Consider the following 286,552-nt stretch of genomic DNA (forward strand, 5'->3'; position numbering starts at 1 on the left):
ATGAATTCAATATTCAAATAAAAATGACAAACTCCTGACAGTCAGTGACAGGAATAGTACCCCGATTATTGACTTCAGGAGGAGGAAACCAGAGGCCCATGAGCCAGTCCACTCTGGTGGATCAGAGGTGAAGAGGGTTAACAACTTTAAATTCTTTCATGTTATCATTTCAGAGGACCTCTCCTGGGCCCAGCAAGTGCAATTCTGATGAAAGCATGATAGTGCATCTACTTCCTTAGACATTTAAAACTTTGACAAAGTTCTATAGATGTGTGCTGGAGAGTATATTGACTTGTTGCATCACAGCCTGGAATGGAAACACCAGTGCCCTTAAATGGAAAATCCGACAAAAAGCAGTGGATACAGCCCAGTCCATTACAGGTAGAGCCCTCTCTACCATTGAGCACATCTGCACAGAGCATTGTTGAAGGATCCATCATCAGGGACCCTCACCATTCAGGTTGCGCTCCCTTCTCGCAGCTGCCATCAGAAAGAAGTTACAAGAGCCTCAGGATTCTCACCACCAGGTTCAGGAAGAATTGTTACTCCTAAACTAACAGGCTCTTAAACCAGAGGGGATAATTTCTCTTAACTTCACTTGTCCCATCACTGAACTGTTCCCACAACCTATGGACTCACTTTCAAGAACTCTTCATCTCATGTTATTGATATTTATTGCTTTCTTTTTTTTAAATTATTTTTCATTTTTCATTTGTATTTGCACAGTTTCTTGTCTTTTGCACATTGACTGTTTGTCCACCCTATTGGGTGCAGTCATTCTATCATGGTTCTTGGATTCACTGAATAAGGCGGCAAGAAAATGAATCTCTGGGTTGTATATGGTGACATATATATACTTCGATAACAAATTTACTTTGAACTTTGATTATGATCACTAACAGTGTAAAGCATTACATCAACCCCCTACACACTCTGCCACCCCAAACATATAAGCAAGCATAAAGAAAGTTAAAATATAAGAAAAGTAACAACTTAGGGCTTCATCCAACATTACTTTGCTGACCTCTCCTAACATGTATCAGATTTTGCTAATAACCATTAGCAAAGGTTTGCAACAATAACTGTGCAAAGGTTTGGAACAATTTTTAGGTTACCGGTTCTGAATAAATAGAGATGTACACCCTGTGGCTACTTTATTATGCTCGTTAATGCAAATATCTAATCAGCCAATCATGTGGCAGAAACTCTATGCATAAAAGTATGCAGACAAGGTTCAGTTGTTGATCAGCTCAAACATCAAAATGGGGAAGAAAGGTGTTCTAAGTGACTTTGACAGTGGAATGATCATTGTTGGCTGATAAGGCAGTTTGAGTATCTCAGAATCTGCTGATCTCCTAGGATTTTCATGCATAGCAGTCACTAGAGCTTACAGGGAATGGTGCGAAAAAACAAAAAAAAACAACCAGTGAGTGCTGTGAGAACTGAAATAAACTCATCCAGTGAGCGGCAGTTGTGTGGGCTAAAATGCCTTGTTCAGGTCTGGCAGACACCATGGAAAAACAAAACGAGATAACATTTCAGCTTGAGGACCTCTCATCAGATTTGGGATATAATACTCAAAAGAATTTCCTTTCCAAGTTCTAACACGGGGGTGGGGGGGGGGTGGTTGTTATACCCCATCCACAACTTTCTATTAGGCAATCAAGGTGCTGTTGTCATGCAGCTCCAGATCTCAGTGGGCCAATGAGATCAGCCTTAGTATTTGTTTATTCATTCATGGGACAGGACAACAATGAAAATATCAGGGTTTATCACCTTTCTGACTTGACCCCAATCTAATAGGTCATTTCGGAGGGCTGTTAAGGGCCAATGACATTGTTTGGGTCTGGAGTCACTAGTAAACCAGGCCACATAATGCAGATGACTTTTCCTGAAGGACTTGAGTGAAATAACAGCCTATAGTTTCAGTTTTGGGTGGCAGGGTGGAGATAGGTCTCTGCCAAAGGAGATGCAAGGTGATCCTTCGCTCTGCTAGCCTGCAGGTCACTCTCGAGCAAGATGCAGCATCTGCTTAGATCCCCCCACCCCCCAAAGGCTGATCAGGGTCACATGAAGCCATGGGATCAGGTGGTAGATAGTCGTATGAGCAGCCAGAGCATATCACAACTCTTGGTTATGCAACCACTGACGCCAGGCAATCTCTGAACAGTACTGATAATGATTGGAGTCACCCATCTTGTAAAGGCACTGATTGAAAAGTGGCAAACCACTTCTGTAGAAAAATTTGCCAAGAATAATCATGGTCATGGAAAGACCATGATCACCCCTGTCATACAACATGGCACATAACAAATGAATGATAATTTTACATACAAAATGCTAAAGGAACTTAGAAGGTCCTGATGAAGTGTCTCAGCCCGAAACACCAACTGTTTATTCCCATCCATAGCTGCTGCCTGAGCTGCTGAGTTCCTCCAGCCTTTTGTGTGTGTGCTCAATATTTCCAGCATCAGTGTTACCAATACTAAGATGTTTTTTATTACTTGGGTTTTTAGATTTGTATTGTTTTCATAAAAAAACACTAAGACATTATGTATGGTGAAGATCACACATTCTCCCTTTGACCATGTTGGGTTCCTTCCACACTGCAATAACATGCAAGCTGGTAGGTTAATTGGCCACAGTAACTTGCCCCACATCCGTAGTTGAGTCACGTTATTGTCATTTGCATAATTATGGTGAGGTACAGGTATAATGAAAAACTTGTTTGTAGCAGCATCACTGGTACAAGTAGTACAGTAACTGTAAGGAGCAGCTAGCAAAGCTAGGAAAGTAAACAGGGACCAGTGTAGGGCCATTGTAAATGGGAACTTGATGGCAAATGAGCCAAAGAGCAAACATCTGTACTGAATTATTCTGTGACTCTGTATGAATCGTAAAGGGGTGTGGCTTATTTGTAAGAGAGCACTTAATTGAGTCATGACATCATACAGCACAGAAAGAGGTTCTCTGGCCCTTCATGTCCATACCTTGTGGCTGTTCTCCAGATGCTCCAGTTTCCTCCCACTTCTGGGAAGATGTACAGGTTCTGTTGGAATGAACGAGGTGAACCCAGGTGCAGGACACAGGCACGGAGGTTGCATTAGGATGTAGACGCGAGCATGAGCGTTGAATCAGCAAACAGGAGAGAGTGCAGCAAGGCAGCAGACAGACAGAACTGATCTTGACACGGAGCATAGAAAAGGATGCGGCAGACAAAACTTTCCTTAGCACGGAGAGACGGAGTTACACAGGTAAACCTCAGTGCTGACGTAAAACTAAAAAGACTTTTCTTGACACAGAGAGACTGAGTTTCACAGGTAAGCCTCGAAACTGGAGTAGAGCTTAGAAAACTTACCTTGACACGGAGAGACTGAGTTTCACAGGTAAGCCTCGAAACTGGAGTAGAGCTTAGAAAACTTACCTTGACACGGAGAGACTGAGTTGTACAGGTAATTCTCGGTACAGAAGCAAAACTTAAAATACACAGTCCTAAGCGGCTAGGAAACGTTAATTACCACACAGGCAAAACCAGCAATCTGGCAACTAGTGGTTGAAAAGTCAGGGTTCTTATGCTGCAGGTCTTGATGAAAACCAGGTGTGCTGCCATCAAAAGGAATTAGGAGAAAATGGGGAATTAACATTAAATGACAGGTTCGTGCTAATAAATTGTGAACATGCTATGTTGGCGCTGGACGCGTAGCAAGTCTTGTGGGCTGTCCCTAGCATATCCTCGAGCTATGCAGGTCACTGACGCAAATGACACATCCCTAAGTATGTTTCAATGTTTTGATGTACATAAGACAATTAAATAAAGCCTACCAATTAACTGTCTATGCTAACACACACAAAATGCTGGAGGGACCCAGAAGGCCAGGACAGGATCCTGATGAAGGGTCTTGGCCTGAAATATCAACTGTGCTCTTTTCCATAGATGCTGCCTGGCCTGCTGAGCTCCTCCAGCAGTTTGTGTGTGTTACTTTGGACTTCCAACATCTGCAGATGTCCCTGTGTTTGTGGAACTGTCTATACTAATTGAATTTACTAGTATTTGTTGCATCTTCAAGCTCCTACTACAGATTGTATGTTTTTGTCATTGTCACTGTTACAAAGTGGGCACAGGTCAACAGGATTACGAGACATTCATCTCTTTGGGTGCGCTAAAAGATTGCACAGTTGCCACAGTGAGATACAGACTCTGCTCTCCAGGGTCTTACTGAACTAGTATGTTCCAGAGTTGTTATTGCCTAAAATGTGCATTTGGATATTCTAACAACATTAAAGGCATGATATTGAAAGAAATTCATGACACCTACAAGGACAGTATTTAGAATCTCCTTGCGTTTGCAAATCTCAGAAAGTACAATGTGAAAATGGTGCGACACTTAGGTTAAAAGCCACTAAGGTAGTTTATCTCAGCGCATGATACATTGCAAATCCATGCATTTGTGTTAGTAACTTTTATTTTTTTTTCAATTTATTGGTATATTGAAACTACTTGCTCAAGTGCAAGGACACATACAGAGCCCTAAAAATTAGATCAAAAACCAAACAGCGTGAACAAGGGGCCAACACCAAACACAATGAGGAAGATGTGACCAGCTCAGGAAGGCACCTTATTGACTTTTTGGTCAAGGTGCCTGTTCTGTGCTGTATAACTCTCACTCTACAATATCTGCAGAAAGTACACAGACGTGCCCAGGTTAAAATTACAGGCAACAGTCAATGGGTATTTTCCATACATTTCAGCCACTGAAACTAACTTGCACAACAGTTGACAGAGTAGGGCACCAAATGTTATTAAACAATCTCTCAGCTAAGCCAGTGACAATGCCCCGTCTGTTGTGATACCCTCTGCTTCAGCAACCGCATTTGAGTTCATTTCGAAACTCTCTGCAGGTGGTTCAGTAGAGTTTCCATTCACTGCTCTTGAATTTTGTTGAAAAGAATAGCCCAAACAGAGACCTGAATAATCAGTCATCTGCAGCGTGCCGGGCAGAGACTCAATCAGTCTTTACAAATCACCTCAAGCCACGTAATTTTTAGAACATTTTAAAAACCTCGAAATAGAAATAATCATTCTGTGGGAAAGGAAATAAATTTACGCAAGAGTAGGTGGAGGTCACCAAACCAACCAGGCCTGTCCCGCCAATCAATATGTACTCAACTCCTCATCTCCACATATTCCTCATAGCCCTCACTTTATCACTGGCGTATGTCATGAAATTCGCTGCCTTTCAATGATCTTGTCTCCTCTGCCCTCCTGGGCAGAGAGTTCCAGAGATTCACTGCCCTTTGGAGTGAAGACATTTCTCCTCATCTTCATTTTGTTATTGCCATGGAACAAAAAACTTGCTTTCAACAGCATCACAGGCACATTGGGTATAAATAACACACAGAGCAGTAATTATACAACAGTGGCAATCTTTGAATAATAAAACAGTGAAGAGAGAGGGAGGATAAAGACTGCTTAAACAAAACACAGTAGTGTCAGTGAACAGTGGAGTGCCTCAGGGAACTGTTCCGGGACCCCTACTCTTCGTGATTTTTATAAATGACCTGGATGAGGAAGTGGAGGGATGGGTTAGTAGATTTGCTGATGACACAAAGGTTGGAGGTGTATTGGATAGTGTGGAGGGCTGTCAGAAGTTACAGCGGGACATTGATAGCATGCAAAACTGGGCTGAGAAGTGGCAGATGGAGTTCAACCCAGATAAGTGTGAGGTTGTTCATTTTGACAGGTCAAATATGATGGCAGAATATAGTATTAATGGTAAAACTCTTGGCAGTGTGGAGGATCAGAGGGATGTTGGGGTCCGAGTCCATAGGACACTCAAAGCTGCTGCGCAGGTTGACTCTGTGGTTAAGAAAACATAGGGTGCATTGGCCTACATCAATCGTGCGAATGCGTTTAGGAGCCGAGAGATAATGTTACAGCTATATAGGACCCTGGTCAGACCCCATGTGGGAGTACTGTGCTCAGTTCTGATCACCTCACTACAGGAAAGATGTGGAAACCATAGAAAGGGTGCAGAGGAGATTTACAAGGATGTTGCCTGGATTGGGAGCATGCCTCATGAGAGTAGGTTGAGTGAACTCTGCCTTTTCTCCTTTGAGCGATGGAGGATGAGAGGTAACCTGATAGAGGTGTATAAGATGATGAGAGGCACTGATCATGTGGATAGTTAGAGGCTTTTTCCCAGGGTTGAAATGGCTAGCACAAAAGGGCACAGTTTTAAGCTGCTTAGAAGCAGGTACAGAGGAGATGTCAGGGGTAACTTTTTTTTTAACGCAGAGAGTGGTGAGTGCGTGGAATGGGCTGCCAGCATCAGTGGTGGAGGCAGATACGATAGGCTCTTTTAAGAGACACCTGGACAGGTACATGGAGCTCAGAAAAATAGAGGGCTAAGGGTAACCCTAGGTAATTTCTAAGGTAAGGACACGTTTGGCACAGCTTTGTGGGCCTAAGGGCCTGTATTGCATTGTAGGTTTTCTATGCTTCTATATAAAACAGAGCAATATAAAGAAAAAATAAGCTCTCCAAGCTTACAGACATTTGCTAAAATGTGTTATACTTTCTCTTTGCATTTCACTGATCTTTCAAGAGCATCCTCTGATCTTCTCTCAGTTTTAAACTATCTCCTGGCTAGCATATACAATGTGGAAGGACGTGCACTGGCTTGTAATAAAGCTGAGGGGTCAATCTACCTGTATCCTTGGTTACTCACGAAGAGCCTTGTCCCAGGCTGTAAAACACACAAAATGCTAAAGGAACTCAACAATTCAGGCAGCATCTATGAAGGGAAATAAAAAGTCAATTTTTATTTTTAAGCAGTCCTGATGTAAGGTCTTGGCCGGAAACGTCAACTGCTTTATTTCCCTCCATAGCTGCTGCCTGATACTCTGAGTTTCTCCATCAGGTTGAGTGTGTGAGACAAGATTTTCAACATCTGCTGAGTCTCTTGTGACCCCGGCCAAAGCAGCACGAGCACCTTTCGGCTGTGTTGGTTGTTGCCTTGTAGCCTATACGGCCACAGATATCACGTCATCTCATTCTCCCCTGTGCCTTCTCAGCTAAGCCTTCAGCACAGGAAAACACCACAGGCATCCACAAAACAGAGAAAGCTATGGAACCCACTCAAAGAAAAACATCAAACTCCTGCCCCCCCACACAAAAAAAACAAATCACACAAATGGCAACAAAACAAACAAGCAGAAGACACAGAATCGAAGGAGTCCAGGCATATCGAGTTCAGCTCAGTGTTCATTATCTACAGGCCACCCTGATTCAAATTCGCCCAGAATAGCAACAAAAAAAAATGGAGTGACCAGAAAACAGAAACACATAACGTGAACTGCACAATCCAATCCACAAACCACATCGATTAAACATTGCCCAAGACCCAGAACTCCAGTACAATCCTCCAAAAGCATCGAGGGAGAGAGAGAGAGAGAGAGAGAGAGAGAGACCATTTGAACGCAGACACCTTCCTTCAGAAGCAGAAGGCAAGAAGGAGAGAGAGACTATCACACTCAGACACCTCCATCTGGCAGCAGCGAGCAAGTGGCTGGTAAATGGTGCTGAACAGCTGTGAGCCTTCCACTTTCACCTCGATGATTTCAATCTTGATGCTTTAATCAGCAAGAAATCGAGTCGAGCATGAGCCTCCAGGCCGCACACTTCGCTCGAAGCCTAAGGAGCTCTCTTGGAGACGGCAAAGTATACAGATGACTCAATCGGCCAAACACACCACTGAAAGGTAAATCACAGACTTCAACAATAGCAGAGCCACATTTGAAAGAAGAAGAAGATGTAAAAAAGTAGCTTCTTGAACCATCCGGAGGATGTTCCCCTTGGTTGTGTTGTTCACTGGCGCCATCTTCTTCTGGGTGAAAAAAATAACCCTTGGACTGTTAACACTTGGAAAATGTGGGCCAGAAATATATGAGAAGCCCTCTACATCCATTATAGATATGAGGCAATCACCAATAATACTCATTTATTTTCTGTCATAGAAGAGAAAAGCAAAAGTTAAAACAATCTAAGGATTCTCAAACCAGAGAGAAACAAGAATGAATTCAAAACTTTCTGGACAGGTATTATTTCCTGATAGAGTGAAGCTTCAGATTTATCAGAATCTGCTACGGTGTGAAACTTGTTGTTTTGCAGTAGCATTACAGGGTAAAGACAGAAAGTTACCATAAATAATTTTTTAAAAATGCAAAAAAAGGAACAATCTGGCAGTGTTCATGGACTGTTCAGAAATCTGATGGAGAGAGGAAATTGTTCCTGAATGACTGAGTGTGGGCCTTCAGGCTCCTGTACTTCCTCTCCAGGGGTTATAACGTGAAGAGAGCTTGTCCTGGATGGTGAGGGTTCCTAATGATGGAAATTGCCTTCTTGAAGATGTTCTCAATGGTAGGTATCTGTTATAGGCCTACGCAATATCATCTGAGCTTCTTCACTCACAAGCAAATGGACCCAAGTCATCACTACTGGGAGGAAAAGATAGTCAATATCAAGGATGAGGCTTATTACATCTACCATTTTCACAGGCCAGAAGTACAACTAGGGTGGGGGGGTGGGGGGAAGTTGAGGAGATATGTCACAAAGACTGGGTGCTCATCACTTTTTACCCCATCATTGGTAAAGACAAGAAAATCATTTAGCCAACAGTCACTTGTCACCAATCAATCTCACCACCCTTCAACTCTTTTGCTTTCTCACTGCTCTGAATCATTAACAGCTTGAGGAAGTAATTAACTCAAAATGTGCTCATTCCCAGAATTACCTGCTGAATTATCCTTTCAGAAGTTTTAAGAGGTTGTGACCACTTCTTCAGGCCTGCCCATATCCAGCAATTGTCATTCTGATTGTTCAAGCAAAGTCAACTTTATTGGCATGTGTGCGAGTCTGGTGAGGTGCAGGTGCAGTGAAAAGCTTCCTTGCAACCGCATCACTGGCGCATGGGTCTTCACACAGAACTTCAACATTTCCATTCCATCTCAAGACTTGTGATCGTGTGAGTTTTGCAGTTTTGTGTTTGCAATTACGTTCCTTCAGCTCTATTATGCTATTTTTAATTTATGAATGTGAATCATAGTGGGTGGACACGTCAGATGCTGAGGTTACTAACACCCACTTATCTTTCAACATCATCCTTAGCTAGTTTGACACTGTCTCTCCAACCACGACCTCACTGATAAACTGATAACACTCTGTATCTGCTGACAGTACTGCAAGCAGCAGAAAGCACTCTGCCTTTGTTGGGTACTGGTCTCAAACCCAGGCACTCTTAGGTCCCTAGGAGGACCGTCGAGCTTCCCGTTAATCCACCACTTTAACTTTCCACCACACTCCCACTCAACTCAACTCGGAACTGATTCTACAAGCTACAAACTCACTTTCAAGGACTCTGCAATTCACATTCTCAGTACTATTTATGTATGTATGTAAGTATCTGTCTATTTTTGCTCAATCGTTTGCACATTTGTTACTTCACAGTCTTTGTTCATAGATTCTAATGCACATGTTATTTTCCTGTAAACGTCTGCAAGAAAATAAATCTCAAGCTGGTACATATATGCACTTTGATAGTAAATTTAACTCTGACCTACTTGCAACATTACAGTGTGGACCAATGTAGTCTTAACACCTTATCTTCCTTCAGGGCATGTTACAGCCTCTTGTACTCAAGATCGAAAAACACGTTTTCACTGTTTACATCAGAATTCATCAAAGATCCTCACCGCCCAGGCCATGCTCTTTTCTCACTGCTGCTGCCACAGGACTTGCATCACTAGTTTCAAGAGTAGGTACTACCCATCAACCATCAGGCTCTTGAACAACTGAGAATAACGAGACTCATCTGGTGTGATGTTCCCACAACCAAAGATCATACTTTGGTTATCTTGTTATTTCATGCTCGTTATTTATTGCCACTTATTTATATTTGCATTTTCACAGTTTTCTGTCCTCTATACTCTTTCATTGATCCTGTTTACAGTTACTATTCTATAGATTTACCGATTATGCCTGAATGATAAAATACCTGAAGGTTGTATGTGGTGACATGTATGTATTCTGATAATAAATTTTTACTTTAAACTTTGAATTTTGAAAATTGACTTCCTCTCCATTAGTACACCCTGACCCAGTTATTTAAAACACATCACACTTCTTTGTCACCTATTAGCTACTTCATTTTACAACCCATTACCATAGCCACCCTGGCTCTAACCTACCACAGAGGTTTTCTTTGTTCTTATCCATCCCTACAGCTCCTGCTTCATCTTTCTGCAACATTAAACAAATGTATAAACATGTACACTATCGGGATCTCCTTAGGGGTCCGGGACAGGGGCTCTCACGCATTCACAGTTATTCACACTTTGGAATTCCTTTTCCCTAATCACACTCACATACAAAAAGATGACAAGTTAGTCTTACCCACAATGATCTTTCTCTTTTATCCCTGTCTTTTTTTGTCTTTTCTTTACCCTACCTTTACCTTCATTATTCTGTATACCTCTATTAAATCTCCTCTCAATCTCTTATGTTCTAAAGAATACAGTCCTAACCTATTCCATCTTTCCTGATAACTCAAGTCCTCCAGCCCCAACAACATCCTTGTAAATTTTCTCTGCACTCTTTCAACCTTGTTTACATGTTTTCTGTAGGTGGGTGACCAAAACTGCACAAAATGCTCCAGATTAGGCCTCCCCAACATCATATACAACTTCAATATAACATCCCATCTCCTGTACTCAATACGTTGATTTATGGCCAATGTGCCAAAAGCTTTCTTTACAACCCTATCTACCTGTGACGCCATATTCAACAAATTGACACAACCGATCAACAGATGACGCAATAGCCACAGCTCTACTCATAATCCTTACACATCTGGAGAAGGATGCTTATGTGAGAATGCTGTTCTTGGTCTACAGTTCAGCATTCAACATCATAATTCCCTCTAGGCTCGACAAGAAGCTCAGAGACGTCGACCTTCACCCTGCCTTTTGCAGCTGGATCCTGAACTTCCTGTCAGATCAGCAGCAGGAGGTAAGAGTGGGCTCCCTCACCTCTGCCCCTCTGACCCTCAACACAAGTGCCCCTTGGCTTTGTCCTAAGCCCCCTCCTTTTTTCTCTATATACCATAGGAGTTCCCAACTGGGGTGCGAGATGGAATTTCAGGGGGTGCGACAAAGAGTGGCTTGTGTCCTTGAGTGACGAGTCACGAGTCATCACTCAGCCAGCTGCCAGTGTGCCTTGAGTAGTGGTAGTAACGTTTGTCCCAAGCACACTCCAACTCATCACATTAGTGAGGTATGTCAATGATGGTACTGTGAAGGAAGATTTCTTGTTTTGTAAAGATCTGAAAACAAACACAACTGCAAAGAATGTGATGCAGCTGGTGAAAGACTTCTTTGCCAAACATGATTTAGATATCAAAGTCATTGGTTCTTTGTGCACTGACGGGGCACCTGCAATGTTAGGAAATAAATCTGGCTTTTCTGCATTGATGAGAAAGGAGATTCCAGACTTGCAAGTTACCCATTATTTTCTTTCTTCGGCATTAAAAACATTGCCTCTAAATTTGAAGGAAGTCCTTGATACTTGTGTGAAGATCATCAACTGGATCAGGGGGCATGCTTTGAAACATCGCAACTTCAAATAATTTTGTGAGGATCTGGGAAGTGAGCATTCAGTTTTGCTTTTCCACACAGAAGTCTGTTGGTTGTCACGAGGACAAGCTTTAACCCGTTTCTTTGAGCTGCGGGAAGAAATCTAAGTTTTTCTGGAGGAGCGTGAACGTGATCTGGTTGGGGCAATGGAATCACAGGAATTGGCCCAAATGCTGGCTTACATAGCTGATATTTTCACTCGTATGAATGACCTGAGTGTTTCTCTTCAAGGAAAAGGGATAAACATATGAAAAGTTGAATGCCTTTGAAGAAAAGTTATGTCTTTGGCGTCGAAGGCTGGAAAGAGGCAGTCTCTCAAATTTTCCTTCACTAGAAGAGATGGTTAATGATGCTGGATCCATAACTCCTACTGTGTGTGAAGAAATTGTGGCTCATTTGGAAATGCTGTCAGAATCGTTTGATGGATATTTTGCTGCTGGAGACCTGAAGATTTCAGAAGAATGGATCATGAATCCATATTCCTACAATTTGGAGAAAATGTCAGATGATGAAGAGCTGAAGGAAGATCTCATTGATTTGCGGACAAATCGAGCTCTTGAAATGCAATTTGAAAGCAAGACTTTGGAGGAGTTTTGGTGTGCAGCACTGGATATGTTCCCAAGGCTTAATGGAAAAGCATTCTGTATCCTCATTCCATTTGCAACAACATACTTGTGTGAATCTGGATTCAGTTCTCTTTTGTCAATCAAGACAAAAACTAGGAATCGCCTGAATCCACAGGCAGACCTGCGGATCGGAGTCAGCAAGAAAGTTCCACATTTTGACAAAATCATGAATGGGAAGCAGGAGCAAAGAAGTCATTGAGTTTTATGTTCACAATTGGGATTGATTTTACTGTTTACAAATTTTTCTGAATAAATTAGAATCTAATTGCTCGATTTATATTTGCATTTTATGCACTGAGTTAAAAGCTTATTTTTTTAAGTTCAACTTGTTCACCCGTAGTATTGTATGTGGTTCAATTTGTGTTCAAAAATTAGAAATTAGACTTCTTCATCTTCAAATGTGATACTACTTTTGTAGGGGGTGCGAACATTAATCAAACATTTCCTAAGGGTGTGGGGCATAGAAAAGGTTGGGAACCACTGATATACCACGACTATGTTGCCACCACCCACAGTTCCAATCTGCTATTTAAATTCACTGACAATACTACATTGATTGGCCTAGTCTCAAATAATAATGAGGCAGCCTACAGAGAAGAAGTCATCACCCTGACACAGTGGTATAAAGAAAACAACCGCCCCCTCAATGTCGCAAAAACAAAGGAGCTGTCTGTAGACTACAGGAGGAATGGAGACAGGCTAACCCCTGTTGACATCAATGGATCTGGGGTTGAGAGGGTGAGCAGCTTTAAGTTCCTTAGAATACACATCACCAAGGATTTCACGGGGTCTGTACAAACAGGCTGTGTGCTGAAAAAAGTGCCTCTTTCACCTCAAGAAGTTTGGTATGGATCCCCAAATCCTAAGGATTTCCTGCAGGTGCACAATTGAGAGCACCCTGACTGGCTACATCACTGCCTGGTATGGGAACTGTACTTCGCTCAGTCACAGGACTCTACTGAGAATGGTGTGGACAGCCCAGCGCACCTGTAGATGTGAACTTCCCACTATCCAGGACATTTACAAAGATAGGTGTGTAAAAAGGGCCCGAAGGATCATTGGGGACCCAAGTCACCCCAACCACAAACTGTTCCAGCTGTTACCATCCAGGAAACAGTACCACAGCATAAAAGCCAGGACCAACAGACTCCAGGACAGCTTCTTCCACCAGGCCATCAGATTGATTAATTCACGCTGATACAATTGCCTTTCAATGCTATATTGACTGTTCTGTTGTACATACTATTTATTACAAATGACTATAAATTGCACATTGTACATTTAGACGGAGAAGTGACGTAAAGATTTATACTCCTCGTGTATGTGGAAATGTAAGTAATAAAATCAATTCAATTCAGTAGTCCCAGATGCCTTGGTTCTACCACTCTCCTAAGTGCTCTACCCTTCACTGTGTAAGACCTATATGGTGGTCCTACTGAAGTGCAAAAACCTCACACTTGTCCGCATTCAATTCCATCTACCAGTTTCAGCCCATTTTTCCAGCTGATGCAGATCCCTCTGCAAACCATGATAGCTTTCCTCACTGTCCACTACACCCCCAATCTTGATGTCATCCACACATCTGCTGATCCAGTTAACCACATTATCATCCAGATCATTGATATAGGTAACAAACAACAAAGGACCCAGCACTGATCCCAGCAGCACTCCACTAGTCACCTGCCTCCAGTCAGAGAGGTAACCCTCTACTACCACTCCACTAGTCACCTGCCTCCAGTCAGAGAGGCAACCATCTACTACCACTCCACTAGTCACCTGCCTCCAGTCAGAGAGGTAACTATCTATTACCACACTCTGACTTCTCCGACAAAGTCAGTTTCTAGTTCAATTTACCTCATCCTGGTTGCAGAGCCATTGAAACTTCTTGACCAACCTCCCATGCAGGACTTTATCAAATATCTTGCTGAAGACCAAGTAGACAGTATACACTGTCTTGCCTTCATCCACTTTCCTGGTAACTTCCTCAAAAAACTCTGTAAGATTGGTTAGACATGATCAACCATACACAAAGTATGCTGACCATTCTTAATTAGCCCATGTCTATCCGAATACTTGGTATACCTTCCAATAACTTTACCACAACAGATAATAGACAATAGACAACAGGTGCAGAAGTAGACCATTCGGCCCTTTGAGCCTGCATCGCCATTTTGAGATCATGGCTGATCAACTACTATCAATACCCGGTTCCTGCCTTGTCCCCATATCCCTTGATTCCCCTATCCATAAGATATCTATCTAGTTCCTTCTTGAAAGCATCCAGAGAATTGGCCTCCACTACCTTCTGAGGCCGTGCATTCCAGACCCCCACAACTCTCTGGGAGAAGAAGTTTTTCCTTAACTCTGTCCTAAATGACCTACCCCTTATTCTCAAACCATGCCCTCTGGTACTGGACTCTCCCAGCATCTGGAACATATTTCCTGCCTCTATCTTGTCCAATCCCTTAATAATCTTATATGTTTCAATCAGATCCCCTCTCAATCTCCTTAATTCCAGCGTGTACAAGCCCAGTCTCTCTAACCTCTCTGCGTAAGACAGTCCAGACATCCCAGGAATTAACCTCGTGAATCTACGCTGCACTTCCTCTACAGCCAGGATATCCTTCCTTAACCCTGGAGACCAAAACTGTACACAATACTCCAGGTGTGGTCTCACCAGGGCTCTGTACAAATGCAAGAGGATTTCCTTGCTCTTGTACTCAATTCCCTTTGTAATAAACGCCAACATTCCATTAGCCTTCTTCACTGCCTGCTGCACTTGCTCATTCACCTTCAGTGACTGATGAACAAGGACTCCTAGATCTCTTTGTATTTCTCCCTTACCTAACTCTACACCGTTCAGATAATAATCTGCCTTCCTGTTCTTACTCCCAAAGTGGATAACCTCACATTTATTCACATTAAACGTCGTCTGCCAAGTATCTGCCCACTCACCCAGCCTATCCAAGTCACCCTGAATTCTCCTAACATCCTCATCACATGTCACACTGCCACCCAGTTTAGTATCATCAGCAAATTTGCTGATGTTATTTTCAATGCGTTCATCCAAATCATTGACGTAAATTGTAAATAGCTGTGGTCCCAATACCGAGTCCTGTGGCACCCCACTAGTCACCACCTGCCATTCCGAGAAACACCCATTCACCGCTACCCTTTGCTTTCTATCTGCCAACCAGTTTTCTATCCATGTCAATGTCTTCCCCCCGATGCCCTGAGCTTTGATTTTACCCACCAATCTCCTATGTGGGACCTTATCAAATGCCTTCTGAAAATCGAGGTACACTACATCCACTGGATCTCCCCCATCTAACTTCCTGGTTACATCCTTGAAAAACTCCAACAGATTAGTCAAGCATGATTTACCCTTGGTAAATCCATGCTGGCTCGACCCGATCCTATCACTGCTATCTAGATATGCCACTATTTAATCCTTAATAATGGACTCTAGCATCTTCCCCACCACCGATGTCAGGCTGACAGATCAATAGTTCTCAGTTTTCTCCCTCCCTCCTTTCTTAAAAAGTGGGATGACATTAGCCATTCTCCAATCCTCAGGAACTGTTCCTGAATCTAAGGAACATTGGAAAATGATTACCAATGCATCCGCAATTTCCAGGGCCACCTCCTTTAGAACCCTAGGATGCAGACCATCTGGACCTGGGGATTTGTCAGCCTTCAGTCCCATCAGTCTTCTCATCACCATTTCCTTCCTAATGTCAATCTGTTTCATTTCCTCTGTTACCTTATGTCCTTGGCCCATCCATACATCTGGGAGATTGCTTGTGTCTTCCTTAGTGAAATCAGATCTAAAGTACTCATTAAATTCTTCTGCCATTTCTCTGTTTCCCATAACAATTTCACCCAATTCATTCTTCAAGGGCCCAACGTTGTTCTTAACTATCTTCTTTCTCTTCACATACCTAAAAAAGCTTTTGCTATCTTCCTTTATATTCCTGGCTAGCTTGCATTTCGTACCTCATTTTTTCTCCCCGTATTGTCTTTTTAGTTAAGTTCTGTTGTTCCTTAAAAACTTCCCAATCATCTGTCCTCCCACTCACCTTAGCTCTGTCATACTTCCTTTTTTTTAATACTATGCAATCTCTGACTTCCTTTGTCAACCACTGTGGCCCCTTTCCCCCCTTTGAATCCTTCCTTCTCTGGGGGATGAACTGATTTTGCACCTTGTGCATTATTCCCAAGAATACCTGCCATTGCTGTTCCACTGTCTTTTCTGCTAGGCTATCCGTCCAGTCAACTTTGGCCAGCTCCTCCCTCATGGCTCCATAGTTTCCCCTGTTCAACTGCAACACTGACACCTCCGAGCTGCCCTTATCCTTCTCAAATTGCAGATAAAAACTTATCATATTATGATCACTACCTCCTAATGGCTCCTTTACTGCAAGATCGCTTATCAAATCCTGTTCATTACATAACACTAAATCCAGAATAGTCTTGTCCCTGGTCAGCTCTCGTACAAGCTGCTCCAAGAATGCATCCCGTAGGCACTCTACAAACTCCCTATCCTGTGGTCCAGCACCAACCTGATTCTCCCAGTTCACCTGCATGTTGAAATCCCCCATAACTACTGCGACATTACCTTTGCCACATGCCAATGTTAACTCCCAATTCAACTTGCACCCAATATCCATGCTACTGTTTAGTGGCCTGTAGACAACAACCATTTGGGTCCTTTTGCCCTTACTGTTCCTCAGTTCTATCCACACAGACTCTACTTCTCCTGACCCTATGTCCCCCCTTGCAAAGGACTGAATCTCATTCCTCACCAACAGGGCCACCCCACCCCCTCTGCCCACATTTCTGTCCCTACGATAGCACGTATACCCTTGTACATTCATTTCCCAGGTCTGATCTCCCTGCAGCCATGTCTCAGTTATCCCAACAACATCATAGTTACCCATTCGCACCTGAGCTTCAAGCTCATCCGCCTTATATCTGACACTTCGTGCATTCAGATATAGAATCTTTAGCCCATTTCTCCTCTCTCTGTTTGAATCGCTGCCTATTGTGCTTAACCCAGCTCCCCGAACTCCCATCGGGCTATACGCCCCTAGAATTTTGTTGTCCTTCCTAAATTTACTTATTCTTACAACACATTTAACTCCATGTTCCGTCAGACCATCCCTCTGTACATGTGTCCTCCTTATCACTTGTTCCGCCTCACCTTTCTCTGCTATACACTTAATATTCCGGAACTGTGTAGTCCCCACCCGTCCTTTATTCTTCCTCTCGCTATCCTCTCTCACATTCTGGATCCCCGCCCCCTGCAAATTTAGATTAAACCCCCCCCCAAGAAGCACTAGCAAACTCCCTTGCGAAAATGTTAGTACCGCTCCAATTCAGGTGTAAACCGTCCCTTCGGAACAGATCCCACCTTCCCTGGAACAAAGCCCAATTATCTACAAACCTGAACCCCTCCCTCCTGCACCATCCTCTCAGCCACGTATTAATCTTTATAATCTTTCTGTTCCTTGCCTCACTCGCCAGGTAGCAATCCTGAGATTGTTACCCTGGAGGTCCTGCTCTTCAGCTTCGCACCTAACTCCCTGAACTCCCTATGCAGGACCCCCTCACTCATCCTACCCATGTCATTGGTCCCTACATGGACCACAACATCTGGATTCTTGCCCTCCCTCTCGAGAATAACCTGCACCCGATCTGAGATGTCTTGGACCCTGGCACCAGGGAAGCAACATACCATCCGAGACTCCCAATCTTCCCCACAAAATCTCCTATCCGCCCCCCTGACTATAGAATCCCCTATCAATACCGCTCTCTTCTCTTCCCTCCTCCCCTTCCTAGTCGAGAGTCCAACCTCAGTGTCAGAGACAGGACCACTGCAGCTTGTTCCTGGTAGGTCATCCCCACCAACAGTATCCAAAACGGTATGCTTATTTTTGATGGGAACAGCCACAGGGGTGCTATTCTCTCTCTGTCTGCTCCCCCTGCCTCTCTTGATTGTCACCCATTTGCCTACCTCCTGTCTTTTCGGTGTGACTACCTCCCGATAACTCTTATCTATCTCTGTCTCTGCCTCCCGAATGATCCGTAGTTCATCCAGCTCCTGCACCAATTCCCTAACTCGGTCTGATAGGAGCTGCAGCTGGATGCACCTATTGCAGGTGTGGTCATCAGGGACAACTGTGTTGACCCTGACCTCCCACATACTGCATCGGAGCACACCACTGCTCTAACCGTCTCCCCCATTACCTGATCCTAGATTAGTCAGAATAAATGAAAAGCAGATGTTAGACTTGCCTGCCTAAAATTTCCTGGTTTCTGTGTAAGGGCTTCTCTGTAATGTTAACTGCTGAGGTAATGGTTTCTCTGTAGCAGCAATGTTTGGATTATAACTAGAGATAATGGGTGACTATCCAATGGGAGGAATGTTATTCTTTCTTGTGTGTCTGGAAGCTGTTGGTTTCACGGGCTTTTGCCAGAAGGCACGAGGGGAATGAAGAGAGGCGCCACGACTTGAAAGAGTGGACTTCTGGCGGGAGTCTGGGGGTCTGCGATGCTCAGAGGAGATCGAATGGTGGGTAGCAGATCTGTCTGAGTGAGCTCCAACGATTTGTGTATGGACTGTTTAATAAGATTGGTACCTTTTCCTTTTTTATTTTGTTCTCTGCTAACCACTCTTATAATAAGAGTTATAAATCTTAATCGTGTAACCACTGATGTGAAACAGAGGACACATCACACAACATCCACCCAAATGAGATTTATTAAGTTTGGCCAGGCGGGGGTGGGGGGGGGTGGTGGTTATCACCCCCAAGATTAAGCCGCTAGGCAAAGTGAGTGTTACATCTGTTTAGAGTCTTTTTTGAACAGTGGAACAACATTGGTTATCCTCCAGTCCTCTGGTACCTTTCCAGTCGCTAAGGATGATTTAAGTATCTCTGCTAGGACCCCGGCAATTTCTGTACTTGCCACTCATAGGCTTGAAGGGAGCAGCTTCTCAGGCCCTGGGGATTTATCCACCCTGATTTGTCTCAGGATAGCAAACACCTTCTCCTCTATAACCTGTACAGGGTCCATGAAGTTGATGCCACTTTGCCTCACTTCTATAGACTCTGCAACTGTCTCCCATGTAAATAGAGATGCAAAGAATGCTTCTAAGATCTCCTCCATCTGTTTTTGACGGCACACATGGATTAACTCTGGTCTTCAAGAGGACTAATTTTGTCCCTTGCAATCCTTTTGCTCTTAACGTATCTGTAGAATCCCTTAAGATTCTCCTCCACCTTGTCTACTATAACAACTTCCTGCCCTCTTTTAGCCTTCCTGATTTCTTTCCTGTGTTTTCTTGCATTTCTTGTACTCCATAAGCACCTCATTTGTTCCTACCTGCCCATACCTGCTACGCACCTCCTTTTCTGTTAAAGCCTCCAATATCTCTTGAAAACCAAGACTGTCTACAGTTGTTATCCTTACTTTTTATTCTGACAGGCACATCCAAGCTTTGTCATCTCAAAATTTCATTTTTGAAGGCCACCCTCTTTCCAAGTACACCTTTGCCAGAAACAGCCTGGTACAGGTTAGGGTTAGCAAATTGTGGGCATGCCAAGTTGGTACTAGAAGCATGATGACTGTTGCAAGCTGCCCCAAGCAGTTTCTTTGACTGTGTTGTCTACTGACGCAAATGACACTTCTCACTGCACGTTTCAATGGACATGTGACAAAGACAGACAAGAGATCTGCAGGTGTTGGAAATCCAGAGCAACATATACAAAGTGCTGGAGGACTCAGGGGTCAGGCAGCACCTATGGAGAGAATAAACAGTTGATGTCTCAGGCTAAGACTCAACTGAAAAGGAAGGGGGCAGAAGCCAGAATGAGAAGGTGGGGGAAGGGGAAACTGCACAAGCTAGAAGGTGATAGATGGAAAAGGTAAAGGGTTGGAGAAGGAGGAATCTGATTGGAGAGGAGAGTGGACCATGGGAGGAAGAGAAGGAGGAAGGGCACCAGGGGAAGAAATAGGATAAAACTAACCTTTATTAAAAAATATTTAATTTAAGAATGGGGTGAAGTCACGTTCTGACTTGAAAGGATGTTATGTTATATGCTCAAGACTGTGGAGATGACAGTGGATTTCAGGAGGAGCCCCCACTCACTATACTCAACAGTATTGTGTCTGCTGTGGAGACCTTCAGATTTCTGGGTGTCACAATCTCCCAGGACCTGAAGTGGACACCCAACGCGGACACTCTTATCAAAAAGGCTCAGCAGAGGTTCTATTTCCTATGTCAACTCAGGAAGTACAACCTGCCTCAGGAGCTGCTGATTCAATTCTATTCAGGAATAATCCAGTCTGTTCTCTGTTCGTCCATCACTGTCTGGTTTGGATCAGCTACCAAACAAGACAAGAATAGACTCCAAAGAACCGTCAGGGCTGCGGAAAGGATTATTGGTGTGAAGCTGCCCTCGATCCAGGACTTATATGCATCTAGAGTCAGGAAGCGAGCAAGCAGCATTATTGTAGACCCATCACACCCTGGACATCACCTGTTCCAACTTCTTACTTCTGGTAGGCGTTTTAGATCACTGTATGCTTGGACAAATAGGTACAAGAACAGTTTCTTTCCATATGCTGTCAGTCTTATGAACACTTGAATTTTAGTCTGTTATAAATCAAGTCCACCTGTACATTCAATGAGGTGGACCTCATTGTATATAGTTTATGATTATTTGCACTATTGTTTTTGTTTGCTTTTAATTCTGTACAGAGAGAGCTCAGGGAAACCGGCATCAAATTCCCTGTATGTGTCCTCATACTCGGCGATAATAAAGGATTCTAATTCTGATTCTGATTCAGAGGGGAAGAAGCTGATCCTAAAATGTTGAATGTGTGCTGTAAATCCTCATTGATGGCAGTAAGGAGAACCGGACATGTCGTGGATGGTGATCAGAGTGAGTGAGAGAGCCTGCTCAGTGTTTGTGGCTCTGCTGGGCTCTATCTAGCCCCTGACTGTGGCTCAGTGGTATGGGAAGAGAAGACACATGGATGTACTCCGTTCCCACCTGGCAGAATGTATCTGATGCACCATCAATAACTCACTCTGAGACGTAAGAAGTGAGATATCGGCTTTTATTGACTGGAAGAATGAACAACACAACATCCTGGAGAATGAGGGCCGGCCTCAGGCCTCATTCGCCTTTATACAGGGGTTTGTGGGAGGAGCCACAGGAGCAGTTAGCAGGGGTCTGTTGGGAGCAAACCACTCTGGTATATGTAGTTCACCACAGTATCTGAGGCCCTACAGCAGTCGGCAAATCCATCCCCATCCATCCCACCATGTACTGATTGCCAATAAGTGGGGCATCTGTAAACCAGGGAGTTAGCCTACCAAAGCAACAAGTCTACAGCAGATGCTATCTTGTTTTCTCTTCACACAACCCTGGGACATCTGGATAGCAAAGATGCATACATCAGGATGTTCTTTATCGATTACAGCTCAGCATTTAACACCATCATCCCCTGAAAATTATTCAGTAAACTCCAAGACATTGGTCTCAATACCCCCTTGTTCAATTAGGTTCTGAATTTCCTCACTTGTCAGCTCAGATTGGCAAAAGCATCTCCTCCACGATCTCCGTCAGCATAGGAGCATCGTAGGGATGTGTACTAGCCCCCTGCTCTACTCGCTTTACACCTATGACTGTGCGGCTAAGTACAGCTCCAACGCCATACACAAGTTTGCTGATGACAGCACTGTTGTGGGCTGTATCAAAGGTGGTGGTGAATCAGCATGCAGGCAGAGATAGAAAACTTGGCTGAGTGGTGTAATAACAACAACCTCAGACTCAACGTTAATAAGAACAAAGAACTGATTGTAGACTTCAGGAGAGGGAAACCAGAGGTCCATGAGCCAGTAATCATCAGAGGATCAGAGGTGGAGAGGGTCAGGAAATTTAAATTCCTGTGTGTCACTATCTCAGAAGATCTGTCCTGGATCCATCATATAAACAGAATTGCAAAGAAAGCACGACAGCACCTCTACCTCCTCAGAAGTCTGTGAAGATTCGGTATGTCATTGAAAACCTTGGCAAACTTCTATAGATGTGTGGTGGAAAGTGTGCTGACTGGCTGCATTACAGGCTGGTATGGAAACACCAATGCCTTTGAGCAGAAAATCCTAGAAAAGGTAGTGGATTTGGCCCAGTACATCACTGGTAAAACTCTTCCAACTTTTGAGCACATCTACATGAAACGTTGCTGTAGAAAAGCAGCATCCATCATCAAAGATCCTCACCACCCAGGCCCTGCTCTTTCCTCACTGCTGCCATCAAGTAGAAGGTACAGATGTCTCAGGACTCGGATCACCATGTTCAGGTACAGTTACCACCCCTCAACCATCATGCTCTTGAACAAAAGGGGATACTGACACTCATTTAAGGACTCTGTTATATTGTTATTTTATGCTTGTTATTTATTGGTATTTATTTATATCTGCATTTGCACAGTTTGTTTACAGTTAACAGACACTGTCCTATAGATTTGGTAAGTATGTTTGCAGAAAAAGAACCTTATGGCTGTATGTGGTGACACGTAGGTACTCTGATAATAAATTTTACTTTGAACTTTGAACCTTGAACCTGTACATGAGCCACTGACACCATTTTGAAGCTTTACTGGAACACAGAGCTCCAAGTTATCACCGATGTTGGCAATTTCTCACTTCACTCGTATTTGCATCCCCGTTTCTATAATGCACAACTAAGTCACATGGCTAGATAGCAATACATCAAGACATCCTCAATATCTTGCTCCTTGACCTCATTTATAAAATACAACTGATCAGTTTATAGACCCAAAGGAATGACAAATTGAACCCCTCATTATCTGATGGACCAACAGACTCCATTCAACATAGAGTGGGCATAGAGAAGATATCCCCTGTATTAGGAGAGTCTAGGACCAGAGGGCACAGACTCAGATTAGAAGGATGATCCTTTAAGTTCAAAGTTCAATGTAAATTTATTATCAAAGTGCATATATGTCACCATATACGGCCCAGAGGGCATACACAGTAACTGCAAGAAACAATAGAATCACTGAAAGACCACACTCAACAGGATGGACGAATGACCAATATGCAAAAGACAATACACTCTTTCAAATACAAAAGAAATACATTGATAAATAAATAGGCAATTAATATCAAGAACACGAGACAAAGAGTCCTTGAAAACAAGTCCATAGGTTTTGGTAGTTGAGTGATGATATCCCCTCTGGTTCAAGAACCTGACGGCTGAGGGGTAACAACTGTTCCTGAAACTGGTGGTGTGAGTCCTGAGGCTCCTGCACCTTCTTCCTGATGGCAGCAGCAAGAACAGTACATGGTTGGTGGGGGTCACTGATGATGGATGCTGCTTTCCTGTAACGGCACTCCATATACATGTGCTCAATAGTGGGGAGGGCTTTACCCGTGATGGACTGGGCTGTATCCAGTACTTTTTATGGGATTTTCCATTCAAGGGCATTGGTGTTTCCATATCAGATCATGATGCAACCAGTTAATATACTCTCCACCACACATCTATAGAAGTTTGTCAAAGTTTTAGATGCCATGCCTAATCGTCTCAGACTTCTAAGGAAGTAGAGGTGCTGCGAAGCTTTCTGCACAATGGACCCAGGACAGATCCTCTAAAAAGGTAACACTGAGGAATTTAAAGTTGCTGGTCCTCTCCACCTCTGAGCCCCTGAAGAGTTCTGGCTCATGGACCTTGATTTTCTCCTCCTGAAGTCAATAATCAGCTCCCTGGTCTTGCTAACAATGTATAAGCGGTTGTTGTTGTGGCACCACTCAGCCAGACTTTCACTCTCTCTCCTAAGTGCTGATTCCTCACTACTTTTGATTCAGCCAATATCAGTAGTGTCATCAGCAAACTTAAATATGGTACTGGAGCTGTGCTTAACCTCCCAGTATATAGTGAGTAGAGCAGGGTGCTAATTACAGAGCCTTGTGGTGCGCCTGTGCTGATGGTGATTGTGGAGGAGATGTCATTGCTAATATGAACTGATTGGAGTCTGCAAGTGAGGAAATCAAGGATCCAGTTGCACAAGGTGGTATTGAGGAGGTATTGTTTAGTTTTGAGGGGATGAGACTGTTGAATGCCAAGTTGTAGTCAACAAAGGGCATCCTGATGTATGTATCTTCACCATCCAGATGTTCTAGGGTTGGGTGCAGAGCCAATGAAATGGAACCTGCTGTGGACCTGTTGATCCCGTAGGCAAACCTGAGCAGATCCAAGTTGCTTCTCAGGCAGGGATTGATATATTTCATCACCAATCTCTCAAAACACTTCATGACTGCAAATGTAAGTGCTACTGGATGATAGTGACGCAGGTTACCATGTTCTTCTCAGGCACCGGTATAATTGAAGCTTAGTTGAAGCTTGTGGGTCCCTCAGACTGCAGAAACAAAAGGTTACAGATATTGATGACCACTCCAGTCAGTTGATCAGCACAGGTCTTTAGTACTTGGCCGGGTACCACGTCTAGGCTGGATGCCTTGCGTGGGTTCCCCTCCCATCACGTTGGCCCCAGAGACTCGAATCACAGGGTCATTGGATATTTGTGAAGGTTCCTCTATTTTTGAGGGTCAAAGTGAACGTAGAAGGCATTGAGCTCATCTGGGTGCGAAGCCTTGTTATCCCCTATGTCGCTTGGTTTCAGATTGTAAGAGGTAATAGTATTCAAGCCCTGCCGCAGCTGTCGAGCAGTGATTGAAGTTTGGTTGGGAATTGCTACTTCGTGCATGAGCTAGCTTTCCAGAGATTGTACTGGACTTCTTGTATCTTACTTGGCTGCCTTCAGCAGAATGCAAACCTTATGGTTCATCAGAGCTTCTGGTTGGCAAAGACTGCATGATTTTCTGAGGACACACTCATCTGCAACTGTTTTTATAAAGTCACGTGAAAACTGTGGCGTATTCTTTCAGACCTTCTGATGAGTCCTTGAACATGGCCCAGTCTAATGACTCAGAGTAATCCCATATCCACTCCTCAGCCTTCTATGATCACCTCTTTGTTGTCCTTATATCTGCAGCTTTGCTCTTTAGCCTCTGTCTTTATCCAGGTAGAAGGACACCTAAGTGATCAGATTTCCTGAAATGCAGTCTAGGTATGGGACTGTAGGCATTCCAAATCATAGCATAGCAGTGGTCTAGTGTGTTGGGACTCCTGGTGCAGCACGTTATATGCTGATGATAATTGGGCAGATATTTCTTCAAATGAGCTTGATTGACATCCCCAACAAAAATTTCAAAGGTATTGGAGTAGAAGGTCTATATCCTTCTGTACCTTGCCTTGTTTGCTGATGGCAGCATTCAATACTTCAACATCTGCCTAGCTAACATGTGCCTTTTGCTGCATGTAAATTGCAGTCAGAGTCATGAGGGAGAACTCTCTTGGTCTTTAGAAAAGAAATGAGGAGGAATTTCTTTAGCCAGAGGATGGTGAATCTGTGGAATTCATTGCCATGGATGGCTATACAAGCCTAGACCTTGGGTATATTTAAAGCAGAGGTTGATACTTTATGTTCTTGATTAGTAAGGGTGCCAAAGGTTATGGGGAGACAGCCTGAGAATTGGGTTGAGAGGAATAATAAATCAGCCATGATTTTAATGGCGGACCAGGCTCTGCTCCTATGTTTTATGGTCTTAGTAAAGGTGGTTTAGGTGGCAGGCCAGATTGAAAAGGTCAGTGTTTCCGTGCCCGAGGCAACGATGGGCTGGTTCAGCTCGCTGTCCTGCAGCGTTTACTCGGCTCTGCGCTGAGCTATGGGACTCTCTTTGGGACCAGTTCAGAACGCTATGAGTTATTATCACCAGCCTATGTCGTCAAATTTGTTAACCTAGCAGCAGCAGTTCAATGCAATACGTAATATAGAAGAAGAAAAAAATTAAAATAATAAGATTAATACACAAATAAGTAAATCAATTTACAGTATACATGTATTGAATAGATTAAAATCGTGCAAAAAACAGAAATAATTGTATATTTTAAAAGTGGGGTAGTGTTCAAGGGTTCAATGTCCATTTAGGAATTGGATGGCAAAGGGGAACAAGCTGTTCCTGAATCACTGAGTGTGTGCCTTCAGGCTTCTGTACCTCCTACTTGATAGTAACAGTGAGAAGAGGGCATGCCCTGGGTGCTGGAGGTCCTTAATAATAGCCGCTGCATTTCTATTGTTTTCATGATTTGTTGTTTCTTCTCTGCTGTCCGCGGGTCTTCTTTTTGGGTTTCTTTGTTTCATGGCTGCCAGTAAGGAGATGAATCTCAAGGCTGTATAATGTGTACATACTTTGATAATAAATGTACTTTGAACTTTTGTAAATCTTACCGCATAAGCAGAAGGGAATGCTAGAAGATAAACTGAAATTATTCTTTAATTCACGCGATAACAGTGACAGATTGCTGTTCTTCTGTTCCTCAGCTGAATCAAACATGAAACAGCTTTTCATGAATCTGGTGTCCTTTATAAGCATGCTCGACTTTCAGGAAGGGTGGAGGAACGAACCCTACTGCCATGGCTTATATTCAGCTCACTCCTGACATTTCAAAGCACAGTCATGCTGGTCATTATCACCCTGCTGTTGGCAGAACTTGTTCTGCACAAATTGGCTGTGCTGCCAGAGATATAGAGTCATAGAACTATACAGCACAGAAAAAAGCCCTCCAGCCCAATGCATCCATTCCAATTCGTCCTCCTATGTACGTTATTCCCAGTTCCCAACACCAGGTCTGTATCCTTTTGTACCTTGCCCTTCAACTACTTATCTGAATGGGTCATAACTGCAGCGATATCTTCTGATTCCACCTGGCTGGGTACTGAAAATGTGTGCCCACCAACTGGCTGGAGTGTTCAAGGAGATCTTCAACCTCTCACTACTGTTCTTGTATGTTCCCACTTGCTTGAAAAGGGCATCCAAGAGGAGCAGGGTGAGCTGCCTCAATGACTATTGCACAGTAGCACTAACAGCTACTGTGATTAAATGCTTTAAGAGGTTGGTCATGGCCAACCATAGCATGAGCAAGGGTTGGATGCACTGCAGTTTTCCTACTACCTCAATAGGTCTACAGTGGATGTTATCTCACTGGCTTGCCACAAGAAAAATGTAAATCATATATCAGGCTGCTGGTTATCGATTACAGCTCAGCGTTAAACACCATCATCCTTTCAATACTAATCAACAAGGTCTAAAATCTGGGCCTTTGTTACTCCTTCTGCAACTGAATTCTTGACTCATTATCCAGAGACCACAGTCAGTACGGAGTGGTAATAACATCTCCACCAACTAGTGGAGTGGTGTCGCAGCAACAACCTTGCACTCAACATCAGTTAGATGTAAGAGTTGATTGTGGACTTCAGGAAAGTTAAGACGAAGGAACACATACCAATCCTCATAGAGGGATCAGAAGTGGAGAGAATGAGCAGTTTCAAGTTCATGGGTGTCAAGATCTCTGAGGGCCTAACCTGGTCCCAACGTATCGAGGCAGTTATAAAGAAGCCAAGACAACAACTATACTTCATTAGGAGTTTGAAGAGATTTGATATGTCAACAAATACATTCAAAAGCTTCTATAGATGTAGAATGGAGAGCATTCTGACAGGCTGCATCACTGTCTGGTCTGGGACAGCTAGTGCACAGGACTGAAAGAAGCTGCAGAGGGTCGTAAATGTAGCCAGCTCCATCTTGGGTAATAGCCTACAAAGTACCCAGGATATCTTCAAAGAGTGGTGTCTCAGAAAGGCAGTGTCCATTAATAAGGAACCTCAGCACCCAGGGCATACACTTTTCTCACTGTTACCATCAGGCAGAAGGTACAGAAACCTGAAGGCACACACTCAGCAATTCAGGAACAGCTTCTTCCCCTCTGCCATCCGATTCCTAAATGGTCATTGAACCTTTGAACACTACCTCACCTTTTTAATATATATTAATTATGCTTTTCAATGATTTTTAATCTATTCAATATACATATACTGTAATTGATTTACCTATTTATTTATTAGTTTTTCTCTTCCATATTGTGTATTGCATTGAACTGCAGCTGCTAAGTTAATGAATTTCATGGTATATGCCAGTGATAATAAACCTGATTCCGGTTCTGAACCTGCTGACAATAAACACAGGCACACCTCAAGGACGTGTGCTTAGCCCACTGCTCTACTCTCTTTACACTCGTGACTGTGTGACCAGACACAGCTATCTAGAAACTGACCACTGACACTACCGTTGTTGGTAGAATTTCAGATGACAACAAGGAGGTGTATAGGAGTAAGATAGATTGGCTGGTTGAGTGGTGTTACAACAGCAACAACCTCATATTCAACATCTGCAAGACCAAGGGGTTGATTGCGGTCCTCAGGAAGGGGAAGTCAGGAGAACACGCAACAGGCCTCATTGAGGGGTCGGTAGTGAAAAGGGTGAGCAGCTTCAAGTACCTGCATTTCAACAAGTAGGAAGATCGATCCTGGGCCCAACACCTTGATGCAATCATGAAGAAGACATGCCAACAACTATACTTTATTAGGAGTTTAGAAGATTTGGTATGTCACCAAAGACTAATGCAAGTTTCTACAGATGCACAGTGGAGAGCATTCTGACTGGTTGCATCTCTTCCTGGTATGGAAGCTCCAATGCACAGGGTCAAAAAAGGCTATAAAAGGTTGTAAACTCAAACAGATATCTTCAAGAGGCAGTGTTCAGTACGAGTGCATCCTTCAGTAAGAACCCACTCTATCTGGGGCATGCCCTCTTCTCCCTTCAGGGAAAGCAAGTAATTGGTTGGCATGGAGTAGTTGGCCTGTTACTGTGCAGTATCTCAAAATAAAGAAATAAAATGAAATTTTCTCCCAGGATAGCACAGAGACAAAAGCAGCTCACTGTAGCTCAGTACATGTATCAACAGAATCAATAACCAGGAAGGCAAACTTACCCAGGACATTCCCAAAATGCAAACAAATGCAGAGTGATTCACTAAAGATAAACAGATTATTCACTGTTGCGTCTGTTCAGAGGAATATTATATTAATGGTGTCAACAGCAACTTCAGAACTATATATATATTTAATTCAGTGTTGTAGAAGTGAAGCTTGGTGAACAACATTGGCAGTCATTCTCTGAATAGGGTGTTTAACTGTCATGGGTAAATCTGTAATAACAGAATCAGAATCGGGTTTGTTATCACCGACACAGGCTATGAACTTTGTTGTTTTGTGGCAGCAGTTCAGCCAAATATAATAATTACAAGAGAAATAGATATATAAAATTAAATAAGCAATGCAGAAGTAAGCAAAATGATATCCCAACTGTAACCAATGATCACCTTTTTCAGTGTTACACTATTTAAAGACAAGGTCAAGTTTATTGTCATATGCACAAGTACTTGTATGCACAAGACCATAAGACATAGTAACAGAACTAGGCCATTCATCCCATCAAGTCTGTTCCACCATCCCATCATGGCTGATTCATTATCCATCTATCAACCTCCACTTTAAATATACTCAATATTTGGTCTCCACAGCTGTCTGTGGCAAAGAATTTCACAGATTCACCACACTCTGTCTAAAAAGATTCCCCCTAACCTCTGTTCAAAAAGACATACCTCTATTTTGAGGCTATGCACTCTGGTCCTAGACTCACCCATTATAGGAAACATCCTCTCCACATCCACTCTATCTAACTGAAAAGCCCTTTCACTTTTCAATAGATTTCATTGATATCAATCTTCACACTTCTAAATTACAGCGAGTATCGGCCCAAAGGCATCAAACACACCCCAGAGTGGAAGAAGTATTTTAAAGGAAAGAAAATAAAAGCCAAAGAGAGGGCATGTAATAAAGCAAAGATTAGTGGAAAGTTGGAGGATTGGGAAGCTTTTGAAAACCAACACAAGGCAACTAAATAGTCATTAAGGATGTAAAGATGGAATACGAAGAGAATAATATTAACAAGGATACCAGAAGTTTCTTCAGATAATAAAGTGTAAAAGAAAGATGAGAGCAGATATCAGATCACTGGAAAATGATGCTGGAGAGGTAGTAATAGGGGACAACAGAATAGCAGATAAATCTGATAAGTATTTTGCATCATTCTTCACTGTGGAAGACACTAGCGGGGTGGAAGTTCCAGGTTTCAGGAGGCATGAAGTGTGTGAAGTTACCAAACTGAGAGAGAAAGTTCTTGGGAAATTGAAGGGTCTGGAGGTGGATAAGACACTTGGACCAGATGGTGTGCACCAAAGAGTTCTGAAAGAGGTGGCTGAAGAGATTGTGGAGGCATTAGTAATGATCTTTCAAAAATGACTAGATTATGGAATCATTCTAGAAGACTGGAAAATTGCAAATGTCACTGAAATGAGGTGGGATTTCTTTAGCCAGAGAATAGTGATTCTGTGGAATTCTGTGCCACCGGCAGCTGTGGAGGCCAAGTCTTTATGAATACTTAAGGGAAAGGTTGATAGATTCTTGATTGGTCAGGTCGTGAAGATATATGGGGAGAAGTCAGGAGATTGGTGCCGGGAGGAAAATTTGATCAGCCATGATGAAATGGCAGAGCAGACTTGATGGACCAAATGGTGTACTTCTGCTCCTGAGTCTTGTGGTCTTATTAACCCTTTCCTTCCCTGAATAATTCTCATGAATCTCCTTTGAACCCTCTCCGTTGCCAGCAGATCTTTTATTAGATAAGAGGCACAAAACTACTCACAATACTCCAAATGTGGTCTGACCAATTCTCCAAGTTAAGCCTCACCAGTGCTTTATAAACATTACATCCATTACATCCTTACTTTTCTAATCTGGTCCTCTTGAAATAAATGCTAACATTGCATTTGTCTTTGTCTATCCTGCCTACTATTTCCTCAAGGAATTCCTACAGATTTTTCAGGCAAGATTTTCCATTAAGGAAGCCGTGCTGACTTTGGCCTACTTTATCATGTTCCTTCAAGTGCCATGAAGCAACATCCTTAATAATGGACATGAATATCTTCCAGATCGCTGAGATCAGGTTAACTGGCTTATAATTTCCTTACTTCTGCCTCCGTCTCTTCTTCTTAAAGTGACATTTGCAATTTTGTGGTCCTCCAGAACCATTCCAGAATCTAGTGATTCTTGAAAGATCATTACTAATACCTCCACAATCTCTTCAGACTCCTCTTTCAGAACCCAGGGCTATACACCATCTGGTCCAGGTGACTTATCTACCTTCAGACTTTTCAGCTTCCCAGTCACCTTCTCCTTAGTAATAGCAGCTACATGCATTTCTACCCCCGGCACTCTTGAACTTCTGGCATAATGTAGTATCTTTGTTTGTCTGCTATTTTTTTGTTCCCCTTACTACCTCTCCAGTATCATTTTCCAATGGTTCCAAATCCACGCTCACATCTCTTTTTCTCTTTATACATATAGTAGTATATCTGGAAAAAAAAAACCTTTGGTAACCTCTTATATATTATTGACTACCTTACTTTCATATTTCATCTTTTCACTTGGTTTTTAAAATCCTCTTACTTTACACTAATATTTGTTATATTAGATGCCTTCTCGTTTGCTTTTATGCTCTCTTTGACTTCCCTTGTCAGGCAAGGTTGCCTATTCTTCCTTTAGAATACGTCTTCATCTTTGAAATGTATCTATCCTGCAATTTCCAAATTCCCCTCAGGAATTCCAGCCATTGCTGTCCAGCTGTCATCCCTGATAGTGTCCCCTTCCAATCAGCTTTGGTCAGCTCCTCTCCCGTATCTCTGTAATTCGATTTATTCCACTGTAATACTGATACATCTGAGTTTACCTTCTCTTTCTCAAACTGTAGGGCAAATATTAGCATATTATGATCACTGGCTCCTAAGAGTTCCTTTACCTTAAGCTCCTTAATCAATTCCATTTCAGAATTGCTTTTCTCCTGGTGTGCTCAACCGCAAGCTGCTCGAAAAAGGCATATCATAGGCATCCTACAAGTTCTTTCTCTTGGGATCCAGCATCAGCCTAATTTTGGCAATCTACCTGCACATTGAAATCCTCCATGACCATTGCATGCCTTTTCTATCTCCTGTTGCAAATTGTATTCCACATCTTGACTACTATTCAGAGGCCTCTATATAAGATAATTGGGGATTTTTTTTACCCATGCGGTTTAACTTTACCCACAATGATTCTACATCTTCAGATCCCATGTCACCTCTTCCTAAGGATTTAATTTCATTTTTTCCAACAGAGCCGTCCCTCCTCCCACCATCCCCTCCGCTTATCTGCTTGGCCTTTTGTTACCATGTGTATCCTTGGATGTTAAGCACCCAGCTATGATCTTCTTTCAGCCATGACTCAGTGATGCCTACACTGTCATACCTGCCAATCTCTAACTGCAGTACAAGACCATCTGCCTCATTCCATATACTGCGTGTATTCAAATATAACACATTCAGTCCTGTATTTATCATCCTTTTTGATTTTGCACCCTTGTTACACATCAACTCATCCACTGACTGCAATTATGCCCTATCATCTGCTTGTCCTTCCTCACTGTCTCACTACGCAATGCATCAGCTTGAATACCAACTGCCCCATCCTCAGCCCCCTATCATTCCATTTCTCACCCCCCCCCCCGCCAAATTAGCTTAATCCCTCCCCAACAGCTCTAACAAACCTGCTCACAAGGATATCAGTCCCTCTCGAGTTCTGTCCTTATGTACTGGTCATACCTTCCCCTGAAGCCATCCCAGTGATCTACATAAGAAAAAGCATACATAAAAAAATTATACATAATTTTTGCAAGAAAGAACTAGAACAAAAATAAACTCCATTGTAGTGCAAAGTGGCTCCAAAAGGACTACAGCCTTGCTGCAGTTTGCTTGCTGGGTGCCCTCAGTGACCCAGAGAGCTATGCTGGCTGGAGACAGGCCTCTGTGATTTGGCTCTTGTTAGGGTCACCCATGCAAACAGGTCAAAGGTAGAGGACGGGCCAAGAATGGTCCACTGGTCCTCCAGGCTCAAGTATAGCAACCCTGACTGGTCCAAACAAAATTGTTACAGAAACAGCAATGAAAAATCCTACATATGAACGTGATGTTAGTCCTGTGTCTCCGCACGTGACTTGCATGAATGACTGTAGTGAAAACCGAGAGGAAGTGGTGAACACTGCCAGAGATGGAGGCCCTTCATTGCTGCCCTAAACTCTGGCAGCATAAAAATGCAAAATGGTCATAGTGTTGCAACAGTGCTGTTGAATTCCACAGTACCAAAATGATAGGCTGGAAATCTTGTTTAGTAATTACAGTCGTATTGTGATGAAGCACAGAAGATGCCTGCATTGCTGTTAAAGGTGAACAAGTGGGATTTGTTGCCTCCAGTCCTGAGAAAGGAGTATATGGAGTGTGAAAGCTCCTCTTCCTGTGGGAGAATTGTGGAACCTTCACACAACTGAGCAACTGGAGCAGACAGACTGTCTCTGTTCAAATGAGCGGTTAAGAATGGTAGCCTGTGTGCTTTCTCTCTGCATGTCCCAGAAGTTACTCCTTGTGTTGATAAGCTTGCGGCAGTGAAAAAGAAACCCTTTCAACACATAGGCTCCAGCAATAGTTCAAAGTAGCCTTATCAAAACCGTTCTGTTGATGAATTGTTAAACAGTGCAGAGGTCACCAGAAAACAGAGCTATCAGCACAACGCTCATTGGTTGAGATACGCCCTCATATTGGTGCCAAAAGTGAACTATTTTCATCAGCGGCACTCATATAGTGTATAGAACTGTACATGGATAGTCCAGTTGTGAAAGCATTCTCTTTAAAGCACTTGCTTCAAGGAGGCAAATTAAGAAAATTATAAATATTGTAAATTAATTAAAGAATCTGCTGGTGACACTAACAGGTCAAGCAGGCTCTGTGGGCAAAAGGAATTGCTGATGTTTTGGGTCTAAGACCTTGTATGTGTTTTCTGAATACTGGACATGTTGGGAAAAATGAGCTTAATGAGCCATAAAAGGAGAACTAATAAAAGGCCAAAAAAAGAATCACTAGAGATACTGAAACAGAATTTTGTTGTAAGTAAAATATTGAGAGGAAAAGACTAGTATTTATATAGCACAAATTAGGACTTCCAGTGAACAGTCAGTGTTGTAATCACAGAACACTGCAGCCAATTTATGCACATCAAGGTCCTAAAAACTTTGAGAGCAAAAACAATCTGCTGGAGGAACTCAACTAGTCGAGCAGCATCTGTGGGAAGAAAAGAGCTGCTGATGTTTCAAGTCAAAACCTTGTAATAGGAATAGTGTTAATAAAGTCATCAAAGAAAATTGGTATAATTCAGTCAATGGAAAACCTCAATAACAGGAAATAGTTAGTACTTTGCTCATGAAGTTGGGATGAGATGCAAAATTTTCCACATTCTCAACCATGACACCCTTAGTGTTCAGAGAGTTGTGGCTTACATTTTGTCCAAGTAACAACCCAGTGAGTATGGAGGTTTTGTGATTCAGTTATGGATACCAGGAAACATTTACCTCAGCCATCTTTTGGTAATGTGCAAATGCATATCTCAGCTGGGATAGCGCATGGAAAATGATATTAGTCAGAGTTTACAAGCCTGGTCACCAGGCAATTCCCAATAACATTAGGCATGGGAGAATCAAACTCAAGTACCTCTTCGTCAAATGGCCAGCCAAGACTCAGAGCACATACACGATCAGATAGTTTAACAATTAGTTCCCGCACTTCAGATTAGGGAAAGGGAGAAACATAAAGGAAAATGAACAATATTCACATTTGAGATTAGCTGTTAGCTCTCATTGTAAAATCCATTGCTCTTTCTGAATTTTATCTATTTCTGGGCTCTCGGATATCGACTACCATTTACTACTTCTAATTGCTTTACCAAGTAACTGATCATGGCCAATATTTTTGTTTTGCAAGTACATGTTAACATTCCTTTGTATATTACTCAGTGTGCTGATTATTTTAAGTGATTGAACTAGGAAATGTCAAAGAAATGTCGCATGTTTATCTACTAATATTGAATGTATTAAAATAGTACGTTATAGTTAAAAAAAATTCTAGTGGCAGATCCTTAAGCAGTAAGTTCTGGGAAATGATTCTGCGACTTGATCAGAATCAGCTTTATTTATCACATGAACATTGAAACAGTGAAATGTGTCATTCGTGCTAACAACCAACACAACCTCAAAATGCATTGCGGAAAGCCTGCAAGTGTCACCACTCATCCCGACGCCAACATAGCAAGCCCACAATGTTTATCAGAACAACACAGAGCACGACCAAGTGCAACAAACAAGCCCTTTTCCTCTCTCCCACCCACACACAGACAGTCCTCCAATTCCAGGACAGGCCTTAGAGCCTCCCATCCACAGTCTTCGGCCCTTGGGCCACAACCTCCAGAATTCCATTCGGCCGATCCCGCACCTGCCCCACACCCCCCAGTCCCCAGGCCTTGATCCTGGGCACTGATCCCTGGACTAGCTGATGGTGACATTCCAAATTCCAGGATCAAACTCCAACCATGTCAACCGACTAACCACCAACCTTGGACAACCCAACACAGTTGTATCATCCACATACATCTCATCAAAACAACATTGGGATATGCTATTTCAGGGAAGTATGTTGATGGATCCCTGGATTGCAAGTTGTGTTGGACAGTGTGAATGTACATGAGCATATAAAAGGTTTATGACTGGAAGAACAACTGCAGCAATAAACTAAGGCAGCGTCTCTGCCAAACTACAAATTTGAAACATAACAAACGTTTCCTTTTTTTCCTAATCTATTTAACGTGACATTAGCTGTCCTGAACTTGGCTTCACAAAATTTCCTTGAGAGAACTGACATACTTCTTATTCTTTGCATTTGCATATATTATATTTCACGTCTATTGCTACTGGCTGTGTACAGAATTGTATATTACAGTGTGGAAATAAACCGGTGACAACGCATACTCTGCTCATGTTTAAGACTGCAGCCCCTCCTAATGGCCCAGTATGTGAATTCACTGATAGCCAATACCAGTCAATAGAGACCTGAAAGGTTCAAATGTTGAATCCTATTCAACTCTAATATCTGATTGCATAGGTAACTTAGGGGTGCTCTGCATTTTAATTCCTGTTATCTTTCATAAGCTTTTTCAAGTCCAGATAAGAGATCCAGTTCTAGTTCATAGAAACAGTACAGCACGTTACAGGTCCTTTGATCCACAAAGCTGTGCCAACGTTGAATCTTTTGGCTGTGGCTGAGGAGGAAGAACAGAAATTGAGGGACTGACTAATCCCATTGAAAGCTGCAGGGGTAGTAGGGAGATGTTCCTGCCACTGCTCCACCACCAGGAGATGCACCAGCTCTAAGGGGGCGAAACATCAATGAATGGTGGTCCCTGGCTGATGCTCCTGTGGCTGACTTAAGGACACTGTTGGAGATGCAGCAGGCAGAAATGCCAAGCAAGAAAACATCTTCCTGTAAATCTCATTGCCACCAAGCAAGTGACCACATCCCCTACCCTGGCTGTGTCCGAGGCTCAGCAGAACTGACCATAAGGTTGATATTCCTGAGCTAAGCTTCCAAGCCCAATAGACACAATCACCCATAAGATGTAAGAGCAGAATTAGGTCACCTGGCACATTGAGTCTGCTCTGCCATTCAATGATGGTTGATTAGAGCTTGAAAACTGACCAATCGGAGTTCAGAGGGGAAAAGTAATGGTGCCTTCACCCAAGTCAAGGAAAGAGCTTTAAAGATCAGTGCTTTTAAGCCATTTTAGGAGCTTAAACAGCAGGCAATCATAGTTTGGGATTCTTTAGCAAGGTCAAATAAAAAATAAGGTAGGTGCAAGTGGAGCAGCCATTGTTGGAGCGGGGCAGTGTTAAAGTGGGGAGACTTTTGGCTTTGGCTCAACAGGCTTGGGTGCTAACAGGGGTGGAGACGCAATTATCTGGTAGGCTTTTTCTTGTTCACTCTTCTTCTGCAAGTGTATAGTTAGGGGCGTAAGAATGGCTCCAGGGATTGTGTTTTGTTCTATGTGCAGGATATGGGAATTCTCAGAGACCTCCAGCCTCCTGGACAGCCACATCTGCACCAGTCACACTGAGCTGCAGCTCCTCAGAGAATGTGCTACAGAACTGGAGTTGCAACTCAACTCATATAAGGAAACTGAGGAAATGGTAGATAGGAGCTACAGGGCGGTAGTCTCCCCTAGGTTGCAGGAAGCTGGTAAACGGGTGACTATTAGGAGAAGGAAGGAAAATAGGCAGTCAGTACAGAGTGGCCATTTCCCTCAATAATAACTATATTGGTTTGGATACAGTTGATGTGGTCAACCTATCGGGGAGAGATGTAGTGAGTCTGGTGCTATAGCTCTGAAGGGAAAGGGACCAGGGAAGGAATGCAGTGCTGATAGGAAATTCCATAGTTAGAGGAGTGAATAGAAGAGTCTGTGGATGCGATACAGAGACCCAGATGGTTATGTTGCCTCCCAGGTGTCAGGGTCAGGGACATCTTGTATTGTGTTTACAACATTCTAAAGGGGGGGGGGGGAGAGTGAGAAGACAGTTGTCTTAGTATCCTGTATATTAGTACTAATGACAGGGGAAGAAAATTAGAGCAGGTCCGAAAGAGAGGATTTAGAGAGCTAGGTAGAATGCTGAGAAACAGGACCGTCAGGTAAGGAATCTCTGATTGCTGCCTGTGCCTCGCCCTAGTGAGGGAAAGAATAGGATGATTTGGCAAATGAATGCTTGGCTGAGGAACTGGTGCAGGGGGCGGGGGTTCAGATTTATCGATCATTGGGATGCTTACTGGGGAAGTTATGACCTCTACACCTAAACCTGAAGGGGACCAATACTTATGTGGGCAGGGTTGCTAGAGCTTTTGGAGAGGGTTTAAACTGGAGTGATAGAGCTGAGGATAGGGATGTTGGTTTACAAGCAGAGGTAGTGTATAGTGAGACTGTTAGGAAGGACGGGCAAAATTGCAGTCAGTGGGATGGATTGTAGTGTAAAAGGGGGACAAAATTGAAAAGAGTGACAAATACAGGACTGTAGTTGTTATATTTGAATACATGCAATTTATGAAATCAGGTAGATGATCTGGTAACACGCACAAAATGCTGGTGGAACACAACAGGCCAGGCAGCATCTTGTAGCGCTGTTAGAGATCGGCAGGTATGACATTGTGGATATCATGGAGTCATGGCTGATGTACAATTGTAGTTGGGAGCTTAATATCCAAGGATACACAATCTATCGAAAAGACAGTCAGGTAGACAGAGGAGGAAGAGTGGCTCTGCTTGTAAAAGATTAAATCAAATCTTTGGTAAGAAGTGACATAGGATTGGAAGATGTAGAATCCATGTGGGTAGAGTTGGGAAACTGTAAGGAGATGAGTTATTAACTTCAAACTTTCTACATAATCACTCAAAGAGTTGACCTGCATGTGCATGTAACTAGAGCTGTATACGTAATTCATCTCCTTCTGCCTTAGGCCACAAACTTATCAATCACCCATCTGTGGACACTTTCTGGAGGTCCAAGATCCATATGCTCCACGACCGCTGGACTAAGTGTGTGAATGTAGGAGGGGACTATGTTGAAAAATAAATGTGTTAGGTTTTCTAAAATTGACTCCTTCTACCACAGGCCATGAACTTATCAATCACCCCTCATAACTTTACTCAGCACATAGCCACTCCTATGCACTGTGTCATGGAGCAAGAGACTTGTACCAGTGGGTGAAATGGGTCAGACCTTTCGATAAACATTCACTCAGTTCCCTAGGGTTACTCACCCTTAATTGAATGTCATTAATCTATTTGACTGTCATTAATCTTGCTCCTCTGCATTTCTTCAAGACTATGACTCAGTCATACACACAAAATGCAGGCCTGGCAGCATCTACGGAAAAGAGTAAACAGTTGATGCTTCCGGTCAAGACCCTTCATCAGGACTGGAAAAAGAGATTAGAAGTCATGTCTATTTCTCTGACTTGCTGAGTTCGTCCAGCATTTGGTGTGCATTACTTTGATTTCCAGCATCTGCAGATTTTCTCTTGTTTGTGAAGACTATGACTCACTTGGCCACCCTCATCCAGCTCCCTTGTGCATGATGTTTGCTGGCTGAGGTTATTAGGCCCACATGCTTGCATTCCATGTCATCTTCCCTGGAGTTTCACCATACTGTCTAAATATATTCTCAGTACTTATGCCTGCTGCACTGTTAACTGGCTACACAAAGCCACAACGTCATACAGCACAGAAATAGGTCCAATCAAGTCCAAATATCTAATTACATCAGTTGTACACTAACCTCATATCATTCTCCCCACATTCACATCCGCGCTCCCTAGGTTCTCACGTTTAGGGCTATTTATACAGGCCAATTAAACATAGAACATAGAAATCTACAGCACATTACAGGCCCTTCAGCCCACAACGTTGTGCCGACCATGTAACCTATTCTAGAAACTGCCTAGAATTACCCTACCACGTAGCTCTCTATTTTTCTAAATTCCATGTACCTATCTAAGAGTCTCTTAAAAGACTCTATTGTATCTGCCTCCACCATCATTGCCAGCAGCGCATTCCATGCACCCACTACTCTGTGTGAAAAACTTACCCCTGACATGCCCTCTGTACCTGCTTCCAAGCACCTTAAAACTATGCCCCCTCATGTTAGCCATTTCAGCCTTGGGAAAAATCCTCTGGCTATTCATATGATCAATGCTTCTCATCATCTTATACACTTCTGTCAGGTCATCCTCTATCACTCCAAGGAGAAGAGGCCAAATTCACTCAATCTATTCTCATAGGCACACTCTCCAATCCAGGTAACCTCTTTGTAAATCTCCTCTGCACTCTTTCTATAGTACCCACATTCTTCCTGTAGTGAGGTGACTAGAACTGTGCACAATACTCCAATTGGTGTCTGACCAAGGTCTATCTGTAACATTACCTCATGGCTCTTGAACTCAACCCCATGGTTGCTGAATGCCAACACACCACACACCTTCTTAACAACAGTGTCAAGCTGCACAGCAGCTTTGAGTGTTCTATGGACACAGACCCCAAGATCTCTCTGATCCTCCACACTGCCAAGAGTCTTACCATTAATACTATATTCTGTCTTCAAATTTGACCTACCAAAATGAACAACTTCACACTTATCTGGCTTGAACTCCATCTGCCACTTCTCAGCCCAGTTCTGCATCCTAACGATATCCTGCTGTAACCTCTGACAACCCTTCAGACTATCCACAACACCCCCAACCTTTGTGTCATCAGCAAACTTACTAACCCACCCTTCTACTTCTTCATCCAGGTCATTTATAAAAATCACAAAGATGAGGGGTCCCAGAACAGATCCCTGTGGAACATAACTGGTCATCAACCTCCATGCAGAATATGAACCATCTACAACCACCCTTTGCCTTCTGTGGGTAAGCCAGTTCTGGATCCACAAAGCAATGTCCCCTTGGATCCCATGCCTCTTACTTTCTGAATGACCTTCGCATGAGGAACCATATCAAATGTCTTACTGAAATCCATATACACTACACCACAGCTCTACCTTCATCTATGTGTCTTGTTATATCCTCGAATAATTCAATCAGGCTCGTAAGGCATGACCTGCCCTTGGCAAAGCCAGGCTGACTATCCCAAATCAGATTATGTCTCTCCAAATACTCATAAATCCTGTCTCTCAGGATCTTCTCCAACTTGCCCACTACTGAAGTTAGACTCACTGGTCTTTAATTTCCTGGGTTAGCTCTACTCCCTTTCTTGAACAAGGGAACAACACCTGCAACTCTCCAATCCTCTGGTACTTCCCCCATCCCTACTGATGATGTAAAGATCATTGCCAGAGGCTCAGCAATCTCTTCCCTTGCTTCCCACAGTAGCCTGGGGTATATCTTGTCTGGTTCCAGTGACTTACTAACTTAATAACTTTCAGCAGCTCTAGCACATCCTCTTTCTTAATATCTATACGCTCAAGTGTTTCAGTCCACTGTAAGTCATCCCCACAATTGCCAAGGTCCTTTTCCCTGGTGAATACTGAAGCAAAGTATTTATTAAATACCTCCGCTTCCTCCTCTGACTCTATGCGCATGTTTCCATTATCACACCAGATTGGTCCTATTCTCACATAGCTCATCCTCTTGTTCTTCACATACTTGTAGTCTGCCTTGGGGTTTTCCTTAATCCTGCTCACCAAGACTTTCTCATGACCCCTTCCAGCTCTCATAATTTCATTCTTAAACTCCTTGCTGGCAACCTTGCAATTTTCTAGAACTCTATCAGGTCCAAGTTTCTTGAACCTTTTGTAAGCTTTTCTTTTCTTCTTAACTAGATTTTCTACATCCTCTGTACAGAATGGTTCTTTTACCCTCCCATCCTTTCCCTGCCTCAATGGAGCACACCTATGCTAAACACCATGTAAATGTTCCTTGAACATTTGCTGCATTTCTGCCATGTATTTCCCTGAGAGCTTCTGCTCCCAATTTATGCTCCCAAGTTCCTGCCTAATAACAGGAATGACTGTGTAAGCACGTGGACATCAGCAAGTTAGACTGGTGGGAAGGATTTTTTTAAAAAAGACATCTTTATAGAGTGGGAGAATAAGTAGACAGTCAGAATAGGAGGGCTTTGGCACAATGGGGCTTTGGCGATAACAGGTTGAGGTGAGGTAAGTTACTTCTGAAGAATAGAAACAGGAGGTATGTCTGTGAGGCTGGTGTTCTGTACTGGGTGTCAGATGTGGGATGTCCAGGCCACTCCCAGCCTCCAGGGCGGCCATATCTGCTCCAGGTACGTCGAGCTGCAGCTTCTTAAGGACAGGGTTAGGGAACTGGAGATGCAGCTTCATGACCTTTGTCTGGTCAGGGAAAGTGAGGAGGTGATAAAGAGGAGCTATAGGCAGATAGTCACACCTGGGCCTCGGGAGACAGATGAGTGGGTAACAGTCAGGAGAGGGAAGGACAAGAGTCAGATACCAGAGAGTACCCCTGTGGCCATCCCCCTTAACAATAAGTACTCCTGCTTGAGTACTGTTGGGGTGGACGACCTACTTGGGGGAAGCACAGTGGCCGCACCTCGGGCACAGAGACTGGCCCTGTGGCTCAGAAGAGAAAGGAAGATGGTGGCAGCAGTGATAGGGGATTCTATAGTTTGGGGGGGGGGGGGGGTCAGACAGGCGATTCTGTAGACACAGGAAAGAAACACGGATGGTAGTTTGCCTCCCAGGTGCCAGGGTCCAGGATGTTTCTGATTGCTTCCACAATATCCTAAACAGCCAGAGGTCGCGGAACATATTGGTACCAACAACAAAGGTAGGAAAAGGGAGGAGGTCCTGAAAACAGACTACACGGAGTTAGGAAAGAAGCTGAGAAGCAGGACCTCAAAGATAGTAACCTTGGGATTACTGCCTGTGCCACGTGACGGTAAGAGTAGAAATGGAGTGAGCTGGAGGATAAATGCATGGCTGAGTAGAGCGTGGATCAGTACTTGGAGCAATGATGTTGTGGCCATTACAGAGACTTGGATGGCTCAGGTGCAGGAATGGCTACTTAGAGAACCAGGCTTTAAATGTTTTGGAAAGGACAGGGAGGGAGGCAAAAGAGGTGGGGGAGTGGCACTGTGGATCAGAGATAGTGACACGGCTGCAGAAAAGGAGCAAGTCATGGAGGTGCTGTCTACTGAGGCTTTGTGGGTGGAAGTTAGAAACAGGAAGGGGTCAATAACTCTATATAGACCATCCAGTAGTAACAGGGACATCGAAGAGCAGGAAAGGAGACAGATTCTGGAATGGTGCAGTAATAACAGGGTTGTCATTTTAATTTACCCATTATTGATTGGCATCTCTCTAGAGTGAGGGGTTTAGATGGGGTGGAGTTTGTTAGATGTGTTCAAGAAGGTTTCCTGACACAATATGTAGATAAGCTTTCAAGAGGAAAGGCTGTACTTGATCTCATATTGGGAAATGAACCTGGTGAGGTGTCAGGTCTCTCAGTAGGAGAGCATTTTGAAGATAGTGATCATAATTCTATCTCCTTTACCATAGCATTGGAGAATGATAGCAACAGACAAGTTAGGAAAGCGTTTAATTGGAGTAAGGGGAAATGTGAAGCTATTAGACAGTAACTTGGAAGCATAAATTGGGAACAGATGTTCTTAGGTAAATGTATGACAGAAATATGGCAAACGTTCAGGGGATATTTGTGTGGCGGTCTGCATAGGTACGTTCCAATGAGACAGAGAAAGGATGGTAGGGTACAGGAACCGTGGTGTACAAAGGCAGTTGAAAATCTAGTCAAGAAGAAACGAAACGCTTACAAATTGTTCAAAAAAGCTAGGTAATAATAGAGATCTAGAAAATTATAAGTCTAGGAGGAAGGAGCTTAGGAGAGCCAGAAGGGGCCATGAGAAGGCCTTGGCAAACAGGATTAAGTAAAACTCCAAGGCATTCTACAAGTATGTGAAGAGCAAGAGGATAAGATGTGAGAGAATAGGACCAGTCAAGTGTGACAGTGGAAAAGAGTATATGGAACCGGAGGAGGTAGCGGGGGTTCTTGTTGAATACTTACCGGTATCCTATGACCCTGGCGTGACTACCTTCCTTTAGCTCCTATTGATCACGTCCTCACTTTCCCTAACAAGCAGAAGGTCATCGAGCTGCAGATCCAGTTGCCCACCACGGTCTCTAAGGAGCTGCAGCTCGATGCACCTGGTGCAGATGTGGCCATCAGGAAGGCTGGAAGTCTCCTGGATTTCCCACATCTGACACCCAGAGCAGAAAACTGGCCCTGCAGTCATACCCACTGTTCTTAAATTAGAGGAAAAAAAGATATATGAAAGTAACTTACCTCACCTAGGCCCATCCCTCGCCGAAGCCCCGAATAACCAAAGCCCTACCACTCTGCCTCACACTACTCTGATGACCGCTCTGGTAGGCAGTGCCTCCTTTTTATCCCGGAACCTTCTCGGCAGCTTTGCACTGTGACGAGCTGCTGTGTCTGTGCACTTCTCCCAATCGAATCCCCTGCTGAAAGTAACATACTTTTGAAATCTTCTCAGCAGCCTTGTGTAACGAAGATCTACTGAGTCTGTGCACCTCTCCCAACCAACCATAAGATAGAGGAGCAGAATTAGCGATCCAGCCCATTGAGCCTTTGCTCTGCCATTCAACCATGGCTGATTTTATTTTCTTAACCCCATTCCCTGTAACCCTTAACCCTCTGAACAATCAAAGCCCTGTCAATCTCCACCTTACATACAGCTAATGACTTGGCCTCTACAGTCTTTTATGGCAACATATTCACCCCACTCTGGCTGACGAAATGCCTCCTCATCTCATTTCTAACTCATCTATCACGCAATGGTGATTCTGACCGTTCACCGAGATGGAATCTGCTGCCCCCTGAAGGCTTCTGTTATAATGCTGGTTATATCCTGCATGTGGGTAATCCCAAACGTGTTGGGTGAAAAATAATAAGTGGGGTCTCCTGCCTTATATAACTGCACCTTTTCATCTTGTAATACCAATCCAGACTCTGGACCAACAAAATAATAACAAAACAAGTCCACAATGACAATATGTCAACGTACACAAAGTACTGAAGTAATTCAGCAAGCCAGGCAGCATCTACAGAGCAGAATAAACAATCAATATTCTGGGCTTGGTTCCTTCATCGGGACTGAAAAGGAAGGGGGCAGAAGCTAAAATTTGTCTTTCCCCATATTGGCTACCCACTCCCCCTAGTTCTTCTCCTCACCTGCCCATCACCTCCCTCTGTTTCCCCTCTTCTTTCTCTTTCTCCATTGATCCACAGTCCTCTTCAATGAGATTCCTTCTTCTTCAGCCCTTTACAGTTCCCACCTAGCTTCTCCCAGCTTCTTACTCCATCAGCTTTCAGCTTTCCAGCCCACTAACCTTCCTCCTCACTTGGTCTCACCTATCGCCCGCCATCTATTTCTCCTTTGCCTCCCCTGCACTGCCACATCATTCTGGCTTCTGTTCCTTTCCTCTTCTATTCTGATGGAGAGTCTTGGCCTGAAACAACAACTGCATATCCCCCTCTATAGACACTGCCTAACTTGCTGCATTTTGTGTGTGTTGCTTAATATTTCCATCAATCATAAAAGGGTGAGGCTGTTTATGACAATATGTCACCCATTAACACTAATCCTATGTTAATTTCATTTTATTCTTCCCATGTTCCCATTAACTTCACGATTCTACCACTCATCTACATTCTGGAGCAATTTACATTGGTCAGTCAATGGAATGTGGGAGGAAACTCACCCAACACAGAATTAATGTGCAGCTCCACACAGGCAGCAACAGATATAAGGATTGTGGTGCTGAGCAGCTGTGTCTCTAGCACTGGGCCACCTAGTACTCAGTAGAGAATGATGTTCTCGAGTTTACTTGAATTGTAATTTGAAAGCAATGCCTCGTTTCAACACGTTGACACGTTCAATGTATCACATTTGTGTTACTACCAGTAAGAGCTGTACCAGAAACACTCAGCAGATCAGGCAGTATCTGTGGAGAGAGAAGGAGAGTTAATGTTTACACCTTAAAGTCTGGATCTCTGAACCAGGGAGGAAAGGAAATGTTACCTTTATGTTGCAGAGATGGTTGGTGGGGGGGAAGGAATGGATAAGTTAAAGGGAATATTTCTCAGTGGTGAGGTTGGGGTTGCCACAGAGATAAATAGCAGATGATGTCTTCATAGAGTCATAGAAAACTACCAAGCAGAAACAGACTCTTTGGCCCAACTAGTCCATGCTGAAACCACCTCCTTACCCCTACCATTCATGTACCTTTCACACTTCACTTAAACATTGAATTTGAGCTTGCATGCACCACTTATGCTGGTAGCCCATTCCACATACTCACAACGCTCTGACTGAAGAAGTTTCCCTTCATGTTCCCCTTAAACTTCTCACCTTTCGCTCTTAACCCATGACTTCTGGTTGAAGTCCCACCCAATTTCAGTGGAAAAAGCTTACTTGCATTAACCCCATCTATACCCCTCATAATTTTGTATACCTCTATCAAATATCCCCACAATGAGAATGAAGTCCTAAGCTATTCAGCCTTTTCCTATAACTCTGGTCCTCAAGACCCAGCAACATCCATGTAATTTTTGTTTTGCACTCTTTAAACCGTATGTACATTTTTCCAGACCAAACCTGCACACAATACTCCATATTAGGCCTTACCAATGTTCTAACAACTTCAACATAATATCCCATTTCCTGTACTCAATACTTCAATTTATAAAGGCCAATGTGACAAAAGCTTTCTTTATGACCCTATCTACCTGTGATGCCACTTTCAATGAATTATGGACCTGTATTCCTAGATCCCTTTCTCAGTCTATGTCTGAGGTCTCACCAACATCTGTCTCCACTACCTCTCCACTAACTTCTGGCATTCTGATTCCCATCCTCCCTCCAACTCGAGTTTAATGAGGATGGTTAATGAGAGAGAATATGAGCAAAGGAATCATTCAAGGATTCTACAAGTCACTTTCTCAATATTATTTAGTTCTTTTGTACTATATGCTTTCTTTTGCAGATTGGTTGTTTTATAGTCATAGTTTATGAATATTTTTTCATAAATTCTATCATATTTCTTTATTTTTCCTGTAAATGCCTACAGGAAAATGCCTCTCAAGATAGTATATCATAACATATACACTCTTTGATAATAAATTTATTTTGAATGGCAGAGGGGAAGGGTAGACACAGAGTGACATGAACACTCTGTGTATCTGCGGCAAGTTGTTGAGTGTTAGGCTTCCAGGTTTCTCAAGATCTGCATTTACTAATTGTTGCCTTAGCTACAGTTGTTAAGCCCTCGTGTTTTCTGTTTAATCATGTCAAATTGATTGCGACTAGCATGGGTTTTCCACATTCTAAGATTCGATGGTTATTTAATGTTCATTGTGGGGAGCTTATGTTGAGAGTGATGTGTCTCGCAGAGTCACTTAGTGGTGCCACTGATGTTCTGTTGGAAATCTAATGTATAGCCTCTTGCTCCCATCTCTACATGGAGTCAACCATTCCTCCACACCTGGCTTCAGTTGTTGCTACATGTGTGATAGATGATAGGAGGAACCAGATAAGAGAGGGTTGATGGATAAATGGAATAAACAGAACCAATGTAATGTATTGAGTGATGAGGACCAGCCAAATGAGATGCACCCATTCCCACTGGATGATTCCAACCACAGTGTCTGGGAAGTCATGTATTGAGACCCACTAACAGAGCACTGGGAAACTGAGATCTGTTGACATCCTTGGAGAAGATTTAAGGGAGTGGAATAGGTCACAGATTTTGGGCAGTGCTGGAATAGTTGGGTCGTGGTGGAATTAGAAAGCTAATCAGAAATTAGTCTCGTGGCTCTGAAGATGGTGATGGGCATTTGCCTACCAAGCCCTTTATGCAATGATGCATCTTCATTAATCCTACATTAATCACATTTTATTATCCTCATCAAGTGCCTACTGATCCAGAACACCCACCTATACTCTGGAGACATACTAAGTTAGTTCTAAATGGTCTCCAAAGGGTACTGTGTCCAAATAACCTAGTAACCTGCACATTTTTGTGGTGTAGGAAGAAGCGTACATGGCCACAGAGATAATGTACAAACCCCACACAGACAGAAGAGAAGTCAGGATTGAACCCAGTCTCTGGTGCTGAGGGGTTGTGACTCTGTACCCTGTGCCAAGGGAACAACCAGTAGTAAAAGATGGTCTAACACACACTTGCAGGTATTTATCTATGCTGCAAGATAGCAATGCCTCGTCTCCACACGTTGGCATCCCCAAAATATTACTGTCATTATCAGAATCAGCATCTCCTCTACATCGGCGAGACCCGACGCAGATTGGGGGACCGCTTTGTCGAGCACCTCCGCTCCGTCCACCACAACAGACAATATCTCCCGGTTGCCACTCACTTCAACTCTGCCTCACATTCCCATTTGGATATGTCCATACATGGCCTCCTCTACTGCCATGATGAGGCCAAATTCAGGTTGGAGGAGCAAAACCTCATATACCATCTGGGTAGTCTTCTGGTAATTCCCTCCCTCTCCCTTCCACCATCCCACTTTCACTCTGCCTCCTCTTCTAGCTGCCTATCACCTCTCTCACGATTCTGCCTTCTTCTACTACCCATAGTGCTTTCCCCTTACATTCTTCCTTCACCTCTCCGGCCTATCCCCTCCCTGTTTCCCCTCCCCCACCCCTTAAACTTTCCTCTGATTGATTTTTCACCTGGCACCTTCCACCCTCCCTCCACCTTCTTTATAGGGCCCCTGGCCCCTCCTTCTTCAGTCCTGATGAAGGGTATCAGCCCGAAACGTTGACTGCTCCTTTCAACGGATGCTGCCCAACCTGCTGAGTTCATCCAGCTTTTGTACGTCTTGATCAGAATCAGGGCTATTGTCACTGGCAATAATTTATTGCTTTGTGGTGGCAGGAGAGTGCAGACATAACAAGTTACAATATAAATGAATAAATAAGTAAATTTTATATACAAATAGTGCAAAATAAGAATAGTGAGGTAATGGGTTCATGGACTATTTGGAAATCTGATTTTGGAGGGAAAGAAGCTGTTCTTAGAACTTTGAGTGTATTTCTTCAGGCTCCTACCTCATTCCTGATGGCACTAATGGAAAGGGGTATGTCCCAAATGGTAAGGGTCTTTAATGATAGACACAGCCTTATTGAGGCACCGCCTTTTGAAGACATCCATCATGGAGGAGAATCTTGTGCCCTAATGGAGCTGGCTGAGTCTACAACCACCTGAAGCCTCTTACAACCCCGTGCAATGGCACCTCTATACCAGATGATGATGCAACTAGTCAGCATGTTCTCCATGGTACATCTGCAGAAGGGTCAACTTTATTCGCTATATCAGAAAGGCTTATTGCCATTAGAGAAATCTCAGCAAGATACAATTGTAATGATTCAGCATGACTACTCTACCCAGTTCTCTTCAGACTGCATCTCTTTAAAGAGTGGAGTGGTAGCATTGCAGTTAATTACACTTTGCAGCACCAGCTGTAAGATCAGGGTTTAATTCCCTCCACCATTGATGCTGCCCTCACCCATTCCCTCTCCTCCATTCCCTGTACATTTGCACTCACCCCATCTTTGTGCCACCTTAACAGTGATAGAATTCCTCTACCGCTCCATCCGCCTCCACATCCAACACATTAACTTCCACAACTTCTGCAATCTCCAAAGGGATCCTACTACTAACCATATCTTTACCTCCACCCCTCTCCACTTTCCATGATCGCATCCTCCATGATTCCTTTGTCTTATTCATCCCACCCAACACTTATCCGTGCAAGTGGCCAAAGTGCTACACCTCCTCATTCACCTCCTCCGTTACCTCCATTCAGGGCCCCAGGAAGTCCTTCTGGGTGAGGCAACTCTTCAGCTGTGAATCTGCTGGGGTCATCTATTCTGTCCAGTGCTCCCGATGTGGCCACCTCTGGGTCAGTGAGACCCATTGTAAATTGAAGGGGGGGAAAAAATTATTTCTCCCCCACTTCCTCTATTCCCCACTCTGACCTTTTATCTCTTCTCACCTGCCTATTACTTTCCCCTGGGCCCCCTCCTCCTTCTCTTTCTCCTATGGTCCACTCTCTTCTCCTGTCAGATTCCTTCTTCTCCAGCCCTTAACCTTTCCCACCTACCTGGCTTCATCTATCACCTTCCAGCTAGCATCCCTCCCTTCATCCCACCTTTTTATTTTGGCATTTTCCCCCTTCCTTCTCAACCCTGAAGAGTCTTGGCCTGAAACATTGACTATCTATTCATTTCCATAGATGCTGCCTGCTCTGATGAGTTCCTCCAGCATTTTGTGTGTGTTGCTTTGAATTCACGCTACTGTCTGGAGTTTGTACATTCACCCCATGACCATGTGGGTTTCCTCTGGGTGCTGTGGTTTCCTCCAACATCCCAAACACGTACAATTAAGGTTAGTAAGTTGTGTGCATGTTATGTTGCTGTTGGAAGATTGGCAACTCTTGTGGGCTGCCCCCAGCACATTTGCATTGAGAGTGACACATTTCACTCTATGCATGTGAAAAATAAAGGTAATCTTTAACCGTTAATCTTTAATCTAGATTTCCTTTAATCAGACTTCACTGATAGGGATATAGATCGATGAGCTAGATTCTCCAACTGGCCAGCCAACAATTTGACAGCTAAAGCTTTTGTCACCAGTACAGATCATATATCTGAAACATGTAGGCACCACGTTTCCCCGAAAGTCAACAAGAAACAGAAAGTCAGGGAGACTGGAAAAGCAAAAGGCAGCCAATACGGAAAATCTGAAATTAAACCATGTGAGATAGAAATTGATGGAGAAATAGTGAACACTTTAAACTGATGACCTGACCCATTAATTGCTACTCTCTCCACAGAAGGTTCTATGTCTGAAGACACAAGGAAATGCAGACGCTGGAATCTGGAGTAACGATCTGTTGGAAGAATTCAATGGGTTGAGCACCAACTGCAGAACATAAGTAATTGCTAATGTTTCAATGCTAGGGTGCAGACCAAAGTTGTTGCTTTTGTCCCGGTGATTAAAGAGAGAAAAAAAAACAAATGAAAATCACACTCAATGTTTCAGGAACAGATTTTTTTAAAATTACTTATTGAGATATGGCACAGAATAGCCCTTCTGGACCTTCAAGCCACGCAGCCCAGAAACCCCTGATTTAACCCTAGCCTAATCACGGGACAATTTACAATGACCTATTAACCTACCAACCAACATGTCTTTGGACCGTGGGAGGAAACCGGGATACCTGGAGGAAACCCATATGGTCACGGAAGAATGCAGAAACTCCTTACAGACAGAGGCAGGAATTAAACCCAGGCCGCTGGCGGTATACAGCATCGAGCTAACCATTATGCTACTGCACTGCCCCACATTGTAATCTACATGTCAGGGAATTGAACCCCAGTCTCCTGCATGACAGGTGGAAGTCTCCTCTGTCCTTAGATTTCATGAACCCATGTACACTGCTTAATTATTCTGTTTCTCACACTATATCTATTTTGTCATTGTACTGCTGCTGCAAAACAGTAAGTTTCATGTCATATAATACACTTGAATCTGACTCTGATTCTGACAAAGGATCCTCCCCCCACCCCTGAGTCATGTCCTCATTCCTGTCCAGAAGCCTGAATTCCCTCACCACCAGATTCAGGAACGTCTACTTTCCGATAACAATCAAACATCATGTACTTGAACCAACCTGCACAATCGTAATACTACCTCAGCAACAGAACTCAACAAACCAACTCTTGCACAACCATGGACTTGTCTCTGATTATGTCTTTAATTGCACTAAGGTCTTGAATTTGCAAAGTTTTTTTTCACTAGTTGCTATACTTTTATGTATAATTTTTGTATAATCTATATTGTGTGTTGTCTGAACATACGAGGGGTGATTGATCAGTTTGTGGCCTAAGGTAGAAGGAGTCAATTTTAGAAAACCTAGCACATTTATTTTTCAACATAGTCCCCTCCTACATTTACACACTTAGTCCAGCGGTTGTGGAGCATACGGATCCTGGACCTCCAGAAAGTGTCCACAGATGGGTGATTGATAAGTTTCTGTCCTAAGGTAGAAGATGAATTATACAGCTCTCATTACATGCACATGCAGTTCAACTGAAGTGATTATGCAGCAAGTTTGAAATTAATAACTCATCTTCTTCTACCTTAGGCCATGAGCTTATCAATCATCCCTGCTGTGGACACTTTCTGGAGGTCCAAGATCCGTATGCTCCACGACTGCTGGACTAAGTGTGTAAACGTAAGAGGGGACTATGTTGAAAAATAAATTACCTTAGGCCACAAACTTATCAATCACTCCTCATACTTAACAGTGAATATTACATACCTGTGTATTATCTATATTGTGTATTGTCTGGAACTGTGATACTCTGCAGGCAAGTTCTTCATTTTACCTATATCTCACTGTACTCGTGCACATGACAATAATTACCTCCACTTGCCTTGACATTTCACTTTAATTCTCCATCCCACTCCTACTACAAACTCTTTGCCTTTGATCTCCTCTATTGTTCCAACAGTATAAACTAACTCATCAATCACCTTGACACAACACAGCCCTTGGGGCATGAATTCACTATCTTCAGATTGATGTTTCTGTCAGATCTGAGTAGTTTCAACATGTTCTTTGTCTTTACCTGCAGGCGCTGAAAGGAATTGTTAGCTGGTCAACCTTGATGTCAGGGGTAAGTTTTTTTACGCAGACAGTGGTGAGTGCGTGGAATGGGCGGCGGTGGAGTTGGAAACGATAGCGTCTTTTAAGAGACTCCTGGATAGGTAGATGGAGATTAGAAAAATAGAGGGCTGTGGGTAAGCCTAGGTACAGTAGTTCTAAGGTAAGGACATGTTCGGCTGTGCTGTAGGTTTTCTATGTTTCACCACGTCACAGACATTCTTTCTGCTCTCTTTGCTCTCTCTCCAACCTTTCTTCTCACTTTTCACAATGCTCTCCACAGTACAAGTGTAGAAATTTGCAAGAGCCTTTGCTGACAAATTTCTACAGATGTACCATGGAGAGCATTCTGACTGGTCGCATCACAGCCTATGCATAGGATCGGAAAAGGCTGCAGAGGGTTGTAAACTCTGCCACTCCATCAGAGGCAGTAGGCTCCTCACCACTGGGAACATCTTCAATGGGCAATTTTATGTTTTATAACTTTAAAACATTAAACTAATTCAAAGGAAAGCAATGGGAGTCCAATGTGAGTCTAACTTCATGTTTACTTTAAGTGAGGCGCTGATGTGTCATGTGATAGTGTGATGACATATACAATTCACGAGGAAATCTGCAGATGCTGGAAATTCAAGCAACACACACAAAATGCTGGTGGAACGCAACAGGCCAGGCAGCATCTATAGGGAGAAGCGCTGTCGACGTTTCGGGCCGAGACTCTTCATCAGGACTAACTGAAAGAAAAGAGGTAAGATACTAAGAGAGTAAGATATTAAGATAGTAAGAGATCTCTTACCTGCTGCATTCCACCAGCATTTTATGTCTGTTACATATACAATTCACTTGTTTATACATATAACCCATAATGAATTATTTAAATGGACAAAAATACTTAATCAACCAATATGTGTACATTATTACTCAAATATTACTGAAATATTCAATACACAACACTCCTCCCTGCTTAGCTATAAACTCCAACTCAGTATAGAATGCATCTAAACTATATACACAATATACTATATACTACAACTACTATATACAGACATCCACAGCATAGCAAATTGTCCTATTCAGGCGAGAAGATTTCATCACTGTGAAAGCTTTCTTTCTTTTGTAGGATAACAGTGAGACTTGTGGCTGTGAAACAATTTCAGATTTTGGTGTCTCCTCTGTGGTGGCTGTAGGAGTTGACTCTGAGACTGCAGGAAGTGGTTTTGACATCTCTGACATCTTCTTCCTTGTTCCTCTTCTAGTTTGTGCATCTTGATCTTGGGAAGGCCCATTTACTTCACTGGAGTATTCTCTTACTAATCCTTCTATTGCTCCCTTTACAATCTTGGTTTCTGCATCCACAGCATCTTCTGATGAATTCTGTTTTCATATTTCCATTGACTCTTCTTTTTGACCTTCCATTCATCCAGCTGGGTTTGGTTTTTGCATCTGCTTTTACAAGCTGTTTTTTGTCTCCCACTTGAGATTCATGCAATAATGTTAATATATGCAGAGTAGATTCTGGTTCTTTACACTCACAAAAGCCAAATGCTTGCAACTTTCCTGAAGCCTCTTGAACTCTTTTACAGCTTAAACCCAATCCACATTTCACAAGTTTAACGTAACAGAATCTTTCTCAGATTTGTTGTCTACAAAAGGAGTTATAGTTGGACCACTGCTTTTGTCACTTCCATGATTCCTCTGAACAGCATGGACCTTCCATAGTCTTTATGCTTTCCAACCAGAAGTACAGAGGTTGACACCAACACCTGTTTGAGCTCTGCTGGGTAACAGTTTGTGGGGTGCAACATGGAGACAGTTGTGCCATCATACAGTATCTTTCATAATCTTCTTTCTGTTGGCTTCATCGCAGGATGTGGCATGCAAATTGTGGACCGATCTCCAATCAGATTGCAGTTGTCTCAGTCAATCAAGCTCCCACTTTGCTGGTCATCCTGGTATTACCACATACAAGCTCAGTATGGTTTGCTGTTTGTTGTATTTTACTGTCACAAGCATTACTCCCACAGGAGTTATCTTTTCTCCAGTGTAAGTTCTTAGTTGGATATCTGCAGGCTTCGGTTTAGTATCTTTGAAATGCTGTTCAAAACTCATTTTGTGGAATGACTGAAACGGCTGAGCCAGAGACCAATTTCATTTTAATTACTTTGCCATTCACTTCTGCTGTAAGCCATATTGCTTATCTATTGTTAGATTTCACATTGTAAACCTTAAGGCTGCACAGTCCTGTGTCACTCTCATCATTATCAGATTTTTCATCAACAGCATGCAGATTAGTGTTCTTTTTGAAACTGCAACTTAACTGCTTAGCTTTTTCTCTTCCCTGTGCAGTCCAATTGTTTTTGTCTGCCAGACATGCTCTTTGTGTATGACCTACTGTGTTGCATTTTCTGCAAGTTTTGCCTTTAAATCTGCATTTGTGTGGTGTATGTGAACCTTTGCCTCAATGGTAACACATTTTGTTTGGCCAGGCTAGTTTCTTGTTAGGATTTGCAATTTTATTCATGCTCACTTTCATTCCTCATTACAACACAATTGTACCTCTGCTTGTTGTTTCCAATGATACTGGTTCTTTTAAAAATGAGCTGTGCTTTAGTTTGGAGCCATTTTTAAATGCATTCTTGTAAAATTCCACAAACTAAATAATCTCTCAGTGCAAAATTAAGCTGATCACCAAATGACCAATACTCAGACAATCTCTTCAATTCAGGCACGTTGAAATAGACTCTACTTTCTTTTGATTCTGGTTATGAAACCTAAAGGATTCTGCAATCAACAGTGGCTTCTGTTCTAAATGCTCCTGCATTATTTTCAGAGTATCGACAAAACTCATTTCTGTTGGTTTAGATGGAGCATTTAGGCTTCAGAGCAAACTAAATACTTTTAAACCCCATGCACTCAGCAAAATTGGTACATGTTTCTCATTGGCTATTTCATTTGCTTCAAAATACTGTTCAATTTGCTCAGTATATAAAATTCAGTTGTCTGTTGTTTAATCAAATGTGTCTATCTTTCTGATATAGCCAGCTATTTCTGTTTCTTTTTGGTGAATATGATCACCTGCTACTCATTCTTTATGAACCCATAACTTCTTCAGTTTTCTACCATTTTTTATTTGACTGCTTTGACATGTGTAACACTGTGCTGCCTTTTTTTTAACTCCCTGTTCCTCAATGCACTTCAACATGTCAGTAGCCATCTCTGGTTCACTTTGGAAATACCTTGACGCCACTCTTATGTTTTGTAACTTCAAACCATTAAACTAATTCAAAGGAAGACACAGGAGTCTGGAATGTGAGCCTAACTTTATGTTTACTTTAAGTGAGGCATGCACATATCACACGGTAGTGTGATGACATATGCAATTCATGTATCTATGCATTTAACCCATAATGAATTATTTAAATGTACAAGAATGCTTAGTCAACCTATATATATCAGATAATCAAGCTTGACTTAAATATTAAATACACAGCAGGTGATGCCTCAGGAAGGGGGCATCAATCATTAATGACCCTCACTATCCAGGACATGACCTCTTCTCACTGCTACCAACAGAGAGGACACGTACAAGTATGCCTGTAGACACACAACTCAATGCTTTGAAACAACTTCCTCCCCTCTGACATCAGATTTCTGAACTAACCATGAACCCATAAAACAACACACACAAATTGCTGGAGGAATACCCCCCCCCCCCCCGCCCCCACCACCTTTCAAATCTATTCCACAGCTTTTTTTCTTCCAGTTCGGCCAAAGGATTTCGGCCTGAAATGTTAACTGTACTTTTTTCCATAGATGCTGCCTGGCCTGCTGAACCCCCCAGCATTTTGTGCGTGCTGTCCGGATTTCCAGCATCCGCAGATTTTCTCGTTTGTGAACCCATGAAGACTTCCTCACTTTTTGTTCTCATTTTGCACTCGAAAATTTTCCAGTTTTCCAAAATTTTGCATTTTACACTGGAATGAGCTTCCTGTAGAAGTAGTAGAGGCCAGTTCAGTTGTGTCATTTAAGGTAAAATTGGATAGGTATATGGACAGGAAAGGAGTGGAGGGATATTGGCTGAGTGCGAGTACTTGGGACTAGGTGAGATTAAGAGTTCGGCACGGACTAGGAGGGCCGGAATGGCCTGTTTCCGTGCTGTGATTGTTATATGGTTATATGGTTACTTACTGATTTTTAATACATATTTCTTATTGTAATTTATAGCACGTTTTATGCATTGCATTGTACTGCCTCTGCAAAACAACAGATTTCATAACATATCTCAGTGATAATAAACCTGATTCTGATTCTGGTTGTATTATGAGTCATTGGTTTGGAATGTTGCCTCTGTTTTTGATGCTCTGAGTGGTTCAAGTATTTTGGTTCCCTCTCAGAATCTTGTACCGTTATCTTTCATTGATCAACCTGATCAAATGTTTCTCACCAGAAGCACCTTTATCCCTGCAATTAAACTCTTTTGAACTCCCTCCAGTCAAATTATTTATCTTTCCTTTAATGGGCAGTCCTCTCACCAAAGCTCTGTACAGGAAGTCCCCTGGGTTTTGTTCCTGAGTAATGTTCATAGCCTAAAGGCTGATTTATACTTGTGCGTACAGGCTACACTGCAGCCTACGCTGTAGTCCTGATTTTCACTTCTGCATCGCTCTACACCGTAGTGAGCATGCGTTGGTGTGTGCCAAAACACTAGTTGGCGGTGGGGTTTCTATGCCACTGTGTTGAGTTTCTTCATGAGAGACATGGACGAGGAAATACATTTCAAACATTTTCGCATGTCGGCAGGTAGATTTGATGATTTGGTTCATCTATTTTGCATCGGTGTACGGACATGGTGGAGAAGAAGCAACCGGAAATGCGATGCTACCAAGCGAACCAATCACAGTTGTTGTGGTCTGCATCGCCGCAACGCATGTGTTACTTTTTTGGGGAGGTGCATGCCATCCTACGGCGTCGATATGGTGTAGGGTACGCGTTACCTACAGCGTAGATGCGACGCACAGGTATAAATCAGACTTAAATTGTTCGTAAGTAAGAAACGGACAACTGCAGTGAGGGTGAGAAGATCACAGAAACAGCGGTGATGGGAGTGTGAGCAGGCACAGGAAGAGCAGTTGCACGCTGGCCTCAGTGACTCAGTGAGTGAATGAGTGAGTCAGCCCAGTGGTGCTGGCTCTGATTGTGGTTCAGTGGGTGGGGAGCGAAAGCGGTGCTTACAGCCTTAGAGCAGCTGGCAAATCCAGCCCCATCCATCCCACCTAGCAATAGGAGGTTTGTCTCTAACCCAGGGAGGAGATGTACTTGAGCCACCATTTTGAACCTCTAGTGAAACACAGAATTCAAAACAATCACTGATGATGGTACTTTCTCAATGATAGTCACTTACTAGTGTTAGCATCCCCACTTCTAGAGTGCACAATTAAATCACATGGCCTAATACCAATGCTCGGATTGCTTACAGACTCATTGTTCTGGAGAGGGACAATGTTACACACGCACAGAGCAAGAACTACTGGGCAGTTTACAGTGAGGAAGTTACAAAATGAGCTCACACTGAGATGAAAACATATTTACACTCGAGAGCCCGTGTCTAAAAGAAAGTTTTCCATGGACAGGGAGCCGGATTGATTCACCACACGATAGATATGCACTTGCTATGTCCTCACAACTGATCTGATACTGCCCCGTTCCCACCTGGCAGAAGGTGCCCGCAGCCCCACAACAGTGGGCAAATCCATCCCCATCTATCCTACCAGTCCTCTAAACACTCATTCGTACATAAGTTACACGTTCAAAACCTGGGGATGATCTGTACTGTTCAAACTGAAATGTATTTACCGAGTAATATTGACTCTAACTTCTGAGTTTGCATGATTTATATGTATGTTTTACATGAATAAGGAACTTTATTATGTTTTTAAAATGCAAGCCCTTCTTCATATCTTATCAACCTACTAACATTCAGAAAATTCAGACTTGTTACTTAGTAGGTCTGCAGTTCAATTTAAAGTCAAATGACATTAAACAGACTACAGATTATAAAAGCAATTTCGTGACTCGCACACACACAAAAATTGACCAGTCTTTATGTTCTGGCTTACTTCAAGAAACCAACAAGACTTTTAAATGAAGTTTTAAGATAAACTGTAAGATGAAAGAATACTGCGAGGAGTTTATCGATAAGGACGTAGAGACATGATAAGATTATCAATATGCAAAAAAAAGGACTTAGCAGATCAGGTCAAGCACTTGCATAAATATGACTGTCTGGTCATTAAAGTTCTGTGTCGGTCTGTTATAAGATTTGCAAATCAACTAGCAGGTGACAGTGAGTTTGGCACAGTTACACTGCCTCTGAAATTGTTGACTAAATCACTGGATTAAAACTCATCCAGCAATCTTCCAACATAGGTAAATTCAGAATTTTCCCCATCAAAATACCTTTGTGTTATAATGGTCCAACTAATTATCTTCAGTGACTTACTGTAAAACAGATAATTAGGATTAAGGTTGCACATTTGTTATGTGCCATGTCATGATGTGGCTCAGCACTGTCGTTCCATGACCATGACTGATCTTGGCAAACTTCTCTGCAGAAGTGCTTTGCCATTGCCTTCTTCTGAGCAGTAACTTTACAAGACGAGTGACTTCAGAGATTGCCAGCCGGGCATCAGTGGTTCCATAACCAGGACTTGTGATACGCACCAGCTGCTCACATGACCATCCAGCTCCTGCTCACATGACTTCACATCACCCTGATCGGGGAGGAGGGCTAAGCAGGTATACAGCTTGCCCAAGGGTGACCTGCAAGCTGGGAGAGGGAAGGAGCGCCTTACACCTCCTTCGGTAGAGACATACTTCTATCCCGCCACCCAAAGGATTACGAGAGTACAACTAAAAGAAAGTAAAGTCTGATGTAGCAGTAGTTCAGTGGAGTAAGGGAAATTACAGTGGTATGAGAGAGGAGTTGACCAAAGTCAATTGGAAGGAGCTGCTGGCAGGGATGTCTGCAAAGCAGCAATGGTGTGTGTTTCTGGGAAAAATGAGAAAGGTGCAGGAAATGTGCATTCCAAAAATGAAGAAATACTCAAATGGTAAAATAGTACAAACCTGGCTGAAAAGGGAGGTGTTTGCTGTTGTAAAAGCAAAAGAAAGGGCAGACAACAAAGCAAAAATTAGTGAGAAGATAGAGGATTGGGAAGTTTTTAAAAACCTACAGAAAGCAACTGCCTAAAAAATCATTAGAAGGGAAAAGATAAAATATGAAAGCGAGCTGGTAAATAATATCAAAGTGGACAGTAAAAGTTTTTTCAAGTATGTTAAAAATAAAAGAGAGATGAGAGTGGATGTAGGACTGCTAGAAAATGAGGCAGGAGAAATAATAACAGGGGACAAGGAGATGGCTGATGAACTAAATGAGTATTTTGCATCAGTCTTCACTGTGGAAGACACTAACAGTGTGTCAGATGTTGTAGTGTGTGTGAAGGAAGAGAAGTGAGTGCAGTTACTGTTACAAGAGAGAAAGTGCTCAAAAAGCTGGAAGACCTAAAGTTATGCAAGTCACCCAGGCAAGAGGAACTGCACCCTAGGGTTCTGAAACAGGTAGCATCAGAAATTGTGATGGCATTAGAAATGATCTTTTAACAATAATTGGACTCTGGCATGGTGCCAGAGGACTGAAAATTCGCAAATGTTATTCCACTCTGGAAATGTTATTTCCAGAAAGGAGGAAGGCAGCAGAAAAGGAGTTATAGATCAGTTAGCCTGACCTTGTGTATGTGCGAGTCACAAAATTGCTTTTATAGTCTGTAGTCTGTTTAATGTCATTTGACTTTAAATTGAACTGCAGATCTACTAAGTAACAAGTCTGAATTTTCTGAATGTTAGTAGGTTGGGAAGATGTTGGAATCAGTTGCTAAGGATGAGGTGATGGAGTACATGGTGACTCAGGACAAGATAGTACAAAGTCAGCATGGTTTCCTTCAGGGAAATTCCTGATTCTTTGAGGGGATTACAAGTAGGATAGATAAAGGGCATGCAGGGGATGTTGTATATTTGGATTTTTAGAAGACCTTTGACAAGGTGCCACACGTGAGGCTGCTTACCAAGCTATACAGGAAAGTTACTAACATGGTTAGAGCACTTCTGATTGGCTGCCAGTGACTAGTGGTGTTCCGCAGGTGTCAGTGTTGGGACCACTTCTTTTTCCGCTGTATATAAATGATTTAGATGATGGAATAGATGGCTTTGTTGCCAAGTTTTCAGATGATACAAAGATTGGTGGAGGGGCAGGTAGTGTTGAGGAAACAGGTAGGATGCAGAAGGACTTAGACAGATTAGGAGAATGGGCAAGAAAGTGGCAAATGAAATACAATGTTGGAAAATGCATGGTCATGCACTTTGGTAGTAGAAATAAACATGTGGACTATTTTCTAAACAGGGAGTAAATCCAGGAATATGAGATGCAGAGGAACTTGGGAGTCCTTGTGCGGAATACTCTGAAGGTTAACTTGCAGGTTGAGTCGGTGGTGAGGAAGACAAATGCCATGTTAGCATTCATTTCAAGAGGTCTAGAATACAAGAGCAGGGATGTGATGCTGAAGCTTTATAAGGCACTGGTGAAGCCTCACCTTGAGTATTGTGAACAGTTTTGGGCCCCTCATCTTAGAAAAGATGTATGGTATTGGAAAGTGTTCAGAGGGGGTTCACAAGGATGATTCCAGGAATGAAAGGGTTATCATACGAGCAATGTTTGACGGCTTTGCGTCTGTACTTGCTGGAATTCAGAAGGATGAAGGGTAATCTCATTGAAACCTTTCGAATGTTGAAAGGCCTAGACAGAGTAGATGTGGGTGACAGAAGGGTGCTTCTCATGGTGGGACAGTCTAGGACAAGACAGCACAGCCTCAGGATAGAGGGGTGCCCTTTCAAAACAGAGTTGCAGAGAAATTTCTTTAGCTAAAGGGTAGTGAATTTGTCAAATTTGCTGCCACATGCAGCTGTGGTGGCCAGGTTGCTGGGTGTATTTAAGGCAGAGATTGATAGGTTCTTGATTGGACATGGCATCAAAGGTTACGGGGAGAAAGACAGGAACTGGGGTTAAGGAGGAGATTTAAAAAATAGTGTCGGCTGGTGGTGTAGTGGCATCAGCTCTGGACTTCCAGGTGAGAGGTCCTGAGTTCGAATCCAGCTGGCTCCCGTTAAGAGCTGGTGATCTCTTTAAAAAAGCTCACCTGGCAGAAGGCAATGGCAAACCACTGCGATTTCCCAATACGTCAGAGCGGCGTGGTAGGAAATCGTCCGCTACCTGGAAATAATTCTGGATGTGACATGCCTACCTAAAAAAAAGGATCAGCCATGATTGAATGGCGGAGCATATTCGATGGGCCAGATGGCCTAATTCTGCTCCTTTGTCTTATGGTCTAAAAGAAAGAACTGCATCAGTCAACTACCAGGGGACTTTGCATTGAATCACAAAACGTTTTTTTTTAGCAAACTTTGGTAACTAGAAAGGGAACTGTGAGCAGACGTGTCATCCTAGGATAGTTTCCTGAGCAGACTTGTCAAAACCATTTGGCAGGAAGACTTATTTCCAGAACTTGCTCTATGCATCATGATCTCTCTTTGTTTGCAGTGAGGGGGGTTGGCCTTGTCAGATTCTTGCTGTACAGTTAAGGACTTAATCTCAGTGCATACTGCCATCAAGAATCTATGATGTGGATGAATTGATCATTCTCCTCTGCGGATTGTATGCTTGGTTCTATTATGGTTATTATTCTGTTATGGTCATTGAGTATGCCCGCAAGAAAATGAATCTTGGGATTGTCTGTGGTGATATACGAGGGGTGATTGATAAATTTGTGGCCTATGGTAAAAGGAGTCAATTGTAGAAAACCTAGCACATTTATTTTTCAACATAGTCCCCTCCTACAATTACACACTTAGTCCAGTGGTCGTGGAACATACCGATCCCTCCTTTGTAGAAGTCGGCGTCTTGGACCTCCAGAAGTGGTCCACAGCAGGGGTGATTGATAAGTTCGTGGCCTAAGGTAGAAGGAGATGAGTTATTAACTTCAAACTTTCTGCATAATTACTCAAAGAGTTGAACTGCATGTGCATGTAACGAGAGCTGTATAACTTATCTCCTTCTACCTTTGGACAATGTGTGTAAATGTAGGAGGGGACTATGATGAAAAATAAATGTGCTAGTTTTTCTAAAATTGACTCCTTCTGCCTTAGGCCACAAACTTATTAATCACCCCTCATATCTGTACTTCGATAATAAATTTACTTTGAACTTTGCTATATTATGGAAAAAGTATCCAAGGGTCCTTGTTGAGGTTTGTCTCAAGCAGTTGCATAACCAAGGAATCTCCTATCCACTCCAATTTGTCTATTGTCACAGCAGGTTAACAGCAGATTTCATTTCATTGGCTCTTCACTCAACCCTGGAGCATTTGGATAGTGAGGATGCATTCCTTAGGATGTTCTTCACTGACTACAGCCTGGCATTCAAAACTATCATCCCCGCGAAAGTAATCAATAAGCTTCAAGACCTTGACCTCACTACCTCCTTATTCAACTGGATCCTCGATTTCCTCACTTGTAGACCCCACTCAGTTCAGATTGGCAACGCCATGTGCTCCACAATCACCATTAGCACAGGTGACCACAATGCTGTGTACGTAGCCCTGTACTCTACTCACGTTATAATGAAGACTATGAGGCTAAACACAGCTGCAAAGCCATATTTAAGTTTGCTGACGTTACCACTGTAAAAGGTGGTGTTGAATCAGTATATAGGAGGGAGATTGAAAATCTGACTGAGTGGTGCCACAACAACAACCTCTCATTCAATGTCAGCAAGACCAAGGAGCTGATTATTGACTATAGGAGTGGGAAACTAGAGATATATGTGTTAGTTCTCATCAAGGGTCAGAGATGGAAAGGGTCAAAAACTTCAAATTCCTTGTTGTTATTATTTCAGTGGATCCCACCATTACAAAGGAAGCGCGGCAGCATCTCTACTTTGTTAGAAGTTTGGTAAAATTCAGCATGTCATCTAAAACTTTGACAAACTTCTATCAAAGCATGGTGGAGGGTATATTGGCTGGTTGCATCATGGCCTGGTATGGAAACAGCAATGCCCTTGAAAGGAAAAACCTACAAAAGTAGTGGATACAACTGTCTATCACAAGGTATCATCCTCCCCACCAGTGAGCACATCTACATGGAGCACTGTTGTAAGAATGCAGCATCCATCATCAAGGACCCTCATCATCCTGGTCATGCTCTCTTCTCACTGCTGCCATTTAGAAAGGAAGTACAGGAGCCTCAAGGCCTACACCTCCAGGTTCAGGCACAGTTGTTTCACTTCAACCATCAGGCTCTTGAAACAGAGGAGATAACTTCACTCAATTTCACTCACAGCCTATGGACTCACACTCAAGGGCTCTTCATCTAATTTTCTTGATATTTATTGCTATTTAGTTACTATTATTATTTTGTTTGTTTTATTTTCTTTTTGTATTTGCACAGGTTGTTGCTTTTGACACTTTGGCACTTGTCCATCTTGTGTGCAGATACTCATTAATTCTGTTGTTGAGTGGTTCATGGAGTTAGTTTGTTAGCTTGCAGACATTTAGCAATTTAGGCAGCATCATCAGTGCAACTTCGAATGAAACGTTGGTAATTGTTTATCTTTTACATGTCCTGTGATTAGTCCGTTTGTGTGTGTCTGGGTATATGCGCCATTTCTATTGGTTACCGATTATGTAATCCATTATTGGTTCGTTAAAATCTGATGAGGAGATAATTGTTGTCCAGGCTGACCGTTATGTAGGATTAACGCCGTACTCATTGATTGACGTGTGAAATCAAGGGTGAATTGGCTCTTGGCTGTAGACTGACGACTTGACAATGAAGTGGAATGTAAACACCAACTGGCCGTAAACCATCATGATCAACTTTCCCTTATCTTTATAAATTGTGACAGCGAAGCACATTAATTCGACTGGACCAATGTCACTATTCTGGGTCAAGCCCATCAAAGACAAGCCCAAGAATTTTTACGGGCTTTGTTCTCCACACAGAATTCTATCTACATGCACGTAGAAATGAACCCAGTTTACATCTCACTCCAGCGTCAAGTCGTCAGTCCAGAGCCAAGCACCAATTCACACCTGATTACACGCGTCAATCAATGAGGATGATGTTAATGCTATATAACGGTTGACTAACTCAGCCCAGACAACAATTACTACTTTACTGGATTTTAACGAACTAATCATGGATTACAAAATCAGTAACCAATAGAAATGGCACACAGAAACGGACTAATCTCAGGACACATAAAAGACGTGCAATGTAGATCACCAACATTTCATTTGAAGTTGCACTGATGATGTTGCCCAGCTAGATAATGAAATGTCTACAAGCTAACAAGCCACTCAACAACAACATTCTCAACCTGAGCTACAAATCTTTTCCAACATCTTAAATTCATTAATTCTATTCTGCTACCTTGCACTTTGAATGCCTATTTGAAACTGAACCTCGGGGGTCTATATGATGACATATACAGTATGTACTTTGATAATAAATTTACTTCGAACGTTAGAAATTTGAACTTTGACCAGTTGTGGGCCACTTTTTAAAGATAAAGATTAGCTTTATTTGTCACATGTACACTGAAACAAACTGTCTGTTTGTGGTCTTCTGCTGCTGTAGCCCAAGCTTTAAGGTTTAATGTGTTGTGCTCTTCTAAACACTGTAACCTTCCTGTCAGCGTAAACAAGTCTGGCCATTCTCCTCTGACCGCTCTCATTAGCAAGGCCTTTGTGTCCACAGAACAGACCCTCACTGAAAGTTTTCTTTGTTTCTCGCTCCATTCTCTGTAAACTCTAGAGACTGTTCTGTGTGAAAATCCCAGGAGATCAGCGTTATCTGAGATACTTAAACCACCCCATCTGGCACCAACAATCATTCCATGGTCAAAGTCACTTAGATCACATTTCTTCCCCATTCTGATGTTTGGTCTGAACAAGAAATGAACCTTTGAAACATGACTGCTTGTTTAATGCAATGAATTGCTGCCGTATGATTGGCTGATTAGATATTTGCATTAATGAGCAGGTGTATCTAATAGAGTGTCTACTGGGTGTACAATGAAATGCATTGTGTATGTCAATGACCAACACAGTCAGAGGATATGCTGGGGGCATCCTGCAAGTGTCACCAGGCTTCCGGTACTAACATGCTGTAGCATGGCCACACTTATCCATAATCCTTACATCTTAGCAACGTGGGAGGGAACCAGAGCACCTGATGGAAACTCATGCATTCAAGGGGAAGAAAATAACACCTTACAGACAGCAGCAGAACTGAATCTAAGTTGCCAGCGCTGTAAAGTGTTACATAATTGCTATGCTACCATGCCACCCACTTGAATATGCTCAGGTCACGTTCAGGACTTATTACAGAGGGTGTTGATCCATCACTACATGTTCTGTCCAAACCGCTATGGTTCTGCGATTGTGACCCTCATAATTTTTGAAATACATCTGCATTGGATTGAAGACTTTTACTTACGTGGCAAGACCTGTCCTGGGAAGCACAGTCTGTAGCAAACCTGGTTAAATCCTACTTTCTGGTGCAGTCTGTCTGGAGTTTGCAGTTTCTCTGTGTGGCTTTGCCCTGTGTACTCTAGTTTCCTCGCAAATGCCAAAGGCATGCAGGTTAGACATTAATTGTCCACAGCAAGATGTCCCTCATTGATGAGAGGTAGAAGCTGGTAAGAACTGATGCAAGAATTTTCAAAGAAATGGAATTATTGTGAAAATTTAGTGAGATTTTAAAAAAATGGAGTGTGTAAATTGGTGCTTGATGGCTTGTATGGACTCAGTGGGGTGAAGGGTCTGTATACTTCCATGTTATGTGTTGAAGGACAGGCTATGGAAGCATTTTCAGAGTGATGTACCACGTGCATCATTTAGTGCACAAGCAACCACCTTGCTCTTACCCTGGACCTGAATTTGAGTTAGATCTGCCATTAAAGTCTAGCAAATTCTCTTCCTTTAAGCTATAAGGTCTATTAAAGTCACTGTCTTGCTCTCAAGGGAATTTTGGCTCCAGATTAAAGGAAAACAGCATAATATTAACCTTTTTAAAGTCATATTATTGGCTTTGATGTGCACCAGAATTGTAATAAACACAACACTTTCTATACATGCTTTATCTCCCTTTCAGTTGAAAACCATATGTCCTGGAGGTTTCAATGCTTCCTCTTAGTTTTAATTTAAAAAAAGGTCCTGGGTCTGGCAGTCAACTTTTCTGCACCGTGTAGGAGGTAACTGAATAACAAACAAGAAACCGGAGGCAGTTTTGGGGGAGTTTCAACATTTCCTGCTCAGATTATATGACATTGTGGGAGGGCAGTTAAAATTGGCATCTCCGACTTCATGATTGTGGTTTACACAGTTGAAGCAAGAGTGTTTGATGATTTTTAAGCATTTTACTCACTTAAGCAGATGAGGTGCCAATGCAGGATTGGGTTCTGACGACATTGCAAGACATTGCAAGTGGTGCTGATTCCTTGAAAGTTCAAAGCCACAGCCAAGAAAGTTCACCACAGCCTCTATTTCCTCTGGAGGATTAAGAACTTTGGTATGTCCACTTTGACCCTCACCTTACCTTATTGACACACCATGGAAAGCATTCTCTTCCAATGCATCAGGAAACCTCTGGCTTCGTGATTTGGTGAGAGCTGAGTTCAAGGCCTGATCTGTGATTCAGGATTTTGAGGCCTGGCATTCATTGGTTGGTATGCCCTGGGATCAATGCTGAGGATCAAGGCCTGTTGTCTGCAGCCTAGTCTGCAAATCCCTGTGAGTCCACTGGGGAGAGTTCAGCCCAGTGTCTTCAGATCCGAGTCCTTGTCTCCTTATGACACGCACCTGGCCATGCCAGCCTCTGGGGTATAGATGCTCTAACTCTCCGGAATATGGAGAACTGGCTTGACCTCTTTAAAGATTCAGGCCCACCCCGCTAATTAGCAGCCATAATTTACTGCCAGGATTTTAATATTTAAAGATCACCTGAACTGAGGTTCAGGCTCAATCATCAGCTCAGCTTTGGATTCTTACCTAGTGTCTAGTTTAGAACCTTGTCTTTGATTCAGTCTCGTATTGTGTCTCAATTCTAGTCTCAGATACTCCAGCACTTCGGTCCAAACCATCCTCGCCTAAGTCTCTCGTCACATGACAATTGAGCCTAACATGGACCCAGTGGAGTATCAGAGCCTCTCGTCAGCCATGGCCAGTCACAATGAGAAACTTTCCAGATAGAGTCTGGAGATACACAATCTCCAGGTCACTGTGTGCCAACAATTGCAAGGAGGAAGCCAGAGTCGCTCAGGTGAAGCTGTTGATCGTTCTGCGGAGCCAGTCCATCTTCCAACCTTGCAGAGATTTGGAAGTGACCCAGGCTCTTGCCATGGCTTCCTCACTCAATGTGCACTAGTGCTTGAATTCCAGCCATCCTGATTCCCTAGTGAGTGCGGAATGGTGGCCTCCATGATCTCTCTCCTGACCTGGAGAGCCCTGGCCTAGGCCACTGTGCATTGGGAGCAAAGACTGAAGATTTTCTTGGATCTGAAGGAATTCATGGAAGAGGGTGTTCCATCATCCCTCTGGAGTAAACTGAGCCTTGGACTGTCTGATGAAGGTGTGTAAGGATAATCAGCCAGCAGCCAGCTACGCTATTGAGTTTTGAACTTTGGGCTGAAGAGAGTGGCTGCAATGGGAGGGCCTTGGCCACAGACTCCCAGATGCTCTTGCCTTGGGAGAGCCCAGAGAGAACTTGGAGGTTCTGATCGACCAATCCACCTGCCTCAATAATTGCCTGGCGGAGCAAGAGTGGGACTACTACAAGAGGCTGAAGAGTGCTAACCCATGCCAATCCCAACACATCATAGTTCCACTTCCCAACTTCAGACAATGACCAGCCGTCTCCTACTCAGGATACTGTTGAGCCCATGCAAATTGGCTGCACAAGGTTCTCTGCTGATGAGTGGTCCTGGAGTTGGAGTCGAGGTTGCTGCTATTTCTGCAGGAAAGCAGGTCACCTGTGGGCTGAATGTCTGAAGCTGCAGCCATCGGGATAACTACTAAGACTGTCCAGTGTCAGCAGCCACTACTCCCAACCCTACGGATTCTGGTGTTACACTGAAGACAGAGACCTCCTGGATTAATAACCGAAGAGAGGCGAATGCTTTTGTGGATTCTGGGACAGCCAGTAATTCCCTGAATTGGGGACCACCAGGCGACTCAACATTCCTCTGCAGGAGTTGAGCCAGCCCATGCCTACAATAGCTCTGGACGGTCACCCTCTTGGGTCCGGGCAGATCCTGCAACAGTTACTGGTTTTGTGGATGGGGATAGAGGAATGTATGGAGGACATTTGTTTCTATATCGTCGGTTCTTCTCACATACCCCTGATCCTTGAGCACCATTGGCTGTCCCAGCATAGCCCTTCTGTGAACTGGAAGGAACGGAGAAACAATTCAAGCTCAAGTTATTACAAGAGGGAATGTTTTCAGCTTGGTGTTCTGACCCCAGACTCGTCCAAGACCAGCTTTCAATGAGGGGGCAGACTTTGTTGGGGGTAACATGGAGTCTTCAGGGGACCCAGTTTTACCTCCAAGGGTAGACCAGCTGGCTCCAGCCAAGCCTAAGGGATTTAGTTGCCAGGTCCCATCTAAGGGAAAGGCCCCAAAATGTAAACCCTTAAAGCCTAGTCCCTGGAGCACAAGGGCTATTTGTAGGATTTGGACTCTGATTTGGCCTCTGTTTCAACCAAAGACGCTAGTGAACCTATGGAGGAGACTCGGAGATTTGATAAATTCCCCTCACTACCCCAGGAGCCTCAGGAGTCGTCCTTGGAGGAAGGTTCAGGGGTAATTGCAACACCCAAGCTGCACCGTCCCTTCGGAAGAGGTCTTCAGCAAGGGAAAGGCCTCAACTCTTCCACCACACTGATCCTACGACTGTGCTATAGACCTACTGTCTAGTACTTGTTCACCATAGGGTCGATTATACGCTCTCTCAGGCCCAGTGAGAGGCACTATGGAGGAGTATATAAAGGAGGCTCTAGTAATGGGATTCATCTAGCCCACCATTTCACCAGCCAGTTCAGACTTCTTCTTTGTACTGAAAAAGGATGGGAGCCTGTGGCCATGCATTGATGATTGAGGGCTAAATTGCATAACAGCCAAAAGTCATGACTCCCTTCCATTCATGAACATTGCGTTCAAGATTCTCCAAGCGGCAAGAGTATTCCCAAAGTTAGACTTGCAGGATTGCCTACAATCTGGTCCACATAAAGGATGGTGACAAGTGGAATACTGCAGTGAACACACCGACAGGGCGCTCTGAGTACCTGGTCATGCCCTTCAGTCTCACAAACATGCCAGCGGTTTTCCAGGTCTTTATAAACAATGTGCTCTGGGATGCTCTCCATAAGTGCACCTTCTTCTGCTTGGATGACACCTTAATCTTCTTGAAGTCCATGGAGGAGCACATCGCTCATATTATGCATGTCTTAAAGAGGTTCCGAGATCAGGGACTTTATGTTAAGCTAGAAAAGCTTGAATTTCAAGTAACTGTTTAATTTTTGGGTTTTATCATCACTAATGGTAATCCAAAGATGGACCCTACTAAGCAGTCAGATAGATATTGGCCACAAGAATACAATAAGGAAACAAGTCCAACAACTCCTGGGATTTGCCAACTTTTACAGAAAGTTCATCAGGAATTTCAGCTCAATGACGGCTCTGTTGTCAGCACTAAGCAAGAGATCCATGGGCTCTTTTGTTTGGACTACCAAAGCGGAGGCTGCTTTTGCAGACCTCAAACGGTGGTTCATGACAGCTCCCATTTTTGTTTCATCTAACTTGGACCTTCCCTTCATCATGGAGCTGGACGCATTGGATGTCAGAGTGGGTGCATTGTTGTCTCAATGGACACCTTTGGGCAATCACTGGTTTGAGGGGCCCAAGAATTTTTTTATTGTATGGACAGATCACAAGATCCTGGTTTATATTCAGGAGGCTATAAGACTGAATTCCAGGCAGGCCAAGTGGTCTCTTTTCTTTAACTACTTCAATTTCGTCCTGACCTATTGACCAGGTTTAAAGAGTCAGAAACTGGACTCATCATTTCAACGAACCTGACAGAGAGGAGCAGCCTACCACCATTTTTCCCCAAACCAAGGTGACAGCACCAGTTCATTGAGGAATTGACACACTTGTTCACAAGGCCCAGGAGCAAGAGGAGATTCCCAAGAATGGTCCTCTGAGTTGTCTGTTTGACCCAAGTTCCATCAGGTCTCAGGTTCTTCAATGGGGACACACATCAAGAATTGCCAGGGATTGCTAGGACCCTCGAGTTCATTAAGAGAAGATACTTGTGGGCTGGAATGGTGGGAGAGATCCAAAAATACATGCAAGCATGCGAGGTGTGCATCCGGAAAAAGGAGATCCACACCCAACCTCAAGGGCTCCTTCAACCTCTACCTGTTCCAAACAGACCATTGGCGCACAAATCCATGGACTTTGTCATGGGTCTTCCACCTTCCAGGAGGAAGACCATCATCGTGGTAGTTGTAGATCATTCTTTGGCCTGCAAATTCATTGCCTTAGACAACTGAAATTGTCCTGCCACCAGCTCTTCAGGATCCATGGATTTCAGATGGATATTGTGTCAGATTGGGGTCCACAATTTGCATCACATTTTTGGAGGGCATTCAGTATGCTGATTGGGGAAACAGTGAGCCTTTCATCTGTGTTTCACCCACAGTCCAATGGCCAGGAGTGGGAGAACCAGGATATGGAGTGAACTCTAAGATGCCTGGCCTCAGAGAAAACAGACGTGTGGTGCAGCCATTTTATGTGGGCAAAGGTCACCCACATCATTTTACAGCATTCTATGCATGTGATGCCCTGTTCAAGTGCCAACTTGCATATTCTCTGTCACTCTTCTCTGAGCAGGAGGCTGAGGTTGGGGTCCCTGTGGCTGAAGATATCGTCCAATACTGCAAGGAGAAATGGACTAAGACAAGGCAGATTTTCCAGCCCTCTACCGATAAGGCTGAAATAAAGGCTAACTGCAAGAGAAGACAGGGACCAGCTTTGCAGCCCAGTCAACAGATCTGGCTGTCTACTCAGGATTTGCCTCTCCATGTGGAGTCTAGAAAGTTGGCGCCCAAGTTCATTGGACCCTTCAAGGTTCTCAAGAAAGCAAACCTGGAGACTTACACCTTGTAGCTCCCCAAGACCTTCAAGATCAATTCCACTTAACACACTTCCAAATTAAAATCTGTAAGCACCAATCCATTAGCCCCACCACTATCAGGCCCGCTGCCATCCAGATTTGTCAATGGGGAACAGGTCCTCACCATAAAAAGAATTTTGGATTCAGGAACTGTTCAGGGTGGACTGGAAACTGGGACCCTTCATGGGCTGGGGAGGATTTGAACCTGAGGAACGGTGCTGTGTTCTTGAAAGGGGCAGCTTGGATCTGGCACTCATTCATAACTGCTATCATCATCTCTCTGAGCAGCCAGGGCCATCAGGAATTGGCCATAAAGGAGGGTGTCCTGTTACGACATGCACCCAACTGTGCCAGCCTCTGGGGTATAGACACTCTAACTCTCCAGAATATGGAGAGCTGGTGCACCTCATTTAAATTTTCAGGCCCACCTTGCTAATTGGAGACCATGTTTAGGAACCAGGATTTTAATATTTAAAGAGTACCTGAACTGATGTTCTGTGCTCAATCATCAGCTCAACTTTGTATTCTTGTCTAGCGTCTAATTTCAAACCTGTCTTCATTTCAGTTTCCTATTGTGTCTGGATTTTTGTCTCAGATACTTCAGCACTTGGATCCAAACCATCCACACCTGTCTTCCATCACACTCCTGGAGGAAGGAACTAGAGGTCTGTCCTGGAATTAAAAGACTATGTATGTGTGTGGGTGGGAGGGAGGAACAGGGTTTGCTCTTGCTGCTGTTGTTTGTTGCTTGTTGTGTTCTGTATTGCTTTGCTGAGCATCATGGTACATGCTATGTTGGCACTGGAATGTACAACAATACTTGCAGACCATAATTGTGTTGGTTGTCAATGCAAACGGTGCATTTCACTGTATGTTTCAATGTACACATGACAAAAGAATCTTGAATCTTGGTCTGTCAACTGCTCTGCCCATGACCACAAAGGGACGGCATAGAGTTTTAAACACAGTTCAGCACATCATGGAAACCAGTCTTACCTCCATGGACTCTGTCTACTTTTCTTGCTACCTTGATAAAGCATAATCAAAGACTTCATCCATTCTGGACATTCTCTCTTCTCCTGCTTCCCATCATGAAGAAAATATAAAAGCCTGAAAGCACGTATCAGCAGGTTCAAGGACAGCCTCTATCCCACTGGTATAAGATTATTGAACAGTTACTTAGTACAATAGATTTCCATCTATCTCCTTATGACCTTGCACCTCATGGTCAGGTCAGCCTGCACCTTCTCTGTTACTGTAACACTTTATTCAGCACTGTTATTGTTTACCTTGTACTATCTCAATGCCCTGTTGCAATAAATTGATCTATATGACTGGTATGCAAGGCAAGTTTTTCAATGTACCTTGATAAATGAGACAATAAACCAATTTACCAAGTGCATTCAAGACTAAGAAAGGGATACTTTAGTAAGTAATTTGTTTCTTTAGGTCAGGAGCAAAAGCAGCCTATAGAAAACTTTAGGTCTACTAACCCCTGAGACTACTAACTTCTAACAGGCAAGGAATGACTTCCTAACAAGAGAAGCACTGGGAATTAGATATGGACTCATAGCCCAAATAATAGCTGACTCTCTGATGAATCCTAGATCTGCTCAAAGTATTTGCATTTAGATGCTAAAATTCTCAAACAGAAACAGCTACAAAAAGTGGTGGATGCAGCCCAGTCCATCAGATGAAAAAGCCCTCCCCACCACTGAGCACATCTGCAAGAAGCACTGCCACAAGAAAGCAGCATCCATCATCAAGGATCCCCACCAACATGCTCTCTTCTCACATCTGCTATCAGGAAGGACATACGTATAAGAGCCCTAAGTTCCATACCACCAGTTCTAAGAACAATCATTACCCTTTAACCATCAGACTCCCGAACCATCATGCATAACTTCACTCACCACAACACTGAACTGATCACTGAACACACAACCTATGATCTCACTTTCAAGGATTCTACAACTCATGCTTTCAGTATTATTTATTATTAATATCTGATTTTTTTTCCCTGTATTTGCACAGTTTGTCTTCTTTCGCACATTGGTTGTTTGCCAGTCTTTCGTTGTGTGTAGCTTTTAATTTAGTCTATTGTATTTCTTTGTTCTACTGTGAATGCTTGCAAAAAATCTCAGGGTAGTATATGGTGACATACATGTACTTTGATAATAAGTTTACTTTGAAATTTGAAACATCTATGTGCCACTGAGGATACAACCACCTGCTTTTACATGGTGGTCTTCACTGTTGGAAAACACAAGCTGCCTCACAGGGGCAGAATAGGACAATAGTTGAGACTGGGCTATGTTAGATGGTAGCTACAGATATGCATAAACAGAGGAGTCTAGAGGTACTAGTACATAGCTCCTGTAAGAGTGTCAGAGATGCACAAGGTGGTTGGTGCAAAAGGCAGTTAGTCAGGGTATTGAGTTCAGTAGTTGAGATGTTATGTCGAAGTTGTGTATGACATTGGTGAGGCCGCACTTGGAGTATGGCATGCAATTTCAGTTACCCTATTATAGGAAAGACATTGTTAAACTGGAAAGAATCCAAAGCAGATTATTGAGAATTTTGACCTGGATTTGAGATGCTGAATTATAGGGGTTGGGCGGGCTAGAACTTTATTCCTTGGAATGTATGAGATGGTGGGGAGGGGGGACCTTATAAAAGTATATAAAACCATGAGGGACATAGATAAGGTGAACGCACTGCTTTTTTCCTAGGGCTGGGTAATCAAACATTAGAAAGCATAGGTTTAAGATGAGAGGCCAGTTAAAACTGGCCTTAACAGGCCAGTTAGTTTAACATCTGTAGTTGGGAAAATGCTTGAAGCTATCATCAAAGAAGAAATAGCAAGGCATCTGGAAAGGAATGGATCCATCAGGCAGACACAGTATGGATTCAGCAAACTCAGGTCCTATTTGACAAACTTCAGGAGTTCTTTATAACGAATGCAGTGGCCAGAGGGGAACAAATGGACATTATTTGCTTGGATTTCCAGAAGGCATTTGATAAAATGCCACATAAACGACTTATCAATAAGATAAGGATGCATAGAGTTGGGGGTGATGTATTAGCATGGATAGAGGATTGGTTACCATAGAAACATAGAAAACCTACAGCACAATACAGGCCCTTCGGCCCACAATGTTGTGCCGAACATGTCCCTACCCTAGAAATTACTAGGTTTACCTAGAGCCCTCTATTTTTCTAAGCTCCATGTACCTATCCAAAAGTATCTTAAAAGACCCTATCGTATCCGCCTCCAACACCTTTGCAGGTAGCCCATTCCACGCACTCACCACTCTCTAAGTAGAAAAACTTACTCCTGACATTTCCTCTGTACCTAATCCCCAGCACCTTAAACCTTTCAGCCCTGGGAAAAAGCCTCCACACAATCAACACCTTTCAACATCTTATACACCTCTATCACGCCACCTCTCATCCTCCGTCGCTCCAAGGAGAAAAGGCCGAGTTCACTCAACCTATCCTCAAAAGACATGCACCCCAATCCAGGCAACATCCTTGTAAATCTCCTCTGCACCCTTTCTATGGCTTCCACATCCTTCCTGTAGTGAGGTGACCAAAACTGAGCACAGTACTCCAAGTGGGGTCTGACCAGGTCCTATATAGCTGCAACATTACCTCTCACCTCTCTCATTACCTCACAAAGAGTGGTGAATCTGTGGAATTCTCTGCCCAATGAAGCAGTGAAGGTTACCTCAGTAAATATACTTAAGACAAGGTTGGATAGATTTTTGGGAATTAAGGATTATAGGGGAAAGGTAGGTAAGTGGAAGTGAGTCCATGATCATATCAGGCATGATCTTATTTAATAGTGGAGCAGGGTCAATGGGACAGTTGGCCTACTCCTGCTCCCATTTCACATGTCCTTCTGGACCCTGAGGGGTAATGTTATCCCGACAGAGTATGTTGCATGTATGGAATGTGCTGTTGGGGAAGAGGTTGAGTAATAACATCTGAAAGATTATTTTGGACAGATACACCAATAGAAAGGTTTAGAGGGATATAGACCAAATGCAGGCAAATAGGAATACCTTAAATGGCCATCTTGTTTGTTACAGACTAGTTGGCCAAAGGCTTGCATCCATGCTGCATTACTGAATATAGGTAGCACAATCTTTATAGACCATCTTAAAGGAGAGAGTTGGAGGTTGATGATGTACAGGGAGAAAATTCAGGAGACCTGGGAAAGAGGCAGTTTAAGATGTGGCCAGTTCCTGTTGGGGGAGGGAAAAAAGGATGTGCAAGAGGCTACAAGTGGAGAGATGTTGGAGGATATTGCAGAAGATGGGTAATTCTGTACTCAAGTTGTAATCAGTTTCAGCCACATAGCTTAAAACATGGCATCATACCCCTACCCACATCCTGACAGTTCTTATCTCCTAACCAAACACTGGTTTAAGTTATAGAACTTAACCACAGAAAGACTTATCGGCAGTAAACAGCAGTGACCACAAAAATCCCAGTTATTTATGTCCATGTGTCCTACTTAAAAACAGTGGTCTTGCTTTCATTCTATCACATGGCATCTTCCTGCAACAGTAATTTCTACATTAATGCAGTAGGGAGACCAGAAATGTGTTATTAAATATTCTTTTCTGCAAGAAAAATTTATCACTTAATGTCTCTCTATTGTGGTTTCTAAACTCAAATATAGTGTAAAAAATCTTTATTTTATTAATGCAAGGAAAATCTAGATTCACTTTTTTTCAATCCTATCAATTGTTGCAAAGAAGTTGGCACATTTATCAATGAATATAACAGAACAATACAGTACAGGGATAGGCCCTTTGGCCTGCTATGTCAATATCAACCAGGGCACCAAATTAAACTAATTCCTTCTGCCTACACAGAGCTTGTCCATGCCTCCCAATTCCCCCTCTGAATACTCATGTGCCTAACTAAAAGACTGTTAAGCACTAGTATTGCATCTATTTCCAATACCATATCTGGCAGCACGTTCCAGTGTTCCACCATTCTCTGTGTAAAAAATCTTGCCCTTGACATCTTTCTTAAACTTTTCTCCTTTCATATTAGAGCTATGCACTCTAATATTTGACATTTCTACTTGGGCAAAAAGACTGTCTAACCTGTCTATGTCTCACAATTTTATAGAGTAATATCAGATCACCTCAGCTTCTGACCTTCCAGTGGAAAAAAATCAGTTCCATCATATTGTGTACAAAGCAATGTTCTGTGATGCATGTTGTGACTTTGAATGGTCCATGAGTTCAGAGCTGTGGATACAGATCTTTATTCAGCACAAGCAGAAATTCAGGGCAAGTCCCAGTGGAAGACCCTCTCGGCACAATTTCTCAGAATTCACTGTACATTAGGGTTTTATATTCTTTAAGCACAAATTAACTGCAGGTAGTTAAATACAGTTTTGATGGTCATAATTATATAGTTTGCTTCCACATCATTTAAAATAAATCAAGTTCATTAAAAATATATACAAATTAGCACTTTTACCTTTAAGAGTGCCCTTAGATACATCCTTTATATTTTTGCTGATATATTCACACAAGTCAATACAATCTGGGATTAAGGTCAAAGGATAGAGAATAGATTAATTTTATTACTCCAGTGCAGTATTGAATGAGTGCTGTACCATCAGAGGTACAGTCATTCATTGGAAGTACGAGCTACACATTGAACAAAAATTCTTCAGTAAGAGGGTTCAAGGTCACTGTAAAGCAGATTTCTCAGAGCTATATGGCTTTCATTTTACTGTTTCTCTCCAAGGCTGTTGCTGTATAATTGTTCCAGGTACTCTTGCACTTTTTCTACGATTGTTGATATCTCTGCCATTGCCCCGTAACCTATATAAAGAACAGAACATAGCAGTCAGAATCAGACATAGTGAAAATGTAGCTACCTATTGGGATTTTATAATTCACTAATTTGTCATGCTTACCTGACCTAGTCTAAGTGCAACAATAGACAGATTACAAAGTGGCCCAGCACCATACTGCACCAGTACTTAGTTACCCATCTCAGGTTGCCCTTGAGACAGTGGCAGTGAAATGCCCCTTTGAACCACTGCAATCCTTGAGGTATAGCTATATACCAACAATGCTCTTAGGGAAGGAGGTTCTAGGATTCTGACCCAGTGATTGTGAAGGAATGTCAATATAATTCTAAGACAGGATGGTGTGTAACTTGGTGAACAATTTCCAGGAGATGGGGTCCCGTGGTTTGCTGACCTTGTCCTACCAGCTAGTAGAGGTGGTGGGTTTGGAAGGAGCTACCTAAGGAGTCTTGGTGAGCTGCTGTTTTGCATCCTGCAGATGGTACAAATTGCTGCTACTGTGCATCAGTTGTGGAGTGAATGGCTGGGAATAGTGCATCTATCAAGTGGGCTCTACATTGTGCATGGGCTTAGAGGCATAGAGAACTTGCCCTTTGGTCCATCTAGTGCATGCTAATATTCTGCCATTGACCTGCAACCAAACCATAGTCCTCCATGCCCCTCCCATTCAGGTACTTATCCAAATTTCTCTTAAATGCTGAAATCGAACCTACTTTCACCATCTGCTGGCAGTTTGATTCACATTCTCATCACCCTCTGAGTGAAAATGTTCCCCTTATGTTCTCTTTAAATATTTCACCGAACTTCAGTGGAAGAAGTCTGCATGCATTTACCTTATCTATACCCTTCATAATGCTGTACACCTCTATCAAATGTCCCTTCAGTCTCCTATGTTCCAGGGAATAACGGTGTTTGTTGAGTGTTGTTGAATCTGCACTCACCCAGGCAAGCAGGGGGTGTTCCATCATACTCCAGAATAGTGGACACACCTTGGGGAGTTAGGAGATGAGTTTCTCATTGGGGGATTCTGAATCTGTTGTAGTCACATCGTGCAAATGGATACTTGGGTTCCCGGGTAATACTAACCCCCAGGGTTTTGAGAGTGGATTCAGTGGTGGAAATGCCATTTAATGTTAGCAGAAAAGAGAGATCAATTTTCCCTTGTTGGATATCACCATTGTCCGGAGCAAAGATTACTTGCAGTGACAGACTGAAGCACAGAATGTTGCAATTTATGGTGATAATTCTCTACTACCCTTTTTTTCAAATGGACAATTAAAAGTTGGCCCTACCAGTGACACATTCCTGTGTTAAAAATCCTACTATTCTTTACAAAATAATCTTTACATATTTGTAATCCAAATATAACCCTTTCAGACTACCATACCCTTCCACTTCTGTCCCCAAACATTCCCAACCTCCTTGTTCCGCCAATTGCATCCTTATTTATACAGTAGCTCTGTCGTCCTACGTCTCCAGTGAGCACTCTAAGTGCTGTCTGTGCATGGTTTATATTTCTCCCCGTGGTCTTCTCCTATGGTCATATGCTTTCCCAGGAAGCTTTAGTTTACTCTCACAACCCAAACATTTATTGTAGGTTAATCAGCTAACCCCCACACCCCCCAGTATAAGCAGGTGCTTAAGAGGATGGACATGTGCGAGATAACAGTGGTGGGAAATGGGAGGGGGAACGGGATTGATGGAAGTGCTCTGAGAGAAGTATAGAATTGACAATATCAAGGCTAGAGAGAAACTCAACCACCATATCAAAGATATATTGAACTCATTCATATTAATGATTCATATAAAAGATAGTTAACTTTTCTAAGACTCCAGCATACCACCGGAGTTTAATAAATCCACTGGAAATTCCACAGCTGATTGAATGGCTTTCTATGTTATAAGGAAATATCTAGGCAGGTCCCAGCAAAATCACAGATTCAGCAATGAAAGATTTAAATCTAATTAAACAACCAACTAATTCCAATAATAGTGGAGCAATAATAGTGGAGTAACATTGTTAATAAAATGGAAAATTAATATTATGCTAAGAAAGGATATTACTTTAAAGAATTCTGCTGCAGAATCTTTACTAATGGAGCTAGGAGGAAGAAAACATTGGTGGGGGGATATATACAGTGGATTTCAGTTAATTGGGACACATTGGGACCAGTACATTTTGGCCCAATTAAGCAATTACCCCAATTGGCTAAGTTTTATGGAAATAGTTAAAAAGGTACTAAAAAAAAGGCAAACTGCCAGTAAACTGAGTAACAAATTATGTATTTAAATAAAAGGCAGAACAAATTAGAACACAGCTAATACTACTAAACTGTGCAGTTTATGACTGTAAATCAATACCATCAGTACATAAATAGTAGTGGTGATGTACAAGATGCTACTTAATAAGACAGAGATACATAGGATAAGAATACAACTACAATACAACTACAACTACTGAATGTGTGATTTATACCTACATTTACACCCAGTGGTCACTTTATTAGGTACACCTGTACACATGTCCATTAATGCAAACATTTAGTCAGTCAATCATGTGGCTGCAACTCAACTTTATACATGTCTGTATAAAAGCATACAGACATGTTCAAGAGGTTCAGTTGTTACACCAAAGATCAGAAAGTGTAAGATATATGATCTAAGTGACTTTCATTCGTGGAATGATTGTTGGTGCCAGACAGGATGGTTTGAAGATCTCAGAAACTGCTGATCTGGGATTTTCATCTCTATAGTTTACAGAGAATGGTGTGAAAAGCAAAAACAAACATTCTGTGAGTGAAAATGCCTTTTTAATCAGAGAGGTCAGAGGAGACTGCCAGAGTGGTTCAAGCTGTCAGGAAGGTGACAGTAACCCAAATAACCATGCAGTATAACAGTGGTGTGCAGAAGAGCATATCTGAATGCACGACTCATTGAGCCTTGAATTGGATGGACTACAGCAGCAGAAAACCACACGAGATTCCTAGGTGTACCTAATAAAGTGGCATGGAATAACCAGATACAACTACAATACTGTGCAAAAGCCTTAGTCTTTTGGACTGCACTATGTATTTTGTCTTTCCAGTTGTCAAGTAACAATACTACGGAGCTAATACGAAGCTAAGTACTCTTATTCCTGATTCCCAACCACCTTCCTGTTTTAAGCAACATACAGTGGATGTTTCTGTATTTTTCAAACTCTCACACACCGATTAACAAAATACCTTAGCTTTGAAAATGATCTTATCTCAGCTTGGTTTTTTTTACAATGTGCAGATTCTGTCAGGCACAAAAACACATGTTCTTATGTTGAAATCACATGCAATATTAATAATAAACTGGTAAAACAAATTTTAAATTGTGTTTTGTCACTTTTAGATTTACCTTCTGAAACTGGATTAGTATTTGTTTCCATGACAACCAAGTTTTATGCAAAGTAACTCTCTAAAAGAGGAATGTAATGAATCCCACCCAATAAAATGATGTTAAATTCCAAGATTTCACAAATGTAATTTAAACATGTGTATCTCATCTCCTTGTTAGTTTATGTAGTTTGGACTACGCAGTGCTTTAGCAAGAAACAGACTAAAAAACTCAAATGGAATTAATTACCACAAGAGTTTCACATTATACAGTATGTGCTTCTGACAAATTTGGCACTTGTAATAAGAACTTTATTCTACAGTTCATAGGCAAAGAAATTTTGTATGACATTGAATGAGAGTTCAAAAGGTCTATACAATTTACTCATTGACTATGGCACCATAAATTCAAGTCTTCCTCAGGGCACATTATCTTGGTTAATACTGATGCAATGTTTGAATTAGGGGGCAATATTTTTCAGATTACCCAATTTACCACTCACCTCAACTGAGATTAATGGATACCACAGTCCATTCAGAAAACAGTTTTTCCCTGTCTGTGTAGCAAATATCAAGTCAAACTGAGTTTATTGTCAAGTGTACGAGGACTGTCAGGTACAAGTACAATGGAAAACTTGCTTCCAGTAGCATATAGGTACAGAATATAGATTATACAACAGCTGTAAGGTTTGTGGTGGTGTGGATCGTGTAAAAGCTTGTAGTCAGTTAGGATACAACATTGATAGGATGAAGAGATGGGATGAGAATTGGCAGATGGAGTTCAATCCAGTAAAGTGTGAAGTGGTACACTTTGGAAAGCTACACCTGAATGGAACACAAGGTTATTGGCATAATTCTTGGCAGTGTGGAGGAACAGTGGGATCTTTGGGTTCACATCCATAGATCCCTCAAAGTTGCTGCAAAAGTTGGAAGGGTGGTTAAGAAACCACATGTTTAATTGGACTTCATTAGTCAGGAGATTGAGTTCAAGAGCCACAAGGTAATGTTTCATGTAAGAAGAGAAAGGGTTAAGGTTAGACTGTGCTAAGATCTAAGCTTACAAAACATATGCTGACACATTGCTAAATAAGGATATAAGATTCTTGCAAAACTGTATAGGTACAATCTGTACCTTGTGGTAATCATGAAGAACTGAAAAGGAGTCATTAAGCTAGGAGCTGAGAGCGGAGGTGGATGAAACAGATGGAGATAAGCTGTACTCTTGTGGCTAACTCCAAGGCCGATGAGTGTTTGAAAACTTGGCAGACATGGCTCTGCGGATGGCTAACTCCAAGGACAGAGGATATGAGAAAATGTGTATGTGACCCCCGAAATGTACAAGCCTGTGGGGAGGGGGAGAGTGGAGCTGACTATGAATAATTGTAGGAATGATACAGCAACTGAGGGACACGTGATAACCTACTTGAAACTGTATAAAAGGAAATGAAATGTAATGCTCTGGGCTCAATACTGCTGGAGCAGTTTTGGGTCCGACTCTGCAGACTCGTGAAAAATAAAGCTTTGCCGCTTTGCAGTTTGCTGAGACTCAGAGTGTAGGATTATTTCTGACAGCTGGGGGCTCGTCCGGGATCCCCACTCCGGTCGTGGAGGGCGAGAGGAAGGACATCGGAGAAGGTGCACCCTGCCGAGTTCGGCAGTCCCTGATTCCTTGCTCGTCGTCTGAAACGGCTTGAGCGAGTGAGATCCGGACAGCGCAAGGCGGCAAAGCAGGGAGGAAAGGAGACGGTTCTACGGCACACCGGGTAAGTGAGACTAGCTAACTGAGATCTAGGTGGGTGTGACCGGGTAAAGTAGGTGTGACGACACCTAGAGTAAAAAGAACCGGGCCGGGAAGGGAATAATGGGAGGGGGAAGCTCAAAGGAAGAGGAGCCGGAGAGTTCGGGTTTGTTCCCGAAGGTACCTCCTGATAGCCCCCTCGGTAGAATGTTTGCAGGATGGGGATATGGACGAACAAAGGGAAAGCAGAAAAAGAGAATGGTAGAATATTGCAAATTATGGTCCAAACAGCCAATAAAAGGGTCCTCGGTATGGTGGCCACCATTTGGGTCAGATGAGGATTGGGTTAGACAGGCCTTAAACATATATGTAAACTCTAAACCAAATGTGAGAGAGGAAGAAAATGAGTATGCCTCTTGCTGGGTTCCCGGACCAGGAGACTCCGCAAGAAGTTTTAAACTAGAAACTAAAACTAAGGAGGAAGAGCCTCCTTGGGAAGTGTTGAATCATCTACCTCCCCCTTATGTTCACCGGCGCCCGAACAGGAACAAGAGTAATGAAGGTATCCGGTATCGGAGGAAAAACGATACAAGTGCCCATTGTGGACAATGTGGAAGTCGGATATGAAGATAGGGCAACAAGGCAAGACCTTCTCCTGCTGCCCTCGGCAGGATTCAACCTATTAGGAAGGGACCTGCAAGTGCAACTGGGCATTGGAACAGTGCCGAACAATGGAGAAATAATAGTAAAATTATTCGCATTAAAAGAAGAGGACGACCAGAAAATAGAGCCCGAGGTGTGGTATAGAGAGGGAAATAGGGGAGGATTGAACATCAGCCCTCTACAGATCACCTTGCTACCGGACGGTCGCCCAGTAAGGAGGAAGCAGTATCCCATTGCGATGGAAGGAAGAAAAGGGCTGCAGCCGGTAATTGAAGGGCTGATCGCAGATGGACTGCTGGAAGAATGTATGTCGCCATATAATACCCCCATCCTCCCGGTGCGAAAGCCGGACGGGACTTATCGGATGGTACAAGACCTGCGGGGTCTAAATGCAGTAGTCCAGACCCGATACCCGGTAGTACCCAACCCGTACACCCTGATGAGTAAAATCTCCCCTGACCATGAATGGTTCAGTGTAATAGATCTAAAAGATGCTTTCTGGAGTTGCCCGCTAGAAGAAAGCAGTCGGGACATGTTTGCGTTTGAATGGGAAAATCCTACAACAGGGCGGAAAAGACAACTCAGATGGACGGTCCTGCCGCAAGGATTCACTGAGTCACCTAACCTATTCGGGCAGGTCTTGGAGCAAGTACTAGCGGAATTCCAATGTGCTCCAGAGAACCAACTGCTACAGTATGTGGATGATTTATTACTATCCGGGCCAACACAGAAAGGGGTGCAGGAAGATACCATCAGATTACTGAACTTCCTAGGGAAAAAGGGGCTACGGGTCTCCAAGAAAAAGTTACAATTCGTGGAAAAGGAAGTAAGGTATCTGGGACACCGGGTCAGTAAGGGACAGCGAAGCATTACCCCAGAAAGGATAGCTGGAATAACAGGGATGTCGCTACCTCGTACCAAGAAGGAGATACGACAGTTCCTGGGGTTAGTGGGGTATTGTCGAATCTGGATTGAGAATTATACTCCCCTGGTGAAATTTCTGTATGATAAACTCGGGCAAGATGAGCAAACAGTAAAATGGACAAAGGAAGAGGAGCAAAAATTCAACTATATCAAGGGGCAATTGATCCGTGCTCCGGTGTTAGTCTTGCCAGCCCTGGAAAAACCATTCCAGCTGTACGTCAACAATGCCGAAGGAATGGCCCAAGGGGTACTCACCCAACTAAGAGGAGGAAAGCGGCAACCCGTGGCTTTCCTGTCAAAAATGTTAGACCCGGTATCGCGTGGATGGCCCACCTGTATCCAAGCAGTGGCAGCGACAGCGGTATTGGTAGAGGAAGCCCGGAAACTAACCTTTGGAGGGAAGATCACAGTGCATTCTCCCCACTCGGTCAGCACCCTACTAGCCCAGAAGGCACATCGGTGGCTCACTGACTCCCGCATTCTAAAGTACGAAACTATACTGATGACCGGAGAAGACCTAAACTTCACAAAGGATTCCAGTTGCAACCCAGCCCAGTTCCTCTATGGAGGACTAGAAGAAAAGGAGTCAGAACACGACTGTATTGAATTGCTGGACTTGCAAACAAAGAGCCGGGAGGACTTACAGGAAGTTCCCCTGGGAGAAGGACAGGAATTGTATATAGATGGATCCTCACGATGTATTGATGGAGTACGGCACAGCGGATATGCCATCATTGACGGAGAGACTGAAAGAATAGTGGAGTCCGGGAGATTACCGGGAAACTGGTCGGCCCAGTCATGCGAATTATACGCACTCCAGAGGGCTCTGAGGATATTGGAGAAGAGGATCGGAACAATATACACTGACTCTAAGTACGCCTATGGGATAGTACATACCTTTGGGAAGATATGGAAAGAAAGAGGACTGATAACGGCCAGAGGAAAGGGACTGGCACACGAGCAAATGATAAGTATGACATTGGAAGCCCTGGCCCTACCAACTGAGATTGCGGTAGTACATGTACCCGGACACCAAAAAGGATCAACACCTGAAGCAGTAGGGAACCGTCTAGCCGATGGGGAGGCCAAACGAGCAGCCGTTGAAGACCCGATCCAACTCCTGACCTTGATACCAGTGAGGGAAGGACTTACTAAACAACCTATGTTTACCCAAATAGAGATTGATAGCATGAACCAACTAGGAGCCCGAAAAGACACTGATGGTAAATGGACGGTCCCGGATGGGAGACAGGTACTAAATAAGGAAGTAACCCGCAACATCCTCCAACAGTTGCACCATCAAACCCACTGGGGAGTACAGGCCATGTGCGACACAATTCTGAGGGACTATGTATGCAAAGGAATATACACACTGGCCCAGCAAGAGATAACTGGATGTCCGACGTGCCAGCGGATAAACAAGAAAGTGATGCGATCCACTCCAAGAGGTGGCCAGCCACTGGCCATGAGACCGTTCCATAGAGTCCAGATCGACTTTACCGAACTACCCTCAGTGCAGAGATGGAAGTACCTGTTAGTAATAGTGGATCATTTTACCCACTGGGTGGAAGCATACCCGACCACAAAGGCCGATGCGCCTACAGTAGCCCGAATACTACTAGAAAACATAATCCCCAGATATGGGATCATGGGGTCCATAGACTCGGACAGAGGGACACACTTTGCCTCCAAGACGCACCAGTTGATTTGTGATGCATTGAGTATCCAATGGAAATACCATACCCCGTGGCATCCCCAGAGTTCGGGACGGGTGGAAAGGATGAACAGTACCTTAAAGGCGCAATTGACCAAATTAATGCTAGAAACCAAGTTACCCTGGACTAAGTGTCTCCCCATCGCCCTGTTAAGAATCCGAACAGCACCCAGGAAGGATATAGGAATCTCCCCCTATGAAATGCTGTTTGGACTCCCGTATTGGAATAAGGTAGAAGGGTACCCCACGCTACAAGGGGGTGATATTTTTATAAGGAACTATTTACTGGCACTATCTCGTTCCTTTGCAGAACTGCGGAAGAAGGGTCTCTTGGCCCAGACTCCGCCGCTCGACTTTGCTTTACATCAGATCGTGCCTGGAGATTGGGTTCTGGTACGGACCTGGAAGCCGGAGAAGTTACAACCACAGTGGGAAGGCCCTTTCCAGGTCCTGTTAACCACCGAGGCGGCCGTACGAACAAAAGAGAAAGGGTGGACCCACGCATCCAGAATAAAGGGACCAGTTAAGCCTGAGGGACACACGGAGTGGACCTGTGTTCCCAGTGAAGAACCGTTGGTGGTGAAACTGAAAAGGCAACAAAAATGAACTCAATGTGGACTGTTACATTATTGACTGTAATATATTTAATTCTGTATGTGGGAAAAATAGAAGGGAAATGTGACAAGTGTAGGAACCGAGTTTTGGAGAAAGGAAAAGAACGACCCGGGGCCCTTGTGTCACATTCACATGTAAATGACCAATGTTATGGAAAAGAAAAAGAGGAATGTGAAGAGGGAGGAATAAAATATACCCTGAAAAAGAACAGGGGATACCCCGGTGGATCAGTGAGAGAAGAAAAAGGAGAAGGGAGAAGTTGGAGTGTACGAGAAAGTACATGCCCTGAGACAGAATGGATATGTGAAAGGAAAGAAAAAGGAAGGGCAGAGTTTGGTGGAGTCAGAGAAGAATGGGGAACCTATGGAAAAACAAGACCGGAAATGAAGGAAAACCTGTTTATAGACTTAGCAACTCGAATAGCTACAAGTTTAAATGTAAGTGACTGTTGGGTTTGTGGGGGACCCCACATGAGCGAGCAATGGCCATGGATAGGTGAGAGTTTGAGTGTGTGGGAGCTATTGGCTCATGATTGGGATAAGAAAAGGACTGGGAGGACGCAAGAATGGAAGTTAACAAACTATCCGGAAGGACAAGTATGTGTAGAAAGAAAAGGGAAGGTGAAAGTAGGAGAAAGCCCATGTCAGAGTATAAAGTTGGCTAAAACAAAAAATAATGCCACTTGGTGGCCCGAGGAGCCGACTTGGTACATAACTAAAGGGGCAAAGGACAATTGTACGGCTATGGGAAACAATTCGGGAATCTGGAATTGCAGTGGGCATAACCCGTACGAAGGAATTCCCAGTGTTTGGAAAGCCTGGCGGAAAGCAAGGAAAGGAGGATTTGTCCCAGAAGGTCTGTTCTGGATTTGTGGGAATCAGGCATACACCAAATTGCCGAAAGGATGGGGAGGAGTTTGTTTCTTAGGCCTTATAAGGCCAGAGTTCTTCCTCCTACCCCAGGATGAAGATAGGGAATTGGGAATCAAGTTATTTGACTCACTGAGAAGGGAGAAGCGGGAGATAAAGGTGGGAGAATGGGGCGACGAATGGCCTCCAGCACGCATCATTGAATATTACGGACCAGCAACTTGGGCCCAGGATGGGTCATGGGGTTACCGAACCCCGGTATATATGTTAAATCGAATAATACGCCTACAAGCTGTAGTAGAGGTGATCACCAACCAAACCGCATTGGCTCTGGAATTGCTGGCTGAGCAGCAAAGCCAGATGAGAACAGCCATATACCAAAATCGATTAGCATTGGATTACCTATTGGCCTCCGAGGGAGGGGTCTGTGGAAAGTTCAATCTGATAAACTGTTGCCTAAAGATAAATGATAATGGAAAGGCAGTGTTGAAAATATCCGACAAAATTCGGAAGTTGGCCCATGTGCCAGTACAAACTTGGAGATCCTTAGGGAACCTGAGTTGGCTGGATAGTCTGCTGGGAGGAAGCTGGTGGCGAATAGCCCTGTTAATATTTGGCGGAATACTCATAATGATAATCATATTACCATGCTTAATACCCTGCTTGAGAGCATTAATAACGCGAGTAGTAGTACAGGTAATGCAGCCAGGGAACCCAGCTGACCCGGCTAAAATGCTGTTGCAACGAGGCAGGGAACTGGAAGAGTGGAATCCCTGGACAAATCCTTAGCACACTCTAAAAAGAAAAAGGGTGGAATTGTAAGAAGAGAAAGGGTTAAGGTTAGACTGTGCTAAGATCTAAGCTTACAAAACATATGCTGACACATTGCTAAATAAGGATATAAGATTCTTGCAAAACTGTATAGGTACAATCTGTACCTTGTGGTAATCATGAAGAACTAAAAAGGAGTCATTAAGCTAGGAGCTGAGAGCGGAGGTGGATGAAACAGATGGAGATAAGCTGTACTCTTGTGGCTAACTCCAAGGCCGATGAGTGTTTGAAAACTTGGCAGACATGGCTCTGCGGATGGCTAACTCCAAGGACAGAGGATATGAGAAAATGTGTATGTGACCCCCGAAATGTACAAGCCTGTGGGGAGGGGGAGAGTGGAGCTGACTATGAATAATTGTAGGAATGATACAGCAACTGAGGGACACGTGATAACCTACTTGAAACTGTATAAAAGGAAATGAAATGTAATGCTCTGGGCTCAATACTGCTGGAGCAGTTTTGGGTCCGACTCTGCAGACTCGTGAAAAATAAAGCTTTGCCGCTTTGCAGTTTGCTGAGACTCAGAGTGTAGGATTATTTCTGACATTTCAGCTCTATAAAACTCCGGTTAGTCCACACTTGGAGTATTGTTTTAAGTTGCGGTCACCTCATTATAGGAAGTTTGTGAAAACTTTGGAGAGGGTGCAGGGATTTACTAGGATGCTGCATATTAGAGAACATATCTCATGAGGAGAAGTTGACTGAGCTAGGGCTTTACTCTTAGAAATGTAGGAAGATGAGAGGTGACTTGATAGAGGTGTGTAAGATGATAAGGACGAAAGAAAGAATGAACAGCCAGCACCTTTCTCTCAGTGTGGAAATGGGTAAAATGAAGGGGATTAATTTTAAGGTGACTGAAGGAAAGTACACGGGAAATGTCAGAGGCAAGATTTTTTTTAAAACAAAGACAGTGGTAAGTGCATGGAACACACTAACAGGGGTGGTGGTAAAGGCAGATACATCAGGGAGATTTAAGAGACTCTTAGTTAGGCACATGGATGAAAGAGAAATGGAGGACTAAGTGGGAGGGAAGTGCTAAATTGATCTTAGAGTAGGCTGAAAGATTGGCATAACACTGTGTGCCCAAGGGCCTGTACTATGATGTACTCATTTTTTCTACAGAAGACATGAGACAGAGAAAAAGAACTGTGCAAAAACAAGATACTAGTGCAAAAAAAAAGCACGAAACCAGGGACAAGTCCATGATAATGTGAGGTTTACCCTTCAATCAGTACCAATGAACATAATCACATGGCAACTTGAAGGAGCTTGTATTGCACAAGGATCAAAAATGCCTCACCTTGTTTTCCAACAGCTTGTTTTGGTCAATAGCAGGACTGTTACATATAACCAGACTGTGGAATCCGTACATATCAAACTAAACAACAATGCATTGTCTCATACAGGGATCAGAAGTGGAAACAGTGAACAATTTCAAGTTCCTGGGTGTCAACATCTATGAGGATCTATCCTGGGCCCAATATATTGATGCAGTTACAAAGGCAGCATGAGAGTGGCTTTATTTCAATAGGAGTTTGAGGAGATTTGGTATGTCACCAAAGGCTCTCACAAATTTCTACAGATGTACTATGGTGAGCATTCTAACTAGTTGCATCACCGTCTGGTAAAAGTGGGGGGGGGGGTGCTATTGAACAGGATCAGAATAAGCTGTAAACTCAGTAAGCTCCATCATGGACATTTGCCTCACAAATATCCAGGACATCTTTAAGAAGTGATGCCTCAAAAAGGCGACATCCAACATTAAAGATGCCCATCACCCAGAACATGTCATCTTCGTATTGCTACCATCAAGGAGGAGGTACAGATGCCTGAAGGCACTCCCAATGATCCAGGAAGCACTTCTTCCTCTCTGCCATCAGATATCTGAATGGATATTGAATCAATGAACACTACCTCACTATATATATGCACACGCACTTTTTTATTATCATGTGTTGCAATGCATTGTGCCACATAACAATAAGTTTTATGACATATGACAATAGTAAACCTGATTCTGATTCTTCCGCAGACATTTAAATACTCCTGAATAATTCAATTTTAGACTTCCCCGAGACCTTAGTTTTAAATTTCCCTGAGACTTTGGAATTGTTTGGGTTGTCTGGGTGTTGGCTACTTTAACTTATGGAAGTTATGCTGTTATCAATATATAACCAATGATAGAAATAATTGCTGAAGACAGTTTTAGATTATGTCCATGAGACATTGTAAATGTTATCTTCAAATGTGAAATAACCTTTGATTAACTTAGATGGGCTACCAGTTGGGGAAACTCTCATGATAGCAGTCCTGATTAGTAATTTTGAAATGATTATTGGTTATCTCTGTATTGTTGTCTCTGGCCCTAATGGCAGCATGCTTGGATCAGAATGCTGTGGGTTTCAGTGCTGTCCTGGAGACTTCAGCGAAGAAACACACACCACCACTTTGGTTCTAAGCTGAAAGTTCTTTGCCCTTCTGAGTCTCTTATAAATCTTATTCTGAATGGGGGGGCCAGTGGGTGAGAGCGTGTAGAAGGTACTCCTATATTCTGGCCAACTTATACCTAACTTCCAAAAGAGTTTAGAGGGACATTCATTCTCCTGTTGTTTGTGGGATCTTGCCATGCACACATTTACCGACGTGATAGCATAGCGGGTCAACACAGTAGAGTAGAAAACAGCCATGATAATGTAGTGGGGCAGGTGCAGTAGGGTACAACTACCATATTGCTGTACAGTGCCAGTGATCGGCATTCGATTCCCATTGCTGTCTGTAAGGAGTTCTCCCTGGGAAAACCATGTGAGTTTCCTCCGGGTGTTCCAGTTCCCCCCACATTCCAAAGATGTCCGGGCTAGAAAGGGTTAGTAAGTTGTAGGCATATTAAGTGGATGCTGAGAGCATGGCAACACTTGTGGACTGCGCCCAGCACCTCCTTGCACTGTGTTGGCCATTGATGTAAATGACAGATTTCACTGTATGCTTTGGTGTACATGTGACAAATAAAGCTAATCTTCATAACCTTTATCTTTTACATTTCTCAGATTACGAAGTATTTTGGAATGCCTTTAGACTCCAAGAAAAGACAACATAGTTATAACTACAGTCAAGCTTCCTAACAAGATGCATCATGTTTAGCATGGCTACTTATCTGCCCAAGACCGTGAGAAATAACAGTAAATTGGTAACACGATCCAGTTTATCACACAAGTCAGCCTCCACTCCGTCATCTTGGTCTACACTTCCTGCTGCCTCAGGAAAGCAGCCAACACAATCAAGAACTCCTCCCACACCAGTCATTCTCTCGTCTTCCCAAAGCCATTGGACAGAAGATACAAAAGCATATGTACTACCGGATGCAAGGACAGCTTCTGTTGTGCTGTTATCAGACTTCTGAACTGACTTCACACGTACTGAAACAGATTACATAATCTACCAGATCATGCCCGTAGTACTTTATTTACCTACCTGCACTGCACTTTTCTGGTAACAGTAACATTATATTTTGCCTTCTGTTTTATTTTTACTAATTCTGTGTTTGGGATGATCTGCCTGGATGGTATGCAGCCTAAAGTTTTTCACTATACAGTATCACAGTACATTTGACAATAATAAACCAATAACAAGGAGCATAAGTAGTTTGCAAGTCATGTTGACCTGAAGAAATTAAAAATCAGTGGAACATATAGCTGCAACAAGCCAAGGATAGTGGATGATTAGACAAAACAAATGTCTTAGTTCTTGCCAAATAGTGGAAGAAGTTTTCTGAATTAACTCTTTCTGGATTGAAGTACTTCAACATACAATAATCTACTAATATGAGATCATTTCCAAATGAGAAGTAACTTGTGTGATTCTCTTTGCTAAAAGCAGAAGGATCAACATGGGTTGTATTGAGAGCATCCTGAGCAGCTGCATCGCTGCCTGGTTCAGAAATTGCACCATTTCGGATCGCAAGGCCCTGCAGCGGATAGTGAGGTCAGCTGAGAAGATCACCGTGGTCTCTCTTCCTGCCATCACGGACATTTACACTACACGCTGCATCCGCAAAGCAAACAGCATTATGAAGGACCCCATGCACCCCTCATACAAACTCTTCTCCCTCCTGCCGTCTGGGAAAAGGCACCGAAGCATTTGGGCTCTCATGACCAGAATATGTAACAGTTTCTTCCCCCAAGCTATCAGACTCCTCAATACCCAGAGCCTGGACTGACACCTTAGTGCCCTATTGTCCTGTTTATTATTTATTGTAATGCCTGCACTGTTTTGTGCACTTTATGCAGTCCTGGGAAGGTCTGTAGTCTAGTGTAGTTGTTTTTTTTTCTCTCTATGTTGTTTTTTTACGTAGTTCAGTCTAGTTTTCGTACTGTCTCATGTAACACCATGGTCCTGAAAAACGTTGTCTCATTTTTACTATATACTGTACATTGCAGTTGTGGTTGAAATGATAATAAAAGTGACTTGACTTGACTTGAAGAGGAGTGGTCTGTGCTTGAGATCTGGAATGGCCTGAGCCCAATGTCTGACTTGAACTGGGTATAATTAGTGAGAAATGGCCTGATCCAGCAAAAATGTAAAGGTGGTGCTACGTGCAGACCTTGGGTCAGGGCAAATGAGGGGTAGATGCAAGGGGGCCCAATGGATCAGGGCTAACAGAATCCAAGTACAAAGGTGAAGAACTGACAAAGGAAAAAAAAAATAATAAAGGTTTTCAGAGGTAGAGCAGCAAGAACTCAAGAGTCTAATGAGAGGGAACTGTCTAACAACCATCTATTGCAAGGAAGACCCCTGAGCTTGGAGCAGGCAAATGAAGAATCACTCAGGAGATCTCCTAATTTTGAATGCAAGTGTAAAAAGTCATTTGGGTGAGAACTGGTCCAAACAGAACAACAGAATTTAGGAAATACATGGATATTTGAATTTGATGTAATGATGTTATGGAAGGATTTTGAATTAATAAGGATTTGTGTCGACATTCACATAACATAGAACACAGAATAGTACAGCACATTACAGGCCCTTCGGCCCACAATGTTGTGCCGACCCTCAAACCCCATATAACCCCCCCCACCTTAAATTCCTCCATATACCTGTCTAGTAGTCTCTTAAACTTCACTAGTGTATCTGCCTCCACCACTGACTCAGGCAGTGCAGTCCATGCACCAACCACTCTCTGAGTGAAAAACCTTCCTCTAATATCCCCCTTGAACTTCCCTCCCGTTACCTTAAAGCCATGCCCTCTTGTACTGAGCAGTGGTGCCCTAGGGAAGAGGCACTGGTTGTCCATTCTGTCTATTCCACTTAATACTTGTACACCTCTATCATGTCTCCTCTCATCCTCCTTCTCTCCAAAGAGTAAAGCCCTAGCTCCCTTAATCTCTGATCATAATCCATACTCTCTAAACCAGGCAGCATCCTGGTAAATCTCCACTGTACCCTTTCCAATGCTTCCACATCCTTCCTATAGTGAGGCGACCAGAACTGGACACAGTACTCCAAGTGTGGCCTAGCCAGAGTTTTATAGAGCTGCATCATTACATCGCGTCTCTTAAACTCTGTCTCTCGACTTATGAAAGCTAACACCCCATAAGCTTTCTTTAACTACCGTATCTACCTGTGAGGCAACTTTCAGGGATCTGTGGACATGTACCCCCAGATCCCTCTGCTCCTCCACACTACCAAGTATCCTGCCATTTACTTTGTACTCTGCCTTGGAGTTTGTCCTTCCAAAGTGTACCACCTCACACTTCTCCGGGTTGAACTCCATCTGCCACTTCTCAGCCCACTTCTGCATCCTATCAATGTGTCTCTGCAATCTTCAACAATCCTTTACACTATCTACAATACCACTAACCTTTGTGTCGTCTGCAAACTTGCCAACCCACCCTTCTACCCCCACATCCAGGTCATTAATAAAAATCACAAAAAGTAGAGGTCCCAGAACAGACCCTTGTGGGACACCACTAGTCACAACCCTCCAATCTGAATGTACTCCCTCCACCATGACCCTCTGCCTTCTGCAGGCAAGCCAATTCTGAATCCACCTGGCCTAACTTCCCTGGATCCCATGCCTTCTGACTTTCTGAATAAGCCTACCATGTGGAACCTTGTCAAATGCCTTACTAAAATCCATGTAGATCACATCCACTGCACCACCCTCATCTATATGCCTGGTCACCTCCTCAAAGAACTCTATCAGGCTTGTTAGGCACAATCTGCCCTTCACAAAGCCATGCTGACTGTCCCTGATCAGACCATGATTCTCTAAATGCCCATAGATCCTATCTCTAAGAATCTTTTCCAACAGCTTTCCCACCACAGACGTAAGGCTCACCGGTCTATAATTACCTGGACTATCCCTACTACCTTTTTTGAACAAGGGGCCAACATTCGCCTCCCTCCAATCCTCTGGTACCATTCCCGTGGACAACGAGGACATAAAGATCCTAGCCAGAGGTTTAATAATCTCTTCCCTTCCCTCTTGGAGCAGCCTGGGGAATATTCCGTCAGGCCCCGGGGACTTATCTGTCCTAATGTATTTTAACAACTCCAACACCTCCTCTCCCTTAGTATCAACATGCTCCAGAATATCAGCCTCACTCATGTTGAGGATAACCTAAGTTAGCTAACCAAGGTAAGGGTCAACAGTTAGTAAGCAGTCACCTAGCAACATACTTAAATAAAAACATGGCTAACCAAGGCAATGTAAGGTTAAACCAGGGCATTTAGCTCAACCATTCAGATATTATGTGGACTGAGCTCCCACAGAGCAGAAGATGCCTGCAGCCTCTCAGCATATAGCAAATCTATCCCACCGCTTTCCCAATCTTGTACATCAGTAGAGGCTGAACATAATTTGAGCATTTGTAATCCAGGGAGGACCTATCTCATCTTCGATTAACTGGAGCCTGACAACCCACACTCATTCCTCAATCAAATTTTATTTACTTTTTTTAAGATACAGCGCTGAATAGACAATTCCAGACCTTCGAGCAGCACCTCCCAACAAACCCTGATTTAATCCTAGCCTAATCACGGGATAACTTAGAATGACCAATCAACCTACCAACCAGCACATCTTTGGACTATGGGAGGAAACTGGAACACCCGGAGGAAACCCATGCAGTCACGGGGAGAATGTACGAATTCCTTACCAGCAGTGGCCAGAATTGAACCTGCATAGCCTGCACTGTAAAGCACTGTGCTAATCACTACACTACCACACCACCCCCTTGTACTTGTGCACACCTGTAACCAAACTACTCTGAAGTTTGAACAAAGAAATGCCATTTTTGTACAGAAATTGAACAGCTGGATACAGATATCGATCCAATAGAATTTCTGAATCTCATCATTTGCATATTTAAGTGCCAGTCAGGCGTTACCATCCAACTAAATCTACGTGCTAAAGATCAATAATACTTGAGAATTAGTAAAATAACTGTCTAATAGTTAGTGGTGCCCTAGAATCCTTCACTTGCATTTTTATCTTGTCTTGGTGTGTTCAGTGACCTTGGTTCCCAGGTTTAAACTGAAAGGCTGTACAAAGGAGAGTTGGGCTTTCAAGGCTGTGCTCAGTCTGGGTGACTGCACATTGTCTCAGTCAGCTTATCATCTTGACTGCTGCATTACCGAAACTCCAGATATAGAAAAGGCTGTACAAAGTGTTTGCACTCTGTTCTGTTAGCACACCATTTAACCCTTCCCTTGCTGCAACCTCCATACCTGTACAAAGAAAGACAACAATTGGCTTCTGATTTATAGGGTGGAATGGGAAACAAACTGGAGATTTGGATTGCTACCCAGCGATCTGCCACTGGAAGTGCAAGAGCGGATGCTAAATGTAGAGACTTGCTTGGTTCATGTCCACTCCATGGAAGCTATTATCCTGATCCTCCACTACACATTTCCCTCTGACATTAAAGCTTTGCCTTTTAGTATTTGACATTTCTACCCAGGGAAAAAGACTGACTGGCCGCCCTATCTATGCCAATTGAAATTTTATCAACTTCTATCAGGTCTCCCCTCAGCTTCCAACACTCCAGAGGAAACAGACAGACAGACAGACATACTTTATTGATCCCGAGGGAAATTGGGTTTTGTTCCAGCCGCACCAACCAAGAATAGTGACAAAATATAGCAATATAAAACCATAACTAATTAAATAATAATAAGTTAATCATGCCCAGTGGAAATAAGTCCAGGACCAGCCTATTGGCTCAGGGTGTCTGACACTCCTAGGGAGGAGTTGTAAAGTTTGATGGCCACAGGTAGGAATGACTTCCTATGACGCTCAGTGTTACATCTCGGTGGAATGAGTCTCTGGCTGAATGTACTCCTGTGCCTAACCAGTTTGCCTAACACAAGTTTGGAGACTGAGGGAGGTTTACAAAATTATGAGAGGCAGAGATAGGGTAGATTATCAAGTCTTTTTGTTCCTAGGGTTGAAATGTCAACTACAAGAGGACATTGCTTTAAGGTGAGGGGGGAAGTTTAAAAGAGATGTGCATGATAGGTTTCTTTGAACAAAGAGAGTGTTAGGTGTCTGGAACAGGATGCCAGGGATGGTGGTGGAAGCAGATAGCATTTTTAAGGCAATTCAACAGGCACATGAACATTCAGATACAGACCATGTGCAGGCAGATAGGTTTGGTTCAATTTGGCACTAAAATTAATGGTCAGCACAGACAACTTGGGCTGAAGGGTCTGGCCCTGTGCTGTTCAATTTTCTATTGTGAGCTGAAAACCATCTGGGCTATGAATGACAAATCAATGCTTCAGAGCACTTGTCTTCTGATCAAGCAGATGACTTAGTTTTCTCAACAAGTGGCAACAAATTTGTTTTTTACAAGTTCAGCTTTTCTGTTTACTTTGTTCCTTATTTTATGTATGAGAAGCTCACTAGTCATTATGTTTTTCGAGGAATACTACTGCCTTCTGCAGATGACACTTTTGTTTAACCATGGACTTGTGGTACTTTACTTGTATTGGAGCACTTGCTGATAAAAGTTTACACACACTTTCTGTCAGTCTTTACTAGCTTTAAAAGTTCTCATCAAAGGAGCATAAACATCCATTTTCACACCCGTCCAGATGGCAGGTGCTTTCAAGTGATCAACAATCAATTAAACCCTTTAGAAGGGCAAGTTTTATTACAATACTTTTCAAGATTGGGACAGCATGGTAGTATAGTGGTTAGCACAACACTTACAGTACCAGTGACCCAGGTTCAATTTCTAACACTGCCTGAAAGGAGTTTGTACATTCTTCCCCTGACCACGTGGGTTTCCTCGGGTGCTCTGGTTTCCTCCCACAGTTGAAGGATGTACTGGTTAGTAGGCTAATTGGTCATTATCAATTGTCCCAAAGGGGTCCAATATCCTAGCAGGCAGGTTTAATAGAGCTGTTAGGGAGGGTTTAAACTAATCTGGCAGAAGATGGGAACCAGAGTGATAGGACTGAGGAAGGGGGAAACAGAAATAAGTCAAAGATAGCATGCAACAGAGATGATAGAAAGAATAGGCAGGAGATGAGGCATAATCACAGCCAGTGGGCTGATTTACAAGGCAATAGAGGCATGGTGTAGTTGAAAGAGAAAGCAACAAATACTGGACTGAAAGTGTTATATTTGAATGCACCCAAAATATAATGGACAATCTTGAAGTTCAGCTACAGATTGGCAAGTATATTGTGGCCATCTCTGAAACTTGGCTGAAGGATGGCTCCATTGGGAGTTGAATATTCAAGGATATACAGTATATCGGAAAGATAGGTTAGTAGGCAGAGGGGGTGGTGTGGCCCTGTGTATAAGAAATAAAATTAAATCATTAGAAAGGGATATCATAGGATTGGAAGGTGTAGAGTCTCTATGGGTTCAGTTAAGAAATGGCAAGGGTAAAAGGACCCTAATGGCAGTTGTATACAGGCCTCCGAACAACAGCCAGGGTGTGGATTACAAATTACAACAGGAGATAGAAAAGGCATGTCAGAAGGACAATGTCATGATAATTGTTGAGGATTTTAACATGAAAGTGGATTGGGAAAACCAGATCAGTACTGGACCTCAAGACAGAGAATTTGTAGATTGTCTGAGGGATGGTTTTTTTAGAACAGCTTGTTGTTGAGTCCACTAGGGGATTGGATGCTGTGGAATGATCTGGAGGTGATAAGAGAACTTAAGGCTAAGGAACCCTTAGGGAACAGTGATCACAATATAGGCAGTCCCTGGGTTAAGAACGAGTTCCGTTCCTGAGTCTGTCTTTAAGTCGGATTTGTACGTAAGTCGGAACAAGTACATCCGGTATTATTTAGCGTCAGTTAGTCAAACATTTGTCTTAGTATATAGTATTTTACCTTTCTATGCATATAAAACATTTAAGAAATGTATGTATTCCAATAATTAAATCACTGCGTTGCTTAGAAATAATTGTAGCTTTCATTGGGGCAGGGCCTTTCACATGCTCCATTATTCTCACTTTATCCTTTATCCTTTAAAATTGTTCCGATTGTTGACCGACTGTAGCCTAACACTTTTCCAATGACCGATGATGTTTCACCTCTTTCCAAACGCTTTATTATTTCCACTTTATTTTCAATCGTGATTGCTTCCCATCAACGGAACAGAAATACTGCGGGCGGCGGGTCCCGACCTCTGCCGGCTCCTGAGGTCCACTGGGTCCTAAGGACCACCGCACTGAATTCCCCGGGTCCTAAAGTCCACCACAATGAGGCAGGTTAAATGGGACAAGTGGGGGCTGTGCTGGGTTTGGGTATTTGATCCTCCTCAATATTCCACGTGGGAATTTAAACTGGAGGTGGCAGTGTTTTTTTTTAACGAGGTCGAGTTGCGAGCTCGAGAGCAGTCTGTCACTGGATTGAACTCGGGAACCTCCATTCTCAAACCCAGTGCTGATCTCACTGTGCCACCAGCCAACCGGAAAAGGGGGGGGGGGGGAGAGAGAGGTCAGGGTGAATCTTGCGAAGAAAAATTTAAGCCAAATACAAAGTTACAGACTCAACACAGTGTCAACGGCAACAACTTAAAATGGCGGAAGGCGTTGCGATTCAACTTAAAATAGTGGACGGCATTCTCCTTCCTCAGTTCGTAACTAAGAGTTGTTCGTAAGTCGGACGTTCGTAACTCGGGGACTACCTGTATGATCTAGTTCACCTTGAAATTTGAGAAGGAGAAACTAAATTCCTATGTGTCGGTAGTTTAAGTCAAGTCAAGTCAAGTTGCTTTTATTGTCATTTCGACCATAAACTGCTGGTATGGTACACAGTAAAAACGAAACAACATTCCTCCAGGACTCTGGTGCTACATGAAACAACACAAAACTACACTAGACTACAGACCTGAAAAGGACTACATAACGTGCAGGGCAGTACAATAATTAATAAACAAGACAATAGGCACAGTAGAGGACAAATTACAATATCAGTCTAGACTCTGAGTATTGAGGAGTCTGATGGCTTGGGGGAAGAAACTGTTGCACCATCTGGTCATGAGAGCCTGAATGCTTCAGTACCTTTTGCCAGATGGCAGGAGGGAGAAGAGTTTCTGTGAGGGTTGCATGGGATCCTTCACAATGCTATTAGCTTTGCGCGTGCAGCATGTGGTGTAAATGTCTGTAATAGTAGGAACAGAGACCCTGATGATCTTCCCAGCTGACCTCACTATCTGCTGCAGGGTCTTGCGATCCGAGACGGTGCAATTCCCGAATCAGGCAGCTGCTCAGGATGCTCTCGATACATCCTCTGTAGAATGTGGTGAGGATGGGGGATGGGAGGTGTACTTTCCTCAGCCTTCGCAGAAAGTAGAGACGCTGCTGGGCTTTCTTGGCTACGGAGCTGGTGTTACAGGACCAGGTAAGATTCTCCGCCAGGTAAACACCAAGAGATTTGGTGCTCTTAACGATCTCAGCGGAGGAGCTGTCAATGTTTAGTGGAGAGTGGTCGCTCTGTGCTCTCCTTAAGTCAACAACCATCTCTTTTGCTTTGTTCACATTCAGAGACAGGTTGTTGGTTCTGCGCCAATCTGTTAGCCACTGCACCTGCTCTCTGTACGCTGACTCGTCGTTCTTCCTGATCAGACCCACCACGGTTGTATCATCGGAGAACTTGATGATGTGATTCGAACTGTGTATTGCTGCACAGTTGTGGATCAGCAGAGTGTACAGCAGTGGACTGCGCACATAGCCCTGGGGGGGGGGGGGGGGGGGTCCCCTGCTCAGTGTGATGGTGTTGGAGATGCTGCTCCCGATCCGGACTGACTGAGGTCTCCCAGTCAGGAAGTATCGGATCCAGTTGCAGAGAGAGGTGTTCAGGCCCAGCAGTTTCAGCTTTCCAATCAGGTACTGAGAAATGATTGTGTTGAATGCTGAACTGAAGTCTATGAACAGTATTTGAACATATATGTCTTTTTTGTCCAGGTGGAGGGTGGAATAAAGGAAATTACAATGACATGAGAGGGAAACTGGCCAAAGTTAACTGGAAAGGGACACTAGCAGGAAGGACAGCAGAGCAGCAATGGCTGCACTTTCTGTGAAAAATGAGGGAAGTGCTAAAAAGATTCACTGTATTCCAAATAAGAAGAAATTTTCAAATGGAAGTAGGACACTACCATGTCTGACAAGTGAAGTCAGAGACAAAGTAAAAGCAAAAGAGAGGGCATACAAAGAAGCCAAAGCTAGTGGGAAGATAGAGGATTGAGAAGCTTTTACAAACTTACAGAAGGAAACTAAGAAGGTCATTAGGAAGGAAAAGATGAATTATGAAAGGAAGCTGGTGACTAATATTAAAGAAGATAATAAAAGGTTTTTTAAATATATAAAGGGTTGAGTTGAGGGTAGATATAGGACCAATACAAAACGATGCTGGAGATATTGTAATGAGAGATGCAGAGATGGCAGAGGAACTGAATGCGTATTTTGCATCAGTCTTCACAGTGGAAGATGTCTTCAGTACACCAGACATTCAAGAGTGTCAGGGAAGTGAAGTATGTGCAATGAAAATGACAACTGTTTAATTTAGGTGCTTTTTTGTTAAATTCTCTTTGTTTGTAGCATATTGTTATTGTATGCTTAATCTTGCACTGTATTAATGCTCCCCACTGGGATTTGGGGCTTTTAATTTTGTAAAATGTTTTGAAAAACAAAAAAAATTTAAAAAAAAATGACAACTGAGAAGGTGCTCAGGAAGCTTAATGGTCTGAGGGTGGATAAAACTCCTGCGCCTGATGGAATGCACCCTCAGGTTCTGAAGGAAGTAGCTGGAGAGATTGTGGAGGCATTAACAATGATCTTACAAGAATTGATTGATCCTGGCATTGTACTCGATGACCGGAAAATTGCAAATGTTACTCTGCTATTTAAAAAGGGTGGGAGCTAGCAGAAAGTGGACTATGGACCTGTTAGCCTGACATCAGTGGTTGAGAAGTTGTTGGAATTGATTGTTAGGGATGAGATTACGGAGTACTTGGAGGCACATGACAAGATAGGCCAAAGCCAGCATGGTATCCTGAAAGGAAAATTCTGCTTGACTAAACTACTGCAATTTTTTGAGGAAATTACAAGCAGGGTAGACAAAGGAGATGCAGTAGATGTGGTGTACTTGGATTTTCAGAAGGCCTTTGACAAGGTGCCGCACATGAGGCTGCTTTGCAAGATAAGAGCCCATGGAATTACAGAGAAGTTACTAACGTGGGTGGAGCATTGGCTGATCAGCAGAAAACAGACAGTGCGAATAAAGGCATCTTATTCCAGCTGGCTGCCGGTTACCAGTGGAGTTTCACAGGGGTTGGTGTTGGGACCGTTGCTTTTTACAAGGTATCTCAATGATTTGGATGGTGGGAATGATGGATTTGTGGCTCAAATTGCTGATGATATGAAGATAGTGACGGAGAGGGTAGTGATGAGAAAACAGAGAGCCTGCAGAGAAACTTAGATAGTTTAGGGGAATGGGAAATAAGTGGCAAATGAAATACAATGTTGGAAAGTGTATGGTCATGCATTTTGGTGGAAGAAATAAATGAGCAGACTATTATTTAGATGGGGAGAGAACTCAAAATGCAGAGATACAAAGGGACTTGTGAGTCCTTGTGCAGGATACCCTAAAGGTTAACCTCCAGGTTGAATCGGTGGTGCAGAACGTGAATGCAATGTTGGCATTCATTTCTAGAAGTACAGAATATAAGAGGAGGGATATGATGTTGAGGTACTATAAAACACTCATGAGACCACTTGAACTATGGTGTGCAATTTTGGGCTCCTTATTTTAGAAAGGATATACTGACTGCAGAGGGTTCAGAGAAGATTCATCAGAATGATTCCAGAAATGAAAGGGTTACCATATTAGGAATATCTGTCAGCTCTTGAGCTGTATTCCCTAGAGTTCAGGAGAATGAGGGGGGATCTTATAGAAACGTTCCAAATGTTAAAAGGCCTGAACAGATTAGATATGGCAAAGTTATTTCCCATGGTAGAGGATTCTAGGGTAAGGGGGCACAACTTCAGGATTGAAGGATATCCATTTAGAACAGAGATGCAGAGAAATTACTTTAGTCAAAGGGTGGTAAATCTGTGGAATTTGTTGCCACAAGCGACTGTGGAAGCCAAGTCATTGGTGCATTTAAGGCAGAGTTAGATAGGTTCTTGACTAGTCAGGGCATAAAAGGGTATGGGGAGAAGGCAGGGGAGTGGGGATGACTGGAAGATTTGGATCAGCCCATGATTGAATGGGAGAGCAGACTCGATGGGCTGAATGGCCTACTTCTGCTCCTATATCTTATGGTCTTATGATGCTAGGGTTAAATTGGGGGCTGCTGGGCAGTGCGGCTCAAAGGGACAGAAGGGCGGATTTCGCACTGTACCTTGATAAATAAAAAAACCCAAAAAGATTGGTTAGATGAGCTCTATGCAGAATTTTGAGTTGCATTGCTTTAGTTCTATTACAAACTGAAATCTTCTTTGCATTATCACAGATGTCTTCCTATGTTTCAGCTGTAATTTCTACTCCCAGACCCTTCCCAGCTGCTCAGCCTCTCCACAAGAACATTCCCTCAGGATGCTGTAAAAAGTACTAATGGAGACTTCACCCTTAGAACAAAACACCCTCTTTTCCATGTCAGAACTATAGAAATCAGTTAACAATGATGCTCTTCTCTGTATATAATCTCTTATCTGAAAGAAACGAAAAAGATCCAGATCGTCTCTCGAAATATAAGGCGGGGGTTTCTCCAATGCGTTCTAAATGTAAATACTGGAACCTTCACCCACTTATTTTGGACTTGTCCCAAACTTCAGGCATACTGGAGTGATATTTTGGGTGAAATGGAAAGGATTCTGAAGATGGAGCTTGCACTGGACCCAGTGTCTTTTCTCTTAGGCTTACCCAGCAGTCGTATTACTAATGCACATCAGAAAAATCTTTTTAACATCCTGACTATTTGCACGAGGAAGAACATTTTACTTTGTTGGATATCCGATAAGGCCCCTGGACTTTTTGGTTGGCATAAATTAATCATGGAATACTTTCCTTTGGACTTCTGGACATGTATGGTACACTCAAAAACAAATAGTTTTCATAAAACATGACAACCTTTTCTGCAGTATATAGATGTAAACCTGTCTGCTATGCGAATAAGGGCTTTTGTATCGGATGTTGTGGTGATATTTATATTTTGATGGAAGTGTTCTGATATTTGTGAGGGGAAGAAATGTAAATGTAAGTGTGTCTGGAAATTGAAAGTTTTGTTATGCTGAGCAAAAAAAAATTAAAAAAGAAGATTGGTTAATGATTTTCCTGTACACAAGTATAAGGAGAACAAAATAATTGTTACTCCAGATATGATGCAGCACAAAAACCACAAAAGGTACAGAATGCACTAATAATTTTTTTAATCACACAATAAATGTAACTACATAAGATCATTTATATACAGATTAATTGTGCTTCCATAAAGTGACACTAAGCTGTACATAAGGTAACTAATAGGAAATAAGAAAATAGTGGTGGAATTAGTGGGTGGAGGTGTTGATCAGTCTTATTACTTGTCGATGACATGACAGTCAATTAGTGCACAACAAGTCCCACAATCTCAATGGAGCAAACGGCCATCCACTAATTCAAAGATAAATGCTAACTAGGTCACTAGAGAGAGCTCCCATGCTCACTCTTAAAGCAGTGCCGCTGAGAGAGCAACCAATATCTTTAATTAATGTCTCATTATATAGTAATGTTAACAGAATATTTATTTTTAGCAATTCTTATTTGTTTTCTAAAATAAGATCAACAGACAGAGCATGTAGGTAGAGGTAGTTGGTGACTTAAATTCTTGACCCAATACAAATTCCTGCCCAGATTTTTTGCTGATAAAGCATAGCAGCTAGTGGAAAGTGCAGTCAGATTATTTGACACAAATGAATGGATGTTCAGTGAGTGTCTTAAATGTACAATGACTCCAACTTAAACTCAAAAGTATCAGCAGATTTTTAAAAAATAATTTCAGTCCTGTTAACTTCACAATTCAAATTTCAACACGCACCATTCTACGTGGTTGCATCACTGCCTGATTTGAAGGCTCTAATATGCACAGGATCGAGAAAAAAAAATGCAGAGGGTTGCAAACTCAGCAAGCTCCATCATGGCCACTGGCCTCCCCACCAATGAGGACATCTTCAAAACACAATGCCTCAAAAAAGCAGCATCCATCATTAAGGACCCCCACCACCCAGGATGTGCCCTCTTCTCATTACTACCATCAAGGAAGAGGTACAAGAGCCTGAAGATGCACACACAATGATTTAGGAACATTTTCTTGCCCTCTGCCATCAGATTTCTGAGGGTTCATGAACCTATAAACACCATCTCACTACTTTGCCCTTTTTTTGCACTAGTTACTTAATTATTTTTAAATATATATTTCTTACTGTAGCTTATCTTTTTATGTATTGTACTGAAATGCTGCTGCAAAAGAACAAATTTCACAACATACGTCAGTGATAATAAACGTAACTTTGATTCTGAAAACAAAATTCAAAAATCAAATAAATTTGCAGAAAGAATCTATAAAAGAAAAGCAGAACATGTGTGGCTCCATTTTTAACCCATCCTCAGATTAATACATTTGACATAACCTGTTGTATTCCCTTCTAATCTTTGTAAAATTCTCAATAATTTAAAAATATTCAATTAAAACTATTGGCCCTGGCTCCTTTCTTCTCATTTACCTGCCAAATATTTATCCTTAAATCAAAATTAAAAACAGCATTGTAAGCATGGAATGTTTTGTGCTACTGTGTGTGTGTGTGCGTGCGCGCAAGAGTTCAAACTTCTAAGTTTAAAGTAAATCTATTATTAAAGTATATATACATTCAGTGACCACTTTATTAGATACACCTGCTCATTAATGCAAATTTCTAACCAATCAATTAAGTGGCTGCAACTCAATGTATAAATGCATGCAGACATGGTCAAGAAGTTCAGTTGTTCATATAGAATACCAGAACGGGGAAGAAATGTAATCTAAGTGACTGTGACTGTGAGATGATTACTGGTGCCAGACAGGGTGGTTTGAATATCTCAGAAACTATTGATCTTTTGGGATTTTCACACACAGCAGTTTCTAGAGCTTACAGAGAATGGGGTGACAAACAAAAAAAAACATTCAGCGAGTGGCATTTCTGTGGGTGGAAATGCCTTGTTAATGAGAGACATCAGTGGAGAATGGCAAGATTGGTCCAACCTGACAGGAAGGCGACAGTAACTCAAATAACCATTTCCTACAACAGTAAAGTGCAGAAGAGCAGCTCTGAATGCACAACACACCAAATCTTGAAATGGATTGGCTACCGCAGCAGAAGATGTTGTTGAATCTAATAGGTGTGCCTAATAAAGTGGCCATTTAATATCCCCATATACTATCCTGAGATTCAATTTGCTGATTAGCTGTTACAATTCCAACTTCTCTGCTCTTCCGGTTATCAACAATGCCAGATAAATGCCACTACATTGGAAGAAAGAAAGAAGAATTCACACACCTTCATCTCCACAAAGCAGTTTCTTCACAATGCATGGAACTTCAATGTAACCAAAGCCTTTTAATGTTTGGATCTGTGTGGCTGTGATGGGATGCTCCCACATTGCAGTGTTCATGGCTGGGCAGAACAGCAATGGCCTTTTCAGATCCCAGGCTCGAACAACACAGGTCTGAAACAGAACAAATAAATGCACAGAATGATTAATCCTACGGTCAATTATTGTACTTACTAAGATGATAACAAAAGTCCAAAAAAAAGTGCCTTCACCTTCACAGCAAATATTCAATGAAGAGTGTTATATTGTCTGTCCTCAATAAAGTACATAGCTCACGTTATTTATTAATTTTCCAGTGCAGTTTATCATCTTGTATTTTATTCCTGGGGGAGAAAAACTGCTTGGCAAACCTTTCAGTAAGGCTGAAGAGATTCATGCGTTATACATCACATTTTACGGTAAAAAAGCCGGAGTAACTGGACTGGAAGAAAGATGTTCCCATTTCTAGTCTAGTGTTCCCAGACTAGGAACTCAGTTTGATATTTTTGCTGACCAGCCATCTCACGACTTGGAACACTTAACAGGCTATTAAAATTGTATTTCTTAATTCATCAAATATGACAAGTGTTTATTCAAATGGTTTGCCTGCTGATCATTGTACACCTACACAAATTAGTCATTCTTGAAAAGAAACTGAAAAACAGCAGAGTTTTATTAATGCAACCAGTATAGCAGATTATAAAGTTTATGTTTATAATCTACAGTAGCAGCTAATCAGAAACACAAGAGATTCTGCAGATGCTGGAAATCCAAAGTAATACTTAGAAAATGCTGGAGGAACTCAGAAAGTCAAGCTGAATGCATGGAAAGGAATAAACAGATGATGAACAGAAGTCAGAATGGTTTTGGCTTCTTTCCCTTTTCTTTCCAGTCCTGATGAAGTATCTTGGCCCGAAACATCATCTGCCTATTCCTTTCCATAGATATTGCCTGACTTGCTGAATTCCTCCAGTATTTTGTAAGTGTTACTCTGCAGTAGCAACTGTTAATATTTGACTTTCATGGAAACACAGTAAATAAAACCAGCAAAAAATATCAGTTGAAAACTTTGATGGACGAAATGGTAGTGTTAGTACTTCACTTACAAATTGGGGTTCAATTTGTGCCAACGCCTGTAGGAATTTGTCCATTGTTCCCCCTGATCATGTGGATTTCCTCCAAGTGCCCTGGTTTCCACCCAAATTTCAAAGACATACAGGTTAGGGATAGTGATTGTGGGCATGCAATGTATTACATGCAGGTTACTTTCACTAATTAAATTTAACACAAACAACACATTTTACTGTATGCTTCAATGTTTCAATGTACATGTGACAATAAAGCTAAATTTAATCTTTAATCCATCATGAGACAACGAACTATGAAGCTATCTTCAGTACAAAGTGACATCCTCTCTCTTGTGATTATACCTCACCCCCAAAGAGCATGTTACCATGGTGACACACACATAATGCTGTAGGAACTCAGCAGGCCATGCAGCATTGATGGAAAAAAGTACGATCAATGTTTTGGGCCAAAACCCTTCGGCAGGATATCATAGTCTCCTTAAATCTGGGAGTCGAGTTCACAATGGAAGCACCATTTCTATAAGCAAATATGCAGATTCTGAAGCAAAACAAGTTTTGATATCTACTGCATGGAATCATTCAGTTCCCCTTGCTCCCTTAGTATTCAGAAGCTTATGCAAAACAACAGTGCTGCTGCTCTGTTTTCTGATGATGAGACCCTACAGCAGATAGTGCACCTTCATCTCTTACTACACCTATTCTTCTTCATTTCACCTCTGTCACATTTCATTATATCTAGCAGATGGGTCATCCTATTTTATGTGGCCCATCAGATAGTTCAAAGCTCTAACTTGTTACTAAAGTATGTATATCATATACAAATTTGAGATTCATCTTCTTGCAGACACCCACAAAACAAAGAAACATAATAGGAGCCACAAAAAAAAACACACACACACAACAAAGAATGCCACACACGATTTGCATGATTTGTCCTCTTATGCACATTGCATTCAATATACAAAAGTGGACAACTCACGCAAATAGTAAAAAAAACGGTAAAGAAATCATACATAGGACATGAACTGCAGAGCTACCAAAAGTGAGTCCACAGCTGCAGAGTCAGTTCAGCATTGAGGCAAGTGAAGCTGGTCCAGCAGCCCAAATGGCCACAGTGTAACATCTGCTTCTTAACCTGGTAACATGGGACCCAAGACCCCTGCTTCTCCTGCCTGATAGAAGTGACAAGAGAGGGAGACTGGTCAAATATAAACAGACCTACTTGCTTTCCACTCTCAGCCTCAATGATTTTAATCTTGCTCGATGCTTTAATCGGCGGGAAGTAATGGAGCCGGCACAGATTCATCTTCCAATGATAGGCTTCAATACAGAGTTTGCCTCCAGTGATGCCGCCTGTCTGTACCTGCATTCTAATTCACTGAATTCCTGTGGAGATCGTACAATCACCAGTTCATTCAGATGATTCAAAAGTACATCCCTTAAGGAGAAATTACAGGCTGCAGACTGCAGTGAACAGTTTAGACTGTAAGACATAGGAGCAGAATTAGCTATTTGGCCCATCGATTCAGCTCCGCCATTTCATGATGGCTAATCCATTTTTCTTCTCAGGCCTAATCACCTGCCTTCTCCCCATATCCCTTCATACCCTGAATAATCAAGTATCTGTCAACCTCTGCCTCAGATATACATAAAGTCTTGGCCTCCACATTGCATTTGCCTTCCTCACCACAGACTCAACCTGCAAATTAACCTTAAGGGAATCCTGTAAAAGCACTAAGTCCCTTTGTGCCTCAGTTTTTTGTATTCTCTCTGCATTTAGAAAATAGTCAACCCTTTAATTTCTTCTATGGGGTGGAGTTTGTTAAGTGTGTTCAGGAAGGTTTCTTGACACAATATGTGGATAAGCCTACAAGAGGAGAGACTGTACTTGATTTGGTATCGGGAAATGAACCTGGTCAGGTGTCAGATCTCCAGGTGGGAGAGCATTTTGGAGATAGTGATCATAATTCTATCTCTTTTACAATAGCATTGGAGAGAGATAGGAACAGACAAGTTAAATTATGAGGCTATCAGGCAGGAAATTGGAAGCTTAAATTGGAAACAGATGTTCTCAGGGAAAAGTACGGAAGAAATGTGGCAATTGTTCAGGGGATATTTGTGTGGAGTTCTGCATAGGTACGTTCCAATGAGACAAGGATGTTATGGCAGGGTACAGGAACTGTGGTGTACAAAGGCTGTAATAAGTCTAGTCAAGAAGAAAAGAAAAGTTTACTAAAGGTTCAAAGAGCTAGTAATGTTAGAGATCTAGAAGATTATAAGGCTACTAGGAAGGAGCTTAAGAAGAAAATTAGGAGAGCCAGAAGGGGCCATGAGAAGGCAGGATTAAGGAAAACCCCAAGGCATTCTACAAATATGTGAAGAGCAAGAGGATAAGACGTGAAAGAATAGGACCTATCAAGTGTGACAGTGGGAAAGTATGTATGGAACCGGAGGAAATAGCAGAGATACTTAATGAATACTTTACTTCAGTATTCACTATGGAAAAGGATCTTGGTGATTGTAGTGATGATTTGCAGCAGACTGAAAAGCTTGAGCATGTAGATATTAAGAAAGAGGATGGGCTGGAGCTTTTGGAAAGCATCAAGTTGTATAAGTCACCGGGACTGGATGAGATGTACCCCAGGCTACTGTGGGAGATGAGGGAGAAGATTGTTGAGCCTTTGGCAAGGATCTTTGCATCATCAATGGGGACGGAAAAGGTTCTGGAGGATTGGAGGGTTGCAGATGTTGTTCCTTTATTCAAGAAAGGGAGTAGAGATAGCCCAGGAAATAATAGACCAGTGAGTCTCACCTCAGTGGTTGGTAAGTTGATGGAGAAGATCCTGAGAGGCAGGATTTATGAGCATTTGGAGAGGTATAATATGATTAAGAATAGTCAGCATGGCTTTGTCAAGGGCAGGTTGTGCTTTATGAGCCTGATTGAATTTTTTGAGGATGTGATTAAACACAATGACGAAGGAAGAGCAGTGGATGTAGTGTGTATGGATTTCAGCAAGGCATTTGATAATGTACCCCATGCAAGGCTTATTGAGAAAGTAAGGAGGCATGGGATCCAAGGGGACATTGCTTTATGGATCCAGAACTGGCTTGCTCACAGAAGGCAAAGAGTGTTGTAGACGGGTCATATTCTGCATGGAGGTCGGTCACCAGTGGAGTGCCTCAGGGATCTGTTCTGGGACCCTTATTCTTTGTGATTTTTATAAATGACCTGGATGAGGAAGTGGAGGGATGGGTTAGTAAGTTTGCTGATAACACAAAGGTTGCAGGTGTTGTGGATAGTGTGGAGGGCTGTCAGAAGTTACAGCGGGACATTGATAGGATGCAAAACTGGGCTGAGAAGTGGCAGATGGAGTTCAACCCAGATAAGTGTGAAGTGGTTCACTTTGGTAGGTCAAATATGATGGCAGAATATAGTATTAATAGTAAGACTCTAGGCAGTGTGGAGGATCAGAGGGATCTTGGGGTCTGAGTCCATAGGATGCTCAAAGCAGCTGTGCAGGTTGACTCTGTGGTTAAGAAGGCGTACTGTGTATTGGCCTTCATCAATCGTGGAATTGAATTTAGGAGCTGAGAAGTAATGTTGCACCCTGGTCAGACCTCACTTGGTGTACTGTGCTCAGTTCTGGTTGCCTCACTACAGGAAGGATGTCGAAGCCACAGAAAGGGTGCAGAGGAGATTTACAAGGATGTTGCCTGGATTGAGGAGTGTGCCTTATGAGAATAGGTTGACTGAACTCGGCCTTTTCTCCTTGCAGCGACGGAGAATGGGAGGTTACTTGACTGAGGTGTATAAGATGATGAGAGGCATTGATCGTGTGGATAGTCAGAGGCTTTTTCCCCAAGTCTGAAATGGTTGCCCCAAGAGGACACAGTTTTAAGGTGCTGGGGAGTAGGTACAGAGGAGATGTCAAGGGTAAGTTTTTTACTCAGAGAGTGGTGAGTGCATGGAATGGGCTGCCAGAAATGGTGGTGGAGGCAGATATGATAGGGTCTTTTAAGAGACTTTTGGATAGGTACATGGAACTTAGAAAAATAGAGGGCTATGGGTAAGCCTAGTAATTTCTAAGGTAGGGGCATGTTTGGCACAACTTTGTGGGCCAAAGGGCCTGTATTGTGTTGTAGGTTTTCTATGTTCTATGAAAGTGCATGTCCATACACTTCTCGGCACTGTATTCCATCTGCCATTTCTTTGCTCTTGATCCTAATCTGTCTAAGTCTTTTTGTAGACTCTATACTTCCTCAAAACCACCTGCCCCTCCACCTATCTTCGTATCATCTCCAAACTTTGCAACAAAGCCATCAATTCTATCATCAAAATCATCAACATATAACATAAAAAGAATCAATCTCAATACAGATCCCTGTGGAAAACCACTAGTCACCTGCAGCCAACAAGAAAAGGCTCCCTCTATTCCCACTCTTTGCCTCCTGCCAGTCAGCCACTGCTTTAGCGTAATCTTCTGTGTAATACCATGGGCTCATAACTTGTTAGGCAGCCTCATGTGTGTACCTTGTCAAAGGCCTCCTGAAAATTCAAATATACATCAACCAAATCTCCTTTGTTTATACTGCTTGTTATTTCTTCAAAGAATTCCAACAGATTTGTCAGGCAAGATTTTCCCTTGAGGAAACCATGCTGACTACGACCTATTTTATCATGTGCCTCCAAGTACCCTGAAACCACATCCTTAACAATCGACTCCAACATCTTCCCAGCCACAGACTAACTGGCCTATAATTTCCTTTCTTCTGCCTCTATCTCTTTTTGATGAGTGGAGTGACATTTGCAATTTTCCAGTCTTCTAGAACCATTCCATAATCTAGTGATTCTTGAAAGATCATTACAAGTGCCTCCATAATCTCTTTAGCCACCTCTTTCAGAACCCTGGTCCAGGTGATTTATCTACCTTCATATCTTTCCATTTCCCAAGAACCTGCTCCCTCGTAATGGTAACTTCACACACGTCATAACCCGACACCTGGAACTTCCGCCATACTGCTCGTGTCTTCCACAGTGAAAACAGATGGCAAAATACTTACTCAGTTCTTCCACCACTTCCTTGCCCCCCACTACTACTTCTCCAGCGGTCCAATATCCATTCTCGCCTCTCTTTTACACTTTATGTATCTAAAAAATTTTGGTATCCTCTTTAATATCACTGGCTAACTTACTTTCATATTTCATCTTTATCTTTTCAATAACTTTTTAAGTTGCCTCCTGTTGTTATTTTAAAGCTTCCCAATTCTCTAACTTCCCACTATTTTTGCTCTATTATATGCCCTTTTATGTTGGTTTTGACTTCTGTTGTTAGCCACAGTTGTGTCATCTTGCCTTCAGAATACTTCTTCCTCTTTGGAATGTATATAGCCTGTGCCTTCCAAATTGCTTCCAGATCATTGCACAACACCCAACCCTGATCCCTAGTGGGCTCAACCTCAAGCTACTCTAAAAAGCCATCTCATAGGCATTCTAGAAATACTTCCTCCTGGAATCCAGCACCAATCTCATTATCCCAAAATACCTGCATATTGAAATCCCCCAAGACAATTGTAACATTGCCCTTTTGGCATTCATTTTCCACCTCCTATTGTAATTTGTAGATCAGATGCTTACCACTATTTGGGGGTCTGTATACAACTCCCATTAGGGTCCTTTTACCTTTGCAGTTCCTTAGCTTTACCCACAATGATTCAACACCTTCTGACCCAATGTCACCTCTTTCTAATGAAATAATCAGTTTAGAAAAGTAGATCTTATAAAGCATCTGGTAATTTTGCAAGGTGCTGGTAAAATGACGCCACAGGCCAGCAGCACCATTTTGACTTGTGGGGAAATGTGCTGATTGCCTTTCACATACACATATAAGCCAATTCCCATCTGAGCCTTGCCACAACCAAAGGTCTCACTTTACAGCTCATGTTCTCTGTATTTATTTGATTGTTTGTTTATTATTATTTGTATTTGTATAGCTTGTCTTCTTTTGCACATTGGTTGTCAATCGTGCTTTATGTGTAGTGTTTCATTGATTCTATTTTTTTTAGTTCTATTGTGAAAACACATTGGATGTTTGTCAGTCTTTGTTGTGTTTTTTGTGGATTCTATTGTGTTGCTTTGTTTTGTGGGTGTCTGCAAGAAGATGAATCTCAAAGTTGTTTATGGTATACACACTTGATTAATAAATTCGAATTTTGAACTTTGAATTTCCGGGTGGTATATGGTGACATATACGCACTTTGATAACAAATTTACTTTGAACTTTGATATCCAATCCCATCTCTTCTTTTTCATAATTTTTCACCAGTAACACTGCTTGTAGCATCTTCACAGCCAAGAGTCCCATTTAAACTTAATCGTTATAGTCACGAGGCTAGCAGTTAACTCTCCGCAAAGTATGATGGCAAAGAGCAGTAAGTGAGCATTACTTTGTTGTGACAGTTAAGTGCAACCAGATGCCCAGTGTCAAGGGTAGTTGTGTAACCAGACATAGACCACAGTCCCCACACAGAGCGCCTGCAAACTCTGAGAACAATAACTTGGTATGTTGCAGTTTAAAACAAAGGAGAGCAGTCAGGGAGAAATGGTGACTCTAAAAGCTGTGCTGAAATAAGAGATGTTGTGTATTTAACATTTCGGTAGTGTTTGAGAATATTATAAATATATTGCTTGATTGAGCATTTTTTAAGTAGTTAATTACAAAGCATATGTAAAAGTAACTGAACTGCATACATCATGACAATACCACATGATACGTGCATGCCTCACTTAAGGTAAACACGAAGTCAGAATCACATTTCGGACCCCTGCCTTTTCCTTTCAATTACTTTTATGTTTTGGAGTTACAAAATGTAACAGTAGTGACTAAGTATTTTTAAAATGAACTCAAGACGACTATCTACCTGTTGAAGCACAGCAAGATGTCTGAGTTAACAAAAAAAATGCAGCAAAATGGGTTTGAGTTAAAAAAAATCAATGCAGCATGTGTTCTTCAGAAGGAAAGACATCATCAACTTCAAAAAAGGCAGAAGGAATTCACAGGTTCATAATAGTACTGTTTTGATAATTTTTTTTATGAAGCAGAAATAGTTGGCTACATCAGAAAGATAGAAATGTTTCATCACACAACAGATAACTGGATTTTGTATACTGAATGGATTGAGCAGTATTTTAAAGCAAATGGAACAGCCGATAACAAGCAGGTGCCAATTTTGCTGAGTGCACTGGATTTAAAGGCATACAGTTTGGTTTTAAGTTTAACTGCTCCAACCAAACCAGCCAAATTGAGCTTTGCTGATATCTTCAAATTAATGCAGGAACATTTGGAACTGAAACCATTGTTGATTGCAGAATGCTTTAGGTTTCATAAGTGGAATCAAAAGGAAGGGGAGCTCATTTCAGCATGCATGACTGAATTGAAGAAATTGTCTGAGTACTATCATTCAATAATGGGCTTAATGATGCACTGAGGGATTGTTTAGCTTGTGGAATCTTAGTACAACTCACATTTAAAAGAACAGTTGAAATTGCTGTATTAATGGAACCAACAGACAGACACATAATTGAGTTGCAGTCAGGAATGAAAGTGAGCGTGAACATAATTGCAACATCTAACAGAAATTGGCCTGGTCAAACAAATTGCTTTACTGTTGTGCCAGGGGCTCACATATACCAGATCAATTCAGATTTAAAAGCAAACTTACAGAAAATACAACAAAGAAAGATACATACAAAGAATATGTCGGTCAGACAAAAACAAATGGATTGCACAGGGAAAAGAAAAAGTTAAAAGGTTAAGTTGTAGCTTTAAAAGGAGCATTAATCTACATGCTGTTAATGAAAAATCTGATAATGAATCAGAATCAGGTTTATTATCACCGGCATGTGACATGAAATTTTGTTAACTTAGCAGCAGCAGTTCAATGCAATACATAATATAGAAGAAAAAAACAAAATAAAATAATAATAAAGAAGTAAATCAATTACAGTATACATATATTGAACAGATTAAAAATCGTCCAAAAAACAGAAATAATATATATTAAAAAATGTGAGGTAGTGTCTAAGAGTTCAATGTCCATTTTGGAATAGGATGGCAGAGGGGAAGAAGCTGTTCCTGAATCGCTGAGTGTAAGCCTTCAGGCTTCTGTATCTCCTACCTGATGGTAACAGTGAGAAAAGGGTATGCCCTGGGTGCTGGAAGTCCTTAATAATGGACGTTGCCTTTCTGAGACACTGCTCCTTGAAGATGTCCTGGGTACTTTGTAGGCTAGTATCCAAGATGGAGCCAACTAAATTTACAACCCTCTGCAGCTTCTTTCGGTCCTGTGCAGTAGCACATACCAGACAGTAATGCAGCCTGTCAGAATGCTCTCCATGGTACATCTGTAGAAGTTTTTGAGTGTATATGTTAACATATCAAATCTCTCCAAACACCTAATGAAGTATAGCCACTGTCTTGCCTTCTTTATAACTGCATCAATATTTTGGGACCAGGTTAGATCCTCAGAGCTCTTGACACCCAGGAACTTGAAACTGCTCAGTCTCTCCACTTCTGATCCCTCTATGAGGACTGGTATGTGTTCCTTCGTCTTACCCTTCTGGAAGTCCACAGTCAGCTCTTTCATCTTACTGATGTTGAGAGCCAGGTTGTTGCTGTGACACCACTCCAGTAGTTGCCATCTCTCTCTCCTGTACACCCTTTGAGAGTGATATGAGACTGAGTAGCCTTGAGATTTACAATATGAAAACTAACAATAGACATGCAATACGGCTTATACCAGAAGTGAACAGCAAGTTGATTAACATGGAATTGGACACTGGCATTACCGTTTCAGTCATTCCTCAAAATGAGTTTGACTGGCACTGAAGATATTGAACTGAAGGCTGCATATATTTAAGAAATATACTGGAAAAAAAGATAACTCCTACTGGAATCATATTCATCATAGTGAAATACAACAACAAATCACATTGGGCTTGTATATGGTAGAAATAGGAGGGCCATCATTGTGCGGGCAGTATTGGTGGAGACAACTACAACTTGATTGGAGATCCATCCACTATTTGTATGCCACATCCCCTATAATAGCATCAACTGAAAGTGATTTAAGAAAGGTACTGGATGATGCCACAGCAGTGTTGAAAGATGGCACTAGAAAACTTAAACATATCAAGGGTAAAATAATGTTAAATTGAAACGCCACACCTAAGTTTTGCAAAGTTTATACGGTTCCACATACCATCTATGTGGCAGTAGCCAGTGAGTTCAATCACATGGAGGTTGAAGGAATTCTTTCTGTTGTTGAGTGGAGCCCATGGGTACCACCTGTGGTCCCAGTAACCAAGAAGAATGAATCTGTCAGGATCTGTGGTGATTTTAAGGTTACTATCAATCCAGTACTGAAAGTAGGTGCATATCCTCTGCCCAGAATAGAGGATATCTTTGCAAACCTTTCTGGAGGGAAATATTTCAGCTAAGTGGACAAAGCTGAAGCCTCCCTACAGGTAGAGATGGAAGAAGAGTCCAAAGTGTATCTCATCATAAGCACTTCATGCCTGAAGGCTTTATTGTTACAATGGGCTTATTTTTGGAGCAGCATCTGCAACTGCACACTGGCAGAAAGCAATGGACCAGGTGCTGCAAGACTGCCCAGGCAGACAGTGTTAACTGAATTACATCATTGTTACTGGTAAGGATGACAAGGAACATCTCCACATGGTCTACTGCGGTCACATCATCATCACATGAGGATTACACAAAATTCTAGCATTGCTGGATGCCCCAAGACCAAATGACGTGCCACAGTTGCAGTCCTTTTTAGGATTTGTCAATTTTGATTATAGGTTCCTGCCAAAACTGGCTACTGTGCTCCATTCTTTGAATTTATTACTACAGATTGGGAAGAAATGGCAATGGACAAAACAGTGTGAGGTGGTTTTCTAAAAGGTAAAGGAAATGGTGACATCAGACACTATACTCACACATTATGATCCACATTGTCCAGTGAAGCTTGCCTGTAATGCCTCACCTTATGGTATTGGTGCAGTCATGCCACATGTTATGAGCGACAGAAGTTAACGCCCCATAGCCTTTAGATCATGTTCCCTTACCACTCCAGAGAAAAGTTACGTGCAGATTGACAGAGGCCTTGAGTCTGGTTTGGGGTGTAAAATATTTAAACCAGTACCTGTATGGGAGAGTGTTTAATCTTAGTACTGATCATTAACTACCGGTATCCATTTTCAATCCACAGAAGGGTGTTCTGATCCTCTGGCTCTGTTTCACCATTTTCCACTCCCACATCCCCTGCCTGCTGTCTGAGGTATTCTTTTAGCAGGTTGTCCTTAGGGGCCTTCTTCCTGACATACTCATGGATGTTTCGCATTTCTTCTTGGATTGTGGCCTTGACATTTCCAAGTCCCCGTCCTCCTTTATTCTGGCAGGAGTACAATCACTCAACATTGGACTTTTGGTGGAATCCTCTATGTATTGTTAGTAGTTTCCGAGTCTTGATGTCAGCGGCTTCCAATTTGTTCCTTGGCCAGCACACTATTCTGGCTAGGTATCTGATGACTGGTAGCGTGAATCTGTTGATGGCTCTGATCTTGTTCTTCACATGTGGCTGGCTCTTTAGAACCTATCTTGCTCTTTGGAGGTACTTGGATGTTGCAGCCTTCTTTGTGTCCTCATTGTGGCTTCCATGCACCTCCAGGAACCCCAGGTATTTGTAGTTGTTCTGTACATCTGGTATGTGGCCTTCAGGTACGTCAACTCCTTCAGAATTTATGAGTTTGCCTCTTTTCACTATCATCTGGCTGCACCTTCTCAGTCGAAATGGCATCCTGACATCTCTGCTGTACACTCTTGTCAGGTGGATTAGTGAGTCAATGTCTCTTTCATTTCTGGCATACAGATTGATGCCATCCAATTACAGGAGGTGGCTGATGGTCACTCCACTTTTGAACCTATACCCATATCCACTCTTTTGAGGCTGAGGGGATTCAAACCTATGCAGAACAGCAATAGGGTTAGTGTGTCACCCTGATATATTCCACATCTGATATTCACCTGTGTTACTGGTTTTGAGTTAACTTCTACCATTGTCTTCCAAGGGCTGTTGAGTTCTTGGTGAAGATCCTTAGTGTCTTGTTGACCTTGTACAGAGACAGGCATTCCAAGATCCATGTGTGGGGCACTGAGTCATATGCTTTTTGGTCATCGATCCAGGCTGTGCCTGGTCTTGGAGTCTTGTCTGACTGCTTTGTCTACCAGTAGTTAATGCTTAGAGCCTCTGGTACCATTACCAATTCCCCTCTGAGCAAGGCTCAGGAATTTACACACATGTTCCTTCAGCTTGGTGGCTATGATGTCTGATAGGAGCTTCCATGTTGTCGATAGGCAGGTTATAGGCTGGTAGTTTGATGGTGTTGCTCCTTTGTGAGGATCCTTCCTTGTGAGTACTGCCCTTTCTTGAGTTAACCAGTCAGGGTAGAAGAAAGCTTCCAGCAGCTGGTTTATTTCAGCTGTCAGCCTTGTATGTAATGCTGTTTGTTTCTTCAGGCAATAGGTGTGGACCATGTCAGGCCTTGGTGATGTCCAGTTCTTCATACTTGCTAACCCATTGCTGGACATTGATTGTTCTGATAGTGACTAGTTTTTCAGAGGCCTGCTTGTAGGTCTTTCAGGCATTGGGCACTGGTGTGATGTGATGCTTCTTTCTCCCATAAACTCTTCCAGTTCTCCTCAGTTGCTGTTTTGGTTGGTTCCAGTACTAGCATGTTGTTACTCTGGAACTGTGTGAATACTTTTCCTGATACTTTGGCAAAGAGTGTATTTACTTGCATGCCCACTGCTTCCTTAGTGTGCCTCTGTAGGCTGGCAACCAGAGCTGTTAACCATTGCTTGGCAGTTTCCAGTACTCTGAGCAGATGTGCTCAATGGCAGGAAGGACTTCCCCTGTAATGTACTGGCTGTATACACCATTTTTTGCAAGCTTTTCTATTCTTAGGCATTCCATACCAGACTATGATCCAACCAGTCAGAGTACTCTCCACTGAGAATCTATAGAAATTTGTCAAAGTTTTAAATGACATGCCAAATCTGTGCAAACATCTAAGAAAGTAGAAGCACTTATGTGCCTTTGTTGGGAATGGCACTTACAGTGGTGCTAAACCCTGTAGAATTTTCTCTATTTCTGCATAAGTATGGCCTAAAATGTGATCAGATCTTCATGCAGGTCCTAAATCTAGCTAAGGAGAATCCAATTTAAAAAATAACACAAAAAAATATACTTGTTCATTTATTTATTGGAAAAAATTATCCAATACTACATGTACTTGTTGGGAAAAGTATGTGAATCTCTAGGGTAATACATTCTACAAAAGCTATTTGGAGTCGGGTATTCCAATCAATGAGATGAGATTGGACATGTGGGTTGTAGAGGTGCCCTACCCTATAAAAAAGATACACAGTCAGGTTACAGACAAAGCCTGCTCTTCTTAAGAAAGATCTGTTTATGTGCACCATGCCTCAATCAAAACAACTTTCAGAGGACCTTAGAAGAAGAATTATAGAGATGCATGAAGCTGGAAAAGGCTACAAGAGCATTTTTACAAACCTGACTATTCGTCAGTCTGCAATTGTCTACAAATGGAGAAAACTCGGTACTGTTGCCATTCTCCCTAGAAGTGTATATCCTGCAAAGGTCACACCAAGTGCACAACATGCAATGCTGAAGGAAGTGAAAAGTAACCCAAGGGTAACAGCAAAAGACCCGCAGAAATCTTTGCAACTTGCTAAAGTTCATGTGTCAGCTATAAGAAAAACACTGAACAAGAATGGTGTTCATGGAAGCACACCACAGAGGAAACCACAGCTCTCCAATAAAAATACTGCTGCATGTTTCAAGTTTGCAAAAGACAACCTGGATGTTCTACAAAGCTTCTGGGAAAATGTTTTGTGGACAGATGAGATAAAAGTTGAACTTTCTGGCTGAAATGCTCTTTGCTATGTTTGGAGGAAAAAGGGCACTGCACACCAACACCAAAACCTCATCCTAACTATGAAGCATGGTGGAAGGAGCATCATGGTTTGGGGCTGCTTTACTGCTTCAGGGCCTGGACAGCTTATAATCGTTGAGGGTACAATGAATTCAAAATTGTATCAAGACATTTTACAGGAGAATGTCAGGGTAGCAGTCCATCACCTGAAGCTTAATGTAAGTTGGATGATGCAACAAGACAACGATCAGAAAGTAAATCAATAATAGAATGGTTTAAAAAGAAGAAAATCTGTGTTTTGGAATGGCTGAGTCATGACCTGACCTTAATCCTATAGGAGTGTTGTGGAAGGATCTGACACAAGCAGTTCATGCAAGGAAGCCCACCAACATCCCAGAGCTGAAGCAGTTTTGTAAGGAGGAATGGCCAAAAACTCCTCCAAGCTGACCAACAGTCACCCGAAATGTTTGGTTGAAGTTATTGCTGTACGGGGGGGGGGGGGGGGGGGTCACTCCAGTTACTGAAAACAAAGATTAAACATATATAACATACATTTTCCAACAAATTTCTCAATAAATAAGTGAGCAAGTATAATGTTTTTTGTGTTATTTAATTGGTTTCTCTTTAGTGTTAGGACTTACATGAAGATCTGATCACATTTTAGATCATATTTATGCAGAAATAACAGAAAAATTTACAGGCCTCACAAACATTCTAGCACTACTGTACATGCTGGTCCCAGGGCAGATCCTCTGGTAACGCCAAGAAATTTAAAGTTACTGACCTTCTCAATCTCCAATCCCCTAATGCAGACTGGTTCATGGGCCTCTGTTTTCTTCATTAAGCATTTAAATCCGACCATGTATTTTATAACTTTTGGGAAATAAACCAGAACAGTGTAAATTCATTAAGAACTAGAAGTAGTTGAATGCTTGTATACTCTGAGTGTTAATAAAGACTGAGATGTACGAAACTACACTTTATACATATCTTTGACCTGTCATTTTGGGTGCCACGGTACATAGCAGTTATATGATGCTACTACAGTTCAGGACGTTCCGGAGTCTGAAAATCAATTCTGTAAGGAATCTCTGTACATCCTCCCCCGTGGAACGCATGAGTTTTCTGCAGAAACGTACCAGGTAGGTTAACTGGTCATTGTAAATTGTCCTGTGCTTAGGTTACGATTAATCCAGTTTGTCAAGGGTTGCTGGGGTTGTGTGGCTCGAAGGGCCAACTCTGTGCAGTATCGTTAAAATTATGTATCGCTAAAATAGAAGCAAGAGGATCAAAACACTGCTGTTAGTCAGCCCATCTGCTGTATATATTGCCAGCTTTTATCGTTACACTAATCATTAATGAAACATCTAATCAAAATGTGTTCTGTAAATCTAACAGCAGAACATCCACTGGCAATGTTTCATGCACAGAACACATTACTTCTTCCAAGAACTCCAATAGCTGGTGGACTGTAACTTCCCTTTCTCAAAACCACATTGACTTTGTCTGTAGCCTTGAGTTTTTTTTGTGTATTTCCCTGCTATAATTACTGTAGTAAAATATTCTCACATTTTCCCTGTATGTGGCCTGCAGTTCCTCTCCCCCTCTTTTGTTTTGAATAAATAAATTATATTAATTAATTATCAATCTAATGGAAGCTTTTCTGGATCAAATTAATTTTGGAAAATTAAAATGAATGCATTGGATATTTCACTGGATACTTTCTTTAATACCATAGGTTCAAGCTCATCAGGATCTGGCAATCTGACAGTCTGTGGTTCCAAGTTTGTTAACAATTACCCCTTATTTTCCTGAGTTCTTCCATCCTACACAATTCCAATTTACATCAATTTTTGGGGTTTTATTCTATAATGAAGACATGCAAATGATCTGGTTAATTCATTTGTAATCTCACTGTTCTACATTATTAATCAGAAGGAGGCTTCCTTACCCAAATTATACCTGATTATTCCACTATCATAAAACTAGGGTCAAAAATTGCACAAGTTTTAAATTATTTCAGTTTCTAATCAGTTAATGTCAAATAGATAATAAATTTAGTTAGGTTACATAACTCTCAACTCTTATGCTGTTGGTGGCTATCTCAATACCAGATTTTAATCTCATTTTCATATCAGGGAGTGCAACAGCTGTAAGCAACACAAGGGGTTGCAAACATAGGAAGTTATATCTTCAGTTTTTCCATTAAATGTCCCCCAGCTTGGTTGGAAGGTCGGTTGATATATAATACAAACCAAGTTCATTCAAGTATCCATTAGAGGAAAAATACAACACACACCCAATATGTCAACACTTACACCATAAACCTATAAGGAAAATCATCCAGATTTGTGTGTGTTTTCAACTTGTACAGATCTAGTTTGTGTAGGTTGCAATTGAGAATTCTATTTAAACTGCCAACATTACCCTGACAGAAAATGTTCCATTACTTGTTAAAACCTTTGTTGATTTGTCTAAATATTAGACAATATAAGCAGGTGCATTTTTTAAGTGTCATTACTTTCTACAATTCACTGGAAACAAAATTATACAGCACCTAGTTGTATTTGCAGTGCTTCTATAGCCAATGGTTTTCTGAAGTGGCAGACAGAGCAGCCCACTTGTAAAAGCTTTTACATTCAGACCCCGCTTAATGCTAAAGATGCGTTCCTTGGAGGTGGAGTGCTATGTAAATCAGCATTATGTGGGGTCATTATAATGCTATGTAAATAGACATGTAGGCCTGATAAAAAAAATTCAAACCCAAAATATATTATTTTATGTATACATGGTAATTTATGTAGTACCAAACACACAAATAGGCCTAACCTGTACATTAATGGAGCAGCAACACATCGTATCAGCAGTGGAGGGAAGCAGGTGGTATCCCTCTTAGAGGAGGGATCAGGCTGTGAGTACTCCTCTAACTTTGGCTTCTTCAAGTAGGCATCGAGATTTGACTGCTTTTTCTTAAGTTTCCTCTCAAGAAGCTGTTCTCAGTAGCAGAAAATCACATTGAGATCACCTCCCTTTGCCTGCTTCGCTCCCAGTCAGGGTCATTATCAATGATCTGGTCCATGATCTGTATGGATAGTGGTGATGCTACTGCTGAGGAATTTTGTGGTGAGGTTTCTTGCTGGTGTTTCCTCTTCTACATCCAAGTCCTCAGATTCACCCAGGATGCGTTGTCCGGCCAGTTCTCCAAGCTCTTCGTTATAAAGGTTATAAAGGTTACATGCAGTAACTCTTCAACATCGCCATCATTAACATTCCCTAATCCCGCTTCATAGGTCATTTTTTTGATGTTTGGATGACCGGTTCTGCCTGAAATCCTAGGATGTCATTATGTGTTTCTGGCCATAGCTTCTTCCACACTCAATTCATGCAGGTCTGATGTTGTCTACAGCTTTCATGACATTCCAGCTTTTCCAAAATTACCATGGACGGTTTGTCTTGACCTTTTGTTTCCTCTACAAGTTGTTTGAATGTGCAACAAAGGTAGTAGGCTTTAAAATTCGCTATCACTCTTTGATCCATTGGCTGGAGTAATGAAGTGGTGTTGGGTGGAAAGTAAACCATTTCTGCAGCAATGCAGATCCAAAGCATTTCAAGATTCTCAGGGTGGCCTGAGGCAGTATCAAGCACAAACTATGCCTTAGGTACAAGGTTATGCCCCTCACTATACCACTTTACAGCTGGGATTCTTTTCCCATTCTTTTCCAAAATAGGCCCATTTTAACAACACTGAGACAAGCTCAGGAGGATAATCTACTTTTAATTATGGCATTCAGTGTTGCAGGAAAATCCTGGACTGCTTTGCTGTCGGCACTAACTGTTTCACCAGAGACATGTATGCTATGGAGGTTTACTGCACTGTTTAAATATATCAAACCAATATATCAAACTGGCTATTAATATTACTTACATATCTCCTTTTTGAATATGATTGAAGGTGCTTCTTGCTTTTTCCAAAATTATCACTTGGCTTAGGGGCTTGCTTCGTTGTGTTTGGCTATCCACCCATATATTTAGTCTACTTTCCAAACTTTTCAAGCAAATGTCTCCTTGAACAAGTCACCTTCATTGATGATAACTTCTGAGGTCATCATTCCAGAAGCTTTTATTTTGTCTGCATTTTTTATAATTGTTCTGATAGTCAATGTAGCCAGTTTCAAAGAGGTGCTAACTTCAACCTGATGCTCACCAGCTGCCAAATGCCATATCACTTGCAGTTTCACATCCATATCAATGTATTTCCTGGACATTTTAGATGTACAACCCTCACTGGAAGTTGCAGGCCTTTTTCCAGACATTATGGGTGAAAAAATGGAATAAGTTGGCCAGGGAGCAAGAACATTTACAGGGAAGGCAGAGTGTGAACTAATACATAATTGCTTTGAGTGGCTCAGAGCATATGTAAAGCACTCTCATTGGCTGATTGAAGGTTTACTGTAATGGCAGCCGCTCTTGAGAAGTTTTAAGTGTTGTTAGAATGAATTTTGTTATTTTAACTATTTCAATAAAGAACTGAATAACCACGATGTAATGATCAGTGCTATGTGGGGTAGCGTTATGCGGGGTCTGAGTGTATAGTGCAAAAGTCATCATCTTGGTTCCAGGTTTCCGTTGATCTTTTTTCCGTCATTATAAGCAGCAAATATAAACAAATGTTTTTTGCAATGCCACTGGAGATGAAAGACAGAAATACTTCTTGTTTCATTTCCTTCGCAAACTGCCTGTATATATTTATATAAAAACCCACTGAGTCAGAAAATCTAAATCTAGATAAGGAAGCTTGGTTCCTGATTTGAATCCAGTTCATAATTCTTTAAATAATAACTATTGCACATCATTGTGCCCTTAGGATTCATACATTAAGTATAAAAGACCATTATTACAGACCCGCACCACCCAATACATGCCCTCTTTTCATTACCCTGGGGGAAGGAGGTACAGAAGCCTGAAGACACACACTCAATGTTTTAGGAACAGCTTCTTTCTTTTTCTCCACCATCAGATTTCTAAACAGTCCATGAACTCATAAACACCACCTCACTATTTTGCTCTCTTTTTACACTACTTAATTATTTTTTAAATATTTCTTATTGTAACTTAATGTATTGCACTGTATTGCTGCCATAAAACAACAAATTACATGAAACATCAGTGATAAAAAATATGGTTTTGTTTCTGAAAACTAGAAAAAAAATGGAGTTAAGAAAACAGAAGGAAAGTGAATTGGACACATTTAAGTTTATCAAAGGGTATGAACGAGATTCAGTGAGTAAAGCTTCTCCTGAAGGAAGAATTACAGAATTCAGCTGGTTCTCAATGAAGGGGAGGCAATCACTTAGTGAACAATATAACCACCTCGTTTAGTCTCTGTAGACCATAAGGCACAGGAACAGAAATAGGCCATTCATCCCTTCGAGTCTGGTCTGCCATTCCATCATGGCTGATTTATCATCCCTCTCAGACCCACTCTCCTGCCTTCTCCTGGCGCTGTAATTAATCAAGAACCTATTAACTTCCGCTTTAAATATAAATAACTTGGCCTCCACAGCTGTCTTATAGCAATGAATTCTACAGATTCACCCACTCTCTGGCTAAAGACACACCTTCTCATCTCTGTTCTAAAGGAATGCCCTTGTATTCTTGGGCTCTGGCCCTACAGTTCCCTACTGTAGGATATGCTCGGAGATCAAAACTACATAATCATCTACATGCATTATATTAGGAATGGCACTATTCAAGTATGTTGACATATAAACTTTTTGAAAGGAAGTCTATTCCATAAACCCAAATGTGGGCATAGAACTAGCCTGTTATTGAGTTTTATCAATCTGTGTCCAAAATATTTCTGGGCAATTGTCTTAGACTGAAGGAATTGGTCCTAAAGAGTAGCAGAGCAAGACGGAGTCCCTCAAGAACTCTAGTGATCAATACGTTTTTTAGAATTAACCTAACAAGCTAACTTACAAGTAACCAAATTTCAGATCAGAGATTGGAACAATTAAATGAACAAGAAAGAAGAGAAAAGTCTAAACCATCAGCAAGTACTAAATTAACAAGCTCAAAAGGGAAAGGTGCACATAGCTAAGAGTTTTCTCACTTTCCTGGTTCGGATGAAGTTTATTGGTCCTACAGTTAATAGTTATGCAATATGACAACTGGCCCTTTGACCCAGCTAGTCTGTATTAACCAAACTGCCACCTGAATTAGTCCTAGTTTGCTGCATTTTTCTATATATGAATGTATCCAAATGAATTGGAAGTGTTGTAATTGTGCTCATCCATATTGCTTCCACAGTCAGCTCATTCCATTTACTCAGGTCCCCCCCCCCCCCCCACCCCACTTTGAACCTATGCCTACTAGTTTTAGACTCCCTTCAACTGGGAAGAAATGCAAGTGCCACCATGTTATTCTTCAGAAGCATTCTTATAAACCTCCTCTGGGCCTAATAAATAATGCATATGGTTTTCCAGAGTTTCTCCTACTGTCTAGAATAGTCATCTGTGATTAAGTGTTATCCTAAAACTAACTTCAATGACCTAGTGCAAAAGTTCTCCCTATGCCCAAGCACACCAGGTTAAATGCGCTCTTATTTTCTTAGGACACGAGAAAAAAAAGAGTTAAGTGGCCCTTGCCTGCCTCAAGTTCATTACAGGTCAAGTTAGGAGCCCAATCGTGTACTCCCTTTCAATTCTGATGTAGGTTCTAGGAAATGTGAAGGAACTTGCGCTTTGGAATTACAATGAAATTCAGCTGGGTATCAGTCCTTGAGAGGAATATACAATGGGAGAACAGGATACTTCTGGATGATGTCCCCTGGAGAATTCTTAGACTTACCATTACACTTCCTAGAATTCAAGAAAAAAAAAGCCCTGAACAGATAGAAAGTAGATGTGAAATATTGGCCAGGCATTGTTGAGAGTTAAAATACACTTCAGAATGGTGAACTGTTTGCCGGGATTTTAAATCACTTAGCGCTGTTGCAGGTAGAAGCCAGTTTCTTACAATGAATAATCAAGGTTTGGATGTTCAAGCCAAAATTTAGTGAAGAACAACATTACATATTTGTTCCCTTAAGTGCATTCAACTGAGAAAGAACTAGGCCCAAGAGTAGCTTTTGAAAGGTTCTGGTGCTTTGTTGTTCCCCTGAATGGTGAAAATTTATAGTACGATAATATATAACAATAAACTTTTCTGATACCACTAGAAAATGACATTAATCATTATTCAAGACCCATTTTGAAGGTATTAGCAATAAGCTGACTATGATGAAGTGTCAAAAGTAGGACCGTTCAGTGAACATGAGCTAAGGTTGGAGGCTGCCTGAATAGAGAATAGTCAGCACAGTGGAGAAAGAGAATATGATCCTAAATATTCTAAAGCAGGAGCTAGTATGGGGAGGGGGGCAGGGGGAAAGCTGGGAAAGCTTCTAAAAAAAGAGGCAAGCTTTGTGGATCGTGTTGGTGCAATTCATGTATGGACGTGGTGGCCTGAAGGACCTGTTTCTGTGCTGTACAAATCTATGACTTTATGTAAGAGCTTCATTATGAGCCTCTGCTTTGCTATTACCATCAATGGCCATAATGATCAATTAGGATCTTTTCATTATTCAGGTCCAGCCAGCTCATCGCCAGGCAATTTCACAGAGCTCATTCATCTGATGTAGCTACTTGCAGAGTAGGTATATATTAATACAGTTGAATGTTTAATTACCAGATAACAAATATTTTATTGTTTGTAGCAAATTAGATCAGAAAGACTATATTATCTAACCAGTGATTGCATTGCAAGGAAGAAACAAAAATCATAACTTGGTTCAGCAAGACACTAATTTAAAGTTTTTGTAAAGATTGATTATGCTTGGAAAGGGTCAAGTTCATAGGTCTTAGAGAGATACAACACAGAAACAGGTACTTTACCACACTGAGTCCATGCCAACCATCAAATACCTACTAATCCTACAGTAGCTCCATTTAATTCTCCCCAAATTCCCACCAACTCTCTCCAAATTCCACCACTCAGCTACACACTAGGGTAATTTACAGTGGCCATTTTTTCCCTATGTGAATATGTCCATCTGCAATTGGACACTATGGCAGGATGACTCTGATGAATTGTCGCACAAGCAAAGTAGATAAAGAAAGCAAAGTCTGAGTCTCTATATCAGAAGTTAAGGAGTTTAATGAAATGCTTTAAAGAGGGTAAGTCTCTGCTACAGAGTGGGAATCATCCACATAGGAGCATCTAACAATCAACAATGGTGATGAAGACTATCTAACACTTCACGTGTGAATCTGCTGGGGTTTTCTATTGTGTCCAGTGCTCCTGATGCAGTGCCATCAACATTGGTCAGACCCATTATAAATTTGGGGATGGCTTCATCCAGTACCTCCACTCCATCCACCAAAAGCTGAACTTACGGATGGCCAGATATTTTAACTCCAATTCCCATTTCCGTTCCGACATGTCGGTCCATGGCCTCCTCTTGTGCCATTATGAACCCTCAGTGTGGAAGAGCAACACCTGACATTCCGTCTCGGTAGCCTCCAACCTGAATATTGATTTCTTCCAGTTTAAAAATAAAATTTCTTTCCCTTCCCCTCTTCTTCTATTCCCCACTCTTTACTCTGACCTCTTCTCACCTGCATATCACCTCTCCCTGGGTCACCTTCTCTTTCCTTTTCTCCTAAGGTCCACTCTCTAATCCTATTAGATTCCTTCTTCTCCAGCCCTTTACCATTCCTACCCACCTGACTTCACCTATCATCTTCTAGCTATCTTCCTCCCCTCTCCCTACCTTTTTATTCTAGCATCTTCCCTCTTCTTTTCCAGTCCTGAAGGAGGATCTTGGCCTGAAACTTTATTCTGCTTGACCTGCTGAGTTCCTGCATTTTGTGCTGATGTTTTGTGTTTCTAGTGTCTGCAGAATTTCTCGTGTTTATAACCTGTGTACTGTGCCAGCTGAGGGCAAAGAATTGCCCAGGACATTAGAAGGATGGCAGAAGGAATGGGGTGGGTTGAAACAGATTCATTATTCTTCTAGACCAACAGAAACTTCTGGGTAGGTGGACCTCACTGTTAACATGTCATGTCATAGTGATTTGTGAATACAAGAGTTCAAAACTCTTAAAGAAGACAAAGAACTGAAAATGTGTATACCAACTATGTGGTTAATTCTTGAGTGCAAGAAGGAACTAGACCAAGATAAGAAATAACAGACACCAGATGTCAGCGGTCTGGCTCCAAGAATAATAAGCAGGCTGTGGGAACTCGTCACAGCAAGTTACAAGAAGCCAGTGGTAAGGAAAACCACTGCTGTTGGACAAGAGGACTCTGCAGTAATCAAAGCTACAGAACGCCCAGTTAATGTAGGCATCAAATTGAGTGAATACAAGTCAATGCTGTGTGGTGTTAGTGAATGTAGGTTATGTGAATGAACTTCAAAGTTCAAAGTAAATTTATTATCGTATACTTATACTGAATACCACTATATATTAATAAGATTCAATTTCTTGCAGGTATCCACAGTAGAACAAAGAAATACTGTACAATCAATGAAAAACTACACAAAGACTGGCAAACAACTAACGTGTAAAAGAAGAAATTGCAAATAAAAACTAATAAATCTATAAATCTACAACACGAGTTGTAGTTTTTTTAATCTAGGTGAATCCATAGGTTGAGGAATGAGTTCATTATTGAGGTGAGTGAAGTTATCCACACTGGCTCAGGAGCCTGATGGTTGAAGGGTAATAATTGTTCCTGAACCTGGCTGTGTGGAACAGAAGGTTACTGAACCTTCCTTCTGATGGCAGTAGCTAGAAAAGAGCATAAAATTCACTCTTATGAACTTGAATGGAACAGGATAGTGGGTGTGTGTGTTAAGGATTATTGATCAAATATTATTGAATGATTAGTAGTGCATCAGGTGTTAGTGTGCAGTGAGCTCAGATCTTGTCCTGCAAGCAGTATTATTTGATTTAAAACAACGCACAAAAAACCCAGAGGAACTGAGTGGGCCAGGCAGCATCTAGGGAAGAAAATGCACAGTCAACATTTCAGGTTGAGAGCCTTAATCAGTTCAAAGTTCAAAAAACATTTATTATCAAAGTATGTATACATTATACAACCTTAAGATTAGTCTCCTAACAGGCAGCCACGAAACAAAGAAACCCAAAAAACACATATAAAAAAGGACCATACACCCAATGTGCAGAGAGAAAAAGAACACACGTCCATAAGGCCCATAAAAAAAATGGAAGAACTGGTTTAAAAAAGACCATTGAGCACCGAGTGTGCAGAGAGAAAATAAACACATCATGCAAACAATAGCTGCAAGCAAATAGTGAGCTGAAATGAAGTCTGCAAAAAGAGTCCTACAGTTCAGAACTCAGATAGGAGAAAAACTTTGTCTACCTTGAAGAGTTTTTGCCATAAAGCAGCTAAATGGAGACACAAGAGACTGCAGACGCTGGAAATCGGGAGCAAAATACAAAGGAGCTAAAGGAACTCAGTGGATCATTGAAAGGAAATGGACAGTTAACACTCTCAGTCAAGACCCTTCATCGTGACTTATTAAATTTAAAGCACCTGATGTTTAGTTAAGATATAGTTACAGTACTAATAAAGAAATTGTTCATCTTGGTGCAATTTGATTTAGAACAAGTAAAATTTAAAATTCCAGTGATATTTGCAATGCTCTCAGAAAGAGCAAGAGAGACTAAGTAAATGCTTTCAGAATGAGCTGGATGCCATCAAAACTGAACAGCCTCCTTTTGTTGCATCATTCTGCACATTTGAACAGTTAGATCTGGTTGAATGGACAAACAATTAGCTTACAGATTTAAAAGGGTGACCAACCCGGCTGCAAGTGATACGTTTGCTTGGTCAAATAACAGTAAAGCGATGAAAATTCCAGATCTTAAAATGAGTAAGCCAGTTTGCATGGTCAACACCGAGGTCCAGGATAACAGTAGCTGGGTAGACACAGCCCTCTTCTGGCAGAGACCTGTCATTGCAATATTACAAGGAGAAGGGTAAGTAAAAAAATCAGGTAATCAGACACAGGAAATCTGCAGATGCTGGAAATTCAAGTAACACACACAAAATGCTGGTGGAATGCAGCAGGCCAGGCAGCATCTATAGGAAGAAGTACAGTCAACATTTTGGACCGCAACGCTTTGTCAGTCCTGACAAAGGGTCTTGGCCCAAAACATCAACTGTACTTCTTCCTGTAGAGGTTGTAATCAGAATCAGGTTTATTGTTCAAATTCACGTTTATTGTCACTGAACCAAATACATGTACACGGCTAAACAAAACAATGCTCCTCTGGGACCAAGGTGCTAAACACTACATATTTTTATGTATCACATACATAGTAATAATAATAATATTAACAGGTAATAAATTCATATATTTTGTAGATGTACAAACTGACATAAAGTGTATATATGATATATAGCTAAATATACAACAGTATAATGCTACTGGCACTGTCATAAATAATGTGTATTGGGTGGCAGTAGGGTATTCATAAGTCTCACAGTCTTGTTCTTATACTGGGGTATCTCCTGCCTGACGGTAGGAAGTCAAAGAGATTGTGGAAAGGATGGGAAGGGTCTTTGACAATATCGAGGATTCTACGAATGCAGCAGTTTTGGTATATGTCTTGGATGGTGGGGAGGAAGAGAGAGGCCCTGATGATTCTCTCAGCAATCTTCACAATGCAATCCACTGCATGATCTTGCCTTGAAATTCCCATACCAGATGGTGTTACAGCTGGTCAGGACACTTGTGGTAGAATGTGGTTAGAAAGAGAGTTCTAACCACAGCTCCTATACCTCTTCCCTGATGGCAGTACTGAGAAGAAAGCATGTCTGGGATGGTGAGGGTCCTTAATGAGGGATGCTCCCTTCTTGAGGCACTTTCTTTTGAAGATATTCTTGATGGTGGGCAGATGAGTGCCGCAATGGAGCTGGCTGAGTCTACAACCTTCTGAAGCCTCTTACAATCCTGAGCACCGGCACCTTCATACTAGACAATGATGCAGACAGTCAGAATGCTCTTTGGTCATTAGCATAATCATTTTCTGTAGAAGTAGTGTGTTCTGCTGGCAGGGGGTGCTTAGGAATGTGTGTGTCATCCAATCAGGAGGGTGGAACTGGGAGAAGGCTCTAGAGAATGTTGAGTGAACAGCTTTTATGACAGACACTGAGGTGGGTTGAGGTTTTTTTCAGTGGGAGATAGAGAGAGAAATTCAAGAAAATCAGCTGCAGGGTTCGATCTGGCGGGAATGCATGATCCAATGGAGCCCAAGAGGGGAACCTTTACCAGGGACCGGTGAATAGGAGTTAGTGCACCAAGTACATTGAAAGCAATGGCTTTTGGAAGATTTGAGCTCCGCCTATGTACATTTGACTGTTTAATTACAATGGGCCTTTTTTGTTTTTTCCCCTTGCTTTTCTCTTATAACTCTTTGGTTAATTTAACATTCATAAGTATACGTTCTTTATAATTGCATGCAGTGTAAAATTTTTTATCCCTGCCGAAAAGCAGTTGCAGGGGGCAGTAAATCACACAGCCTTCCCACAAACCGGGGTTTGGGTGGGCGAGACATCCCAACCTCACGGGTTTGGCGGGACCAAAGTCATATACACCCTCGACTTTCAGAGCCTGACAAAGGTGGTTTCCTCGCTGTGGAGTGCAGTGGCTGTTAGAGAGGTGCCAGCAAGCCGCACTTCCATAGATCCCCAGTAAAAAGAGGGTTTCATTTACAAGACAGGTGATACCAGCCATTATCAATACTCTTCAGAGATTGTCTGCCAGGTGTCAGTGGTTGCATAATGAGGACTTGTGATATGCACCAACTGTTCATACAACCACCTACAACCAGATCCCATGGCTTCACGTGACCCTGATCAGGTGCTTGAGCTGATGTTATACCTTGCCCAAGGTGAGCTGCAGGCTAGTGGAGAGAAAGAGAGCTTTAAACCTTCTTTGGTTGGATCAGATCTCCAACCCTCTCTCCACAGTACATCTGCCCATTGTGATTCAATGTTGTAAAACAATAAAACATGAAAACTTCCATGGGGGGTGTGTGTGAATTTTTATAGGCACTGAATGAAACCAAATAGTACTAGAAGTTAGCAAATAAAATGAGAAGTGGAATCAGGAAGGAAATTGTAAAAATAATGGTACCGGAACAGAAAGAACATATAGCCGTTTCTAAAGTGGGTGCGCTTTTTTTGTAAAGCCAATAGATTGTCTGCAATAGTCGACATGGTTTTTTAATCAAGGATCTACTTTACTTGCCATATACATTTACATGTATTAGGAATTTTATGTTGTGTTTTAGGAGACATGCAACAAAAAATAACATTCAACAATATTAAGAATAAAGAATTATATAAAAATAAATTTAAATGTTAAAGTAATAATACTTTAACATTTAAATTTAAATACTCCCCACTGAACATCAACGGCTCCTCGGTAGAGATCGTTAAGAGTACCAAATTGCTTGGTGTTCACCTGGCGGAGAATCTCACCTGGTCCCTCAACACCAGGTCCATAGTAGCAAAGAAAGCCCAGCAGCGTCTCTACTTCCTGCGAAGGCTGAGGAAAGTCCATTTCCCACCCCCCATCCTCACCACATTCTACAGGGGTTGTATTGAGAGTATCCTGAGCAGCTGCATCACCGCCTCGTTCGGAAATTGCACCATCTCAGATCGCAAGACCCTGCAGCGGATAGTGAGGTCAGCTGAGATCATCGGGGTCTCTCTTCCCGCCATTACGGACATTTACACTACACGCTGTACTCGCAAAGCAACCAACACTATGAAGGACCCCACGCACCCCTCATACAAACTCTTCTCCCTCCTGCCGTCTGGGAAAAGGCACCAAAGCATTCGGGCTCTCACGACCAGACTATGTAACAGTTTCTTCCCCCAAGCTATCAGACTCCTCAATACCCAGAGCCTGGACTGACACCTTACTACCCTATTGTCTTGTTTATTATTTATTATAATGCCTGCACTGTTCTGTGCACTTTATGCAGTCCTGGGTAGGTCTGTAGTCTAGTGTTTTTTTCTGTGTTGTTTTTTACGTAGTTCATTTTAGATTTTGTACTGTGTCATGTGACACCATGGTCCTGAAAAAACATCTCATTTTTATTATGTACTGTACCAGCAGTTATGTTCGAAATGACAATAAAAAGTGACTTGACTTGACTTGATCAATCAATTATTTTTAGTTACTTTATAATGCAACTTATTGCTATAATTTCAGAAAGGAATGTGAGAGTATTAAAGAATTTTTTTTACTGAATATGCATGAATTTCACATAAACAAGAAGACTAGTATTAGTATTACTGTCACATCTACCAGATACAGTCAAAAACTTTGTTTGCAGGCCATCCAAGCAGATCATGCCATACATACAGTAAATACTGCAAGCAAAAGGGACTGAAGATCTGTTTAAGCTCCCAGTGCCTCTTGGTGATTACTGTTCTGTTTCTCTCGCCTTTGCAGACTCCTTGGAAACTGAGTTTATTTAGACTCCTGTTATAATTGGCTTCAATTTGCTTCACTTTCTAAAACACCACAGAATATTTTCAATACAAGATTACCAAACAGTTCCCACTTGGTGGTCTAGATTAGCCACTAAAGAATGTCAAGTTGAAGATTTCCTTCAATTGGCTACCATTCTATATAATTTGGTATTAAACCAACTCACTTCTAAAACTAAAAAAACTTATAAAACCTTTTTCTGAAAAACCAGAAAAATTCTGCTGGTAATCCAACACAAAAACAGAATAAACTGGAAATACTCAGCAGGTCAAGCTGCATCTGTGAGAAACAGAGTTAATGTTTCAGGTCAAAGACTCTTCAAGGACAGCTTCTATCCCAGTGTAAACCTTTCTGGTTAAGATGGCACTACCAAACATGTGCAACAGCTCTTTGGTAGTTTAAAAGATAAGAAATCCAACAAAAAATTACCAAAAATACTTTTTCTGAGGTAATTTATGTTAAATTATTGCTGCAAACATTGAAGGGAGGAGCTACGGTGAGGCAAGTTTGGGTCATGAGCCAAGATGATTTGGTGCAGAATTGTTGTATATGGAGTTATGTTGCCTGTATGACTGGCCCAGGTGCAAGGTTGGATCACTCTGGGCACCGAGAGGAGAAGCCGGAGCCCAGGCAGAGCAGATATGGTGCCCGTACAACTGGCCCAGGTGTGAGGTTGGATTGCTCTGGGCAATGAGCTGATTTGAAGAACTTAAGAGCAGCTGCAGGCTGGGAGATGAAATCTGGGCCCAGAGTGTGTCACTAGGTGGCATGATCTAGGACTAGAGCCTTTCGCTGCAGCAGTGTCCGATACGGTGTTTAGACAATATAAATGCTAGCCCAGATCGGAGGCAAGAGCCGATTATGTTCACTGTCTGCTATTTGGTCAATTTAAACGCTGTCCCAGGTAGACTGAAAATACAGGGTGTTGGGATCTGGGAGCAGAGTGTTTTTGCTCATTCTCCTTGATGGACACTCCACTCTCCATGCGGGCTGTTCTGGGGTTCAGATCTGAGGACTCAGTTTTGGTTTGGAATGCTGCTGTTCACTTCATTTGTTTGCACAATTTGTATTTTTTCCCTTTCTCTTATGCATTGAGTTGTTCCTTTTTATTTTTATTGTTTTTTTCAAATTGGGTTGTTTTGGGTTTCTTGCTTTGTGGCTAACTGTGAGCAAGCAAATCTCAAGATTGTATAATTTATATATTCTTTGATAACGTTCTTGAATTTGGAATCTTGAATCCTATCAACCTCTTGCATGGACCCCTCACGTGTTTAAGGGAGGATTTCTTAATCTCCCAATCTATCTCGTTGTGGCCCTTGCACTTTATTTGTCTAGCCTGCACTGTACTTTCTTTGTAACTGCAATACTATATTCTGTATTCAGTTTTCTTTTCACTTCCTCAATGTACTTGTATCTGCTTGGGAAAAAATCTTTTCACTGTTTCTCAGAACATGTATATGCATTAATTTATTATTAATAATTATAATCAATATGTATAATACAGGCAGTTCCCGGGTTACAAACGAGTTCCATTCCTGAATCCGTCTTTAAGTTAGATTTGTACGTAAGTCGGAACAGGTACATCTGGTATTATTTAGCGTCAGTTAGTCAAACGTTTGTCTTGGTATATAGTATATATTTTACCTTTCTATGCATATAAAACACTTAAGAAACATATGTATTTCGATAATTGAACCACTGCGTTGCTTAGTAATAATTGTAGCTTTCACTGGGGCAGGGCCTTTCACATGCTCCATTATTCTCACTTTATCCTTTACCTGTATCCTTTAAAATTGTTCCAATCGTTGACTGACTGTAGCCAAATGCTTTTCCAATGACTGATGGCATTTCACCTCTTTCCGATTGCTTTATTATTTCCATTTCATTTTCAATCACGATCGTTTTCCATCAAGGGAACAGAAAACTACAGATTCAGCAGCAGCCGTGGGTCCTCTGTTCCCCGGAGTCCCAAAATCCACCCGCACTGAGAAAGGTTAAATGGGACACATGGGGGCGGTGCTGACTGGAAAAGGGGGAGTCAGGGTGAATCTTGCTAAGAAATATTTAAGCCGAATACAAAGTTACACACTCAAAACAGTGTTAACGGCAATGACTTAAAATGGCGGACGGCATCGGGATCCGACTTAAAATGGTAGATAGCGTCATGATCCGACTTAAAATGGCGGGCGGCGTTCTCCTCCCTCCATTTGTAAGTCGGACGTTTGTAACTCAGGGACTACCTGTATACCAATATCACCTTCAACAAATCACTGACCAATGTGATGGACAGCAAAATGCAACTGTGCAGAAGTTCCTTAAGTGCACTGTTCTGCTTCCCTGATTGGTCAGACTCAGTGTTGGTGTTGCAGTGGAGGATGGTTACAGTGATGATTAACTCTGAGCTGCTGCTATTTTGAAATGGAAATTTCTTTATTTGCCATTGTAAAATAGTTCAATGCAGACTGTATTACTTTTGCAAAGGTTTTAATCCAACACTGGACTTTCTGGGAAAATCGTTGGATAATCTGATCAACCATTCTAGTTAGTCACCCCCATCCCCCTCTATCTGTTAGCCCTATCACTGCACTGTAAACATTTTTATAATGCTATTTTCATTGGTAATACATGCTGGTATTTATATTTATGCACAATTTATTAATTACACATTTTATTATACCACTCTGAGGTAGTGAGTCTACTAGCTGTGTCAGTGTGCAATGTGTATAACAACATTTAAAACACTCTTTATTCTTTCTTATTTTGGAAAAATAATATATTTATGGATCACGTATTGCAGAATTTTCTAAAAAATGAAAAGACTCATTTAAATGCTCATCGCCTGTTCAGGTCCCAACTTAAAACAGGCCACTTAAAGAAGATCAAGTGCAAGGCAATAGAACAGCAGATGCATGAAAGCATAAAATGTGGGACATAAATGTTAACATTTCAGGTCAATAACCTTTCAATCAAACATGTGATAAAGGGGCATTGACATGAAATGCTAAGGTCCAATATTCAAAATGAACTTTGTTCAAATGTTCAAAACTTATCAAAATATTTGTGATTCATTTTCTTGCAGGCATTCACAGTAGAAGAAATACAATAGAATCAACAAAAAACTACACACAAAGACTAACAATCATGTGCAAAAGACAAACTAGCTGGACAGATAGATAATACTGAGAATAAGAGCTGCAGAGCCCATGGAAGTGAGTCCACGAGTTGTGGTATCAGTTCAGAGATGAAGTGTGTAAAACTATCCATTCTGGTTCAGAAGCCTGATGGCTGAAGGGCAATAACTCTCCTGAACATGGTCTTGTGGGACGTAGGGCTCATGTACCACCTTCCTGATGGCAGTAACAAGAAAAGATCATGGCCCGGATAGTGGATGCACCTCATAGGTGTAAATTCTGCTTCTCTTGCTGAGTGCCCCAGTATATCTTTGTTTTCATTAGCAAAGATTGGAAGTCTCCAAAAAGAAAAAGAAGATTTGATTCCAACATCAAAATTATTGGGTTGGTTATAAGAATTAGAGTGGGCTGGGGCGGTGCAGTAAGGAAATATAGTACGTCTATGTCCCTGCCATAAAAATTAAGTTCTTCCAGTGCAACAACACTGAAAGGATGTTATCGCAAGTAAGATTGCATCATTAGTATTTTATGCATTTTCCAATCTAACTAATGTGGGAAGAAACTCGTACACAAGTTTCATGACCTGGTGCCAAATGAATGACAGAGATCTGCTTATCTTACCAATAAGTTGTCACAGATTCCATTAGCTATTTTCCCCAGAGTATTGGCATCCAAAGGTGCAATCACCAATAGGTCCGCCCACCTCCTCAGTTCAATGTGTAGAACAGGATCTGTCCTCTGTTTCCACATCTAAGGGAAAATGGAAGAGATTGTGTGTGAAATGGCAGAAATACAATCCAGCAGGGTTTTTAATTAATAAATATTATTTATTAAAAATTATATCAAAAGAATTCCACAGTACAAAGTTCTTTCTCAAACAAGTGAAAATCTGCAGATGTTGGAAATCCAAGCAACATATAAAGTACTGGAAGAACTCAGCAAGCCAGACAGCATCAATGGAAAAGAGTACAGTTAACATTTCAGGGCGAGACCCTTCATCAGGACTGGAAAGAAGATGAGGAGTCATAGTAAGAAAGCTCTTTAAGTTCTCAGGCTTACATTCAGTGTTGCTGGTTCTATATATAGCAGAGTTAGTACCTTTTATTTGTGTACACAGCACCATTGCCACTCATGCCACACCCCACCAAACCCCCCTTTGGGTGATACAACCTAACACTGTTTGAGAAACTTCCCCGACACTTATCTGCTCTACGTCCAGAGCAAGGAGAGCCTGGACTATGGTCCATCCTCAGGGTCTTTATATTGGCTGCACTGAACTTCAGTGCATCCCTCAACACTCCCCTACAGACATCCTTGCAGGCCAGGCAACATCTATGGTAAAAAGTACAGTCGATGTGTCAGGACGAAACCCTTTGGAGTATTCAATACTCTGATTTATGAAGGCCAATGTGCCAATAACTCTCTTCACAATGCTATCTACCTCTGAAATGGTTTTCAAGGAATTATGGATCTGTATTCTAGTATCTCTTTGTTCTACTGCACTCCTCAGTGCCCGACCATTCACCGTGCAAGTCCTACCTTGGTTTGTCCCCCAAAAGTGCAACACCTGACACTTGTCTACATTAAATTTAACATAGAAAACCTACAGCACAGTACAGGCCCTTCAGCCCACAAAGTTGTGCCGAACATGTCCTTACCTTAGAAATTACTAGGCTTACCCATAGCCCTCTAGTTTTCTAAGCTCCATGTACCTATCCAAAAGTCTTTTAAAAGATCCTATCGTATCCACCTCCATCACCGTTGATGGCAGCCCATTCCATGCACTCACCACTCCCTGTGTAAAAAAAATGTATCCCTGACATCTCCTCCGTACCTACTCCCCAGCACCTTAAACCTCTGTCCTCTTGTGGCAACCATTTCAGCCTTGGGAAAAAGCCTCTAACTATTCACACTATCAATGCCTCTCATCATCTTGTACACCTCTATCAGGTCACCTCTCATCCTCCCTCGTTCTAAGGAGAAAAGGCCGAGTTCACTCAACCTATTTTCATAGGGCATGCTCCCCAATCCAGGCAATATCCTTGTAAATGTCCTCTGCACCCTTTCTATGGTTTCTACGTCCTTCCTGTAGAGAGGTGACCAGAACTGAGCACAGTACTCCAAGTGGGGTCTGACCAGGGTCCTAAATAAAAATTTCACCTGCAATTTTTCAGCCCATTTTCCCAGCCAGTCCAGATCCTGCTACAAGCTTTGACAGCCTTCCATGCTGTCCACTATGTCCCGATCTTGGTGCCATCCAAAACTTTGTTGATCCAGTTTACCACACTCTCCTTCACCTTGTCTGTCAGAGTAACCTCGTGTGTTTTTTTAATCCTGATTTATCTCTCAAGTGTTTTCTTGCATTTCTGATCCTCCTCAGCACCTCATTTGCTCCTTGCTAAGCACCTCCTTTTCCTTCTTCTTACCCAGGCCTCAAAACAGATTTGAAAACCAAAGTTCCCTAAACCTGTTAGCCTAGCCTTCCATTCTAACATGAACATACAAACTCTGTACTCCCAATATTTCACTTTTGAAGGCCTCCCAGTTACCAAGCAATCCTTTGGAAGGAAACAACCTGTTCCAATCCGCACTTGCCGGATCCTTTCTGATACCATCTGGCCTCTCTCCAGTTTAGAACCCCAACATATCCTTCTCCATAATTATATTGTAATAGAATTATGATCACTATATCCATGAGTTCCTCTACACACAATTCTGTCTCCTGCCCTATCTTGTTCCCCGAAAGGGGACCCAGTATCATGCCCTCTCTAATTGGGACCTTGACATATTGATTAAGGAAACTTTCCTGAACACATATGATGAAATATCCTATCTCTACATGGGAAAAATTTGAAATTAAGTTTTAAACTCAACTATCCCTTCACTCATTAACCACTTCATTTTTTCACATTATTTGTACATAATTTGCCATCAGGAAGAACGTACAAGAGCTTCGGGACCCAGACCACCAGGTTCAGGAACGTTTATTAACCTTCAACCATCAGACTCTTGAACCAAAGAGGGTAACTTCACTAGTCCCAGCACTGACCTGTTCCCACGATCTATGGACTCACCTATAAGGAATCTTTATCTCATGTTAGTTTTCTCTTTCTTTCTTTTTTTTTCTTCTCTCTCTCATTAGTAGTAGTAGTAGTAATAATTTCCATTTTTTCTTTCTTTTTGTATTTGCACATTGGTTGTTTGTCCATCCTGTTAAGTGTGGTCTTTCATTGATTCTATTGTGTTTACTGTGATTGTCCACAAGAAATTGAATCTGAGGGTTGTACATGGCAACATACGTACTTTGATAATAAATTTACTGCAAAAAGATTAAAGTGCCATTGCTTAATCACATCTGACTAGCCCTTTCTGCTCAGAATATCATCCATAAGCTTAACATGATTTTGACTGCTACTAGGTTCAAAGAAGCTAAACTGTGGTAAAAGCAAACAGTGCAACCAATTATCAGAATTGCAAAGCATCTTTCACTGATCACATCAAGCTGTTTCATTTAAAACTAATCTACAACTGCTAGTCCTGCTCCTTTAGGAATTAAGCCTTTGAATGCTAAAGTAAGCAAAACAGTGGTTAAAGTAAAATTTATTATCAGAGTACATACACATCACCACATACAGTACAATCCTGAGATTCGGTTTCTGCTGGCAAATCTATAGAAAAGTAACTATAAACAGGATCAATGGACAAACTGTGCAAATGCAGATATAAATAAATAACAAATAATGAGCATGAAATAACAAGATCAGAGTCCTTAAATGAGTGGTTATCTCCTTTTATTCAAGAGCCTGATAGTTGGTGGATAGTAACTGTCCTTGAACCTGGTGGTGCGAGTCCTGAGGCACTTACACCTTCTACCTGATGGCAGCAGTGAGAAAAGAACATGGTTTGGGTGGTGAGAATCTTTGATAATGGATGCTGCTTTCCTATGGCAACGTTTCATGCAGATGTGCTCAACGGTTACCCATGATGTACTGGGCCGAATCCACAATTTTTGTAGGATTTTCCACTCAAAGGCATCGGTGTTCCCATACCAGGCCGTAATGCAGCCAGTCAGTGCACCTTCAACCACACCCCTATAGAAGTTTGCCACCAAGGTTTTTGATGACATGCTAAATCTCCACAGACCCCTGAGGAAGTGCTGTCAAGCTTTCCTTGTAATTATGTTTATGTGATGGGTCCAGAACAGATCTTCTGTAATAGTGACACCCAGGAACTTAAAGTTACTGACCCTCTCCATCGCTGATCCTCTGATGATTACTGCTGATGAACCTCCAGTTTCACTCTCCTAAAGTCTACTATCAGTTTCTTAGTCTTATTGTCATTGAGTGAGAGGTTGTTGTTATTCGACCAGTCAGCCAAGTTTTCAATATCCCTCCTGTATGCAGATTCATCACCACCTTTGATACAGCCCACAACAGTGATGTCATCAGCAAACTTGTATATGGTGTTGGAGCTATACTTAGCCACACAGTCATAGGTGCAAAGTGAGTAGAGCAGGAGTACATTCAGCCAGAGACTCATTCCACCAAGATGTAACAGTAAGCGTCATAGGAAGTCATTCCTACCTGTGGCCATCAAACTTTACAACTCCTCCCTCGGAGTGTCAGACACCCTGAGCCAATAGGCTGGTCCTGGACTTATTTCCACTTGGCATGATTAACTTATTATTATTTAATTATTTATGGTTTTACATTGCTATATTTCTTCACTATTCTTGGTTGTTGCAGCTGTAACAAAACCCAATTTCCCTTGGGACCAATAAAATATGTCTGTTTGTCTAGTACACATCCCTACGGTGCTCCTGTGCTGAAGGAGATTGTGGAGGAGATGTTTTTGCCAATCTAGACTGACTAGGGTCTACATGTGAGGAAATCCAGGATCCAATTGCACAAGGGGGTATTGAGGCCTACGTCTTGGAGTTTACCAATTAATTGGGAGGGTACGATGGAGTTAAATGCTGAGCTGTAATCAATAAAGAACACCTTGATGTATGGATTTGTGCTGTCCAGATGTTACAGGGTTATATGAAGAGCCAACGAGTTAACAGCTGCTGTAGACCTGAAGCTTCGGTAGGCAAATTGGAGCAGATTCAAATCGCCACACGGACAGGAGCTGATATGCTTCAACACCAGCCTCTCAAAACACTTCATCACTATGGATGTAAGTGCCATTGGGGTAATAGTCATTTAGACAGGTTATCACGCTCTTCTTCAGCACTAGTATGACTGAAGCCTGTTTGAAGCAGATGGGTACCACACACTGCCGGAGCAAGAGGTTGAAGATATTTGTGAATACACCAGCCAGTTCAGCATAGGTCTTCAGTGCTCAGCCAGGTACTCCGTCCAAACCAGCTGCTTTCATTGGATTCACTCTTTTGAAGGCAACCCGCACGTCATCTTCAGATATTAAGACCAAAGCATCTTTGGGAGACATGATTCCCGATCATGTCTGGTGATCATAATGAGCATAGAAGGCACTGAATGCATCGGGAAGCGAAGCTCTGCTGTCCCTTATGTCGCAAGATTTAACTTTGTAAGAGGTCATGACATTCAAACCCTGCCACACCTGTTGAGCATCCCTTGTTAATTCCAGTCTGGTCCAGAACCTCCACTTCACCCATGAGATGGCTTTCTGAAGATCATACCTGCACCTCTTGTAGCATTCTTGAACTCCAGCCTTGAATGCCTCTGATCTGGCTCTCAGCAGCTTCTTAGTAACAATGTAATAAACACAAGAGACGCTGGAAATCTTGAGCAACACACACTAAATGCTGGATACCCAGGCATCTGTATATTGAAAAAATCTGAAATAGGGGATGCTAGTTTTACTCATATGGTGAGAAATATTGCTTTAATATGAAGTGTAATTTGAGCAGTGCATGGTGTAAACAGACAATACTTATTTTTAAAGTTATAAAATGGAGGAGCCTCCTTTGCTCACTTTATGTGTGCAGCCTTCTTAAAAGATATAGAAAAACAAATTACCTCCCATTCATCCAAGTCGCTATATATTTTAGCAGGAACATCTTTGGACTCATAGAAGTGTTTTGCATGCTCTGTGGTCACCACTTTTACTTCAACCTGCAAGAGAAATACTGGTGGATAAGAATCACAATGGAATGCCTTCCAGGAAAAACAAAAGTTTACATTTCAAGACCACCATTTTTTCTCTATGCCTTTTTTTTAATCCTACTTCTCAATTCTGCTCTGCCTAGGGGTATTCTAATTCCTACTTGCCCACTCTGTAAGGAAGACTTTGCAATGCCATCCACAATTTCATTTCCCTCCACCCCAGCATGCCCAGGTATCCATGTAAATCTGACTTCACAACCTATCTTCCCCACTCTAAACAAAACTAAGAGAATCTCAATAACTATGTCAGGAGGAGCTTTTGATTTATTCCCTTTTATAGCCTCTAAGGCAGCAGCAGAATCCGAACAGATGATAACTCTGCATGGCAAGAGGATTGGAAAAATGAATTAAAGGGAAGGCATTTCTTTTCTAGTCACCCTCTAGTTAAAAAGGTCTCAGACTGTTATTCTTTAAATCATAGAGATGTATGGTGAAATTAACAAGACTTAGGTTGGGGCATTGTAAGCTAAACTATTACTTAAACAATAGACAATAGGTGCAGAAGTACACCATTTGGCCCTTCGAGCCTGCACCGCCATTTTGAGATCATGGCTGATCATCCTATTAAAGATAATAGGAAAACATCCAACTGGATTATGTGACTGTGGTAGTCCAGAGACAGTTCAGTATGTTTTGCTGAGTTGTAATCGATATAAAATCGAAAGAAGAATATTGTTCAAGAGGCTGTCTGACTAAATGTATTTTGTTTTTCTATTAAATCTTTGTTTGACCACCAAGAGAACCACCATCTGATTGAAAAGTTTATTATTCTGTTTCTGTGTGACCAGTTTATATTTGAGTTTCGTGAAATTCTGTAATTAATTGCACATCCTGCGGAGGGCAGTAATATGCCTAGATGCGTCTAAACTGCCAGAAATAGAAGAAGACGACGACCACCATTAGCTGTGTGGGAATTTATCTATTAATTAGCCGAAAATAAATTTATGCAGGAATTTGAATTTGACTGTTTTTGGAGGAGCATGTCGAACACATTATAAACGTATATGCACTTTGTCAGCATGACCAATGATTAATATTGGGGACCAAAGCCTGCTTGCTCTGAAGAAGTGCAAAAGAAATTAGAAATAAAAAGTAGTGATGTAGTGTTCACGGTTTTAATGTCCATTCAAAAATCAGGTGGCAAAGAGGATAACCTGTTTCTGAGTCACTGGGTGTGGGTCTTCAGGCTCCCGTACCTCCTCCATAATGGTAGTAATGAGAAGAAGGCATATCCAAAGGTGGTGGTAATGTTTGGCTGAGAGGTGAATAGTGTCCAGGACATCACTTGAAATTGGATGATTGGTTTCATAATGTTCTATATCCCTCCTGATGTAATGCGTGAATGAACGGAGAATGGTATGGCAATTTGTGTGCAACATCCCATAAGCTAAAATAATGAGTCACCTGAACAGCAGGATAAGATAAGCCAAGCTGAGTTTGGTATGGTGAGGTACAGTACAATGAAAAACTTGTTTGTGTCAGCATCACAAGCATGTAGGTACAGACAACAAACACACAAAATGCAGAAATTATACAAAGTATATAATACAATTCAAAGCCTTCTGTAAGCAAACAAGACTTTAATGTACAAATAAACACAACTCAAAGAGACAAGTCCATTGTAGTGCAGGAGGTAATCCATAGTGTTCCATTGCTGATGTACAGTTAGAGCTTGTAGGAACAGATTCCAAGGCAGTTTTCTGTATTAAAAAAGAGAGGAAGAAATTCTGTGGGAATTCTCAGAGCTGGGGTCCCCAAACTGGGGTCCACAGACCCTTCAGTTTGGTAAGGCCCATTGGCATTTAAAATAAAAGGCTGGGAACCTCTGTCCTAGAGCAAATGAAGGCACCCCTGCCAATAGTACAGCAAATAACAGAGAATGCACAGGATTGCAAGAAAGCAGAAAAAGTCTAAAGGTTTCCAGCAGCAACACAAAAAGCAACGGAGGAACTCTGCAGGTCAGGCAGCATCTATGTATAGAAATGGGAAGTCAACATTTTGAGTTGAAATCCTTCATCTGGACCAACCATTTCCATTGTCCACTCCACTCCACAGATACTGCTGAGTTCCTCCACCACATTTTGCAGTACTCCAGTTTCCAGCATCTGTAGTCTCATGTCTCTGTAAGAGTTTCAATACTTTTGTTAATAGAACTCATGGTTGTTTCAAAAATGTAGAGAACCGGTTGTTTCAGCTTCAATTTCCATTTGATCAGAGTACTTCATGATCTGAAAGAGCACAATGAACTTGCTAACTAGAGCTGTGGAGTGACCTTTTTCCCCTTAAGCTAATTCATTTCCCACAGCTATTATCTTAACAATCACCAGGTGCTATAAAACGTTGAGAGTTATGTTGCAACACCACAACATTAAAAAAAACCTCATTAAATAGCTTATCGCAGTTCAAGCACATTTCCGCTTTAACTGTAAATTCACTGTTATTGGCACACAGCCATTCCTGAACTTCACTGTTTAACAAATTTATGCACCACCACTTTCATTGATGGTTCACTTTTTGTGACACAATTCTGGACCACTTAGGTCATGTTGACTTCAACCTTTCTCCCTTTGTCAGGGTAACGGTTAGGGTTGGTAGTGAAGTGAAAAGAAGGATTGCTGTAATTAGCCTCTGAACATATGGCTAACCAAAAGTGGCATACAATTCCCACTTTTGATTGCTATCAATTTACGATTAGAGAGAACACTTTCCCATGATCCCTTTTAAGCACTATTTGGTCTTGCCAACTCTCCAGGGGTCTAGAATCTCCAGAGATATTGCTTTGGACAACACCATTTGGACAGGAAAATAAAAACATAAGTGAGGGTACCATCCAGGGAGAGGTACTTGATATAGTTGGGTTCTTTTAATAACTCATCAACATCATAGTCTATTGCTTTAAATAGTATTTTGATAGGCTTAAATTCAGACAGACAGACATACTTTATTGATCCCGAGGGAAACTGGGTTTTGTTACAGTCGCACCAACCAAGAATAGTGTAGAAATATAGCAATATAAAACCATAAATAATTAAATAATAAGTAAATAATGCCGAGTGGAAATTAATCCAGGACCAGCCTATTGGCTCAGGGTATCTGACACTCCGAGGGAGGAGTTGTAAAGTTTGATGGCCACAGGCAGGAATGACTTCCTATGATGCTCAGTGTGGCATCTCGGTGGAATGAGTCTCCGGCTGAATGTACTCCTGTGCCTAACCAGTACATTATGAAGTGGATGGGAGACATTCATAACCAATGACTGATAATAGAGATTAAAATTATCTAATTTTGTTCACCACAAGTAAGAGATTTAATGGTGTTATCATGTTCCAGGATTTAGTTTATATGATGTGGATATCACTGGGTAGACTGGCATCTATTGTGACTGTGATCAAAGTCACCAGAGAGACATAGAAGCTGGTGAAGTTTTATTCAGCACAATAAGCAGGCATCATTCTGGAGACACTCTCAATAGAGGCCCACAAACCCAAAGGTACATCACAGTTTATACCCTTAAGACCAAATGTAACAGCACGTGATTCAATATATTTTCAATAGTTACAATGGCATTTTTACTTCAATACATTGGGTTGACAAAAGGTGCCTTTGAGAGACATAGGGGAAATACATTGTGATTGATAAAACACCTCTGAAGGTGCAAACGCCTTTGGGAGAAACTAATTAACACAAATATTCTAAAACCATTTGACAACAGAGAGCCAGACATCCAAAATTAATGTTGTCAGGGCCATCTCTGAGTACACAAATATGATGAGTACCCAAAAACTATTGATTGCCTACACCTGCGACCATGTTTAATGTGCTAAGTGACAACATCCATCTGATCTGCCAGCTTGAACTCAAGTCAAAGTTCAAAGTAAATTTTATGATCAAAGGACATTTATGTTACCATGTACAACCTTGGGATTCATTTTCCTGCAGGCATACTCAGCAAATCTATAGAATAGCAACTACAGCAGGACCAATGAAAAGATCAAGTCACAATAGTGCAAATAACTTAGCCATATTGCCTAGTTCGATGTAAGCCAATTAACACACCCCATTATTTTAAGAATGTATAGTTCTTTGCATATGCAATCTCCTTGTCCGTTGAGCAGCCTGATCTTTTAACTTCAATTTACTGCTTCCCATTTACAAAAAAACCTGAATACTAATTGTAAGCTTCCTAAACATATTTGCACTTACAATAAGAACAGAAGCTTGTTTCTTGTCAGAATTAATGTCTGCTATATTCACATACAGTAACTCCAAAATACTCCCTAAAACCCATCAACCTTCCCTCAATGCCCTCTTTAACTGAGTGATGAACAGTAAACTGTAAAAGAGCAATTAAATTTCAACCACATTGTTGTCATTTAATGGCTACACCAAGGAGGGCAAATCTTCTTCTATAAGGACATTAGTGAGCCAGATGAGATTTTATGGTAATGCTATTACTCAATATGCACACATACGACTCCAGATGCTGGACACTAAAACAATAAACAAAATGCTGTATGAACTTTGTAGGTTAGGTATCATCTGCGGAGGGAAACAGGTAGTTGATGTTTTGAGTTGAGATCCTTCATCTGGACAGAAAGAGTACAGGGTAAATAGAGAGTATAAAGAGGAGAGGGGAGTGTGGCAAAATCTTAACCAGAACATTTGACACTGCCTGACCCGCTGAGTTCCTCCAGCAGGTTGAAAGGTGTCAAAAGTTCCCCTTTACTGATATTAGCTGAAAACTGATTGAATGATAAATGGAAACTCAGATATGGATGAGGCTAAAAAGAACAAATTTAAAGACTTTTACTCTTCCAAATCTAGCAACCCAAGTGTCTACTGCTTGGTCCATTATACATATGCTAGCTCTTTAACAGTCACCCCATTGGTTCCACTTTCTTACCTTTATCCCATAGTTCTGCAAATATATCTCAGTCAGATGTAAATTCCATTTACTAGAGAAACTTAATATTAAGCTTTTCTCCCCAGCCCTTCAGGCAGTGTATTCTATATCACAACTTGTTGATCTTTGTTAACCACTTAAATCGGTTTTTTTTGGTTCATGACTCGTAGGGTATTCGATGTACTTTCTCTTAATCTTAGGAACAATACTACTTTCTTCTAGATGGCGAGGTGGAGGGCTCCTTCCCACCACTAGCCTGCAGGTCACCCTTGGACCCAGGACATCAGGATGATGACGAGTCGACAACTACCTTTTTCAGACACTCTCATTAAATTTCTCCTTAATATGGCCTTGACAATCTTGATAAAGCAAAGTGCCTAGGATTAGTCAAAATATTGCAACTAGAGTCAAACCATTAACTTCTGAAGATTTAGCATAATTTCATGTAGGACTTTGAACCAAAATGTTGACATTTCTTCCTCACCACACTAACCTCACCCACCAATGCAGCTCGACCCAAAGAGTTCCTTCAGCAGGAAGTTGCTCCAGGTTCCAGCAGCTGCAGTCTCTTGTATCTCATACACATTTCCACTTTGTCTTTGTTTGCTGTATTAAAGATGTTATGCCTTCTTTAATAGTTTATTACTTTTTTTGCACATGAATTCATGGCTACACGTCCTACATCCCAGAAGAAGCTACACTTCAAATTAAGTATCTCAGCTAAAAATCACTTTACAGTAAACATGAAAAATGTCACAAAAATGTAATTATAAATGTGAATGTGTAACATGATAGAATTAGGACAGATGCAAATAGGAACTTAGTTGCTAAGTTGTGAAATCTATAGTCAAGAATCAACCTTTATGCCCCTCTAACCACAAAATTCAAATTAGGAGATTGCATCATCTGACATGTTCGTGAGAAACTCTCTTCTAAAAGGAGTAATTTTTAAAAAAATTCTCACACAGACACACAAAACGTGATGGTGTCTCCGGTTAACCTTTCCAATGTGGGAAGACACCTTCAAGGTTAACTGAAATTAGAGGGGAATTTATTGTTCAACAGACTGCTTACCTTGGTTGGGAAAGCCAAAACCAAAAGTGAGTCATATATGTCGAAAATTGCAAAAATTAAGTGATAACCACAAGCTACATATACATGAAGTTAGCAGAGACCAAAACATCCATTCATCAGTTACTCATAGAAGCTGGAATCACTGAGAAAGATGGGCAAATGACTTTAAGCAGATATCATTCCTCTCCAGTGAAGATTTGTTTTTGTTTTGATTTCCTTGATAAAATAATTGGAGGGGGCGAAATCCCCTCCAAGGGACTTTTTAGGACCGATCACTTGAGGATCCAGCTTGTTCTTTTAGAGCGTTGTTAAAGTTATACAATCTTGGAAGTTTAATTTGAGATTAAGAATAAATATTGTTTTCTTTATCCAGGCATGATTTAGGTGGTGCAGAAATTGGCATTTATACAGTCAATAATATGTTATTGAATCATTCTAATGCACTACATGATATGTTATCAAAGTTTGACACCAAGTCACATTAGACGTTAGGAAAGGCTTGGATATTAACAGAGAAAATAAAACATTACAGCACAGTACAGGGCCTTCTGCCCATGATGTTGTGCCAACCTTTTAAACTACTCTAAGATCAATCTAACCCTTCATTTTTCTATCATCCATGTGCCTATCTTAAGAGTTTCATAAATGTCCCTAACAGATCTACTTCTATCACCAGCCAGGCGTTACACCACTCTCCATGTAAAAAAAACTATCTCTGACATCCTGCTTATACTTTCCTCCAATCACCTTAAAATTATGCCCCTTTGTATTAGCCATTTCCACCCTGGGAAAAATTCTCTGGCTATCAATTCGATCTACGCCCATCGTCTTGTACAGCTCCATGAAGTAACCTCTCATTTTAGAGTCTTAATGGGACTGGCAAGAGGACATGAGATGGCTTGTTTGGCAAGAAATTATGGAGCAGAAAACTTAGATAGGTAAGTGTTTAGTTGTGAATGATGATTAGAATCAAAGATACAGAACAAAGAGTTAGAACCAACGTTGAGGAAGGAAAAAAAACACTTCCAACTTATCACTCTACAGTGAAAGTACATATGAGCTTAATTAGAGACTGTAAGCTAGTAAAATGCAATTTAGTGGAATTTATTTCCTTGCACATAGCACCATCTAGTGTTAAACCACACAGTTCCATACTAGCACTTTAAAATAGACAGATGTAGGGTCACACATTATCAATCAGCTGTTCTGCATTACCTACAATGGATGTTGTGTGGTGAGTATCATGTTCCAGGTTATGAGGTAATAATACGTATTGCATCAAATTGACTTGCTGGGTGTCCTGTGAACAATGCATGCATTTTGAATAAAGAATTTCTTTCTTTACAGTCATACATATATACTTGGGAAACATGTATATATGTATATGAAGGAAACTGGTTACACCAGAACTTGGTATCAGGATCGCAAGAGGCTGCAGAGGATTGTAAGACTCAGCCAGCTCCATCACAGGCACAGTCCACTTCACCATAAAGGCCATCTTCACGAGGTAGTGCCTCAAGACGGGAGCATCCATAACTAAAGACCCTGACCATCCAAGACATGGTCTCTTCTCGTTACTACAGGACCCTAAAGATCCACACTCAACAATTCAAGAAGAACTTCTACCCTTGTGCTACGAGATTTCTGAATGCTCTATGAACCCACTATCACTGCCCCATTATTGCTTTTTTTGCACTACATATTTTGCAATTTATAATAATGATTCTCTTTGTTCGGTACTGCTGCCACAAAACAACAAATTTTATGTCACATGCCAGTGGTAATAAATCCGATTGAGATATGTTTTATGTAATTGATTCCATTACGTATTTTATACACAAAGTTCACACAAAATGCTGGAGAGACTCAGTAGGTTAAACAGTTGGCGTTTCAGGCCAAGAACCTTCATTAGGATTGGAAAAGAAGGGGGCAGAAGCCAGAATAAGGAAGTGTGGGGGGTGAGGAGAAGAGGTTGAAGCTGGCAGGTGATAGGTGAATCCAAGTAAGAGGAGAAGATGGGTGGATGAGGGAGGAGGGATGAAGTAAGAATCTGGGAGCAGATAGATTATAGAACATAGAAATCTAGAGCACATTACAGGCCTTTCAGCCCACAATGTTGTGCCAACCATGTAACCTACTCCAGAAACTGCCTAGAATTACCCTACCCTATCCTTTATTTTTCTAAGCTCCATGTACCTCTCCAAGAGTCTCTTAAAAGACTCTATTATATCCGCCTCCACCACCATCACCAGCAGTGCATTCCAATGCACTCACCACTCTGTGTGAAAAACCTACCCCAACATCCCCTCTGTACCTACTTCCAAGCACCTTAAAACTATGTTTCCTCATGTTAGCCATTTCAGCACTGGGAAGAAAGCCTCTGGCTATCTGCACAATCAATGCCTCCCATTATCTTATAAACCTCTATCACGTCACCTCTCATCCTCTGTTGCTCCAGGGAGAAAAGGCCAAGTTCACTAAACCCATTCTCATAAGGCATAATCTCCGATCCAGGCAACATCCTTGTAAATCTCCTCTGCACTCTTTCTATAGTATCCACATTTCCTGTATTGATGTAACCAGAACTAAACACGATACTCCAAGTGGGGTCTGACCAAGGTCTTAATTACCTGTAACATTACCTCATGGCTCTTGAACTCAATCTCATGGTTAATGAATGCAAACACACCATACGACTTCTTAGCAACACTGTCAATCTGCGCAGCAGCTCTCAGTGTCCTATGGAAATAGACCTCAAGATTCTCCACGCTGCCAAGAGTCTTACCACTAATATTATGCTCTGACTTCAAATTTGAGCGACCGAAATGAACCACTTCATACTGTTCTGCATCCTATCAATATCCCGCTGTAGCCTCTGACAACCCTCCAGACTATCCACATTATCTCCAACCTTTGTGCCCTCAATAAACTTACTAACCCACCTTTCTACTTCTTCAACCAGGTCATTCATAAAAATCACAAAGAGGAGGGGCCCCAGAACAGATACCTGTGGAACACCACTGGTCACCAACCATCATGCAGAAAACAAACCATTCACAACCACCCTTTGGCTTCTGCGGACAAGCCAATTCTGGATCCAGAAAGCAAAGTCTGCTTGGATAACTTGCCTCCTTACTTTCTGAATGAGCCTTGCATGGGGAACCTTATCAAATGCCTTACTGAAATCCATATACATTACATCCACTGCTCTACCTTCAGCAATGTATTTTGTTACATCCTCAAAGAATTCAATCAGGCATGTAGCCATGCTGACTATCTCTAATCAGATTGTCTCTCCAAATGCTCATTAATTCTGACTCTCAGGATCTTCAACAACTTGCCCACCACAGAAGTAAGACACACTGGTCTATAATTTTTCGGGTTATCTCTACTCCCATTCTTGAACAAGGGAACAACATATGTAGCCCTCCAATTCACTGGTACTTCTCTCGTCCCTACTAATGATACAAAGTTTTATTTCATAAAATCATTTCCTTAGTTTTCACCCTAAACCACCAGTTTCTCATATTCCACCCATTTTTTATTCATTTAACCTAATCTTTCCCCACTCCCCTATACAAAAGTGAAATTCATATATGAATTTATTACTGGGTGTCCCATGCAATCAAATTTATATTAACACAATTATTGAAATGAATAGGAAACAATAGGGATGGAAACATAACAGGAAAGAGATAAGGTTACAGAGTGAAAAACTGCAGAAAAATGACTTTCTTCAGAAAAGAGGTAGTGAAGTTATGCATTTAAGCACAATACATTATTATTTGAAAGGGAGGAGGTCCTGAAAGTGGACTACGGGGAGTTGGGAAGGAGGTTGAGAAGCAGGATCACAAAGATAGTCATCTCAGGATCACTGCCTGTGCCATGCAACAATGACTATAGGAAAAGAGTGAGGTGGAGGATAATTACGTGACTGAGGGATTGGGGGGGGGGGCAGGAATTCAGATTTCTGGATCATTGGGATCTCCTTTGGGCAGGAGTGACCTGTACAAAAAGGATGGGTAGTACTTGAATCCCAGGGTGACCGATATCCTGGTGGGGAGGTTTGCTAAGGCTATTGAGGAGCGTTTAAATTAGGATTGCTGGGGGAGTGGGAACCAAACTGAAGAGACAGAGGAAGAGGTGGTTGGCTCACAAATAGAGAAAGCTTGAAGACAGCGTGAGAGTGAGGATAGGTAGGTGATAGAGAAAGGAGTGCTCAGATCGATGGTTTGAGATGTGTCTATTTTAATGCATAGCGGATGAGCTTAGGGTGTGGATCAGTACTTAGAGCTATGATGTTGTGGCCATTATAGAGACTTGGATGGCTCAGGGGCAGGAAAGGATAGGCAGGGAGTCAAAAGAGGTGGGGGCATGGCACTGTTGATTAGAGATAGTGTCATGGCTGTAGAAAAGGAAGAAGATATGGAGTGATTGTCTAGAGAGTCTCTGTGGGTAGAAATTAGGAATAGGAAGGGGTCAATAACTCTACTGGGTGGTCTATAAAAAAATCAACCCAATAGTAACAGGGACATCAAGGAGCAGATAGGGAGACAGATTCTAGAAAGGTGTAATAATAACAGGGTTGTCATGGTGGGAGATTTTAATTTCCCAAATATTGATTGGTGTGTCCCTAGAGCAACGGTTTAAATGGGGTGGAGTTTGTTAGGCGTGTTTAAGAAGGTTTCTTGACACAATATGTACAAACCCCATTTCCAGAAAAGTTGGGATATTTTCCAAAATGCAATAAAAACAAAAATCTGTGATATGTTAATTCACGTGAACCTTGATTAAACTGACAAAAGTACAAAGAAAAGATTTTCAATAGTTTTACTGACCAACTTAATTGTATTTTGTAAATATACACAAATTTAGAATTTGATGGCTGCAACACACTCAACAAAAGTTGGGACAGAGTTAAAATAAGATTGAAAAGTGCACAGAATATTCAAGTAACACCAGTTTGGAAGACTCCACATTAAGCAGGCTAATTGGTAGCAGGTGAGGTATCATGACTGGGTATAAAAGTAGCGTCCATCAAAGGCTCAGTTTTTGCAAGCAAGGATGGGTCGTGGCTCACCCTTTGTGCCAAAATTCATGAGAGAATTGTTAGTCAGTTCAAAAGGAACATTTCCCAACGCAAGATTGCAGAGAATTTAGGTCTTTCAACATCTACAGTACATAATATTGTGAAAAGATTCAGAGAATTCAGAGATATCTCAGCGCGTAAAGGGCAAGGTCGGAAACCACTGTTGAATGCACGTGATCTTCAAGCCCTCAGGCGGCACTGCCTAAGAAACCGTCATGCTACTGTGACAATTATAGCCACCTAGGCTCGGGAGTACTTCGGAAAATCATTGTCACTTAACACAGTCCGTCGCTGCAAACAGAAATGCAACTTGAAACTGTATTACGCAAGGGGGAAGCCATACATCAACTCTATGCAGAAACGCCGGTGAGTTCTCTAGGCCCGAGCTCATCTCAGATGGACCGAAAGACTGTGGAACTGTGTGCTATGGTCAGATGAGTCCACATTTCAGCTAGTTTTCGGAAAAAACGGAGTTCTCCATGCCAAAGATGAAAACAACCATCCTGATTGTTATCAGCGAAAGGTGCAAAAGCCAGCATCTGTGATGGTATGGGGGTGCATCAGTGCCCACGGCATGGATGAATTGCATGTATGTGAAGGTACCATTGACTCTGAGGCATATATTAGGATTTTAGAGAGACATATGTTGCCATCAAGGCGATGTCTCTTCCCAGGAAGTCCATACTTATTTCAGCAGGACAATGCCAGACCACATTCTGCACGGGCTACAACAGCGTGGCTTTGTAGACACAGAGTGCGTGTGCTTGACTGGCCTGCTGCCAGTTCAGATCTACCTCCTATCAAAAATGTATGGCGCATCATGAAGAGGAGAATCAGACAACGGAGACCACGGACTGTTGAGCAGCTGAAGTCTTATATCAAGCAAGAATGGACAAAATTTCCAATTGCAAATCTACTACAATTAGTATCCTCAGTTCCAAAACGATTAAAAAGTGTTATTAAAAGGAAAGGTGATGTAACACAATGGTAAACATGCCTCTGTCCCAACTTTTGTTGAGTGTGTTGCAGCCAACAAATTCTAAATTTGTGTATATTTACAAAATACAATTAAGTTGGTCAGTAAAACTATTGAAAATCTTTTCTTTGTACTTTTGTCAGTTAAATAAAGGTTCATGTGAATTAACATATCACAGATTTTTGTTTTTATTGCATTTTGGAAAATATCCCAAGATAAGCCTCCAAGAGGATTTGATCTGTACTTGATCTGGTATTGGGAAATAAACCTGGTCAAGTGTCAGATCTCTCAGTGGGAGTGCATTTTGGAGATAGTGATCATAACTCTATCTCCTTTACCATAGCATTAGAGAGGGATAGGAACAGACAAGTTAGGAAAGCATTTAATTTGAGTAAGGGGAAATATGAGGCTATCAGGCAGGAACTTGGAAGCATAAATTGGAAACAGATATTCTCAGGGAAATGTATGGAAGAAATGTGGCAAATGTTCAGGAGATAATCTGCATGGAGTTCTGCATAGGTACGTTCCAATGAGACAGGGAAAGGATGGTAGGGTACAAGAACCGTGGTGTACAACGGCTGATGCCAAGAAGAAAAAAGAGCTTATGAAAGGCTCAAAAAGCTAGGTAATGACAGAGAGCTTGAAGATTATAAGGCTAACAGGAAGGAGCTCAAGAAAGAAATTAGAAGAGCCAGAAGGGGCCATGAGAAGGCCTTGGTGGTCAAGATTAAGGAAAACCTCAAGGCATTCTACAAGTATGTTAAGAGCAAGAGGATAAGACATGAGAGAATAGGACCAATCAAGTGTGACAGTGGAAAAGTGTATATGGAACCAGAGAATATAGCAGAGGTACTTAATCAGTACTTTGTTTCAGTATTCACTACAGAAATAGATCTTGGTGATAGTAGGGATGGCTTACAGCAGACTGAAAAACTTGAGCATGTCGATATTAAGAAAGAGGATGTACAGGAGATTTTGGAAAGCATCAAGGTGGATAAGTCACTGGGACTGGACGAGATATACCCCAGGTTACTGAGGGAGGCGAGGGAGGAGATTGCTGAGCCTCTGGTGATGATCTTTGCATCATCAATGAGGACGGCTGAGGTTCCAGAGTACTGGGGGGGTTGTGGATGTTGTTCCATTATTCAAGAAAGGGAGTAGAGTTAGCCCAGGAAATTACAGACCAGTGAGTCTTACTGCAGTGGTTGGTAAGTTGATGGAGAAGATCCTGAGAGGCAGGATTTATCAACATTTGGAGAGGCATAATATGATTAGGAATAGTCAGCATGGCTTTGTCAAAGGCAGGTCATGCTTTCCGAGCCTGACTGAATTTTTTAAGGATGTGACTAAACATGTTGATGATGGTAGAGCAGTAGATTAGATTAGATTCAACTTTATTGTCATTAGATTTTAACTGCATTTCAAAGCCAAATGAAATGCAGTTAGAATCTAATGAGAAATGCAAAGAATGGTTATTTACAAAATAACTGTGAATAAAAATTAAGTGCTACAGCACACAAATATAAAAGTACTGAGACAGTACAATATGGGTGTACTGCTTAGCGCTGTGATGTGAGGTTCAGCAGGGTCACAGCTTCAGGGAAGAAGCCCTTCCTGTGCCTGCTGGTGTGGGATCGAAGGCTCCTGTAGCACCTACCAGATGGGAGGAGAGTAAAAAGCCCATGGTTAGGGTGAGATGCATCCTTGATAATGCTTTTCACCTTGCCAAGGCTGCATTTATGGTAGGTGTTCTCAATGGTGGGCAATTGGGTGCCAATAATCTGCTGGGCAGTTTTCACCACACGCTGGAGTGCTTTGCCATACCACACTGAGATGCAGTTGGTGAGTATGCTCTCAATGGTACAGAGGTAAAAGTCCATCAATATACTGGGACAGAGGTGAGCTTTCTTGATGCTCCGCAGGAAATAAAGGTGCTGTTGTAGTGTATATAGATGTCAGCAAGGCATTTGACAAGATACCCATGCAAGGCTTATTGAGAAAGTAAGGAGGCATTGGATCCAAGGGGAAATTGCTTTGTGGATCCAGAACTGGCTTGCCCACAGAAGGCAAAGAGTGGTTGTAGACAGGTCATGTTCTGCATAGAGGTCAGTCACCACTGGCGTGCCTCAGGGATCTGTTCTGGGACACCTACTCTTTGTGATTTTTATAAGTGACCTGGAGGGATGGGTTAGTAAATTTGCTGATGACACAAAGGTTGGAAATGTTGTGGATAGTGTGGAGGGCTGTCAGAGGTTACAGCAGGACATTGATAGGATGCAAAAATGGGCTGAGAAGTGGCAGATGGAATTCAACCCAGATAAGTGTGAGGTGGTTCATTTTGGTAGGTCAAATATGATGACAGAATATAGTATTAATGGTAAGACCCTTGGCAGTGTGGAGGATCAGAGGTATCTTGGGGTCCGAGTCCATAGGACACTCAAGGCTGCTGCGCAGGTTAATTCTGTGGTTAAGAAAGCATACAATGCACTAACCTTCATCAATCGTGGGATTGAGTTCAGGAATAGAGAGGTAATGTTGCAGCTACACAGGACCCTGGACAGACCCCACTTGGAGTATTATGCTCAGTTCTGGTCACCTCACTACAGGAAGGATGTGGAAGCCATAGAAAGGGTGCAGAGGAGATTTACAAGGATGTTGCCTGGATTGGGGAGCATGCCTTATGAGAATAGGTTGAGTGAACTGTCTTTTCTCCTTGGAGCGATGGAGGATGAGAAGTGACCTGATAGAGGTGTATAAGATGATGAGAGGCATTGATCATGTGGATAGTCAGAGGCTTTTTCCCAGGGCTGAAATGGCTAGCAAGAAAGGGCACAGTTTTAAGGTGCTTGGAAGTAAATACAGAGGAGATATCAGGGGCAAGTTTTTTTTTAAAACGCGGATAGTGGTGAGTGTATGGAATGGGCTGCTGGCGACGGTGGTGGAGGCAGATATGATAGGGTCTTTTAAGAGACTCCTGGACAAGTATGTGGAGCTTAGAAAAATAGAGGACTATGGGTAACCCTAAGTAATTTCTCAGGTAAGGACATGTTTAGCACAGCTTTGTTGACTGAAGGGCCTGCATTGTGCTGTAGATTTTCTGTGTTTCTATAATAGAAGGAACCCAAAAAGGTTTAGGGGTTCACTAACACAGAACAAAAGGCAAATAAAAGCCAAAAGCAACACAGTAACATCAATGGGCTAGTCCGCTTCATAACTATGACTAGAAAAAATAAAGTCTTTGCACAAGTACAGAAAGCATATCTTACATTTTGTTAATGATATTAAACATATGATAGAGAGTCACATAATAAGATTTTAGGGCAGAAAGTACAAATCTCAAAAAGTAATGTATAGAGGTATAAGGAAGGTATTATATTGATTAACTGATTCATGTGTTGGCAGGTGAAGATCTGACTGTCAAATCTAATAGGAGAGGACTGAAGGCCATGGAAGAAAGAAGAGGGAGGAGCACCAAAGGGAAGTGATAAGGTGAAAGGGGAAATGGGAATGGTGAAAGGGGGGGGGGGGGCTGTCCTCTCCTATCAGATTCCTTCTGCATTCCTGGATCTCTTTCACCAATCAACTTCCCAGCTCTTTACTTCACTCTCCTTCTGGTTTCACCTTTCATCCTGTGGTTCTTCCTCCCCTCCCCACAATTTCTTACTCCAAATCCTCATTTTTTTTCCCCAGTCCCAATGAAGGGTCTTAGCTGAACATGTCAAGTATACTTTTTTCCACAGATGCTACCTGGCCTCCTAAGTTCCTCCAGTATTTTGTGTGTGTTGCTTGGAATTCCAGCATCTGCAGATTCTCTCTTGTTTGTGATTAGAAAAACAATTCTACTTTCATCTTTCAATTTTTGAACCGTCATTGAGCAAACCAACCTCCAAGAGCTAGCCGTTTGTCCACTACCAAATGACTATACTTGGTAGAAATTGGTTCACACACACAAACCAGTTATTCTGACACCCTAAGCATCCATTGTATTGCTACTTTTCTGTGAATGCCTTGCTAAAGCATTGAGTTTCTTTTGGCTAAATAATAAAATGAAAAATACATTTAGTTTGTTCCTGTGTTTCCTTTTGTTAAAAAACTGCCAAACTATAATTCTACCATTTATATTAACAATGGTAAAATAGCAGAATATAGTTTAACAGAACATGTGAAATTTGTTTGACAACTGATCCCATAATGTACCATGGGATTATCCCCCCCGTCCCAGTGGCAGTAACAATATAAATATAAACTGGCATTCCATTCTCCTTCCGTTTATTTGTATTCCCACACCATCTCCTCTCTACACATACATACTGCGCCCATTTTGTTCCACTTTCACGTGAAAATATTTTCCATCTGCATTAACAACACCCATCCTTCTTGGTTTCCCCTGTCCTTCACACTTGCCCCCAGATACCTAGATCTCTTCAGCCATAGGGTGACCGTTTTCTGTGAGGTTGCCTGCGGATTTTTCCCCTTTGTTTGTTCATCTCAAAATGGCACTGTGAAAGTATTAAGAACCTTGGGAGTCAAGACGGCTCACTGATGTCACATTCACAAGGGCCTACTTAGGAAGTCTTCTAAACTAACCCCAGTGAGTAGTCCAGATCGTCTAGTCCACCCACTATCCTCAGTTTATTTTTGACTGCATTTTGCTATTCTCCAGCCGCCTTCTTACCTCCAACAGTGAGTCCCCCCACTATCAGACTCTCGAATGAATCTCTTGTACGATAAGATGGATTCTTGACCTCATAATCTACTTTGTTATCATCTTGTATTTTATCTCTTAACTACACTGTACTTTTTCGGTAGCTTTTACACTTTATTCTCCATTGTATTGTAGTCAGCTCCAGTGGACTGGGCGGATGAGATCTACAGTGAGATCCAATGACCAGGAAGGCAGTACCACAACATTCCATGGAGAGTGAAGGACATAACAAGTCACAGAGTCACCATGGTAGTCCACTGCAACCACGGAGGACCCCAGTTTGTGATGCTTGTTCGTACCATTGGACTTGAACTTCTGAGGTCAAAAGAGTAGAACTGTCCCAGTGCAAGGGCATATCCACTTTAAAAGCTCTCCCACACAGGTTTCCTGTTGTAGTCAGACATGATGGACAACCACCACCGCCACCTCATTGTACTGGGATATATATGAACAGTGCAAGATAAGCTTTTCATGGCATCTTAGTCCATGTGACAATAATAAGCCAAACTCAATTAAATCAAAAATACAATAAAATTAAATCTCAGCTCTACTGAATCAATGTACATCAAAATATATATCAATGTGAATCAAAACCTTTTAATCAAATTCACAAGTCTTTGAGTCAAGACATTTCTCATGTCAACCCTGTACAGCCAACCCTATACCCTTTGACTGTGTTCCCTTGTTCTAAGATTTTCCAGCTGGTTAACATAGAATAATACCACAGTACAGGCCCTTCGGCCCACAATGCTGTGCCGACCCTTAAACACTGCCTCCCATATAACCCTCCACCTTAAATTCCTCCATATACCTGTCTAGTAGTCTCTTAAATTTCACTAGTGTATCTGCCTCCACCACTGACTCAGGCAGTGCATTCCACGCACCAACCACTCTCTGAGTAAAATACCTTCCTCTAATATCCCCCTTGAACTTTCCACCCCTTACCTTAAAGCCATGTCATCTTATATTGAGCAGTGGTGCCCTGGGGAAGAGGTGCTGGCTGTCCACTCTATCTATTCCTCTTAATATCTTGTATACCTCTATCATGTCTCCTTTCATCCTCCTTCTTTCCAGAGAGTAAAGCCTTAGCTCCCTTAATCTCTGATCATAATGCATATTCTCTAAACCAGGCAGCATCCTGGTAAATCTCCTCTGTACCCTTTCCAATGCTTCCACATCCTTCCTATAGTGAGGTGACCAGAACTTGACACAGTACTCCAAGTGTGGCCTAACCAGAGTTTTATAGAGCTGCATCATTACCCCGCAACTCTTAAACTCTATCCCTCGACTTATGAAAGCTAACACTCCATAAGCTTTCTTAACGACCCAATCTACCTGTGAGGCAACTTTCAGGGATCTGTGGACATATACTCCTAGATCCCTCTGCTCCTTCTCACTCCCAAGTATCCTGCCATTTACTTTGTACTCTGCCTTGGAGTTTGTCCTTCCAAAGTGTACCACCTCATACATCTCTGGGTTGAACTCCATCTACCACTTCTCAGGCCACTTCTTTCAATGTCTCTCTGCAATCTTTGACAATCCTCAACACTATCCACACCACCAACCTTTGCGTCATCTGCAAACTTGCCTACCCACCCTTCTACCCCCACATCCAGGTTGTTAATAAAAATTACGAAAAGTAGAGGTCCCAGAACCGATCCTTGTGGGACACCACTAGTCACAACCCTCCAATCTGAATGTACTCCCTCCACCATGACCCTCTGCTTTCTGCAGGCAAGCCAATTCTGAATCCACCTGGCCAAACTTCCCTGGACCCCATGCCTTCTGACTTTCTGAATAAGCCTACCATCTGGTTAAATATTGTTTCAGCTCCTACTCTCTCAATCCATATTTAAGAGTACATATTTAGTGTAATGGGCAGGGCTGCTGACTCACCACACCAGAGACCTTGGTTCAATCCTGACCTTTAATGCTGTGGAGCTTCTTTGTTCTTCTATGACTCTGTGGGTCTCCTCTTAAGCTCCAGTTTCATCCCACATTCCTAGGATATGCTGGTTGGTAAGTTAATTGGCTTCTGTCCATGCAACACACACAAAATGCTAGTGGAACACAGCAGGCCAGGCAGCATCTATAGAGAGAAACACTGTCGACGTTTCGGGCCAAGACCCTTCGTCAGGACTAACTGAAAGGAAAGATAGTAAGAGATTTGAAAGTAGTGGGGGGAGGGGGAAATGCGAAATGATAGGAGAAGACCAGAGGGGGTGGGGTGAAGCTGAGAGCCGGAAAGGTGATTGGCAAAAGGGATACAGAGCTGGAGAAGGGAAAGGATCATAGGACGGGAGGCCTAGGGAGAAAGATAGGGGGAGGGGAGCACCAGAGAGAGATGGAGAACAGGCAGAGTGATGGGCAGAGAGAGAGAAAAAAAAAGAGGGGGGAACTAAATATATCAGGGATGGGGTAAGAAGGGGAGGAGGGGCATCTGGCTTCTGTACATGTTAGGTCTAGACCTAACATGAAAGTGAGTGGTAGAACCTGGGAGAAGCTGATAAGAATGTGGAGAGAATTAAAATGGGATGAATATACTTGGTTGATGATTGGTGCAGATTCAGTAGGATAAAGGGCCTGTTTTTGTGACATAATGTTCTTTGACTCTAAGACTGTGTTTGTCTCAGCAACGTCACTTCTCAAAGATCCTCACCATCTAGGCTATGTCTCCTTCTCGCTGCTACCATCAGACAGGAGGTACAGAAGCCTGAAGCCCCACATCACCAGGTTCAAGAAAACCAGTTCCCTCTGGCCTTTCAATTCTTGAACCAACCTGCACAACCCTAATCACTACCTCACTTTACCCCACTTTGCACTTCAATGGACTTTATTTTCGTTTAATTGCACATTCTTGTTTATGTTTCAAGGTTTTCATGGCACCTGTTCATACATGTACTTGTGCCTTTGATAACAAACTCAACTTTGGGAGGTCACCTGGAATTCATCTAAATTCCTACCTGTACTTCCCATCCAATTTGATCTCCAAATTGGGTATAGTTACCTGTTCATATCTGTAATTCTGTGGATAGATTAAACAAAGTGCAGATGATTCAGTCAGAATATAAATACATGATGGATATGGTTAAGGTCAGCGATCAAATGCCTCATCTGGATCCACCTATCATTTGCCAGCTTTTGTCCAATTCTGCCTCCTCATCTCTTTGGAAAAGCCAGCTCCCCTCTACCTTTCAGTCCAGACTGAAATATTGACCTTCCATTTCACTCCACAGATGCTGTCTGACCTGATGAATTCCTCCAATAGCTCAGTAATCAGATTGGCATTCTTACTAAAAGCAACTGCTGTATTGCTTCAACCTTGTAAAACCACGCTTGAATGGTTTATCACTGTTTGTAAATGAAGTCAACACTGATATTCTGACTATGACTAATTTACAGCAATATTGTTTGGGCCTGTGCAGAAATCATGGGTCCAAGGCAGTCTGGAAGATGAGAACTGAAATTTAAACAGGCAAAAATAGGCAGAATTTGCAACTGGAATTCAAACTTCAGTATCATTTGGGTATAACAGTTCCAATTTTTCAATGCAGAAGGTCGAGGAGGAGCTGGTACAGGTAGGATCCTCACTATCCAGGATATACCCTCTTCTGATTGATGCCAGAGAGGAGGAACAGGAGCATGAAGACACACATTCAATAATTCAGGAAGGGTTTCATAACCTCCACCAGATTTCTGAATGGACCATGAAAACAACATCTCTTTTTATACTACTTATTTATTTAGTGTATATGCCTTATTGTAAATCATAGTATTTATGTATTGCACTGTACTACTACAACAAAACAAATTTCATGACATATGTCAGTGATAATAAACCTGATTTTGATTGTCAGTCATAGTGATGATTGGTTCATAGAAATTCCTGAGAGATTTAAGCCAGAGATTATTTATACCATGTCAACTTCAAAGTTATTGCTCACTTACACACTAGGGATAATCTACAGTGGCCTATTGAGCTAACAACCTGCATGTCTTTGGGGCGTGGAATGAAACTGAAACAGAAAACTTGTGGTTGCAGGAAGACATGTAAACTCACACAGACAGCACCAGAGGTCAGCACAGAACCTGGGTTGAAGCTGCACCACTTATTGCCCAGAAAAGTTTTTGACATTTTACTGAGCTAAAAAGATTTCAGGTGAATCAAAGTACTTATGTTTTTCAAGGCTTGAAAATACATACCCTTCAAACTATTGCAAGGTACTTGAGGCCACTTTTATGACTGCATTACTATAGCTAACCATCATACAAGATCAAAAACTTTGCAGGCATTCCTCAATTCAAATGGAGGATATATGTACATACTTTGCTTAAACAAAATTGTTTCACTGAGGTATGCAATTTCATTTTACAAATTGATTTTCTGCTTTAACAACCAGCATGCCACACACTCCATGTGCAGAAACACATCCTTTTTGTATATCAAAAGTTAGTTGCACTTCCTTTCATGACAGCACTAAAGTGCTTAACACAGACAGCAATCTTTAATGGAGAAACACCAAAAACTCACAAATAGCAGCATGATGAAAAACCACATTGTGTGTGTAAGGGATATTAACTTAACAATAAATTATGACCAACACATCAGTGAGAACTTTCCTGATCTATGATACATTTGTCTCTTATCTTTGAGAGGCAGACGGAGACTCTCTTCTGCTCTAATTTCTTATCTGACAGTTGAGACCACCAACAGTGCAACACCGTGCCAGGTCAGATCAGCTATGCTGACATATTTCATAAATTGACTTGTAACCTTAAGATAACTGGGGACAGTCCTGGCTGGCGAATAGTGCAATGGAAATCCAAGTCCTTTCTTTAAATAAGCAATTTTGATTTGTTTGGCAATTTCAAATAGCCACCAAATAATGCTACCTCAACTAAATCCACCAGAGAGATGAAGTCTTTCACTACCACCCAGCCGCTTCCACTTTAATCTCCCCTCAACCCCTCTCCATTCAAACCCCTTCCCATTAACCTCCAATCCATTAATATCCCCGTCCATTAACTGCTTCCTAATACTGTACCCCTTAACACCTTCCTTTAAAACCATCTCACCTCACCACATCCCCTTTTTTAATTTCCCCCTCACCCCAGCCCCTTTAACCCTGACCCCTTTAGCCCCAACCACACCACTACCCGATTAACCCCGTCCCTCCCTCTTTAGCCCCGCCCCCTCATTCACACCCCATTAACCTAACCCCCCCAACCCCTCCCTTTTAACCACATCCACCCAACCCACTCCCAACTAACCCAGCCATTCACCCCCCCCCCACCTCTATTAACCTGGTCCCCTCACCCTCCATTAACCCCGCCCCTTACCCCTCCCCTCAGTATTATCCCCATTAACCTCGCCCCTTTACACCTTTTCTATTAAATCCGGCCCCTCACCCCCTCACCATCCATTAACCCCGCCCCCTCATCACCGTCCATTAACCCGTCTTCCTCAGCTCCCTCCCCACTAACCCCGGCCCCTGAACACCATCCCCCATTAACCCCGCCCCCTTATCCCCTCCTCCTCAGCCTTTTCCCCGTTAATCCCGGCCCCTCAACCCCTCCCTATTAAACTACCCTTCAACCCCTCACCTGACGCAACTCCAACAAGCGATTCACCAGTTCCGGCAGTTTGAGTGCGGCCGCGCTCCCGCTGGCGGCCACCAGCACCCGCGGCATCCCGCTCCTGCTGACAGCGACAGGGTGGGGGGGGGGGAATTGAATGATCCCAGCTACCTTCATTCCCCTCAAGCCTCCATCTCGTCCCTCTATTAAGCTCTTACTCCCAATTTACTTTATAATTATTTGTAGAATTTTAACTTTTGATTGTGCGATTGATTCATAACACTGTAAAACCTAACATTAAATATTGCTTATCCACCTCCACACGCAATTAAAGAGTTGGTACAGCCCCGACTACGGTGGCGCGGTCGCTTCTGGGAAATGTAGTCTTCAATCACAAGAGGGGTCAAACTTTACGCATGCGTAGATGTGTATTTCCATTATCCGCTACAATTGTCCTGATGAAGGGTCTCGGCCCGAAACGTCGACAGCACTTCTCCCTATAGATGCTGCCTAGCCTGCTGTGTTCTACCAGCATTTTGTGTGTGTGTGTTGTTGTTTGAATTTCCAGCATCTGCACATTTCCTCGTGTTTGATCCGCTACAATTGGTGGTTTCTGTTGCAGCTCAGTCCCCAAAGAACAAAACATAGCACCAACTGCGGCGACCGAACGTCAAAATGAAATATGGCAGCAATTTGTTTATATCATTTACCCTAAAATTGCGAACAAAATAATGCTGACAATGGGGTTCAGGTGACACGAGACTGCAGATACAGTACTGGGAATCTGGATCAAAACATGCAAAGAGCCGGAGGGACTCAGCAGGTCAGGCGATATCTATGGAGGGAAATGTACATTCCACATTTCTGGCCAAGACCCTTCATCGGGATAGCTCAACGTTGACTGTTTACTTTCCTCCACAGGTACTGTCCGACTCCCTGAGTTCCTCCAGCATGTTTTATTGTGAGTTGCTCTTAAAAATCTTTTGAGTTTGGTGAATGGCCTTCAGGTAACCCAAAATCCTCTGCGGATGAAAGGCCTTTATTAAAGTAAATGACACTCCAAGTTCCTTTACCCCGCACTGTTCGCTTCTGCCTCCTACCCAAGACCCACAAACCCGACTGTCCTGGTAAAGCTCATTGTCTCTGCCTGCTCCAGCCGTAATGAACTCTTGTCTTCATACGTTAACTACATTCTACAACCCCCTACCCCCGGCTCTGTCCCTTCCCACATATATCCTCAACACTTCTCGTGCTCTCGATCTCCTTTCTAACTTTCATTTCCCTGGTCCTAACAGCCTCATTTTCACCGTGGATGTCCATGGTGTCCTCAATCTGGAAGGTCTCTTTCAGTGAAAAAAAAATATAGATCCCCTCTACCATCACCACCACTCTCCTCCGTCTGGCAGAACAGGTCCACACCCTCAGCAATTTCTCCTTCGGCTCTTCCCACTTACTTGAGGTGCAGCCAGGCCCCCAGCTATGCCCACCTTTTCGTTGGCTATATAGAACAGTCTTTCCCGATAATGTTCGCAAACTTTTCCTCCGCTAGGTTGACGGCTGCATTGGTGCAGCTTCATGCACCCTTGCTGTGCTCGTCAATTTTATCGCCTCCATCTTCCACCTTGCTCTTAAATCCGCTTGGTTCATTTCTGACACCACCCTTCCCTTTCTAGATCTCGCTGTCTCCATCTGCAAGACAAACTATCGTCCGACATCTTTTATAACCCTACCGATTCCCATATCTATCTTGACTATACCTCTTCCCACTCAGTTTCCTGTAACAGTACTATTCTCTTTTTTTAGTTCCCTCATGTTCCCAGAATGTGGCTTTTTTTTCCAGTACATCAAAGATGTCCTCCTTCAAAGAACGAGGGTTCCCTTCCTCCACCATTGATGCTGCCCGCACCTGCATTCTCCTCCATCTGCCAAACATCCGCGCTCACCTCATCTTCCCGCCGCCTTAACAGCGACAGCGTTCCTCTTGTCCTTACCTACCACCCCATGAGCCTCCGCATCCAATACACCATTCTCCGTAACTTCTGCCATTTCCAAAAGGATGCTAGCACCAAACATAACTTTACCCCACCCCACCCCTCCCCCGTTTTCCGCAGGGTCGCTCCATGATTCCCTTATCTATTCGTACTTTCCCACTAATCTCCCTTTCCACACTTATCCCTGCATGCGGCCAAAGTGCTACACCTGCACATTCACCTCCTCCCTCACCTCCATTCAGGGCCCCAAATAGTCCTTCCAGGTGAGACCACACTTTACCTGCGAATCTATAGGGGTCGTCTATTGTGCCCGGCACTTCTGATGCGGCCTCCTCTACAATGTTAAAGCCCGACTTAAATTTGGGATCGCAGTCGAATACCTCCGCTCCATCCGCCAAAGCGGAACTTCCCGGTGACCAAGCATTTTAATTCCAATTTACATTCCGATGTGTCGCTCCACGGTCTCCTCTTGTAACACATCAGGGTGGAGGAACAACACCTTATATTCTGTCTGGTAGCCTCCAACCTGACGGCATGAATATTGATTTCTGCTTCCAGTTAAAAAAATCCACCCCATCCGCTCCTCTTCTATTCCTCACTCTGATATTTTATCTCTTCTCACCTCTCTATCCCCTTCCCTCAATGCCCCCTCCTCCTTCCGTTTCTCCTATGGTCCACTTTCCTCTCCTATCAGATTCCTTCCTCTCCTTTCCTAACCATTTGGCTTCACCCATCATCTTCTAACAATCCCCCTTCCTTGTCAGTCTGGAAGAAGGGTCTGGGCCCATAACGTCAACTGTTTGTTCATTTCCATAGCTGTTGCCTGACCTGCTGAGTTTCTCCAGTATTTTGTGGGCGTTGGTTTGGATTTCCAGAATCTGCATAATTTCTGGTGTTAATGACTTTCAATTAGTCTTGGGCCGTGGAATGGGTTTTTTTTTGGCACTTTTGTGGCTGGAATAGCATTGCCTACACACGTTAAGTCTTTAAAAACTCCTACTATTCCTAATGATCCAAGCTGTTGCCTCAATATATTTATATATTGACATGTGGTCAAGTGGTTATGGTGTTGGTCTAGTGATCTGAAGGTCACTAGTTTGAGCCTCAGCTAAGGCAGCGTGTCTTGATTAAGGCACTTAACCACACATTGCTCTGTGACACCGGTGTATCGGCCCTTGCCCTTCCCTTGGACAACATCCGTGGTGTGGAGAGGGGAGACTTGCAGCATGAGCAACTGCCATGCCAGTCTCCCATACAACCCTGCCCAGGCCTGCGCCCTGGAAACTTTTCAAGGCGCAAGTCCATGGTCTCTCGAGACTAACGGATGCCTTATATATATAATTAATCTATATATTATATAATTTATTTATACTTTTGACACTATATACACACACACAGGTAACAATTATTGCACATTCCAACCTGCTCCTAACATATAGTAGTGAGTCACCACCTTGAGCAGGTTAAATTCATTGGAATCATTGAAAACCACTGGGGCAATGAGTAGTTTGTTGGGTGAGGGAGCACTCAGCTGATCAAGCAGCATTTATGGGAAGAAATGACGCATGGATGTACTCCCTGACTCCAGCTTCCGCAACAGCTATAAGAATTCATTGGCATACTTGAGCTCGTATTCTTTAAAAAAAATTGAAACTGAAAAAACAGAAATAAAAACATGATGGTTGTCTATAGTGAACAACGCTGACAGGAAACATGCAGAAGTTTTTAAAGTGGAAAAACCATTGCACTGCGGTAGTTCCATTCTCTTGACCTCAGAGGTTCTGGTCACAAACTGGTGTTTTTCTTGGTTGCAGTGGATGACCTGGACTTTTGGGCCTCGACATGCCCTTCACTCTCCGTGCAGTATTGGAAAGCCACCTTCCTGGCTGTGGGATCTCATCCGCACTGTCCGCTAGAGCTGACTTCACATGCTAGGACAGGCATGCCCCTATCTCACTGAAGTTTGAGGCCGCCAACTACCTTCACTTGGTTTAGCCTGCTTGTCAAAGCAGTGCACCAGGGTGTGGCCTCTGTCATATGCAAACATCTACTTGGAGCCACAGGTGAGAGCCGAGTGTCCGGTGGGGGACCAAAGATGAGTGAGCTGCCCCAGAATGGACACAACAAACCCCTTCACACTTTCTCCATGCATGTCCCATTTCAAAACATATTTTGTAAATATTCAACAGGTCAGATGGGAAAAAAATTAAGTGTTTCAGGTCAAAAATCTACAGAATTAGTTAGGAAAGGATAAAACACATTAGATTTAAGTTTCAGACTTCCACAGATCAAGCTCTCCATGTGCTCAGTAGACAGGCTGGTGGATCTTGACACACAAATTCCTAACAGAAATAACTAATTCATCTTGTGCAGGCATCTCAGTCAGCTGTCATCTTTATTGCACAGTTACAGGAGAGATGCACAGGACAAAGGGAATATCTCTAATAGGGTGAGATCAGGGTTGCAGAGGGTTATGCTTTTGAAGTTATGCAACTGATAGGTTAATGAAGGGATAACACAAGAAATGAGCAATTAAACAAATCTGGATGTTTCCACCTGGCGACTAGGTCAGCTAAGCCTGCGGTACGTAGATTGTGTGAGCCACTACAACAGGTACAGGTCCAGTTCTCCGCCATATTGAATTCTTCCACGTGGATACTGACAGCATTGACATTTCAGACTGTGTCTGATCTCTTCCTGGGTAATGTGGACTACTATAACCCAGAAACCTTGCTTCAATTCACTGAAAAAGGGTCTAGGTGCTTTGAGCTGGGAGAGCATGCCTATTGCAAAAACACTGGCTCCCATGTTTCAATCAACATAGAAATCCTCTACCATTATCCTGGAGCTGCAATGATTTAGATCCAAATGCACAGCTTCTTTGGTAGACTATTTTCTTTCATTTGTTATCTGTAAATGCCCTCATAGCTTCCTGTTGCATCCTTCATATTATTTCCATTTTATTAACCTATCAACCAAATAACTTATTCAACAGCATATCCTCATGACAATATTGGCCTTAGCCTGTCAGAGACATTCCCTTGTTCGCTGGTGAGGTGCAGCTGAAGGGGTAGTAATGGCCTTGTTCCAGACTAAACCCCCATGACTTTGCACCTGATCTAGTCTGGACCTCACGTGAATTGTAGTGAAGGGTGGGTGAGAGTCTGCATGGTTGAAAATAGCAGTTCACTGAACAAAGATATTTGCAGTTTTCACTTCTGGAAATTGATTCTCCTTTCAGATCTACAGTCAAACACTCTCCCCAGAAATAGAACCATGAGCCAAGTAAATTACAATCCCATCCCCAACCTTCCTTTTTTTTAAAAAAAAAATCCTTGAATATATCATCACCTTGTATTTGACTCCCTTCAACCTTGTTTCCAGCTGCCCCAGAAATGAAATGGGGCATTAAATCATGTACATTCTTTCTTACATATTCTGATGTAAACTATCCAGAAAATCATAGAAATTGTGTTGCCTTTATGGCATTTGTTTAGTTTATTATATTTTCACTTTAGTAATTCGTTTGTTATCGTTTTCTAGTTAAAGTTAAGTTTGTTTAAAGTAAATTTGTTGTCTGTGATATATCACGGCATGCGATGACATCACACCCGGTTTCGCCGCGTCTTGTGGGAAAATACCGGTTTGGAGAAACGGGAAGGAGGGGGCTTATGTGTGCAGGATCAGCGCGAGAAAAGTTTTCTTTCTACGCACTAGAAACATAAGTGAAGCAACGCCTTTTCACCATACGTTAATGTGGAAGAGTGAACAGTAAATGGTTAATCTTACTGAGACCGCCTCATTGATTGGTTTATGCTTGGTGCTTAGTTCAGAGTTCTTTTACACCTATGCGAGAACACTACAGTCTGGACATAAGTAGCCATTCAGCTCACTGTGCTGATGCTAGTAGTAAAAGAACCATCTGACCCAACTCCACTCGACTGTGTTAATCCTGGAGATCATGGCTCTTCAAGCACTTGCCCAATTACAGCTCAGAAGTGATTAAGGTTTCTACTTGTACACCTTTCCAGGCACTTATTCTTCCTAGCCAATCTGCTGTTTTAACACAGTTCTAAACCCTATTCTCTGTCATAGTCAATGTGGAACATGCTGTTCTAGTTTGCTTCTATTTTTATTTTTTTTCTTACACCATATTCCCTTTGCACTCCTGCTGAGTTCTCCAAACATCTATTTTTACTCTCTCCAATTTCTAATCCACTTATCATTGGCATCTGAGTGGAGGCACTCAAAGCATCAGATGACTTGCAGGAGTACATTCAAATGAAAAGTTGGATACATTTACTTAAAGAGGTAACCAGACAGATAGCCAGAGGATGGAAGAGCAAGACAGAATGACATTTTGGGAAGTGGGGAATTCCAAAGCTTTGACTAGTGAAGACTACTAAATATGAAGTAAAGAGAATATTTTTTTCAAAACTGAATTTACAGGTACAGGATTGAAGGAAGTCACAAAGGCAGTAATGAGCAAAGACGTTGTAACCCGAACACAATATAACAATATTGAATTTAAAGAATTCTTGAACTATAAGCCATTACAGGTTAGTTAAACCGAAAATGGTGAAGAAAAGATTCAAAAGGATGTTACCAGTACAGGAGAGCTTAATTATAATGAGACCGGATTGGCTGTGGCTGTTCTCTCTGGATCAGTGGGTGAACTTAGAAGTTTAAAATTTTCAAGGAGTAAAAATAAGTGAAAGGCTACAGGATGTTTCCCTGAGTAGGAGAGTCGAAAACTAGAGGGTAGAGATTTAAGATGAGAGGGGAGAAATTTAAAGGAGATGTGAGGGGCAACTTCTTCACTGAGGGTGATGGGCATGTTGAGCAAGCTGTAAGAAGTGCTAGATGCTAGTACAATTATGTTTTAAGATAGTCAGTCCTGATGAAGGGTCTCTACCCGAAACGTACATTTTTTTCCTTTCCATGGATGCTACCTGACTTACTGAGTTCCTCCAGCATTTTGTGTGTTATTCTTCAAATGCCCTTCATTGGCTGTGAAGCAACTTGTAACATCCTGAGGTCAGGAAAGCAACTTGAAAATTCAGTCTTCCAAAAAGTATGTGAGAAACCCTATGATGACGTTAGAATAAATTATAGGTTGGTGTCACAAACAATAGTGTTTAAAACCTACAATACCTGCATTGATATTTGTATGTAGCAGAATCTGGTGGTAATTAAATGCATAAATGGGAAGTCTGTCCTTGGAGGTACTGCAACAACCTGCTGGTTAAGAGAGCACAGAATTCCACCGTATTTAAGTCATAATGACTCAGTGCATTGATAGAGATTAATGTAGCACATACAATAAATAAAATCACAAAGAAGGAACACCAGTGTCTTCATTTTCAAAGGAAGTTTGGCTTGTCACTGAACACAAAGAAACTTTTACAGATGTACTATTCAAAGTATCCCGATTAGTTGCATCACAATTTAATATGGCAATTCAAATGAGCAGGAAAAACACAAGAACCTGCAGAGTAGCTGACCCTGTCCAATACATCAAGGACACATATCCTGCCCACCATCAGTATTATCTACAGGAGGTTCTGTTTCAGAGCAACATTCATCATTTAAGATCCCCATAACCTGGCTATGCCATCATTTCACAGTTATCATTGGGCAGGAGGAACACAAGCTTTTAGACGCAAGTGCACAGGTTTCATGATCAGTTTCTTCCTTTCGCAAATTCTGTTCTTGAACAAACCAGCACAACGCTAATGCCCACATTCCAGAAACACTATAACCAATTTCCATTAAATTGGACTTTTTGTTCTAGTTGTGTTCTTTCTTGTGAAAAATGGACTATGACCATATATAATGCCATGTGCCTGTGATGGTATTGCATTGAAGTATTTCTATTATATCTGTGCATATAATAATATACTCAAGTTTGACTTTGAAATTGGGTCAGAGGAATGAGACAACAGTAAACCTGTTTGACCAATTTCTGGTAGTAAGAAGGATAAGGTTGAATTTTGAATTCAATGGGTTGAGAAACAAGAGGCCTTTGGCAAGGATAACCAAAAGTCTTTACAAATGGAGTAATTCCTATTTGTAATAAAATGCTCCGTGAAAATATCCAAACATTACCACTGGGCTCAAGGACAGCTTTTACCCTGCTGTTGTAAGACTACTAAATGGATCTCTTGTACGTTAAGATGGACTATTGACCTCACAATCTCACTGATCATGGTCTTGCACCTTGTTGTCTGCCAGCAATGTAGTTTCTCTGTAACTAACACATTTCTGCATTCTGTTACTGCTCTTCCCTTGTACTACCTCAATATACAGTGGCATGCAAAAGCTTGGGCACCCCGGTCAAAATTTCTGTTACTGTCAATAGTTAAGTGAGTAGAAGATGAACTGATCTCCAAAAGTCATAAATTTAAAGTTGAAACATCCTTTTCAACATTTTGAGCAAGATTAGTGTATTATTTTTTGTTTTGTAAAATTTTAGAGTGAGAAAAAGAAAAGGAGCACCATTTAAAGGTTTGGGCACCCCAAGAGATTTGAGCTCTCAGATAACTTTTACCAAGGTCTCGAACCTTAATTAGCTTGTTAGGGCTCTGGCTTGTTCGGTCATTGTTAGGAAAGGCCAGGTGATGCAAATTTCAAAGCTTTATAAATGCCCTGACTCCTCAAACCTTATCCCAACAATCAGCAGCCATGGGCTCCTCTAAGCAGCTGCCTAGCACTCTGAAAATTATAATAAATGATGCCCACAAAGCAGGAGAAGGCTATAAGAAGATAGCAAAGCATTTTCAGGTAGCCATTTCCTCGGTTCATAATGTAATTAAGAAATGGCAGTTAACAGGAATGGTGGAGGTCAATTTGAGGTCCGGAAGACCAAGAAAACTTTCCGAGAGAACTACTCATAGGACTGCTAGAAAGGCAAATCAAAAGCCCCGTTTGACTGCAAAAGACCTTCAGGAAGATTTAGCAGACTCTGGAGTGGTGGTGCACTGTTCTACTGTACAGTGACACCTGCACAAATATGACCTTCATGGAAGAATCATCAAAAGAAAACCTTTCCTGCGTCCTCACCACAAAATTCACAATCAGAAGTTTGCAAAGAAACATCTGAACAAGCCTGGTGCATTTTGGAAACAAGTCCTGTAGATAGATGAAGTTAAAATAGAACTTTTTGGCCGCAATGAGCAAAGGTACTGTATGTTTGGAGAAAAAAAGGTGCAGAATTTCATGAAAAGAATACCTCTCCAACTGTTAAGCACGGGGGTGGATCGATCATGCTTTGGGCTTGTGTTGCAACCAGTGGCACAGGGAACATTTCACTGTTAGAGGGAAGAATGAATTCCATTAAATACCAGTAAATTCTGGAAGCAAACATCACACAGTCTGTAAAAAAGCTGAAGATGAAAAGAGGGCGGCTTCTACAACAGGATAATGATCCTAAACACACCTCAAAATCCACAATGGACTACCTCAAGAGGCGCAAACTGAAGGTTTTGCCATGGCCCTCACAGTCCCTTGACCTAAACATCATCAAAAATCTGTGGGTAGACCTCAAAAGAGCAGTGCATGCAACACGGCCCAAGAATCTCACAGAACTAGAAGTCTCTTACAACGAAGAATGGGTGTAAATCCCACAAACAAGAATTGAAAGACTCTTAGCTGGCTACAGAAAGTGTTTATAAGCTGCGATACTTGCCAAAGGGGGTGTTACTAAGTACTGACCATGCAGGGTGCCCAAACTTTTGCTTCAAGCCCTTTTCCTTTCTTGTTATTTTGAAACTGTAAAAGATGGAAATAAAAATGTAATCTTGCTTAAAATATTAAAGAAATGTGTCAAGTGTTTGTGCAACTTTTCTGTGTACAAATAACTGTAAATTCTACATTGCAGCAGTGATCAAGGATACAGTGGTTATAAAGCTCTTTGGTGTTGTAAAGGTACTATGTACATGAAATTGTTTCTGTCTTTCAACCCACCTGATCAGGTAGATATTCTGATGTGGCTGGCAACTTCCTCCTGGGTGGAGTGAAGTTTCAGTTTGTATATGTGTATCACATACTCTTCCACAGATCAGTGCTGGCAAAGTAGAAATATGACTTCTCACCTGCATAGGGTACTCCACAAACTTCCAGTGCCACATACAGTAATGTGCAAAAGTCTTAGGCACATGTAAAAAGATTCTGTAAAGTGAAGGTGATTTCAAAAATAATGAAAAGTTTCTAAATACTAAAAACCTATAAAGAGCAAGCAGTAGACTAAAAAAAATCAATATTGTATCAACCTTTGCCTTTAAAACTGCATCTATTCTCGTTTGTTGTACAGTTTATAAGAAAATCAGCTGGTAGGTTGCTCTAAACATCTTGAAGAACTTGCCACAATTCTTCTGCAGACTGGTTGTTTCGCTTGCTTCTCTCTCCTGGTAACCACAGACAGCTTCACTGATGCTGAGAGCTGGGTTCTCCGGAGGCAATACCTTCTTTTGCAGAACTCCTCCTTTTCACTGAAGACACTAATTCTTGATGACCTTGCTTGGCCACATGTTTGGGGCCATTGTCCTCCTACACAGTAAAGTTGGGACCAATCAGATGCCTCCCTAATGTATTGCATGATGGATGAGAATCTGCTTGTACTTCACAGCATTGAGGATTCCACCAATTCCAAACAGAACACTAATTCCATTTGCAGAACTGCAGCCCCAAACCTGCAGGGAACTTCTGGAGTGCCTCACTGTCCGCTGCAGACACTCATCAGCTCTTTTACAAACTAACTCCCGTTTGAGCCAACAATTATAAATTTTGACTAGTCAGCCCAGATCACTTGCTGCCCAAGTCCTTGTGCATAGGTGAGTCTCTTGACTTTTTTCCACCAGAGAATGACTGTTTGGAAGCAACTCTTCCCTGAAGCCCACTCCAGACTAGAGGGGTATTACTTGGGTTCCAGTGGTTTCTGTGAGTTCAAAGCCGATAACAGTGCTGGACCACCTTGTGTCTTGGAGCTATGCTCACACTGGCCATGGTGTAAGAATTGATGATTTGCAGGTTAAACTGTCACATCTTCTACACCCTCACCTTTTAGTTTTGTTGTCCTTTGCCCAATTTGATTCCATCTACACCCATTTCTGTTTCAGTTAATCAGTATAGCTCATTCAACTCATCATCTCAGTGTTCATTAGCACTTGTTAGTTAGGTTTGTTTAATCATGCACTGAGCTATATACCTACAAAGTAATCAAGTTTTTATTTGAAAAGTAGTCCATTACTTAATGTTACTTTTTTTTAAATGAAAAACTAAAATTTCTGTAACACTTAATTTTTTGGAAAATGAATCTAAAATTTGCACTTTTCTACTGACATTCTAATAAGGCAATCTGTTGGCTGAGGTTGACCATGGATGTTGCATCCCAGCTGTGTCATAATACACAAGCCACGTTGGTACGATATGGAGAGCAAGCTGTTGAAACAAACTAATGCTGAAGACAAAAAATAAACATCCAAAACAAAATTTATATAATAAATCTAGGATACCCAAGACTTTTGCCCACTACCATACATGAGCTGCAGACCACTACACCTGATCACAAGATGTTGACGGTGATAGACGAAGACAGGTTTGCTGCTGGTTAAGTGGGATGTTAATTCCTATTTCAATTGTTGTATCTCCTATTACACCCAAGAACTTCCTGGAACTAATAATATTAAAATATCTGGTAACAATACAGTGGCATGCAAAAGTTTGGGCATCCCTGGTCAAAATTTCTGTTACTGTGAATAGCTAAGCGAGTAAAAGATGACCTGATTTCCAAAACGCATAAAGTTAAAGATGACACATTTCTTTAATATTTTAAGCAAGATTACTTTATTTCCATCTTCTACAGTTTCAAAACAACACAAAAAGGAAAAGGGCCCAACGCAAAAGTTTGGGCACCCTGCATGGTCAGTACTTAGTAACACCCCCTTTGGCAAGTATCACAGCTTATAAACACTTTCTGTAGCCAGCTAAGAGACTTTCAATTCTTGTTTGGGGGATTTTCACCCATTCTTCCTTGCTAAAGGCTTCTAGTTCTTCTTGGACCGTCTTGCATGCACTGCTCTTTTGAGGTCTACCCACAGATTTTTGATGATGTTTAGGTCAAGGGACTGTGAGGGCCATGGCAAAACCTTCAGTTTGCACCTCTTGAGGTAGTCCATTGTGGATTTTAAGGTGTGTTTAGGATCATTATCTGTGGATTTTAAGGTGTGTTTAGGATCATTATCTGTGGATTTTAAGGTGTGTTTAGGATCATTATCCTGTTGTAGAAGCCATCCTCTTTTCATCTTCAGCGTTTTTTTTTAAACAGACTGTGTGATGTTTGCTTCCAGAATTTGCTGGTATTTAATTGAGTTCATTATTCCCTCTAACAGTGAAACGTTCCCTGTACCACTAGCTGCAACACAAGCCCAAAGCATGATCGATCCACCCCCGTTCTTAACAGTTGGAGAAGTGTACTTTTCATGAAATTCTGCACCCTTTTTGCTCCAAACATACCTTCGCTCATTGCGGCCAAAAAGTTCTATTTTAAATTCATCAGACTTGTTTCCAAAATGCATCAGGCTTGTTTAGATGTTCCTTTGCAAACTTCTGATGCTGAATTTTGTGGTGAGGACGCAGGAAAGGTTTTCTTCTGATTCTTCCATGAAGGTCAAATTTGTGCAGGTGTCGCTGCACAGTAGAACAGTGCACCACCACTCCAGAGTCTGCTAAATCTTCCTGAAGGTCTTTTGCAGTCAAACTGGGCTTTTGATTTGCCTTTCTAGCAGTCCTACGGGCACTTCTCTCGGAAAGTTTTCTTGGTCTTCTAGACCTCAAATTGATCTCCACCATTCCTGTTAACTGCCATTTCTTAATTACATTATGAACCGAGGAAATGGCTACCTGAAAATGCTTTGCTATCTTCTTATAGCCTTCTCCTGCTTTGTGGGCATCATTTATTATAATTTTCAGAGTGCTAGGCAGCTGCTTAGAGGAGCCCATGGCTGCTGATTGTTGGGATAAGGTTTGAGGAGTCAGGGCATTTATAAAGCTTTGAAATTTGCATACCTGGCCTTTCCTAACGATGACTGTGAACAAGCCATAGTCCTAACAAGCTAATTAAGGTCTGAGACCTTGGTAAAAGTTATCTGAGAGCTCAAATCTCTTGGAGTGCCCAAACTTTTGCATGGTGCTCCTTTCCTTTTTTTCAAAATTGTACTAAACAAAAATAATACACTAATCTTGCTTAAAATGGTGAATAAAATGTTTCATCTTTAACTTTATGGTTTTTGGAGATCAGTTCATCTTCTACTCACTTAACTATTCACATTAACAGAAATGTTGACTGGGGTGCCCAAACCTTTGCATGCCACTGCATCAATTATTTAAGGAAAGCTATAAGAAAATGTTTTTATTAAGTTTGTATTGATTTCCTTGAATATTTTTTCAAAATTCCCTGTGTTTGGCTCATTCTGGTAGATATCTATAATCACAATTCATGGTGAATCACACACCATGTAAGATTGCATTCTAAACAATATATCTCAATGTACTGAGGATAGGCCAAATTTAGAATTTAACCACTGGGGGAAATCAGCCTTTAGCATCAACAATTTACCAGGATGCTGTCTGGATTAAAGAATGTCTTATGTGGCACAGTTGAGTGAGTTTGGGTTTTCTTTTCTTTGGAATGAAGAACCATGAGGCAACTTGAGAGAGATGTATAATATTATAAGAGGGTAGCAATGGTTAATACCAGAGAATGTCCTTTTAAAGGGACTGGAGAGAAGCTTGGAGGAAATGTCAGAGGTATTTGTTGTTGTTGTTTTTTTTTAAAAAAACAGAGTGTGCTAAGTACCTGAAATGCATTGCCAGATGTGGTTGAGACTGATACATTGGAGCACTTAAGACATTTTTTAGATAGGCACATAGATGGAAAAAAAAAAGGATGGTTATGGGCTATGTAGGAAGGAGGGATTAGATTGATCATGGAGGTTTATATAGGTCTGCGCAACAATGTAGGCCAAATGGCCCATGCTATTTTATATTTTATACCCTAATGCAATCAAGTTTTAGTTGGTTTGGACTGACATACTACTCTTCTTCTAAAGTGTGTGCAATACAGGGTTGTAAAGAAGTGTGTCAAGTTAGAAGCTGCAATCTTACAGGTAAGTTCTGAATAAAGTCAGTAGATTATATTGAACTTGCCTTAAAAGAGATCAGTACTATTTTTAACAAAACCAAAGGTTCTGAATGATTAATCTCACCAGCAGCTACCAAAGTCTCAAAGTCTCAGCATATGCTCATGTTGGGAGCAGCCATCATAATTCAAGTGACAGTAGTTAACAGTGGGATACAAGTACATACATAATTTAGGAATGCACTTTAAATATATACAATCTGCATAGCTATTCCTATACTTACATTAATTTGTACAAAATAATTTGTAGAATTTTATGAATTAAAGCTGAGCAAAATGCACTCCAGGTATTCTGTATTTCAATGCACAGTGATGTGCCATTTGTCATGGCAGAAATCATGAATGATACGAAGCCCCAAAAACTTAATAGTATTATAATAAATGTAAATTAAGTACAATCGGCCCTCCTTATCCGTGGGGGATTGGTTCCGGGACCCTCTCCCCCGCAGATACCAAAAATCGCGGATGCTCAGTGGTCTTTAGGACCCAGCGCAACTCTGAATCCGCAGTGTTTCTGTTCACAAAAATAATTACGATCACGATTGAAAATAAAGTGGAAGTAATAAAGCAATCAGAAAGAGGTGAAACACCATCAGTCATTGGAAAAGCGTTAGGCTATAGTCAGTCAACAATCAGAACAATCTTAATGGATAATATGAAAGGCCCTGGCCCGATGAAAGCTACAGTTATTGTTAAGCAACACAGTGGTTTGATTATTGAAATACATATGTTTCTTAAGTGTTTTATATGCATAGAAAGGTAAAATAAATACTATATACTAAGACAAACGTTTGACTAACTGATGCTAAATAATACCAGATGTACCTGTTCCGACTTCAAATCCATTTTAAAGACGGACTCAGGAACGGAACTCCTTCATAACTCGGGGACTGCCTGTACTTTTAAATCATCTCTAGATTACTTATAATACCTAATACAATGTAAATGCTATGTAAGTAGTTGGTATACTGTATTGTTTAGGGAATAAATACAAGAAAAAAATAGTCTGTACATGCTCAAGTACTGGAGAGAGAATTTCCGGGTTTTCCCGATCCGTGGTTGGTTGAATCCGTGCATACATAACCTGCGGATAAGCAAGGCTGACTGTAACTGCTTTATGAGTAGAAAGCATAAGAGATTTGATACCAGTGTATTAATACATTTGTAACTACATGAGAAGCCAACAATTTCATTAACACAAGGATATGCAGTTGTTTTCTTTTAAGTTATAGAAACTGGAGTACTATAAGAAATGCATACAATAAATACAAGAAAGCACAATTGCACTGAATTTGATTGGGTCTTCAGAGGCAGTTAGTTCAGGTACCAGATCAAGATTAGGTTATTTGATTACACTACAGAAAATCAAAGAACAAACTAAGACAAAGAATGAAGGTCTTTGATTACTTGGTGGTTGGAGAAGTTGATGTTTGAGCAGAGAAAGATAAGATTGTAAAGAAGCCTTCATAAGAGTAAATAAGGAAATGGTTCCACTGGAAGAGTACAAATAACCATAGGACAAATACAAGGCATTGGCGAGAAGGAAACAAGGAGAAATTGCTTTAACGTACCCCCATCCCCAAAAGGTTAGTGATACCAGGTAATTTTTTTTTTAAGAAGAAGATTGCAAGTTGTGTAGGAATGCCATTAATTTCCAATAGCAACACAGACAAGGTTGTGCAATTAGTTTGCATTCTGATACAGGTCACCATACAATTTAATACTGTAGTGTTCTGTTATAATGATCATACTTATAACGGATCATAAGATCCAGGTCTGCATCTAAGAGCGGTCTTTCATTTCTGGTGGTTCTTTAGACTCAGATGCAAAATACATTTTCTTTTTAAAATTCCTTCAAACATCCTGTCTTCATGGGACACTGCTGACTTTCAGGCATCAGCAAAGCAAAACCCTATCACTAAGGTTGTGACAGCTCAGCAATGAGATAAATAACCGGATTACTTGCTTAAGTTCATATTGTGCAGAGGATAAATGCTGGTCTAGATTCCTGGAGAATTCCTCTATTACGCTTCAAGTAGTTGTACGAAATTGTTTTCTTCTGAACAAGTGCAGACTAAAATTGGTTCTTTTGTAATTTGATAAGGCATCACTGGAGTGCCAGTGCATACAATGTACCTACTCTCTACAGCCGAATGGGTAAGAAATATGTCTTCTTCTGCATTTCCATCACCTGTAATCTCCCACTAAACAATGAGCAAGAAATTTGAACAGGAAATATTATACCCAATCACTTTCCTTTAAAATGTCAATAGAATGTGAAAGTCTAGACAACCGTTTGGACCATTCCTTGACTGCCTGAGATACATTAACAAAATATGGGATAAATGAAAATACAAGAATGGGCAAAAAATTCAAGAAACAATACACACAAAATGCTGGTGGAACACAGCAGGCCAGGCAGCATCTATAGGGAGAAGCGCTGTCGACGTTTCGGGCCGAGACCCTTCGTCAGGCCTTCATCAAAAAATTCAAGAATTTTCATTTATGATATAAATGAATAAATAAATTGAGACTAATATAGTCATCAGATGATGAGAATTTTCAATTGAGAAACTCCAACTACTTCCTGGTAAGCCAACAGTGGATATTTGGAATGCTTAGATGAACTGGCATCTGTTATTGCAATGTTTGCACTGGCTGGCAATCAAATAGTTTCTTAGATGTGTAAATCTGTGACCAAGAAACACACATTTAAATAAAACATACATTTTTTCCTTCATCAAACCTCATGTATTGTAATATGTAATTTGTTGTTTTTTTATTTTTAAAAATCACAGTGGGTTCGCATGTACAATGATCTAGATTAAATTATAACCAAACAATAAAATCTGCAAACTCATGCATTTACACATTTTGATTTTAAAAAGAAAAAATCATTAAAGCTTGATCTACGTATCCAAAGATAGGGCAGATTTTTTACTGATATTTTAAAATTTAAAACTAATCATGATAATCTTTCAAACCCTAGGGTACAACCATGCGATAATTATTCAAAAAGTTGACATCAAGAACAGGTTTTTGAAATGGATCGCAGTGGAAGAACTAGATATTTCAACATTAATTTCTACCTGATCGGTGGAACGGGAGATATATATATATATATTTATATATTATATGTTTCAAGTTAGCCAGCACTAAAATCTGCAATATATACAAATTTAAAACAAACACTATTTGAGTGACATTAATTTCTTAGCTGTTCAAGGAAAGAATGAAAGTGATTGCAATGAGGAGTGTTGCTTAAATAGCAATGTACAAATGAGCATATCAGGAATAAGCACTGCATGCATGATTTGTCCGTAGGATTAGAATCACAGAGCAAGTTAAGGGTGGGTTAAGGTGAGAAAATCAAGCATAAACAGCACATTAAGCACCCAAGGTACACCCTATCAATTAAACTTGCAAAGCAATCTTCTTAATACTTCATTCTTTAGGAGAAATTGAATAAGGCAAAACATGCTTCACACAGTCATCTTATTCCTGCTTAGACAAACAAGTTAAAACCTGCCCCATTCGGACAACACAACTTGAGTGTGAGTGTTCTTGGCTGAAACCCACTATCTGATAATGACATATTCTTCTGAAATCCTGTTGAAGTTCAAAAAGGATCAAATTAGTCTTTTGAATGTCTAACAAATTAAACTTCCAGTTTTCTCCCCCCCAAAGAAAATAACTTGACTTTATAGAATAGCTAAGATTGATTTTACAACAGAAAATCCAGTAAGATATGGACAAGTACATGTATTTAACAATCATAGGGAAAACATGCAGTGAAAGTCTAGACTTTACATTTGGAGTGAACAGTGCATTCTAGACAAGTAGTGGCTGGGAATTTCCTGTAGTAGGGATGTTGAAAACAAAGATAAAACTAAGAAACTTGGTTGTAGTGATCAGAACAGAGATGGCAAAGGCCAGCATTAACTGTTCAGTTCTGTAGAAGTTTCTAACCATGTTATACCAGCATTGAATTAACTGAAGATATAAATTAGGGTTAGGGTTAGGGTTAGGGTTAGGGTTAGGGTTAGGGTTAGGGTAACCCTAACCCTAACCCTAATTTGTGGAAGATATACCAACTGAGTAATGCTGTTATGTCCTTCAAATAAGATTCTGTTGGATTCCTGAAGACTCATCACATCCTTTGGTATTCAAAATCATTCTATTTGGATCCCTAGTGCTTATACTTCATCAGGCACGGCCTCTCAAGGGTACTTATGAGCTTATTAATAGAATGCTGCAATTCAAGCAACTCATTTCCAGAAGCTAAATTGATGTCTTGCATTGGGAATAAGGATGGACAGAGAACAAGGCTCAGAGTTGACAAAACTAATTGTTAACGAAGAAAATATAACCTGAGCCAAGATCTGACGCATATACTGAAGCACTGGTAATGATGTTAAAAGATTACTGGAAGTAGGATTCCAGAACTATAGTTTTCTAGGGAAAAAGTCTCCAGTCATGAGACATTAGGTAACAGTTCACAAGGTCTCAGTACTTAAAAAAGCTACTAGCAAAACTGATTAGTTTAGCTAATTAATTTTCTCAAATAAATACTGTTTAATAGCTATTTAAAATAACAATTCTAAAAGCATTTTAAATACCTCACTACCTATGGGACAACTAGTTAGGTTAAAAATGAGAGGTTCATTGTTGAAATTGGGATTCATCAATGAATACTGTTGATTACCTGCACTTACTGTTTCTCTAACCTCTATGTAGGTACGTAGCCAGAATTTCTGCTGACAACTTCTTTAACAATGTTCTAACATAACTGGAAATGTTCGGGAAATGTCATTGAAATGTTTTCAAAATGATGGAAGAACTCAGCAGGTCAGGCAGCACCAATGGAGAGGAATAAACAGTTAACCATCTTGGACTGAAAGGCTGACTGTTACTTGGGATATTCCACTTGGGAAACTAAAACAGTTGAAATGCACATAAGGAAAAGGACTCTTTCTTGGTTCTTGCCTGTGATAACCTATATTTGATACAGTGCCAAATCTTTATCTATGTGTAAAGCTAATGTACATATTTTGACATATTAAGCCCAAATGTACAATCAAATTAAGTAAAATTATTAACGAGAAGTCAAACATCCAAGTACTTACTTGATAATCAAGCTTTAATTGGTGTTCCTCTGGCGCAAGTTCTTATCCTTATGATTATTTGTGGAATTAGTTTTCCTGTTTGAAATTGTAACAAAGAAATCCTACAAGTCAATAGCCGCTTATGGTATTTTTACACAAATGCAATAATGCTCTAATATTATGGAATGAAAACAAAAATAAATGTTAAAACAGATTAAACTGAATAATTAACACAATGTCTTTTGTTCCAGTGTGCTTCTCCAACAAGATGCAAACAACCTGCAATTAGTTTCCAAGTTCAACCCTTCCTTAGGATGCCAAAAATGTGTCAAAATAAAGGACAATTTTCTTAACATCCTACTTCACCTCTCTATTCCTCTCAATGTGTCTTGTTTCATGCAGCTCCACTGAGATCAATGAAAGCTGTAAGTGATGTTTCTAGGGAAATTAGCCAATATTGTTAGTGCGATGTTCATTGTTTTTGCGTTGTAATTAAATCTTGCTGCTTTCAGATTCTTTTGGGCCATAAACCTCGCTTCACACTGGAAAAAAACAGTAGATTAAAAATAATCTACAGATATCTGTTTGCAATATGGGAGTCTATTTAAAAATGTAGTTTTATTAATGGATGCTCAGGGAACACTGAAAGCAGAATTTTAGCACCGAACACAGCTTGGTCCACAGGAAAGATCCCTACATTTAGCTTATTTCCAGATTTTGCTGGTAAATTGGAGTAGGATCCAAGAGCACAGCCTCAGAATGAGATGAGGAGGAATTTCTTCAGCCAATGAGAGGTGAATCTGTGGAATTTGTTGCAACAGAGACTATGGAGGCCTTGTCATTATGTATAATCAAGACAGGGACTGATAGGTTCTTGTTTGGTAAAGGGGCTAAGGATTATAGGGAGAATGGGGATGATAAAACATGTTTGAATGCAGAGCTGATAGACAGAATGGCCTAATTCTGCTACTGTATTGTATGGTCTATAAATGTATCCTTTGGCATTAAAAAGTTTGGCATCTCTGTACGTACCTTCTCAAATAACAAAGTTGTGAACTAAATGAATAAGTGTCACAGAGACTCGCAACAGAGCTCAAATCTTAGCAGTTTTAGATAATTTCACTTCCTGAAATCTTAATTTTAAACATTTAACTCATTTTAAATATATTGCAAAATTTAATCCTTCATTAAATTGACAAAACAATGTAAAAAGCACCTTAACCCCACTTTCCCCTCAATGCTGCTGTTGACATAGTATCACCAAGAACATTGAAAGCCATAAATTTGTTTCTGGAGAATCAGAAGACCTTTGCCTAGCTTTGTGCCTGTCAAAACCAATAAAGCAAATCGTCAGGTCAGTAATATAGGTTCTCTGTATCTGGGCCAGATAAATATAGATATGAAGTGGGTGTAGATAGTGACAGCTAGCCATACCAGGAAGATCTGGCTTGTTGGAAGATTTGCCTACATCACTGAAATTTGGGAAGGCCACTTTAAGACTAAGTAGCAGTACAGTTTCATTGTAGAAGATGTATAAACAATAGCAACCTTGAAAGAAAACAAAAACTTGTGTTTAGTGGCACAGTATTCAAGAAATAAATAAAAACCATCTTGCCATCTTATCGAGTAATAGTTGGAGCTAGATCTGTATTTGAAGACATTTAAGTTCAAGCAGCATTTTACTAGTGAACCAGATCTTTGTTCTGCTGTACTGCTATAAAGAGCTGCTGTACAATTTCTTATAGAGGAAATATGGTCAAAATATGGGAGAAATAGCATCCTGAATGGATGAGAAGGCAATGGTCTAATTATGAAAGTGGCTTCACTTACTATGTAGGACCCTCAACAGACCTATTCTTCCTAGCAACTATCAGGATCAATAGGAGGCATGATCTCTGCACACACTGACACGATGGTTCCTCTTGAACAAAACCTCAGTGACTTGAGCCACATCCTAAATTTCATAACTGGTCTCAAAATTACAGCTGAAGAACTTAAAACATTGATTGGTTCCAGATTAGAATTCTATATCAAACAAATCAAAAAGTTCAGTTATTCATCAGTTTTCTTACCTATTCTATAAGAAAAGATATGCTTAAAGGTATATGCATTAATATAGATATATGTAGATGTAAGTGTTATCCAGAATTATTGAGGTGCAGGTAGCACTACAGTATTAATCAGTGTGCTTATTAAGAAACATCAGAAAGATGATATAAAAGGGGAAAATGATTATGTTACAGGATGAGACATTTTCACACTTACATCACCAGGAAAAATTTCACGATATTATCCTATTGCAGCTTCATACGAGTATGAGTATCATGTACAAGCCAACAGAAAGAACAAACATTAAAAAAATCATAAGTCTTCTGGTTGATATGGAAGATAAATCCAGCTCAGGTTGGAAGTGAAGTCAAATGAATCGGAATTGAAAGCAGAAAATGATGGAACTCCTCAGCATGTCAATTAGTACTTATGGAATGGAAACAACATTTCAAGCTGTGACCTTTTATCAGGTGACAGATTTAAAGCAGACACAAGGGGCAACTTTTTCAACACAGAGGTGATGTGTGCATGGAACGAGCTACCAGATGAACTTGTAGACAAAGGTACAATTACAACATTTTAAGGATCTTTGGATGGATTCACAGATAGGTAAGGCTTAGACCTTATGAGTCAATGCAGGCAAACGGGGCTAGCTCAGGAATGCATTTTCTTCAGCATGAATCAAATGAGTCAAAGGACCTGATTCCATAGTATATAATTTCATGACTATTTACTATTTGAGGAAATAAAGATTGGGCAATCTTAACTCAGCAGTAAGAGATCATGCTACTCCCTAATTCACACTGAATTTCCAGCATCTGCAGATTTCCTCGTGACAACTCATTCATATTGAAGTGTGAGGGACAGAGTGGAGGAAGAGTCACTTAATCATTCACTTGAAACTCGAGTTGAACAGTCATTTTAAATTAACATCCTTACTAGTGTAATAAATATCAACTATATGTATCCAGTGTATACTTACATTGGTCCAGAAACTGGCTCATCATCTGCAGCAGTTGAATTGTGAATTTGCAAGGGGAAAATGGGAGGAAAGGAGGATACAAGAAAAAATGTTAGACATTTCCACAGAAAATTAATGTTGGCACCAAATGCCTTTCACAGCTCTACTTCAACGATAGAATTGCTCATGGAGTTAGTCTCTAAATCGTTACATTCAAATGGCAAAATAAAAGTTATTACATGGTCAGTTAACACTTTTTAGGCTCATCATGAAATACTGCAACTATATGGACAGATCATGTAAGTTCAATGTTCATCTTGTCCCCAAGTTCCAGTCGTTCACTGTTTTAGACCAATGAGAAGACATAACCCAACATCTGATTGTGGAATCCTGCTTAATAAGGCTTACTGTACAAGCTTTGATTAAAATGGCACACAGAATTTGTGGGGCAGAGGGTGGTGGGGTGCAGAAGAGAAAGAAACAGGGCAATAGCAAGAGTGCATGAAAAGTGAAAAGTGATGGGACAAGTGAAAGCAAGGAACAAACGCAGGACAAGAAGTGAGAAGGAAAACGGGCAGGAATGGGGGAAGCCAGTGCCTTCACAAATAGTATAAAGTGAAAGATGGAGGGAAAGTAGACAAAAGTGCTGCAGTAATATCAAGTCAAGGCTTCAGATGTTTCTTGGCATTCTGCTTAAGGTAATTCTTTAAAATTATACAGATAAGTGTAACTATATGTATATTTCACTCAAGTGGCAGATGCAAAAACTTAGAAGGTAACAATCACTGGTTTCTGACAATAATCCTTCTACAATGATCTCAGAATTATTTCATTTGGGCCAGCAATGTATACTAACAAAACTAAATGAACCTAATCTTCATGAATCATTTATATTTTTTGAAATTATTACTAGTGTCAAGAACTGTAACCCTGAAGGGTCATGAATTATTCTGCAAATTTATATTATACACAAGATTTTATGTCTCTGTTCATGATAGAATTATTTGTCAAACCCATTTTTGCAATTATTGGAGAATATCTAGCATTCTTAATCTTACTTATTTTTAGTGGAGAAAAAGAATTTGCTATTGATTTTGTATCTGACTATAAAACAATTTGACTTAAAATGTTTAGAAGTTTGTCTTTGAGTGAAAGATCAAATAGCTGAAAGAATCATTTCTAATGGACTGACCAAATTTCTTTCAAAGAAAGTGTACTATTAGGTGGTTGGAAACAAAAGTAATATAGGATTGTTCTCTGGATAAATCCTGAATTATGCTCAATGGATTAAACAGGATTCCACAAAGTGTCTGGTGTACATGAAGCAAGTATGGAGATTTATTGCAACGCAGCCACCTGACAGCACGCACTAGGAGTAATGGCGACGTTTCCTGGGCTGTGAAAGTGCCATTACTCCATCTGTACCTTGATGCACGGAGAGAAAGCCACCGCCAGCACACACAAGTGTCTGGGAAGACCGAAAAAAGAATCAAACCACAAACCAACAGCTCACAGCCGAGAAACACCAGCAACAAACCAGTGGCTACAGGTCTCAGTCACTGGCAAAGACGCATTTGTTAACAGTGTACAAGGAAAACTAGACCAGTTAAGACAACCAGACATCAGTGTCGCAAAAATAGTGAAGATATATACACAGTTTATGCATATCAAGAGACGCATCAGGAATTGAGATAAGTACAAGAGTATATAAGATTGTTCCCCCACTACCACCTGCTCTTTATCCCCAGAGTTTGCTAAAGTAGACTAAATTATCAATGAACTATATGACTCTTGATAGGACAAAGACCAGGCAATTTTTTTTTGCATCAGAAGATTTACATGGCAGATTAAAAAGCACCTTTTATCATCTGTAAAAACTGAATTATTTATTTTCAATGATGCATATTGTTTCAATGGAATTTAAGCTTACTTAAATCCAGCACAGGGGTTTCAGTGGTTGTAGGATGGTGGAACGTACAGTACACTCCTTTTAAACTCAGGAGCCAAGCAAAATTCATAAATTAAAAGGCCTCAGGGAGCAAAAGTGCGTGCTTGTTTTTTTTTATAATTCCTATTCCAGGCTTAAGACTTACAAAAAAGCTGCAACCAACCTAAACTCCTAAAAATGCAGAGATGCAGGTTGGATCTTAAAAGGAGCGTATTCTACTTAAGAAATGTTTTTCAAGTACAAGTGCACCCAGATCTCAAAAATTATTGTGAGGAATCACCCTTATTTCCAATTGAGATGTTCAGGCCAAGTTGTAACAGAAACTCATTTACCTAGAGCTTCTGCAGTAAATTTCACACATTTTTCAGGCACAGTAATTACTCTACCTGTCCAAATTAAGCTATGGTATGGCTCCGATATCAGTGAAATGCAACTGTACTTGAATGGGCAAAAAATTCATAAGCCTAATTGAAAATATTTGAACATTGTACATCTGCCAAATCCCACTTTGCATTTCTTACAGATAAAAGATTGCTTTTAACAAAAAATATAACTTCAAAATATTTTGAACACTTCATTTCTATAGTGAATGCAAAAGACAAAAAAAAACTTGGCCTTGCATAGTACTTACTTCATTTTAAGATTATTCATTCAATCTTGTCTATTTTAAGCAATAGGCAAGATTGATATGCATAAAAAGTCTTACTACATTTGTTCAAAACCAACTGACCCAATTACCTAAGCAATTTTACCGTGAATATGACTTTCTTTTTATCATCTATTTTCAAACTACATGAACACACATGCATAAATTATCTTCTGTACAGTTATAATTCATTGGGCAATGATAATTTAGAATGGAGTTCAATTCTTGAAACTAGGGTGTCTGATCTGATAAGAAATGCAAGCTATGGGAAGGTTGAAAAACACCCAAGAGAATTTTTAATTCAATCCTACACTGGCTAGAATTATTCCTAATTTGTGACTTCACCATATCACCCCTGTGGAATTTGCACCAAAAACAATTCAGCTTTTACACTAGCCATCTGCCATGATACATGCAGATGTGTAATATCCCTGATACAGACCATCACATGGTTGAAGTCCTCATCATAAGCCATATAGCTCCCAGGAGACAGCTGGTTCAAACCTAAGAGCACTCTAGGTTTACAGGCCATTAGTTCTGGCCAACTCCTGTAACATCCCCAGTACAGAAACAGAGCAGACTAAACCCAAAAAACTCAAACGAAGAATCTAAAATAAAGAAAAACAGAACTACAAATCCAGAAATGGGCAGCAGAAAAACTGAATGGAAGATACGAAAAAAAAGTTGTGAACGTGGATGAGGACTTGGAAAAAAGTTTTAACATCATGAACTGATGCACTTCAGACTTGAAGCTGAGGAGAAACAAACTCGAGCATGCAATTCTCTCACTTACCACCAGTGTTAGGGTATGATGCAATTGAGGGAAAGAAAAGAAGTCACAATAACCGACAAATATCAATACAAACCATAGTTCTAATCTAGACGCTAGTTTGAAGATCTTGATTTGGCAATCTGCTCTTGTAAAAAAAAAACATTGGGAAATGGCATCCATGTCTTTAAGAGGGAACTGTATAATCTGGAGCATTAAAAAAATTGGGGTAGTGTGTATCTTTCAAGGAGGAGGTTCTAAAACAAAAACACATGAGCAGTGCTTTATTTCTTGTCTTACTTTCTGTACCATTACTGATGTAGGCACACACATCAAAAAGCTTTACCTGTTTGTTCTAGCTATCTATTAGTGTGCTCCAGATTGAGTACTACTTGAGCTCTTAGGTCCAAAAATATATTGAATTACCAAGTCTAGCATATGAAGTGCAATTTCTCCAACAAACTTCCATCATGTATATATCTGAATTTTTACGTACTTGAGGTAACCAGGTTTTGAAGTATTTTTCTCTCATCTCTCAAATACCCATGAGCATCAAAGGCAAAGACTGCACAAAGGCATTATGTGCCTAATTAATTGAGATATGAAGGTTATTCTAATGGAGAACCTCTACCATTATCACTCTTGCTTTGGAGGAGGACAGGTAACACAAATGCACTGGTGAATCATACGTCCTATTATCCTGTAGGAGCCAATGAAGTAAAATCCCGTTTTATGAAGTTGAGAAGAAATGGAGCTGATCTCAATGAAATATACACCATTCTGAGAGGGCTTTATAAAGAGCTCCGTCCTCTGTTTAGGAATTTTAACATGGGAGTAGTTAAAGGTCAAGCCATTTATTGCTGAGAAAGTGAAATTTCAACACACAGGTAATCATGAATCTTTGGAATTTTGTACTCTTAAGCAACTATGGATTAATAGTCATTAATAAATTTGTATAAATCTGTATTTTTAAAATTAAGTGACAATGAGATATATAATCATGTACACTGCTCAGGATCACTGAATGATCTAGCAAGCTCCAGAGAGCTGTCTGGCCTATTCCTCCCAATGATTTTAGGTTATAACAATTCTGTAATAAACTAGACCCACAAAACAAAAACATTGCTGAAAATAATGCAAGCCAGAGATTCACTAACACTAATACTCTGTAAGCAATATTTTGATAAACTTTAAAAAGGTAATTGTATTTTATTCTGAATGTTAAAACAGATTAAATGCTCAGATTGCAATGCCACACTGTACAGGAAATGGTCCAATATTTTTGATAAACCAAATCAGCAGTACATAGGAAAGGAGCAGTACCAGCAAGGTGCTTTGGGGTTCAGTTGAACTTGAGGTTAAGTAGTAACCAAAATGCCTTTAGTTGTGTTCAGTGCACACTTGAAATAATTAATGCTGACACTAAAACAATACTGACCATCAATTACTCGAAAAATGACTTTTCGAAATTTGTAGTAATAAATCAAACTACCCATTCCAACTTCAAATAATGCTTCATCAGTCCAAGCTTGCTTATCTGTCATTTTACAATCCAACAGCTCTGGCAACTGGCATTTCAGGCACCCTTCATTCAATACAGTTCACCATTTTCCAGTGACTGGGCTCCCCATCACAGTTACCTGCTAAAAGACAGGTGCTCCCAGTATCAAGTTTATCAAATGTAGTTTTGAATGCTGTCATCACATGCTCACCATGGCTCTCCCAATAATATTCTACTCTTCATATTTTTCCCTTCACCATTATGTTTATTGGATAATAGTTCTCAATTAAACAGCATGTCAATCCAAGCCTATGGTAATTAAGAGCTCTTAGGCATTTTTTCCTCACTTTTTTTATGGATTACAAATCAACTGCATTATTTAATGAAGGTTCTGACACATTAACTGAAAAACATTCCTCCAAATTATTTACAAAAAAGGCCATTATAAATTATCTATGACGACCAAAAAAAAAATGGATCGTTTCACTATTTTTTAAACCTTAAATGTCATTTAATTCTCACTTGCTTCAATAATCTTAAACTATTCATTTTCCTGCTTTACTGAAATGAATAGTTTCTTAAGTAATTGGTGCAAAAGTTTCCATTTATTTTGATCACTTATTTTAAGAGTCATCTGGAGTCAGAAATGGATCTAGCTTTTTCCTCCCAAATTTTTCAAACATTATTTGACTTTACAATTCAAACCTTCTAAATAAACAAGCCCATTAGTTTTTCCATTCAATCCAAAATTACTAGGATACATGACATTTCCTTTCCTTTAAAAGCATTATTACAACAGAATATATAAAATTTTGGTGAGGAAAGGGATACAGTTTTTGAAAAAAACATGGTCTAAAGTTACTTCACGAAGCAGCAAAAATACTTGAACGACATACTTGATAAAAAAAATAAGCAAACTTCAGAGAGGGAGAAACTATTTGGATTGCTATCAATTACAATTAACTAGATAAACAAAAAGAAAATAAATGACCAGTTACCAGCAAATGTTCCACAAAATAATGCAACTACAATGTTCAACTAAACCCATCAATTATGTTTGGCAGTGATCTAAACCACACCAAATCTGCCCATGAGGACCCAAGCCCAAGTTAACTACAGCTGAGTTTAACTACCCAGCCTCATTGTTAACATAAAAATTGCATTACAAGGATGGTCCCATGCCCTTTAAAACCTCAAACATATTTTCCACAGAGATAATTATATTTTTTTAAACTCGCTTGATGTATTCAGGAAGTTGCATGGACCATTCAACACTTTAAACCTGTTCTACCATTCAATTAGCTTATGGTTGTACTTTATATGAACAATCTGCCTTAGTTAGCAATTTTTAAAAAAATCTTCTCTAATAGAAGAATACTAATCTTAATTTTGAGTCTCAAGAACTTCTTGGGACTTTGATGGTGTGTCCATTTATATTTACTTTTGCCTGAATAAATGTTTCCTGGTATCAATTCTGAAACTGTCCATAACCTCATTATCTACTGAACAGGATATATAACCAGAGGAAGCCATTAATACTGCATTAAGTACATTTTCTGCAGTTTTTATGGCTCTTCTATGTATTTGTTGACAATTAATTGCATGAAGACACTATTAATTGAGTGGTTCATTTATATTCAAGGAACAGTGTGACCAATTCTCGTCAAAGTTCTTTGATGACTTCGTCAAGCATTCCATCACTGATTTACATCCAAACAGTACACATGTCCAGTTGACTAAAATGACTACATATGACTCAACTTTTCTGACACAAAGAATGAAGAAATACTTCTGATGTAATCTAATCTACCAGATTTGGACACACTGCTTTTAAAATCTTATGCAGTTAATCCATTCCATTCATTAATCCATAGTCTCAATGGAACTAAATGAGTCTCACAGTTAGGGAGTCAACCTTCAATTTTACAATGAAGTCAATTTGGAAAGTTAAGAACTAATTGCATTTTGATTATAAAAACTTGTTTAAATCATGAATAAAAACTGTCAATATTAAATACTATTTCAAAGAGTCAAAGGAATACCTGATTAAAATGCCTAAGTTCTAGGTATACTATGCAAGGCTGCACATTTAAATGTTACCTGAAATAGATAAAATGATTAATATGAAAACTCCTTAGTTGGGTCTGTTCAAGTTAACCTAACCATTACCAAATGAACAATCTTTGACAGATGCTGCAAAGAATGATACCAAACTGTTGCTCATTTTTAACATGCTTAACTGAATGTCCTATTTGTCTTCAGAAACAAAGTCACCAATTCATGTCAAAGATCTTTTAGAACTTCAATCATTTCATCAACCTGAAATATCGACTCCTTTTCTCCCTCCACAGATAATGGCAACCTGAGTATGTTCTGCAGTCGTAATATCATTTGTTGTAATATTAGATTTTCAGCATCTCTGTATCTTGCTTCATTTTAAGACTGATTGTTTTGAAGACAAGTTACCAAACCAACAATTACTCCCCTCAATGCCCTCTGTAGCTGGGAGATGTAGACAGAAAAATAAAAAAAAAAATGAGATGTAAATTTTGAAAATAATTTAGCAAAGACAGAAACCCTTTTGCTGACTGCAAATTTATTTAACCTCTACAGCCATTGTACAAAGGATAGCAAGCAAGAGTGTACAGTTGGTAAATTCAGCATACTTGAACAATACTGAAGACATACTAGAATGAAGTCTCAAATCATCATAAAAGGAAGTAACTTTATATGCGTACTTCTGTTTCTGGTACATTTATCTGAAGACTAAGCATGCAAAATTTCCACTGGATATTTTATTAAAAGTTGAATTTTTGCATCTTTGCTAATACTGTCATAGTAAAGGAGTTTCACAGTTACTCAGTAGTTTCAATGAACCATCCAATTAGATGCACAAGATTACAACAACGTTTTATGTCTCTACATGAGAAAAATGGTCTGGCAATTTTTTTTTAATGTCCAAGGATTCAAAGCTTATTTGTCAGGCATTATCTTAAAAAGCAACATCGCCAAAACCTACTTTACCTACTTTTTACAGTACTTTTGTAACTGCACTCCTTGTATCACATGCATTTTACTGCTTATTTATCCCAAACACTGGCTGTTCCCTTCATTTAATCAATTACTTTGTTTCTCCAGTTTGTTACTTGTAATTCGGCAAGATGTCTTACCTCAGTCATACAGAAGGAAAACTGTAAAAATACGGTTGCACATAAACTGAACTACTGCCTTGGTACAAATACACCCAGTGCCAAACTCACCCTAAATGCAAATAAGTATACTGAAATTTTTCACTGAAAATTGAGAGATTTTGCCGAGTTGAATTACTAATACAAGATCTTGCCAAAATTCAAGACTCAGTAGATTATCCATTAAAAAGAGAAAACAGGTCTGAGCAATTGAATACAAACATAAAACCAGTCAAGAATGCCTTGAAATATACTTTGCTAGCTTGGGCATCTTTTAAATGAATAAATTATCTATATAAACATGATTCAAATTCTAAGGGCATATATACTCCAGCTGAATTATTCACTGCATCAATACTTGGTACTAACTGCTTTAATAAAGCAGGAACAGACAAAGTTACACAACACATTAAGAAATAAGATACATCCTTTGAATAAAGGGCCTCTTCCATCAGTTTCGTTTCAGTCACATTGGCAACCATCTTCAAAGCCTTTTCCTTGTTTCTTTATCCTACATTTTTATTATTTCATATTTCCTCTTTTTGTCTCTGGTCTGTCCTTTTGCAGCTGGCTTCTTCAACCCTTTTAGCTTATACTTAGCTTTTCTTTCGGAGATTGTGCCTCCACAAAGAAACATCCAAAATGATAAGGCATACAAGATTCATGTGCTATGTTGTCAAGACCCAAACAGCTATCTGAAGTGCCACTGCTTAAAATAACACATTTCATGCTATCCACACATTAGAACAAAGGGTTGAGTAATCAAGCACTATAGATATTAAAATGTAATTCTGTCTACCATCCTTGATGTATTTTATATCAAACATAAGTAATTATCATACAGTGCAACAATGGTGAAATGTGAAAAGATTTAACTGGATTTACAGCACTAATGAGTGGATAATCACAAATGTAATCATTCCATTGAAATGTGACAAAGCATTTTGCCTCAAAAAATTTACTATCTGCTTTATATTCCTCTTTAGTTATAATTTGCAGTAATAGTTACAGACATGCATTTACACATGGAGGGGGTGTGAATTATGGGAAGGTGCAGGTGAATTAGACAAGAGGAAAGATGAGCAGCACAGGAGAAATCTTCTCAAATAAATCCTAAAAGCATAAAAGTAGCACTTGGTGGTGATACTCTCAAAATATTCTTAAAAATTCCCTTGTGAAACAATTGGATCACTTATATTGAAATGGTGAAGAAGAATCCAAATTCAGTAGTTTGCAATGGAAACTGACAGTTTGAACATTTACACAAGGAAAATAAGCAAGTTCCTCGGCAAACAGTTATCTCAAACTCTTGCAAGTGAAAACCACTGAAACAGAGTTTGGAATTGGTTGTTATTTGTTTGAAAATCTAAATTATTAGAATGTTCCATGTTCAAAAGGGAACATAAAATTATGAATAAGATATGAATGCTTATGTCTTTTCAAGTAACCCATTTAATTCGAGAGACTGATAATGAAGAGTATTTATAGTACCTGGAAACAGGCTAATATCAAATGGGTTAAGTCAACTGCAATAGTCTAAAAGGTTACATAAAAGAAAGAAACTTACCGTCAGGGACTTCATCTGGTCTCTTTCGTTTCTCGTACACAACAATGATGATGACCAGAATGACTATTTCTGCCACAACTCCTAAGAAGGGCCAGAGAGGTGCCAGGTTGCTACGCACACGCAGGATAGTGTCGGCAAGGTTGTACCCATAGTAATTTGTGGCATTGCACGTGTATACGCCTGGGTCAGCCTCAATATGCAGAGTCTTAATTATTAATTCTGTGTAATTGTCTTTATTATTGATTAAGTAACGTCCAGTGTCATTATTCAGATCCTAAAGAGAAAAAGGGGAAATAATCTTGAGATTAAAGATCTAGTGCTTTCCCGGTGTATATGACGAATAAACTCTTCTCAGGTTATAATTGATACCTTTGTTTGGCTGGAAGCCCAAGAAGAGTTAATTTGTGATCTTGAGATTGACAGAAATTTACCATTATTCTTCAGTTGAAGTATTCTACACCCCCCCCCCCCACCCCCATCGTGAACAAAAGGCATTCTGTCTTGTACATGACTTACACAGTATAAAAGAGAAACAGAAGCAAGCTCATGTGATTAGGAAACAAGCTAAAGGAGAAAGCAATTATTGACTTCAGATCAGACTACTCTACCTCTAAACACTAGGTTCTGTCAAGTACAGCCCTCCAGCAGGGAGCCTGTGCTCAAATCCATGAACTTAGATCACACCAGGATGAACATGCCTCCAATGCAATGCACCCAACTCCAACTTGGGCAAGTTTATGTAAATAGCCATATAGAAATACTCAGAGTATACATACCTGATCAATATCTGCTGCATGCATTACATGCTTTGTCACTCTACTTTGGAGCTCAGTATCAAAAATATTACACAATAATAGACATGCTCCTTCAGACATGTGGAATGAATGAGCAGCTACATACCATTGCATAATATTGTTAAAATCTCTGAAACACCATTGACTGCAGCTTTCCCTTGTGAAGATATGCAGACTTCAACCTCACCAGCATACCACCAATCCATTCATTCTTAAACCTTTAATTTAACTTTTCCCTTTATTTGTTTTAATTAATATTAGATAAAAATGAAAATTTTTTTATTATTATTTTGTTATTATTGAATATTATTCAGGTCATGTCATTACTGGAGAAGAATTTGATTTCAAGTTAGAAGAAATGGTAAGCATACCATAATGTCATAACCTCCAGCAAAGCAAACTCACCACATATTCATCTTTCACCTTCTTATGCCAGGTCCAAATAGGGTGCGGATATCCTACAGACTTGCAGTACAAAAGAGCATCCTGTCCCTCATTTTTATTCTCGCTCTTCTTATGACCGGTGATTTCCGGAGATGCTAGGACAAAAATTACAAAAATACTCAAGTGTGCACTGAAACAAGAATAAGACGATCAAAGGTGCAGAACAAAGCAGCTCAAAAGTTGCTGCTCATTTTTTTTTAAGTTCCAACTGACTAATCACAGAAATTACCAGTGCCCATTTTCTCCTCTAATCTGAAGGGGGTGTGAAACACAGTTTATCATTCCACAGGATTCATCAAACATCCACTTTGGTACTCTGAAAACTGAACACAGCAGCTTGCCAGTTTACACCACTAAATCTCCACATTCGATATGTTGTATTTTTATTTCTCAGCTTACATGGGCACTCAACTCTTTAAATCTGGTGCAGTCATCCCTTTTACCAGTGTACTGCACTGTTCTTTAAAAGGACATATTCTAATTATCAAGTGAGCATTTTCCCTTTCCTGTAGAGATCTGTATAGCTGTTTATCCAAAACCACTTAATTCATACCACGACATTGCAATGTTTGTAAAAATGACTCTGATTTAAACTGAATAATTCAAACAGCTGGCTAATGTAATTCTTCCATCCACTGAACAAAAGGAATTAACAGCCACAGTTTTAATACCAATGATTTATCTACACCATGATTATGGTTTCACTTGTTCCAACACAAATTAATATTCAGAAACCTCAATGTCAGCTTAAATGTTTTAATTTTCTCATTCCATGTTTTCTTCCGTTACCAGACAAGCCGATTTGATATTTCTGTCCATATCATTCGTGATCTCATACTGTGGATCAACAGTTAGAAGTCTCTAAATATGGTTGACTCATCAGATTCTCACACCTGCTGAAAAGGTAGTCAATGGACCCACATACACTAAGCCAATCAGTACACAACAATACACTAAGTATAATTATCACCTCATTGCCAACTACTCCTGTTCGCCTGTGCTAACCTGTAACTGATGGAGGACAGACCTGATTTTCTACACCTGGCAGTCAGATAGCAAAGTCAGGACAGCAGTCAGGCCTCTGGCAGTCCAGTCCTGAGGCCCTGACCCCAAACACCCTATAACAGATTTTGAAGGACAAAACTATAGCAGGTTTTGGTTGTCAAAGTTGTGAAGCAGTCTTAACAGATTTTAAATGCCCCTAACATTCAGAGACAATTAATAATTATTAAAATTTATCAAATAGTTTATGAAGAAATTAAACATTTAAAAATATATTAAACACTTGGAAATTATGAACATTAACCTGAATTAAAATACCTTCCCATTTCATTAGATGAATTACCTCTGAAACAAAATCAGTTTATTCACTAAACAACATTTCTAGGTCAAATCTTCCAAAGGATTCATATGGAGACAGAAATCTCAGTAGTAGGCACACCATATATAATAGTGACAGAGAATTCACTAGAGTTTATTCTAAATAACTGAAGTCACAGAATTACTCAGAGAAGCTACTTACTGTCAACCTGAATTCAAAGGACCAGTCACCACAACTATATTGTTTAATTATATGACCAAAATCAGTCACATCATAATTGTCAAGTTCAACCAATTCACCCAAACTCACCTTTCAATCATAAAACCATAAGACATGGGAACAGAATGAGGACATTTAGCACATTGAGTCTGCTCCGCCATTCAATCATGGGTGATCCTTTTCTCCCCTCCTCAGCCCCACTCACCAGCCTTCTCCCCATAACTTCTGATGCCATGGCCAATCAAGAACCTATCAATCTCTGCTTTAAGTACACCCAACTACCTGGCCTCCACAGCTGCCTGTGGTTAAAAAAAATACACAAATTCACCACCCTCTGGCAAAAGGAAATTCTCCAAATCTGTATTTTAAATAGATGCCCCTCTATCCTGAGGCTGCGCCCTCTTGCAGAAGGTTTCAATGAGATCCCCCTCATCCTTCTAAATTCCAGTGAGTACACATCCAGAGCCAAACGTTCCTCATCTGAAGGCCCTTTCATTCCCGGAATCATCCTTTTGAACCTCCTCTGAACTCTCTCCAATACCAGCACATCTTTTCTTGGATGAGGAGCCCAAAACTGTTCACAATGCTCAAGGTGAGGTCTCAACAGTGTTGAATAAAGCCTCAGCATCACATCCCTGCTCTCACATTCTCAACCTCTTGAAATGAAAGATAACATTGCATTTGTGTTCTTCACCATTGACTCAACCTGCAAGTTAACCTTTAGGGTGTTCTGCACAAGAACTCCCAATCCCCTTTGCATCTCAGATTTTTAGATTTTCTCCCCATTTGGAAAATAGTCTGCACATTTATTTCTACTACAAAAATGCATGTATTTTCCAACATTACACTGTATTTCATTTGCCACTTTCTTGCCCATCCTCCTAACTTGTCCAAGTCCTTCTGCAGCATACCCGTTTCCTCAACACGACCTGCCTCTCCATTAATCTTCACATCATCTGCAAATTTGGCATCAAAGCCATCTATTCCATCATCTAAATCATTTATATATGGCATAAAAAGTAGTACCAACACTGACAGCTGCAGAACACCACTAGTCACTGGCAGCTAACCAGAAAAGCATCCTTTAATTCCTACTCACTGCCTCCTACCAATCAGCCAATGCTCTAGCCATTCCATTAACTTTCCTGTAATACCATGGGCACTTATCTTGGAAAGCAGCCTTATGTGCGGCAACTTGCCAGATGCCTTCAGGAAGTCCAAATGTACAACATCCACTGCATCATTTTTATCTATCCCACTTGTAAAGAATTCCAACAGGTTCATCAGGCAAGATTTTCCCTTAAGGAAACCATACTGACTTTGTCCTATCTTGTCCTGTGTCACCAAGTACTCCATCACCTCATCCTAATAATTGACTCCAACGTCTTCCCAACGATTGAGGTCAGGCTAACTGATCTATAATTTCCTTTCTGCTGTCTTCCTCCTTTCTTAAAGGGTGGAGTGACAGCTGCAATTTTCCAGTCCTCTGGCACCAAGCCAGAATCCAACTGTTTTTGAAAGATCATTACTAATGCCTGCACAATCTCTACCACTACCTCTTTCAGAACCCTGGGGTGCAGTTCATCAGGTCCGGGTGACTTATGTACCCTTAGATCTTTCAAATTTTTAAGCACCTTCTCCCTTGTAATAGAAACTGCACTCCCTTCTATTCCCTCACACCCTTCAACATTTAGCACATTACAACTATCTTCCACAGTGAAGACTAATGCCAAATACTCATATAGTTTATCTACCATTTCCCTGTCCCCTGTTATTTCTTCTTTGGTCTCATTTTCTAGTGGTCCTATATCCACTCTCATCTCTCGGATTTTTTTTATACATTCTTGTAAAAGCTTTTACTATCCACTCTGATATTGTTTGCTAGCTTGCTTTCATATTTCATCTTTTCTCTCCTAATAACTCCTTTAGTTGCTCTCTGTAGGTTTTTAAAAGCTTCCCAATCCTCTTTTGCTTTTACATTAGTTTTGACTTCTTTTGTCAAATTTTGCCATTTGAGCTTCTTTTTGTTTTTGGAATACATCTATTTTGCACCTTCCCCATTTTATCCAGAAGCTCACACCATTGCTGCTCTGCTGTCATCCCTGCCAGCATCTCGTTCCAATTTACTTTGGCCAGCTCCTCTCTCATACCAGTTATTTCTTTTATTCCACTGAAATACTGCTACGTCAGACTTCACTTTTTTCGTATCAAATTTCATTTTGAACTCAAATCATATTGTGATCACGGTCTCTTAAAGGTTCTTTTACCTTAAGTTCCCAAAATGCCTCCAGTTCATTACATAACAACCAATCCAATGTAGCTGTTCCCTTAGTAGGCTGAACGACAAAACTGTTCTAAAAAAAATTCCCGTAGGTATTCAACAAACTCACTCTCTTGAGGATCCATTACCAGCCTTATTTTCCCAATCTACTTGCATGTTAATAATCTCCAGGACTATCATAACATTGCTCTTTTGACACACCTTTTCTATTTCCTGTTGGAATCTGTGGTCCACATCCCAGCTACTGTTGGCAGGCCTATATACATCTGTCATCAGCGTCCTTTTAACCTTGCAGTTTCTTAACTCAACCCACAGGGATTCAGCTTCTTCCAATAAGGGGGTGGGGTGGGGGAGATGATACACAAATTGCTTGGTCCTTCTTACTTTAATTCACTGTCAGAACTTAATCCATCCTCCAATACTGCCTCCAGGCTAGGTTTCTATCTCATTAACAATAGCATATTACAAACCTTCCACTTCATAAACCACTGGACACAGCAGGTCATTATGATTCATGTCAATAATGCACAAAACCTTATCAAGTAACATTTACAAAAATCTCTTAAGTATCTTATATTTACAATTTTTGCCTTTTAACCTTTAAACACAATGATGTTCAACTTCCTTGGTAAATTAATTCCACCAGAGTTCCTTATATGTACTCATGCTTCCAAGTTTAACATTCTTCAATGAGTAAAAATATCATGCACCATGTAACCATTCATTACTATAAACATACAACCCAAATCTGCCACTTTGAGAGATTACTTCCCTCACCAGTCCACTTTACAACTTATTCCCCATGGCTCTCCGCATGGCCACATAACTCTTCTACTGATAAAAACAGAGAAAGTTAAGGGTTACTCCAAAACTCATCCATATTGACAAACCCATAAAGTGTTTACCCAGCTTTGTCAGGGCACAAGTAGAGTGTTCTCAAATAGTTTCTGCAGAGACATAGCCAAAGTGCAGTTGATCATTTCAGGTGGGTACAGTATGATAGCTCCATGCGCAAAGTGGGTCACTGACACAATATTGACACCCACTCACAAAAATAAAGTCCTGACAATTGAAGGCCATTTAAGTTTCAGATCTGTCATCATACATAAGCCAACCCATATAATATGAGATTAGTGAGCCAGAGGTTTTGTACAAGAATGCCATGGTAGCATAGCTGTTACAGCAATGCTATTACAGCTTGGTGGGTCGAAGTTTGGATTCAATCCCAGCATCCTCTATAAGTTTGTACATCCTCCCTGTGGAAGGCATGGGTTTCCTCCAGGTGCCTCGATTAGTAGGTTAATTGGTAATTGTAAATTGTCCCATGAATAAGCCAGGGTTAAACAAATGGGTCGCCAATGGTGTGACTGCAGATTCATCACTCTCTGGCTAAAGAAATTCCTCATCTCCTTTCTAAAAGGACACACCCTCCCCCAATCCTGAGACTGTCTCCTCTGGTCTTAGACTCTCCCACCATAGGAAACATCCTCTCCCTATCCACTCTAACAAGGCGTTTTACCATTTGATAGGTTTCAATGAGGTCACCCCTCATTCTTCTGAATTCTAGTGAATACAGGCCCAGGGCCAAAGGCTCTTCATATGACAAGACATTCAATTCTGGAATCATTGTGAACCTCCTTTGAGCACTCTCCAGTTTCAGCCCATCTTTTCTTAGAAAAGAGGCCCATAAGGCTCCTCGATTTTTTTTGTGTATTTTCTCTCCATTTAGAATTTTCTCTCCCTTTCATTGCTTCTACCAAAGTACAAGACTATACACTTCCCGACACTGTATTCCAGCTGTCATTTCTTTGCCCATTCTTCCAATCCAAGTCCTTCTGTTGCCTCCATACTTCCTCAAAACAACCTGCCCCTCCACCTATCTTCACATCTGCAAACTTTGCAACAAAGCCATCAATTCCATCATCCAAATCACTGACCAGAAAACCAGAAAAAGAATCGGTCCCAAAACTGACCCCAGTGGAACACCACTAGTCACCAGCAGCCAGCCAGAAAAGGCTCCTTCATTCCCACTCTTTGCCTCCTGCCAATCAGCCAGTAACTTATCCATGCTAGAATCTTTCCTGTAATATTAGCTTATAATTTGTTAAGCAGACTCATGTGTGGTACCTTGTCAAAGGCCTTCTGAAAATTCAATTACACAACATCAAGCAATTCTTCTTTGTCAATCCTGCTTGTTATTTCTCCAAAGAATTGCAACATATTTGTTAGGCAAGATTTTCCCTTAAGAAAGCCATCCTGACTATGGCCCTTTTCATCATGTGCCTCCAAGTACCCTGAGACCTAATCCTTCATAATCAACTCCAACATCTTCCCAACCACTGAGGTCAGGCTAACTGGCCTATAATTTCTTCTGCCCCTCTCCCTTCTTGAAGAGTGGAGTGACATTTGCAATTCTCCAGTCTTCCGAAACCATTCCAGAATCTAGAAGGGCCTGTTCCACACTGTATCTCTAACTTGACAAAAATACAATCCAGAAAGACAGCTTCACAAATCTTCAGTTGATGCTACCTTTATATTTCTAATGAAATCTTAAGCATTTCAAAATTGCCAGTAGTGTTCTATTGACTGATGAAATACATGATACTTTGTTTCAATAGTACTTCTTTATTATTTTAATCAGTACATAATTTTCATGAAGAATCTTCTATAAGTCAAATTAAATGAACTATATTATTTACATAGACTTCTGCATTGGGAGAGGCAAATATTGTCTTAAAGGTTCACTTATTTTATTCCTTTTAACAATATTATACTTGGGACTTTTTTCAACAGCAGCTGGAAGAATACAGCTGCATGTAAGGAAAAAGTGCAGCAGAGAAAGATTAATGTGATACTTATACTTTCTTTGCAAGATGGCGGCGCGACACAGCTTGCAGCAGCCACTCTGGAGCTGATTATCTGTTATTTGTGAAGTGGGGTGCCGTGCGCAATCATAATCGATTGAAAATGGACGTGGGAGCACAGAAGAACATCGGGAAATCTCCAGGAAGACCTTCTTCGTTGCTGCTGCTGCTGTGAGGTCCGGGACTCTGCTGGGAAGAACAGGCCCCCAGTCCTCAGGGTCACGTTGCCGATGGCCGTTGGCGGGGCCGACTTAATACGCTTGGCAGAGGATGGTGCTCAGAGAAGCTGTGCCGGAGGGGATGGTCGCCGGCTTGGAGGTTCGATGGACTCGGAGTCCGCTGCGGTCAACTTGCTTTTGTTGTGTGCTGCATCTGCGAAGCTGAGTAGGGCGGCGCCGTGGAAGTCCATAGTGGGGGTATTCCCTTCTGCCGCCGGTGTGGGATGGCGAGTCTGTCGGGACCCTGGTGACTTGTGGAAACTGTGTGGTGATTTCTTTTGAACTTAATAGTCCTTTAACATCTTTGGACTATTTTTACTGTGCCCATAGTCTGTTTTTTATCAATTATGCTATTGTTTGCACTGTTGTAACTATATGTTGTAACTATGTGGTTTGTGCAGGTCTTGTAGCTTTAGTTTTTGGTCTTGTTTGTCTGGTGGATTTGGAGCTCCTTTCCGGAGAACGCGCTAAGATGGTAGCGCGATATTAATACGCAGCAGCCTCTCTGGACTCTGGATTGGGGATTGCCAAACGTTATGTGGATTTTCTAGTGTAGTCTGTTTTGTCATATGCTTTTGTGATATCATTCTGGAGAAACGTTGTCTCATTTTTTAACTGCATTGCATTTGTGGTTTCTAAATGACAATAAACTGAATCTGAATCTGAATAATGTAAAAACTCTAACCCAAGATTTGTCATCCATAACAAAAATCAAGTAGTGCAGGTAAATAATGCAGATTAGATTTAAAACATTGTAAATGGGGTGTGGACAAAACTAACAAAGGTGGAGCTTACTGTCCATTCACAAGAGTTAATTCTATAGTTTGGAACCTTACTCATTTGTATGCCAGTTTCTGTACTCTGAAGAGTTTCAATGACACAAACTTTTTTTAAATGAAGGCAGCTTTTTTTTTGTTTTATGGATCTGCCCCACATTCACCTAATTCTGTTTTAAAAATAGCTGCGATGGGATTTGAATGCATGATCATTGGATAACTTACACCCAAAACAGCCTTCTGCAGCACTACTCAAGTATCTAGTTTGCTTACATTCAAATCAGAAAGACTTATAACATTAAAAGATATACTGTACCTTGAAAAAGTATTCAGTCCCCACAACTATTTCCACATTTTGTCTCATTTTCTAAACTTAAAGTAGGATTTTTTTCAGCTAATCTAAAAAGCATTGTGTATCATGTCAAATTTGGTCAGGATTGATGAGAAGATAAATGCTGCAAAGATCCTGGATTTAAAAAAATGCTACCATCTGCCAGAAAGCTTAACCAGAGTAGGAAGTTCATCTTTCAGTAGGACAATCCAAAGCACACTGCGAGAGTAACCCTGGAGTGGTTTCAAATTAAGAAAACCGATGTCCTTGAGTGGCTCAGTCAGAGACCTAACCTTAGCCAAATCCAACATCTCTGGCAAAACCTCAAGACTGCCATCCACCACCTCTCCCCAACTAACTTGGCATAGCTTGAGCAATTTTGCAAGGAGGAATGGGCAAATCTTTCTCCATCACATTGTGCAAAGCTGAGAGTCTTATCCAAAAAGATTACTGGCTGTAATAGCTGTGAGAGGTGGTTCAACTAAGTACTAAGCAAAAGGGCAAAAGGTGGGTGGGGGGGAACGGAGGACAGATGAATACTTTTGTAATGCTGACCTTTCAGGATTTTCTTCATACTTTATGATTTCCCTGTGTTTTGGGCTCTACTCTGGGGAAAAAAGAGCACATGATTCACAAATAAAAAAAATCTCAGTAAAATTGAAATCAGAAGCCCTGGTTGTATTATACTCATTTATGTGAACAAAGAGTTGGGGTCTGAATACTTATACAAGGCACTGTAACTTTCGCGAAGAGTTAAATTTACTCATTATTCATTGGCAAAATACAAATACAAAATTAAACCAGTGTGCAAAGATAACTGATGCATAGCAATTAAGGCACAATTATCCTTCAGTGTTAATTTGATCTGAAGCCACAAAATAAAAAAAATTAAAAATCAAAAATACACTGAGCATATTCTTCCCATAAAAGTATTCCCTGTTCATGCATTCATTCCACCATAACTGGGCATCAGTATCAAGATTTTCAGACACAAAAGCAAAGTATTACAGATACTGTAAGAACTGGCAATACCCAGTTGCTCAGGGAGCAGGAAGCATTGTATTGGTGACCTTTGAACAGAATTAGAAAAAGTCAGAAATGAAAGGGATTTTAAACTGAAGACAAGGGAGGGACAGAGAGAACAAAGGGGAAGGTTTGTTATAGGATACAGACCAGGATTGATCGAAAAGTATAAATGACGGCACTGTCAATTTTTAGAGGATAGTAACACTGCACAACTGAAACCTGATAAAACAGAAGAGGACACGATGGAAAATTAAACACTGAAAGTGAGATACACAAGAATAGAATGGCTAGCATGAAACTGATGGCTGAATGGCCTTTCTCTTGCACAGTAGGTGAACATTTACTACACAGAAATAGGTCACAAGAACCACCTCCAACTCGGTTTCAATAGGTTATCAAAATAGCCTTGTATTCCACCCTTACTGTATTCACTCTAGCTAGGAAAGAAATGTGTAATTCTGCAGACAATGCTTTCAAACCTTATGAATTAATATAAGGCAAACAACCTGAAGATTTTTCCATTTCTTACAAATAATTTTCTTCATACTGCAATCCATTTGCTCTGACCCACATAAATGCAAGTGGTTTAGTTTTCAGTGACACGCGAGACATGATCCTATCCATACGATATCCTCTCCAAATCTACTTCATCTCACAACTTCTATGAAGCCCTCTCACCCTTCAAAATTTCTGCCTGGCCCATCCAACCTAATAGTCAGCAAATTTCAGATACTGGCCCAATAAAATCTTTTCTGAACTGCACAGAACACATTACACTCTCCCATGAATGGAGACCAAACTTTGAGGTCTCAGCAATGCCCTTTATAATCAAAGCATAACTTCCCTAATTACAGTCGACTGTACTTCTTCCTATGGATGCTGCCTGGCCTGCTGCGTTCCACCAGCATTCTGTGTGTGTTGCTTGAATTTCCAGCATCTGCAGATTTCCTCGTGCTTGCATAACTTCCCTAACTTTGTAATCCCCTGACATTTACTTCTTATTGGTTATCATTTACTATTTACTAGCCTTTTGGAAATTCTTCCTGCATACTGCTTCATTTCAGTCATTGCTTAATCACATTGTCCACACACTCATCATAGCTTACTTTTCTGGCCATCTTTGTGTCATCAGCAAATTTAGCAACAGTACTTCAAGTGATTTCCTTCATTTATAAAAAGTTGAGGCTCCAATATCTATTCCTGTGGCGCACTGCTATATTTTGGCAACAGACCCATTTCTGCCTACTATTTCTCCAGTTCAACACAGGCGATGTCACTGAACTGGGAAACATGGCAAGTAAGCACAGGGCAGATGGGAGTGCAACAAGTTGTGTGCCCATTTTGTGTGTTTGTGAAAAGGAGAGAGAACCTACCTTTGACATCAATAGTAGCATTCACTGCAGTGGAACTTTCAAATGTAAAGACACATTGATATTCTCCAGAATGTTCTGTTCTCGGTTTAGGAATCCTGGATTGCAAAGGAGTTAGAAAAATAAGGAATGAAACGATATATATTAACTTATTTAATCATACTAATTGAAATTACAAATCACCATTTCAAATATACCTGTCTGCCAGTGGAAATACATCTCAAGTAAAGCCAATGTTGTGTACTTCTTAAAAAATGAAAATGATTTTGAAAAGCTTCAAGCCACATCAGAATACCAGGTCACATATATAAAGATCAAAGATTACCTAATTTGTCAAATGTACATCGAAACACACAGTGAAATACATCATTTGCGTCAACGACCAAAAGCCCACAAAGTACCCATGCTTCTGGAGCCAACATAACATGCCTACAACTTAACCCAAACCCATACATCTTTGGAACGTGGAAGGAAACCAGAGCATCGAGAGGAAGCCCATGCTATCATGAGAACATACACACTTCTTATAGACGGCAGCAGAAAATCACTGATCACTGGCATCGTATTAGTGTTATGCTGCTATGCTACCATGCTACCCAGCAATTTAAAACAGAGCGGAACAGTAGGTTCTATTGCAATGCTTAATCAAACATGGCCAACCTTTTCCAAGACCCTGGAAAATGTGAACAGAACCTCACTGTATACGCTATAAACTGGCTTCAGGTATTTGATGCTGAACAGTTTTTTTAAATCCAAAGAATTGCCCTTTGGGTGGTGGGTGTAATATTCAGCAATTAAGTCATCTAGACTAGGAAAGCACGACATTATCACACCTCCTGCTATCACACTGAATAACTCCAAGGCAAACACAATTGACATGACATCCCCATTCAAGGCAAGAGAAAACAAGTAATTTTTAAACTTTCATTAATTTTCATTAACTACAATGGTTCCAGAAGTCTAATTTTATGAAAGAGAAACAGTATTTGCCAAATTTATTAGACTTTATTGATGATGTAAACAGCAGAGTAGATAAAACAGAACTATTGATGGCACATTTCAATTTCCAGGAGCCTCTATGAATGTTTACACAAAATTAAGGATAATAGTGCCAAAAGATGAAGGTGGAATAAATAACATTTTTGATTGGCGAAGTTTAACTAACGTTGGGGCTTCTACCATACTCTATATTATTGACCAAGGTCAAGCGACTAAGATTTGTTAACAAGAAGATATAAAAGTTACGACGATAATAGGATAAGAGGTTAAAAGAGTGGGTAAAAGTAGGACAAGAAGACTAAGATGTGCAAGGTTTTTCACTTTGAATGAGGTACATACAGAAAAAAGAACATTTTTAAAATGGAATAAAACTATTAAATGCAGATGTTCAGAAAAGTAAGGATACCCTTGTACAAGCTTAAGGTACAACAACTTATTACAAAGGCAAATGAACATGGCCTCCTAGAAGACCACAACCTTGTCATCGGGATTGGAAGCTTGCGTGGCTCAATGACCCAGAGAGCTATGTTAACTGGAATCAGAACTTTATATGATTTGGCTCTATGCAAGGTCATCTATGCCAAACAGGTAAAAGGGTGGAGACCAGACTTGGAGAAGCCCACCGGCCCACCAGGCTCAAGGATTCAGCTCAAGGTTAACAACTCTGACTGATAAAACAAAACTGTTATGGAAACAACAATGAAGAATTCTTCTGCATCTCAGTGCAACAGTATTCCTGTCTCCAGCCAGGACTTGCATGACTGACAGTAGTGAAAGCAGAGAGGAAGCTACTGACATGAAGGAAGTCCTGAACACTGCCAGAGATGGAGAACCTTCATTGTTGCCCTAAACACTAGTGGCATAATGGGTAACAAGACTGAGCCTGAGGCCTCTTATTGTATGGGAGAAGGAAATCAACAAAGTGGTTGCCTTGTGAAACAGAGAGAGAATGAATATTTAATATTGGTCTATTTAAGGAAGGATATATTTGTTTTTGAAATGGTATATGACTTTAAAATGCAGTTTGTTTGACTAGCCCCCAAAATGCAATCCAATCTCCTTTCTATTTATATCACTCTGGAAATGGAAAATAGCCCCTACTGACTTTATAAGAACTAACATCTAAAACCTGCAAGAGATTCTACTACTAGATAGAATCACTAAAATAAAAATATTTGGACATATTCCAGATTGTATAGTGGCATGTATAATTGTTCTTACAATTTACTGATGGAAGTATTTATGGCAGATGAAAGAATTTTTTAAAAGACCAAAAAAATTTATATTTTCAAAGGGATAAATTAACCACATTAGCAATAGATTATGCTAAAGTTTTCAATAATAAAAATAGCTATTAATAGAATAACTTCTCATTAAGTTTAGTTTCTCTTCCCTTTTGGAAAAACTTCTGTCAATAACATTTATGGAAAAAAAACTGACAAATACAGTAAGTAACACAAATGGGCACTAAAACAGATGGCTCCCCAGTTACTACAACTTCTGCTGGAAATAAAACAGACCCATGATATTGAATCTAGTTATTGCATGACAAGCAAGGGCTGCAGTAACTCACCAAAGCTGTTCACAACCAACTTCACAAAACTATTGAATAATAATTAATAAATGGTGGCCTTGCTTGTGACACAATTATCAGGAACAAATATGGATGGAGGAAATAGAGAGAAAAAGCCTCAACTGATCATTAGCAACACTGCTTTTGAAAAGGTAATGATTTATCATTGTGTTACAACAAATGCCTGACTATATCTCACAGGACCCAATAGCATCATTTGCCTTCAAAACAGAAAGCAGTTGGATTACATTTGAAATGGGCACATAGCAGATTTGATATACTAGTTTCTCCTGTCTACTATTTTATATGTCAATTTCAAAGCAAATCTATTGCATTCTTACACTGTATAATGTATCTAATCATTGAATTTACTCCAACAGACAATGCACATGGGATGGTTTTCCATAAACTTCCTGACATGTAAAGGGAATCTTTTCTTATGTATTCAAATGCATTTCAAAATATTCACATATGGTTGCACAAGCCGAAAGACAGCTCTCACTTGTATTCTGTGCTGTTTGTACCAAAATTCCTGGTCCCAATAATTTCTTCTCCATCTTTCATCCAGTAACTGCCGTTGCATGGAGCTGATGCCAAAGTCAGGTTACAAAATAAGAGGATATCTGGGCTTGAAGTCTTTATAACAACTTCTTCAGACGAATGGATCTTTGGCTCTGAAACGCACAGAGCAAAACAACAGTTGTTAAGTGAATGTAATTATCAGTGCGCAGTGGTAAACAAATGCAGCCAACTCTCAGTCACCAAACACTCAAAAATACAACTTTCAATGAACTGCTGTACCTATTTATTTAGTACTATTACCTTAGAACTGTACCTACAGCTGAATAAAAGCAAAGTAGTAAACACTTTTCAATAAATCAAAACCATAATTGCTACATAAATCTACTATTTATGGATTGTCATTCAAATAACTGAGTTTGGAAAAGGCTCAGACGACTCAAATTTGTTGCTGACACAGTTTAAGTAAATATTTAGGAAATGACATTTCAAGGTTATTTGCTGTACATCTATCTGGCTACAAATCTGGACAGAAAATTGTTTTGTCAAAATGCTGACGCAAATGGCACGCATGGTGAACACCAGCATCATCACAACATGACGTGTCATGCTGGTTTAGCTGCTAGCCAAGTCTCCACTTACCAATGCTGAAATGTGATTATAAAGATAATAATCAAGCAGATTAGGTAATTCTATAGACTGAATTTATTATTAATTCAACTGTTAACAATTTAACTCCATGCAAGCAGAAATGGTCTTTTCCATACATTAAGTTTGTAATCCCTTTCTATGGGTATTATAAAGAAATACACTCTTAGCTGATTTTTTAATTCACTCATCTACATGTGCTTATAAATCCAGTGTTGTGATATCAATAGAATCTGTCCAATAATGGGTCAGGTCTCAAGTATGTTTCAAATCAAGCAAAAATAAGAACTGATACAGAAAGAAATTGACAGCACCCATTAAATATAATCAGTCTGAAACTAGAAAATTAAATCATAAAACTCAACTAACAATCAAACAGTAGCACAAGAAATCTGGTATGGGCAGAATGATTACATGACTAGTATCTTACAAATCTTGGCAACAGGTACACAAATTTTCTGGTGTCAATGTAAAAAAATTAATTATAATAGAACAATAGAACAAGGGATTTTTGTTAATAGAGCCAAATAAATAAAAATACTTGCCAACAACTTCAGGATTTCTTTCACTCAAATGTAGTCTGTGCTCTACAGGATGGATTAGTTACCAATCTGACCTTAAACCCAATTAACCAATCTAAGTCCAAAGACTAAGTGCTGGGGATAGATGAGGTTTACATTCAAATAAAACATGGGGGTCTGAGCTGGACCATGCAGTCTAAATCAGTACTTTATTCAGGATGAATGCTTTGTATTGCTACATATGCCCTCTGCTCTTAATCATATTTGATACTCTTCTTCAAGCAGGTCAATATCATGTTTCAGATAAAAGACAGACTGAAGGAACTCAGTATGCCAGGCAGCATCTGTTGAGGAAAGCAGATGATCAGTGTTTCAGATCAAGTTCCTACATCAGTCCTGATTCAGGGTCTAGACCCAAAGTGTCAACCATTGCTCTGCCTCTACATTTGCTGCCTGACATACTGAGTTCCTCCAAATTACAGTATCTACAGTATCCTGTATCACCAATAGTATGTTTCAGATTATTACAATAGCATTCCTTAATTGATGAAAGGACTGCTTTCACAAAAATTTTCATAAATTGAGATATACAGTGAACCTCCCAAAGTGTTGGTCATATTGATTCAAACGTTTAATGCAGCACTGGTGTGCCATTTAACACACAGTGTATTGTTATTTTAAACTGCAGATATGGCCTTTTAATGTCACTCAAGTCATTAATAGCAGATCATTGAAATCTCAGCTATGGATCAAAGTACAACACAAGGAGCTTTGACCTTTAATCCATTCCTTGAGAAAGGCAACCCATTTCTACCTACTGAATATCTTAATATGGGATGGTTTTTTTAAGCTTTCCTTAGGCATTCCCAGACTGAACTAAGCCAAAGCATTTGTGATCAGCTTGCCACTTTCTGAAGTAACTTTGCATCTGTCATTCCATAACTTAGCTACTTACCTTCTCCAACTGACTTACAAATACCATTCTACTGATGCACATTGATTTCCCCTTCCCAAAAGTACGCATTTAAAATTTTCAAAATAACTGCTGTCCCCTTTATAACCAGAAATGTACTGACCATCAATGCCTTCCTCTTTGTATCATTCACTTTTCTTTTGCCCAGCTACTGACATCTTAAACAAGACCTACATACCAAAATCCCTTTCCTAAATACCTCAACCCACTCAGCCCAGCTACCCCTCATCTAATTCAATGTTTTTGTCCAGTAAATATTTTTGTCTGCTGAGGCCTCTTAATTTCTATTTCACCTTTTGCTGCAACTCACATTTTAGCAAAAATAACTTTCATTCCTTTCAAAGATCAAACTTCAACAGTTGTTTATTACTCCTCTAGATGCCTTCCACCTTCCCTTCGACCTAATTTTCTCTCCCAAACCTTACCCTCTGCTATGTTTAAATCATACCATCTTCCACAATCAACTGATCAACATTTAGTTTCCTCTGTCATTAGTTAAATACTATCACTTTTTTCTTCCAATATTTCAATATGGCTAGCTCCTTAACTCATTCTTGCAGTACAACCAAAACTCATTCTCCTTCAACTGGCACCTTTCCATGCAACTGGAGTTGTACGTAATTACTTTCATTGTCTTTTTAGTCTCGTGAACTGCACCAAAGTTAGAGGAATAGCATTCAGTCTTCTTGCTGGGAACATAATAGCCCTTAAGACTTAATGCTGTATTTAACATCTTCAGGAAAGTAAATATTCTAGTCCACTTTAAAACTGAGCATTTCCAATGAAACTCAATCTAGCTACAACATTATCAGTTCACTCTCTTCATGCTACCTGGCAGTCTATTTCCAGTGTTTCTTCTGCTTTGAATTTTTTTTGCCTTCCATAAATGTAATTGAAGTATCTCTGTATATTGCCATTACAAATGCTTAAAATCATAATCACTGAACTGCCTATCATTACTAAGACACTTGATCTTCAACTTAACCAAATTTATACTCACTTTCCCTTCCCAGAGTTAATTGGTCATCTATAATGCTTGAGGGGCATACGTGAACATTGTATTTGAATTACAGTAGAAAACGCCTTTCAGTATATCATACCTAGTACAGCATTGCATTGACTCCAACTCCATCTGTTCTTACCTCTTTTCTAAAATAGGTTTTCATACAATCTCTTAAAATGACTTTACTTCATGAAATTTTATACTCTAATATCCTTTCTCTGAAAAATATTATACTAACTTTACCATCTATTCTGATTTGTTTGTGTGATTTCCTTCTGACAAGTCCATTCAATTTTCAAAGATAAAGCAGTGATGGTACATGCAAATTAAACACTGAACATTCTGCACCCAAGGATAAGAAGGTCAGCAAAAACCCAAAATATGAAAAACAAATCATTGATTTAAATATAATTTTATTTTCATTTTTCTGAGTATCTTAATAATTTCATTTCAGATTTTGCTGAACTGTCTGCCTGGCAAAATGGACTGCAAGGTCATAATACTACACATCTTAACCTTGACCATTTCAGCATTGTATCAACTGGTATTGCTCTTATGAATAGAATGTTAAGGATTCTAAATTTTTCTTTGACCTGCACAATACCTTAGAAAAAAGTTCAATTAATACCATTTAAAGCATTTTACTTTCATTTCTTGATTTTTTCAATACAATTAAGAATGGGAAAAACTAGATTGGATTCCCACATCTCATTTCAGGAGCAGTGCTAGAAATTTTGCATTTACTTTTCTTAGTATCAGTTTATTTAAAAAAATTTTGCTGCTGCATGCTAATAATTTTTTTTTCTCCACACAGGGCTTTCTAGGAATATGACAAGGGGATCCTAAATTAAAATGTGACCTACGGTTGCATGAAAAGGTTTGTGAACCCTTTGCAATTACCTGGTTTTCTGCATTAATTACTCATAAAATGTGTGATCTTCATCTAAGTCACAATAATAGACAATCTGCCTAAACTACTAACACACGAACAAGTGTTTTTTTCATGTCTGTATTGAACAATTGTTTAATCATTCAAAGTCCAGGCTGGAAAAAATATCAGCCCTATATTTAATAACTGTTAGAACCTCCTTTAGCAGCAATAACCTCCACCAAACATTTCCTGTAGTTGTTGATCAGACTTGCACAACAGTAAGAAGGAATTTTAGACCATTCCTCCATACAAAACTGTTTCAGCTCATCAGTGTTTCTGCAATACCTTGCATCAACAGCCTTCTTCAGGTCATGCCACAGCACCTCAATTAGGTTAAGGTCTAGACTCCAACTTGGCCATTCCAAAACATGAATTTTCTTCTTTTCAAACCATTCTGTTGATTTACTCTGGTGTTTCAGATCATCGTCTTGTTGCATCATCCATGATTTACTTTTGTCTTTCCGATCATTATTCAAATTCTATTAAGCTTCAAGTGATGGACTGCTACCTTGACATTCTCCTGTAAAATGCCTTCATACAATTTTGAATTGTTCCTTCAACAATTGCAAGCAGTCCAGGGCCTGAAGCAGCAAAGCAGCTGAAAACCATGATGCTCCTACCCACCATGGTTCAGTTTGGCGTTGGTGTGCAGTGCCCCTTTTCCTCCAAACATTGTGATATGCATTTATCAAAAAGTGTAACTTTTGTCTCATCTGTCCATAGAACATTGTCTCAGAAGCGTTGTGGAACACTGAGTGGTTTTTTTTGCAAACTTGAGACTTGCAATAATTTTTTTTTATTGGAGAGTAGTGGTTTCCTCAATGGTGTCCTTCCATGAACACCATTCACGTTCAGTGTTTTTTCTTATAGTGGACACATGAGCAAGATCTAGAGATTTCTGCATGTTTTTTGCTGTTATCCTTTGGTTCTTATTCACTTCCTTCAGCATTGCACTTTGTGCTCTTGATGTGATCTTTGCAGGACGCACACTCCTAAGCACAGTAGCAACAGTACTGAATTTCCTCCATTTGTAGATAATTTCTCTTACTATGGACTGATTAACAATCAGGCCTTTAGAAATGCTTTTGTAGCCTTTTCCAGCTTTATGCATCTCTACATTTCTCCTTCTATGGTCCTCTGAAAGTCATTTTGATCAAGGCATGGTGCACATAAACAATCTTTCTTGAGAAGAGCAGGCCCTATCAGTAACCTGACTGTTTTTTTTTAATATAGGGCTGAGCACCCCTACATCCCACACCTCCAAACTCATCTCATTGATTGGAACACCTGACTCCAAACAGTTTTTGTAGAGGCATTATTCCAGAGGTTCACACACTTTCCTGAACCTAGACTGTGAATGGTGTACTCAGCAATGATGAGAAGATGTACAATTGTTTGTGTGTTATTAGCTTAGGCAGATTGTGTTTGTCTATTATTGTGACTTAGATTAAGATCAGACCACAGTTTATGAATAATTAATTCAGAAAGCCAAGTAATTGCAAAGGGCTCACAAACTTTTTCTTGCAACTGCATAATTGTTGAACATATCAATGAACAGCTTATATATGAAAATAAATACTGGAAATGCAGTACAAGCTATCTGAACTTGAGTTTCAATTGGTTGAAGGAATATTGCATTCTCTCATGATCTACTGGCAACAAAAAAATATGAACATTGCAGTGCAAAGGCATGATTCGATTGAAATTGAGCTAACTACCTTCAGAAAAGGAAGACTAATGCAGAGCTAATATGATTTTGGAGGAATAAGTAAATACGGAAAGCAGAGCATAGCTGTTGCATATTTTAATTTGTAGGATGGGAAAAATAAGAGTGGGCAAGAGGTGTGAAAGGACTAAGAAAAATAATTCTGAGCAGCAGGATATCGTCTTCAATGTGTACTCACCATCCTGAGTATGTTCTTCTTGCTATTTTGATATTAAATGACTGACCAAAAGTACTGAAAAGGGTGAAAGGAATGCCCTCAAATGAATAATGCAATTAACGTCTAATAGTTCAATCCATCCAATACAGCAGAAGGCCAGAAATGACTAACATTAGTCAATATTTATTCAATTGATCTTTAAGGCAATTTTGACCACTATTTAAATGAAGGCGCTAACATATATGAATTGAATTCTTAAAAATACAAAACCTATGTAGCTGAAACCTCTTCATGAAGATTAAGAATGTCAAGTTCTCAGTGGTGGAAAAGGCTTCAAGAATCTAGCATTATTGTTGATATTCGTGCAGTCATTCTCTCTATGAACAAGCAGGTAGTTTCAGACCCCAGATGAATACACAGAATTTAAATATCATTTAAGTTCTTAAAATAATCAGATTAAGTTTTATTTCTTAAGAAAGCATGATTAATAACCTTTATGTTGGTCATAGCTTTTTAGCATTTTACATGTTGTCCTTCCACAGGTCAGTTAATGATGATTTATTGTGGAGATAAGCTCACAAGTATTACTAGTTAGTAGAGTTGGTGACACCATGAAACTTTCGACTCAAAACAAATTCCACCTCATACTCCTAATGAATTAATCTGCAACGTAACTAATTTCATGTTTATAGCTTTAAAGAGAAATTTTGTAAAAGAGAGATACATGTCCATCAGCAAACTGCATTCAGAATTCCTGCAAATCTATTCATTTTGAAACCACTGCTACATTTGTAATATGTAACTGTTAATGTACAAGGTAGATGATAATAAATAATTTTATTATTTCCCATAATAAATAAAATTAATATTCTATTTTTGGATTATAAGCATTCTAGATCTATTCAGTACAAGTTTTCAGTATTAAAAATATTAGTCAGATTATTGTCCTGCACCATTTTTATGCCCTGCAGTTGCAGAAGCCAATTAGCATGCAGAGCATCTCTCTTTGCAGTTCGCTATGCCATATGTCTCATATCCAGCAAACAGTACGTAAAAATAAAACTTCACATGCACACCCACACAGACATTCATCAACACTCTAGTGGCTGCCCATGACTGTTTCAAAAGAAAATGGATCTGGTTAGCTTTGTGTCTCAAACACTAAAAAGTTCAATACAATGACTGATATAAAACACAACTGCTCAGACTATAGGGCTCACAATGTTCATGGGGAAAGTAAGGGAGAGGAAGGGGATTTGCTTAGATGGCAAGGGAATTATGCGTCACACACATTACAATACACACTACACAATACTGAACTCTGCATTGCAGTATGGCTTCAATACTGCTTGTTTTCTAATGGAAGTTATTCACAAACTAGAGGCATCATGAGGAGGATAAGCAAGACAAGGTACAATAATCCAGGCATTTCTGGACTATTAAATGGGAGTGCAGGTCTACAACATCGTAAATGAGAAGGGTGGTGGGGAAGAATTAAGTAGAGACAAGAGGAAAGGAGCAAGGTCTCAATGACCAGCAGGAACTACTAATGGTACTACTATATGCAGTACTCACTTGGTAGGATGACAACAGTGGCCTGGGCTCGTATCCAGGTAATGGCTGGATTTTGTCGGAGGTCGTTCCGTCTGGGGTCGTTGCTGGCCCTGCACTCATAAGTCCCAGTATCTTCCAGAACCAACCTAGTGACACGCAGCACACTCACTCCATTGCTGCCGTAAGCCGTGTTTATTGAAACCCGTCGCTTCCGAGCACCATTCCATAGCTGTATGAACGAGTCGCCCCTGTTGACCTCAGCGTACCACCACTGGATCTCGGGTGTGGGGTTCCCTACCACATCACAGTACAGCTCAAAGGTATCTCCTGTCAGCTTAGTTTCTGACAAGGGTGACTTGACAAACCCAGCTGGAGGGAGGGTAGTAGAAATGTAGTGATAGAGCAATCAAAGAAGCCCTGAACTCTGAGAATATTTTTAACTGCAGAAAGGTTATAAACAGAAATTGTTCATTTCTATATTAACTTAGAAAATATCAGAAAAGAACAGTGTACATAATTCAAAGCAAAACACAGTGTTAGGTACAAACATGGAAAAAGGGTACAGACAAAGAGTGGAGTATGGAATTTTAATTAGTTGTATGGTCAAACCGGCCTCAATGAATTTGTTAGGGAACATTCAGAAAGGGTCAGGCTATCCAAAGAATTGCACACGACAGATAATTATTGTGTACAAATGGCTAGGGATTGTTTTAAGCATTTTTAGAAATTTGAGATATATACAAAAATTAAAATATAAAATTAGGTTAAAGGTCTAGTTGCACTCTATATAACTGGCCAATGGAGATATTTTGGAATTTCAATCACTTAGGAACTATTAACTGACATGGATCCTTACTAATCAATACTCAAAAGCATTTTTGTCTGCTGAAGCTACTTTACCTTACTGGAAATGGATCCAGAGCAGAAAAATTCACCAACTTTCGCAATAAGCTTCAACTCCACGAAGTATACCCAACTCCATTATACCTCAACATCACAAAACAAAAATAAATAAGCCACTTGATTCATTTTATTGCACTGGTAAATCTATTTGGAAGCACCCATATTTTAACTGAAAGGAGGCATTGCAAATCTCAAGCAACAATCCAGTTTTCTCTACCATAAATTGATTTGAACAAGTTCATACATACTGCAGAGCTTGCAAAATTCACTATACTGCAATATGTGAAATGCAATCACAACAGTGTACACAAATAAAGAGTTTTAATTTAAAATCAAAATGACAAGAATCAAGGGTTCCTTATGTATGCTATACATTTATTAGCTTTTAACACCATTTTAAAATCATTTTTTTAATACAAATTATACTTGTAAACTTCCTCAGATAAAAAGAAAGCACAGCCAATATTGTACACTATGCCCCAGGTGGATACATTGGAATGCATTACTGAACATCAATTAGTAGATTAAAAAACCTAACACTCTATAAGTATAATGGATCTGAGAAATATCACCAGCACAAGTGCACAGCCTGAAGTCACGTTGAAAAGATTTGAGCAAATTAAGCTTAGTGTCTCAGTTTTAAGTTTCTCAAATCTCTCTCTAATTCTCCATTTCCAACCATCTAAAATCCTCTGACTTTGACACACCTCTAATTATGGACTCTTACACATCCATTATTTTAAATTATGCACGAGTTTTGGAGTTCCGTCTATAAATATCTTTGCCACTCCATCTTTCTGCTCATTTCTAATACTGATAAAGCAGCCAACATTTAGTCATCTGCCCTACTATCTCTTTAATTGGCTTAAAGATGAATTTTGTTTTGATGACTGTGAGCCAATTTACTACGCCAGCTGCTTGATATGAGCACATGATCCTGTTACAAATAGTAATGTTCATATCACCGAAACACTGGCTTGTGTATTGAAACATTGCCCCATATAATGTTACTGTTTGCAAACTAAGAAATGAGCTGCACTAGCACAGGAAACAATTTTTTTAAACCATGCTACGTCTGTTCTGGGGAAAAGGCACAGATATAAAGGCTTTTCGCAATCCCAATAATAAAATATCAGCTCTGGACTGACTGCTCTATTTGATATTCACACATGACTTGCACAGAAAAAGTAGTACAACAAGAGCCATGCTGATCACAGGTGATTAGTGACCCAATTCTATATTGCAGCATTTCTTGTACCTTTGACAAAATTTGGCAAGAGTTAAAATGAATGATCAAATTAGTGTAATTTAATAGCAAATATTCTAGATTATTACTCGTTGTGATACCCATAAAGGACTGACTATGTGCACAGGTCCTAGTATCTCAACTTCAATTAAATGTACCCTAGAAGCTAAAAACATTTCTGGATACTAAATCACAAGAAAGTTACTTTGAAGTATCTACCACAAATTCCTTTGCAAGAGAATTTTTTAAATAATTAGTTAGAAAGCTAGATCAGTCTGTAAAGAGAATGGCTTGCTCTAACTGCACTTCTTAATTGTTTATGGAAAGGAAAATAATGACCTTCCTACTGTTTTTAAAGCATGAATTAATTGCTAGTCACATCACACTGCAGCAGTTAATAAGGAGCAGACTGAGTTTTTGTAAACTTGCAAGATTAATGCAAAGTCAAGTTGCTCTGCAACTTCTGTGTGCAAAATGACTCAGCTCAATGACCTAACAGAAATACATCTAAACTAACATCCAACACCAATCGATGTTCAAAGTAAATTTATTATCAAATTACATATGCATCACCATATACAACCCTGAAATTCATTTACTTGCAATCACAGTAAATACAAGAAACACAATAGAATCAATGAAAGACTGCACCCAACAAAGTGGACAAATGTGCAAAAAAACTGTGCAAACACAAAAAAAGAAAAAAAGTAACAAAAGTAAATAGCAACAAATATTGAGATCATGAGATTAAGAGTCCTTGAAAGTGAGTCCATAGGCTGTTGGAACATTACAGTGATGGGACAAGTAAAGTTCAGTGAAGTTATCTCCTCTGGTTATCGCCTGATGACTGAGGGGTAATAACTGTTCGCTAACCTGGTGTAATTCCTGTATCTTCTTCCTGATGGCAGCAACAAGAAGAGAGCATGGTCTGGATGGTGGGGACCCTTGATGATAGGACAGTGTTCCAGGTAGATGTGCTCAATGGTGGGTGCTTTCTCTGAAGTATTGGGCCATAACCACTATTTTTTGTAGGCTTTTTCTATACAAGGGTATTGGCGTTTCTATACCAGGCGTGTGGGTAAAAGAGAAGCCTGATGCCAGAAATCACTGGATTTTGGAGCACAAATTTGAGCTCAGCAAAGAATGCAGACATATTGCCAAGCAAAATCCAACCCATTGTACCTAAACAACATCCACACACTCCCCATTAACAATGTGGAAACAAAGACAGTGTGATGAGCAATACTGAAAAGTGCCAGAATCCCTCATCTGGTCAAGGCGGCTCTGTAGTGAAAGATGTTTCACATCTATTGTCTTTCATTAAAGCTAGCACTTTGCATATTATAAATAGGTTTGAAACACTATTAAGGCAGCATAAACATGAGAAAATTTGCAGATGCTGGAAATCCAAACCAACACACACAAAATGCTGGAAGAACTCAGCAGGCCAGACGCAAAACAGACGATTTTCACTTTTCCATAGATGCTGCCTGGCCTGTTGAGTTCCTCCAGCATTTTGTATATGTTGCTAAAAGGCAGCACAAAAAGGGTTGGTCAAAAGGAGGTCATTGTGGGTTGAAGATATATGGTAAGAGACAATACCAGTAATATGGATGGGAACCAACTTATTCATGTTTACTGATGATACAAAGCTGGATGGCAATATTTTTATCAGTCAGATAGAGGTTTTAAGGGCATGTAGAGAGGCTGTGTGAAATGGCAAGGTCATAGCAAATGGAACATGTGGGAAGATGTCATCCAGTGATGGGAAAGTAAATTAGAAATGCAGAGCACTTTCCAAAATGAAGAGAGTGACAGGCATTAATTGTTGAGGGAACCTGCATGTCTTTGCAAACAAATCACAATGTTATTATGCAGGTACAGGAAGTACGCAATTAGAAAAGCAGTATTTTTTTTACTGCAAAAGTACCAAATACAAGATGTCGCACTACAATTTTTCAAGGCCCTGGTATTTGTGCACACCAGCTTGATATTGCTACAGAAAGAAATCTGAATGTGTGATAAAAGGAATGGAACCAGATTGATTCCTAGGATAGAAAGTATGTATTATGTGCTTAGTATAACAGATGATCTCAATGAAATGGGATGTGACAGGGCTGATTCAGAATTGATGCTTCCCCGGCTAGGGTGTCTGACCTCAAAATAAAAGATCAGCTTTAAAACACTTATTTGGGTGTGGAATTATTGGATTTTCTTTTATCCAAGTCAACCCTGGAGGCTCAGACATGAGGAGGAGATATGATTTTTAAATAGTAAAGGAATTAAGGGATCAGGATTAATGAAGGCAAGAGGCATTGAAGTAAAACATCAGCCAGGACCATATTGAATTACTAGGCAGTTTCAGGATATTGAATGGCTCACTCACCTTCCCATCTCATGTTATATAATTTTAAACTGGTATCATGTCTCAAGCCTAATACTCAAAAATATCTTAACCACAATAGACTGACATGGATCTTATCTGTCAAATCCAGTTCCCGACTCATTTGAGTTAACTGCAGTAACAAATATCAGCTAAAATAAATGACCTGATTTCATAGAGAAAGTGAGCAACGATGAAAAGGAGAAAAAAATCCATCCAAATTATCTGACCTGATTGTAGCTCAGGCATCCTTGCAGAGAGTCAACTGTATCCTAGTTATTTATTTTACAACTCCCAATTATGTAGGGAGCAAGAAAACTAAATATTCAAAAGGACTATGTGTAACAAGAACCTAAATAACCCATCAGGATGGGGAAAAATGGGGACCAGAGAAGGAAGGAAGAGTACAGTTTGTCCAGAAGACAAGTTGTGGCTGCTTCTCAAAGGATGCAATTTCTAGCGCATTTACAAAGATTGTCCTACATCCATCCTGTGCCAATCTGACAACAGCACATAAAGGTGACACTGGCAACAAAAAGGTTATTCCAACTTGTTTGCATTAGCATTAAATTATGCTTTGCAGCACAATAAAAAAATCCAACTGCTCACTTCAATGACATTAATGAGAATTAGCAGTAAATCTGGGAATGTAATGCACCAATTTGCATACCTACAAGCTTCTTTGGTAGAGATACACCAATAACATGCAAATATCCAATTTGATAATATTAAATCAAACAAAAACAATGCTTAATAGTGATGGTCTGATTTTCTAACAAGAACGTAAGCATATTTAGTCCCTGTTAAGGATATAAGGGAATAGCCTGCAAATGAGAATGATAAGTATTTTGAATATAGGGGATTCCAGTTCATTTGTGCTTTTGTTATGTTATCCATTTGAGTTGATAGAGGCTGATTCAAAAAGCTGTAACTTTTGATAAGTTTGTCTTTTATAGATTCCAAAATAAATTCAGACCCTTACCAAGATGCCAGGAAATTTACTGCTGGATTACTGCACTAGTTCATGCAGGAAGGCAATAAAGGCAGTTCATTATCTGCACTAGATTTCTGCACTGAGTTGGTTCATTTTCAGTCAAAAACCATGGCAATGTATATAATGGATGAATTCTTCTGTCAGTAACTATTAGGAAGTAATAGTTTTATAGTACAGTAGCAGTATTGGTAGTGTTCTAATTTGTTCTGTACTTCATTTAATTACACAATTTGTTACTCAGTTAAATGGTAGTGTATCTTTTTTTATATAAATTTTAACTTTTCCATGAAACTTCAGCTAATTGGGGCAGCCGTTTAATTGGGTCAAAACGTACTGGTCTTGATGTGTCCCAAATAACAGAATCCACTATACATCCAACACACCACCACCCAATAAGGAAAATTCTGTTTGAAATTGCACTAGTTTTTTGTGAACTTAATTGCCACTCTGACTTTTTTGTCCTAGATTCTTTACTCAATGGACGTTTTAACAATCTGACGTAACAAGACATTAAAAAAAAATCACAAAAAGCACAAAGATCTATGCAACTGTGCTCTTGGTTAGTACTAAGCAGTCCAGTTTCTTTGTCTGTCCATGCAGACGCGACTAAATCAGACTTCCAATGAACTCAATTAAAAGCTACCTTCAAACATGGTACAACAGGAATTAAAGATTCCACAAATTCCATTTTCTTCACAAACTCTTTCAAGGAGGACATTTCCCCCAGTTTTCTCCCAAAAAGCTGTCTTTCCAGGTAAGGCCTAAGCACAAGTGCATCAAAACCAATTTTGCCAACTAATTACTTTTAAAATGCTGTCATTGATATAACACAAATTATGGCAGCCAACTTTGCACCAGTAAGCTTTCACAATAGCATCATCATGGCCAAACCTTTGACTTTTTTGGAGTAAAAATTGACCTATTTTCCACACAAAACTAAAGGTAACATTAAGCTTCAGTTAGATTTGCATGTCTCAAATGAGATTTGCATTCACAACATTAAGTACTTCCATGAGCAACAGTTGATAATTGTAACTTACTGAACAATGTGCTAAATTCTGTATATGTGAAACACTAGTGAATATCCTCTGATTGCTAGAAATTAAATCCCTTTTGGGTAGTGACACCAAGGATGCCACTTTGTCCAATGTGCTTCTTTGCAATTTGTTTCAGGTTACTAATAAACCCTTTCACAAGTGTGAATTCTCTTTAATGGTAGCTCTTAAAATTATTGCACATTATTGCCCTTTTAAGGTAACAGTAAGCACTAGAAGCACACTTCTGGTACTAACTAGTACTCAGTGCCAGAGACAAATGCCTGAAACATGAGGTAGATCTGAAGTGACAAACACCAGGTTTGACATACTAAAATTAGATAATGTGGAATTCATCAAACAAACTACAGGATTAGCTCCAAGAATCTCTGACTGTGTCCAAGTAAACTGCCAGTTAGAACAATCCATTATCGCCTTTTTGCACAAATATGGATTTAAGTTCATAACCCTTGTTGACAAACAGGATTGATGTGAATTATTTTTTATTGTTCCATAAACAAAACATGAAAGACTCTGGAGATCTTGTATGTAATGGAAGTTACTGAAAATACTCAATAAATCAGGCAGCATCTGAGGAGAAAGTAATGGTGTGAAGATTTCAGGTTAAAGATATCTCATCAAAACCATGAAAGACTGAAAAAACATGAAGGAGATAGAAGCTGAGAAAACAAAAATGTGAGAACTTGAGGTGGGTAGGAAAGATTAAAATGACAAATGGGCTGAAATAAAAAGAGAAGCATATTGGCACAGCTAGTAGAGATGCTGCCACAACTCCAGCCAATCTGGAATAAAAACCTGACCTCTGATACTGTATCTGTGGAGTGTGCATGTTCCTCTTGTGACCAGTTGGACTTCATTCAATGCTCCGGCTTCCTCTCACATTGCAAAATAATGCAAACTGGAAGCCTAAATACATACTGTAAATTATCTTTCTTGTAAAGGTGTGTGGATGTACTTTGAGAGTACTACTGAGAATGTGGAGAGAATAAAATGGGTTGAGGTTAGCTATATGGGAATGACAAAATGAGTAAATGATGATCAACATAGAATCAAAAGCAAATCATTTATTTTCATGCTATATCACTCCATGACTATATAATGAAATGAAAGTGAGATATAAAGGTAGTGAAGAAAAGTATGTTTAGAAAAAAAATGAACAGAACACTAATGATTACTGAAACAGAACAGATATACAAATGCTGGAAAGGTGACACATCTAGACTTTCAAAATTTCAGCTGAAATCTCCATCTCCAACTTACCACAACATGCCAATGCAAGGCAATGAACAAACCCACATTTTCAAATAATGCACATTACTGCTTTCAAGACTCAAAATTAAGTTGACAATTAGTTATCCACAATTTCAGCCATAGCACCTGTCATTTCTGTCATTCACAAAGCTATCTTTTTAACCCCGTTTTGGTATTTCAGATCATTATCTTGCACCTTCTGGCTACAACACCTCCTGACCTATCTTGTCATTCACTAAAGGTCATTATTCCTCTTTCATCCTATATCACATTATTAATTTTTCCTGTGACCTCACTGCTATCACATCTGTATGTTCTAACTTCCTCTTCCTCCCTTCCCTGCAACTTTTATATCTTCCATTTCACATCTGTGATAAAGGATCATTAACCTGATATATTGTGTCTTACTTTATAAAAAGCTGATTCATTTCAGAATTATTTCCTTTCATGAAATTATCTTGCTAGATCTTTCAGATTATCTTTACTTGCAAAAGACTTAAAATCACTCAACTAAAACATCAGATACACTCAACTTTGAAAACAAAATTTGTGGAGAAAGTCAAAAATAGATGAGCTCTTTTCAAAAATTATGAAGATCCAGAATGTCAAAAGAAAATGTTAATTATATAATACAAATGTTAACATAGTGCAAATTTAATAAATTCAAATACTAACAATTATACAATTTTCTGCAATATGATCTAATGGGCCTATGCTATTTTAGACATTTCCAAACAAGCCTTTGCAACTTTCCCAAAGAAAGGAATGCAAATTATAAATCTTACATCAGCTAAAATTTCTAAAATTTCCATACAAGAGTTTTACAGAACACTAGATTTTAGGAAATTCTGTTGGAACTATAATCCAGATACAATTTATGTTTTTTAGTGCCATTTCACCAATAAACTGCAGCTACTTCAATGGACAAGAGTTGTTTTGAAACATTCAAGAGGAGACTTGGGCCATATGTTAAAATGGTTGAAGCCATATCTTTAGACTAGACACAGTAGCAACTTTTCCATCTGAGTTAGCCAAAGTCAATCAGAACGTTAGACTAAAGTTGATTTTGATACAGATGAAACATGGATTGTTTTGGAAACTAAATGTTTCTTTATGAAAAATATTTTGCCTCATGTTTCATGGTTGTGAAAGACCAACTGACCCATCTCAACTGTAGTAATGAAGTGGAAATTTTAGAGTAAAGCCAATATTTTACTTAACCCTGAACTCCTGAGTGCTCAAGGTAGCAGTGTTATGTTGCTATAATCAATGTGCATTAGTTACTTCAGTGCTTTTTGAGGACTGGCTCACAATTATTTTGTGCACAAAGTATAATGTTGGCTGGCAATTAGGAACTTGACACACGATGCCTTACTCATCCTTAATAAAGTGTCTGAGCTGCAGGCTGCATTCCCCACTGAGGTGTTTATTTCCCCTGCCTCAGAACACCTTGTCACACCTCCAGCTCCTTGACCAAGGTGCCAAAGCACCAGAGTATTAAAATACAAAAAGTTTAATGATGAAATAAGTCAATTGGGGCTTATTTCAATACACAGTGGAAAATGGCAGTGAACAATTTTGGTGTCCTGCTGAAAACTGCACAGCTGGATCATTGTGAACAAAAGGAATCTGACACCTTCAGACCATGAAGTTTCTAGTCTCATGTTACTGAGATTAATGAAGAGCAGAAGGAACTGATGAGATCAGTGAGGTGGTGGTGACAAGGTGACCTCAATGAACACACTTGAGGGTGCACTGGCTCCTTATAAGGAAATTTACAAACTCATGGAAAACTCATCCAAACAACCATCACTTTTCCTTTGTGTTTTTTTCCCCAAGCACCAGCTCTGTTCTACGCTCCCTAGATGAACCTAAGGAGTTTTGATTTCAACAGTACCAGAAGCATCAAATTTTTATCATCAACCTGAATATAGGTTCATTGGAAGTTTAAATGTCATTATTTTTTAAAAACAGCTGAATGTATTGGATGAATCAGAGATCACCTCCTAAGCCTGGAAGCTAAATGCACATTTGTCATGTATGCTTGCCATGCTTTCACATTAATAAGATGGGTTTTTCCCCATCAACTTAAGCATTGCATAAGTGATGTCCTAAATGCAAATGGCCATATTCAAAACCAACCATACGTGAATTCTGATATTCATTTTAAAATAGTTTAGAGAGATAAGCGGGAATTGAAAGCTGTCTTATGGGAAAATGGCTTCCTTCAATGTCATATGGAAACATAGGGAAAAGATAAATTTTGTGTGAGATTACTCCTTCTCAAAACATTTCTACAATATTTGTAAGCATGTCTATAAAAACAAAACTATCCTGAAAAGAAATTAAGTTAAATAGGTTGTTAATAGCGTTATTTGAAGAATGCACAGAAAATCTGTGGCAAACATCAGAATAAACATTCTCAGTACATACATCTTGTACAGGCTGTCTGCTTTAAAAACACAAATCTAGTTTGGGGGAAAAAACATTTAGTTTCCCATCTCCAACCTCTCTTTCTTCTCCAATATACTTCCAATTTGTGCCCAAACATATATTCACTCTTTTCCACTGACTGAAATTATCTCTAATCAAAGTTATTAAACATTCTATGTTAATAAAGGAATTCTACACCTACTTAACACCATCCACTAAAGCTCACCTCAATCTCGATGAATGGGACTGACTATATTCTACTGGAACTGAATGGTAAGTGTTAACACCAGGACATTTAGACACAAACATGCAGTTTTCTGGAAGGAAAACTAATTTCTATATTAAAATCCTGCTGCATTATTAGTAAAGGAAAATGTAATTGAGATTCTGGATTGGATCAAACCTGTAACAGGAAGTACCAGAAAGGGCATTTGCATTTAACATGGCCAAATTACCTGGTCTGAATGGAATTTAACTTAAAGAGCCGAAGAAAGAATGGAAGAAAAATTGCGAAGGCCCTGGCAATAAACTTCAGAATCTCTGTATAATTAGGGATGGTCCTTGAGGACTGTTTTCACTAATGGAGGAGAAAGTTTGAGTTAAAAACATAGAATTAACACCAAAAAGGAAAAAAAAGGGGAAGTGCTAAATAAATGGAGAAAAAAAATGCAAGAAATACTTAAAGGTCAGGCAACACAGGTATAAAGAGTAACAGAACCTTTCATAGCTCTGATAAAAGTTTATATCTCTGATAAAATCCAAAAGTTTAACTCTGTTTCTCTCTTTAGATCTTGCCGGCTCTCTGAGTGTCTTCAGTACTTTATATTTTAGAATAAATATCCACTTGAAAAATGTGAATTGACAAAAATAAATTATTAAAAATAAAACATTTTTAGTCAGATTGTTTTTTTTGATGAAGCAACAGGGAAGATCAATGAGGAAAAAACTCAATTGATGTGACGTATATTGACTTACAAAAACGATGTAACACGAATGTCTTGTCATTAATGTTAAATGCAATGGAATAGAAGCAGCGAAAGCAGTACAGACTGAAAATTGACTGAATCACAAAATAAATGGTGATTGTGAAAGGTTGTTTTTCATACTGGAGGTAAGCATACTGTGGAGTCCCCCCAGTTGGAATCACTGTTTTCTTAATACAGCGGAATCTGGTTATCTGGGCAATCAGTTAATTGGGCAGTTTCTTATTTTGGGACAACTCTTGAAGAACAAAAACTAATTGAGAAAAGAACAAAGATTCCCTTGGTTTATTTGGGACAGGAGACTGTTGCTGAAGTTTCTAACGCAACGGTCTCATGCACTTGTGTGGCCGTTAAACACCATGCTTAGAGTGAAGTTTATAAATAGTGTCAGTTACATGTGTTTGTGCTCAAAAATCAGAAATTTTTGTTACTGACAATTGGAGAGAAACAAGCTACAAGGCAATACAGAACTCTTCTGTTCACTAGTCTCATGTATTCAGGCTTGGAGATGCAAGAAACTGCTGGGAGTGAACATGAAACAATTTCACTACTTCAAGTTAGGAGTTATCAACAATCATTGAAAGCATTGTTTAAAGGCAGTCCATTATCTACACTAGGTGTCTGCGCTGATTTTGTTCATATACAGTTAATCAAAAGAACTCAGCAGCGTACACTATATGAATTCCTCCATCGATAACTATTAAGAACTACAATTTTATAGTACTATGGTAGCATTGTGAAGTGTTTTAATTACATTTAAATATATAATCTGTGACTTAGTTAAACAGTAGTCTTTTTTAAAAATACATTTTTAACTATTTCCATGAAACTTCAACTGAGTCAAAATACACTGGTCTTGAGGTGTCCCAATTAAACAGATTCCACCATATATATTAACAATCTGGACATGGATTTGCAAAATTTGCTTCAAGATTTATGGACAAAACTTAGAGCTAAATTGATCTGTGTGGAAGACAATAATAGATGAAGCAGAAATGGGCAGTTGGATGGACTAAAGTTGACATTTAATGCTAAGAAATATGATGCTCTATTTATTGATAGGGAGAATGAGAAGAGGCAATATAAACTAATGGGCATCTTCTTAAAAGGAGTATGGGGAAAGATATCTGGGGGAATTACATGTGATGTTCATTAAAGGCAGCAAGGTAAATTGAGTTATTAAAACCATATGGAATATGAACTTTATGAATAAGCCATCAAATACAATTGCATGGAAATCTTGATGAACATTAATAAAATAATGGTTTCAGCCAAAACTGGAGTACTGTGTTCAATCTGGGCACAAGACTTATTCTGGTAGTAGAAACAAAAACTGAAAATGTATTCACATCTCAGAAGCAATCCTGAACTATTAACTGGGTTGCTAGATAACACTGAGCTATTCTGATGTACTCTCATTTAAGATAAAAGGGGAAAAAAGTTGCTATGTTTGATTGAAAATTCTACTAATCCATATTTGCAACTATCACTGAGATATGCCACATGTAATAAGGTAGTATTGAGAAATCAAGATTGTCTTTTATTGAAATAATTACCAAAACTGTTTAAAAATTGCATAATTTAAAATAATCAGAAGTAGCAACCATGTGGCCACGAACTGCATGGAAACTATTGTAAAATAAACTTGCAAGCAACAGTGTTGCACAATTAATTTGCCACTTGGTATTCTATCTCTTGCTTAGTAAGAACTTAGAAGTTTCACATTACCCAACGACACACTGTGATCAACCAGTATTTGCTTTGTTAGCACAGAAAGGAAATGGAGGAACTGAAGTAAATATTTCATAGGACACTGGAGCTCACAGCATATCCTTCACATTTCCTTCCCCTATTTATTTACTGGCTACGGCGCAATGATGTCTGAAGAATACAATGTTAGAATTACAAATACAAAATTACAAAGCCTTCAGGGCATTTGCAGGGAGTTTTGTAGCAGAATTTCAGGACAGCCTTCATTTTGTAACACAATAACAAATTTATTTCAATCACTTGGGAGTTAAAACGTTTTTTGTGTATTAATTCTATTTTTAGAAATTTTCAAGCTGTTGCAGCAGATGCCAGATCCAATCTCTCAAATAACACCAAAACCTGGCATCATATTCATGCAGGAGCATGTCCAGATTTTACAATTTAAATCTAAAAGGAGTGCAGGAAATTTGATAAAGGTTGAATTATCCAATAATTAAATATTTAAAGAACTACATTTGTATTGTCTGCAAAGCCACCTATTTCCAAATTGCTCTGCATTGCTGTTCTGTAGGCCCTGCTTACTTAAATACTCATCTGGATCTAAGCTACATAGAGCAGTTGGAAAAGCTAAAAATACACTAAACATCAAGATTCATCCATAATGTCTCATGAAAGTACAAGTAACTCAGATCCAGTCAGAATTGTACATTAAATATACATAAGGTAATATCACTTAACAGGGAGGATATAAGCTCAAACTCTTGACTGAAGCAACACTGTATCTATTAAAGCACTTAAATTAATTCCAAAGCCTTCTTAGCTACTGAAATCCTGCATAAAAGTCAAATAGTTTTATGCTTTGATAAAGCACAATAATGCCATTTCCTTTTAAATATTTTGCATTCCACTATTTTGGAGGAAACACGGTTCCATTTCTAAGCACTGCATAAACCTTAAAGGCCTGAAGCACACTTTTGGCCATTTACAATGCTGAATGGGAAATGATTAAATGCAATCAATTAAAAACTTAAACAACTGCTTAATATAAAAAGTAAATGCTATGTTATGTTTGCGAGCAAAGCTCAGACTTTCCTTAATAATTGTGTATGTGTGGTGTTTAATCTCTAAGCACTTGAAAATAGTAATCAAATTTTCAGGATTATGTTTATTATGGCAGAGTAACATTTTAGAATAAGCTTCTTTGGCAATGCAACATGGGATTTCAATTTTTCTCTCATGATGCATCTCATGGAATCATTATTGATTTGCTATTTAAGTGTGTATTACTATCCTACCAATATCTGTACAACCAGTTTTTAAATTTGCACACCCAAATTCAGAAGTTATTATTCCATAAATCTTGCATTCTATATTTTACAACTACAATTCTAACATGTATTAATTCAATGAACATTGTTGAGACCAAGAAACTCAAATGGAGAACCTGACCAACAAACACATCATTAGGCAAACTGGGCAACAGATGGAGAGGGAGAGAACTGGCAGAAGTTGCCAAGTCTTCTGTTTGCCACACAAAAATAACTCATGCTTGATAACCTCAGGATTTAGCTTGTTCATTATTTTAAAGTAATTCACAGCAAAGTCATGTTCCACATTTTAGAGCACACCTATAATAAATAATAACTAAATGAACCTCCTCTTGCCAGAAGAAATTATGTGGTTTAATTTCTTCTGATTATCAATAGAAATTATGAAACAAGTCATTCTTAAATTTGCAGATTTACAACATCTCTATTCAATTTAATCATTCTTTCCTTCTCTATTTCCATCATTGCACTGGCTTGACATTGGATTCAACTACTCTATCTGGATCCAGTTCTTCCTTTAACATAATCCCTTCATGAGATGCCTTTTGCCCATCATTGAGATGGACCACAGATAGTCCACTGCCCTCACTTTGTGGTGAAGTTGTCATTTAAAAGTACTAGACCAAGTTATGAGGTAGTTCATTCAGAGAGAATACAGTTCAAAACATGAACTATACATTATGACACTCAGTTTTTATAATTCATATTAAAGTATGAATATTAAACTTGGGTCCCACTACTGATAATACAGAATACATAATTACAGCAGCCAAAAACACAAAACCACCAACTTATCCCTCTGTAAGAGAATTCAACTTGCAGAGTCCACATTTGATCAAACAAAACCATCACCTTTTTGAAATGCATTTTGATTCTAGAGCATGCCAAATACATGTTCTAAGATCAAAATGCTGGAGCTCAAAACAGAACAGCACAAGACAGGTGCACAGCAGAAATTCTAACAATAGTAATACATGTCGCTATAAAATGCACTATTATTCTGCAATGACTGCTACACTAGTTGGCTTCAGGAAAATTATTTCTTCGAAATGAAACAGTACCATCTTACTTAAAAGGTTAATATTGCATGAAACCATCAGTATCTCAAATTAGTAGCCACACATACAAATACACCCAAGAACATTCACATGTGTATGCACATGAATGGAAACATTACCATTAGTTAATTTCACTATCAAGACAAAATGATGAAAGGTGATTATTTTAGTGCAGAAGGATATGTGAACATACTACTGACTTAATGTACATTACTGTGTCTCCTAAAGTAAATGCCTGCATTTTGCAAAAGAAAACAGACATTTATTAAAGGTAACTATAAACGATAAAAACAATTGAACACAATTACAGTATATGGATGCCACAGCTATTAGGGAGTAGATTAAAATACTGCAATAATTTCAAAATGAATCAAGTTGAACACTGTCAATACTGTACCTGGTTGATAATTCTCAAAAATATTTACTACAAAGTATCAACTTGCATTGGTCAAATATTAAATCACATCTTTACGAAATATGAATGGTTAAAACAAAATTTTAATAGTTAACACATTAATTCTAAAAAAAACAGCCTTAATTCATTCTATTATAAATAACTACTGAATATTCTTGCAATATATAGAATGTAACTTTATTGCATATATCTGAACATTTCACCATGGTCCTTAGAATATCCAGTGGTGTATCAATTACTGTGTTTACATGGTATTCCATTTTTAGCACTTTAAATTTAATTTGAACATTGAAAATTCCTACTAGCACATTACAGTGGAGATTCAAACCTTTTCCACTGCATAACACAGCTCCCTTGGTGCACTATTTTGTACATACGTTTAAACACATGCAATGCACTTTAATTGTGTTGCTTTGCCACTAGCAGAAAACATTTCTGGCTCTCATCACCAAAACTAAGTGGGTTGTGATCAAAACAACAAAAAAAACACCTCAAAGACAATGGCACTTTTTGCATATCAGAGGCAGGGCTGTTAGTTGTGTAGCAAGTTTGCACTCCCAACAGCACAGGCAGCAATTATAATTAATCATTGGTTGCTGCTAAATTAGAGGGTCCCTTGCTGAAAAATTTGGTTGCTAAAACGCACCATAATTTAGACAGCACAAATAGCGTTTTAAAGCAGCAGCAATTTTAGCTTGACAGAAGAGAAGGAAAAGGACACGGACTAACTATAGAAACCACAATTTAAAAATACAGAATATTTAGGAAGCACTTAAGAGGCCAAGCAACATCTCTAGAAGTTAAAGAGAGTTAACATTTCAGGTTAAAAGCTCTTCAACCTGGACATTATGAAAATTCATATTTTTTATCCAATTATAGACAACATTGATTTATACTAACTGTTTGCTTGGTTTTATGCCACTAATATTTAAAATCTAAGTGACCATTTTCCATATACGGACCCTGCATGGACCAGTCAACTAAGATAGTGGAAGTTGCACACAATGCAAACTGGTTTCTACCCAGAAGCCACATAAACTGGGCTTCAAAAACAAGGCATCTTACCAGCTAATAACAGGTAATGAAAGGCAGAAAGCAATTGTAGAATTTCTCCTGGTTTACCAGATGAAATCTATCATCTTAATTCAAACTAATACCACAGCCTATAAAATGAATATACAATGGAAGATTGGTATTGCTTCCCTTGACCTTGCTACCATTTCACAAGCAACTGCTATAGCCTTTCTGATATATATATGTGCAAGAGAAATGTAAACTACCTGACACAGTTCACTTGCAACTGCTGTGCCAATTATGGCAAATCCAGGGAGGCAAAATTTGAAGACCAAACAGAGTTTAGTGAAAGCACCATGTAAACAGAGTAAGACACTCAGCACGCAAACAGAGTTTAAAAATGCAAACTTCAAGCAGTGATTGCAATTGATTAGATAAGAATCACAGTAAATTTGATTCAGTGTATATTGCCTTTTGCGTGCGGTTGCTCGGTACAGAGGAATGTTCAGGGATTTCCCTTCTCTCCACTGTGCACACTTAAGTCTCAGCAAATTGAGTTTTACATCTAACCTCTTCTACCCCAGTTCAGGAAAGCAACAAATGTCAAGGTCCAGATTCCTAGCACTTACCTGGGGATAACAGGCAAGATCACACTTGACTTAGCTGCAAAGTCATTCAACTAGAATGCAGCCATTAACCTGACAACTTATGCAGAAATGTTCAAAAACAAGTGACTAACACAGGGAGGAAATTGTAAAAGAATGATTAAAAGATTAATTCCTCATTGTACAGTAGCGTGAAGTAATTTTGATCGGCTGCAAATGCATTTTTTCTCTTTTTTACAATGGGATAAAAATCTAATGATGCCTTACAAGGGAACAAATACAATCACATGTGAAAGGTGAATACCAGATTTTCCAAAATCATAGGGTAAATGCAGACGCTTAGGAATAGACAATTATTTCAATGTAATGGTAATTTGTGGCACAACACCTTGGAGGACACATTCAACATCATAACACAGACAGCAAAGATTTGTTAGGGTTAGAAGTGATGTCTCTCTCATTATATATCTGAGCAACTAAACATGGGAAAATTGGAAGCAGTAACATGTCAACTGCAACCTGAATAGTACTTCCTGTACTGTGAAAAAAGTTTCAAATTCTTTTTTTTTAAAATTCAAGATTCACATCCCATCCTGATCTTTAAACATTGACAATCTTATATTCAATGGCAATAAGACAAAAATAATTGACTGCAGACTTCAGGAAGGGGAAGTCAAAATAACATACACCAGTCCTCACTGAGGGATCAGAACTAGAAAGGGTGAGCAGATTCAGATTTCTGGATGTCATCATCTCTGCGGATCTACCCTGGGCACAGCATATTGATGCAATTACAAAGAAGGCATGACACTGGCTATATTTCATTAGGAGTCTAAGGAGATTTGGTATGTCACCAAAGACACTCTTGAATTTCTACAGATGTACCATGGAGAGCATCCAAAATAGTTACATCACCACCTGATATGGAGAGGCCACTACACAGGATCAGAAAAAGCTTCAGAAAATTGCAAACTCAGCCAGCTCCATCATGGGCATTAGCATCCCCTGCATCCAAGACAGCTTCAAAAGGTGAAGCCTCAGAAGGTGGCATCTCTCATCACTCCAGACATGCACTCTTCTCATTCCTCCCATCAAGGACGCATACACATATATATACACACACACACACACAATGTATTGCTGCTGCAAAACAACAGATTTCACGACATATGTCAGTGATATTAAACCTGATTTTGAATCATTCTTCAACGTTACATACTTCTTTCCCTTTAAGAAACTGCTCAGGAGCAAGAGATTCCCTAGCAGTCTTGTAAACAGAAATAAACTACATTCTACAATTCTTTTATCTCAAGCAAGATAGGCACAAACAGTGCACTTATAATATGCAATCTGACAGTCAATGTTTTCAAAGTTGAGCTTAATGATAGGATTCCTGCATCCAAAAAACTCAAAGCAGCATGTAAAGAAATCTACTTCACATCCAAAGAAACTGAACCACTTTTAATACATTATAAAACAGAAACATAAAGTTGGTCCTAAATAAGAACAGAAACTGCTGGTTTAAAAAAAAAACACAAATTAGGCCGTATCTATGGACAGGTAAACAGGTTAATGATTTCAGATCAGAGACCTTTCATCAGGAAAATTCAGAAAACAAATATGTTTTATGATGCAGAGAAGAGAGATGGATGAAAAGAACAAAGAATAAATCTCTTTAATAAGCACCAGCTGAATATTTCTAACAATTTGTGTTTTTATTTCAGATTTCCAAATTTTGCTTGTCAATATAGACATACTGAATAATAAATAAAAACCTCAGAAAAACAGGTTGGAATTTTGCTTACATGTTTAATACTGGTCTCACCAAAATCTCAAAAAATTATGTTGGCATCTGAATTCATAGAAAAGTTCCTAAAATTGTAATAAATTGTGAAGCTTATGTATATCTTTGGTGAGAGTTGATTCAGACATTAAGATACTTGTTACAGTTTTTAGATTCTACTTGCTTTTTTAAAATCTGCAACTTTTGCAATTAGACACTTTACAAGATTCAGTCTTTTCTCAAATCAGTTTGAGCAGAAATTAATGTTGCAATACTTCCAAAACATTGCTGTTTAAGAGGATTTCTGCCTATTTATTGCTTAGTTTCACCCCTTCAATGTCACTGATAGTTTTCCATGAAGTACTTTGAGACAGTAGGAATACATTTTTAATATTTAATCATGAATGAAGTGGAATATATTATCAAATAACTGGCATCCTACCACATTTACACTAAATTGCTTACAAAACCAATGCCAACGTGATAGGATCTTTTAAGAGACTTTTGAATAGGTACACGGAGCTTAGAAAAATAAGAGGGCTATAGGTAAGCCTAGTAATTTTCTAAGGTAGGTACATGTTTGGCACAACTTTGTGGGCTGAAGGGCTTGTATTGTGCTGTAGGTTTTCTATGTTTCTATAATATGGCAATGGAAAAAAAAACTTCATAAGGACTGCAGTGATTCAAGACTGAAAGCTTATTATCAGCACCTCAACTAGATAAGCAATGAATTCTATCCTTGCCAACATTGAGTATTTCTCAAAAATAGGAAAAACAGAACTTAAAGGGTTAATATACAAAATCCTAACATGCAGAATACACCTCCATTCACAATTAGGCCTACTTTATAAGCACCAGATCGACGCAATTCAGGTTTCAATGACAGAGCATTATGCAGATTTCTAACAGTCTTGGTAGTGTTGGTGGGACCATACATAGCATGCTTCCATTATTTTCCCATAATAATTGCGCAAATGCATTAACTTCTCAGAAATAACACTGAGACAACAATTTAACAGGACAAAAGGAGCACAGTTGTAATAAGGATGCTTCTTTACCATCAATCGGTACAATGACATCTCAATCTACTTTTGACAGAACAAAATTCTGAATCTGCCACTGATAATGAATGAATATGGAACACACTTCAGGCAGTTATGACAATTCTGTACAATGATATCAAATGCATTTGCTACAGCCTTAAACTACAGAAAAGCAGTCTACTGAGAACCAAGGATGTTAAATTTCCAGCACAAGCTTTGGTATTCTAGTTTTTCATTTTGCTTACATTTTGTGACCTAAATTGTAAAGGGGAATGTCAAAAATAAATTAATGACATTGCACTGCGGTACTGTTCACCATATGCATTGTATTCTGCAGAACTCCTCTCACTTTAATGTGCTGCAATATCAAAATTATTAGTTGAAACTGCTATTTCATTTTGACCCTTCACACGCAATTGGCTCACATACAATAACAAAATGGGAAAACAACTGAAACATTGAAGGTACGTTGTCAAATAAAGGGAAAGGGAATTTAAGTGTACTGAGTTTGCATTTGTTTGCGTTGACAATTATAAATACACAACAATACATGCAGGTGATGAACCACAGCTGGTCAAAATAAAGCATCTAGATACAGAAATTTAAAAGCAATCTTGGGTATTTGAGCTAAACCACCAGGTCATCAGTCATTCAGAAAAGGGCAATCTATCCTTCACAGATCCTGACATAGTCCACCAAATGCCCAATACCACCAGTCCCCATTTCGCTTTTCTTATCTCACTGATTGGGTGCCCAATCTTCTCTTCTCTTTATCTCTCCCATCTCCCCACCAAATCGGGACACAGCCCCGTCAGCCCTCTCCCCAACACCCACTAGCGTCACCAAACCTCTAACATAACAATATGATCACATTATACATCCCTGCGCTTCCCTTGATCTCTTCTGGCAGCCTCAAATTCACCACTAGTTCTCTTCTCTGGGCTGCCCATCCTCCCTTTCACTGGTATTCAACTCCCCTAGTTTCTCCTGAACTCTCCTCTTCCCTAACAGGCTCTCAGGCATTCTCCTCTCCCACCCTCACAGATCCTGCTACCCACCATTCATCCTGACACCACAGTCATCCACAATGGGCCTGCTACCCTCCTATCTCCAATGGGCCCTCCTGTCCCCGTCCCCAATGGCCCTCCTACCCCCTCTTCCCCATCCCCAAAGGGTCCTCCTGCCCCCCTTCGCCCGTCCCCAAAGGTCCCCCTGCCCCGATTCCCCCGTCCCCAAGGGTCCCCCTGCCCCCGTCCCCAAAGAGTCCTCCTGCCTTCTCTTCCCTATCCCCAAAGGGTAGTCCTACTACCCCTCCCCCGTCCCTAAAGGGTCCTTCTGCCGAACCCCGTCCGTGTCCCCCAATGTTCCTCTTGTTCCTTCCCGTACCTGTTCCTCCTCCACCCTCCCGCTCCTACTGGTCCATCCTCAACTCAACTGGCTCCCCTCCCCACTCCCTTCTCTATCTCCTCCAGCCCGGTGCCCGTCCTCGCCACTCTCCGGCGGCCCCGGGGCCAGGCCGCGGCACTCACCGCTCTGCCCGCGGGCCGGCTGCAGCCTCAGTGAGAGCGAGAGCAGCGCGCACACAGCGGCGCCTAGCCGACCGGGACCGCGAGCCGTTGCCATGGTGCCGCAAGATCCGCCGGAGCCGACTGTGACGCCGCTTGTCAGGCTTCGGTCCGTGGGACTGCGGCACCGCGGGGCTAGTATCGCGAGAGGCAGCGGCTGGCCGCGAGATCTGACGCCCCACGTGAGGAAGGGAGGTGGAGTGGGCGGAGCGTCCAAGGAGACGTAAGTTCCACGCCCCACCTCCGATGGAGCTGACTCAGCCACACCTTGCCAAAGGGGGCGCTGTGACACGATCTTACACACCGCCAAAGGGGGCGCGCTATCAAACGGGATATAAGATTCTGCTTGGTATTGACTTATTGTTGTAAATGAATTGGTTTATTATTGTAAATGTAATTGTGCCTACCAGTCCGAGGGTCAATTGGTAAAATGTTAAAATCGATTAACTGGTTTATTATGCAACACACACTAAATGCTGGAGGAACTCAGCAGGCCAGTCAGCATCTATGAAAAAAAGTACAGTCAACATTTAGGGCAGAAACCCTTTAGCAAGGACTTTTTTCCATGGGTGCTGCCTGGCCTGCAGAGTTCCTCCAGCATTTTGTGTGTGTTGCTCGGATTTCCAGCATCTGCAGATTTTCTCTTATATACTGAACTGAATATATTTCTCTTATATAAACTGAACTGGTTTATTGACACTGCAGAGGGAGAATAAGGTGCAAAGGTCACATCAAGAGATTTTTAGGTCAAGAATACATTTTGCTGTACTAGTTCAATAGTCTTTTTGCAGTGTTATGAAAGCTCAGAATCAGGTTTATATATCATGACAGTTGTTTTGCAGCAGCAGTGAAGTGCAATAAATATAGGTTATAAATTAAAATAAGAATATATAAAAATAGTACAAAGACAGAGCAAACTAGTGAGGTAATGTCCACGGGTCCATGGGCTGTTCAGAAATCTGATGACAGAGAGGAAGAAGCTATTATAGGGACTCTTTAATTTCATTAGACAGAATGCACCTAGACTGTTAAGGGTTAAGTTCACTATGTATGTAACACGTTGCATTGTATGTTATTACATTTTGGGGGCATGGTTTTTCTGATATACATACGACGTCACCATTTGTTTGCGGAGGGAATGAAGTATACATTAGAAGTAATTACACTCGTGTTGATTTACCTCAACAATCCTACATTGTTCCTAAAACATTCAGTTTGTGTATTCAGGTTCCTATACCTACTCCCTAATGGTAGTAATGAGAGAAGGCATCTCCTGGATAGTGAGAGTCCTTCATGATGGAGGCTGCTTTCTTTAGGTATTATCTTTTGAAGATGTCCTCAATGGTGGGGCATCTCATGCTCATAATGGAGCTGGCTGAGTTTGCAACTCTGCAGCTTTTTCCATTCTGTACATTTGTGTCTCCAGTCAAGACAGGGGCGCAACCAGGTAGAATGCTCTCCACAGTACATCTGCAGAAACTTTCTAGTCCCCAAACTCTAATGAAGTAGAGACGCAGACATTCTTTTTTCTTCGTTGCATTAATGTTGGGCCTAGGATAGATATACAGAGATTGATGCCTAGGAACTTGAAACTGCTCACCTTTTCCATTGATGACCCCTTGACGAAGATTGATCTGTGTTCTCTCGAATTCCCTTTCCTGAAGTCGACAATCAGTTCTTTGGTCTTACTGATGTTGAGTAGAAGATTGTTGTGATCTATCTTACTCCTCGTCATCACCATCAGAGATTATGGCAGGAGCAGTTGTATCATAAGTTGTTGTTGAGGCTGATGATACATGTTTTCAGGCTTTTGCATCGAATGCCCAGTGGGGTGGGGTGGGAAAGAAGAGAGACTGTCCATGGCAGGCATTCTGCTTACCAAGGCAACAAGAAGTGTCAACAGACCCATGGAGGGGGAGCTGGATCCACAAGCTCTCTGCAGTTTCTTACAGTCTTGTGTTGTGCAACTGTCATACTAATTTGCTTCAAGGGTCCAGGACTGACCACTTCTCTCCACAGATGTTGAGTTCTTCCAGTGCTTGTTGGTATGGTTCCAGATTCCAGTGTCTAGCTCCTTGGATATTTTTGAAGCTGTAGTCATTCAGGAAAGTAGAGTGTGTTGCATCACACTCCTGACTTGAGCCTTTGGATGGTGGACAGTCTTTGGTAGTTAGGAGATGAAGTACTCACCATAGGATTCCTTACCTCCATGTATCTGGCTTTTCAGGTTTTCAGTTTCGGGTCAAAGGCAATCCCTGGATTGTGGTGGGGTGGGGTTTGGTAATGGTAATGCCCTTAAATATTGGGGGGGGGATGATTGCTGGATTTTCTCTGCTACTCACTGATGTGTATTATTATTCTGCTACAGTTTTGACAAATGATTTTCATCCTGAAAACTCTGTTCCATAGAGGCTGCTGGGCCTGTTGCGTGTTCCCAGTGCTTCCTGTATTTATTCCTGCCATAGGAAATGTTACACTTCTCTTCCATAAGACGCAAGATCAGAATTAGGCCATTTGGTCCATTGAGTCTGCTCTGCATTTGATCAAGGCTAATTTATTTTCTGTCTCAACCCTATTCTCCTGCCTTTTCCTGGTAATCTTTAACACTGTTACTCATCAAGAACCTTTCAAGATTCACTTTAAATATACCCAATGGCTTGGCTTTCACAGCTGTCTGTGGCAATGAGCTTCATAGATTCACCACCCTCAGGCTAAAGAACTTTCTCCTCTGTGATCCTCAGGGACATCCTTCTACTCTGAGGTTGCACCCTCTGGTCCTAGACGCTCCCACTATTTGAAACAACCTCTCCATATCCACTCTATCCAAGCCTTTCAATATTCAGCAGGTGTCATTAAGATCCTCCCTCAATCTTCTAAACTCCAGCAAGTACTGGCCCAGAGCCATCAAACGTCCTCATATGTTAACCCTTTCATTCCCAGGAACATTCTTGTAAACCTCCTCTGGTTCCTCTTGAATGCCAGCACATTCTTTCTTAGATATGGGACCCAAAACTGCTCACAATACTCCAAGTGCAGTCTGACCAATGCTTTACAAAGTCTCAACATTTCATCCTAGCTTTTATATTCTAGTCTTCTCAAAGTGAATGATAACATTGCATTTGCCTTTCTTGCTACTGACATTCTGTGCTCTGCCATAGTCACTGTGCTGTTCCACCTTGCCACAAGAGGTGTTCTTTTTTTTTAAAAAAAAAACTTTATTATTTACTATATTCACTTTTTTTGCCTGAAACTATAGCTTCTCTCCCACTGTTACAAGACTTTTGAATAATCCCTTAGTATAAAATGGGCACTGCATGCCAAATGTCAGCCAAGCCAGTGGATTCATGTCATTGTGTTGGGGGCTGTTCTGGCAACATGACAGCAGGAGGTGATTCCTGCTGGTACAGAGGAAGTATTAGTAAATGAACTTTTCATGCACCTGACTATATTTGAAGCCTATTCCTTGAATATACTTACCATAAAAATACAATCTTATTTAAATTTGTGCACTTGTTACGCTGTAAACATTCTTCTGTCCCTCCAGAGGATTACAAAGTACTACATTTGCACCATCTGCAAGAGCAGGTAACTACTTGTTTAAATGAACCACTTCCATTAAAAATGCAGAGATAATATTTATACAAGTAAGTTCTGAATATATAACCAACATGTACACTGGCACAGTATACTCTTTTTCCTGTTATGTCAATAATTTAGACCAATTCTAATGGCGTTTAACCATCTTTCCCCTGAAGTCTGTACAGTGTGTCAAAAATCCGGGCTGTTCACCTGGTAGATGTAAGGTCAAGGTTCACCAATGCAGTTTGTGAGCCTGCTTGTGATGAAGAAAAGCAGTGAAGTACTGATTCTTTTGTTATGTGCTGTGTTATATGACGTGGGTAATCATGCTCTTTCCATGACTATCATTGTTCTTGGCAAATTTTTCTACTGATATGGCTTGCCACTTCCTTCCACTTTACAAGACGGGTGCCACCAGCCATTACGAATGCTCTTCAGAGATTGTCTGCCTGGCGTCAGTGGTCGCATAACCAGGACGTGTGAGATGCACCAGCTGCTCATACGACCATCCGCCACCTGCTCCCATGGCTTTGCGTGACCCTGATTGGGGAACTAAGCAGGTGCTACACCTTGCCCAAGGGTGGCCTGGAGGCTAACGGAGGGAAGGAAGGCATTACACCTCCTTTGGTAGAGATGTATCTCCACCCTGGCACCCACTAACAGCTGGTATCAGTTCTGAAGTGTGAATGTAAAGCTGCTGTGATTCTCCAGCTGCAGTTTCATCAGGCAATAAACAATCTGTGGAGGAATGGAGGAATTTGGCAGGTCAAACAGCATTTTGGAGGAAAAAGATCTGTCAAAGTATCAGGTTGACATCACAGGGCATCTAAAACATCGACAGTTTCCCCCCACAGATGCTGCTCGGCCCACAGAGTTCCAGCACGTGCAGCCTTTTGTGCCTAATTATATAGCTTCTGTTCTGTAACACATTCTTCATTCTATCATACTACATCCTCATTCTGGCTGACTTACTAACCTCCAGTGCACGTCCTCATGACATAGAAACATAGAAAACCTACAGCACAATACAGGCCCTTCAGCCCACAAAGTTGTGCCGAACATGTCCCTAACTTAGAAATTACTAGGGTTACCCATAGCCCTCTATTTTTCTAAGCTCCATGTACCTATCCAAAAGTCTCCTAAAAGACCCTATCGTATCCACCTCCATCACCATTGCCAGCAGACCATTCCACGCACTCACCACTCTCTGAGTAAAAAAACTTACCCCTGACATCTCCTCTGTACCTACTCCCCAGCACCTTAAACCTGTGTCTTCCTGTGGCAACCATTTCAGCCCAGGGAAAAAGCCTCTGACTATCCACACAATCAATGCCTCTCATCATCTTATACACCTCTATCAGGTCACCGCTCATCCTTAATCACTCCAAGGAGAAAAGGCCGAGTTCACTCAATCTATTTTCATAAGGCATGCTCCCCAATCCAGGCAACATCCTTGTAAATCTCCTCTGCACCCTTTCTATGGCTTCCACATCCTTCCTGTAGTGAGGTGACCAGAACTGAGCACAGTACTCCAAGTGGGGTCTGACCAGGGTCCTATATAGCTGCAAAATTACCTCTGGACTCCTAAATTCAATTCCACGATTGATGAAGGCCAATACACCGTACGCCTTCTTAACCACAGAGTCAACCTGCGCAGCTGCTTTGAGCATCCTATGGACTTGGACCCCAAGATCTCTCTGATTCTCCACACTGCCAAGAGTCTTACCATTAATTCTATATTCTGCCATCATATTTGACCTACCAAAATGAACCACTTCACACTTATCTGGGTTGAACTCCATCTGCCACTTCTCAGCCCAGTTTTGCATCCTATCAATGTCTCACTGTAACCTCCGACAGCCCTCCTCACTATCCACAACATCCCCAACCTTTGTGTCATCAGCAAACTTACTAACCCATGTATTCCTGGGAATGCTGGTAAACATGGTGTACCCCTCCAGAGTCCTCAGCCATGGTGTCTGTCTATCAAGTTACCTCTCACCCCCCACTTTGCTCCAAAGTGAAAACCTTGCCCTGCTCAGCCTTCCTCATAAGACCTGTTCTCTAATCCAGCCGGCATCCTTGAAAATCTCTTCTGCACCCTCTCTAAAGTGAGGCAAGGAGAGCTGAACAGAATGATGTTGAATGTGTGGAGGTTGTATGTAACTGATGCATTGGAAAATGAAGTGTAATTTCTTTCCCAATAGCTCTGGTAATTTGGTTCACGGGTGGATTGTTGTGTCCTACAGTAAACAGAACTGAGCTTCCATATCCAGTGCAGCATTCACCTGATTCCTGTCCTGCAAAAACTGGGGCGAGTCTTAACACTGCCCTAGAAATTCACTCAGTTGGAAAAGAATACATTACATTCACAAGGATGATTCCAGGAATGAAAGGGTTATCATACAAGGAATGTTTGATAGTTCTGGGTCAGTACTTGCTGGAGTATCGAAGATGAGGGGGGGATCTCATTGAAACTTTTCGAATATTGTTAGGCCTAGACAGTAGATGTGGAAAGAATGTTACCCATGGTGGGCGAGTCTAGGACAAGAGGCCACAGCCTCAGGATAGAGGAGCGTCCATTTAAAACAGAGATGCGGAGAAATTTCTTTACCCAAGGGTGGGGAATTTGTGGAATTTGTATTCACAAGCAGCTGTGGAGGCCAGGTTGTTGGGTGTGTTTAAGGCACAGATTGGTAGGTTCTTGATTGGACATGGCATCAAATGTTATGGGGAGGCCAGTGAGTGGGGCTGAGGAGGGGAAAAAGAATCAGCCAGAGTAGACTCAATGGGCTTAAGAAGAGGGACGCCTCACGTCTTAATAAGCTGGTAAGGAAGGCGGGCTCTGTCGTGGGCAAAGTACTGGAGAGTATAACATCGGTAGCAGAGCGAAGGGCGCTGAGTAGGCTACGGTCAATTATGGAAAACCCTGAACATCCTCTACATAGCACCATCCAGAGACAGAGAAGCAGTTTCAGCGACAGGTTGCTATCGATGCAATGCTCCTCAGACAGGATGAAAAGATCAATACTCCCCAATGCCATTCGGCTTTACAATTCAAACCGCCAGGAGTAAGATATGTTAAAGTGCCGGGGTTAGGATTCAATGTATTTAAGTAAACTACTTAAGAACTTTTTAAAAGCTATTATTACTGCTTTTTGAGAGGGTGTTTTTAGATGCATATCATATTTTTACTGAGTTAAGTATTGTATGTAATTAGTTTTGCTACAATAAGTGTATGGGACATTGGAAAAAATGTTGAATTTCCCCATGGGGATGAATAAAGTATCTATCTATCTATCTATCTATCTATCTATCTATCTATCTATCTATCTATCTATCTATCTATCTATCTATCTATCTAGTGGCCTAGTTCTGCTCGTATGTCTTATAGTCTTATTACTGCTCACCTTTGTCACAAGATCAGCGGAGATATAACAAGACAACTGTCACCTCAGTGGTCTTACGTTGTATTTTCTGGCAAAAAATTGCAAAATTAGGAATAGAGAACATAGAGTACTATGCAAAAGTCTTAGGCACATATATATAGTCAGGATGCCTAAGACATTTGCACAATACTGTAGTAATTTTATGTAATGCATACTACTGCTGCCACAAAAAAAACCAAATGTCATAACATATGTGAGTGATGATAAACCTGATTCTGAAATGGGTCTCTGTTGTGGACTGAGAGTGGGAAGGGGGCAGGGAGAGGGAAATCATGGTTGGGAAATGGTGAAGGGAGAGGGGAGGGAGTGGGAAGCAGCAGAGGTACATTCTGTAATGATCAATAAACCAATTGCTTGGATCGAATAACCTTGCCTGGTGTATCAGGGCTGGGTGTATCTGTATTGGGAGGTATCTGGGAGTACCTCCACCACTGCCACCTATCCCACACCTCCCTCACGGTGCTCCATCCTCACCATTCCAAATACCCTTTTCTCCTGCCAGGATTACAAACTTGCTCTCCGCTCCGCATTGACAAATTGCGCAAAAGTCTGAGGCACCCTAATTATGTATATGTGCCTAAGACTGTTACACTGCGCTGTATAACTTTGAATACTCTCAATGCTTTTAATGAATTAGAGGGAGATTGTTCAACCATCCTGTCTGCTCTGGCTCTCCAAGCTCTTCAATCAGTCCCATTTAGTTCCTTGTCTTCCATTCTCTCTCTCATGCCCAGCAATATCTATCATCAAGGATCCCCACTCTCCAGCCCATGCAATCTTTTCACAGCTACCATTAGGCAGGAGGTTCAGAAGCCTGAAGTTCCACACCACCAGGTTCAAGAATAACTATTTCCTTTCAACCATTTGGTTGACCCAACTAAACAAAGCCCTACTCTTGAGGTCAATAGGACGATGCTCTCCAAATCAGAATCAGGTTTATTATCACTGACATATGTCATGCAATTTGTTGTTCTATTATAGCAGTACAGTGCAGAACATAAAAATCACTATTACCTACTAACAAGTAAATAGATATACATGTATAGTGCTAAAGAGGAAACGCGAGTTCAAATTCACACGTTTGTATATTGTAGCTTTTTCTGGCCAACATCTTCCTCCTCTTGATCCAAAGATATTTATCTTAGGATCACTATCCTCCTCTATTATATTGACTACTCACAGGATTGCTATTAACACCCAGTGTGTGTGCAACATTTACATTATACAAAGATAAAGGTGCCATTTACTTAGGGAATTCATACCATCTGTATATAGACAATCGTCTTCTCTGTATTGCAAAACCATCACCCTCTTACTTTTGCACAACTTCAACCTTTCACCTTCTAAGGTGCACTAAACAATACCATTATCAGCATACATAAAATTGATATTACCACAGCATATGATACTATCCACACCCATGGATGTACAAACGTACTTGAACATTTGATCCCCAATTCCAAAACTTATCCCAAGAGTCTGAGTCACTCAATACTTCATTTGCTTTATCAGCATGTCTTAATAACTTTAGTCTGTTTAGTCCATTGATGGATTATCTCATTTGCCTCCTCCACAACTTGTCCAGTCCACAGTCAAGTACGGATTCGGTGGTAACTTGGTAGTCACATAATCCCACTAATATCGATCCATATCAGTGCATCGGGTTTTGAAGTTCTCCTTCATTACTGTGTCTCTTGCTGACTGAGGTGAAGTAGGCAAATCTAAAGCCACGCTCCCTATTGTAAGATTATGACTTTCCAAATGACACTCTTTCCATCCCTTGGTACAACTCGTTGCTGCTGTTGCTATATAATACGTCTGTCCCACCAATACATATTGGAAGAAGAACTCAGTTAGTTACAGGCAGAACACAAATAAACAGTTCTCATAAGTTTTTCTATGTCATCTCTTCTGGACAAGCCCAGTGGTTTACCCCTTTTATGACATCTTGATAAATCTATCCCTTTCCCAGGATTATTCATAACAATAGTATATGTTGTGGGTTACTTAAGAATACTAGTTTCCTCATGATATTTGCCCACATTGTGAACTCTTTCCAAAGAGTAGGTTAAATTATTTGCATGTCAGGGAATATGAAATACCACAGAGACATAAAACCTTCCTTTACTGTAATGACAGGTACCCAGTTGGTTAGTTAGTGTTTAGACTTCTACTGTGACACAAGGCTACTTTCCCCCAACCCCTTGTTTTAGTTGCTCATGTACTCGATGTGCATCAAGTTGTAATAAGTTTGTGTCAATCATGGTGAGCAACCAACTAGTATAGGGAGCACAGATCTTAGCATTATACATTCCCTCAGATACAAGGTCTATGCGGTCAGTTATCAAATTTGTGGCATCTTGAAGGGGTTTCATAAACTTAACTGAATTCAGAGTTACCTGTGATGCACTCCAACCAATTTAATTAGTCTGTATCTGATTCCAATAATTTTCTCCAGTAATATTCCACCTTTTCTGTCGAAGGGATGATATCTGGTTTCCTAACTCTGTTGTATCTAAAGTATTGACCATTTCAAACCTTGATGCATCACAGGCTTTCACTAATTCCAACAGTCCTCTCCTTTTCTATTTTTGACTGACTTAAACTCACTCTTGCTTAGTCGTCTCCCAAGAAAATGAGTAAATAACGTCTTGTTGACGGGCACCATTCAGACACCAGTATTCAGTTAGATTATAAATTACCTGCACTTGATGGTACCCTTGTACCAAAGTGTCAAATTCCCCTTTATCTTCTAACACTGATCCTACCCTTTTATATTACACTGGCTGTCACTACACTTAGACTCTGGTGTAGTAGCAGCTACTTAAGGTTGTAGGTCATCAATTGTACATTATTCTCATCATATTGAAGTAAACCTGTAACACACAGTGTAATTTGTGCTTTTATTTCCAGTTTTAAGTTTCAATCCTAAATCATTTTAAGTCTATATTTTCTATCTGCTTTCGAGCCTGTCCAATTCAGGCTCCCAATTGTCTTTGGACTCAAGCCATCCATCTTTTTTCCCCTTTTCTGCATCCAATTTCATTTCAGGATAGGGAAGGCAGGAATCAACATGTTTTCCTCTTTATTTTCTTGACAAACTCCCCCGACTGAGAGATTGGAAAAAGTCCTCCTTGGCTGCCATCTACTTGGAACAGCTGTTCTAACCCCAAATCTTTCAAATCAGGATTACCAGATCCATCGATGGTCAAGTCTCCAAAATTGGGACCTGTTCCTGTTTCCTCCCCACCCAATTCAATTGGGTGATGTGGTACCATCAACTTCTATCTGGGAGAGATCAATACCCTGTATACTGATGGACTTGCTTTGCCTATAATTTCATAGGTCCCGACAAACCTTGGATTTAAAAATGAGGTAGGTTAATGAATTCTGGTCATCACTTTCTCCTGAACTTAATTCTATGAGACTGACTTTTGAGTCAACGTGGGCTTTACTCTGTTGCCTTTTCTTTCCTAATGGATGGGCTTTCATGTAATTGGCCTCTTTCACTATTTCTACCAATTATTCTATTCACTCTTCTGACACAATTCAGGTTCTGACAAGTCTAATCTTAACAACTCCTCCAATGCACTTGAGTCGCTTCCAGTCATGAGTCTATAAGGGGTGTAACCCATTGATGATGCCACTGTATTTCTATTATCATCAGTACATAAGGCAAAACTTCCTGCTCTGTTGTTCCATGTTGTTGCACCATTTTGGCCATCATATTTTTTTAATGTTTGGTTCATCCTTTCCACAGACTATGATCTATAAGGTAAATGCCGTGTCTGCTCGGTCCCTAAATGTGACATGACATCTTGCACTATCTGGGCTGTACACTGTGTGCCTTAATCTAATTCTGTGCTCCAAGGTCATTCCCAGGGAGTTAAAAATTTTGCATAAGATTTTTGCAGTAGTCTTTGGCCATGTTTGTCATCATCAGGAAAGCTTTCACCCACTTGGTCAAAGTATCTACCATGACAAGAATATAGTTGTACCCTCCTGAGGTGGGTGGCAAAGGTCCAACATAACATATCCGCAAACTAGTCCAAGGCCCTTCCACTGGTCTGATATGTCAGAGGGCCCATTCTTATGTTTCTATCAGGGTTATATTGTGCAGAAATCAAACAATTCTTGACATAGTGTTCCACGTTGTCCTTCATCTTTGGCCACCAACATACTTCCTTTATCTTTCCCAGGGTGCTATCAACTTCCTGGTATCCTCATGTATCATAGAAACAGTGAATCATCTGATTTCTTCCTCCCTCAGGGATCACAAACTTCCCTTCTTACAGGGCTACTTCATCCTTAACATGTACACCTTTGTGATCTTTGTACATTTCTGATCCCACTCCTTCTATTAATTTTTTTAAATTCTTTATCTTTCTTCTGCTCTTCTGTTAAATCCATAACCTTAACCTGTTGTTCCTTCTGCTTTCCCATCTCCACAATTTGCAGCTGCCATTCCTGCCCATTTAAAGCACCTTGATCTGCTAATTCATCAGCTTTCCTATTCCCCTCAGGGCGTAAGTTAGAGTGGGCCCTGACTTTTATAACTTGGTATTTTTTCCTCTTTGCTTCTTCAAATATATACCAAAACTGAGCAGCAGATGGGAGGGGCATTCCTTCAGCTGAAACAAGCCCTCTTACTTTCCAAGGCGGCAGATGTTCTGAAAGGCTGTTACAAACATACATACAGTCATATATCAGAATACATGACTGATCGGGGCAGAAAACATCCTTAGTGGCTAAACACATACCACAGTTGCCTCACCTGCTACCTGTGCACTTTACTTTACCTTCTTGGCCATCTTCATCCTCTACATATATACTGCACCCAGTTCTCCTCTCGCCCATCTGTACTGATGAGGAGCCATCTACAAAAATTTTAAAAAGGGGTTTTTTCCTTTGTACTTTCCCTTTGTTTGTGTCTTTGTTCTTGGGTATTGCTCTTTAATCTTCTTCTGCCTCTCCACCTTATTATTTTGATACAAATGGTCCCTTGGGATCATTTGCTATTGTATCCTGAAGCCCATGAGGTTCTCCTGTACAATAAAGATTATCTGCAAGGAAGGTAAAAACTTTGATATCCTTTACAGCTACATCTCAACCCTGCAGTGCCAAGGCTGCATGACCAAGATATTTTAATTCAAACATCCAGTGGTAGCTAGATAAATGCTGAAATGCTGTTTGGACCAGTCCAATATTTAAATTGAACTTCCATTTGCACTTTACATAACAAAACACTGGTTGCCTCAAACCTATTTCTCCAAGGGATCTCAAAATCAAAATCAATATGTCAAAAGTCTTGAGCAACATTTTTTATATTCTTTAAGATAAAGCTGTTTTGTTAGTACAGCAACTTTTAGAACTGCTCCCCAAATCTCCCAAAAATTTAAATTCAAATTCTAAATTGAACTGTCCACCAATGAGCAATTTCCCTGAAAGGCATTTCCCTCAGAAATGTGGGCATCTCATATCTGAAATAGAGATGCGCAAATTTCAGTCCAACCTAGATTATACATGACCAGTGTGGAATCTGGGTTCTCCTAAAATCAATTCCACTGGAAAACAAAAAAAAACCACAAACCAAGAACTCAAACAAGACAAAACACAAAACTCCATGCTCGTACTGTTCTTCCTTCAAAATCTTCCTGCAAGTAACTGCAAAACTTAGCACAAGCAGTTAATTCCCACCATGAAAAACTTCTACACATTTTCCAAAGACCCAAAGAGGGAAAAAAAAACTGCTAGTTGTGGTCTCTGACACATTAACACATTGATGCAACCTCTTAAAGGCACAGCCTCTTAAAACAATGTTTGCACTCTCAATCACACACTCTCTCAAGTGAACTCACATGTGGCCACAATATACACAATTAAAACATACAAACCATACATACTTTAAACCATTCAGAAAATCGCTTGTTCCTAAGGGTTAAATCATTGCTAAAATATTCAGTAACAATCCAATAACTTTGAGGAAATGCGTTACTCTGAAATGAAGAAATGTTGGAAGTGATTCATCATGAACAAGTTAGCAACATTCAACAAGTTTAAAGCATGAAATCCCTCCATTAACTGAAATTCTGCCATATTCTGACCTTACTGTAACTCCAATCTCTGATTTTTGTAAGGATTTAAATTACATGAATTATCCACTGTGCAGTTCTGGGTATAATGACCCATATGAGCACGTCTGAAAGAGCAGATTTGAATCTCTACTGCCCCCAGCAACAGCTTCCCTGATTGAGCGAAGGCGCTGTGTTACATCCCTTCTGCAATCCCTCCTTTTCGAGTCTATCCTGCTCTACTTTATTTTTTTTACTGATATTCCAGCATTTCCTGTTAGAAGACCAAAAGACATAGGAGCAGAATTATGCCATTCAGCGCATCGAGTCTGTTCTGCTTTTACATCATGGCTGATCGCATATCCCACTCAACCCCATAACACCTGCCTTCTCGCCATATCCTCTGATGACCTGACCAATCAGGAAACTATCTGATGCACCATCAATAACTCACTCTGAGACGTAAAGGCGAGATATCGGCTTTTATTGACTGGAAGAAGGAACAAGCAGTGAGTGACCACCGTACTACATCCTGGAGACTGAGAGGCCGGGCTCAGACCTCCATCACCTTTATACAGGGGTCTGTGGGAGGAGCCACAGGAGCAGTCAGCGGGGGGGGGGGGGGGGCGTGTCCAGACAGGAATATGTAGTTCACCACACTATCAACTCCTGGTTTAATAATCCCAAGGACTTGGCCTCCACCACAGTCTGTGGCAGAGCATTCCACAGATTCAGAACTTTCAGGCTAAAAAAATTCTTCCTTACCTCTGTTCTAAAAGGTCACCCATCAACTTTGAGGCTGTGCCTTCTAGTTCTGGATACCTCTACCACAGGAAACATCCACACCATATCCACCTTATCTAGAGCTTTCCACATTCAGTAGTTTCAATAAGATCCCCCCGCAATCCTCTAAAGTCCAGTGAGTACAGGCCCAAAGCTGCCAGGCACTCTTCATATGTTAACCCCTTCATTTCTGAAATCATTCTCGTGAACCTCCTCTGGACCCTCTCCAATGACAACACATCCTTTTTGAGATATGGGACCCAAAACTGTTGACAATACTCCAAGCGCAGACTGACTGGTGTCTTATAAAGCCTCAGAATCGTCCCCTTGTTTTTATATTCTATTTCCCTTGAAATATCTGCCAACATTTCAGTTGCCTTCTTTACCACAGACTCAACCTGTAAATTAACTTTCTGGGAGTCTTGCACGAGGACTCCTAAGTCGCTCTGAACCTCTGATGTTTGAAATTTCTCCCAATTTAGAGAATAGTCTGCACTATTGTTCCTTTTATCAAAATGTGTTATCATACATTTCTTAACACTGTATTCCATCTGCCACTTTTTTTGCCCATTTTTCCAATTTGTCTAAGTCCTGCTGCAATTGCATTGCTTCTTCAGCACTACCTACCCCTCCACCTATCTTCATATCATCAGTAAACTTTGCCACAAAGCCATCATTTCCAGTTTCTAAATCGTTGACAAACAATGTGAAAAGCAACGGTTCAAATACGGACCCCTGAGGAACATCACTAGTCACTGGCAGCCAACCTTTATTCCCACTCGCTGCCTCCTGCCTGTCAGCCATTCCTCTATCCATACCAGTATCTCTCCCGTAATGCCATAAGGATTTTAACCTTGTTAAGCAGCCTCATGCGTGCCACCTTATCAAATGCCTTCTGAAAATCCAAGTAAATAACATTCACTGCCTCTCCTTTGTCCACCTTGCTTGTTACTTTCTCAAAGAACTCTGACAGATTTGTCAGGCAAGATTTCCCTTCACGGAAACCATGCTGACTTTTATTATTAGTTTCCAGGTACCCCAAAATCTCATCCTTAATAATAGACTCCAACACTTTGCAACCACTGAGGTTAGTCTAACTGACCTATAATTTCCTTTCTTTTGCCTTCCTTCCTTCTTAAAGAGTGGAGTGGCATTTACAATTTTCCAGTCATCTGGGACCATGCCAGAATCAAGTGATTCTTGAAAGATCATGACCAATGCTTCTGTTATCTTTTCAGCAACCTCTTTTAGGTCTCTGGGATGTAGTCCATCTGGTGCAGGTGACTTAACTACCTAAGACCTATGAGTTTGCCTTGCACTTTTACCCTTGTAATAGCAATGGCACTCACTCCTGCTGCCTGACTCTGATGGACCCCTGACACACTGCTAGTGTCTTCTACAGTGAAGACAGATGCAAAGTTCATCTGCCTTTTTTCGTCCCCCATTACTACCTCACCAGCATCATTTTACAGTTGTCCAATATGAACTCTCACCTCCCTTTTATTCTTCATATAACTGAAATATCTTTTAGTTCCCAGCTTTATATTATTGGCTAGTTTGCCCTCATAATTCATCCTATCCCTTCTTATAGCTTTTTCAGTAGTCTTTTGTTAGATTTTAAAAGTTTCATCCAACTTCCCACTCACTTTTGCTACCTTTTATGCCATATCCTTCGCTTTAACTTCGGTTGTTAGCTATAGTTGCCTACCCCTGCCATTTGAGAACTTCTTCTTCTATGGGACATATCTGTCCTGCACCTTGCAAACTATTCCCAGAAACTTCAGCCACCTCTGCTCTGCAGTGAACCCTGCCAGCATCTTCCTCCAATCCACCTGGGCAAGTTCCTCTCTCATGCCCCTGAAATTTATTCTATTGCGATACTGATACATGAGACTTATGCTTCTCACTCTCAAATTGCAGAATGATCACCGCCTCCTAAGAGTTCTTTTACGTTAAGCTCCCTAATAAAATCTGGGTTATTACAAAACATCCAATCTAAGTTAGCCTTTCCTTGAGTAGGCTCAAGCGCAAGCTGCTCTAAAAAGCCATCTCATAGGCATTCAACAAATTCCCTCTCTTGCAATCTGGCACAAACCTAATTTTCCCAATCCCCTTGAATAATGAAGTCCCCCATTACAATTGTGGCATTTTGTTGCATGCTTTTTCCAGCTCTGTTTGCAATTTCAACCCCACATCTTGGCTACTATTTGGAGGCTTATATATGATTTCCATTTGGATTTTTCACCCCCAGTTTCTTAACTCCACTCCCAAAGATTTAACATTCTCTGACCCTCTGTTACCTCTTTCTAAAGATGTAATTCCATCTCTTACCAACAGAGGCACACCACCTCCCTGCCTGTCCTTTCAATACAAAGTATATCCTTTGATGTTAAGCTCCCAACTATGGCCTTCTTGTGACCAATCTCACTCAGCATAAGCTTTTTGCTGATATCCTTTTAAATCCTCAATGAGACGGGCAGCTGCTGCTGGATTCACCAGCTGCTTACAATTCCTTGTCTGACAATTTCCCTTTGGCAATTTTGAAAAGAGCTTCATCATCCTCACCGCTGGAGTGTCCAGCGTACTCCCCGTATTGTGTACATTTCCCAAGAACGTAATTCTAGAGGAATCTCCTCCAATCAAAATAATCCACGTCCTCTGGACTTCCAGAATTCCCTGATTCTTCATCCTGGGTCTGCACTAACTATCCAACACCCTAATCTCTCTATTTCTCATCCATGTGGTCCGATTCGAGTCTCCCACTGACAAAGAGATTTATTCTTGGGCCCAATTCTGGGACACTAATTCTGTTATAAGAATCGCCCGTTGTAATAATGATCAGGGAGGTACAGAGAGAGCCTGTAATTGCCGATAAGTACCTTGTGTTGTCTCAACAGAAGAACACATGAATTTACACACTGATTTACTCCTGTGTGCACACCTACTAAGTTTTCCCTGACTTTCCATGAACAGTTAAAGAATGGAAGAGTTAAAGAACAACCAGTTGTAAAGGAGTTTCTGTGCTGGCCATATGTTCCTCATAGTACCATTTTGAATCGCCACGTATCCATGGGGTCTCCCTCATTAGCAATGGTTGTTCTCCTACAGAGTTACATCTGCCAGCACACTTGAAGCGTCTGCTTTTACATTCATTTCTTACCAATTCAAATGTTGCATTCCAGTGTGATTGGGTGTAGGTCATGTGTCTGACCTTTAACAGCTTTTTATTGACTCTGCTCCAGACCAGTATCCACTTATTGCCCTCTTGCCAGCAAGTGACAATGGGTACTTTATGATTCTTTGTTTTCAATCAGCAACCAGCTTGAATCACACGGAACAGTGTCAGACCCCAACAGTCAAAAACCTTTATGTTATATCCAACTAAAGAACACCTCACAAATAACTCCTTGCTTGGAAATAATCTCGAGTCCCGCAGATTACCTGAGGCATTATTGTATCTACTTTAAAACACTGATCAAGCCAAGCGATTGACTCAGAAAATGGAGGACACAGTCTCTTCATAAAATGGCAGGCTCCCTCTCCTCCCTCATGGCGAGAACAAAGGCAAGTGGTCTGCCTGCTTCCATAGAACATAGAACATAGAACATAGAAATCTACAACACATTACAGGCCCTTTGGCCCACAATGTTGTACTGACCATGTAACCTACTCTCGAAACTGCCTAGAATTTCCCTAACACATAGCCCTCTATTTTCACAAGTACTGTTTACCTATCTAAGAGGCTCTTAAAAGACCCTATTGGATCCACTTCCACCACCACCACTGACAGTGCATTCTATGAACCCACCGCACTCTGTGTGAAAAACTTACCCCTGACATCCCCTCAGTACCTATTTCCAAGCACCTTAAAACTATGCCCCCTCATGTTAGCCATATTGTCCAGTGTCTTTTTGTACCACATTTTTAATTTAACTTATATAGATGAGTTCTTATTACAGGTTGAGTGCACAGAGAGCTGGGAAGGTTCCCAGTTGATGACCAGGTGTCTGTGAACCATAGGCAATTCTGAGAAGTGACCTCCCATATGGAGTGAACAGATGTCAATGAAAAATTGAAAAACACATAAAGCAATAAATGAAGAAATTGATCGTGTATTGAGAGAATGGATTCATCAGCGTCGGAGTGAACATATGCCGCTTAACGGTATGTTGATCAGGAAACAAGCAGAGATAGAACCATAGAACCATAGAACACTACAGCACAGTACAGGCCCTTCAGCCCTCCATGTTGTGCCTACCCATATAATCCTTTAAAAAAAAGTACTAAACCCACACTACCCCATAACCCTCCATTTTTCTTTCATCAATAGATCCATCATAACAAACTGGAAATCGAAGGTAATTGTGAATATTCAGCAAGCTGGTCACAGAAATTTAAGAAAAGGCAAGGCAATAAATTTTGAAGGATTTAAAAAATTTTAAAGACAGAGTCTGCTGATCATGAAGTAGCGGAGAAATTCACTGATAAGTTAGTGAAGATCATTGCTGATAAACTCTAACACCAAAACAAGTCTACGATGTTGTTTGTTTACATACCTTGCATAAAATCTGAAAAAAGTAAAATATAGGCACAGTGTGCTGTAATGGCAGCGTAGGTAGAGGCTGAAAGGCTGTTGTTGTTCAACTGCTGATTCGGGTATTCTCCCGAAGCTGCTGCGCTTCTTTTGTTACCCTGCACACGTTATATCTTCATTATATTAATGGTATGTAATAATTTTTACTGTTAAGTACATACAGTAGGTGTGATGAACAAGTGTAAAACAAAGACTGCTTACCGGTAGCATGTAAATTCAGAGTCGGAAATGATTGCGATCCCAAACTATATATATCATTATATATACCAAGATCCAAGAATATCCGAAATCTGAAACACTTCCCACCCTAAACATTTTGATAAGCAGTACTGAACCTGTAGTATGTATTCCACTGTACTGCTGCTGCAAAACAACAAATTTCACAACATATGCCAATGGTTTAAACCTGATTCTGATTCTGGGCACTGATACTTTGTTCAGATTTGCATATGATTTGATTATATTTAGAGCTATGCATTCCTAATTCCAGTCCTGAATTCTTGTCAACTCCCTCCTCTTCAGTTGTGATCGCAACCCCTGTGATTTTTCCTTCATCTCAGCATAACTCAGCCATCTCATCTTAAAAACATAGAAATAAAGACCATGAGGCAAACGAACAGAATTAGGCTATTCAGCTCAGCATTCGATCATGGTTAACATATCATCCCTTCAACCCCATTCTCCTGCCTTCTCTCCATAACCTTTGATGCCCTTATTAACTAAGAACCTATCCACCTTTGCTTTAAATATACCCAATGGCTTGGCCTCCGGAGCTGTCTGTGGCAAGCAGTTCTACAGATTCACTACCTTCTGGCTAAAAATATCCCTCCTCATCTGTTCTAAAGGGACGTCCTTCTATTCTGAGGCTGTGCCCTCTAGTCCTAGACTCTCCCACTATTGGAAACATCCTCTTCATATCCCCTCTGTATAGGCTTTCAATATTAGATAGGTTTCAATGAGATCTCCGCTAATTCTTCTAAGCTCCAGCAAGCCGCTCAGTCCAACAAGTCTGTACTGACCATCAACCCATCCATTTACACAAACCCTGTATTAGTTTGATGTTTACTTCCTATTCTATAAATAAGAGTTCTTATATCAGAATTGTCACCAAAATTTCTCTCCAAAGCTGTTGTCCTGCCTGGTTCTGGAGTGATTGAAGCAAATGGTTGGATTGCTATGTTGTCCTGTTACTGCCGTGGATTAATAGCAGTATTCCTGCTTTTGATTTATGGAAGCTATGAGTCCAGCCCCATACTAGGCCCTTGAGCACCAAGCCATGGCTCACACAGCATTACAATCATGAGGAAATGCTGGAGATATGACACCTCAGGTTGGATGTCAAGTCAACTTTCTCGTTTTCCGGTTAATGTAAAAGATTCCCTGCCCTTTCCAAAGAGAGCAAGATGTTTTCCGATGGGATCCTTGTCATGGTTACCCTTCGACCAACATTTTAGGCCAGCTTGCAGTGAGCTTGCAGTGAACAGATTAGAGACCATGTTTCATACCTTACCACAAAGACTCTGCTTCAAAGGGAATTCATGGACTTTAAAGAGTTTTGGCAGCTCCTGAGGTGAATGGAAAAGTTTCCACTCTGTACTTCCTTGCTTTCTCATAACAATTATAAATTTCTGAATCCCCTTCTTTTTTCAGACCACATTTATTCCTGATTAAAACTATATATGCACAAGAAATAAAGCAGAGCAAATGTTATGCATTCATGGTCATTACATTCAGAAGTGTTAATTTATTTTGTTATAAACATAGCACCATTGCCCTCATGTGGCTTCTTAGGGAGATACTAATTTTCGTTGTTTGAGGGACAACCCCGGTCCAACACAGACCTTCCATGACCTCAAAAACTTCTATAGTTGTACCGTGGAGAGCATTCTGACAGGCTGCATCACTGTCTGGTATGGAGGGGCTACTGCACAGGACCGAAAGAAGCTGCGGAAGGTTGTAAATCTAGTCAGCTCCATCTTGGGTACTAGCCTACAAAGTACCCAGAACACTTTTAGGGAGCGATGTCTCAGAAAGGCAGCGTCCATTATTAAGGACCTCCAGCACCCAGGGCATGCCCTTTTCTCACTGTTACCATCAGGCAGGAGATACAGAAGCCTGAAGGCACACACTCAGTGATTCTGGAACAGCTTCTTCCCCTCTGCCATCCGATTGCTAAATGGACTTGAATCTTTGGACACAACCTCCCTTATTTTAATATACAGTATTTCTGTTTTTGCACATTTTTTAATAATCTATTCAATATATGTAATTGATTTACTTGTTTATTTATTATTATGTTTTACTTTATTTATTATTATTATTTTCTCTCTCTGCTAGATTATGTACTGCATTGAACTGCTGCTGCTAAGTTAACAAATTTCGCGTCACATGCGGTGATAATAAACCTGATTCTGATTCTGAAATGGTAGGTTGTGGTCTTTCCCCTCAGAGCATCTTCCAGAGTGTCTCTTAGCTTGTATTCCTGAAGTCCGGAATGTGCCAGTCAATAAGACCATAAAACATAGGAGCAGAATTAGGTTATTTGGCCCATGGATTCTGCTCTGCCATTCCATCGCAGCTGATTTATTATCCCTCTCAAGCCCATTTTCCTGCCTTTTCCCTGTAGTCTTTGATGCCCTGACTAATCAAGAACTTATCAACCTCCGCTTTAAATATAAGCCCAACTTGGCTTCCACAGGCATCTGTGGCAATGAATTCCACAGATTCCATGGCCTCCAAGTACCCTGAAATGTCATCATTAATAATGGACTCCAACATCACATTGAAGTCATGCTGACTAGTCTATAATTTCATATCTTTTGCCTCCTTCCCTTCTTGAAGAGTAGAGTAATATTTGAAATTTTCTAATACTCTAAGACAAAGACTGGAAATTGGAGGCCTGAAATCTATAAGTCTATATGTCCAGGCTAGAGAGTAGAAGCTGGAGGCCTGGAGGCAGCCTGTCCTGGAGGCCTGTGTGTGAGGGAGTTGGAGAGCGGTAAAGGGGCTTGTATTGCAGTTGTTGTTGTTCATTGTGTTATTCACAGCTGTGTGTTGTGTTGTTGTTACATTGTGTTGTGTTGGTGTTTTGGTGTATTGTTGTTTTGATGAGTTGTGTTCTGTTGCGTTGAACATCTTGACATGTTCTGCAGTTGCCAGAACGTATGGTGACACTTGTGGGATGCACTCAGCACCCCTTTGGGTGTGTTGGTTGATAATGCAAATGACACATTTCACTGTATGTTTCGATGTACATGAGATAAATTAATCTGAATCTGAATCTTTCACGCAGTTGATGACCTTCTAGCTGCAACTGTGAACAATCATGTTTTTACAAGCACTACTCCATGTTGAGAGGCGGTTTGGTTTTGGAGGCTTATGTGATAGAACCATAGAACCATAGAACATTACAGCACAGAAACAGGCGTTTTGGCCCTTCTTGGCTGTGCCGAACCATTTCTCTGCCTAGTCCCACTGACCTGCACCTGGACCATATCCCTCCATACACCTCTCATCCATGTACCTGTCCAAGTTTTTCTTAAATGTTAAAAGTGAGCCTGCATTTACCACTTCATCTGGTAGCTCATTCCACACTCCCACCACTCTCTGTGTGAAAAAGCCTCCCCTTTAAACTTTTCCCCCTTCACCCTTAACCTGATGCCATATGTATTTATATATTTATTGAGATACAGTGTGTAGGCCTTTCTGCCCCTTTGAGTCACGCTGCACAGCAAGCTACCAATTCAACCCTAGCCTAATCATGAGCCAATTTACAATGACCAATTAACCTACCCATTGGAATGCCAATGGACAGTGAGAGGAAACCGGAGCATCCGGAGGAAACCCATGCAGTCACGGGGAGAACATACAATCTCCTTACAGGCAGCATCGGGAATTGAACCCAGAATGCCTGTACTATAAAGCGTTGTGCTAACTGCTACACTACCATGCCACTCCTATGTCTGTGCAACGTTCAAAAAATGTTGGAGGAACTTAATAGGTTCATCAGCAGCTATGGAGGGGAATAAACAGTCGACATTTAAGGCTGAGACCCTTCATCATGACATATGTGCGAATTGGTGAGACCAGAGTTCAAGGACTAATGTTTGGGTTCCTGCCATTGGCGATTCAGCATTTTAAGACGTGGTGTTTGGTGATCAGCGTTTCCTGGGATTAATGCTGAGGATTGAGGCCCAATGACAATTCGGAAGTCTGGAGGTTGAGGCCCGTCTATGCACATCCACTGGGGAGGTCGACGCCTGGTGTCTGCAGGCCTGAGTCCATGTCCGTTGGAGGTAGAGGCTGAAGGCCTGTCATGGGGTTAAAGGAATGTGCTTGTGTGTGGGTGGGTGGGAGGAGCAGGGCTTGATTTTGCTGTTGCTGCTTGTTGCTTGTTGTAACCTGTGTTGTTCTGCCAAGCATTGCGGCCATGATATGTTGGCGCCGGAATGTGTGGCGATACTTGTGGGCTGCCCCCCAGTACATCGTTGGTGTGTTGGTTGTTAACTTCCACGATGCATTTCACTGTATGTTTCGATGTACACATGACAAATAAATTTGAATCTTGATGTCCAGGATGACGTTGCAAGTAAGTTTTTATTGCACATGTGAAGAATGTACTTGTGCATTTGGTAATAAACTTGACTCTAACTTTGGCTTTAAATACGTCAGTGAGGTTATCTTTTTATTGTGTTAATGCTTTATTGCAAGTGACTCTACTGTTTGATAAGGCAGCTTCGTTTGACGTGTTTCCATGAGAGATGATATTTTGATTCTTTATATGATAATATGCTTCCTTCACCATCAATTCAAGTCTGTAATCTCTGCCATCTCAAAGAACAATACAGCTGGTGGATGGGAATATTACCACCCCTCTCAGACACACACACACTATCATTACTCAAAAGTATAAAGTATAAATGCAGGAGTTCTCGAGCTAACAGATCATCAAAGGTGCCTGTTATGTTTTCTAACTTCAAAACATTAAACTAATTCAAAGGAAAATGCGGGGAGTCTGTAAACACGAGTGTAGTTTGAGTTTACTTTAAGTGAGGTGTGGACATATCACATGGTAGCGCGATGACGTATGCAATTAATGTATTTTTACATATAACCTGGAATTAATTATTTAAACAAACAAATAAGATTACTCAAATATAACTGAAATATTAAATACACAGCACTCGTCTTGCTTAGCTATAAACTCCAACTCAGTAAGAAAATGTATCTCAACTATATACACAGTATAATATATAGACTGTATGCAGACATGCACAGCGTAACACATTTAAATTATTCCATTCAAGCCAAAAGACTTAATCGCTGTGGAGGTTTTCTTATTCTTGTAGGATAATGTATTTCCTGATGAGGAAGGTCGCTCTGCTTGGCAGGTGAGACATGTGGCGGCTTAAACAATCTTAGGTTCTGGGGCCTCCTCCGTGGTGATTGTAGACGTTGACTCTGGGACTGCTGGACGATAGTTCTGGCAGCTCTAGGTACCTTTATTTTCTCCGTTTCTCTCTCTGGATCCAGTTCGATTCCTTTCTTTTTCTTTCTCTTATTTCTTTCTCTCCATCTCTTCCTCCTTTTTCTTCTTCTAGCTTGTGCATCTTGATCTTGGGAAGGTGCATTTAGTTCACCGGAGTATTCTCTCATCATTCCTTCTATTGCCCCCTTTACGGTCTTATCTCCCCTCTTGGCTTCCTCATTCACATTACCTGGCAAATCCTTTGTTTTTGTATCTCAATTGACTCCTTTTTGCCTTCTAGTCATCCAGCTGGGCGTTGGTGTTTCAAATTTTACCAGTAGCCTTTTGCCATCGATTTGCCATAGATTCTGGATCTTTACACCTACAAAAGCCTACTACTTGCAACTTTCCTGAAGCTCCTCCAATTCTCTCCCAATTTAAAACCAAGCCACATTCTACAAGTAACTACCTGATTAACATATCGGAAGCCTTCTCAGATATGTTGTCTACAAAAACTGTTGTAGTCGGACCACTGCTTTCGTCACTTTCATGATTCCTCTGAGCAGCATGGTCCTTCCTTGGTCCAATATGCTTTCCAACCAGAGGCACAGAGGTTGGCACCAAAACCTGTTTGTCCTCTGTTGGACAATAGTTCATGGTGTTTGGCATGCAGACAGTTGTGGCATCATCCAGCGTCTTCCTTAATTTGCTTTCATATGACTTCATTGCAGGGGATGTGGTGTGCAAATTGTGGATGAATCACCCATCAAGTTGTAGTTGTCTCAACCAATCACTGCCCCACAGTGCTGTTCCTTCTGATTTTTACCACATACAAGCTCAATGTGGCCTGTTGGTTGCTGTATTTCACTGTGACAGATGCTATTCCCACAGGAGTTATCTTTTCTCCAGTATAAGTTCTTAGTTGGAGATTTACAGGCTTCAGTTTAGTATCTTTGAAATGCCATTCAAACCCATTCTGTGGAATGACTGAAACAACTGAACCAATGTCTAATTCTATTAGAATTAGAATTAGAATTTGGCGTTCACTTCTGGTGTATGCTGTATTGCTTGTCTATTGTTGATCTTCACACTGTAAATATCAAGGCCACACAGTCCTGTGTCACTCTCATCATTATCAGACTTTTCATCAACAGCATGCAGATTATTGCTCTATTTTGAAACTGCAACTTGGCTTCTTATCTTTTTCTCTTCCTTGAGCATTTAAAGCATTTATTTTTGTCTGCCTGACATGCTCTTTGTATCTGTCCTAATTTGTTGCATTTTCTGCAAGTTTTACCTTTAAGTCTACATTTGTTTGGTGTATGTGAAACCCTGCCACAATGGTAACACAATTTGTTTGGCCAGGCCGGTTTCTGTTTAGGCACTGCAATTTTGTTCACGCTCACTTTCATTCCTGACTGCAATTCAATTGTGTCTCTGTCTGCAGTTTCCATTGAAATAGTGATTTCCTCTGCTTGTTTGAATATAATCTTTGCTTCAGTTAGGAGCCGTTTTTGAATGCTTTCTTTGAAGATTCCACAAACTAGATGATCTCTTAGTGTATCACTAGGCACATTACTGAATTGACAATGCTCAATCTTTTCAATTCCGCCACATATGCTGAAATGGATGTTCTGATTGCGTTTCTGAAACCTAAAGCATTCTGCAATCAACAATTGCTTTGGTTCTAAGTGTCCCTGCATCACATTTACAATAGCAGCTCAGCTCATTTCTGCAGGTTTGGTTGGAGTAGTCAAACTTTGAAGCAAACTGTTTGCCTTTAAACCTGATAAACTCAGCAAAATTGGCACTTGGTTCTCCCTGGCTATTTCATTTAGTTCAAAGTACTGTTCCAATATCTTTGTGTATGTGAATTAGTTATCTGTTGTGTAATAAAACTCATCAATCTTTCTGATGTAGCTAGCTATTTCTGATTTTTATAATGATTATTATCATCCGGTAATCACTCTTAATGAACCCTGAATTCTTCCGTTAAAAAAAATTGGTCGCGACTTCCCTTCCGAAGACCATTTCTGGACATGCTGGGTTGTTTTAACATTGCTCCCGCTCCATTTTATTTTACTTTGAACGTCTTGCTACACTTTAACAGATCAGTAGCCTTCTCAGATGCAATTTAAAATACCTTGTCATGAATGTTATGTTTTGTGACTTCAAAATATTAAACTAATTTAAAGTAAAATGCAGGGAGTCTGAAAATATGGGTGTGGTTTGAGTTTAAGCAATGCATGCACCTATCACATGGTAGTGTGATGATGTATGCAATTCATGTATTTTACATATGGCATCTAATTAATTATTTAAATAGACAAGAATGCTTAATCAACCAATAGAAACAAGGGTATTCAAATATAACTGAAGTATTAAATCCACAACAGTCTCCACTATCCATCCATGTTTTCTTCTTGCAGCTATCATCAGGTGAGAAGATGCAGAAGCCTGATGTCCCACGTCACTAGATTCAAAAACAGCTACTTCCCTCCTTCCCTTCAGCCCTTCTTGAACCAACCTGCACAATGCTAATCTCTACCTTAGAGTAGCTACACTATGACCACTTTGCTGTACAATAGTCTTCGTATTTTTTAGTTCTGAATATGTTCTTTCTTGTATAATTTTGTATAATTTATGCTTAACTTATGCTTTGTTAATGAATTTTACATACCTGATACCTTGTGCATGTGAAACTGCGTCAAGTCAGTTTTTCATTGTAGCTGTGTGCACATGTACTTGTGCATATGAGGTAAACTTGACTTTGACTTTGTGTGGGATTACAGCAGTAAGACCAATCCTCTCAAGAGTAATAAAAACCCTTAATGCTCATTGTCCAAATGATGAATAACTGAAGAAAATGCAAGAACTTCCTTGAGATTTTTTTTTCCCTCTTGTTATCATCTCATGGAAAAAAGAGGAAGCATTTTGTACATTGGGTGAATTTCCCTATACATCAGTAATTTGAAATCTATTCTTTGGCCTATGATAACGTAGAGAACACCATATTTACACAAGAGTTATAGGTTTAAAATGGACAGTGGCAATTATTTGTATTTATTGCTGGCCCAAGAGGCGAGGAGAGAAACCATCATGTGATGCGTTGCCTTCAGCCTCTGGGGGTGTACAAGCTGTTCTATTTTTGTTCTAGTGCCACCTCCACAGAGAGCACAGCCAAATGAAGTATGCAGTGAATATGCATGAAAATATTTATTGAATCGGAGTCCTAGCTCAGAATTTTTTTCTTCCCTTTCCAGTTCTTAGCTTGGTTCAAGTTATGAAGTAAGAAAAGATGGAGGGAGTACAGGAGAGAGAGAGAGAGAGAGACAGAGAGAGAGAGAGAGAGAGAGAGAGAGACAGAGAGAGAGAGAGAGAGAGAGAGAGAGAGAGAGAGAGAGAGAGAGACAGAGAGAGAGAGAGAGAGAGAGAGAGAGAGAGAGAGAGAGAGAGAGAGAGAGAGAGAAAACTAGAAACAGGGATATTGAAGGAGATTGAGAATCAGAAAAGAGGGAAAGAAAATGAGAAAGATGAAAAAGAGGGAGATTGAGAATGAGAGAAAGTTAGAAAGAGATAGGTATGAAAGAGATAAAGAGTTTCTGGAGATAAGAAAGAGAGCTATTGAGAAGGAATCATTCGGGGCAGCATGGCAGGGTAGTGGTTAGCATAACATCAGCCAGCTGATGGTGGGGAGGCATTACTGGAAGTTTAAGAAATCAATATTCATGCCATCAGGTTGGAGGCTACCCAAACAGAATATAAGATGTTATTCCTTCAATATAAGTGTGGCCTTATCATGACAGTGGAGGACGCCATGAATGGACATATTAGAATGGGAATGGGAAGTGAAATTAAAATGGATGGCCACTGGGAGATCCCTCTTGTTCTGACAGACAGAGCGTAGATGCTCGGTGAAGTGGTCTCCCAAATCTACGTTAGGTCTCACCGGTCTGCAGGAGGCCACACTGGGAGCCTACTGAGTTCCTCCAGCATTTTGTGTGTATTAAAGGATGCCCTCGCTTCGGGAGAGCCAGCAGAGAACTTAAAGGTTCTGATTGACAACTCCATCCATCTCGATAATCATCTGGCAAAACGAAAGTGGACCCACTTCTGGAGATCGAAGCGAGCCAGGTCTCTACTCAGTGTAGTACTGCACCCCAACCTTGGACCATGACCAGCCTGTCTCCTGCTCAAGTCCAGTCAAGCGCATGTATGTCGGTGCCACTGGACTACCCGCTGATGAGAGGTCCTGGCGTTGGAGCCAAGGTTGCTGCTTTTTCTGAGGGGAGCCAGGTTACCTGTGGGCTGAATGTCCAAAGCTGTTGCCACCTGTAGCACAGCTAAGACCGTCCAGTGTCAGGAGGACTGTGGTGATAGCAGCCACTATGCCCGATCCCATGGATTCTAGTTTTGTGCTGAAGGCAGAGCTCAGCTGGAGTAAGAAATTGAGACGGGTAGAGGATTTTGTGGACATGCGCAGCAGGGAATTTCCTGAATTTAAAAACCACCTGTCAGTTTGACATACCGCCATGAGAGTTGAGCCAGCCCCTACTCTGAATGGCCGCCCGCCAGATTCCGGGCAGATCTAGCATCAGACTGCGGTTTTGCAGATGAGGATAGGGGATCACATGGAAGACATTAGTTTCTACATTATTGACTCTCCACCCATACTCCTGATTCTCGGTACCCTTGGCTACCCCAGCATAACCCATCCATGGACAGAAGGAAGGGGAGAATCATTACTTGGTTCATTCATTGTAAGGGGGTTTGTTTGCGGCATGGTGTTCTGACACCCAGATTCTCCTTGTGGTTTTGACCAACAATCAATAAGGGGACTGCCATCAGTGCAAGGGAACCTAAGACCTTCTGGAGACCTAGTCCTCTCCTCAAGAGCAGACAAGCTGGTTCTGGCCAACGGGACTGGACGAGCCCTAACATTGTCTAATCGGGATCTCACAGGAACTAGAGAGGGAATCTTTAGTTCAGGAAGGGTCCAAGGAGATCCTGATTAGTCTGTGAAACTCACAGCTAAGCTTAGGGCTTCCAGCCACCAGGTCTCAAGAAAGGGAGGGACTCCTGTACGCAGATCTTTGAAGCCTGTTTGCTGTGGGTGGGGGCAAGAACACCTCGCTGCTGTTGCCTGTGGATACAGACAGGGAGTCAGACTCTGATTTGGCCATTGCTTCCACAGATTAACTTTGGGAGCTCAGAGAGAAGACTCTGAAGCTCCTTAGTCACCCGTCGCTAAAGAAGCCTCAGGAGTCATCCTTGAAGGAAGGTGCAGGGAAGATAGCAACTTCCAGCCTGTTGAAATCCCTTCTATCTAACAAGGACTTGGAAGAGGCTTTCAGCAAGGGAAAGGCCTCAACTCGCCCACAGTACCGACCCTACAACTGTGCTATAGACCGGCTGCCCAGAACTTGTCCCTCATGGAGTCGATTGTACACAGGCTTCATTCTACCCTTCAACTCACCCGTCGGTGCAGGCTTCTTCTTCGTACAAAGGAAAGATGGGAGCCTGCATCCATGCATTCGTTATAGGGGATTAAACGGCACATCAGCCAAGAATCACTACCCTCTTCAACTCATGAATAAAGCTTTTGAGATGCTCTAAGGAGCAAGGATATTCACAAAATTAGACCTACCGAGTGCATAAAATCTCATCCATGTTAGAGAAGGCGATGAATGGAAGGCCTCATCTTATACACCGACAGGGCTCTACAAGCCCTTGGTTATGCTCTTCAGCCTTGCAAATGCTCCAGCATTTTACAAGCCTTTATAAACGATGTGCCCCAGGATACTCTCCATAAGTGTGTCTTTGGCTACCTGGATGAAATCCTAATCTTCTCGAAGTGCATGAAGGAGCACATCACTTATGTTAGGGATATTTTAAAGTGGCTTCTAGACCATGGATTTTATCTCAAGTTGGAGAAGTCAGAGTTTCACGTGAACACTGTTTCATTTTTGGGTTTCATCATCTCCAATGGCAATCTTGAGATGGACCCTACCAAGACCCAGGCCGTCTGAGATTTGCCACCACAATCCTGTATCAAGCAAGTCCAGCAATTCCCGGCTTTGCTGACTTCTGCTGGAAGTTCATCAGGAACTTCAGCTCAGTGGCAGCTCCACTGATGGCGTTAACTAAGAAATCCATGGTCCCTTTTATCTGGACGATTGAAGCCAAGGCTGCTTTTACAGAGCTCAAGCAGCGGTTTACAACAGCTCCCATCTCGGCTTCTCCTAACTGGGACCTTCCCTTAACTGGGGAAGTAGACACTGGAGACATCGGAGTGGGTGTTGTCTTGTCCCAACGACCACCTTCGGATGGTAAACTGCACGCATGTGCATTCTTCTCCAGGTGACTAGCACCGGCAGAGAGGAACAATGACATTGGGAATACGGAGCTTCTTGCGGTTAAGTTGGCTTTGGAGGAATGGTGTCACTGGCTAGAGGGGGCCAAGAACCCTTTTATCAATTGGACTGACCACATGAACCTGGCTTATATTCAGGTGGCCACAAGGCTGAATTCCAACCGGGTGGGTTTTGTCCTTTAATTACATTGAATTCATCCTGACCTACCTAGCAGTGTTGAAAAAGCTGAATCCTGATGACTTGTCCCATCAGTTCAATGAACCAGAATGAGAAGAGCAGCCTACCATCATTTTGCCCCAGGCAGGGTGGTAGCACCTAATCATTGATGCTCTTGTTCACAAGGCTCAAGCACAAGGGAGATTCCTAGGAATGAACCTCCAGGTAGGCTGTTTGTCCCAAGTTTTGTCTGGTCCCAAGTATTCCAGTGGGGACATCCACCAAGAATGACCACATGCCCAGGGATAGTTAGGACCCTTGAGTTTACCAAGAAGGGGTATTGGTGGCCTGGAATGATGAAAGAGGCTCAGCGTTACACGCATGCATGCGAGGTGTCCACCCGGAACAACGAACCCCGTACCGAACTCAAGGGCTCCTCCTCTTTCTACATGTTCTGGAGAGATGTTGGGCAAACATCTCCATGGACTTTGTCGCAGATTTCCAGCCATCCAAGGGGAAGTAGGCCATCATGGTAGTTGTAGATCGGTTTTCGAAAGCCTGCAAGTTCATTGCCTTGGAGAAGCTACCATCCACTGTGGAGACAGCTGAGATTGTCCTGGATCAAGTCTTTCTTCGGTACCCATGGAATCCTGGTGGACATTGTCTTGGATCATGGTCCACAATCCACATCACATGTCTGGAGGGCATTCTGTAAACTGATAAGGGCAACTGCAGGCCTTTCCTCTGTGTTTCTCCCACAGTCCAATGGGCAGACAGAGTGGACCAACCAGGATTTAGAACGTACCCTAAGGTGCTTGACCTCGGAAAGACTGGATGAATAGTGTGACCGTCTGATGTGAGCAGAAGTCGCCTACAACACCTTACAGCATTTGGCATAGGTGATGTCACTGTTTGAGTGCCAGTTTAGTTATCTTCCTCCTTTCTTTACAGAACAAGAGGCGAAAGCTGGGGTCCTGGGGCTAAAGATCTCATCCAACACTGTAAGCAAAGATGGATTAGGATAAGAGAGATTGTGATGGACTGTACCCGGAAAGTGGAGACCAAGGCAAACCAAAAGAGAAGTCAGGGACCTGGTTTGCAGCCTGGGCAACAGGTCTGGCTATCCACTCATGATTTGCCTCTCTAAATGGAATCTAGAAAGTTGGCACCCAAGTTCATTGGACCCTTTGAAATCCTGAGGAAAGTGAACACCTTGAAGCTCCCCATGACCCTAAAGATCCATCCCACCTTCCACAATTCTGAATTAAAACCTGTCTGCACCAGCTCCTTGGCCCCATCACCATCAGTCCCACCTCCACACAGGTTTATTGAGAGGGATTGGGACTTCATGGTGAAAAGACTTTTGAACTTGCAAACCAGTTGAGGGGTTCACCAATACCTCATGGACTGGGAAACATTCAGACCTGAGGAAAGGGGCTGGATGTCTGATAGAGACATCTTGGATCGAGTTCTCACCTCCAATTACCATCCATGCCTCTTCCAGCAGCCAGAGCTGTCAAGAGTCAGCCGTAGTGGAGGGGCCATGTTTTGGGACGCCTCCAACTGCACCAGCTTCCGGGATTTAGATGCTCAAACTCCACGGAGTATGGTTAGCTGACACGGCCCCTTTAAGGGTTCAGGATGGTCCCACTAATTGGTAATCATGTTTGGAGCACCAAAAATCAAGTACTTAAGGACCACCTGAACTGTGGTTCGATGCTCAATTGAAGCATACTAGTGATATCATGTAGTGTTTGTTTTGTGCTCAGATCCAGTCCGATACCTTGTCTTGAGCCTTGCATCGGATACCCCAGCATTTGGGTCCAAACCATCCTCGTCAAGGACTCTTGTCACAATGTTGGTTTCGTCCCATTTCCAAAGGCAGGCAAGTCAGGGTTAGTAAGTTTTTGGCATGTTATGCTGGTGCTGGACTTGTGGGCTGCTCAGCGCGATCCTCGGTCGTTGATGCAAACAATGCATTTCACTGTATACTTTGATGCTTTGATGTACATGTGACAAATAAAAGCTAATCTCTTTGAAAGAGAGAGCGAGGGACAGAAATAGAGAGAGAGAAAAGAGAGAAGCAGAGGTGGGGAGTGAAAGTAAGAGAGAGGAAGATGTGGATAGAACAGTAGAGACCAGTCAAAGAGAGAGAAAGGGCATGTGAAAGAGATTAAGGTGGAAGAGAGAAAGAGGTAAAGGGAGTGAATGAGATGACATTTACAACACACGCTGCATCCGCGAAGCAAACAGCATTATGAAAGACCCCACGCACCCCTCATACAAACTCTTCTCCCTCCTGCCATCTGGGAAAAGGCTCCGAAGCATTCGGGCTCTCACGACCAGACTTTGTAACAGTTTCTTCCCCCAAGCTATCAGACTCCTCAATACCCAGAGTCTGGGCTGGCACCAACTTACTGCCCTCTACTGTGCCTATTGTCTTGTTTATTATTTATTGTAATGCCTGCACTGTTTTGTGCACTTTATGCAGTCCTGGGTAGGTCTGTAGTCTAGTGCAGTTTTTTGTATTGAAAAACATTGTCCCATTTTTATTGTGTACTGTACTAGCAGTTATGGTCAAAATGACAATAAAAAGTGACTTGACTTGACAGGGAAAAATGATGCAAAGACAGGATCAGGGAGTGATTCAGAGGGACAGGAGGATGGGAGAGGAAGATCAAGAGAAGATGGGTCCTATAATGGGGTAGAAAGAAAGAACTGGACATGGGAAATGAGGGAGGGAGGTAATGATGGATAGATTTAACAGATTGCTGATGGAATAAGAGGGTGAGAGATATTTTATGATATACACCAACAGATGGAGCCATTTCACAAAAAAGACGTGCAGGTTACATTAACTTCAAACAAGCAGGAAATACGTTTGCCACGCAGGCACTAGGTCTCCAACGTTCCCTTCAAAGAGACAAGATGGGGGTGAGAAAAATAAAATACCAAATTAGCTCCAAAACCCTGGCATGTCATAAGGGCACAAGATTGCCCAATGGAAATGTATGTTCTCCACTTTATGAAATGTTATAGTCATCAAAATATCCTTCACAGTGGGAAATTCTGTCATCCTTTCCAAATCTGATCTACACTTAACTCCAGACCCATAAATGTGATTACTTCTAACTCTATTCTGAAATGACCTAATGAGAAATTTGTTTCAAGGGGTAATTGGGGTTGGATCATAAAGACTGGCCTTGCCAGTGCCATCAATTTGTTGTGAATGATTTTTTAAAAATGTAGATAGTAAGGAAAAAAATTGCTATTCTGAGCAGTGATGAGTGAGGCTATTTGTCCACTGCTCCACGCCAAACTTCAGGAAGTAGTGAAGGAAGATATTAAGTGGTGGAGTTTAGAAACAAATATACTAAAACATGCTTTCCTTTGTCTTAAAATAAATGATGATCTACTAACAGTGGGATGATTCACACATTTCTTTAGCTGGGATTATGATTGTTCAGCCAAAGTTTTATTTTTTGTTTTGAAAGCTATTTTTTTTTTAAGAAGGACTGCACCCAGTTTGACTCAGCCATCATGAGACCAGTATAGTTGGTAAATTAGTGAGAGAAGGGGCAGTTTTCAGCCTTCAAGTCACACAAAAAAGGATCTGGAGTAGGCCACCAGGCCTCTTAAGTCTGTCCCACCAGTCAATACAATCAGAGATGATCTATCCCAGACTTCATCTCCTCTTTTGTACCAGTTTCCCAGTTCCCTTTTGCCCACAATTCACTGATTATTTTTTTAAAAAAAAGCCACTCTTCCCAATTCTGACAAAGAGTTTTTGAGCTGAAGCATTAACTTTGTTTGTTTTCCCACAATAGGATCTGACCTGCTGAGTACTTCTGGCATTTTCTATTTACATTTCAGATTTTCAACTTCTACGGTGTTTTCTTTTATTATTTTCTCAGCCAAGATTAACATGGTTTTTCACATCCCAACCCGGGGAAACATTTTGCATTCATCTTGTCAAACACCTGCAAGGAATTTGGATGTCAAGTTTGACTTAAAACAATAGAAAGTCATGAAATTATGCTGGCACACATCTTGTCGACATCTGCAAATTAAGTCAGGCTGATAGGTGGGAGATTTAAACTGTCCAGGTGTTTCCACAAGGCAATTGCTAATTGCCACAATTTTCAACTTATGAGGTTAGTCATCCTGTCTATATTCTAAAGAGCCTTTCAGGAGGCAGGCATAATTATTAGCAAGCTGTAGAGATTATTTTTGACATAGTCTCACATTTTAATTTAACTCTTTGTTCACCTCACCTCTAGATGAAATCCTGATAAGTATGTTCAATAATCCAGCAGTCAAGCTTTTAACTGAAATCATTGCTAATATTATATGGCAGGGTTTTGGTGGCTGCATCACCGTCTGGTATGGGGAGGTGGGGGGGTGGGGCTACTGCACAAGATCAAAGTAAGTTGCAGAAACTTGTAAAATTAGGCAGCTCTATCATAGGTATAAGCTTCCATAGTATCATTGACATCTTCAATGAGTAGTGCTTTAGGAAGGCAGTGTCTAAAATTTAGGACCAGCACCACCCAGGACATGCACATGCCCTCTTCACATTGTTACCATCTGGAAAGAGGTACAGAAGCCTGAAGGCACCACTCAGTGATTCAGGATCAGCTTCCTCCCCTTTGCAATCTGATTTCTAAATGTACATTGAACACATGAACCACTGCTTCTTTAATATAGTTATTTTTCGCTATATTTATTTATCATGTGTTGCCGTAAAGTTAACAAATTTCACAATGTACGCTGGCGATATTAAACCTGATTTTGCTTCTAATAATATTAACTTCATTGTCACAACCCAAGAGTTGAAAACTTACAATGTGCTCGTCATGGGAGGTAATTAGTTCCTTGGGGAAGTGTGGGATAGTGGCTGGGATGGGTCAAATGGCTGGAAAGACATTTGCATTTATAAAATAGCTTTCATTACCTCAGCTGGTTTGAGTTGAGTTTTTCAAATACTTTGACAAACTTCCATTGATGCACAGTGGGGAGTATCCTAACTGGTTATTTCACAGCCTGGCGTGGAAACACTAATTCCCAGGAATGGAAAAGGCTGTAGCAAGTGGTGCATAGAGCCCAGTCCATCACAGGCAAAGCCCTTCTAACCATATGTTTATATGCCGTGCAGCGATAAGAAAGCATCATCAAAGACCCCACCATCTAGGCCATGCTCCCTTCTCACTATTATCATCATGCAGAAGGTACAGAAGTCACACCACCATAACCCTGCAACTATTAGACTTCTGAACCAGCATGGATATCCTCAATCATCACTTCTGTGAACTAATCTACCAGCTACAGACTCCTTCAAGGGCACTTTACAACTCATGTTCTCGGTTTCATTTTTATTTGTACAGTTTGTCTTCCTTTGCACACTCATTGATTGTCAGTCTTTGTTTATGTGTAGTTTTTCATAAAATTCTATTGTATGCGCATCAAATTTCATCAACATCCTCTCACCCCATTTGGCCTTCATCTCTCCTCTCCACTCTCAGTCCTCACTCAGGGTTTCAACCCAAAGTAGTTCCCCCAGCAGGCTGTTTGTTGCTTCAGTCTAGCATCTTATTTAACTGCAGCTCCTCTGGCAGTATGTATTTACAAGACTAATTTCCGGTGCATGAGCATTGCCCGATGAGGAGCAACTCAGGAAGCTTGGCTGATGCTCAGTGGAATTTAAGAGGCTGAACTGTGATCTCATTAACTCTAAGAAGGACTGATTTTTGAGAAGGTGCCAAGAGAGTCAATTCAAAGACAAAGTAAGGAGTTACCTCCTATACCTAATGAAGTGGCCAGTGAGTGTATGTCCATGATCTGCTGCTGCTGTAGCCTATCCACTTCAAATTTCAATGTGTTGTGCATTCGGTCATGCTCCTCTGCACACCTACTGTTGTGTGGTTATTTGAGTTACTGTCACCTTCCTGTCAGCTTGAGTCAGTTTGGCCAGATCCCTCTGTCCTCTCTCATTAACAAGGTATTTTCTCCCATAGAACAGCTGTTCGCTGGATTTTTTTTTTGTTTTTTGCATTCTCTGTAAACTCTAGACATCGTTGTGCATGAAAATCCCAGGAGATCAGCAGTTTCCGAGATAGTCAAATCACCCCATCTGACAGCAACAATCATTGCATGGTCAAAGTCACTTAGATCACATTTATTTCCCCATTCTGATGTTTGGTCTTAACAACAACTGAACCTCTTGACCACGTTTGCATGCTTTTATGCATTGAGTTGCTTCTGCATGAACAACCGATTGGATATTTGCCCTCACAAGCAGGTGTACATAATAAGGTGGTCACTGAGTGTATACTACCTTGAGATTGATAACATTTAAGAGAAGGTTGGATAGTTACATAGATGGGAGTGGCTCGGTGGGATATGATCTGGGTGCAGATAGACGGATGATGCAGAAGAATGGCCTGGCATGGTCTGGACGTGCTGACGGGCCTGCTTCTGTGCTGTCCCACTCTATGTCTCTGTAACAGGTAGCTCATGGGTCAAAATGGACTGTGCAGTGATTTCACCTGGGGCTACCCACGTACGCCACACCCACTGTCCTGCAAAGTTTGCTTCCCTATGACCTGCCCACACCAAACGCTCGGCAAGGTCTTGATGCTTGTAAAGAGTACACCGTACAACATAGGAAGTCATAGCTGGACTAGATTATTTCTTGCTCGGTCCTGGTCCGTTATTGGTCAAATCCATCTGACCTGCTACCTCAGATGGGCATGTAAAAAATCAAGGTACAGGAATGGCCATGATTTTCTAATTCAATGGCAGAGCAGGCATGAAGAGACACAGTACTCAGTCCTGGTCCTAGTACTTACGTTGATATGAAAGTGTAGCAGTCTTTCCTACAGGAAAGATATCAAAAAGTCAGAAAGAGGGCAGTGAAAATTTATATTGCCTGGACTCAGGGACCTGATTTATAGGGAAAGGTAAAATAGGTTAGGGGTTTGTTACCCCAAGTATAGGAGAACGACAAGAGATCTCATAAAGGCATACAAAATTATGAGAGGTATAGAAAAGGTAGATATATACTTTTTGTCCTGAAGGCAGGTAAGACTGGAACTAGAGGCCATGAGTTAAGTGTGAAATGTGGAATATGTCTGAGTGGGATCTCTCACTCAGACGTGCAGCAAGTGTGGACTGAAATGCCAGTAGAAGTGGCAGATGTGGGTTTAAAAACATAATTTAAGAGAAGTTTGAATAGATACAGGGATGGGAGGACTAGGAGGGATATGGGACTAGCCTGGAGAGATCAAGTCAGCATAGGTCAAAGGGCTGGTTTCTGTGTTGTAAGACTCTATGACTCTAATGTGATGGGTTCCCAGCCAAGATTATTGTGCTGAAGTCCCTTGAGTGCAGCTTGATTCTATAACCTTATAAGTCAAATTTGAAAGTGATGCTCTGTGAGCCATTATTCACTAGACTTCAGAATCAGAATCATATTTATTATCACTGAGATAGATGACATAAAATTTGTTGTTTTGCAGCAGCAGTTGAGTGCATAGACATAAAATTGTTATGAATTGCAAAATTAAATAAACAGTGCCCAAAAGAAAGGAATAACAAGGTAGTGATCATGGATTCATGGACCATTTAGATATCTGATGATGGAGAAAAGAAAGTGGTTCTGAATCATTGAGTGTGTATATTCAGGCTCCTGTACCTCCCCACTGAGGGTAGTTATGAGAAGAGGACATGTCCCTGATGATGTAGGTCCTTAGTGACGGATTTGTTATTGGAATCCCCTCTTCCTTTCAACCTTCAAAGATCCCAGGCTACACTAAGTGTTCATAGCAACAAATGCAAAATGCTGGAGGAAGTCAGCAGGTCCGGCAGCTTCTATGGAGAGGAATAAACAGTCGATGATTTGGGCCAAGGCCCTCATCAGGACTGGAAAGGAAGTGGGAAGAAGCCAAAAGAAGAAGATGGGGGGAGGAGGGAAAGGAGTACAAGCTGGCAAGTGATAGGTGAGGGGGAGGAAGGTGTGTGTGGGAGGGAGGGGGATGAAGTGACAAGCTGGGAGGTGATAGGTGGAATAGGTAACATGCTGAAGAAGGAGGAATCTGATAGGAGTGGAGAGCAGATCATGAGAGAAAGGAAAGGAGGCGGGGCACCAGAGAGAGGAGTTGGGCAGGTGAAGAGATGAGAATGGGTAAGAGGGGAGCATTCCATCCAGGACTGGCACATAGTGGCTGCAATGTGTACCATTTACAAAATACAGTACATTACTCATCCAGGCCAATATGACAGAATATTCTAAATCCATAACCTCTACCATCAAAGGCAGCAGACCCATGTGAAGCAAGTTCCACACCATTGTAACTTATATGGTTGTTTTTTTTTCAGCAGCAACAGTCAAAGTTCAAATTTCAAAGTACATTTATTGTCAAAGTATGTATAGATCACCATATAATACCCTGACACGTGTTTTCTTGCAGGCAATTACAGGAAAATGAATACAATAGAATTTTTAAAAAACTATAAGACCATGAGACATGGGGAAGAATTAGGCCATTCAGCCCATCGAGTCATTCCATTATGGCTGATCCCAAATCCTACTCAACCCAATATACCTGCCTTTGATGCTCTGATTGATCAAGAAACTATAAACAACTAAGACTGACAAACAACCAATGTAAAAAGACAAATCATGCAAATAATAAAAAAGTAAGTAAATAATACTAAGTTGCAGAATCCTTGGAAGTGAGGCTATAGGAGTCTATAGTTATTTCAGCATTGAGGTGAGTGAAGTTATGCATGCTGGTACAGGAACATGATGGATATAGGGTAATAGCTGTTCCTGAACCTTGTGGTGTGGGACCTAAGGCTCCTGAACCTCCTGTCCGATGGTAGTAGCGAGGAGACAACATGGCCTGAATGATGATAGCCTTTGATGAAGGATGCCAATTTCTTGCACAAGCACTCCTTGTAAGTGCACGCAATGATGGAGAGGGTTTTGCCTGTGATGGACTGGACTGGAACTCCCACCCTAGAAGCTCTGTGGGAGCACCTTCACCAGAAAGACTGAAGCACTTCAAGAAAGTGACTCATCATCAGGAAATTGACCCAAAGGATAGTGTAGAATGGTTGGCCTAGGACCACTTAAGTAGAAGACGGTTGGAAAGTTGAGTGCATTCCCATCAGGAAGTCCATTCAGGATTCTGACTCCCAGGACAGCATTCTCCCTTTGAACCAAAAGTTGTGGGATTAAGCCACCTTTAAGGTGAAGGTTATTATTGTCATATGCATACATGAACAGGCTATGAACGCCAAGAAAATTAGCTTTTTGGCAGCAGCACCACCACCACCACAGTACAATACATTACAAGATCAGGACTAACAAAAGTTAACATAAAATTCAGATAAGTTATACATGAGCACAAATAGATCTTAAAATAAACAATAACAACAATACAAGCTCAAGGTTGGGAAAACAAAAATAATTGATCTAATCTGAGTTAGAGTCTAGGTCTCTCAGGTCATTTCAAGATCCCGATGGCAGTGGGGAAGAAGCTGCTGTTGAACTTTGAAGTATGGCTCTTCAAGCTTGTGTATCTGCTACCTGATGGCAGCATTGGGAAAAGCCCAGATGGTGGGGGTCCTTAATGACAGATGTCATCTTTGTGAGGCAATGCCTCTTGTAGATGTTCTCATTGGTGGGGGGAGCTGTACCCATGATAGAACTGGCTGAGTCCCTCCCTTTCTGTGAAATTAGGGATGGGGAAAAAATGGCGGCCTTTCTAGCCATACCCGCATCTCACATGATGCACAAAAAGGATTTGCAGATTTGCCCATTCAAGGCAGATACACCCATTTTGATATGATATTGTTCACTGAGTTCCCTGAAAATGGGACCAATAAACTTGAAAATGGAATTAGAACTAGTTTACTATTTTCACATAGACCAAGATGCAGTGAAAAGCTTGTCTTGCCTACTGTTCCAACAGATCATTACACAGTGCAGTGTGGTTTCAATGAGATCACCCCTCGTCCTTCTGAATTCCTGCAGCTCAGTACTCGCTCAAATTCAGAAGAATGGGGGGGGGGGTATCTCATTGAAACCTTTTGAATGTTGAAAGGTCTAGACAGAGTAGATGTGGAAAGGATGTTTCCAATGGTGGGAGAGTCTAGGACAAAAGGGCACAGCCTCAGGATAGAGGGGCACCCTTTCAAAACAGAGATGTGGAGAAATTTCTTTAGCCAAAGGGTGGTGAATTTGTGGAATTTGTTGCCACATGCAGCTGTGAAGGCCAGGTCGTTGGGTGTATTTAAGGCAGAGATTGATAGGTTCTTCATTGGATATGGCATCAACGGTTATGGGGAGAAGGCTGGGAATTGCAGTCGAAGAGGAGACAGAAAAAAATGATCAGCAATGATTGAATGGCAGAGCAGACTCAATGGGCCAGATGGCTTAATTCTGCTCCTATGTCTTATGGAGGTAGAACAAAGTAAAACAACAAAAGAATGAGGAATTAAGATTAACATCTACAAGGGACACAGTGCAGGTAAACAAGAAGGTCATAACAAGGTAGATTGTCAAGTCATGAGTTCATCTTAATTTACCAGGGAATTATTCAATAGTCTTATAACAATGGGGTAAAGCTGTGACTGAATCTGGCAAAATCTGTCTTCAGGTTTTTGTATCTTCTACCTGCTCAAAGAGGGGAGAAGAGAAAATGTGCAGCATAGCTGACATCTGTGAGTATACTGGTCACTTTACTGAGGCAGGAGGAAGTGTAGACTGAGACATGGACAGGAGGCTAGTTTCTGTAATGTGCTGAGCTGTGTCCACAACTCTCTGCAGCTTCTTGCAGTCATGGGCGGGAACGGTTGCCAGACACAAACTGAAGTGGTCACACTGACAAACTTAAATTGACAAGAAGATACTGTATGGGGGAAATGAAGAGAAACACTTGGTTTCCTGATAGTTTATCTAAATCACAGACATTTGCCAAGTACAGGGATTACTCCACACTTGAATTAGCTTAACAAGGAATTCTTCTTGACCCTGTTTGACAAGAAGAGCAGCTAGAACTTCCTTCAGCCACCTCTCTTTAATCCTAGAATGTAATTTCATTTCATATTTCCTGTATGCTTTGTGGACTTGGAGGTTTGGAAAGGACAATTCTAAGTCTGCTGCCTGATTGATGGGCAAATCCCCAAACAGTTTGCAGAGTTCAGATATTTGAATGGTGTCCAAGATGAAGGAAATATGGATTGAAGTTTTACAATTGACCTCTCAGAATTTCCAGGAGACCTCTGACCAGCCAATGAAGAGAAAAACAAGTTGACCTCACATCTTGGTTTTATTCATTCAACAGCTCCTCTAAACCAAAGCCCTGAATGATTAATCAACACTGTTCCTTAACATAAAACTTTTACAACATTGAAGATTAATTAAATTAATAAAGATTAACTGATGAAGATTAATTCAGTTCAGTTCTTTTATTAAATTTATTTTTCTTATTGAGGTTCATCATCAAACAAACATTTCCATAAGACGTATTTCAGACATTGTACATATATATCATATAAACATATATATCACAAATCTCCACAAAGTATTTATCTGAGGTATATACTTATAGAAAAGAGTGGAAAGAAAAAACAAGCAAAAGGAAAGAACTATGTACAAGTAGGAAGTGATTTTTTTTTACAATATATTCATTGATTTGTGAGAATAAAATCAGGCCTATGAGGCATTATGTAGTTAAACCATTTTTCCCAGTATGAATCAAATTGTTCCAGCTTATGATTAACAGATGCTGTTATCTTCTCCATTTTGTAAATGTCCACTGTAATTTCCATCCATGTATTTAAAGTTGGGCTCTCCTGTGATAACCATTTCGTAGTAAGAGTCTTTTTACCAGCCACCAACAGTATATTCATATTCAAATATGTATCTCTTTTCAACCATTCTTGAGGTATATATCCAAAATATATGGTCTTGCTCTCTAAGGGTATTTCACATTTAAAGATGTATTGTAGGGCATTGTGTATCCCCCTCCAATAGTTTTTGATAACAGGGCAGTCCCAAAAAATATGATAATGATTTGCATTTTGATTTCCATAATTTCTCCAGCAAACAGAAAGGTTAATATCAAAATGGGATTTCTGACAGGGTGTAATAAAATATCTTATCAAGTTTTTCCATCCAAACTCCCTCCATTTCTGTAAACTGGTACACTTCCATTGATACCTCCATATTATTGTCCATTCTTCCTCAGATATAATTATCCCTCCTTCCTTCTCCCATTTTGTTTTAATGTATGAAGTTGAATGTGTTTTAAGATTTGACAATCCCTTATACATGCTTGAAATGATTCTACTACCATTATCTGAATTATATGCTTTTCTAAATAGCCCTATCAAGCATGTACTTGCCTTGGTTACATTTTTAAGTGTCTTATTCACATATTGTTGCATCTGTAAATACCGATAAAAATCTTGTTTTTCTAATAAGTGTTTCTCTTTAAGTATTTCAAAACTGAACAGTGTTCCTTCTTTCATTATGTTGCAAAGAACTGTTATTCCTTTAGTTGTCCAGTCCTTAAATCTAGCATCCAATTTATTTGGTGTAAAATCTGAGTCATATGCACACCATTTAAGAATTGCAATTATCTCCCTCTAGATTATATTCTTTTATAGTAGTTTTCCATATTTTAAAAGTCAATTTCACCCATGGGTTATCAATAGTATTTATGTACCTTTGCAGGTTGTTATCAACCAAAATTGCTCATATGGGGATGGGAAGTAACCGCTCCTCAATGTTTTTCCATTGAGAGTCATATGATGGGTTGCACCAACATATCAGAGCTCTCAACTGTGCTGCAAAATAATAATCTCTAAGAGAAGGTAGGCCCTATCCCCCCTTTTCCTTTGCTAATTGCAAAGTTTTGAGATGAACTCTAGGCCTTTTACCCTGCCAAATATACCTTGATAACATCTTGTTCCATTCATTGAACTGATTTTGATTAATCTCTATTGGTAGGGTCTGAAAGAGATATAACAGTCTGGGCAGTATATTCATTTTAATAGACTCAATCCTTGAACTGAGACTGAAAAAAGGAGTCAGGTTCCATCTTGCCAAATCTTCCTTAATTTTTTTATACAAAGGCTGATAATTACATTCTGATAATTTTGCCGAATCTTTTGGCATAATGATGCCCAAATATTTGAAAGACTCTGTGTGCCATGCC

At 40.8% G+C, this 286,552-nt stretch overlaps 3 protein-coding genes across 8 annotated transcripts; 1 reads left to right on the forward strand and 2 right to left on the reverse strand.

Annotated features, from left to right (window-relative positions):
* Positions 1 to 77,262: 77,262 nt before the first annotated feature.
* ppcdc (phosphopantothenoylcysteine decarboxylase) lies at positions 77,263 to 167,046 on the reverse strand. Of its 4 annotated transcripts, none has more exons than XM_073025766.1 (6): positions 166,940 to 167,021; positions 164,343 to 164,360; positions 144,442 to 144,537; positions 139,061 to 139,189; positions 106,591 to 106,759; positions 77,263 to 77,846 (listed from the first exon to the last, which is right to left on the reverse strand). In XM_073025766.1, the coding sequence occupies exons 4-6, from the start codon at positions 139,187 to 139,189 to the stop codon at positions 77,752 to 77,754; spliced, it is 393 nt and encodes a 130-aa protein (XP_072881867.1). In that variant the 5' UTR covers positions 144,442 to 144,537; positions 164,343 to 164,360; positions 166,940 to 167,021; the 3' UTR covers positions 77,263 to 77,751. The 4 variants fall into 4 exon arrangements, with proteins under 4 accessions (XP_072881867.1, XP_072881864.1, XP_072881865.1 ...); XM_073025763.1 differs by lacking the exon at positions 164,343 to 164,360 and adding an exon at positions 146,616 to 146,709 and having other exon boundaries at positions 166,940 to 166,955; XM_073025764.1 differs by lacking the exon at positions 164,343 to 164,360 and having other exon boundaries at positions 166,940 to 167,046.
* LOC140714167 (endogenous retrovirus group 3 member 1 Env polyprotein-like) lies at positions 82,211 to 89,066 on the forward strand. The gene is made up of 2 exons (XM_073025034.1): positions 82,211 to 82,961; positions 86,548 to 89,066. Exon 2 carries the CDS (start codon positions 86,840 to 86,842, stop codon positions 88,508 to 88,510), a length of 1,671 nt encoding a protein of 556 aa, XP_072881135.1. The 5' UTR covers positions 82,211 to 82,961; positions 86,548 to 86,839; the 3' UTR covers positions 88,511 to 89,066.
* Positions 167,047 to 183,851: 16,805 nt separating the features above from the next.
* Positions 183,852 to 243,031, reverse strand: LOC140714168 (neuroplastin-like). Of its 3 annotated transcripts, none has more exons than XM_073025036.1 (9): positions 242,815 to 243,031; positions 221,103 to 221,450; positions 213,552 to 213,723; positions 210,481 to 210,575; positions 200,033 to 200,166; positions 198,834 to 199,107; positions 189,236 to 189,248; positions 186,226 to 186,300; positions 183,852 to 184,708 (listed from the first exon to the last, which is right to left on the reverse strand). In XM_073025036.1, exons 1-8 carry the CDS (start codon positions 242,906 to 242,908, stop codon positions 186,240 to 186,242), a joined length of 1,191 nt encoding a protein of 396 aa, XP_072881137.1. In that variant the 5' UTR covers positions 242,909 to 243,031; the 3' UTR covers positions 183,852 to 184,708; positions 186,226 to 186,239. The 3 variants fall into 3 exon arrangements, with proteins under 3 accessions (XP_072881137.1, XP_072881136.1, XP_072881138.1); XM_073025035.1 differs by having other exon boundaries at positions 189,236 to 189,260; positions 242,815 to 243,012; XM_073025037.1 differs by lacking the exon at positions 221,103 to 221,450 and having other exon boundaries at positions 189,236 to 189,260.
* Between the last annotated feature and the right edge of the window lie 43,521 nt (positions 243,032 to 286,552).

The sequence above is a fragment of the Hemitrygon akajei genome, chromosome 21 (genome assembly GCF_048418815.1).
Source record: "Hemitrygon akajei chromosome 21, sHemAka1.3, whole genome shotgun sequence".
Classification (NCBI taxonomy): Eukaryota; Metazoa; Chordata; class Chondrichthyes; order Myliobatiformes; family Dasyatidae; genus Hemitrygon; species Hemitrygon akajei.

Excerpts from the sequence above, each read along its gene's own strand:
- LOC140714168 (XM_073025035.1), bottom strand. The coding sequence starts at position 242,908 with ATGGCAACGGCTCGCGGTCCCGGTCGGCTAGGCGCCGCTGTGTGCGCG. Across the intron at positions 210,576-213,551 it reads ACAAACAGCACAGAATACAA|GATTCCTAAACCGAGAACAG; the intron begins GTGAGAGCTGTC and ends TTTGCAATCCAG. Across the intron at positions 189,261-198,833 it reads ACCAGATGAAGTCCCTGACG|ATGATGAGCCAGTTTCTGGA; the intron begins GTAAGTTTCTTT and ends CAACTGCTGCAG.
- LOC140714167 (XM_073025034.1), top strand. The coding sequence starts at position 86,840 with ATGAACTCAATGTGGACTGTTACATTATTGACTGTAATATATTTAATT.
- ppcdc (XM_073025763.1), bottom strand. The coding sequence starts at position 146,705 with ATGAGACTACAGATGCTGGAAACTGGAGTACTGCAAAATGTGGTGGAG. Across the intron at positions 106,760-139,060 it reads GAATCTGTGACAACTTATTG|ACCTGTGTTGTTCGAGCCTG; the intron begins GTAAGATAAGCA and ends GTTCTGTTTCAG. Across the intron at positions 77,847-106,590 it reads ACTGCTTTGTGGAGATGAAG|GTTACGGGGCAATGGCAGAG; the intron begins GTGTGTGAATTC and ends TTCTTTATATAG.